At 36.0% G+C, this 288,358-nt stretch overlaps 1 protein-coding gene and 2 pseudogenes across 1 annotated transcript; 2 read left to right on the forward strand and 1 right to left on the reverse strand.

Moving 5' to 3' along the window:
- Nucleotides 11,483-12,344, forward strand: LOC100158089 (annotated as a pseudogene).
- On the forward strand, nt 60,888-175,928 carry CYLC1 (cylicin 1). The gene is made up of 7 exons (XM_021079847.1): nt 60,888-61,039; nt 141,710-141,763; nt 146,928-146,968; nt 147,506-147,624; nt 148,872-149,576; nt 149,661-150,668; nt 175,896-175,928. Exons 1-7 carry the CDS (start codon nt 60,888-60,890, stop codon nt 175,926-175,928), a joined length of 2,112 nt encoding a protein of 703 aa, XP_020935506.1.
- On the reverse strand, nt 255,736-257,309 carry LOC100521596 (annotated as a pseudogene).

Here is a 288,358-nt window from a genome sequence, read left to right on the forward strand (position 1 = left end):
ACAGGGATGCCCACTCTCACCACTTCTGTTCAACATAGTTCTGTAAGTCCTAGCACAGCAATTAGACAAAAAAAAAAAAAGAAATAAAAGGCATCCACATAGGAAGAGAAGAGATCAAACTGTCACTGTATGCAGATGACATGATACTATACATAGAAAACCCTAAGGACTCAACCCAAAAACTACTTGAACTGATGAACAAATTGAGCAAAGTAGCAGGATATAAGATTAACATTCAGAAATCAGGTGCATTTCTGAATACTTAAAATGAAACCTTATAAAAGCAATACCAAAACACAATACTTTTTAAAATTGCACCTCCAAAAAATCAACTACCTGGGAATACATCTGACCAAGGAGGTAAAGGACTTATATGCTGAGAACTATAAAACATTCATGAAGGAAATTAAAGAATATGTAAAGAAATGGAAAGATATTCCATGTTCATGGATTGGAAAAATTAATATTGTAAAAATGGCCATACTACCCAAAGCAATCTATAGATTCAATGCAATCCCTTTCAATTTACCATGAAATTTTTCACAGAACTAGAAGAAACTATCCAAAAATTTATAAGGAACTACAAAAGACCCAGAATTTCCAAAGCAATCCTGAAGAACAAAAACCAAGCAGAAGGCATACTCTCCCAGACTTCAGGCAATAGTACAAAGTCACAGTCATCAAGACAGTGTGGTACTGGTACCAAAACACATATACAGTCCCTGGAACAGAATAGAGAACACAGAAATAAACACAGACAGCTACAGTCAATTAATCTTTGACAAGGAGGCAAGAACATAAAATGGGATAAAGAGAGTCTATTCAGCAAGAATTGCTGGGAAAACTGGACAGCTGCATGCAAATCAGTAAAACTAGAACACACCCTCACACCATGCACAAAAATAAACTCAAAGTGGCTGAAAGACCTAAACATAAGACAAGACGCCATCAAACTCCTGGAAGAGAACATAGTCAAAACATTCTCTGACATCAACCTTACAAGTTTTCTCAGGTCAGTTTCCCAAAGCAACAGAAATAAGAGCAAAAATAAACCCATGGGACCTAATCAAACTGACAAGCTTTTGCACAGCAAAGGAAACCAAAACGAAAACAAAAACAGAACTTACAGAATGGGAGAAAGTACTTTCCAACCATGCAACAGACAAGGGTTTAACCTCTAGGATATACAAGCAACTTATACAACCCGACAGCAAAAGAGCCAACCACCCAATGGAAAAATGGACAAAAGACCTGAATATACTGTTCTCCAAGAAAGATATACAGATGGCCAATAAGCACATGAAAAAATGCTCCACATCCCTGATTACTAGAGAAATGCAAATCAAAACTACCATGAGATACCACCTCATACCAGTCAGAATGGCCATCATTAATAAGTCCACAAACAGCAAGTGCTGGAGGAGGGAGTGGAGAAAAGGGAACCCTCCTGCACTGTTGGTGGGAATGTAAACTGGTACAGCCACTATGGAGAACAGCATGGGGGTACCTTAGAAATGTATACATAGAACTACCATATGACCCATCAGTCCCACTCTTTGGCATATATCCAGACAAAAGTTTCCTTAAAAAGACACATGCATCTGTGTATTTGCCACACTATTCACAATATCCAACAACCCAAATGTCCATCGACAGATGATAGGATTAGGACAATGTGGTATATATACACAATGGACTACTACTCACCCATAAAATAGAATGACATAATGCCATTTGCAGCAACGTGGATGGAACTAGAGACTGTCATCCTGAGTGAAGTAAGTCAGAAAGAGAAAGACAAATACCATATGATATCACTTATATCTGGAATCTAATATATAGCACAAATGAACATTTCCACAGAAATAAATCATGGACTTGGAGAATAGAGTTGTGGCTGCCCAGGGGGAGAGGGAGGGAGTGGGAGGGATCAGGAGCTTGGGGTTAATAGACACAGACTATTGCTCTTGGAATGGGTTTATAGAGATCCTGCTGTGTAGCATTGAGAAGTATGTCTAGATACTTACATCACAACACAGCAAAGGGGGGAAAAAGTATATATACGTGTATGTGCAACTTTGTCCCCATGCTGTACAGTGGGAAAATAAATAAATAAATAAATAAAATACTAATATAAAATACCTTTAGGATAACTTGTTTTTCTGTATTTTGCCATAACCACATTGTTTTGGGCTTTTATTCTTTGCTTTTTCGCACATGCAGAGTTACCACTGTTAAATACAAGAGCATCATGAATTTTATGGATGTATCATGTTTAACTGAAATTGTTCCCTATTATTTTTAGTGTCACTATTACAAGCTATGATGTAATAAACTTTCTTTTGCCTATAAATAAAAAGGCTTTTAGGGAACAGTCTTCTCTAGTAAGTAAGAGATCAACAGCCACTCAAATAAGGGGGTGATAACATATTTTACAGTTGCAGATGCCTATGGGAAAAGTATAGTTTTCTGTTAACATCGTGGCTAGCTTTGTCTCTTTTATTCCAGCATGATGAATGGTGGGGAGGATTTTTATAGTTTAATTTTTATGTCCTACACTTGCTAAGCACTTTACTATATTTTACCATTATCCACATTCATGAGGTCATTTACACCTATTTTATCTCTATGTTGGAAATACTATACAATGGTATGCTACTGCACATCTCTTCCTAACTCTGCATTCAGCAACATCATGCTGCTAGCTTGAAAATGACCATAGTGGAATATACCACAGAAATCTGAAACACTCCATATCAGGTTTTTTTTTTTTGTCCCCAGAGAGCTGGTTGTTAAAAATTTATCAGCACATCACTGTTCACAATGATATTGTTAGGATTGAATAAGAATGTAAGAAAAGTGCTACAATAGTGCTGAACTCATAGTAAACACTTAAAAAATGTTACTTGTTATTGTTATCAGTAGCATGAGGAGTAGAAGAAGAAGGAAGAGTAAGAGGAGCGGGAGGTGGAGGAGGAGGAGTAACTAAAAAATACAGCTATAGGAATTTATTAACAATTTATGGTAGGCAAAATTCTAATATGACCTCCAAGATCCTTGCTTGTTTATGTACATAATCATAGACTATGATGAAACTTACTCTTATGATTACATTGTGTTATATTGAACAATTGAGTTTAAGATATGTAGAGTGCATGGATGGGCCTGATCTAGTCATACGAGCCCTTTAATTCTGATTTATATGTTATAGACGGAACAAGTAAGAAGTTTGAAACATGGGAAAGCTTTGATGCATCTTTGCTGGCTTGAAGATTGAGGGAGCTATGTGTCAAAGGATGTGGTTGGCCTCTAGGAACTAAAGCAACTCCTGGCTGATAGTCAGCAAGGAAATAAGAACTTCAGTTCTATAACTGCAAGGAAATAAATTCTCTCAACAACAAGAATGAGCTTGGAAATTGATTTTCTCTCAAATCTCCCAAATAAAAACTCATTCTGACTTACTCTAACAAAATTGAGAAAACAGAAAACAAAAAAATTAAGTCAACACCTTGAAAAACAACGTGTACACAGAATTCAGTCAAGTTCATCCAGTGTTCTGCTCTAAAGAATCAAAGTAATAAATTGATGTTATCTTAAGATACTAAAGTTGTGGTGATTTGTTACACAACAATAATAAAAAATTCTAAATACAATTCTTCACAATTTTTTCTATTTTGTTACCTCATTGGTTTCCCCAGTGAAACTGTTGTAAAACCCTTAAAGTAAAATGTCCATGCACTGTTCCATGACAGCAGCATAAAGAAAGGGGCTGGAAGAGCAAAATGAACCATAAAAATATGAGAATCCTCTTTCTACCCCTTTTACCACCCTCAACATCTCAAAGTTTAGAGGAGAGGCAAATATAGAAGAGAGGAACTTTATATCTTCTCACCATGTAAACCAGTAAATTCCCTCCTTCTAGAATCTGGTTCCCTGAATTGGGGTCAACTTTGCTCTGAGATGAAACTCAGCTTCTCCAAGATGATACCACAACCTCTATATCCTCAAACTCCACTGACACAGACATTGATTCCACTGCACATCTAGGCTGGGGAAGAGAAGACAGAGAAAATCATCACTGGGTAGAGTGGTAGGTAGTAGCCCCTAAAGGAACAGAAATAAGACGTACGTAGCATCCTAAAACCTCATACAAGAAAAGAAGTGGGATAGGAAGGGAACAATGCCTTGCAATCTAGGTTTGAATCCTAAATCTGAACAGTAGAGAAACAACATGGATATTCACAACAGACATACACTAAATAAACTTAACCTGTTATTGTAAGCATTCAATAAGATAATTTACATAAAAATGTTTGGTATATGGTATGTCCTGATTTTCCTATTCACTCCATTTTTACAAAATACTACTACTATTACTTACTACTACTGCTATTTGAATAATACTTTCCAATTTACCATTCACTTTTTAAAAATTAATTAACTAAGTAATTAATTTTTATTACTCAAATGAATTTATCACATCTGTAGTTGTATAATGATCATAACAATTTGATTGCACAGGATTTCCATCCGACAGCCCAAGCACATCCCCCCACACCCCAAACTGTCTCCTCCGGAGACCATAAGTTCTTCATTGTCTGTGAGTCAGCATCTGTTCTGCAAAGAAGTTCTGTCTGTCCTTTTTTCAGATTCCACAGGTCAGTGAAAGCATTTGATGTTGGTGTCTCATTGTATGGCTGACTTCACTTAGCATGATAATTTCTAGGTCCATCCATGTTTCTAAAAATGCCGGTATTTCGTTCTTTTTAATGGCTGAGTAATATTCCATTGTGTATATGTACCACATCTTCTTGAGCCACTCCTCTGTCGATGGACATTTAGGTTGTTTTCATGTCTTGGTTATCGTAAATAGTGCTGCAATGAACATTGGAGTACACGTGTCTTTGCGAGTCGTGGTTTTCTCTGGATAGATGCCCAGGAGTGGGATTGCTGGATCAAATGGTAGTTCTATTTTTAGTTTTCTGAGGAATCTCCCTACTGTTTTCCACAGTGGTTGCACCAATTTACAATCCCACCAACAGTGTCATAGGGTTCCTTTTTCTCCACACCCTCTCTAGCACTTATTGTTTGTAGACTCTTGAATGATGGCAATTCTGGCTGGTGTAAGGTGGTACCTCAGAGTGGTTTTAATTTGCATCTCTCTAATCATGAGTGATGTTGTACATCTTTTCATGTGTTTTTTGGGCCATCTGTATGTCTTCTTTGGAGAACTGTCTGTTTAGATCTTCTGCCCATTTTTTATAGGCTAGTTTGTTTTTTTGGTATGGAGCTGCAGAAGTTGTTTTAAATTTTGGAGATTAATCCCTTGTCAGTTGATTCACTTGCAAAGATTTTCTCCTATTCTGTGAGTTATCTTTTTGTGTTGCTGAGGGTTTCCTTTGATGTGCAGAAACTTTGAAATTTGATTAGATCCCATTTGTTTATTTTTGTTTTTATTGTCAGTACTCTGATAGGTGGATCTGAGAAGATATTGTGTTGTTTATGTCAGAGAGTGTTTGGCCTATGTTTTCCTCTAGGAGTTTTATAGTGTTTGGTCTTATATCTAGGTCTTTAATCCATTTTGAGTTTATTTTTTTTGTATGGTTTTAGGGAGTGTTCTAATTTCATACTTTCACTTTTATATATCACCCAGGGAAACATCATGAGTTAAGATAATAAATGGGTCTAAAGTTCAGGTCTCCAAGGCTACATATTACAGGGGGTAATAACAATTCTAGCAATAACTACCATTTCTTGAACACTTTATGTATAACATCACTGTATTAATACTTTCATATTTGATATCTCTCATTCTTTCAACAACCCTATGAAGAAGAAGTTATTGCTTTTGTTTACTAAATGAATAATGTGGGGATTAGAAAAAAAAAGTAAGATTCAGAGCTTGACAATGTGTCAGTCGGAACAAAGAAATCTTACTATTCTATCCTGCTACAATGGCCATTGCCTAAGTATGAATGAGTTTTGTTCTGCTTTTTCCTGGTAGAAGCAATGAGGGTCACTATAAAGAGAACTAGAAAGAAAGAAGGTGAGAAGCTGAAGGTAAAGCTCTTTTTTTCTGTTTTTCCTAAGACTGATTCTAGCTGTTTGATACATAAATTTCATGCAGAATATTGAAAAAGTAATCAATAACCATGTATTTTTGACATATATATAACTACCATTTTAAGTACTTTTAATTTCATAGTATATTATTATTATTAGATATTTATAATAATTGAGACCAACTTATGCCAGCTATAGTCTTCATGTTAAAATAACTTTGTGCGATAGACATCATTATCCTTACTTTACCAGTGAAAAGAGAAATGTAAAGAGATTGATAACTCATCCCAGGTCACATAGCCACAAAGTGGCTTATGGTGAGGCATGACTTGCTCAAAAGTTCAAATGCTTGGAAGTTCCCTCTGCAGTGCAGCAGAAATTAATCTGAATAATATCCACGAGGACGCAGGTTCAATCCCTTGGCCTTGCTAGGTGGGTTAAAATCTGGCATTGCCATGACCTCTGGTGTAGTTCATAGCCACGGCTCAGATCATGCATTGTTGTGGATATGGTATAAGCTGGCAGCTACAGCTCTGATTTGACCCCTAGCCTTGTAACTTCCATATGCCAGGGGTGTGGCTCTAAAAAGTTAAAAAAAAAGAAGAAGAAGTTCAAATGCTAAACCATGACAGACACTCACCCACTGCATTGATTCTCCTTAGACTACACACTCAGAGTTCTTGGTAGTAGAACTAGTCCATGACAAGTCATCAACTTTTAAATCACATGGATCTATATATTATTAGCAACATGTTATACCTGCATATCAGATTCTCATCACAGAGCATAACCTGGAAGTTCATTTTTCTCAACATTTTAAAATTCTAAATGGAAAGATTTATACTTACAAGAGAAACCTCTAAAGAGGACTTTCTTTCCATTGGATGCTTTGCAGTCTATTACTGTCTTAAGTAATACCACCAAAGTGATGTGAATATATACTACTAAGTTACTTTCTTTTAACCTAGTATAGCTCAGTTATAGTCTAGGAGGAAGATCATTTTGGCATTTGGCATCAATTTACAATAAGCAAAATTACTAGAGAAAGGCCTTAAGAAACATGTTGCTGGGCTTACTATAGAGGTACAGTTGATGATATCACTCATAATATACTCTTTAAGAGTGCTCATGAAGGACTAGTTCTCTGATCTTAGTAACAATAGCTCTGCTTCTTAAGCAACCAGTCTATATTTGTTGTTTAGAAAATGTGAATCATACAACTAATAGGGTTTCCTTATTTGCATTGAAATCTTAAAAGTTCAGAATCAGATGTGTAGCTCATGTTTAGCAAGTGTGAATAACTTTTCAAGCATGTATTTTGCATACTAACTGCATTCAGACATTCTTTATACAGTCACTGCTATTTCCTTATTTCCAAAGCCATAAGCTCTTTCCAAACTTTACAGAGGCAGTTGTGCAGTGGTTACAACCATGGCCTCTACAGTTAGATTTTCTGAGTTTGAATCTACTGTCACTCACTATGTGACCATGGGCAAAGTATTTACACACTTTATACCTCAGTTTCTGCATTTGTTGAATAAACATAATAATAGTACTTACCTTCTAGAGTTGATATGAGTATTACACTAAGGCAATATAGGTGAAGTGCTTATAACAGAGCCTGATACTCAGTACCACAGCATTGAATAACTCTGTAGGATACAATTTACATAGGATGCAGTATGAACAAAACCTCCTAGATTTGGACAGTATGGTAGCTCTGCTGACACACAGTAAGTGCCATACACATATTAATCATTGTTATTGTCATCCTATGCTCATGAAGCAGACATTTAATGGAAAATAACAAATTCTTACATTTCAACCTACTGGGAAGTATATATACAATGCGCATATATGTGCACGCACACACACACACACACAAAAATACATCTTGAGGAAACAAGGTAGAACTCGCATGATTTTAAAAATTAACACTTTTATTTTATTAAGTAAAAAATAACAATGACTCATTCTAAAAAGAGATAGAAGCAACTGTATTGAAGCTGTTCAAAAAAGGGTTTGTATGATCAATGTTAAATCTTTCTGGACAGTTATTGAAATTGCATTTGAATGACAAAAACATTATGATAAACAAGTGAAAATCTACAATAGATCCCAGGTGCTGGCTTTTTTGGGAATGGCAATCTCATGGCTGTGTTCTTCTCTGGACCATGTGCAATCCATGCATGGGGGCATGAAATTTTTAATAGAAAAATTCCAGTCAGCCAGCAAGGGTGCAGTTAAAACCCCAGCTGCTCTTTAAAGGTAAGGAAAGGGGGAAGGGAAATATTTGACAGCAAACATTGATGTTACTATTTGTCTTTCTCTTTTTGACTTACTTCAATCAGGATGAGAGTCTCTAGTTCCATCCATGTTGCTGCAAATGGCATTATTTCATTATTTTTTATGGATGAGTAGTATTCCATTGTGTAGCACTGAGAACTATGTCTAGATACTTGCAACGGAGCGAGACAATGGGAGAAACATTTATCTATACATGTATGTGTAACTGGGTCCCCATGCTTTACGGTGGAAAAAAAAGTGTGTTGGGGAAAATAACAATTAAAAATAAATAAATAAATAAATAAAACATTGAAGTTACTATAGATTAAAGGACATCTTAGCTATTCAGGGAAAATTATTCAAGATATCACATAACTTAGAAATTCTTTTTTTATATATCAAAACTCAAGTACATTTCTAAAGCAGTGAAGCAAATATCAGGTATATTTCTAAAACAGTAGTGCAAGTAGACCTATCTATAAAATTTCATATGCCTATAATACTCATACATATTACTATGTGCGATTACATGATTACAATGTCATTCTATTAAATGTTGAAAGTTTTGAGTTTTGTGTGTGTGTAAGTGGGTTTTAATCTGTATAAATGCAAATACTTCAGGGAGGTCACACTTTACATTCTTAGTCAGCAACCACCAAAATTGTTAGAGAAGCCTTTAGATGAAGAGGCATGAGAAAGTTGGGATTGAAGGCAATTTAGAAAGGTAGGACAAGTTTATGACACATGATTTATCAAGAGCATTCCTTGATATTTACTGTTTTGTAAATAGATCATTTTTGCAACATTTTAGACTCCACATATGTGTATCATAGGGTGCCTGTCTTTTTCTTTCTGACTTACTTCACTCAGTATGATAGTCTCTAGTTCCATCCCTGTTGCTGCAAAAGGCATTATTTTGTCCTTTTTATGGCTGAGTAGTATTCCATTGTATATATGTATCACATCTTCCTAATCCATTCATCTATTAATCGGCATTTAGGTTGTTTCCATGTCTTGGCTATTGTGAATAATGCTGGGATGAACATACAGATGCATGTGTTTTTTTCAATGAAATTTTTGTCTGGATATATGCCCAAGAGAGGGATTTCTGGGTCATATGGCAGTTCTATATTTAGTTTTCTGAGATATTTCCATACCATGTTCCATAGTGGTTGTACTAATTTACATTCCCACCAACAGTAGAGGGGGGTTCCCTTTTCTCCACATCTTTTCCAGCATTTGTTATTTGTTGACTTGTTAATGATGGCCACTCTAACTGGTGTGAGGTGGTAGCTTATTGTAGTTTTGATTTGAATTTCTTTAATAATTAGTGATGCTGAGCAATTTCTCATGTGTTCCTGCTAGCCATCTATCTTTTATTTGGTGAAATGTCCATTTATGTCTTTTGCACATTTTTCAATTGGGTTGTTTATTTTTTTAGTGTTGAGTTATATGAGTTGCTTGTATATTTTGGAGATTAAACCTTTTTTGGTTGAGTCATTTTCAAAAATTTTCTGCCATTCTGTGAGTTGTCTTTTAGTTTTTTTCATGGTTTCCTTTTCTGCGAAGAAACTTTTGAGTTTAATTAGGTCCAATTAGTTTATTTGTGTCTTTATTGTCTTTATTCTAGGCGGTGGATCAAACAAGGTATTGCAGTGATTTATGTCAAAGCGCATTCTGCCTATGTATTCCTCTAGGAGTTTTATAGTGTCTGGCCTTACATTTAAGTCTTTAATCTATGTTGCATTTATTTTTGTGTATGGCATTAGGCAATGTTCTAATTTCATTCTCTTAGATACAGTTGTCCAGTTTTCCCAGCACCATTTACTGAAGAGACTATCTTTCCTCAACTGTATGTTCTTGCCTCCTTTGTCATAGATTAACTGACCATAGGTGTTTGGGTTTGTTTCTGGGCTTTCTATATTGTTCCATTGATCCAGATTTCTGTTTTTGTGCCAGCACCATACTGTCTTGATGACTGCAGCTTTGTAGTAGAGTCTGAAGTCAGAGAGCCTGATTCCTCCAGTTTCACTTTTTCTCTTAAATGTTGCTTTGTGTATTTGAGGCCTTTTGAGTTTACATACAAATTTTAAAATATTTTTTCTAGTTCTGTAAATAATGTCTTGTGGGGAGTGGGATGGATTTGGAATCTGGGGTTAGTAGATTAAAACTCTTGCATTTGGAGTGAACAGGCAATGAGATCCTTCTGTATATCACAGGGAACTATATGTCTAATCATTTGTGACCTAATATGATGAACGATAATGTGAGAAAAAGACAGGTCACTTTGCTGTACAACAGAAATTGACAGAACTCTGTAAATCAATGATAATAAAAAATAAAAAAATAAAAGCTATGTTTGTAAATAAACAAACAAAATAAGAGCATTCCTGAAAAAGACAATATAGGTCACAGGATTCTCAGCAAGAGATTATCTATCACTCAGTAATTAGAACACACATTGACTTTTCTTTTCTTGCTTCTCTCTAGGTACACCCCTGCAGAAAGCACCAGAAAGAATATTGGGTGGATAGGAGATAATTTGTCCGGCTTCTTCGCACTGAGTAAGAAGGACTGCAAATAATTGAAATCGTTTGGAGATGTTTAGAATTTTCTGGACTTCAGTCTTAAACTCCTTATTGCCATATTGGCCTCTCACAAGTTTTCTTACAAATATGCTCTATCCTAGACCAGAAATTTAATTTAATAATTGTGAATGTGTGTGTCTGGATATGTAATCTTGTGTATCTTACCTGGTTGCAATAACAAGTTAATCTTGTTATAAATTTAGGTACTATTTTATGCATTTCATATTTCATCTACAAAACAGCTCTATGAGGTTGATGTTATTGTTTTCATTTTACAAAGACACTGTGGGTATAAGGCTAAAGTTATAAGTAGATTGCATTCCATTCCAACCACTTTGATCCCAAAGCTCTATTACATTTCCAGCATACTTTAAGTCATTGGATTTTAATTTGCAATCATTTTTAAAACTGTTTATATTGTAACAATTTATATATATACATATATATATGACTGTTATATATATTTTGTTTCAGCTGACTTCATTAACAAATGGTTTGCTTTAGTTTTCTTAAATGGAGTACAGGTTGTCAACATAAGTTAGGGGATGTTAGTCACCCATTTAAAAAACTCAGGTGTCTTGCTAACAAGGTCATTCCTGGTCCTAGTTCCTCATCTCACAGCACCCCTCACCCACAGGGGATCACTTCTCACCCTGAATGTCTCTGAGGCTCAGAGTGACTCTGCAGTTTATCCTTGCTGGCAGCAGGAGAGGAGGACTGCCCAGCAAAAATGTACTGACCCCAGCATCCACATAGCTTGGGCTGACCATGGCTACCTCAGGATACTGCAGATAGAGTCTATAAAGAGCTGGATGGCCACCACAGTTCACTGGGCACTGCTGCTGCTAGTGCCTGCCTGGTTGCCTCTCCAAGATCAGGTCTGAACTACCTGACTCACCTAGAAATGCTTCTATTAGGACATCATGCTGATCACCAAGTGCACCCTCAAGTTACATGTGATTACTGGCAGCCACTATGATGTAGATTGTTGATCACAAAATCCTGATGGAAATGTGTTATACACAGAGATGAAGAAACAGCCTCTAAAAATGGGACAACATTTTTTTCAGCGATGAATATTCTGTCTTCACCTAAAAACATATATTTTGATTTTGAAGTTGGAGAAGATTCACCTTTGTTTCCTAGTGAAAATCAGGTCAGTACTCTTACCCAGATGGAATCTGCCTGTGCTTCAATTCACCAAGTTCTGAAATCTGTCATCAACTATCAGACTCATTTCCTTTTGAGAGAAACTCAATGCCTAAGCCAGCTAAGGATCAAAATACAAGACTAGCCTATTTGTCAGTAGAAGACCACATTCTTCTCATGGTTAGCATAGGGCTGATATTTATTCTGAAATAATTTTTCTCAGATAAAAGAAGCATGACAACTTGTGCTGGACCATAGCTACATTTTTTAGAATTAATGCATCCTAATCACTGTACAATTGCTATCATTTAATTAATTTTAGGTATGGAATAAATTAATATTGGCAATATTTATAAAAATCTTATTCATACACTTGCTTGGGAGGATGTACAATGAATAGCTCAAACTTGGAAAGTACCTCATTTTATTTGTATAGGTAGAAAAACCATGGAACTTAGTTTGGACTATTAATAATTCAACATCAATTATCTGCTCTCTTCTTGGTTGTTTATATCCACCCTTCTTCACACTAAACTTCAGTATTTTGATTCTTTTTAGCCATTTAAAAGTACTATTTCTGCAGTTATATTGTGGCACAACAGTTTAAGAATCTGACATTGTTACCACAGTGGTTTGGGTCACATCTGTGCTTCTGTGGCATGGGTTTGATCCCCAGCCTGAGAAGTTCCATATGCCCCAGGCAAGGCAAAAATAAAGAAATTAATTAAAAAATAAAAGTATCATTTCTTATAGGCTGTGGAGATTTTTTAAAAACCTTAGAGTTCATTGTCTACATATGTTATAGGGGAAGAAAATTGCCTTTTAAATGTTTATAGCAAATAAAGTTTTGTTTTTAAGAAATCCAAATGTGACAAACTTCAGCCTGAGCCCTATTCTGCACTGTTCAATTTTACAGGGAAAAATCAACCATAGAAATGTTATTAATATTCATATAAATATAATATAACTCGTGGTTGCTGATGGGTAGGGGAAGGGATTGGGATGGACTGAGATTTTGGGATAACTAGATCCAAACTATTGCATTTGGAGTGGATGAGCAATGAGATCCTGCTGTATACCACAAGGAACTATATCTAGTCACTCATGATGGAACATTATGGAGGATAATGTGAGAAAAGAGTATATATATATATGAGTGGGTCACTTTACTGTACAGCATAAATTGACAGAACAATGTAAATAAACTATAATCGAAGAACTGAGATACCATTCAGAGGCAGTAACATCAAGAATATGCTGGTGGAACAGAAATAGACCCACAGACATAGAGAACAGACTTGTGGTTTTCAAGGGGGAGGGGGAGGGATTGGGATGGACTGGGAGTTTGGGGTTAATAGATGCAAACTATTACATTTAGAATGGATAAGCAATGAGGTCCTGCTGTATAACACAGGGAACCATATCCAATTTCTTGTGATAGACCATGATAGAAGAAAATATGCGGTAAAGAATGTATGTATACGTATGTATGACTGGATCACTCTGCTGAATAGCAGAAATTTACAGAACATTATAAATCAACTATAATAATTTTTAACAAAAATAAAAAACTATAATATAAAAAATAAAAAGCTAAAATAAAAAATAAAATAAAAATGATACATCATGGTTTAATTTATTTCTCACTAGCTTAGAAAAGGTCATTTTTTTGGTGGAGGTTATTCTATGATTTATAACCAGAAGTTTTTCGTTGCTCATAGAGACATACTTACCAAACAAAAATGGTGTTTCAGTAACATAATAGAGTTTATATTGTCCTTAAAATCAGACAGTTATAACAAGCAGAATAATTTCAGAATAAAATTCAAGGCATTTCAATGGGGGGCAAATGAAATGAGGAAAATTTTAGTGAGTTATCTGTACACTTTACATTTTCAGTGCTTTTACAAATAAAGATGATCAGTTTCATTTTACAATTTTAATTGGCTGGTTCTTGCTCTTGGATTTAATGTCATTGAGTCATTCCCAGTAAAATTGACAATTGAAATATAAATTAGAATCATAAAAGTGCCACAAATTTTATCCTGATTGATGTTATGCACTGAGAAATTAGTTTCTTTGCTTTATTTCTTTTCTTTGTTTTTTGTCTTGCACTTCTTATTTGTACGATCCCCAGTTAGCAGCCTTAAGATTATCTAAAAATCTAGAATGCTGTGTGTGCTTATTATTTGATAACTATTATTGATTCTACTGCATTTAATAACTGTTAAATAGTATTATTCTTACACTATAGGGTTTAGAGTATGTTTGCATTTTATAACTTGTGTAAATTAAGGTGACTGAAGTAAGAATTTTTTTCCACGTATTCTGGAATAGAATATGAGATGCTGCAAAATTGTAATGATGGTTAAAGCTTTTCTGCTGCTAAAAAAAAACTCATTGGATCAAGAAGGTGGAGAATTAAGATGTGGAGCTCATCTTCTCCCATAAATACATAAAAAAATCTACATGATAATCTTCAATTATCACAGAACATCTACTGAATGCTGGAAGAAGAACTCAGACTTCCAAAAGGGCAAGATAATCTCCATGTAGCTGGATAGGACAATGAAAAAAAAAAGAGAGGGAAGATAGAAAGGATCAGAACTCCAGGGAGGGAGCTGTGAAAGAGACTTATTATAATAAAAATGGTGAATGTTAAAGCTAAGGAGAGGATTCTAAAGGAAGCAAGAGAAAAACAAAGAGTTCGTTGCAAGAGAATACCTATAAGTCTATCAATTGATTTTTCTACAGAAACACTGCAGGTAAGAAGGGAGTGGTAAGATATATTCAAAGTTCTAAAAGGGAAAAATCTGCAACCTAGACTACTTCACCCAGTAAGACTATCATTTAGCATAGAAGGAGAAATAACTTCTCTGACAAGCAAAAACTAAAAGAATACAGCAATACTAAACTATTCTAAAAAAATACTGAAAGGCCTCTACTAAATATAAAAGAAGTAAGAAGATAGTTTTGAGGAAATCACAATTGGAAAGTAGCCACTTAAATAAGCCAGTATACAGATCAACAAAGGAAAAAAAAAACTATTTGTGAAAGTGATGATAAACAGAAGGAACAACAAAAGGATAAACATAAAGGTGTAAAACAAGATAGCAAAATCATAAAATGTAGAGGAGAGTAAAAAAAAATGTAGTAACATACTTACATAGCAACCACAAATCAAAACCAAGCAATCCATTTGGAAAACACAAAAAAGAAGACACAAACATAAAATAAAAGTAAATCATCTAACCACAAAAATAAAAAGGAATAAAGGAGAAACATTGAATCAACTTGAAAACAAGGTTTAAATATATATATATTTATCAAGAACTACCTTAAATGTCAATGGACTGAATACTCCAATCAAAAGATAGAGTGGCAGACTGGATAAAAAAAATGACCCCACAATATTCTGCTTATAAGAGACCTACCTTAGGGCAAAGGACACATATAGATTAAAAGTGAGGGGATGTATAACAAGCAAAGGACACATATAGATTAAAAGTGAGGGGATGTATAACAACCCCCTTGCTGTACAGTGGGAAAAAAAAAAAAGTGAGGGGATGGAAAAAGTTTATTCCACACAAGCAGAAATAACAAGAAAATAGTACTCGCAATACTCATACAAGACAAAATAGACTTTAAAACAAACACCATAAAGAAAGATAAAGGACACTATTTAATGATAAAAGGATCAATTCAAGAAGAGGATGGTACACTCAACAATATTTACATCTCTAATATAGGAGCACCCAAAAACGTAAAACAAATCCTAACAGACATAAAGGGAGAAAGTATTAGGAATACAAAAGTCATGGGAGATTTTCACACCCTCATTCACATTAATAGACAGATCTTCTAGACAGAAAATCAATAAGGCAACAGAGATCCTAAATGACACAGTAGAAAAGTTAGACTTAATTGATATTTTCAGGACATTACATCCAAAAAACAAAATATACATTATTTTCAAATACATATGGGACACTTTCTAGGTATGACCACATACAAGGGCACAAAACAAATCCCAACAGATTTAAGAGTATAGAAATTATTTCAAGCATCTTCTCTGACCACAGAAGCATGAAACTAGAAATTACAGAAAAATAAATGATAATTGAACAATTACATGGAGACTAAACAACATTCTACTAAAAAAAATGTATCAATTAGGAAATCAAAAATGACATTAAAAATATCTTGAGATACATGGCAATGAAAAGACAACCATACAAAAATCTATGGGATGGTGCAAAATTAGTTCTTACAAGAAATTTCAGAGTGATACAGGCCTTCCTCAAAAAACAAGAAAAATCTCAAATAAACAACTTAAACTACCACCTAAAATAATGAGAAAAAGAAGAACAAACAAAACCTAAAATCAGCAGAAAGAAGGAAAAAATAAAGTCCAGAGAAGAAATAAAATAAAGATTTTAAAAATTTGCAATTGCTTTTTACCTTGCCTCTTTCCTTCACCCAGAACTTCTAAGTACTGAACAAGATTGTCATATTGTAAATCATATTGTAAAGGCTTTGATATATGGTACCACAGAATATGGATGATTGGATGACAATTCCAGTCACTCATCACTACTGACTAGAAGTTAACTCTTAATTCTAAACTGGCTTTAAAAAATATAAATTTCAGCATGTAAGAGCAAAATAAATTTTTGTCCCACTTTCTAATTTCAAATGCCAAATGCCAAAAGGAATGACCATGTTTTCAACCCTTTAATTCTAAAATTTTGAAGACAAAATAACTATTTCTTAAACAATATTTATCAATGGATTAAGAACTAAAGCTTTAAATATTGCATATTTATCTATTGTGATTCTTGTATTGGAGTTTTCCTACAGCTTTAAAATGTACTTCTATATTATTTGAAATTTTTAAACAATAATATTAACATGAATGGTAAATGTAGGCATATGTTAAATGTACTTTTCTGGTTGTCTTTCTGCTCTGTTGTATTCAGATACTTACACATACTTAAGCAGAGTTAGGTATCATCAGTATGCTGTTTGGCATAAATAACACAGTTATTTATTCTGTGCCTATTTAAACCTCATGCCAAATAAATTGTGAATAAATTATTGAAATATATTAAAATTTTTGAAATCTCCACTGTAGTTATTACCTGCTATAAAAAAATGGTACAGGTTTAGTCTAGACTGTATGTTACTGGTTAAAGTTTGATGGCTGTCTATACATAGCTGGCTATGCATATGTAAAGTAGAAAACACATATCTATTTAGATCTAATCAGAAGTCTTGAGTATTTTCGTTTATCATCTTTGCAAAGACCCTCCTAGCAGTAGTCCAACAGAGCTCCCCTTCCAGTACAAGAAGAAAACTTTTCTATTGACATTAGCTTGCTGAAAAGGTCTATTGGCTTTCCTATAGAACCCACTAAACTGGGTAATTTAGAATAATGATATGCCAACCATAGTTCTCAATAGACTGCTAAATTTTCCTCAGTAACCACTCCAGAGAACTTATGTAACAATGTGATTACCTCCATTTTTAGGAGCAGTCAATCTATAGAATAAGGTATCTTTGCATGAATTCTACTTTATCCAAAATCTAGATGTTACCAAAGGAACAGATAACCTAGCTGGTTTCAGGATATGAAAGTCAATGGGAAGTTACCTCATAAAGTTAGTGGGAAGGGCCCTTCAGTGATAAGTTAGTTTAAGGAAAAATCAAAGTAACCTGGATTCAAGTATCTATCTCTTCCCTCTAAAACAAAATTTCAAAGGATTCAGTTTTACTCATAGGCAGACCTTTCTAGCTTCTGTTCTTTCCTAATTATGATAACTAATAGCATTTCTGGAAGATAAATTGTTTCCTTGTCTCCCCTCTTCATAACAAATTTGAAGCTTATAACTGACACTCAAAGGCAGGGGGCTTGCTTTGCTTGAAAGCCTTACTCTAGCTGGCACACTCATTATGTCATGAATAAATAGGAGACCAATGCTTCAAGGCTCTAGTGGGCCTGGCAGAACAAACTGACCAGTATTCCCAGCGTGAATCCCAGTTATATATAATATTATACTAATCTGACACTTTCTGTACAAATTTCCCAATCCAACTCTTTCTAATACCTACTCTCTCATGCTTATCTGATTTCACCTATCAAAACTGCCTTTAAAAATGATCCATGTGAGGAATTCCCGTCGTGGCGCAAGTGGTTAACGAATCCGACTAGGAACCATGAGGTTGCGGGTTCGGTCCCTGCCCTTGCTCAGTGGGTTAATGATATGGCGTTGCTGTGAGCTGTGGTGTAGATTGCAGACGCGGCTCGGATCCCACGTTGCTGTGGCTCTGGTGTAGGCTGGTGGCTACAGCTCCGATTCGACCCCTAGCCTGGGAACCTCCATATGCCGCGGGAGCAGCCCAAGAAATAGCAAAAAGACCAAAAAAAAAAAAAATAAAAGATCAATGTGAGAAGTAGATACTTGAAAAATTGTGCAACTAGAGTAAAAATTGCCATTATGGAGTTCCCGTGATGGCTCAGCAGTAATGAACCAGACTAGTATCCATGACGATGTGGGTTTGATCCCTGGCCTTGCTCAATGGGTTAAGGATCTGGTGTTGCCATGAGCTGTGGCATAGGTCACAGGTACAGCTTGGAGCCAGCATTGCTGTGACTGTGGCTTAGGCTTGCAGCCATAGTTCCAATTCAACCCCTAGCCTGGCAACTTCCGTAAGACACGAGTGTGGCCCTAAAAACAAACAAACAAAAAATCAGCATTATATGAACCATTTATTGTAACACTCTCTGATCCATCATTTCTCTTAGGAAGATCCAGGAAATTGTTCTTGATTTTAGCAATTGGTACGCTTCTTTTGCATGAATATAATAACTATGATGGCCTTTAATATTTCCCTTTGTGTCTTAGTTGCTAGAAATTTCAGAACTAAACCTGATGCAAAAATCACAAAAAAAAATCCCATTCTTCTTTATGTTTTCAGTCTCTTATTTTAGTCTTAAACATTCATTTTAATATGTGTTATTATAAATCAAACTTTCTATTCAAAATGAAAGTAGATAAAGGTATAAATTGTAAATATACATACACTTTGGGAAGAGGCATTAGGAGCTTTCTTATTTTGACTATAAAACAATAATGGCTTCCAAGCATAAGCTGACATTTACTGTTTCCAACTCAGGTGATTTTTTATTATTGATCATAATTCATATACCATACCATAAAATTGTATGTAAAGTATACAATTCAAAAAATTCTGCAACAATTACTACTATGTAATTCTAGACATTTTCACCACCCCAAAAAGAAACTCTGTGCCCATTAGTAAAAGCTCCCCATTCTTTATTACTCTGTCACAAAAAACAAGTACTGCATTATTTCAATGGCAGCTACAGCTATGATTCAAACTCTAGCCTAGAAACTTCCATATGCCACAGGTGCAGCTCTAAAAAGACAAATATATATATGATTTTTATTTGTTTTTTCCTTTCTTTTTATGGTGACACCTGTGGCATATGGAAGTTCCTGGGCTATGGGTTGACTTAGAACTGCAGGCATGGTTTACACCACAGCCACAGCAACACCAGGCCTGAGCCACATCTGCAAACTACATCACAGCTTGCAGCAATGCCAGATCCTTAATCCGCTGAGCGAGTCTAGGGATCAAACATGCTTCCTCACAGAGACAGCATTGGGTCCTTACCTCAATGAACCACAACAGCAAATCCTATATGAGTTTTATAGTAAGATATTTTATTTCACACTTCAAAAATGCTGAAATTTATATACAAAATCCATTTTATTATAAACCTTCAGTTGATGTATCATGTAAAATATACCTAAATTTTATTTTAATTTATTTTTATTGAAATAATGTTGGTTTATAATATTATATAATTTTTATGTGTACAGCATGTTTCTACTTCTGTATATACCATGGCATGCTCACCACAAAAAAATTAGCTTTCACTTATCACTATATAGTTGATACCCTTTACCCATTTCACCCTCCCTCCAACTCCTTATCCTCTAGTTACCACTCTCTCAAGTGCACATGGATTTAAGTGTTTAAGCATTTTAAAAGCATCCTCTGCTTCCCCTTTAAGTCTGCTGGCAAACTCTCCTGTCAAATAAGTTCTGTAGACTGAGAAAAAGAGCCTGGTGGAAAAATATGTTGGGGGTTGATTGTGGTATGAAGAACAGAGAATTAAATTTGCTTCATAGTATCTAAATTAAATGTGAACTGAGTACAAAGAAACTTAGTAAGTAAAAACTAATTAAAGGAAACTCAAGTTTTCAATTTCAGCTTCAGGGAAAAGAAAAATTCTGAAATTCCAGTGTTGCAACAGGGGTTGGCCAGTTGTACTGGGACATGCTGAAAGAGCTGACATGTGGAAAGTGTTTCTCCCTGTAACTATAAGTTTTATCTGCCCAGATCATCTGTATCTCAAGTGTCTGTTAAAAGTTCAACTCTATTATCTCTGAAAAAATCTATAGGAGGCCTCTTCTTAGAGTAGCATGGGAAAGTTGAGTGTAAAATGGCTATTGTGATTAAAATAGCTCCATAATGTTCTTATTGAAAGTGTTGTATTCTTGGTTGTGAGTTTTCCAGGGTAGAAAAAAAAATGGATCTTTGTTTGAAGGGTTAGGCACAACTTTAAAACAGAAGGCAAAAGATATTGGTGCCTCCTCTATCTTACCTTAAACTATTTCCCCATTTGCCCATACCTATCTCTGGCCAGCTAACCTATTGCTTGAAGTCTAGAGTATGAATCAAGTCTACGTCTCTAACAATTAGTCCAGTAACAATTGTCTGGACTCTTCTCATTATAGAGAGGTCACTTTCTTCTGAAGAAAATATCTCTTATTAGTAGAATTCTAGTTAGTATTATGTTTGCCCACAGGAGCTACATGAAAGTTATATTTCTTACTTCAACATACTCTATATATAACTACGGAAAAATAAAACTATGTCTATATTTTTTCTGGATAATTTGATTTTCCCCTACTAGTCCATTAACTCATTTCCTAAAAGAGATTTAGTGAATGGAAAAATATCATCACAGAGGAGTCAGATCAAAATGGTGGAGTAGGAGTACTTTGAACTCATCTTATCCCATGAACACATCAAAAATATATCTATGTGGGGAAAAATTCTCACTAAAAGCTAACTGAAAATTGACAGAACAACTCCTGTACAAACAAGGCTGTAAGAAAGATCCACACAAAATCAGCTAGGAAAGGAAGAGAAATGATGATATTGGAAACTATGCCCCTGAGAGGGAGCTCAGAGGAAAAAAGAATATATGGGTGGATATACTCCCCGGGGAGTGAGTAGTTTGAACCACATATTGAGCACCCTGGCCCTGGGCTCTAATAGAAGAAAGATGAGTAAACTTGGCTGGTTGGGCAGCCAGTGGGGCTAACAGGAGGGATGTGGGAAGTCTGGGCTCTGCTTTTGAGGAGCAAACAGACACTTTATTGCTCTAATATACAGCACAAAGGAACATTTCCACAGAAAAGAAAATCATGAACTTGGAGAATAGACTTGTGGTTGCCAAGAGGGGGGGGGGTTAGATTGATTGGGAGCTTGGGGTTAATAGATGCAAATTCTTGCTTTTGGAATGGATTAGCAATGATTTTCTGCTGTGTAGCACTGACAAAAATGTCTAGTCACTTATGATGTAGTGTGATAATAGGAGAAAAATCATGTGTATGTGTAACATGGTCACCATGATGTACAGCATAAAAAAATTGTATTGGGGAAATAGCAAATTTAAAAAAACTACAGTAAAAAGAAATAAATTATTTTTTATTTTTTTATTTTATAATGATTTTTATTTTTTCCATTATAACTGGTTTACAATGTTCTGTCAATTTTCTACTGCATTGAATAACAGTGTTGAGAGTGGGCATCCCTGTCTTGTTCCGGATTTTAGTGGGAAGGATTTCAGCTTTTCTCCATTGAGTATTATATTTGTTGTGAGTTTGTCGTGAATGGCTTTTATTATGTTAAGGTATGTTCCCTCTATACGCACTTTGGTAAGATTTTTTATCATGAATGGATGTTGGATTTATCAAATGCTTTTTTTGAATCTAATGAGATGATCATATGGTTTTTGACTTTTCTTTTTTTAATGTGGTGTATGAAGTAGTTTGACTTGCATATGTTGAACTATCCTAGTGCACCTGGGATGAATCCCAACTTGTGCTATACTATCTTTTTTATATGTTTTTGGATTCGGTTGGCTAAAATTTCATTGAGAATTTTTGCATCTATATTCATCAAAGATATTAGCCTATAGTTTTCTTTTTTTTGGTGGTATCTTTGGTTTTGGCATTAGGGTGATGGTGGTGTCATAGAATGTCTTTGGCAGTGTTCCTTCTTCTTCAAACTTTTGAAAAAGTTTAAGGATGATGGGCACCAGATCCTCTTTGTATGTTTGGCAGAATTTGCCTGTGAAGCCATCTGGTCCTGGACTTTTATTCGTAGGGAGTGTTTTTATGACATATTCAATTTCATTTCTAGTGATTGGTCTATTCAGTTGATCTATTTCTTCTTGATTCAATTTTGGCAGGCTGTAAGTCTCTACAAAGTTGTCCATTTCTTCTAGGTTGTCAAATTTGTTGGCATACAATTGTTCATGGTATTCTCTTACGGTGTTTTTTCAGTACTTCTGCAGTATCCATTGTGATTTTTCCTTTTTCATTTCTAATTTTGTTGAGTTTTTTCTCTCCTCTTCTTGGTGAGTCTGGTCAGAGGTTTTTCAATTTTGTTTACCTTTTCCAAGAACTGGCTCTTGGTTTTATTCATTTTTTCTATCATTTTTGAATCTCGGTATTATTGATTTCCTTTCTGAAATTTATGATTTCCTTCCTTCTGCTGACTTTAGGTTCTGTTTTTTCTTTTTCTAATTCATTTAGGTGGTGGGAAAAGTTGTTGAATTGAGATTTTTCTTCGTTTTTGAGGAAGGCCTGTATCGCTATGAATTTCTGTTTGAGCAATGCCTATGCAACATCCCATAGATTCTGAGTGGTTGTGTCTTGATTACATTTGTCTTGATGTATTTTTTAATATCCTTCCTGATTTCCTCATTGACCCATTGGTTTTTTAGTAGCATGTTTTTTCATCTCCATGTAGTTAGTTTTTTCTCATTTCTTTTCCTTTGGTTGATTTCTAGTTTTATGCTATTGTGGTCGCAGAACTTACTTGAAATAATTTCTATATTCTTAAATTTGTTGAGGTTATCTCTGTGCCCCCGTATGTGATGGATCCTTGAGAGTGGTCCATGCGCACTTGAGAAGAATGTGTATTCTGGTTTTTTGGATAATGTCCTGAAAATGTCAATGAAATCTAACATTTCAATTGTGTCCTTTAGGATCTCTGTTACCTTATTGATTTTCTGTCTAGGGGATCTGTCCATTGATGTGAGTGGGGTGGTCAAATTTTCTAGTATTATTGTATTCCCATCAATTTCCCCTTTTATGTCTGTCAATATTTGTTGTATGTATTTGGGTGCTCCTCTATTGGGGCATATATATTATAATATCCTCTTCATGAGTGGATCTTTTTACCATTAGGTAGTGTCCTTATTTGTCTTTCTCTATGGCCTTCACTTTAAAGTCTATTTTGTCTGATATGAATATTGCAACTCCTGCTTTCCTGTCTTGTCCATTTTCATGAAATACCTTTTCCCACCCCCTCACTTTCATTCTATATGTGTCCTTTGCCCTAAGGTGAGTCTCTTTTAGATAGCAGATTGTAGGTTTTTGCTTTTTTCTCCAATCACCACTCTGTTATGTTTAATTGGAGCATTCAGTCCTTTGACATTTAAAGTGATTATTGATAGACATGTATTTATTGCCATTATAAGCCTTGTTTTCCAGTTGGTTCTATGTTTCTCCTTTCTTCCTTTCTTCTTTTGGTTGGATGATTTCCATTAATTTTATGCTTGAGTACCATTCTTTTTAGTTTTTGTGATTGTAATGTTTGGTATTAATTTGCGTTTTCCCTGTATTTTATGTATGTTAAACCCTTCCTGTATCTTCTTGCTTTAACCTGATAGCCATATAGACCTAAACACATTACTTTAAAAAACCCTGAATCTATATTTCCTTTCCTTCCTTCCCCACATTCTATGATTTTGAAATCCTTTTTTAACATCTTCATGTTTGTCCTTTGCTGCTTTTGTTGTTTTTTTTTACTGTAGGGTTTTTTGTTTTGTTTTGTTTTTTTCTTCCTCTTTTAGATCTGTATGCTTGTTTATTTGAGTGATTGCTTTCCAATTGTGGTTTCCTCCATCCAATTTCTTCTTACTTCTTCTTTTTTATTTAGAGAAGCCCTTTCAGTATTTCCTTTAGAATGGGTTTAGTATTGCTGTGCTCTATTAGCTTTTGTTTGTTCGAGGAATGCTTTATTTCCCCTTCTATTTTAAATGATATTCTTGGTGGATTGAGTATTATAGGCTGCAATTTTTTTCCTTTCAGGACTTTGAATATATCTTTCCACTCCCTTCTGGCCTGTAGTGTTTCTATAGAGAAATCAGCAGATAGCCTTATGGGGATTCCCTTATATTTAGTGCTTTGTGTTTATCTTGCTAACTTTAGAATCCACTCTTAAATTTTGCCATTTTCATTATTATATATCTTGGCCTGGACCTATTTGTTTTGTTTTTTTTTTTTATTTTCCCACTGTACAGCAAGGGGGTCAGGTTATCCTTACATGTATACATTGCAATTACAGTTTTTCCCCCACCCTTTCTTCTGTTGCAACATGAGTATCTAGACATAGTTCTCAATGCTATTCAGCGGGATCTCCTTGTAAATCTATTCTAGGTTGTGTCTGATAAGCCCAAACTCCGACCCCTCCCACTCCCTCCCCCTCCCATCAGGCAACCACAAGTCTCTTCTCCAAGTCCATGATTTTCTTTTCTGAGGAGATGTTCATTTGTGCTGGATATTCGATTCCAGTTATAAGTGATATCATATGGTATTTGTCTTTGTCTTTCTGGCTCATTTCACTCAGTATGAGAGTCTCTAGTTCCATCCATGTTGCTGCAAATGGCATTATGTCATCCTTTCTTATGGCTGAGTAGTATTCCATTGTGTATATATACCACCTCTTCCGAATCCAATCATCTGTCGATGGACATTTGGATTGTTTCCATGTCCTGGCTATTGTGAATAGTGCTGCAATGAACATGCGGGTGCATGTGTCTCTTTTAAGTAGAGTTTTGTCCGGATAGATGCCCAAGAGTGGGATTGCTGGGTCATATGGAAGTTCTATGTATAGATTTCTAAGGTATCTCCAAACTGTTCTCCATAGTGGCTGTACCAGTTACATTCCCACCAACAGTGCAGGAGGGTTCCCTTTTCTCCACAGCCCCTCCAGCACTTGTTATTTGTGGATTTATTAATGATGGCCATTCTGACTGGTGTGAGGTGGGAACTCCTGGTAGTTTTGATTTGCATTTCTCTTATAATCAGCGATGTTGAGCATTTTTTCATGTGTTTGTTGGCCATCTGTATATCTTCTTTGGAGAAATGTCTTTCTGGCATTTTGCCCATTTCTCCATTGATTGATTGTTTTTTTTGCTGTTGAATTGTATAAGTTGCTTATATATTCTAGAGATTAAGCCCTTGTCGGTTGCATCATTTGAAACTATTTTCTCCCATTCTGTAAGTTGTCTTTTTGTTTTCTTTTTGGTTTCCTTTGCTGTGCAAAAGCTTTTCAGTTTGATTAGGTCCCATGGGTTTATTTTTGCTCTTATTTCTGTTGCTTTGGGAGACTGACCTGAGAAAATATTCATGATGTTGATGTCAGAGAGTGTTTTGCCTATGTTTTCTTCTCGGAGTTTGATGGTGTCCTGTCATATATTTAAGACTTTCAGCCATTTGGAGTTTATTTTTGTGCATGGTGTGAGGGTGTGTTCTAGTTTCATTGCTTTGCATGCAGCTGTCCAGGTTTCTCAGCAATGCTTGCTGAATAGACTTTCCTTTTCCCATTTGATGTTCTTGCCTCCCTTGTCAAAGATTAATTGACCATAGGTGTCAGGGTTAATTTCCGGATTCTCTATTCTGTTCCATTGGTCTGTCTGTCTGTTTTGATACCAGTAACACACTGTTTTGATGACTGTGGCTTTGTAGTATTTCTTGAAGTCTGGGAGAGTTATGCCTCCTGCTTGGTTTTTGTTTCTCAGGATTGCTTTGGCGATTCTGGGTCTTTTGTTGTTCCATATAAATGTTTGGATTGTTTGTTCTAGTTCTGTGAAAAATGTCATGGGTAATTTCATAGGGATTGCACTGCATCTGTAGATTGCCTTGGGTAGGATGGCCATTTTTACAATATTGATTTTTCCAATCCAGGAACATGGAATATCTTTCCATTTCTTTACATCTTCTTTGATTTCTTTGATTAAGGTTTTATAGTTTTCGGCATATAGGTACTTTACCTCCTTGGTCAGGTGTATTCCAAGGTATTTGATTTTTTGTGGTACAATTTTAAAAGGTATCGTATTTTTGTATTCCTTTTCTAATGTTTCATTGCTGGTATACAGAAATGCAACTGACTTCTGAATGTTAATCTTATATCCTGCCACTTTGCTGAATTTATTAATCAGTTCAAGGAGTTTTGGGGTTGAGTCCTTAGGGTTTTCTAGGTATAGAATCATGTCATCTGCATACAGTGACAGTTTGATCTCTTCTCTTCCTATATGGATGCCTTTTATTTCTTTTGTTTGTCTAATTGCTGTGGGTAGGACTTCCAAAACGATGTTGAAGAGCAGAGATGAGAGTGGGCATCCCTGTCTTCTTCCAAAATTTGAGTGAGAAGGCTTTCAGTTTTTCCCCATTGAGGATTATACTTGCTGTGGGTTTATCATAAATGGCTTTGATTATATTCAGGAATGTTCCCTCTATACCCACTTTGGCGAGGGTCTTGATCATGAATGGATGTTGAACTTTGTCAAATGCTTTTTCTGCGTCTATTGAGATGATCATATGATTTTTGACTTTTTTTTGGTTAACGTGATGTATGATGCTGATTGATTTGCATATGTTGAACCATCCTTGTGAACCTGGGATGAACCCTACCTGGTCATGGTTTATAATTTTTTGGGTATGTTGTTGGATTCGGTTGGCTAAGATTTTGTTGAGAATTTTTGCATCTATATTCATCAATGATATTGGGCGATAGTTTTCTTTTTTGGTGGTATCTCTGTCTGGTTTTGGAATGAGGGTGATAGTGGCATCATAGAATGTCTTTGGGAGTATTCCTTCTTCTTCAACCTTTTGAAAGAGTTTAAGGAGGATGGGCACCAATTCATCTTTATATGTTTGGTAAAATTCACCTGTGAAGCCATCTGGTCCCGGACTTTTATTTGTAGGGAGTGATTTTATGACCTCTTCAATTTCATTTCTAGTGATCGGTCTGTTCAGTTGGTCTGTTTCTTCTTGATTCAGTTTTGGCAGGGTGTAAGATTCTAGAAAATTGTCAACTTCTTCCAGATTGTCAAACTTGTTGCCATACAGTTGTTCATAGTATTCTCTTACGGTTTTTTGTATTTCTGCTGTATCCGTTGTGATTTCTCCTTTTTCATTTCTAATTTTGGTGATTTGGGTTCTTTCTCTCCTCTTTTTAGTGAGTCTGGCCAGGGGTTTATCAATTTAGTTCACCTTTTCAAAGAACCAGCTCTTGGTTTTATTAATTTTCTCTATTGTTTTTTGAATCTCTATTTTATTGATTTCTTCTTTGATCTTTATAATTTCCTTCCTTCTGCTGACTTTAGGACATTTTTTTTCTTCTTTTTCCAATTCGTTTAGGTGGAGGGTTAAGTTGTCAATTTGGGATCTTTCTTCTTTTTTGAGAAAGGCCTGTATTGCTATAAATTTCCCTCTGAGCACTGCTTTCACAGCATCCCATAGATTTTGAGAGGTTTTGTCTTCATTATCATTTGTTTGAAGGTAGTTTTTAATTTCCTTCTTGATTTCCTCATTGACCCATTGGTTTTTTAGTAGCATGTTGTTTAGTCTCCATGGAGTAGGTTTTTTCTCTTTGCTTTTCCCATGGTTGATTTCTAATTTCATGGCATTGTGGTCAGAGAAGATACTTGAGATAATTTCTATGCTCCTAAATTTATTGAGATTCGCTTTAGGTCCCAATATGTGGTCGATTCTTGAGAATGTTCCATGAGCATTTGAGAAGAATGTGTATTCTGCTTTTTTTGGATGTAGTGTCCTGAAGATATCAATGAAGTCTAACTTTTCTATTGTTTCCTTTAGGATCTCTGTTGCTTTATTGGTTTTCTGTCTAGAGGATCTGTCCATTGATGTGAGGAGGGTATTTAGGTCTCCTACTATGATTGTATTCCCATCAATATCTCCCTTTATGCCTGTTAATAATTGTTGTATGTATCTGGGTGCTCCTATATTTGGGGCATATATGTTGATGATAGTACCATCCTCTCCGTGGATGGATCCCTTAATCATTAAATAATGTCCTTCTTTGTCTTTCTTTATGTCTTTTGTTTTAAAGTCTATTTTGTCTGATATGAGTGTTGCGACTCCTGCTTTTCTGTCATGTCTATTGGCGTGAAATATTTTTCCCCACCCTTTCACTTTCAATCTATATGTATCCTTTGTCCTAAGGTGAGTTTCTTGTAGGCAGCATATTGAAGGTTTTTGCCACTCAGCCACCCTGTGTCTCTTGATTGGGGCCTTCAGTCCATTAACATTTAAGGTGATAATTGATAGATGATTATTTATTGCCATTTGAACCTCCTGTTCCAGTTGATTCTATGGTTCTCCATTCTTCCTTTCTTTTTTTTTTTTGGTTGGATGGTCTCCTGTTATTATCTGCTGGAGTGTATTTTTTTTTCATTTTTTGCAAATGCAATATTTGGTTTTGCCTTGTGGTTGCCCTGTTTTTTAAGTGTGCTAACCCCTTCCCATAATTGTGTGATTAGGCTGATGGTCCTGTAAGTTCAAACACTTCATTACTATATTAAAATTAAGAAGAGAGACATACATACAAACAAAAAGGGTTATTTACCTCCTAACATCCCTTGCCCACATTTTATGGTTTTGATGACTCTTTTTTATTTTTTCTTTTTAATTTTATTTTGTTTGAAGCATGTTCATGATTAAATCTGTATGCTGGCTTATTTGAGTGACTGCTCTCTGATTGCGATTTCCTCAGTCCTAGTTCTTCCTCTTCTTCTTCTTTTTTTTTTCTTTTCTTTTTTCTTCCCTTTCCTTCCTTTCTTTTTGGTTTAGAGAAGCCCTTTCAATATTTCCTTGAACCTGGGTTTTGTGTTGCTGTATTCTTTAAGTTTTTGTTTGTTGGGAAAAATTTTTATTTTCCCTTCTATTTTAAATGATATTCTTGCTGGATAGAGTATTCTAGGTTGTATATTTTTTCCTTTTAGCACTTTAAATATCTCTTGCCATTCCCTCCTGGCCTGTAGTGTTTCTGTAGAGAAATCAGCTGATATTCTTATGGGGGTTCCCTTGTAGATAACATTCTGTTTTTCTCTTGCTGCCTTTAGGATCCTCTCTTTATCACTAACTTTTGCCATTTTTATTATGATGTGTCTTGGTGTGGGTCTATTTGGGTTCAGTTTGTTTGGGGCCCTCTGTGCTTCTTGTATCTTGAATCCAGTATCCTTTAGACTTGGGAAGTTTACATCGATAATTTCTTCAAATATATTTTCCATTCCCTTATCTTTTTTCTACTCCTTCTGGAATTCCTATTATGCGTATATTGGCCCGCTTTATATTATCCCATAGGTCTCTTATATTGCTTTCCAGTTTTTTGATTCGGTTTTCTGTCTGTTGACCAGATTGAGTGATTTCCATTATTCTATCTTCCATATCACTGATTCGTTCTTCTGCATTATTCATTCTGGTTTTTACTGCCCCTAGTTCAGTTTGCATCTCTGCAAATGAATGTTCTAGTTTTTCTTGGCTCCTCCTTATATGTTCTAGCTCCTTTCTGAGGGTATCTGCATTACTGTTCCTATCTTCTCTTCATTCCTTCAGTATTTTCACTATTTCTCTTTTGAATTCTAGGTCTGTCTGACTGCAGAGATCTGTTTCATTATTGACTGTTTTAGGTGAGTTCTCCTGTTGGTTTGACTGGGGGTGGTTTCTCAGCTTCTTCATCTTGCTTATTGTTTTCTTTCTCCTGAGGGAGTTGTACTCTCCATGATCGGGTAGTGTTTGCCTTGTCACTGCCGTGGAATATTTCCTGAGGGCTGGCATTGTTGGTCAATCTTTTTTGAGGCAGTGTGGCTTTTCTGGAGTGTTGATGGGGCTAACATTGTTTCTTTGAAGCAAAGGAGGACTTCCTGAGGGCAGACAGGGCTGGGAGGTCCACCCCACGATGGTAGCAGATTTCACTTGGTCATGCAGAGCTTGCTCTGGTGTTTTTAGGCTGTGGGGTTCTTGCAGGGAGTTGGCGTTGTTGGGCAGCTGCTCTTCAGGGGTGCATCACCCCCTGGGGGCTGGAGCAGCTATCTGGGTCACTGAGAACCTAAGAGGCTCTTCCCTAGGGCAGCCCAACTCAGAAGGACAGCCTGAGAATGTAGGCCGATCTTTTCAGAGTCTGGCCGAGGTTGTTCCAGCTTTTCTCGGCTGCAGGGGCTCTTCCAGGGGGCTGGTGGTGCTGAGCAGTTATTTCACGGGAGTGGGGCACCCCCTGGGAGCTTGGGCGGGTAGCAGGGCCCTTGGAGACCCAAGAGGCTCCTCCCCAGGGCAGCCCAACTCAGAAAAACCGTCTGAGATCTTTTCCCGACTCAGCCAGGCTTGTTGCAGCTTTTCTGGGCTGCAGGGGGTCCTGCCTGGAGCTGGCAGTCCTATGCAGCTGGTCCACTAGGTCTCAGCACCCCCTGGGGGCTTGGGGGGGTAGCAAGGCCCTTGGAGCCCCAAGAGGCTCCTCCCCGGAGCAGCCCGTCTCAGAAAAACCGTCGGAGAATTAGGTCGATCTATTCACGGCCTGGCTAGGCTTGTTCTAGCTTTTCTGGGCTGCAGGCCTTTTCTCAGGGGCTGGTGGTGTTTGGTGCTGCTCTGTGGGAGTGTAGCCCCTCCAAAGGGCAAGCAGGCCTGTGCAGGGACAGCCCCTGCAGTGGTAGGCTTCAGGCAATTGTTGAGGCCAGCCCTCCTGGATGGCAGGCAGCCCCAGGTTTGGCGAGAGCATAGGGGGTGGCGGGGGTGGGGGGAGGGAATGCACTGGGAAGCACAGCTTTCTGCTATCTAGCGGGCCTGTAAGCTTGCTGTGGCGTGGGGGGTATTCTATGGGGACCCACCCCTTCTTCTCTCCCCTCCCCAGCAGGGGTGCAGACCAGGCTCTTCTCCCAGGTTCCCTCTGAGGCGGCTTTCCACTTCCCCGTCCCTAGAGTATTGTTCCCTTCCTCTGCAACAGCTTTGTTTTCTAGTCTCCCAGGCAGTCTCTGCCCTGTCAAATGGTTTCGAGACCTCCCAAGCAGTTTCCGCTCTGCCCCGCTCCCCTAGCCTGGGGACTAATCTCTGGAGCCGAGGCCTCGGTGCCCAGCCCCCACCCAGGCGTCCCCCGGCCCTTTCCCGGGGACTAACCTCTGGAGCCGAGGATTCGGTGCCCAGCCCCCACCCAGGCATCTCAATTTTTGGTGACTGTGCCCATAGTTCAGATGGTCCGTTGGGTTCTTGATCGGTTTTTCCGTACTCCGACTTACTGCTACACTCTTCTCTGCATCTGGGGATTCCTCCGGTTCGTTTGATCTTTCCTCCGGTAGGTGACTTTCCAGGGTGCGGGATCCCTTTCTCCTCCGCAGTTCCCTTTCGGGAGCACCCGTCCTGCTCGGATTCACCTTCTCTCACTCTCCTCTTTTCTCCCGTTCTGCCCAATAATGTCACGAACTTCTTGCCGTTATTGGAGTTTAGGTTCCTCTGCCAGCGATTGGTTGCTGTTCTGTGCGAGTCATTTATTCTGTAGATGTGCTTTTTTTCTTGTGTTTGTGGGAGAGGGCGAGTGTGTCCCCCTACTCCTCCACCATCTTGTCCTCTCCCCCCTGGACCTATTTGGGTACAACATTTTTGGGGCCCTCTGTGCTTCCTGTATTTTGATATCTGTTTCCTTTAAATTTAAAAAGTTTCAGATATTACTTGTTCAGATATATTTTCAATCACATTTACTTTTTCTTCTCCTTCTGGAATTCCTGTTATGCATAGAATGGCCCACTATATGTTATCCTATAGATCTCTTATATAGCTTTTGCATTTTTTCATTTGGTTTTCTGTCTGCTTTCCATATTGGGTGATTTCTAATATTCTATCTTCCAAGTCACTAATTTGTTCCTCTGCATTATTCATTTTTCTCTTCATTGCCTTTAGCTCAGTTTGTGCCTCCGCAAATGAATTTTATAATTTTTCTATGTTCTTCCTTATATTTTCCAGTTCCTTTCTAGAGGAATCTACATTACTATTCACATCCACTCTTAATTCCTTGATATTCAGCCTTTATTCCTTCAGTATTTTCACTATATCCCTTTTGAACTCAAAGTCTGTCAGTCTGCAGAGGTCTGTTTCATTGTTTGCTGCTTCATGTGAATTCTTTTCCTTTAACTCAGAATGGTTTCAGAGCTTATTCATCTTGCTTATGTTTTTCATTTTCTGTGAGTTTAGTGAAGCCAAACTGAAGTCTTTGAGGGCTACTTCTATGAAAGAAAACCTTTTTATATTTTGTGGTGGGTTACTATTTATTTTTGGTGTGGGAGTTTGAATATTTGCTGGCTATTTCTCTGGTGTGAGCAGACTGTTTTCCCCAGGGTGCTGAGTGTGTTTCCAGGGAGAAGGAGGCAGTGGGTTCGGCTGGTATTCAGTACCTTGTTGCTGGGCTCTTAAGAGCAGCAAGGACCTACATGAAGGTGGCACAGGCTACTCCTAGTCTCGGGGCCATGGGAAATGGTAATTAGCCTTAGGCAGATTTACAAAATGACCAGAGCATTTGGCAGTGGAGCAGCAGGGTGTGTAAATTCCCAGGAAAATGAGAGCAACAAAAGTGTTTGATTGTAATGTCCTCCTCTGAGGTGACTGGAGCTGCAATTGGTACCTGTTCAGAGATCCCTAGTAGTAGCGGTCCATGCCCACCTCTGGAGTCAGTGATGGTTCCCCCTACCACCTGCAGACCACACAAGAAACATCCCATCTCACTTAGCTGCTCCTAGTAGTAGGATCTTGGGAAGTGACAAGAATCAAGCATTTGGGCCTGGGAAGTGACAGAAATAAAGCATTTGGACACTTCCCAGGACACTGGGCAATGGCAGCAGCAGGGCTGCTGTGCTCCCAGTGGTGCAAGAGCACAAACAGGTGGTATTCAGTCACAATGTTCTCCTCTGTGGTGCTCTTGAGGTGACTGGGGCCAAAAGTTGTGCCTGTTCATGGGACCTTGGTGGTGGCAGGCCATGCCCACCTCTTGAGTCAAAGATAACTGCAGTAGTTTTCCCCTGACACCTGTAGACCCTGCAAGAAGCACCTTGTCCAACTTATCCCCCACAGGAGGTGTTGCATAAGCTGCTCCTAGTTGTAGGTTCCTGGGAAGGAACGGTGATCAAGTATCTGGGTACTGCCCAGAGTGTTTGGCAGTGGCAGTGGCAGCAGCAGGGTGGGTGTGCTCCCAGAGAGTGAGAGCCACAAGGTTGTGTTCCGTTGCAATGTCCTCCTCTGTCTGCCCTCTGAGGTTGTTGGGCCTGCAAGTGGTTCTTGTCCAGTCATCCCCAGTGCCTGTGGGCCACTCCTACCTCTGAAGTCAGAGATAATTGTGGTGTTTTGCCTCCACCACCTGCAGACCACACAAAAAGCACCATGTCCCACTTATCCCATGCAGGAAGTGTTCCACCAGCTGCTCCTAGTTGTAGGGTCTTGGGAAGGGGCAGTAACTGAGCATCTGGGTGCTTCCCAGGGCTTTTGGCATTGGCAGCTGCAGGGTGGGTTCATTCCCATGGGTGTCAGAGTGATAAAGTTTGGTGCTTGGTTTGCAGTTCCCTCTTTTTTTTTTGCTGACCCCTGAGATGACTAGAGCCACAGGGGAAGCCCACTCATAGGCCCCCAGTGGTGGCAGGCCATGTATCCCTCTGGCCTCTGAGACAATTGCTGCAGTTCATCCCTGCTGCCGGTAGATCATGCCAGAGGCACCATATCACACTTAGCCCCCTGCTGCCTTTAGCTCACAGAAGAGGATCCCGGCCACCCTTAGCCTGCACAACAACACCCCAGTCTCCCATATCCCGAGGAAGTGACTTCTCACTACCTGTAGCCTGCACCAGAGGTGCCCAGCCCTCTGAGAACCTGCACTCATGTGAGCAGAGAGATTCATATGGTGGTCCTCCCTTCCTCCTCTCGCCCTCCCCAGCAATGGCACCTTGCTTCTCCTATGGGCCCAGACCTTCTCCTGGGTTCCTTCTGCCATGGTGTTCCATTCCCCAGCCCATAGCACATCACTCCCCACCCATGGCATAGTGGTCCTTAGCCCCTTAGGCTGTCCCTACAGAACCAACCCTAGTCCTCTCCCCAGAACTGACCTTCAGAGCCTAAGTCTCAGTGCCCAGCTCTTGCCCAAGTGTCTCAGGCTGCAGTCTCTGGGGTGGTGGTGTAGATGATCTGTGCATCTCTCACTCTACTTTGCCCTCCTCAGTCCAGATGCTGCTCTCTTCTCAGTGATTTTGATGTCCCTCTGTCTCACCTGCTCTCCCTGTCTGTTAAGTGGCTTCCCAGGATATGCGTTCCTTTTCTCTTTCATAGCTCCCTCTCAGGAATGATAGTCCCCATCCTGATTTCTCTTTCTCTTTTTTTCTTTTGTTCTACCCAGTTATGTCAAGAGTTTCTTGCCCTTTTTGGAGGTTTAAGTTCTTCTGCCAGCATTCAGTAGATGTTCTGTGTGAGTTATTTTATATATAGATGTGTTTTTTGATGTGCTTTTGGGAGAAGGTGAGCATGACTTCTTACTCCTCCACCATCTTGATCTGCCTTCCTATTTTTTTTAATTGAATAAATTTGAAAAATAACATTGCATAAGTGTGAGTTATATAATGTGTTACTTTTATACATTGTAATATAATTGCTGAAGTAGTGATACTTATCACAATTACATAATTGTAGTAAAATATTACTGTCCATAAAATATTATTGCCCATATATATTATACTGTGCATTAGATCTCTATGGCTTGTTACTTATTACAAGTTCATACCTTTAAATACCATCACTCTTATAACATTACTTCCCTGATAATGATGATTTTACTCTCTGTTTTTTTTAATTTAATTTCTTTAGATTTTATATATGTGATATATACGTGATATCATGTAGCATTTGTCTTTCTCTGACCTATCTTGCTTAGCATAATGTGCTCAAGGTCCATCCATGTTGTTGCAAATGAAATGATATCCATCTTTATCATGGCTGAATAATATTCCATCATATATATATGACAACTTTTTTAACCCTTTTTTTTTTGCTGATGGGCATGTGGGTTGTTTCCATATTTTGATTATTGTGAACAATGCTACAATAAACATTGGAGTGCATATTTTTTGTCAAATCCTGTTTCATTTCCTTAGTGTATATACCCAGAAATGGAATTGCTAAATTGTATGGTAATTCTATTTGTAATTTTTTTGAAATTTTTTCTATAGTGTTTGAACAAATGTAAATTTCCCAACAATGTAGAGGATTCCTTTTCACCACATTCTTGCCAATACCTGTAGTTTCTTGTCTTCTTACTAATACCCATTCTAACATGTGTGAGATAATATCTCATTGTGGTTTTATTTGCATTTTCCTGTTGATTCATGAGGTTGAGCATCTTTTCATGTGTCTGTTAGTGATTTTTATTTCTTCTTTTGAAAATGTATATTTAGTACTTCTGCCTGTTTTAAAAAGCAACGAACTATTCATCTCTGTATTAACACAAACCAATCTAAAAAATTATGCTGAAATGATATAAAATACGCATAATATATGGCACACTTTAAATAAAAGTCTATAAAATGCAAACTAATTTATAGTAATAGAAGACAAATCAGTGCTTCCCTAGGAGTATGGAGAGAAGAGAAGGGATAGATTACAAAGATTACAAAGTGACAAGAGGAAACTCTTGGGAGTGATATGTTCAGTATCTTAATTGAGGTGATTATTTAATAGACATAAATTTATCTCAAAACTAATCAAAGTGTATAATTTCAATATGTGCTTTTTTGCACATTAATTAAATCTCAATAAATCTGTTAAAAAACAACAACAAAAAAAGAGAGAATAATGATTACCCTCTTCTATGGGTGTCTGTTATAGGCTAAATTGTATTTACACAAAAATTAACCTGTTGAAACCCTAAACCTCCAGTATTTCAGAATGTGAATATATTTACAGATAAGTCCTTTGAAGAAGTGAATAAGTTAAAATGAGGCAATTAGAGTGGTTGTAATTCAATCTAACTGGTATCCTTATAAGAAGAAATTTGAACATCCAAAGAGACAGGCTATGCAAATAAAGAGAAAAGACGATGTGAGGGCACAGTGAGAGATGAGACCTTTTGCTATCCTAGAAGAGAGACCTTGGAAAAAACCAAACTTGCTGATACCTTGACCTTGTATTTGTAGCTTTGGAACTGCACAAAAATATTTCTTGGTTTTTAACCCACCAGGCCTTTTTTTTTTTTTTTAATAGCAGACCTAGAAAACAAATACAATGTCCATTACGATTACTCAAAACTTTAAAAAAATACTGATATCTGGGTCTCACTCCAGACCAGTTGAAACTGAATCTCTGAATAAAAACCATGTAGTTGTATTTTAAAGTCCCCAATTCAAGTGATCCAATGCCAAAGGAATGTTGAAAACCATTTTTCTATGTGAGTGTTTTTTAGAACATTAAGTATGATTCACTTGGTGTCACTCTAGTTGTTTATATCACTCTTAGCATAATCTTAATCTTAACTCTTAACTTCTAGAATATTTCCCTACATTTCATGAGAACGTTGTAACTTGGTTTTAAAATTTACTTTTCATTTTTCAATATCTTGAATATATATTTACTTGACAAAAATGTTTTCAGCATTAGCTACTTGTCAAATATCATGCTATATCTTGGAAATATAAAAGCAAATATATTAAGTCCCTTCACCCAAGAGACTAAAAATCTACTGCAAGAGAAAATATATTTGTAATTTAGTGTTATAACCACTATAGTAGAGGAAAGCACAGAGGACACAGATTAGAGAGTGCGTTGTAAGGGAGTACTTTAAATAAGGTTTCCCCAAAGGAACACTGAATATCTTAAAGAAAGCATTAAGGATACATGTTAGATGGGTGAAGCATTATATTGGCTTGTGCAGAAGCATGAATCAGAGTTAGGGCATGGTGTGTGGGGATTGTTAAATAATTCATAGTATCTGTAACCCACAGTGTGAAAGTAGTGTCTTAATATGATCCTGAAGTGGAAGCATGTTTAAAGATCATGAATGGCTTTGTATTCCACTCTAAAGAGTTTAGAGTTTATCCTATAGATTGTTAAAGACACACTGGAGTGGATTTTTATGATTGGATTAAGATACATCACTCAGACTACAATTCAAAGAGTGGACCAAAGATAAGGAAAACTGAACTCGGATTTATTTATAAGGCTGTTGAAGAATTCCAAACAAGAAGTGATTAGGGCTTAAAATATGTAGTGACAATATGAAAGAATATTTGGTACAAATAGTAATGATTTTGGCAGGGATGATGTCAATATTATGGTGACACAAAACATCCTTTGTTTTTGTCTGTCCTTCAAGAACAAAAATTTGACATTCATCCATGAATATAAATGACTCTGTGGGAGATATGGGAACCAGTATCTTATGCCAAGGGACGAAGAGGAATCTCATCCACTTTTGCATTTGGTGATGGGCCGATAGACTTAATTACCAGCTGTCAAAATTATAGGACATTATAAATCAATTCTGTTACTTCTTGGGTTTATCTGGGAATGCCTGCGTAAAAATGACTTGGGCAGTCACCTGTAGATGAGAAAGCTTTGGTGGAGGTCCAGTTTTCTAGAGGAAAAGTTTCAGCACTCCATTGCATCAAAAAACTACTATATATATATATATATATATATATATATATATATATAGAGAGAGAGAGAGAGAGAGAGAGAGAGAGAGAGAGAGATGATAGAAAAATACAAAGTTTTGATGCATCAGCATGGGTAAAATCAATAATTGACTTTGCCAGTATCACCCATGTCCAAAGGCAGGACAACTTGGGACTGAATGAGATGGATCATACTTTTCTCATTTTCTCATGAGGGGAAAGAGAGAGTGAGCGAGTTAATCTCTAGCATTCTCACCTGTAATGGACACCATCATAAAGATCTATTTCCCTCTTTTTCAGCATCCAGAGTATTAAATTGGGATCTTCAAGATTTATGGGAAGTAGCCAACAATGAACAGAATATATTTCTGGAGGGCTTTAAAAGGATATGGTTTCTGCTGACCACATTCTGGACTTCAACATGAAGCTTGAGAATGAGCCACAGGAAAAGCTTTACCTGTGGCTTCCCTCAACTGGTATACCACTTGCCAAACCCATACTTTCCTCCTCTCCACAACCAGATTCTTGTGCTCATTCTCAAGGTGATAGTGAAAGGGAGCTCTGATAGAAAGGAGCACATGCAGAAAGCAGGACAGTATAGAAACCACAAACTTGAGATATAGAACCACCTTCAGGAAAACAAAAGAAAGTTCATCAACAGCTAGCCTGGTAGGATTGAGAAAAGATGCACAAGCTTAAGAATTCTTCCACAAGAGGGAGGAAAAAACATGGAGTAAGTGTACACAAACAAGGCTAGAGAAAACATCAGAATCTATACCAGGACTGAAAGAAAGTATTTCTACCCTGAAAGCAAATATTAATCATTGAAAGAGGAGATTACTAGGTCAAATGTGAAGACAGCGATGCAAAATTCCAAAAAGCATGAAAAATCAACTAAATGTGACATTACCAAAAATCACAATGATCTTCCACTAAACAAATCCAAAAGCATAAACATTTATGGTTTGCATAAGAAAGAATTCCAAAGAGTTATTTTAAAGAAACTAAATGAGTTACAAGAAAACACATAGAAAGACAATTTAATAATATCAGGAAATCAATACACATTCAAAATGAGAAATCTAACAGAGATAGAAATTGAGTTCCCCGGTGGCCTATAAATTAAGGACTTGGCATTGTCACTGCTGTGGCTCAGGTTACTTCTGTGGCTTGGGTTTGAACCCTGGCCTGGGAACTTCCACAAGCAAAGGGCACAGCCTAAAAAAAAGAGACAGAATTCATTAAATAGAACTAAAGATAATTTCTGTAGCTGAAGAATCTAATGAATGAAATGAAGAATGCAAAAGAGAATATCAATATAAGCATAGACTAAATAGAAGAAAGAATCAGTGAGAGAGAAAACAGAACTTTGAAATAACCCATTCTGAGAAAATAAAAAGAATGAAAAAGAGAGTGAACACTATGTGATTGATGGTAAATCATAAATAAAACCCAATTACCAAATCACTGGATTTTCAGAAGGAGAACAGAAAGCTAAACAAAAAAAAATGCTTATTTAAAATAAACAAAGTTTGAGGAGTTCCAACATGGCTCATCAGTAAAGAACCAAACTAGGATCCATGAGGACACAGGTTTGATCCCTGGCCTCACTCAGTGGGTTAAGGATCTGGCATTGCCACAAGCTTCAGTGTGGGTCAAGGATTCAGCTGGGATCTGGCATTGCTGTGGCTGTGGCATATGTTGGCACCTGCAGTTCCAATTCAGCCTCTAGACTAGGAAACTCTATGTGCCATGGGTGTAGCCCTAAAAAGACAAAAAAAAGAACAAATAAATAAATAAATGGTTGGTTTAAAAAGAAAAGAAAAGAAACAAAGGTTGAGAATTTCCCAAAGCTGGGGGGAGATTTGCACATCCAAGCTCATGAAGCTAATAGATTACCTCACTATTTCAATATAAAATACTCTTCTTTAAGACACATTATGATAAACTGTCAAAAACCAAAGACAAAAAGTGGAGCCTAAAGGCAGCAAGAAAAAAGAAGATTGCAACATATGAAGGAATCTCATTAAGGCTACTAATGGATTTCTCAACAGAAAACTTACAGGTTAGGATAAAGTGGGATGATATATTCAATGTGCTAAAAGAAAAAATTACCAACAAAGATTACTCCACATAACAAAGTTATCCTTCATAATGAAGGAGAAGGAGAAAGAGACTTCTCCAGAAACAAACCGAAAGAAATAAGCACTAGTCCTACCTTACAAGAAATACTGAAATGAGTTCTTTAAGCTGAAATAAAAGGACACTAATTAGTAAGAAGAAAACATATGAAAAACATATGAAAAAGGATGAATGTATCAAAACAACTATAACTACTATATTTTGTTAAATATGCAATATAAAAAGCAAATTGTGACAATGAAATGTAAACTGGGGGATGGACTAAAAGGTTAAAATGTTCATATACAATTTCAGTTAAGATTTTCTCAAAGTAAAATCAACTCTTGTATTTATGCTTCATGTAAGACTCATGGTAGCCAAAAACAAATACCTATAATAGATTAAGGACAAGGGAGTAAGAGCAAACTTCCATGGAAAATTTTTAAAGTCTTAATGAATACATTGAGAGAGTAAAAAAAGAAAGAAAGAAACAAGGGAGTAACAAAACAGAGAGAAAACAATAAATAAGATAGCAGTAGTAAGTCTTTACATATAAATGATATAAATGATTACTCTAAATGTAAAGAAATTGAATTCTCTAATCAAAAGACACAAAGTGGTTGAATGGATAGAAAAACTATATTCAACTATATGCTGCTTACAAGATACTCACTTCAGCCTTAAACACATATGCAGAAGTGAAGGGATAGGAAAAGATATTCCTCGCAATTGGAAACCAAAAAGAACATGGGGAGCTATATTTATATCAGACAAAATAGACTAAGTCAGAAGCAGTTACAAGAGACAAAAAAAGACATTATATAATGATGATGGTGTCAACTCAAGAAGACCTAATAATCAAAAGTATATTCATATTCAAATTTGGATCACCTAAACATACTAAGCAAATACCAACAGATCTGAATGGAAAAAGGGACAAAATAAAATAATTATACAAGACTCCAATACATCACTTTCAGCAATAGATATACTATCCAGAGAAAAATCAATAAGGAAATATTAGACTGAAACCATACTTAGACTAAATGTACTTAACAGACATATATAAGTCATTCTATGAAACAGTAGATGAATACACATTCTCTCAAGTACACATGTAACATTCTCAATTATAGATTATATGATAGGGCACAAATCAAATCTTAACACATTTAAATAGATTGAAATCATACCAAGTATCATTTCCAACCACAATGATATTAAACTAGAAATAATGAACAAGAGGAAATCTGGGAAGTCTACAAATATGTGATAATTAACAACACATTCCTGAACAATAAATGGTGTGAAGAACAATGGATCAAAAGGGAAATTTTAGAATATCTTCACCAAATGAAAATATAAACACAACATACTGAAACATAGGCTGCTGCAAAAGCAGTTGTAAGAAGAGTTTATCATGATATGCACCAATGTTAAGAACAAAGAAGATCTCAAATAAACAACCTAAATTTATGCCTCAAGTAACTAGGGAAAAAAAGCACTGAGCCCAATGTTAGCAGGAGGGAGGAGATAACACAGTTCAAAATAGAAAATAAAATGAAATAGAGACCAGAAAAAATAGAAATAATCAACAAAATTAAGAGCTTTTAAAAAAAAGATTTTAAAAATTGACAAACCCTTAGCTAGAATGAGAAGAAATACAAATAAAATTACATATAAAAAGGAGACAACTTAAAAGACATATACTCACAAAAGACTATGTAAACATTTATGTTAATAAATCATATAAACCAGAAGAGATGGGATGGATAAACTATTACAACTTTCAAAGATTGAATGAATTAGAAGTAGAAAACATGAATTGACAAATAGTAAATAAGATTGAATCCGTAATCAATATTTTTCTAAAAAAGAAAACCACAGGATGAAATGGTTTCACTAATGAGTTCTACCAAACTTTTAAAGAAGAACACCAACCCTTCTCAAACTCATCCTAAAAACTAAAGAAGAGGTAATTCTGCCAATTTCATTTTACAAAGCAAGCATTACCCTCATACAAAAGCCAAATAACACTACAAGGAAATAACTTCTGAATAAGATAATTGATAAATATAGATTAAAAAATTCTCAACAAAATACTATCAAATGAAATTCAACAGGACATTGCAAGGGTTATATATCATGATCAAGTGGGATTTATCCATGGCATGCAAGGATTGTTCAACATGCACAAATTTCTAAGTGTTATACTACATTAACATAATGAAGATAAAAACAATATGATTACCTCAATAGGTTCAGATAAAACATTTGACAAACTACATTAATTCTTTCATGATGAAACACTCAAAAAATTAGACTCAGAAATAACTCACCTCAATACTATAAAGACCACCATATATGGCAAACCTACAGTAACAGTAACATCATACTCAACAGTAAAATATTGAAAGCATTTCATCTAAGAAACAGCACTGTTATTCAATATAGTACTGGAAAGCCTAGCTAGAGCAATCAAGGAAGATTTAGAAAGTAAAGCTATCCAAATCAGAAAGAAAGAATGAAATAAAATTATTTTTATTTTCAGATAATATGATCTTTATATATACAGAAAATACCAGAATCAACACCAAAAAAACTGTTAGAAATGATTAAGAAATTTAATAAAGTTTGCAGAATATAAAATCAACAAACAGAAATCTGTGCATACACTATCAAAGAAATATCTGGAAAATGATTAAAGAAAATTAATCTTATCCACAATAACGTAAGAAGTAATAAAAAATAAGAATAAATTTATTCAAGGAGGCAAAAGATGTATACATTGAAACCTACAAATATCTGATGAAACAAATTGTAGACATAGAAAAAGTTTACAGATATTCCACGTTCATGATTCAGAAGACTGAATGTTGTTAAAATGTCCCTATTACTGGACAGCATTATTTGATAAGTGCCATCTCTATGTATATTCCAAAGGAATTTTTCACAGAAATATACAAAAAAATTAAATTAGTATGCAACCACAAAACATCATGAGTAGCTACAGCAATCCTGAGAAAGAAGAATAAATCTAGCAATGTAACACTTGGTAATTTCAAACCATACTAAGGTATACAGAAATTAAAACAGTATGGTACTAGCATAAATATAGACACATAAAACAAAACATAATAAGAGCACAGAAAAAAATCCCCTGATTATGTGATGAATTGACAAGGGAGCCAAGAATATGCAATGGGATATCATAGCATCCTCAGTTAATTGTGTCTGGAAAACTAGATGATCACATGCAGAAAAATAAAATTGGGACCCAATACTACAATACTTAAAAATAACAAAAAATAACTCACAATGGATTAAAGATTTAAATGAAAGACCTGAAACTAAAATTCCTAGAAGAATATATAGGGGAAAAGATCCTTAACATTGGTCTTGGCAATAGTTTTTAGATATGATACCCAATGCATAAGCAACAAAGGCAAAGATAAACAAGTGGGATTACATCAAACAAACAACAATCTTCACAGCAAAATAATAAAAAAAGTGAAATCAGACATCTGATAAGGGGTAAAATACATAAGGCACTCATCAAATCAATTGCCAAAAAAAACCGCACAAATAATCCAATTTTTTAAAAATGGGCAAGGATTTCCTGTTATGGCTCAGCAGATTAAGAACACAACATGGTGCCCATGAGGATACAGATTTAATCTATCTCCTTGCTCAGTGGGTTAAGGATCTGGCATTGCCACAAGCTGGGGCTTGCATCACAGATACTGCTCAGATCCAGCATTGCTGTGGCTGAGGCATAGGTTGGCATCTGCAGCTCCAATTTCACCCCAGCTCAGAAACTTCTACATGCTGAGAGTGTGGCCATTAAAAGAAAATAAAAAGGGCAAACGATCTGAACAGACATTTTCCCAAAGAAGATATATGCTTGGCCAACAGATAAATGAAAAGATTTTCAATATCACTAATCATTATGGAAATATAAATAAACCACAATGAGAGATCATCTCGTACCTGCTAGAATGGCTATTGCCCAAAATACAAGAGATAACAAATATTGGTGAGGAAGACTAGAAAAAGAAATGCTTGTGTACCACTGGAGGGGATGTAAATTGATACAGTCACTGTGGAAATCAGTATGGAGGTAACTCAAACAATTAAATATAGAACTACCATAAGATCCAGCAATCCCACAACTGGTTACATAGCCAAAGAAAATGAAAACAAGATATGGAAGAGAATCTGAACTCCCATGTTCATTGCTGCTTTATTCACAGTAATAAAGATATACTAACAACCTTAGTGTCCACTTATGGATGAATTGATAAGATAGATATAAGATATATATGTAGATGTGCACAGTGGAATATAATTCAGCCACAAGATAGAGTGGAATCCTGCCATTTGAGATTACATGGATGGACCTTAAGGGCATTATGCTTAGTGAAATAAGTCAGAAAGATACTGTTTTATCTCAAGTATATGTAGAATCTTAAAAAAAAGCAAATTAATAGAAACCAAGTGTGGTATGGTAGTTACCAAGGGCCCAAGGGCTGAGCAGTGGGGAATTGGGGAGATGTCAGTCAAAGAGTACAAACTTCCAGTTAGAAGATGAATAAATTTGGAGGATTTAATGCATGGAATTGTGATTATAGACATTAATTTACTACATACTTGAAAGTTTCTAAAGAGTATTTCTTAAAAGTTTTCATCCTCCTCAAAATGGTAATTATGTGAAATAATGGAGATGTTAGCTAACATTGATGGTAATCCTATTGCAATAAGTTAGTGTATCAAATCAATACATTTTAGACCTTAAACTTACAAAATGTTATGTTAGCTATACCTCAATGTTATGAAAAAATGATGATCCCAAAAAGCTGAATTGACAAGATTTTGACAATTAATTGAATTCCAGAAATGAGTACACATTTCAGGCATTGGGACTTCAACTCTTCTTTTCTCACCTTCTTTACTTTCACTCCATTTGATACCTTCATGTGCAGGGATAATAACTGAATCTTGTCACTCATTCTCAAACTTTTAAATTTCCTTCACTAACCACAATCTCTTATTCATTTACCTCTTTCATAACTCCTCCAGAACTGAGACTTTCTCTCTCTCTCTTTCTCTCTTCTCTCCATTTCTCTCTCTCACTCATTCATTATTCAAACTTTGGTCCCTTGACTCCCATTTATTCTCCCAGTCCATTAGTTCTCTCCTGGATTCATGTCTTTTTCTACCTATTCTGAATACCAGAATTTTCTGTTTCAAATGTGAACTCATTCACTCCCTGATTACCTAATTAAGCCCATTCCCTTGACTTTTTACAATATGTATTTTTATCACCAATTCTTAACACTTTGTAAATACAAAAAAGTGATTTTTTGGACCTCTTCATCTACTGCTAAAATTAAAAAGAAATTCACATAAACATAAAAATTGTCTTTTCAGGTCTTCAATTGTCTCCTTTTCTGTGTAAAGGATTTTTAAGTTTTATTAGGTCCCATTTATTTATTTTATCACTTATTTTAATTATTCTAGGAGATGAAATGAAAAAGAGTCAAAGAGTCAAAGAGTGTTCTATGTTTTCCTCTGAGAATTTTATAGTATCCAGTTTTATGTTTAGGTCTTTAATCTGCTTTGAGTTTATTTTTGTGTATGGTGTTAGAGAATGTTCTAACTTCATTTTTGTATCTACACCTGTTCAGTTTTTCTAGCACCAATTATTGAAGAGACTGTCTTTTCTCCATTGTATATCCTTGCCTCTTTTTTTCATAGACTGGTTGACCATAGATGTGTGGCTTTGTCTCTGGGCTTTCTGTTCTGTTCCAATGATCTACATTTCTGTCTTTGTTCCAGTATCATACTGTTTTGTAGTATAGACTAAAGTCAGGGAACATGATTCCTCCAGTTCTGTTTTTATTTTTCAAGATTGCTTTGGCTATCTTTTAGGACATATTTGTCCTAAGTCCAGACAAATTTTGAAAATTTTTGTTCTAGTTCTGTGAAAAATGCCATTGGTTATTTGATAGGGATTGTATTGAATCTGAAGATTGCCTTGGGTGACATTGGCGTTTTGACATATTGGCTCTTCCAATTCAAGATTATGGTATAATTTTCCGTCTGTTTGTGTCATTTTACATTCCTTTTATTAGTGTCTTATAGTCTGCAAAGTACATGTCTTTTGTCTCTATAGGTAGGTTTAATCCTGGGTATTTTGTTCTTTTTTTTTTTTTTTTCTTGTCTCTTTGCCTTTTCTAGGGCCATAGCTATGGCATGTGGAGGTTCCAAGGCTAGGGGTCCAATCAGAGCTGTAGCTTCTGGCCTACACCACAGCCACAGCAATGCAGGATCTGAGCCACATCTGAAATGTACACCACAGCTCACGGCAACACCGGATCCTTAACCCACTGAACAAGGCCAGGGATCGAACCCACAACCTCATGGTTCCTAGTTGGATTCGTTAACCACTGAGCCACGATGGAATGCCATTTTGTTCTTTTTGATGCAATGGTAAATGGGGTTGTTACACTAATTTCTCTTTCTGACTTTTCATTGTTAGTGAATAAGAATTTAGCAGATTTTTGTATATTAATTTTGTATCCTGCAGATTTACTAAATTAATTGGTGAACTCTAGTACTTTTCTGCTGGCAGCTTCAGCATTTTCTATGTATAGTATCATGTCATCTGCAAACAGTGACAGTTTTACTTCTTGTTTTCCAACTTGGTTTAATTTTATTTCATTTTCTTCTCTAATTAATTTGGCTAGGATTTCCAAAACTATGTTGCATAAAAATGGTGAGAGTGGAAATCCTTTTCTTGTTCCTGTTCTTATCAGAAATGATTTCAGCTTTTCAACATTGAGACTGATGTTATCTGTGGGTTTGTCATTATGGCATCTATTATGTTGATATAGGTTCAGTTGTTGACCACATTCTGGAGAGTTTTTTTTTTTTTTATGATAAATAGGTGTTGAATTTTGCAAAAAATTTTCCTTTACTTATTAAGATGACCATATAATTTCATTCTTCAGTTTGTTAATGTGGTGTATCACACTAATTGATTTGCATATTTTAAAGAATCCTTGCATCCCTGGGATAATTCCCATTTGATCATGGTATATGCTTGCTTGCTTCCTTGCTTGCTTTTTCTTTCTTTTGCTTTTTTAGGGCTGACCCACAGCATATGGAAGTTCTCAGGCTAGGGGTCGAATTGGAGATACAGCTGCCAGCCTATGCCACTGCCACAGAAATGCAAGATCTGAGCCATGTCTGTGACCTACACCACAGCTCATGGCAATGCCGGATCCTTGACCCATTGAATGAGGCTAGGGATCAAACCTGCATCCTCATGGATCCTAGTCAGATTTGTTAGCACTGAGCCATGATAGAAACTCTTTTTTTTCTTTCTTCTTCTTTTTGTTTGGTGTATGTTTCTTTTAAAGTATTTTTGGATTTACTTTGCTAGTACTTTTTTCTCATTTTATTTTGGGACAAACAAAAAGACAATCTACAGAATGGGAGAAAATATTTGCAAATGAAGTGACTAACAATGTAATAACAATTAATATCCAAATAACAATGTAATATCCAAAATATAACAACAGCTAATGTATCTATATATCAAAAAACAACAAAATAAAAAAATGGCCAGAAGACCTGTATTGACATTTCTCCAAAGAAGCCAGACACATAGCCAAAGAGCACATGAAAAATGCTCAATGTCACTAATTATTAAAGAAATGCAAATCAAAACTACAATGAGTACCACTTCACACCAGTCCAAATGACTGTCATTAACAACTCAACAAATAGCAAGTGCTGGAGAGGATATGGAGAAAATGGAACGCTCCTCTGTTTATGGGAATGTAAATTGGTATAATTTCTATGAAGAATGGTATGGAGCTTCATTAAAAACCTAAATATAGAGCTACCATATAATCCAGCAATCCTATCCCTGAGCATATATCTTGAGGAAGCCATAATTTGAAAAGATACATGTACCCTAATATTCACTGCAGCAAGCCCAGACATGGTAGCAACCTAAATGTCCAACAGCAGAGAAATAGGTAAATAAGATGTGGTACATATATACAAAGGAATATTAATAATGCCATTTGCAGCAACTTGTATAGACCTAGAGATTACCACACTAAATGAAGCCAGACAAAAGCAAATATCATGTGATATCACTTATAAGTGGAAACTAATAAAAATGGTAAAAAAGGCAATTATTTACAAAACAGAAACACACTCACAAATTTAAAAATCATACTTACTATTTCCAAAGGGGAAACTTGGTGTAGAAGGATAAATTAGGAGTTTGGGAATAACAAACACACACTACTACATATGAAATAAATAACTAACAAGGGCTTTCTGTATAGCACAGGAAAATCTACTCAATATCATAAATTACATGGGAAAAGAATTTGAGAAAGAGTGGATATATGTTTATGTATAACTGATTCAGTTTGCTGTACACTTGAATCTAATGCAATATTGTAAGTCAACTCCACTCCATTAAATTTAAAAAAAAAATGAAAATTGGCTCTACACAATTCATATTACCAAATATCAGTTGAATGCTATGTACACTTCATTAAATATATCACTCTTCAATACATTCCTTAAAATAATTTTATTGTTCAGTTTCTATTGGTATGATTTCATATTTTTTCTCTTATATAACACCAATTAGTAGATCAACATCAGCAGGTTCAAGCTCCTAAATTTTCTTCTCTGACACATTTCTATAAATCATGTTTCAACTTATTCTCTTTCTATGGCTGAAGCAAAACCTGCTTGTTCATTTGCCAATGCTAAGTATTTTAACAGTGCATCAAATCCGTGTCCACTTTTTTCTTAATAAACATAACACATATGAATCATCTGATATCTTACTAAATAAATATTCTAATTTAATAGGTATGGCGTAGAAAGATTCTGTGTTTCTAACAAAGTACTAGAAGAAATAATGCCGATCCACATACTACTCCTTTATATAAGGTAGTTTCACAAATTAATTCATTCTCTCACATACACATTCCAGTTCTTCCTCTTCATTTAGGCTTCCTTCTAAAAATTCGAATATAACCCTATTTCTCTTCTTCATTTGAAAACGTTTTTCAAACTGTAAGTTTACAAAATATTATCTACATATTTATCACCAACCAATCTAATTCTTAATCTCATGTCATTGTGGTTCTTTACTCACCATACCATTAAAGCTGCTTTCAAATATGACACTGATGCACTCTTCTATGTGTTTTTTTATTATTTACTTATTATTTTTAAATAAGGTAAAATTAGTGTGTAACATTACTTTAAGTCATACAAAATGAAAGTTTAATATTTTTATAAACTACAAACATATCACCACAATGTCTAATTACTTTCTGTTATGATAAAATTAAAGTTTGTGCCCATTATGTCCACCCCTACAACACATTCACCTCTGGTAACCACCAATAAGTTTACCTTATCTCTCACTTTTCAATCTTTTTTGTTTTATATTTCATTCTTTACATTTTTTATTGAAGTATAATTGATTTACAATGTTTCTTCAATTTCTGCTGTAGAGTGAACTGACCCTTCCATAAATACATATATATATATATATATATATATATATATATATATACTATCTTCCATCATGTTCTAACACCAGAGGCTGTACACAGTTTCCTGTGTTACACAGTAAGACCCCTTTACTTATCCATTCTAAATGTAATAGTTTTCATCTACCAATCACCAAAACCTCATCCATGCCCTTCTTTTTCCCCTACCCATGGAAGACAAAAATCTTCTCTCCATATCTCTGATCTTTCTGTTTTGTAGATAGGATCATATGTGCCATATTTTAGATTCCACATATAAGTTATTACATATAAGTAGTATTTGTCTTTCTGACTTCACTTAATATGATAATCTCTAGTTGCATCCATGTTGCTGCAAAAAGCATTATTTTGTCCTTTTATATGGCTGAGTATTATTCCACTGTATATATGTACCACATCTTCTTAATCCCTTCATCTGTTAATGGACATTTGTATTGTTTCCATGTCTTGGCTATTGTGAATAGTGCTGCAATGAATATAGGGGTGCATATATCTTCTTGAATGAAAGTTTTTTTCAGATATATTCCTAGGAATGGGATTGCTAGATCATATGTAGTTCTATATTTAGTTTTCTGAGGAACTGCCATATTGTTTTCCATAGTGGTTGTACCAATTTATGTTCCCACCAAAAGTGCAGGAGGTTTCCCTCTTCTCCACATCCTCACCAGCATTTGATATTTCTTTATTTGTTAATGATGGCCACTCGGACTGGAGTGGAGTGGTAGCTCATGGTAGTTTTTATTTGCATTTCTCTAATAGTGTTGTTGAGCATTTTTTTCATGTGCCTGCTGGCCATCTGTATGTCTTCTTTGGAGAAATATCTATTTAGGTCTTCTGCCCATTTTTCAATTGGGTTTTTTGTGGGGTTGTTTTTGCTGTTGAGCTGCATGAGTTGTTTGTATATTTTGGAGATAAGCCCTGGCCCATTGCATCATTTTCAAAGATTTTCTCCCATTATGTGTGTTGTGTTTTCATTTTTTTTATGGTTTCCTTTGTTATGCAAAAGATCTTGAGTTTAACTAGGTCCCATTGGTTTATATTTGTCTTTATCGTCATTATTCTAGGAGATGGATCAAACAAGATGTTGTGATTTATTTCAAAAAACATTCTGCCTATGTTTTTCTCTAGGAGTTTTATAGTATCTGGACTTACATATACGTTTTTAATGCATTTTTAGTTTATTTTAGTATATGGTATTACAGAAAGTTCTAATTTCATTTTTTTACATGTGGTTTTCCAGCTTTCCCAGCACCACTCATTGAAGAGAATGTCCTTCCACCATCCTATGTTCTTACCTTCTTTGTCATAGATTAGTTGACTGTAGGTGCTTGGGTTTGTTTCTAGGCTTTCTATCCTGGTGCATTGATCTATATTTCTGGTTTTGTGCCAGTACCATACTATTTTAATGATTGTAGCTCTGTAGTATATACTGAAGTCAGGAAGTCTGTTTCCTCCATCTCAATTTTTTTTTTCACTATTGTTTTGGCTATTTGAGGCTTGTGTGTTCCCATACAAATTTTAAAATATTTTGTTCTAGTTCTGTGAAGAAGGTCATTGGTAATTTGATGGGTATTGTGTTGATTCTGTATATTGCCTGGAGCAGTACAGTCATTTTGGCAATATTGATTCTTCCAATGGCATATCTTTCATTCTGTTTGTGTTGTCACTGATTTCTTTCATTGTAGTCTTATAGTTTTCAAAGTACAGGTCTTTTGTCACTTTAGGCAGATTAATTCCTAGGTACTTTAATTTTTTCATACAATGGTAAATTGAATTGTTTCTCCAATATCTCTTTCTTATCTTTTATCATTAGTATATAGAAATACAATCAATTTCTGTGTATTAATTTTGTATCCTGAAACTTTACCAAACTCATTGATGAAGTCTAATAGTTTTCTTGTAGTGTCTTTATTATTTTCTGGGTATATTAACTTGCCATCTCCAGTGATAGTTTTACTTATTTTTTTCCAATTTGGATTCCTTTTATTTCTTTTTCTTCTCAGATTGCCATGGCTAGGCAAAAAAATAATTACAGGTCAGTATCACCTCTAGAAAGTGGGCATAGAGGGATCCTTCTGAAACAATAAAAGCCATATATAACAAACCCACAGCTAACATCATTCCCAATGGTGAAAAACAAAGCATTTCCACTAAGGTCAGAAACAAGAAAAGGATGTCCACTTTCACCACTTTTTCAACACAGTTTTGAAATTCCTAGATTTCATTTTTAAGTGAAATCTTATGGTGTTTTTCTTTCTGAATCTGACATATTATACTTAGTATAATATCCTTGAGGTCCATCAATGTTGTTGCAAATGGCACTTCTTTTTCTATCTATACATCCACCAATGGATACTTAGGTTGTTTCCAAAATTTAGCTATTTAAAAAATATTATAATCAACATAGGAGTATGTATTTTTTTAAATTAGTATCCTATCCAGCCATTATTACTTATCAAGACAAGTTTCCATATTTTTTGGATAAATATCTGGAAGTGGAATAGGTGGCTTATTTGGTCATTCTATTTTTAACTTTTAAAAAAATGTCAATACTGTTGTCTATATTGGCTGTACCAATTCACGTTCCCTCCAACAGTGCACAGGGCCCTCCTTTATGCCATATCATCAACAAAACTTGTTATTTCTTGCCTTTTTGATAACAGCCATTCTGATAGGCGTGAAGTCATGTATCATTGGTTTTGACTTGCACTTCCCCTATAATTAGTGATATTGAACATCTTTTTATGTACTTGTTTGCCATATGCATGTCTTCTTTGAAAAAAAATGTATTTAAATAATATGCCCATTTTTGGACTTCCTGTAGTGACTCAGAGGTTAATGAATCTGACTAGGAACCATGAGGTTGCAGGTTCAATCCCTGGCCTTGCTCAGAGGGTTAAGGATACGGTGTTGCCATGAGCTGTGGTATAGGTCGCAGATGTGGCTCTAATCCTCTGTTGCTGTAGCCCTGGTGTAGGATGACGGCTACAGCTCCGATTAGACCCCTAGCCTGGGAACCTCCATATGCCACGGGAGTGGCCCTAGAAATGGCAAAAACGACAAAAAAATTAAAAAAATAAATAATATGCCCATTTTTAAATTAAAGTGTAGGAGATTTACATTGTTGTACCAATTTTTGTTGTATTGTAATATTACCCAGTGAGATATATATATATATATATTCCTTTTCTCATATTCCATCACATTCTATGTCAAGAAATTGGATATAGTTCCTTGTACTATACAGTAGGATCTCAATGCTTATCCATTTTAAATGTTTTCATCTGCTAACCCCCAAATCCCAGCCCACTCCCACCCCTTTCCCCTTTGTCAACCACCACTCTATTTTTAAATCAGATTTTTTCTGATTTAATTAAGATCTTTATTTTAGGTATTAAAACTTTTTTAAATATACATTTTGCTTTTTTTTCTCCCATTCAGTAGGTTTCCTTCTGATTTTTGTTGGTGATTTCCTTCACTGTGAAGAAACTTTTTAGTTTGATGTACTACCACATGTTTATTTTTGCTTTTCTTGACCTTGCTTTTGGTATCATATCCAAAAATTCAATGTCAAGACTAATGCGAAAGAAAGTACCACATATGTTTCCTTCCAGGATTTTTATAGTTCAGGTCTTACACTTAAGCCTTAATCCCTTCTGAGTTAATTTTTCTGTACGTTGTAAGATAGTGGTCAAGTTTAACTATGTTGAACGTGGATGACCAGTTTTCTTTAAACGAATGCCATGCTATTTTGATTATTAAAGTTTTATTGTATAATTTGAAATCAGGGAGTCTGATATGTCCAGAGTGATGTTCTTTCTTGAGATCATTTTGACTATTAGAAGTCTTTCATGATTCCAATAAATTTTATTTTATCTGGTTCTGTGAAAAATGACATTAGAATTTCAGCAGTCATTGCATTCAAGCTGTATATTGCTTTAGGTATTATGGCTATTTTAATAATATTAGTTATTCCAGTCCATATATGCACTATACCTTTCGAATCATTTGCATTGTCTTCAATTTATTCCATTGATATCTTATAGGTTTTAGTTATTACTTCTTTACTTTCCTTATTTAAATTTAATCATATCTATTTTATTCTTTTAAAAGCAATTGTAAAAGAGATTGTTTTGCCTTAATTTATTTTTCTGATAGTTCATTATTAATGTATAGAGACACAATGGACTTTTGTATTTTGCTTTTGTATACTGCAAATTTACTGAACTCATTTACCAGTTCTAACATTTTTGCTGGCATATTTATGGCTTTCTATAGTGTAATATGTGCAACAGTGACCGTTGTACTTATTTTCCAATTTGGGTGATTTTATTTCTTTTTCTTGACTAATTAATATGGCTAGGATTTCCAATATGATGTTAACTAAAAGTTTTGAGGATGGGCATCTTCATTTGCTTCTTATCTTTGGAGGAAAATCTTTCAGATTTTTACCATTTTGTATGCTCTTATTCTTGAGTTTTTCATATATATTTTTATTATTTTAAGATAAATTTCAGGAGTTCCCGTCATGGCGCAGTGGTTAACGAATCCGACTAGGAACCATGAGGTTGCGGGTTTGGTTCCTGCCCTTGCTCAGTGGGTTAACGATCCGGTGTTGCCGTGAGCTGTGGTATAGGTTGCAGACGCGGCTCGGATCCAGTGTTGCTGTGGCTCTGGCGTAGGCCGGTGGCTACAGCTGGATTCAACCCCCAGCCTGGGAATCTCCATATGCCGTGGGAGCAGCCCAAGAAATAGCAACAACAACAACAACAAAAGACAAAAGACAAAAAAAAAAAAAAAAAAAGATAAATTTCACTTTATACCCACTTGATTAAGAAATTTTATCACAAATCATTGTTGAATTTTGTCAAATGCTTTTTCTGCATCTATTATGATCACCTATGATTATTACATGGTTTTTATTCTTTATTTTGTCAATGTGATGTATCATTTTGATATATTTATATGTTTTATCATTCTTGCATCCCTGGAATATATCCCACTTGACCATGGTGTATGACCCTTTTAAAGTATTGTTGAAGTAGATTTATTGAAATTTTATTGAGGATTTTTGCTTCTATTTTTATCAGTGATTATTGGCCTGTATTTTCTTTTTTCATGGTATCCCTGTCTGGATTTGATATTAAGAGTCATGCTGGTCTTATGAAATGAGTTTTGAATCATACGCTCCTATTCAATTGTTTGGACGAATTCAAGAAAGATAAGCATTAAATCTTTGAATAGTTGGTATAATTCCCCATTGAAGCCCTTTGGTCCTAGGCTTTTATTTTGGAGACAACTTTTTTAATGATTCAACCTTCTTACTAGTAATCTGTCTATGAAGATTTCCCATTTATTCATGATTCGGTCTTTAATAATTGCATGTTTCTGAGGAAGTATCCATTTCTTTTCTGTTGTCCAATTTGTTGACGTAAAATTGTCCATTGAAATATCTTATGGTATTTTTTATTTCTGTGGTATCATTTGTAATTACTCCTCTTTTATGTCTAATTTTATTTATTTGTCTCCTCTCTTTCTTGCTGAGACTAGCTAAAGAATTGTCCATTTTGTTTATGTTTTCAAAGAACAGCTCATAGTTTTATAGATCTTTTCCTTTTTGTTTCTATTTCATGTATTACACTTAGCTCTTTATTATTTTCTACTCTTTACTAACATTGGGTTTTATTTGTTCTTCTTTTTCTAGCATTATTCAGTGTAAAGTTAGATTGCTGGTTTTTTTTTCTTGTTTCTAGATGTAGGCCAGTATCATTCTAAACTTTCCACTTAGAACTGCTTTTGCTAAGTACCATGGATTTTGAAATTGTATATTTCCATTTTTGTCTCAAGGTATTTTATATTTGTCTTTTTATTTCTTCATTGATCTATTGGCTATTCAGCAGCATGTCTTTTACTGTTAATACATGTGTTTTTATTCTAATTGTCTTATTTTAATTGACTTCTAGTCATATTATTGTGGTGAAAAAAAGATGCTTGATATGATTTCAGTCTTCTTAAATTTATTCAAACATATTTTGTGGCCTAACATGTGATCTATCCTGGAGAATGTTACATGTGCATTTAATAAGAACTTGTACTCTGGTGTTTTTGTATAGAATGTTCTCTATATGTTTAAAGTACATCTGGTATAATGTGTCATTTAAGGCTGATGTTTCCTAGTGAATATTTTCTCTAAATAATCTATCCAAAGATGGCAGTGAGGTAATAATACCCCCACTATTATTGTATTATTTTTAATATCTACCTTTAGGTATGAAAATATTTGCTTTATATATTTAGTTGCTATACCAATATACTCTTAATAGCCAAATCTCCTCATCATTTCCCAGTTTGTAGATTAATAATTTTCTATATTAATATGTTGGTAAGTTAGATACTAAGAATTTATACAAAGTAATATTACTTTGGTAAAATCTCCATGGTCCAGATATATCTAGACTTAATCCTTGAAGATCTATAATCAAGACACACTAAGAAGCAAATCAATGAAGAGTATATTATCAATAACTGACATACAATAAGTTGTCCAGGACAAAGCAATCTTAAGAAAAATGAACAAAGATAGAGACATCACATTCTCTGGTATCAAACTAAACTACAAAGCTACAGTATTCAAAATAGCTTGGTACTAGCAAAAAACCATGAGTCAATAGAAAATAAACCCACATTTGTTTATTTATTTTTTTATTTTTATTTTTTGCTTTTTATGGCTGCACCCATGCCATATGGAGGTCTCGCAGGCTAGGAGTCAAATTGGAGATGTTCCAACCTATGCCACAGCCACAGCAATGCAGGATCCAAACCACATCTGTGACCTATACTGCAGCTCACACCAACACTGAATCCTTAACCCACTGAGTGAGGCGAAGGATCAAACCACCAACCTTATGGCTACCAGTCAGATTTGTTTCTGCTGTGCCACAATGTGAACTCCAATAAACCCACATTTGTATGATCAATTAATCTATGAAAAGGAGATAATAATATATAATAGGGAAAAGACAGTCTCAAGTAAATGTTAGGAAAAGCGAAAAGTGAACTACATGCTAAAGAATCAAAGTGAATTAATTTCTCACACCAGATAAAAATAAACTTAAAAGGGATTAAAGTCTTAAATGTAAAGCACAACCATAAAATTCTGAAAAGAAAATATAGGCAGTATGCTCTTTAACATCAGTTCTGGGAATATTTTTAAAAAATGTTTCCTGTAATACTCAATGGAGAAAAGCTGAAAGACTTCCCACTAAAATCTGGAAAAAGACAGGGATGCCCACTCTCACCACTGCTGTTCAACATAGTATTGGAAGTCTTAGATGCAACAGTCAGACAAACAAAAGAAATAAAAGGCATCCAAATAGGAAGAGAAGAGATAAAACTGTCACTCTATGCAGTTGACATGATACTATATATACAAAACCCTAAGGACTCAACCCCCAAACTACTTGAACTAATCAACAAATTCAGCAAAGTAGCAGGATATAAGATTAACATTCAGAATTCAGGCATGTTTCTATATACTAAAAATGAAACTTCAAAAAAGGAATACAAAAGCACAATATCTTTTAAAGTTACAATCAAAAGAAATCAAATACCTGGGAATACACTTGACCAAGGAGTCAAAGAAGCTATATGCTGAGAACTATAAAATATTAATCAAGGAAATTAAAGAAGATGTATAGAAATGGAAAGATATTCCATGTTCCAGGATTAGAAAAATTAATACGGTAAAAAGGGCCTTACTACCCAAAGCAATCCACAGAGTCAATGAAATCCCTATAAAATTACCCATGACATTTTTCACAGAACTAGAACAAACTACCACAAAAGGCCCAGAATTACCAAAGCAATCCCGAGAAACAAAAACAAAGCAGGAGGCATAACTTTCCCAGACCTCAAGCAATATTACAAAGCCACAGTCATCAAGACAGTGTGGTACTCATATGAAATCAGACATACAGACCAATGGAACATAATAGGGAATTCAAAAATAAACCCAGACAGCTACAGTCAATTAATCTTTGACAAGGAGGCAAGAACATAAAATGGGAAAAAGACAGTCTATTCAGCAAGATCTGCTGGAAGAACTGGACAGCTGCTTGTAAATCAATGAAACTAGAACACACCCTCACACCATGCATGAAAATAAACTCCAAATGGCTGAAAGACTTAAATATAAGACAAGACACCATCAAATCCTGTAAGAGAACATAGGCAAAACATTCTCAAAATCAACCTTACAAACGTTTTCTCAGGGCAGTCTCCCAAAACAACAGAAATAAAAGCAAACATAAACCAATGGGACCTTATCAAACTGACAAGCTTTGGCACAGCAAAGGAAATCAAAATGAAAACAAAAAGACAACTGACATAATGGGAGTAAATAGTTTCAAATGATGCAACTGACAAGGGCTTAATCTCTAGAATATACAAATGACTTATACAACTCAACAGCAAAAAAACCAACGACCCAATGGCACAATGGACAAAAGAACTGAATAGACATTTTTCCAAAGAATATGTACAGATGGCCAATAAGCCCTTGCAAAAATGCTCAAAATCCCTGCTTATTAGATAAATGCAAATCAAAACTACCAGGAGTTCCCACCTCACACCAGTCAGAATGGTCATTATTAATAAGTCCACAAATAACAAATGCTGGAGGGGGTGTGGAGAAAAGGGAACCCTCCTGCACTGCTGGTGGGAATGTAAGCTGGTATAACCACTAAGGAGAACAGTATGGAGGTACCTTAGATAGCTATACATAGAACTTTCATATGACCCAGCAATCCCACTCTTGGGCATAGATCCAGACAAAACATTCCTTGAAAAAGACACATGCACCCGCCGGTTCATTGCAGCACTATTCACAATAGCCAAGAGCTGGAAACAACCCAAATGTCCATCAACAGATGATTGGAATAGGATAAAGTGGTGTATATATACCCAATGGAATACTGATCAGCCATAAAAAAGAACAAAATAACGCCATTTGCAGCAGCATGGATGGAATCGTAGAACCTCATACTGAGTGAAGTCAGTCAGAAAGAGAAAGACAAATACCACATTATATCACTCATATCTGATATCAGCACAATTGAAACCTTCCACAGAAAAGAAAATCATGGACTTGGAGAATAGACTTGTGGTTGCCTCGGGGGAAGGGGAGGGAGTGGGAGTGATTGAGAACTTGGGGTTAATGGATGCAAACTATTGCTTTTTGATGGATTAACAATGAGATCCTGCTGTGTAGCACTTAGAACTGTGTCTAGATACTTACAACATAGCTTAGCAGTGGGGGAAAAAATTATGTATACATGAATGGGTAACTGGCTTCCATGCTATACATTGGTAAAAAAATTGTATTGGGGCAAATAACAATTTAAAAAATAATATATGTTTCCTTACACAAGAGAAACAAAATTAAAAGTGAAAAATATCACTATCTCCAACTAAAAAGCTTTGTGAAGAATAGGAAACTCTCAATAAAGTGAAAAGGCCATCTACTAAATAAGTACTTTAAATTACTTATCCAATAAGATGTTAAGATACAAATATGCAAGTACAAAGTAAATATCAAAACAAGTTGTAAAACAATCCAATTTAAAAATGGCCAGAGGATCTGAATAGATTTAAAAAAAAATATTATACATATTGCTAACAGACACATGAAAAGATTCTCAACCTCATTAATCATTAAGGAAATGCAAATAAAAACCACAGTTAGATACCACCTCACACCTGTCAGAATGGCTTTCATCAAATTGACAACAGATAACAAATTCTAGAGAGTGAGAGGACAAAAAGGAATCCTTGTGTACTCTTGGTTTGATGGTAAATTGGTGTAGTCACTATGAAAAACAGTATGGGGCTTCTTCAAAAAAGTAAAAATAGCACTTCCATAATACCCAGCAATTTAATTTCTAGGTATTTACCTGAAGAAAACAAAAACACTAATGTGAAAACATACATGTGCGCCAATGATTTCACAGCCTTGATTACAATAGCTAAAATATGGAAGACCTAAGTGTCTGTTGATAGATAAATGGACTAAGTTGCAGTGTATATCTATACATACATATATAGATAAGAATATTACATATTACTCAGTCATTTTAAAAAATCTTGCCTTTTTTCACAACATAGATATATCTAGTTGGTATTATGTTAAGTAAAATAAGTCAGGAAAAAAATAAATACTATATTATTATCTCACTTATATGTGAAATCTAAAAAGCTAAAGAGACAAACAAAACAAAATGAAAATCAACTCCCTGATACAGAAAACAAATGTTTGGTTGCCAGAGGGGAGAAGGCCGTGAAGGCCAAATAGGTGCAAACCTGAGGAGAACATGATGGTGGAATAGTAGGACAGTGATCTCACCCCCCCATGAACACATCAAAAATACATCTACATGTCAGCGCCACATGAGTAGGCCTACCCTCTATGGCTGCTAGCTCCTCCCCATCTGAGGGGAAGCCCTACAGGCAGCAAGCTGTCCTACTACTCCAGATTCGGAGAAGGCCCTCAGCTGCTAGAGCATGGGTGAAGAAGGTGTTGAGCTTCCAGATTTGGATTACCTGTAAACCATGACTCCCATCATCTTTGTAGACTTTGATAACTGGTCCAACTTTTTTGGTCATCTACCAGGGCATCTTAACCAAGGAACTTTTATTTGTGGCCTTCAAGGAGGAAATGCCAACTGGAAGCCTCCCATCAACTGTAAGATCTATAATTACCTGAATACAATTGGATGCTTCTTCCTTCATCCTCGCTGTAGTAAAAGAAAAGATGCTTCTCGTTTCCCCATTTGTATGCATGCTGGCCATCGCAACAAACAACTGCCCAAGCAAATTCCTTTCACCATTCTCTATGGAGATCAAGGTTTTCTGGAGCCAGAGAATCAATTTAAGAAGACTCAGAGGCCAGCACATATACTGAACCCTCACCACTGAGAGGGAGACATGATGTGTGCCATGTTAAATAGTGTATCTGATACCACCAAAGAATGTGATAGTGATGATAACCTGGGTATCCGAAGTACTTCAATGGGAGAAGAATTCACATCCACAGAAGATGTGAAATTAGAAGAAGCAATTAGAAGAAGTCTTGAGGAAATGTAATTAAAGATATTACCACACAACATCAGGTGGCATTGAAGACACTCAGGATAATGAATTTTTGAGTTTTTTAAAGGAGATTAGAAATCTGATAGTACAGATGTATTTGAAAACACGCTTTTTTTTTGCTTTCATATTTCAAAATATGATATTGCTTTGTATTTTTGTGCTACTTTGCAAAAAAGTATAAATAAATAGAATACATGTTCATGCAAATACAAATCATGTGTTCTAATATAGGTATCACCACTTCCCAGTTAATGTTGAAGTCATATATTTAGGTTAAAGGAATTTAAAAAAAAAGAAAGAAAATCTCTTGACTGTTGTTTACTTGTTTCCCAAATAGAATTTGTTTTTTAATTTTATTTGTACTGTACAGATGATTCTAGCTTATTTTTTTAGGAGTGAAAATGAATATAAATAAAGCTCCTATAGCTCACTTCTTCTGTAAAGCCTACTTCTGATGTGACACTAATACATAATGCCTTTGAGATCTTTGATTATGATTATTGGAAGAGAGTGATGGAAAGTGATCATGGAAACATGAAGTTCTATCAGCAGTGTTATCTGTGGGTATCAGATGGACATTCCTGCTTTAACCAGAGCAGCACAATGCTGGCATTTAAAAAAAGAACACCTAATTTCTTAGAAAGTATTAAAAAGAAACTTTTCTATCCCCTTTACCTGCTTAGACTTTTATGTGACTTGTATTAACTAATATTTAAAGGGAATTATGTAAAAATATTTGCATAGAATTAGACTTATTTCTAATAATATTGGTCCTTTTATATGCATATTTGTGTAATCATAGTATTCTTCAGATAATAATGTTGAAGTTCTGCTCAGGAGTAATCTTCCTTTACTCTTTAAAATTTCTGTTTCGTATGGAAGTATCTTTATTTTAGTTATTCATTAAATTGTCAATTTCCCACAGCTGGTATTACACACTTAATTTGTAAATGTTGAGGCCCCACTGTGACTAATAACAATATTTCATAATTAGATGACTCAGAAGAGGCTTGTCATATTATCTTGTGCATATGCTTCATGTTACTTGAACAGAAATGTCATCTCTATAAATATTTTGACTTAGTAATTACTTACCAAACTTAAAATTTTCTATAAGTATAAATTTTTCTTTATGAAAAAAAAAATCATGGCTAGAACTTTGTTTTTTCTCTACAACTAGATAATTTAATGTGAAATAATGTTACTTATTTTTTTGGTTCACATTGAAAACCGATTTGTTCGTATTTCTTTTTTTTTTTTTTTATTTTCCCACTGTACAGCAAGGGAGTCAGGTTATCCTTACATGTATACATTGCAATTACAGTTTTTTCCCCACCCTTTCTTCTGTTGCAACATGAGTATCTAGACATAGTTCTCAATGCTATTCAGCGGGATCTCCTTGTAAATCTATTCTAGGTTGTGTCTGATAAGCCCAAGCTCCCGATCCCTCCCACTGCCTCCCCCTCCCATCAGGCAACCACAAGTCTCTTCTCCAAGTCCATGATTTTCTTTTCTGAGGAGATGTTCATTTGTGCTGGATATTCGATTCCAGTTATAAATGATATCATATGGTATTTGTCTTTGTCTTTCTGGCTCATTTCACTCAGTATGAGAGTCTCTAGTTCCATCCATGTTGCTGCAAATGGCATTATGTCATCCTTTTTTATGGCTGAGTAGTATTCCATTGTGTATATATACCACCTCTTCCGAATCCAATCATCTGTCGATGGACATTTGGGTTGTTTCCATGTCCTGGCTATTGTGAATAGTGCTGCAATGAACATGCAGGTGCATGTGTCTCTTTTAAGTAGAGCTTTGTCCGGATAGATGCCCAAGAGTGGGATTGCAGGGTCATATGGAAGTTCTATGTATAGATTTCTAAGGTATCTCCAAACTGTTCTCCATAGTGGCTGTACCAGTTTACATTCCCACCAGCAGTGCAGGAGGGTTCCCTTTTCTCCACAGCCCCTCCAGCACTTGTTATTTGTGGATTTATTAATGATGGCCATTCTGACTGGTGTGAGGTGGGAACTCCTGGTAGTTTTGATTTGCATTTCTCTTATAATCAGTGATGTTGAGCATTTTTTCATGTGTTTGTTGGCCATCTGTATATCTTCTTTGGAGAAATGTCTATTCAGGTCTTTTGCCCATTTTTCCATTGATTGATTGGTTTTTTTGCTGTTGAGTTGTATAAGTTGCTTATATATTCTAGAGATTAAGCCCTTGTCAGTTGCATCCTTTGAAACTATTTTCTCCCATTCTGTAAGTTGTCTTTTTGTTTTCTTTTTGGTTTCCTTTGCTGTGCAAAAGCTTTTCAGTTTGAGGAGGTCCCATGGGTTTATTTTTGCTCTTATTTCTGTTGCTTTGGGAGACTGCCCTGAGAAAATATTCATGATGTTGATGTCAGAGAGTGTTTTGCCTATGTTTTCTTCTAGGAGTTGGATGGTGTCCTGTCGTATATTTAAGTCTTTCAGCCATTTGGAGTTTATTTTTGTGGATGGTGTGAAGGTGTGTTCTCGTTTCATTGCTTTGCATGCAGCTGTCCAGGTTTCCCAGCAATGCTTGCTGAATAGACTTTCCTTTTCCCATTTTATGTTCCTGCCTCCCTTGTCAAAGATTAATTGACCATAGGTGTCAGGGTTTATTTCCGGATTCTCTATTCTGTTCCATTGGTCTGTCTGTCTGTTTTGATACCAGTACCACACTGTTTTGATGACTGTGGCTTTGTAGTATTTCTTGAAGTCTGGGAGAGTTATGCCTCCTGCTTGGTTTTTGTTTCTCAGGATTGCTTTGGCGATTCTGGGTCTTTTGTTGTTCCATATAAATGTTTGGATTGTTTGTTCTAGTTCTGTGAAAAATGTCATGGGTAATTTGATAGGGATTGCATTGAATGTGTAGATTGCTTTGGGTAGGATGGCCATTTTCACAATATTGATTTTTCCAATCCAGGTACATGGTGAAAGCAGTGTTCAGAGGGAAATTTATAGCAATACAGGCCTTTCTCAAAAAAGAAGAAAGATCCCAAATTGACAACCTAACCCTCCACCTAAACGAATTAGAAAAAGAAGAACAAAAAAGTCCTAAAGTCAGCAGAAGGAAGGAAATTATAAAGATCAAAGAAGAAATCAATAAAATAGAGACTCAAAAAACAATAGAGAAAATTAATAAAACCAAGAGCTGGTTTTTTGAAAAGGTCAATAAAATTGACAACCCCCTGGCCAGACTCACTAAAAAGAGGAGAGAAAGAACCCAAATCACCAAAATTAGAAATGAAAAAGGAGAAATCACAACGGATACAGCAGAAATACAAAAAAACCATAAGAGAATACTATGAACTACTGTATGGCAACAAGTTTGACAATCTGGAAGAAATTGACAATTTTCTAGAATCTTACACCCTGCCAAAACTGAATCAAGAAGAAACAGACCAACTGAACAGACCGATCACTAGAAATGAAATTGAAGAGGTCATAAAATCACTCCCTACAAATAAAAGTCCAGGACCAGTTGTCTTCACAGGTGAATTTTATCAAACATATAAAGAGGAATTGGTGCCCATCCTACTTAAACTCTTTCAAAAGGTTGAAGAAGAAGGAATACTCCCAAAGACATTCTATGAGGCCACCATCACCCTCATTCCAAAACCAGACAGAGATACCACCAAAAAAGAAAACTATCCGCCAATATCATTGATGAATATAGATGCAAAAATTCTCAACAAAATCTTAGCCAACCGAATCCAACAACATACCCAAAAAATTATACACCATGACCAGGTTGGGTTCATCCCAGGTTCACAAGGATGGTTCAACATATGCAAATCAATCAGCATCATACACCACATTCACAAAAAAAAAGGTCAAAAATCATATGATCATCTCAATAGACGCAGGAAAAGCATTTGACAAAGTTCAACATCCATTCATGATCAAGACCCTCGCCAAAGTGGGTATAGAGGGAACATTCCTGAACATAATCAAAGCCATTTATGATAAACCCACAGCAAATATAATACTCCATGGGGAAAAACTGAAAGCCTTCTCACTTAAATCTGGAACAAGACAGGGATGCCCACCCTCACCACTGCTCTTCAACATTGTTTTGGAAGTCTTAGCCACAGCAATTAGACAAACAAAAGAAATAAAATGCATCCATATAGGAAGAGAAGAGATCAAACTGTCACTGTATGCAGACGACATGATACTATACCTAGAAAACCCTAAGGACTCAACTCCAAAACTCCTTGAACTGATTAATAAATTCAGCAAAGTGGCAGGATATAAGATTAACATTCAGAAGTCAGTTGCATTTCTGTATACCAGCAATGAAACATTAGAAAAGAATACAAAAATACGATACCTTTTAAAATTGTACCTCACAAAATCAAATACCTCGGAATACACCTGACCAAAGAGGTAAAGGACCTATATGCCGAGAACTATAAAATTTTAATCAAAGAAATCAAAGAAGAAGTAAAGAAATGTTTGTATTTCTTAAGATATCAGTTCTAGTTCCCTGGTGGCTCAGAAGGTTAAGGACCTGGTGTTGTCACTGCTGTGGCTTGGGTTAAATCCTGGCCCCAGAATTTTGGCCCCTCCCCCCAAATGTCAGTCCTGGCCTACCTCCTTGCAGGTTTTTTTTAATGTAGCCATCATAGCTTGAGAATGTACCAGTCATTCTTCCAGAATGACCACATTGTATTTTTGCTTGTTAAAGGACTTAAGCAAGGCTTTGGGAGGGAGTCACTGGGCCACACTTTAAGGACATCTGCAGGAGTGCACTCAAGAGTGAGGCTCAGAAAGGATGTCTAGCAAGAAGATGCTCTGGCAGATGCCACTGAGAGGTGTCACAGCAGACGGGATGCAGCCCATGTTCTGGTAGTAGGCTTCTGAGCTGTGAATGGTTGAGAGGAGCTGAGGCTTTTTCTATGACAGGAGTAGGCTGTTTCACCATGACCCTTAAAATGTGGTAACTAGGTTGTTTAATGTTTTAATTAAGAAAAGTCACTGATTGTATATCTACTTACTAAGCAATTAAAATCACTTTAAAATGAAAAAAATACATCTACATATGGAAGAACTCTTACTGAAAACAAAAGGGACAGTGGCTGAAAGACTCTTCTGCAACCAGGGCTCTAAAGAAAAATCCTCCCAGAGTCCAGTAGAAAGGGAGAAGAAGTAATCAGATTGGGACTTGTGCCCTTAGCAGGGGATACTGAATAGGAAGGGGATATCATGGTCTCATAAATCCTCAATGGGAACATGAAGTTTCAGCCACATAGGATTACACCCTAGTTCTGAGTTCCAGCTCCAGGAATAAGAGTGTCATTAGCTGGTTTGAAAACCAGTAGGATTTACAAGAAGGATTTTAAGAAACTGAGACTCCACTCATGAGGAAATTGCACACATTTTGCTTATTCCTGGGAAAAAGGCACAAGAAGAGGATAGAAAGTGCCCAGGACTCTGGTCACATTCTCATCCCCATGTGGGATCTGCCCAGCATTATATAATTGCCCCTGCACTTCCTACTTGGCCAAAGATCTCCACTGGGGAAGGAACTGACATCATTGAGGACAGAGCACAATCAGCTGGGACAGAGCTAGCTTGGATCCATCACTGCATATGAATGGGTAAAGGACATCTATTTTTGGTGTTTACAAAGGAAGTGGATTGAGGGATGTCTGGGGCTCTGAATAGTGTGCTAGGACCACCCCAGAATCCACTGTGTCCTTGTTGTATGCCTGCTTCAGCACATTTTGCTTCAGTGTTGCTCTCCATGGGGGTAAATGTACTGATATCAGGAGGGGAGAGCATGTGCATTTAGAAGTAATGTAACCAACTAGGACTGAACTCTTAGGTTTTTTCTCAAGCACCTTAGGATACAACTCAACCTCAATAAGATGGAGAAGCCCAGTGATCATAGGAGAAGACACAGCTCATAACTGGCTCTGGATCTAACCCCTCTATCTCCAGCCCCATCTCCCACCAAGGTGAGAGCTTCCAGCACACCATGAGGGAGGACAAGACTCATGCTCACTTCAGATCCACCTTTTCCACAAAAGCCACTTGGCAAATGCAGACTGCCTAGGGACACTCCAACAATAAGTCACCCTTTCAAGGAATAGGTATATAATACATGTAATTTTACAAATACAGAGAGAGTTAAATAAAAGGAAAAGATATTGAATTTTTTCAAATGAAAGAACAAGAAAAAGAACCTTGAAAAAATTTAATGAAACAGACATAAAGAATTTATCAGGTAAAGAATTCAAAATATTAGTAAGAAGAATACTAACTGGAATAGGAAAAATAATAAATGATACAGTAAGAATTTTAACAATTAACTAAAAATATAAAAGGAAGCAGCCAGAGACTAAGAATGCAATAAGTGAAATGAAAAAGGAGGAATTAACAGTAAACTAGGTGATATAGAAAAATGCCTGTGATGTAGAAGATAAAATGATAATATAACTTAACCAGAACAGCCAAACTAAAAACAAATTTAATAACTTAGGAGAGAGTTTGAGGGACCTCTGTGACAACATCAAGCATACCAATATTTGCACTATAGGGGTCCCAGAAGGAAGAGTGAAAGAATGTGATCAGAAATATATTTGATGAAATTATGGCTGAAAAATTCACAAGGATAAATAAAGAAACAAATTTCCAGGTAGAGGAAGCATAGAGATTCAAAAAGAAAATTAACCCAAAGAGAACCACTCCAAGACATACCATATTTAAAATAGCAAAATTAAAGATAAGTAGAGAATTATGAAGTCATCAGGAGAAAAACAGTCACATACTAGGGAACCCCATAAAGCTATCATTTGATTTTTCCAAAAAAAAAATAACTTTTGCAGGCCAAGAGGGAGTGACTTGGTATATTTAAAGTGCTGAAAGGGGAAAAAAATTCAACCTAAATAAAACACTCTACCAAGCAAGGTTATCATGAAAAGTTAAGAGATAAAGATCGTCTCAGACAAACAAAAGTTAAGAGCCAACAAAATTAAACCAACCCTGTATGTAACATTGTCTTATCTAACTGGAAAAGAAAAGGATATAACAAGAACTAAGAATGTAAAGGAGTTCCTGTTGTGGCTCAGTGGTTAACAAACCTGACTAGCATCTATTAGGATGAGGGTCTGATCCTTGGCCTCACTCAGTGGATTAAGGATCTGGCATTGCTGTGACCTGTGGTGTGGGTTGCAGATGTGTCTCGGATCCTGCACTGCTGTGGCTGTGGCATAGGCAGGAAGCTACAGCTACAATTCGACCCCTAGTCTGGAAACCTCCACATGCCACAGGTGCACCTTCCACCCACCAAAAAAAGAATGTAAAGGAAAGGAGGAAAAATCCCACTAGTAATGACAAATGTACAGTAATGGATGTAGATCAAATACTTAAATTATTATGAAGAATAAGAAAACAAAAATTGTAAAATCAGCTATAACAAAGAGTAAATCTAGACATGAATATGTGAAATATAACATCAAAACATAAAATATAGGGGAATGGAGTAAAAGAGCTAGGTCACTCAGAATATGTTAAACATGAATGCCTGTCAGTTTAAAACAAGTAGATAGGGTTAGAGGTAAACACATATGAACCCCAGGGTAAACAAAAATAAAAGTCCTGTAATAGCTACACAAAAAAATAGACAGAAAGGACAGAATACCACTAAAGAAAATCATCAAACCATAAAGCAAGAAACTAGAGGAAAAGACAAGGAAGAACTACAAAAATAACCAAAACACAAGTAACAAAAAATGGTAATAAATGCATACCTATCAGTAATTATCTTATGTATCAGTGAAATAAATGGCCCAATGTAAAACCACAGGATGACTGATTGGATAAAAAAATAAATAAATCATCACTGATCTGTAAGCTGCCTACAAGAGACTTCAGAGTTAAGACACACAGAGACTGAAAGTGAGGGAATGGCAAAAGATATTTTATGCAAATGGAAATGAATAGAAATTAGGAGTATCAATATTCATATCAGATGAAGTAGACAGACCAAGAATGTCATTATATAATTATAAGTAGATCAATACAAGAAGAGGATATTATATTTGTTAGCATGTGTGCACCCAATACAGAAGCACCAAAATATATAAAGCATATATTGACAGACACAGAGGGAGAAATTAACTATACTGCAATAATAGTAGGGGACCTTCAACACCCCACTTACATCAAAGGACAGATCATCCAAATGGAAAATCAATAATGATAAAGTGGCCTTACGTGACAAAACAGATCAATTAGACTTAATAGCTATCTACAGGACATTCCATCCAAAAATCAGCAGAATACCCACTGTTTTCATGTGCACATGAAGTATTCTGAAGGATAGATCACATGCTAGGCCACAAAACAGATTTTAACAAATTTAGGAGAATAGAAATTATATTGAGCATTTTTTTCTGACCACAACTGTATGAAACTAGAAACTAATTACAGGATGAAAAATGGGAACAGCACAAACATATGGGACTAAATCACATGCTAAAAGAAAACAAATGTTTCAATGAAGAAATTAAAGAGGAAATCAGAAAACATTTTAAGACAAATGAAAATGGAAACCCAGCACTCCAAAATTTATATGATTCAACAAAAGAAGTTTCAAAAGGGTAGTTTATATAAATGAAGGCCTTCCTCAAGAAACAAGAAAAATCTCAAAAAAAAATCTGATCTAACCAACCATCAAAAGAAGGGAAAAAGAAGAATAAACAAAGCCCAAAGTCAACTAGAGGGAAGTAGATAATAAAATAACAGAAAAGAAAAAAATAAAATAAAGGCATGAAAATAGAAAAGACCAATGAAACAAAAACAGTTTTTTAAAAAAGATAAACAAATTTGATAAAACTATATCCAGGCTCAATAAACAGAGTAGACATAAATAACCACAATAAAAAATGAAAGAAGAGAAATAACAACTGATACCACAGAGAAAAAAAAACAGTCATAAGAGAATGCTATGAACAGTTATATGCTAACAAATTGGACAAACTGGAAGAAGTGGAAAAATTTCTAGAAATACAAAACCTGGCAAGACTGAATCAGGAAGAAACAGACAATCCAAACAGAGTGAACACTAGTAGTGAAATTGAATTTATAATAAACAAAACTCCCAGGAAACAAATGTTGAGGACCAGACAGCTTCACAGGGGGATTCTAACAAATATGTAAAGAATGAATAGCTATTTTTATTAAGCTATTACAAATCATTGAAGAGAAAGGAATACTTCCAAGCTTACTTAGAAAGCCACCACTGGCCTGATACCAAAACAGACAAAGACACTACAAATTCTACATCATAGAATTGCATATCAAAATCAATGTGAGATGTCATCTCACACCTGTCAGGATAGCTGTAATCAAAAATATCACAAACAGAAGTTCCTGTCGTGGCTCAGTGGTTAACGAATCTGACTAGGAACCATGAGGTTGTGGGTTTGATCCCTGGCCTTGCTCAGTGGGTTAGGGATCCGGCATTGCCATGAGCTGTGGTGTAGGTCACAGACATGGCTCAGATCCCGCATTGCTGTGGCTCTGGTGTAGGCTGGTGGCTACAGCTCTGATTGGACCCTTAGCCTGGGAAACTCCATATGCTGCAGGAGCGGCCCAAGAAATGGCAAAAAGACAAAAAAAAAATCACAAATAACAAATGTTGACAAGAATGGGGAAAAAAGAAAACACTTGTGCAATATCAGTGGAACTGCAAATTGGTATAGCCACTGTGTACAATGTTATAGAGAGTACTCAAAAAAACTAAAAATAGAATTACCGCATAATCAAGCAATTGCACTACGTGCTACATATTCATAGAAAACAAATGCACTAAGTAGAAAACATAAGTACACCCTAATGCTTACAGCAAGACTTTTATTTACAATTTCCAAGATATGGAAGCAACCTAAGAGTTAACAGATTAATGGTTAAAGAAGAAGTGGTATACATATACAATGGAATATTATTCAGCGTTTATAAAAAGAATGTATTTTTTCATTTAAAACATGGGTGGACATGAAGGATATAATCTCATGCTTAGTGAGATTAAAGACAAACACAAAATGTTATCATTTACATATGGAGTCTCAAAAATAAAATGAAAAAATTAAACCAGAAACAGACTAATAGATAACAAGATAATGTTTATGAGTTGGAGGAGGGATGTGGGAGGGGCAAGATTATTATAGGGGATTAAGAGAAACAAACTACTATGTTTAAAATAAATAAGCTAGAAACATATTTTGTATAACACAGGGAATGCTTAAAATGTTATTTTATAATAACATTAGATGGAGTACAATATGTAAAAATATTGAAGCACTGTGTTGTAACCTAAAAGAAATATGATTGTAAATCAATTACACTTCAATAAAATACATAAGTAATAAAATATTTTTTCAATTGTCTGATGTCTATGATTCCTCAGTAATTGTTTCCTTCAATTTAGTTCTTTGAGTGGGCCATGTTTATTGTTTATTTGTTTGTCTTATTTTTTTGTGTTGGATATTTCAAAAAACAAACAAAACCCACTTCTCCCAGGTTTGATATTTCAGCTTCGTGCAAGGACAGTTCTCTATTTAATTAGCTGGATGTTATTCAAGCCTTTAGCTCAGTCTGACTTGAAGCCTTAGTTTATTTCAAGCTTTTCTTTTGAACGTGTGTTTCCTACACCTGCGTGTGCTTCTGCATGCCTGAGAGGGGCTTTTGTAATTCACCTCTATTCATGACTGGTTTTTAACAGCTTAACAGCCCACAAAGCTTCACACCAGCTTTTCCTTAAGGCCTTATCTGTTCTATTGTTAGTCTCTGCTAATAATCTCTTGGCTGAGTCATCTGTAAGTCTTTATACCCCTTGAAGATTTTTTACTAGTGCCAACTGCCTTCTGCCACTTTTCACAACCTGAGATCTGTCATATCACTTCCATCCCGATCATTTCTTTAATCAAAACAGACACTATTTTTTCAAGCAGTCACACAAATTAGAACTTTAGAAAATAAAGTACACTCTAATCCTTCAAGTTTGAGGAAGTGAATTTAGAACTGGGTTGCTTTCACCTCCAAACCAAGACCACACTGCATCAGTGAGGTATGAGTCAAAGGTAAATTAAAATTTCTCAAATTTTCCTACAGTTTTCAACATAGCAATTTTAAATTGGACATTCACTTGATTGCTCTAGACTTTGATTGTTTTCCAGAACTCTGAATATATTATTTTATCTAGTTGCTGCTTTCCCAGAACTCTGAATATATTATCTAATTGCTAGTGTTTTTGTTTGTTTGTTTGTTTGTTTGTTTTTGACTTGGTAATAAAGGCCTGGGGCTTTCAAGTCTGGCATTTTCCTGATGTCCTATCTAAAAAAAATCCTTCTAGCTTTATGTTAGGGACCATTAAGTCATTTAGGTGTTCATTAAAACATTATGCCAGTTTTCATCAAAATCCAAGATTACAATTTTAAATTTAATAGTTTCTATAAGGAACTGATGAATATCTGTTATAGCTTCTCCCAGAAGAAATAAATTTTTGGACCAGACAGATCTGGGTTTATGTCTTGTCTCTTACTAGATAGATATTTTCTTCTTAATTTACCTCTTTGTGCTTCCATTTCCATATTAGCGAATCAGTATTATTATAATACTGAAATTCTCACATCATGGGATTGATGTAGGAATTAAATTAGATGATATATTCATAGTGCTTAGCATATATCCTGGTACATAATAAATTCATAAATAATCACTATTAATGTTTAAAATTAGTTTGTTTGACAGTGATTCATCTACTATCATTATTTTTTTCATAAAAAAATTCATGGGTCAAATTAAATTTTACAATTACAGGAGTTCCTGTGGTGGTGCAGTGGTTAATGAATCCAACTAGAAACGATGAGGTTGCGGGTTCAATCCCTGGCCTTGCTCAGTGGTTTAAGGATCCAGCATTGCTGTGTGCTGTGGTGTGGGTTGCAGACACAGCTCAGATCCTGTGTTGCTCTGGCTGTGGCATAGGCTGGCAGCTACAGCTCCAATTAGATCCCTAGCCTGTGAACCTCCATATGCCATGGGAGCAGCTCAAGAAAAGGCAAAAAAAGACAAAAAAAATTTTACAATTACACAATAGATTTAATGCTACAGATTCTTCTTTGGAATCATTTTTACAATACGATGACTATAATAAATTTAGTTAGAAAGACAGTTCGATATTCTACAGTGTTAAGCACAATTGCATCCTAGCATACTTTCTTTTTAATATCTACACTAATATCTTTGTAGAGAAAACAATTTGTATTTTCTGTACTGCAAGCAGTCTTAGCAGACTTTAAAATTATTAATAAATACTAGAAAGATCAGCCTATATTAAATACCTTTTTAAATTGGTCTTTATTCACCCAACATTTTTGTGATCAATCTTAACTCCATTCAACATATCTAAATATTTAATTTTGTGGAAGTATATTTTGAAATTATCTCATTTCCATCTCCTAATATAAATCATCTCATTCCTTTTCTTAAACTTAATTTTATTTGCGTATACTTCGCTTACAATGTGGTATTAATTTCTGGTGTATAGCAAAGTGAATAGTCATACATGGAAATATATTCATTCTTTCTCCTCGTATAGGTTATTGCAAACTATTCAGCAGATTTTCCTGTGATATACAATAGGTTCTTATTAACCATCTATTTTATACAGTAATGTGTATGTATTATTCCCACTCTTCAAATGCTTTCCTCCCCACAAAGGTTTCATGTATGGTAACCATGAAATTGGTCTAGAAATCTGAGGTTTTTTATGATTTTTTAAATAAGTTACTGTGTATTATTTGTATGATTCCACATATAAATATGATGATATGATAGTTGTCATTATCTTCCTAATTTACTTCACTCAATCTGACAATCTATAGTTGCATCCATGTTGCTGCAAATGACTTTATTTCATCTTCTTTATGGCTGAGTCGTATTCCACTGCATATATGTATCACATCTTCCTTATCCATTCCTCTATAGATGGACTTTTAGCATGCTTCCATGACATGGCTATTGTAGGTGGTGCTGCAGTGAATATTGTGGTGTATGTATCTTTTCATTATGATTTTTCCAGGATAGATGCCCAGGAGTGGGATGGCTGGATCATATTGTATTTCTATTTTCAATTTTTTAGGGCTGTCCATAATGTCCTGCGTAGTGGTTGCACCAATATACATTGCCACCAGAAGTGTAGGAGGGTTCCCTTCTCTTCATGCCCACTCCAGAATGTATTGGTTGTAAACTTTTGATGATAACCATTTTTTTTAATTTTTGTTTTTTAGGGCCACATCTGTGGCATATGGAAGTTCTTAGGCTAGGGGTCAAATCAGAACTACAGCTTCCAGCCACAGCCACAGCAATGTGGGAACTGAATTGCATCCACAACCTACATTGCAGCTCACAGCAATGCCAGGTCCTTAACCCACTGAGAAAGGCTGGGGATCGAACCCATAACCCCATGGATGATAGGTTTACGGCCACATGAGCCACAATGGGAACTCCAATTATAACCATTCTTATTGGTGTGAGGTGATACCTCATTGTGGTTTTGATTTGCATTTCTCTAATAACTAGTGATGTTGAGGATCTTTCCATGTGAATTTTGGCAATCTGTCGCTAGAGAAGTCTATTTAGATCTTCTGACATTTTTATTGTTTTTTGTATGTTTTACTTATATAAAATCTATGAGATGTTTGTAAGTTTTGAACATCAATCCCTTGGTTGATTCATTTGAAAATATTTCCTTCCAATCTTTTGGTTGTCTTTTTGGGTTTTTTATTGTTTCATTTGATGTGCAAAACCTTTTAAGTTTAATTAGGTCCCACATTTTTTGGTCTTTTTAGGGCCACACTCATGGTATATGGAAGTTCCCAGGCTAGGGGTCAAATCAGAGCTGCAGCTGCCTGTCTATGCCACAGCCACACTAATGTGGGATCTGAGCCACATCTGTGACCTACACCACAGCTCATGGCAAAACCAGATCTTTAACCCACTGAGTGAGGCCAGGGATTAAACCCACATCCTCACAGATACTGGTTGGGTTCTCTACCAATGACCCATGACAGGAACTCCTGGTTATTTTTTTTTATATTTTAATTATTCTATTTGTGTCAAAGGGTGTTCTACCTATGATTCCCTCTAGGACTTTTATAGTATATAGCCTTACATTTAAGTCTTTAATACATTGTGAATTTATTTTTGTGTATACAGTCAGAGAATATTTTAATTTCATTCTTTCACATATACCTATTCAGTTTTCCCAGCACAACTTATGGAAGAGACTGTCTTTCCACCACTGTATATTCTTTCCTTCTTTGTCATAGATTAATTGACCATAGGTGAGTGGGTTAATTTTTGGGCTTTCTACCCTGCTCCACTGAACTATATTTCTGTTTTTGTGACAGTAGCATACTGTTTTTATGACTCTAGCTTTGTACTATAGTCTGAAGTCAAGAAGCCTGATTCCTCAAGATATGTATTCCTACTTCAATGTTGCTTTGGCTATTTAGGGTGTTTTTTTTGTTTCCATATATATTTACTATTGTTTTGTTCTAGTTTTGTGAGGAATGCCACTGGTAACTTAATATGGATTGCATTGAATCTGTAGATTGCCTTTGGTAATATAGTCATTTTGACAATATTGATTCTTCCAATCAAAAAGCATCTGTTTTGTGTAATTCTTGATTCTTTTCATCAGTGTCATAGTTTACAGAGTACAGGTCTTTTGTCTCTTTAGGTAGGTTTATTTCTAGGTATTTTATTCTAGTTGCAATGGTAAATGGGCTTATTTAAATAATTTTTTTATTAAGATAGTTCATGGTTAGTAGATACAAATACAAGGGATTTTCATGTATTAGTTTTGTATCCTAAAAACTAACTAAATTCATTGATGGGTTCTAACAGTTTTCTGGTAGTTTCCTTAGGATTTTCTCGTTATAGTATCATGTCATCTACAAACAGTGGCAGTTTTATTTCTTGTTTTCCCAATTTGATTAATTTTATTTCTTTTTCTTCTCTGATTATCATGGCTAGGACTTCCAAAATTTTGTTGAATAACATGGTAACACAAGATATTTAGGCTTGTTATGGAACTTAGTGGAAATGCTTTCAGATTTTCACCTTTGAGAATAATGTTATCTGTGGATTTGTCATATATGGCTTTTATTATGTTGAGGTAGTTTTCCTCTATGGCCACTTTCTGGGGAATTTTTATCAAGACTGGGTATTGAATTGTGTCAAAAGCTTTTTCTACATCTATTGAGATGACCACATGATTTTTATTCTTCATTTTTTTGATGTGATATATCACATTGATTGACTTGCAGATATTGAAGAATACATATATTCCTAGGAAAATCCCACTTGGTCATGGTGTATGATCCTTTTAATATGATTCGTTTTGCTAATATTTTGTTGAGGATATTTGCATCTCTGTTCATCAGTGATATTGGCCTGTAATTTTCCCCTTTTTTTGTGGTATCTTTGGTTTTGGTATCATGGTGATGGTGGCCTCATAGAATGATCTTTGGAGTGTTCCTTCTTCTGCAATTTTTTGGAAGAGTTTCGGTAAAATAGGTATTAAGTCTTCTCTGAATGTTTGATAGAATTTGCCTGTTAATCCATCTGTTCCTGGACTTTTGTTTTTTGGAAGAATTTTAATTACAGTTTAAATTTCAATATACATGATTGGCCTATTCATATTTTATATTTCTTCCTGGCTCAGTATTGGAAGTTTGTATCTTTGTAATAATCTATACTTGTCTTCTATCTTCTCCACTTTTGATATATAGTTGCTTATATTAGTCTCTTATGAGCTGTTGTATTTCTGTCATGTTAACTTGTAAAGTTTCCTTTTTCATTTCTAATTTTGTTGTTTGAAGCCCTCTCCCTTTTTTCTTGATATGTCTTAAAAAAGGTTTACTAATTTTCTTAATCTTTTCATAGAACAAATGTTTGGTTTTTGATCTCTATTGTGGTTTTTTGTTTGTTTGTTTTTCCCTCTATTTAATTTATGCACTGAATTTTATGATTTATTTCCTTCTACTAACTTTGTTTTTTTATTAAAGTATGGTTGATTTACAATATCTTTTCATTTTCTGTTGTACAGCAAAGTGACCCAATCACACACAGTTTGCTGTGATGTAGAGTAAAAGCCCATTGCCCATACATTCCAAATGTTACTGTTTGTATTCACCAACCCTAAAGTCCCCATCCATCCTACTCCCTCCCTCCTTCCCCCTGGCAACCACTAGTCTGCTCTCCATGTCCATGATTTGTTTCTGTTTTGTAGATAGGATCATCTGCATAATACTTTAGATTCTACATATAAATGGTATCATATGGTATATGTCTTTCTCTTTCTGACTTACTTCACTCAATATGAGAATAACTAGTTCCTTCCATGTTGCCTCAAAGGACATTATTTTGTTGTTTTTCTGGCTGAGTAGTATTCCATTGTACATATGTACCATATCTTCTTAATCCATTTATCTGTTGATGGACATTTAAATTGTTTCCATGTCTTGGTTATACTGAATAGCACTGTGATGAACACAGGGGTGCATGTATCTTTTTAAAATGGATATTTTGTCTGAATATATGCCCAGGAGTGAAATGGTTGGATCATATGGTAGTTCTCTATTTAGTTTTCTGAGGTACCTCCATTGCATTTTCCATAGTGGTTTTACCAATTTACATTCCCACCAAAAGTGAAGGAGGGTACCCTTTTCTCCACCTCCTCTCCAGCATTTTTTATTTGTTGATTTGCTAATGATAGCCATTCTCACCAGTGTGAAGTGGTACCTCATGGTAGTTTTGAATAGCATTTCTCTAATAATTAGTGATTTCAAGCGTTTTTTCATGTGTCTGTTGGCCTTCCATGTCTTCCTCATAAAAATGTCTATTTAGGTCTTTTGCACATTTTTCAATTGGGTTGTTTTTGTTGTTGAGTTGTATGTGTTGTCTATATATTTTCGAGATTAATCCCTTGTCTGTTGCATCTTTTGCAAAGATTTTATCCCATTTTGTGGGTTGTCTTTTCATTTTTTAAATGGCTTCCGTCACTGTGCAAAAGCTTTTGAGTTTATATTACGTCCCATGGGTTTATTTTTGTTTTTATTGTCAATATTCTAAGAGGTGGATCGAACAAGATGTTGCTGTGATTTATGTCAAAGAGCATTCTGCTTATGTTTTCCTCTGGGAGTTTTATAGTGTCTGCCTTATATTTAGGGGTTTTTATCCAGTTTGATTTTATTTTTGTTTATTGTATTTTAGAGTGTTCTAATTTCTTTCTTTTCCATGTAGCTTTACAGGTTTCCCAGTATCACTTATTGAAGAGGCTACCATTCTTCCACTGTATGTTCTTGCCTCATTTGTCATAGATTAGTTGACCATAGGTTCTTGGGTTTATTTCTGGGTTTTCTATCCTGTTCCATTGATCTATATTTCTGTTTTTGTGCTAGTATCATACTGTTTTGATGACTGTATCTTTGTAGGATATACTGAAGTCAGGTGTTGGGAGACATGTTTCTACAATCTTTTCTTAGCTTCTTTGCTTCTATTTTCTATGCTGAAAACTCCATCTTGTCCTGTTTTACTTTATCCCATATTCCTGCTTGAAAAACAGTTGCAGTACTGGTAAATAACTTGAGCTTAAGAACAAAGACCAAAAGACATGTTATTCATGTGGTCAGCTGAATGAGGACATAATGCATTGCTCTAGGCATGTTGGACCTGTGCAGATTGGCACACCTTTTGCACGGCATGATATGTCCTGTTAAAATAAGAGAAAGAGGAACCTCATGGCCCCAGGGGGGTTATGAGCTGTTGTTAGCAGAATATGCATCAGCAAGGAGAATGAGGTGCAAACCTAGACATGCCTGGTTGACGCAGGTAGGCATGCTGTTTGTGGAAGCACAATAATGATTCTCTAGATGCTATGCATAGACAGCTAATACCAAGCTTCCTCAAATGCTAATGATTGTTAGATGCTTAAAGGTCAGAATAAAAGCTTAACCATCTACCAGCTATGTGACTTTTAAAATAATAAAAACTTTTAGAATAATAAAAAAACTATATCCTGCACCTATGACCCCCTCCTCACTTGATATAATCCTAAAGAGCACAATAAAAGCAGTGTGGTTTCTTGAGGCAGCGCTCTTGGTCCCTGAGACCTTTAGCCCCCTGTTCCCAACTTTAATTGAGATAAATGTCTCTGTGTCTTGTTTTATGTTAACTTTTTTCTTAAGTTCAATGGCACCTGTTCTTCAACCCTCACCTGCTGATCTGGTCTCAGCAATCATGGAGTCTGTTTCCTCCATTTCTATTTTTTTCTTTTCACTGTTGCTTTGGCTATTTGGTGTCTTTTGTGTTTTCATATTTTTTTTTTTTTACTTTGCAGGGCCACACCTCAGACATGCAGCTGCCAGCCTATGTCACAGCAATGAGACACATCTGTGACCTACACCAGAGCTCGCAGCAATGCCAGATCTTTAACTCACTAAACAAGACCAAGGATCAAATCTGCATCCTCATGGATGCTAGTTGAGTTCTTTACCCCTGAGCCAAAAAGGGAACTCCCTCCATACAAATTTTAAAATCTTCTGTTCTAGTACTTTACAGAATGTCCTTGGTAGTTTGATAGGGATTATATTAAATCTGTAGATTGACTTGGGTAGTATAGTCATTTTGACAATATTGACTTTTCCAATCCAAAAGCAAGCTATATCTTTCCATCAGTTTGTGTCATCTTTGATTTCTTTCATCAGTGTCTTATATAGATTTGGGATTATAGGTCTTTTGTCCCTTTAAGTAGATTTATTCCTAGGTATTTTATTCATTTTGATGCAATGCTAAATGTGATGTCTCTGATTTATCTTTCTGATCTTTCATTGTTAGTATATAGAAATGCAATCAATTTCTGTGTATTAATTTCGTATCCTGCAAACTTGTCAAATTCATTGATGATTTTTAATAGTTCTGGTAGTGTCTTTAGGATTTTTCCAGTTAGTATCATGTCTTCTGCAAATGGTGATAGTTTTACTTCTTCTTTTCCAATTTGGATTAATTGATTTCTTTTTCTTCTCCAATTGCTGTTTCTACAACTTCCAAAACTATGTGGAATAGTAGCCATGAAAGTGGACATCCTTGTCTTATTCCTAATCTTGGTGGAAATGTTTGTAATTTTGCACCATTGAGAATGATGTGAGCTATGTGTTTGTCCTATATGGCTTTTATTATGTTGAGGTATCTTCCCTCTGTGCCAACTTTCTTGAGAGTTTTTTCAGAAACGAGTTTTGAATTTTGACAGAAGATTTTTATGCATCTATCGAGATGATGTTATGGTTTTTCTTTTTCAATTTGTTGATGCAGTGATTAATACTGATTGACATGCAGATATTGAAAAATCTTTGCCTCCCAGGGTTAAATCCCACTTGATCATGATGTATTATTTTTTAAATATATATTTGGATGTGTTTTGCTAATATCTTGTTGAGGATTTTTGCATCTATATTCTTCACTGCTATTGGCCTGAAATTTTATTTTTTGTGGTATCCTTGTCTGGTTTTGGTGTCAGAAATTGCCTTATATACTGAGGTGTTCCTATGTTGGGTGCATGTATATTTATAATTGTTATATCTTCTTCCTGGATAGATCCTTTGATCACTATGTAGTGTCCTTCTTTGTCTCTTGTGACTGTGTTTACTTTAAAGTCTGGCATGAGTATTGCTACTCCTGTTCCTTTGAATTCCATTTGCATGTAATATTTTCTTCCATCCCGTCACTATCAGTTTGTTTGTGTCCTTAGGATTGTTACTTTTGTATCCAGTCAGCCAGTATGTGTCTTTTTTTTTTTTTTGGAGCATTTAATCCATTTACATTCAGTGTAATTATGGAATTATGGATTAGTATGTATTTATTGCCATTTTGTTAACTACTTTCATCCATATCGTTCTTTGGTTTGTGGTTCCCATCAGATTTCGATATAACCAACTATATGTGTACAGAATTATTTTGGGTTACACTGCTCTTATTTTCAGATGCATTTTTAATATTCTGCATTTGTCTTCACATGTTTACTATTTTTGATGTCATATTTGTCAATGGCTGATTTTCTACATTTATATTATATTTGTCTTTACGAGTGAGTTTTCTCATTCGATACTTTCTTGTTTCTAAGTGTGGGTTTATCTTTTCTGCCTAGAGAAGTTCCTTTAGTAGAGGTCGTAGAGCTAATTTGGAGGCATTGAACTCTCTTAGCTTTTTCTTGTCTGAATAGCTTTTAATCTCTCAATCAAAGGTGAATTAGAGCCTTGCTGGGTAGAGTAATCATGCCCTTCATCATGTTAAATATACTTGCCACTCCCTTCTGGTTGCCAAGTTTCTGCTGAAAGATCAGTTGTTATCCTTATGGTGGTTACCTTGCATATTATTTGTTGCTTTTCCCTTGTGTCTTTTAATATTTTTTCTTTGTATTTTATTTTTGTTAGTTTGATTAGTATGTTTCTCACTGTACTTCTCCCAGGGTTTATCCTCTGTGGGCTTCTCTGTTCTTCCTCAACCTGAGTGACTGTTTCATTTTCCATACTAGGGAAATTTTCAGCTATGATCTCTTTGACTATTTTCTCTGTCCCTTTCTCTCTCTTTCTCCTTCTGGAATCCCTAAGATGCAAATGTTGATATGTATAATGTTGTCTCAGAGATCTCTTAGAGTCTCCTCAGTTCTTTTCATTCTTTTTCTTTGTTTTATTCTGCAGCCGAGATTTCCCCCACTCTGTCTTCCATGTCACTTATTCATTTTTTTTTGCCTCTGTTATTCTGCTGCTGTTCCCATTTAATGTGTTTTTCTTTTCATATATTGTGCTATCCATCTTAGTTTGCTCATTCTTTAGTTCTTCTAGCTCTTTGTTAAACATTTCTTGTAACTTCTGTGTTTGTGCCTCCATTTTACTTTCAGGATCTTGAATCAGCTTTACTATCATCACTCTGAATTCTTTTCAAGTAGATTACCTATCTCCTCTTCATTTAGTTGTTTTTCTTATTTTCGTCTTGTTCCTTTGTCTGATAGCTATTTCTTTGTCATCTCATAATGTCTAAATTTCTATGTTTATTGTTCCCTTGATGTCAGGCATGAAGATGCAGCATCTGATGCCTAGTCTTTGAGTTTTCAAGGGTGGTGGTGGCTCACGTATACCCAGAGCTCATGTTGGGAGTGGTGGTATTATGGTATCTCCCTTGGAGCTGGGTGGCTGTTAGGAATTGTGTCCATGAGTTGGCAGTGGTTCATAGTTCACTGGATTTATTTTGTTGTAGGGGAAACACTGGTTCCTGTGACCCCTCTTGCTTCCAGGTAGTTCTCAGGATGATTTCCTGCAGTTGACATAATCAGCAGCTGTTCCTGCAGTCCCTCCTTTTGTTGGGAAGGCTTTCAGTTTTTCTCTCTTTAGCTTGGGGGAAGATGCCTTTCCTAGTCACTCCCTTTGTTTAGCCACTCCAGTGAGCATTCTTTGTATCCCCAAGGGCATCACCTACTCCCTTTCTGTTGCTAAATGGCTCTTTGTAGTTGTGGCCCTGCACTGTTCAGGTGGTCCCTCCCCCTACCAGGCTGATGGCAGAGTACTCCCTGTAGCTGCTGCAAAGGAAAGCACCAGTGGGACCCTCTCAACACCTTTGTTTAGCTATGCAATGAATGATGATTCCATGGTCCCCTACTTGATTGTTGGCTGGGATCACAGAACATGTGCTATTCTTGAAGATACTTTGTGTTGTTTAAAAAATAATTTTTTCCACCCCCTAGGTAAACTGAGGCTCTCTGCATGTCCATGGTGCCCCATTTGGACTCCTGCACAATTTGTGCTATTTCCAAATTCACCTTCCACCTCCTAGAAAATCACAGCTTTCTGGCTGTTTAGGAGGCCCCTTCAAAGTCCCAGGATCCTTCCCACTCTTTTAGGAACAATTTTCTCCAGCTACTTGGTTGGCTACCCACCCAGGGAGTCCCACTTGAACTCCTGCACACTCCACACCGTTTTCCAATTTACCTTCCACTTCCTAGACCTATCATGGCTTTCCACCTGCTCAGGTGGTCCCTTCCAACTTCCATGAATGTTTGAACTGTTGCAGCAATTGCTTCAGTGTTGCCCTGCCTGGTTGCAGGCAGGGGTCATAGGGCCTGTGCTATTCCTGAGTTTCCTCTGCCTGCTCCAGGAATTCCCTCCACTAGTTCTACTTTCTCTGTAGCCTTAAGGGCTATGGGCTGATCCCCAACTGTTTTTAAGCAGATGCTGCTTGGGCTTAGATGCTGTAGCTGGAGCAGTTGGTGGGTCTTGCACCCTGAAGAATTCACAGGGTGTAAGGCTATAGTGGTGGATCTCACCCCTTCCCTCTAGCACCCCATAACAATAGCATCTAGTTTCAAAGCCCAACTGGGCTTCCTCAGCTTACAACCTCAAATGTGGCCACTCCATATTCTATTCCCTTCTGGCTGTCTCTGTACTACCAATCCTAGTTGTTTCTTTTTTTCCCATGTAGCCAGCTCTAGCTGTCTCTCTGAGTCTGATCTCCCAAGGTGGAGTTTCAGTTCCTGTCCCCTGATTGTGTCAGCCTGTGGTTGAGATATTCATGGCAGTTTGTGGACTGTATGTTGAGGATCATTTCTGTTTCAACTGCTTTACACCCATTGCTGTGTTCTCCTCCAATACTCCAAATATCTTCCTCTGCCTCAGCTGGTCTCTTTGCTGGTGTGGGGAACTTCCCAGGGTGCAGGAATTATTCCTCTTTCCAGCTCCCTCTTAGGGACCCAACCTGTTTTATTTCTCCCCTCTTCTTTCTTTTTTCCTATGCAGTTTCATGAAGTTTTACTTGCTTTGTTGGAATCCTGAGGTCTTATGTAAGCATTAAGCTAATTTTCTGTGAGAATAGTTCCACATATAGATGAATTTTCAATGCATTTGTGGTAATAGGTGAGCCTCACATCCTATACCTCTGCTGCCATTTTTTCCTCCACCTTCTACTAACTTTGGGTTTTTCTGCTCTTCCTTGTCTAGTTTCTTAGGGTATAAGTTTAGGTTGTTTATTCAAAATTTTTCTTGTTTCCTAAGATTGTACTGCTCGAAACTTCCCTTCCAGAACTGCTTTTGATGTGTCCCATGGGTTTTAAATTGCCATATCTTTATTGTCATTTGTCTCTTTTTTTATTTCCTTTTTGATTTCTTCAGTAATCAATTGGTTGTTTTGTAGCATATTATTTAGCTTTCAGGAGTTTGTGTTTTTGCTGGGTTTTTTTTTTTCTTGTAGTTTATTTCTAGTCTCAAAACGTTGTGGTGGGAGAAAATGCTTGATATAATTTTAGTTTTTAAAAATGTACGAAAGTTTAATCTGTGGCTCAAGATATGATCTATCCTGGAGAAAGTTTCATGTGCACTTGAGAAGAATGTATATTTTGCTATTTGGGGATAGAATGTTCCATAAATATCACTTAAGTCTATGTGGTCTAGGGTATCACTTAAGGCCTGTGTTCCCTTGTTGATTTTCTGTCTGGATGATCTGTCCATTGATATAAGTCAGGTGTTAAAGTCCCCTACTATTGTTGTGCTGCTGTTGATTTCTCCCTTTATGGCTGTCATCAGTTGTCTTATATATTGTGGTTCTCCTATGCTGTGTGCATATATACTTACAATTGTTGTATCTTCTTCTTGGATTAATCCTTTGATCAGTTTTCTTAATACTAGTTGTGGCCTTTTCTTTTCCACCTAGAGAAGTTCCTCTAGTAGTAGTTGTAAATCTGGGTTGGTGGTTCTTAATTCTCATCTTTAAAGTTTTTGATTTATTTCTCCTTTGAATCTGAATGAGAGCCTTGCTATGTAGTGTATTGTCTGTTCTATATTCTGGCATTTCATCACCTTAAATATATCTTGCCACACACTTCTAACCTGCAGTTTCTTCTGAAAAATCATCTTATATCCTTATAGGGGTTTCCTTGTATGTTATTTGTTACTTTTCCCTTCTTGCTTTAACATTTTTCTTGGTATTTAATTTTTGTTATCTTAATAAGTATGTGTCTTGTCATGTTCCTCCTTTGGTTTTTTCCTGTATGGGATTCTCTGTGCTTCCTCAACTTGAGTGAGTGTTTACTTTCACATATTAGGGCAGTTTTCAAATATTTTCTCTGGCCCTTTCTCTCTTTTCTCTCTGGGACCCCTATGATGTGAATGTTAGTGCATTTAATGTTGTCACACTGGTCTCTTAGACTACCCTCAGTTATTTTCATTCTTCATTCTTTATTTTTTTCCTGTGTCAATAATTTCAACTGCTTGGTTTCCACCTCACTTATTCATTCTTTCATCTCAGATAGCCTGCTAATTATTTTTTCCAGTGTATTTTTCATTTCAGATATAGTGTTATTTATCTTAGTTTTCTTGTTCTTTAAATCTTCAAGTTCTTCGTTAAACATTTTTGTAGCTTTTCAATCTGTCTCTGCATTCTTCTTCTGAGATTTTTTATTACCCTTAGTATCATTTCTTTGAATTATTTTCCAGGTAGATAGACTCTCTCCTCCTCATTTACTTGCTTTTACATGTTTTTATCTTGTTATTCTTTTCTGAAGCATAGGTTTCTGTCCTCTCATTTTCTCTAACTTCCTGTATTTGTAGTCTCCTTTCCACAGGCTACAGAATAGTGTTTCCTCTTGCTTATGGTGTATGCCTTCTGGTGGGTAAAGCTGATCCAGGGCTTTATATAGGCTCAATGATGGGAGAGGATGGTAACTGTCCAGTGCTGTCTGGAGCTGAGTTTTGTCTCTCATGTTCTGGGCTAAGTCAAACAGGGTGTTTAGAGGTGGCTGTGAGTTCAGGATAAATTAAAACCACCTATATGGATGTAATATTTTGTGATATAAGGGCTGCTTTAGCTATGGATGTCTGCTACCTCTGTCCTCATTATTTTCTGACTCTTAACCCCTTGATAATAGGTGTGACGGATGTTGTGATGACCAGAGCCTGTACTGGATATTGAATGGGGCCTCTTCTTTGCTCTGTGGTTGTTACTGCCCTTTCAGGGAAAAGGTATTCTCCATATTTGTTGGGGTAGAAGCCACCATAAGTGTTCTTGAGCTGTGTTTCTGCTCTGTGATGCAAGATAGTACTGCTAGGAAAGGAACCCCTGAGTTATCCTCTGCTGGAGATATTCACCTTTGAATTTGCTGTTGTCACTTTTCACCTGTTGTGTGGATTCACAATGTACACTGTTATTGGTGCTACAATGCTGAAAATTTGCCCTGATATCTCTTAGGCATTATTTTCACCAGGCCATCAGCACATATCTGAAAAGGTCAATTCCCAGGACTGGTAGTTAGGCCCATATTCAAGCTGTGGGAGCTATAGAGAAAGCTTAGACTGGACTGGTCTATTACCAACATGTATGTGCCTAGAGGGCCCACAAATGTTAAAGCCACACCCATCTCAGCTGCAGGAGCACTTTTTGCCTGTTGGAATGTTTCACAAGTCCTGGTTATTCAGTCAGCAGTGGATGTATAAATCTGTGGTTCCTGCAACTGGGAGGCAAAATTTCAGCTTTTTCCTGAGTTGCAGTGCCCCTGGGGCTCAGCTGTATTTACAGCCCATATCTCTGAGTGTGAGCAAACCACTGGGGCCCACACCCAAGGTAGCAGAAGCACAGGAGGCTATACAGAATGGTGGCAATTAGGGCAGTGATCATGAACATGGAGATCATTCTGCACTCTTGGTATACTGGTGGTATGGACTGGTGCCCACTCACAGATTTCACTGAGTATCTGGAATTTTCTGCACTTGTAGGATAGTGGGGGCAGCATCCAGTGTCTGCTCTCGGATTTCACAGTGTATCTGCCTCTCACTGCATGCCCAAGGCAGCTGGAGAAAATTCTGATGCCCCATAGCAAATTTCACATGATATCTGCTCCTCAGTGTGCTCCTGGGGCAGCTGGAGCAGACGCCACTGCCCACTGGATAGTTTCATAGGGTATCTGTGGCTCTCTGAATTCCCAGGGCAGCTGGAACAGATTATGGTGCCCACTGGAAAATTTCATTGTGTATCTGCTCCTCACTGCACTGTTGGGACAGCCACAGTGGAGTCAGGTGCCCACTGGCTGTTTTTGCAGGGATGACTTCTGCTAGAGAGTTCCCAGGAATGCAGGAGTGGGGTCTGGCACCTGCTGGCAGTTTTTGCTGAAGTATATGGTGTTCAGGAACCATAGGGATCTCAAAAGAAGGGCTTAGCGCCTGCTTGCCAATGGTCTCCTAATAGCCACTGGCCTCTGGATGTCACAATTGTTACAGAGGCTCACACCCACCCTGTACTCTAGTAGGTAGTTTACTGTTGCCTGACAGTGCTTACAGAGGAGGAAGCTATAATGAAGGCCCCACCCCTCTCCTCAAATACCCCCAGCAAAAGAAATTTGCCTCTCTGGCAGGATGTGGTTTCTTCTGAGTATACCCTCTGGTGTCACTGTCCAGCCTCTTTAGGCTGTCTCTGTCCAGTCATGCCCAGTCATCTCCTTGAGTCTGATTTCTGAATCCTGAAATTCAGCTCTCAGCCACCACCCATTCTGGGGTATGAGACTAGGGAGCACAGCACTATAGTGCTTTCCTTCTGTGAAGCTTACTTTCCTCTTTTCTCCTTGCAAAGCTACTGCTTCTCTTTTCTCCTAGGCTCCAAATTTCCCATTCTGTTCAGGCTGATCTCTTCTCCAATGAAAGGGCTTCCTTTGGTGTAGGAACTTTTTCTCCCTCACAGCATCCTCCTTGGGGGTGCAGTTCCCATCTTGGTTCCTTTTTCCTTCTCTCTCCACCTAGCTCTCCTTCTTATAGCCCCCATCCTACTCAGCCTCATGGGAGTTTTCTTGTGTTTTTGGAAGTATAATGTCTTCTGTTGGCATTCAGTATATGTTTCAAGTAATTGTTCCACTTGTAGATGTATTTTTAATGTTTTCTTATGGGAGGAGGTGAGATCTGCTTCCTATTCCTCTGCCATATTCTCTCAATCCCCAAAATTCTTTCATTTCTTATAAAATAATCTTGCAAGAACCATCCCTTTGGAGAATATTTTCTTTATTTTTGAAAATACAATGGAAAATATTTTCCACTGTGCTATCTAATTTTCTATACATGTGTCATTTAATTGACCATATATTTTTAAATGATGTAATTTAATGTTTCTGTTTTGCTGTGGATTCTTGGGATCTGACCTGCTGCCAAATTTAGTTTTGAAATGAATAAATTAGCTCATTTTATGTCAGAGGAAGAAAGTAAAGTTTTTTTTTTACAGATATATATTATTAGTATAGTATAACTAATAAAAAACAGGCCAACCACACTATTTCTAGCATTTTAAAATTAGGATTTACCTTAGAATTTATTATTATTCACTCATTGGGCTTTTTCTACTTGTTATTACTTTTTCCTGTAAGGATTATTTTTCTTTCTCTCAGTAGTTCACTTATGTAAATGGGATTATATCCACAGAAACTTTCAGAAGCAGAAACTTATTTTAGAACTCTGAAATTATGAGAACCTGGCCTAAATCAACATTTCTAAATTCAGTTCTAAATCTCTAAGGGTAAAAAGCTGGTGACACAGTCAATTACAGGAGAAACAAGGCACTTTTCATGACTAGCTACATTCATTCTAGACCAATGAGATATTATCACTGATGAACTGGGAAGAGTTTTGACAAATGCACATTTTTTAGTATGTAATATAATCCCATAGCATAATGAGAGGAAAACTACAAGTGGAAAACTAAGGCAGTAGAAAAGGTTTTATATTTCTCTTTACTTTTTACTCTGAATAAAAATAAACTCTTAGCCATTAGGTACACATTCATGTTTTAAATGGGCTTCTTAGAATATGAATCCCATCCCCCACTCTCCTAAATTCTATTAGCTAGGGACTTTCCAAATTATAAATGGAAGATAATTGTTTCAATTATTTCACTTAAATAGGATAGAATAGAAAAACAGTTTTGTTTTCCCCCTTCCTCAATATATTCAAATGTTGCTTGTCTAAATTTATGAATGAGAATCTTCATAAAAAGGACATTTTGAATACTTATTATTTGAAGGTTATGGGTATTCATGCACCCTTCTTTGTGAACATAAGCCAGTGTTTTTAAAATTACACATGGGAATAATCTCTGAGACACAGTTTCACAATATTTTACATTCATTTAAAAGTAAAGTGTATTTTATTTGTCTCCTTGCCAGTATTTATAATTCCCCCTCCCAGGCTTCTGTCCTTTTTTAAGAGCCCCTAGGACTGCTTCGATGCTCCTTAAATAAAAGAGTCTACACCCTAGAACACAGGAAATTGTCAGAACTGGACTTTTTCCCAGAACAAAGGAGATTGTTGGAGGGGAGAGGAGAATTTAAAATGAGCTATATCCACTCCATCCTGATCTGGCATTCCTAAAATTTATATTTTAAAAAAGTGCTAGCAAGGAGAATATTTGCAGTACTAATTATGAATTGCTAAGGCAAACATCATAACTTCCAAAAATAAAATATTATTTTTTTTAACAATCTTCCTTTCCTAGTGAGAAAATTTTGTCCAGTTTTTGTAGGGGAATACTAAGCATTCCATATTATAATTAGGCAACAAAATAACCCAGAACTACAACTAAAATACTGTATTTATTTACCCTATTGGTCATATAATTTATAATAAAAATATAGCCATTTCCACTTTTTTCTGTAATTTCAGAGCATACTCAAATCAATGTTCAAAAATGTTAGGGACAATTTATTGTTGAATTTTTCATTGAATGTGACTGGCTTTAGTATTCCTGAGGGTGTGCATAATGGAAAATATATATAAAGCTGTTTTAGGAATCTTCTAAACCTGAAGTGTTAATTATTTTAAAACAAGGGAGGCAGTTGTTATAGTATAAAGGACAATGTACTGAGCATAGTCAGCTTTAGGTTTTAATCTCAAATTTATTAATTACTGGCTTTATGACTTTGGGAAAACAACTCACCTGATTTTTATTTCATAAAATTGTAAAAGAACAATAATAATTATTACTATTATTATTAATAGTAGAAATAAAAGGTTTGATTTAAAAAGGATTTTTTCACTATAATCAAATGCCAATATAAAATCAAATGAAAGTGTTGTATTTTCTTTTTATAATAATGATTTTTATTTTTTCCATTATAGCTGGTTTACAGCATTCTGTCAATTTTCTACTGTACAGCATGGAGACCTGGTTAAACATACATGTCCATATTCATCACAAGTGATTAGACATAGTTTCCAGAGCTATATTGAAAGATCTAATTGCCTATCCATTCCAAAGGAAATTGTCTGCACCTATTAACCCCAGACTTCCTTCTCCCCCTTGGCAATCACAAGTCTATTCTCCAAGTCCATGATTTTCTTTTCTGTGGAAAGTTTCCTTTGTGTCATATATTAGATTCCAGATATAAGTGTTATCATATGGTATTTGTCTTTCTCTTTCTGACTGACTTCACTCAGGATGAGAGTCTCTAGCTCCATCCATGTTGCTGCAAATGCCATTATTTTGTTCTTTTTTATGGCTGATCAGTTTTCCATTGGGTATATATACACCACTTCTTCCTATTCCAATCATCTGTTGATGGACATTTGGGTTGTTTCCATGTCTTGGCTCTTGTGAATAGTGCTGCAATGAACATGCAGGTGCATGTGTCTTTTTCAAGGAAAGTTTTGTCTGGATATATGTCCAAGAGTGGGATTGCTGGGTCATATGGAAGTTCTATGTATAGATTTCTGTTCTCCATAGTGGTTATACCAGCCTACATTCCCACCAACAGTGCAGGCAGGTTCCCTTTTCTCCATACCCCCTCCAGCACTTGTTATTTGTAGACTTATTAATGATGGCCATTCTGACTGGTGTGAGGTGGGAACTCCTGGTAGTTTTGATTTGCATTTATCTAATAAGCAGAGATGTTGAGCATTTTTGCAAGGGCTTATTGGCCATCTGTATATATTCTTTGGAGAAAAAGTTTCCTATGGCAGTTTGCCCCTCCTCCTCTTGTCCTCCCCAACAATGGTGCCTTGCCTCTCCTGTGGGTCTGGAACTTCTCCCAGGTTCCCTCTGCTTTCCCCTTGCCAGCCTATAGCATATCACTCCCCCACCTGTGGTGCACTGCTTCTTAGCCCATTAGGCTGTCTCCATAACACCAACCCCAGCCCTTTCCCAGGGACTCACCTCTGGAGCCTAAGTCTCAGCACCCAGGCCCACCCAAGAGTCTCAGACTGTGATGTCACTGTTGGTTGTTCAGATGTTCTGCCTGGCTCTCACTCTTCTTATCCATTATCAGACCTGCTGTTGCCCTTTTCTAGGCAACTTTGAGGTCCCTCCATCCCAGTTGATCTTTTTGTCAGTTAGGTGTCTTGCCAGGTTGTGGGTTCCTTTTCTCCTTAACAGCTCCCTCTCTGGAATGCTAGTACAGTCCTGATTCCTTTTCTTTCTCTCTCTCTTTTTTCCCTTTTTTTCTACCCAGTTATGTCAAGAGTTTCTTGCCCTTTTTGGAGGTTTAATTTCTCCTGCAAGGGTTCAGTTGATGTTCTGTACAAGTCATCGTACGTGTAGATATGTTTTTTGATGTGTTTGTGGGAGAAGGTCACTGCGACCACTTACTCCTCTGCCATCTTGCTCAGCCTCTGTGAAAAGGATATTTTTCAATCTCCTTGAAACCAAAAGACAGATTTCACAAAAATGATTTGTTTTGGTCATGCCTTTGATTCATTATATGAATGTCATCAAGTCATTTTCTTACTCTTTATCTATTTTCTCACTGGTAAAATTGGACTGATATTAATCACACTGGTCACTGTAAAACAGTTTTCACAATAATATCTCAGAAAGCAGGTTTCATGATACCAAACGATAAGCCTGAAATGTTAGAATTTTGTCAATCAACCAGTTTTTTACAATATGACACCAGTAACAAGAGGTTAGGTAATTATTTCACCAAAGTGATGATTTGCTTTGGTGATATGTTTTGCAGCCTCAGTAATATATATGAAGTATTCCCTATTTAGAATTAAAAACTTATATTTTAGTTTCCAATCTCCAGTAGCAAGTGTTAGGCTGCCCTCTGCTGTGCTCAGAGCCAAATCACATTTGCTGAGAATGAAACACGAGTCATTTGAAAAATCAACTATAAACTGGGTACTGAGAAGTTGTCTTTTACTCCAGTTTCAGCTTTATTTCTCACCAAAATTATACACTAGAAACTACTTGGTACTCTGAATTATACACACACTAGAAGGTACTTGGTACCCTGAATGTTCTCAGAACTTTTTCTTTTTCATTCACTATATTCCAGCCTATGGTTTCTTCCTCACTACTAGTCCCATCTCAGCCACCATCAATACATGGCACACTCTTCCTGTCTGGGTATGTACATGTTCAAATTTCCCTTTTATAACAAGGACACCAGTCATTGTATTTAGGATTCAAGCTAATCCAGCATTACCTCATCTTAACTTGATTACTTCTACAAAGGTTCCTTTTTTACAAATAAGATCAAGTTCACAGGCATCAGAAAGTAGGACTTGAACAAATATTTATGGGGGACACAGTTCAACTCACAACACTGCACATTGTATTTTCTTCATTACTTAAGTATATAGCTCCTATAATTAACTCCTATTTTGTATCCTCATTTTTAAGTTTTTATTCCTTAGCTTTACTGAGACAAAATTGACATATAACACTATATAAGGTTAAGCTATACAACGTAATGATTTGATACATGTATATATTGCAGAATGATCACCACAGTAGGGTTAGTTAACACCTTCATCACATTGGAAAATCACTTTTTTCGTGGTGAGAATATTTTAGGTTTAGTCTCATAGTAACATTTAATTATATAATACAGTATTGTTAGCTACAGTAATCACACTGTATATTAGATCCCCACAACTTATTCATCTTATAATCGGAAGTTTCTATCATCTGATTGACATCTCCACATTCCCTGCATCCTTTAGGCCCTGGAAACCACCATTCTACTATATTTTTCTATAAATTCAACTTCTTTTAGATATCCCTCATCACAAATATTGCCTTTAAAAACTCTTCCCTGAGGGGAGTGGGATCAAGATGGCAAAGGAGTAGGAGGTGGCACTCACCTCCCACCAACCCATCAAAAAAAGTCTACTTGTACAACAATTCAAACAAAACATCTACCGAATGCTGGCAGAAGAACTCAGGCTTCCATAAATGTCAAGAAACTGTCCACATAGTGGGGTAGAACACAAGGCAAAAGAGAGAGAGAGGGAGAGAGAAGAGAAAAAAAAAGGAATCAAGTATGGGACCAGAACTCTTGAAAGGGAGTTATGAAAGAAGAAAGGAATCTTCATCCTGGGAGGCAACTTAACTGATGAAGAGATCAGCTGGGATGGAGGGGGAACCTGAAAGTCAGAGAAAAGTACAGCAGCCCATCAGATCAGGGCAAATCAAAGAGAGTGTGCTTCATGGACAATCAGCACCACCATTTGGCACACCACAACCTGTGAGTCTCAAGCAGGAACTTGACCCTGAGACTCAGGCTTTATAGGTCAGTTCCAGGGAGAGGATAAAATTTGGCAATGTTTAAACAGCCTGAGTGGGCTAGGTGTCAGTGTGCCAAGGGTTAGGGACTAGTGTGTCACAGCCAAGGGGTTGCAAGAAGAGGCCTGTTCCCACAAGAGAAGCAAAGTGCCATTGCTGGGGAGTGCAGAAGGAGGAGGGGGGTGGGACCACCTTGAGAACTTCTTTCTCTGTGCACTTGTGGTCTCTCAGGTTGTGGTGCACCTCTTTCACAGGCTACAGGGGCAAGTGCAAACAAAAGCAGCCATCTTAGACTCCAGAAGTTGACATGACCCACCACCATAAGGCTCTCTTGAATAGGCACCACCTTTGGCCACAGGCATCTCAATGGACACTGCCATGGAAGGCTCTGCAACTGAGAACTGCCAATTTCCCTCACATCTCTAAGAACACATATGCCTCACACATTGCTGCTGCAAAGTGATCTTGGCACCAATCCACCTCCCTCAGGGTCACTGCCACTGCCAAGGGCCTTGAGATCAGAAGAATCCTGCCACCTCCACCTCCCTGTGGGTCCCACCAGAGTCATGGGGTTGGAGACATGCTGCCACATGCAGGAAACACCCATTGCCCCCACCTGCCTGGAAATTCACACAGGCCATACATCTTCACATACCCTAAGAGAGGATGATGGCCTTCATACTAAGGATAGAGACAGTAAATATCCAAACCAAATAGCACTGACACCAATAAACTAGTAAGCCCTCACAAGTTACTTTGGGAATCTCCCACATATAAATAGTCCTCCAATATAATTGTTTTCCATAAACTCAGAGATTAAGAAAAATATAAGCAAAATGAAGAGGCACATGAACAATTCCCAGGTAAAATGCCAAAAGAATTAAAAATGAGCAAACAATGAAATAAATCTCTGCAGTTGAACAGACATTGAGGTCCAAAAGGTGGTAATGAAAATACAGAAGGAATTAAAGAAGGATATTGACAGAAATGTAGACTGCAAAAAGAAAATAGATACTATAAATAGGAGCCATAAATTTTAAAAACTAATTTCCTGAGACAAAAACTGAGATAAAGGCACAGAACAGTAGAACAAATAAGGCAGATGAACAAAAAAAAAATGACATGGAAGATAGAAAAATGGAAGTCACCCAATCAGGACAGAAGCCAGCCAGAAACCAAATTCAAAGAAATGAAAGCAATATAAGGGATCTATGGGATAATATAAATCATGCCAATCTACACATAATAGGAATTACAGAAAGGAAAAAAAAGAAAAGGAGATTGAAAATGTATTTGAAGAAATTATGGCTGAAAACTTTCCAAACCTAAAGAAGGAAACAGATATCCAGACAGAAGAAGCACAGAGGGCCCCAAGCAGGTTGAATCCAAACAAAAATAGACCAAAACTTATTACAATAAAAATGGCAGATGTTAAAGGTGAGGCAAGAATTCTAAAGGCAGCAAGAGAAAAACAGATTAAGTTATAAAGGAACCTTCATAAGGCTATCAGATGATTTCTCTATTGAAACACTACAGGCCAGAGAAGAGTGGCAAGATGTAATCAAAATTCTAAAACGGAAAGATTTGCAACCTAGAATACTCTACCCAACAAGATTATCACTTAAAATAGAAGAGGAATAAATAATTTCCCAGACAAGCAAAAGATAACAGATATAGCAATACTAAACTTATTCTAAGGTAAATGTTGAAAACTCTTCTACATAGGAAAGAAGTAAGAAATAGGATGGAGGAGATCACAATTGGAAAGTAACACTTAAATAAGTCAGTATACACATCCAAAAGAAAAAAAAAGACATCTATTTGTGAAAATGACAATAAACACAAGGAACTGCAAAAGGATACACATGAAGATGTAAAAAAGGACACCAAAATCAAGATGTGGGGAAGGAGAGTAAGAAAATCTAGAGTTTTTTTTCTGAATTTTTTTGTGCCTGTATGACTATCAGTCTAAAGCAAGAAGATAAAGTAACTTGTCAATATACTTGAAAAACAGGGCAGCTATACATCGAAAATAAAAAAATACATTCGCAAAAACCTAAAAGAAGAGGATACAACATAAAATAAAGGAAATCATGCAACCAAAAAATAAAAAAGGAACAAAGAAGGAGCATAAAAACAACTGGAAAACAAGGTTTAAAAATGGCAATAAATACATATTTATCAAAAATTATCTTAAATATCAACAGACTGAATACTCCTATCCAAAGACATAGATAGAGAGCAGACTTGATAAAAAATAAGAGCCTATAGAGTTCCCATTGTTTCTTAGCAGTAATGAATCCAACTATGATCTATGAGGTTGCAGGTTCAATCCCTGATCTAGCTTAGTGGCTTAAGGATCTTGCATTGCAGTGAGATGTGGTGTAGGTCACAGACATGTCTTGGAACCTGCATTGCTGTGGCTGTGGCGTAGGGAAGTAGGTGTAGCTCTGATTTGACACCTAGCCTGGAAATTTCCACATGCCACATGTACAACACTTAAAAGAAAAAAAAAACTATATTTATAGCTAATATGCTGCCTGCAAGAGACCCAACCCTAATTAGGGCAAAAGACACACATAGACTGAAAATGAGTAGGTGGAAAAATATTTTATGCCAATGGAAATGACAAGACAGCAGGAGTCACAATACTCATATCAGACAAAATAGACTTTAAAACACAGGTCATAAAGAAAGATAAAGAAGGACATGATTTAATGATAAAAGGATCAATTTAAGAAGAGGGTGTCAATATTTATGCCCTTGATATAGGATCACCCAAATACTAACAGACATAAAAGGAGAAATTGATGGAAATGCAATAATAGTAGGAAAGTTTAACACTCCACTCACATGAATGGAGAGATATTCTAGACAGAATATCAATATGGCAACATAGATATTAAATGACACTGTTGAACATTTAGACTTAATTGATTGAAAATATCAGGATGTTATATCAGGACATTACTTCAAAAAAAATCCAGAATATATATTCCTTTCAAGTACACATGGAATATTCTCTAGGATTGACCACATACAGGGGCATAAAACTAAATAATTTTATGAGGAGAGAAATTCTGAACATCACTGACCACAATGGCATGAAACTGGAAATGAACCATGGAGGGGGGAAATGAGAATAAAATTACTACATGGATAATAAACAACATGTTACTAAAAAAACTCAGTGAGTCAACAAGGAAATCAAAAAGAAAATTTTAAAAATCTTGAGACAAATGACAATGAAAACACACTTATATAAAATATATGAGAAGCACCAAAAGAAGTTCTTAGAAAGAAATTCATAAAAGACAAAAATCTCAAAGAAACAACCTAACCTACCACCTAAACGAAAGAGAAAAAGAACATACAAAACCTAAGGTCAGCAGAAGGAAGGAAATCATAAATGTCAGAGAAAAAATCAATAAAACAGAGGTTAAAAACACAATAGAAAAAAAATAAAACCAAGAGCTGGTTCTTTGAAAGGATAAACATAATTGACAAACTTCTGGCCAGACCCAACAAGGAGAAAAGCGTGAGAACACAAATAAGCAAAATAAGAGGGAGTTCCTGTTCTGGCACAGTGGAAACAAATATGACTAATATCCATGAGGATGTGGGTACAATCCCTGGCATCAATCAGTGTGACAAGGATCTGGCATTGCCATGATCTGTGGTATAGGTCACAGACACGGCTTGGATCCTGCATTGCTGTGGCTATGGTGTAGGGTGGCAGCTGTAGGGGTCCAATTAGACCCCTAGCTTGGGAACTTACATATGCCACTGGTGTAGCCCTTAAAAAAAAAGGAATGAAATGAAAAGGAGAAATCTCAAAGACTCAATGGATACTGTACAAATACAAAGAGAGAGAGAGAGAGAGAGAGAATACTCTGAGCAATTATATACCAACAAATCTGACAATGTAGAAAAAATAGACAACTTTCTAGAAACAAATAATCCACCAAAATTTAATCAACAGGAAATAGAAAATTTGAACCAACTGATCACTTGAAAAGAAACTGGATATAAAAAGTAACAAGAAAAAAACAAACAAAAAACTTCCTTACAAACAAAAGTCTAGGACCAGATGGCTTCATAGGCAAATTTTACCAAATATACAAAGAAGAACTTAGAGCCATACTTCTTAAACACTTAAAAAAGATTGAAGAAGGAACACTCCCAAAAACATTCAATGAAGCCACAATCACCCTAATACCAAAACCAGACAAAGATGTTACCAAAAAAGAAAAGTATAGGCCAACATATTTATGAATAGAGATGAAAATATTCTCAACAAAATTTTGCAAAACCAAAAACAAAAAAGATCATACAGCACAAACAAGCTCACAAGGATGGTTCAACATATACAAATAATAAATGTAATACAACACAGTAACAAAAGAAAATTTAAACCACATGGTCATTTCAACAGATGCAGAAGAAGCATTTGACAAAATCCACCATTTGTTCATGATAAAATGCTTACCAAAGTGGGTATAAAGGGAACATATCTCAACATAATAAAAGTCATTTATGAAAAAAAGCAAAGCCAATACAAAAGTCAATGGAAAAAAGCTGAAAGTCTTCCTGCTAAAATCTGGAAAATGGGACAAGGATACCCACTCTCATCACTTTTACTCAACATAGTACTCTGTATCATAGCCACAGCAAAGAGACAAAAATAAATAAATAATAAATGGTATCCAAATTGGAAAGGAAGAGGTAAAATTGTCACTATATGCAAATGACATGATATTATATATAGATAACCCTAAGGACTCCACACAAAATTTACTCAGATAAACAAATTTAGCAAAGTAGCAGGATACAAGATTAACATTCAGAAATTTGTTGTATTTTTGTATATTAAAAATGAAGTATTAGAAAAAAATGTATAAAAGATACTTTTTAAAATTGCACCCCTAAAAATTAAATATCTAGGAATTAGCCTGACCAAGGAGGTGAAAGACCTGTATTCTGAGAACTATAAAAGATTTATCAAGGAAACCAAAGAGGATTCAAAGAAATGGAAAGCTATCACATGATCTTGGATTGGAAGAGTTAATGTTGTTAAAATGGCCATACTACCTAAAGCAATCTGCAAACTTAATGTGATCCCTATCAAATTATCCATGACATTTTTCACAGAACTGGAACAAATAATCCAAAAGTTTATTTGGAATCATAAGGACCCAGGATTGCAAAAGCTATATTGAGGTAAAAAAATCAGAGTAGCTGGGAACCGCCATATGCCATGGGAGCAGCCCAAAGAAATAGCAAAAAGAAAAAAAAAAAAAAAAGAGTTTCCGTTGTGGCGCAGTGGTTAACAAATCCTACTAGGAACCATGAGGTTGCGGGTTCGGTCCCTGCCATTCCTCAGTGGGTTAACGATCCGGTGTTGCCGTGAGCTGTGGTGTAGGTTGCAGACGCGGCTCGGATCCCGAGTGCCTCTAGCTCTGACATAGGCCAGTGGCTACAGCTCTGATTCGACCCCTAGCCTGGGAACCTCCATATGCCGCGGGAGTGGCCCAAAGAAATAGCAAAAAGACAAAAAATAAATAAATAAATAAATAAAATGGTATGAAAAACAGAGGAGGAGAAGATTATTTTGGACAAAGATACAGACATTGGAAAAAGACTAAAACTCATGATTTGGAATGGTAAATTGGACCCATTAAAAGGAACAGAAGACCCCATTCATGATGGCTTAAATCATAAAGATATTGATGTTTTCTTAACAATATTTCAGAAAGGAACATTTTCATTATTGATTCAGTGTCTTAACAACCCATAAAGACCCAGGTCCCTGCAGTCTGCTAGTTACCTTTGAAATCAATATATCCCCTCATGTTTGCAAGATGGCTGATACACTTTCAAGCTTCATGCCGTAACAGTACACAAAGCAGAAAGTAGTTTTTTATCATAAAGGAACATCCTGAACACCTAGTAATTTTCTTATTTATCATTGGCCCAGTCTAGGTCAGATGGCCATGTATAGCTGTGAAGGAAGACTTGGAAAGTATATACATAGAATTCCCAGCTTCTATGATGATGGCAGGCAAAGAAGACAGAGGAAGAGGAAAAATGAGCAGGCAAAAAATAGGGCCTATCACAGCTTCTTTTGGTGGGAGTGGATATCAAGCACATGAGGGGAATGGCAGAAAAAGACTGTAAGAATAATTTGGATACACATGTTCACCTACTGAACATGTTGTAGTATTTATATTCATAAGAACAAAAAAGAAGTGAATGAGTGTTTCTTCCTTATTCCCCTGATTACTTTGCCCTTTTGAAATTTCTGTATTGGAGCAATCAGAATAAATACATAGTTATGTCACTGATCTTCAGTTTTCCTCTCAAAATTTAGGCATGATTTAGTTGTATGAGGTCTTATGTAAATATAATATTTAGGGGGATTTCAAAGATGGCAGAATAAGATGATGTGGAGTTCACATCTTGCTACAAATAAATCAAGAATTCATCTATAAATGGAACAATTCTCAGAAACTACTGAACACTAGCAGAATACCAGAAATACCTGAAAGTACAAGAATGATCTCCATAACCAGGTAGGATGAAAGAAAATAGAGGAAGCAGGATAGGACCTGCACCCCTTGGAAGAAGCTAAATGAGAGGGGGAGATTTCACACCCAGTGAAATCCTCTCACCAGTGGAGAGAATCATCTGGGACAGAAAAGGAGATGCAGAGGCTCAGAGAAGAGTGCAGCAACTGGTCCGTGGCAGATAGGACAGAATGAGACCTACACGGAAAGCCCATGCCATTTCCCTACAAGCCCCAGCTCAAAACTTAGTTGCTGCTGTAGGTGGGGTCTAAGTGCTGGAGTGTGGGGTTTGGAGAGCAGAACCAGGGATAATACTGCTTTTTGATGTGTGGAGACAACCTGAGGGGGAAAAAGTGTGGAGCAATGCAGTGGGGAGTGTTAGTAGAGGAGGTTTGAGCTACCATGAAGGTAAAGTGTGATTGTTGAGGGATGTGCAAGGGGCAGGGCCAGCACTTCAGCCTTTTTCCCTGTACTCCAGCTCCTACCTGGCAGGATATGGGGAGGAGTTCTGCCTGAGTGGGCCTGCATGCCTGGCTGCCACCCAGAACCTCCCACTAAGGCTGGCTCTTATGTCCCTGCTTCCTCCTACCAGAGCAGGCTCAATGTTCAGTGGCCACTTTAGAAGCAGGTTCCAGTGGCTAGCCCAGTTATAGAGTTGGGCACAGCTGAGCCCCAGGGCCTGTGAGATTAAGGAAGAAGAGAAGAAATCTCTCTTCATGGCTGCTCAAACTGAGGATTTACCCCTCTGGGGCTGGCTTTGCAAACTCAGTGCTTGCAGAACACGCAAATGGACAATGAGTGATCCTGAGCTGAAACAGGTCTGGCTTTATTAGCTGTGGACTTTGTAGGCACATACAGGTGGAGGTTGGGCCAGGCCAGAGACTAGGCTATCTCCATATCTCACACAGTGGGTCCAGGTGCAGGACTTCTATAGTCCTGGGACCTGACTTCAGTGGATCTGCACTGGTGGCCTTGTGAAAAATTACTTGAGAGACACCAGCGCTAATTGCCAACATTCCCATGGTTGAGGTAGAGACAAGGACAATGCCAATAATGTGTACTTTGTGAGCCTGCACAACAAGTGAAAGGTGACACAATAAAGCTCATTCACAGAGGGAGACCTCCAGTGGAGGAATACTTGGTGGCTCCTTTCCAAGCAGGAGAGCTCCAGTTCTGCATACCTCACACAGCAGATCAGCTCAGAAACAGATCTATGTTCTTCTACTACAAAAACCAGGAAGCAGACCCTGCCTCTGAGAATTCAGTGACAACCACAGAGCAAATAGAGGTCTCACTCAATATGAAGTGCAGGCTCCAGTCACCACAATACCAGCCACATCTCCTATCAAGGGGATAATGGCAAGCACAAACTGAGGAAAGAGTTGGCAGTCTTCCATACTAAATACAGCCATTACACCAAAGATATTAAAACCATGCAGGATACGCAGGGATGTTCCCAAGTAAAAATAGCACTCTAATACAGTATGAGGATCTGCCATTGGGAAGAGAAACCATGAGAGCATATAGATTTGAAGAGCAGCAGAGCTTTAGTGCAGGACCTCCACAGAGCTGGGGGAAACAGAGATTCCATTCTTGGAGGGCACACACAAGGATTTACTTGCACTAGGACCCAGCACAAAGCAGTAATTCCATAGCAACCTGGTCTTGACCTACCTGTATCTTGGAAGTTTTCCTGGGGAGTTGCAGGTCAAGTGTGGTTCAGAGTGTGGGAAAGGACACTGGGTGCATAGGCCCCAGGGAACAATGACTGATATGAGCTCTCCCAGAGTTCACCATTTCTGCATCAAGACTTGAACCCACCAAAGAGCCTGCAGCCTCCAGTGCTGAAATGCTTCAAGCCAAAATACCAACAGGACAGGAACACAGCCCTACCTATCAGCAGACAGGCTGTCTAAAGTAGTACTGAGCTCATAGCCCCCTTTATACAGCCTGGCCCACCACACAAGGCCCAGCTCCACCCTCCAGTGGGTAAACACCAGTCACTCCCAACAGAAAGTCTTCACAAGCCCCTGGATCAACATCACCTGCTGGGGAGCAAACATCTGAAGCAAGAGGAACCATGATCCTGTAGTATGTGGAAAGGGGACCACAAAGTTAGACAAATGATATGACAGAGAAATATGTTTCAAAAAAAGGAACAAGATAAAAACCCATAAGAGCAACTAAATGAAGAGATAGGCAATCAATCTGAAAAAGAATTCAGAGTAATGATAGTAAAGTTAATCCAAAATATCAGAAAAATAATGGAGACATCCTGAAAATATACTAGAAATGTTTAACAAAGAACTAGAAGATTTAAGTAATAAGCAAACAGATATGAATAATATAATAACAAATGAAAAATATGATAGAATGTATCAAGAGCAGAATGTCTGAGGTAAAAGAATGAATAAGAGCAGGAAGACAGTGTGGTGGAAATAACTGCCTTATAACAGAATAAAGAGAAAAAATAAGAAATGAGGATAGTCAAAAAGACCTCTGGGACAACATTAAAATTACCAACATGCACATTATTGGGGTCCAAGAAGGAGAAGAGAGAGAGAAAGAGTCTGAGAAAATATTTGAAGAGAGCACAGCTCAAACGTTCACTAACATAGAAAAGGAAACACTAACTCATATCCATTCAGGATAATCCCAAGGAAGAATTCTCTAAGACACATATTAATCAAACTGACAAAGTTGAAGACAAAAAAAATTACAAGTAACAAGGGAAAATAAACAAATAATATACAAGGGAATTACCATAAATTTATCAGCTGAGTTTTCAGCAGAAACCCTCCAGAGCAGAAGGGAATGGCACTATACACTTAAAGAGATAAAAGGGAAAAACCTACAACCAAGAATATACTTACAAGCAAAGCCCTTGTTCAGATTCAAATGATAAATCAAAACTTTAGAGACAAGCAAAAATTAACATAATTCAGCACAATCAAAATTGCTTTACAACAAATGCTAAAGGAACCTTTGTATGTGGAGATAAAGGAGGGCCATAGCTAGAAACAAGTAGTTCAGAAATGGGAAAGATCAACCATAAAGGCAAACATAGGGTAAAAGTGGTAAATCATCCACACACCAGTATGATATCAAAACCAGAAACCGTGATAAGAAAAGGGAACAAATGCAAGATATGAGAAATTAATTTGAAATTAAGAGATCAGCAACTTAAAACAATGGATTTATACACACACACACATACATATACATATATATGTATATATTTCACTACATCAAAAATATTACAGTAGAAACACATAGTAAAAAAAGGAAAAACCACCCAAATACAACATTAAAGATAGCTACCAAATCTTAAGAAGAAAAAAGAGGAAAAAAAGAAAAAACACAAAATCAAATCCAGGAGAATTAAGAAAAAGTCAATAAGAGCATACATATTGATAATTTCCCTAAATGTAAATGCATTAAATGATTCAATCAAAAAATACAAACTGATTGAATGGAAATAAAAAGATCCATATATATGGTGTCTATAAGAAGCGCACTTCAGATATAGGGACACATACAAACTGAAAATGAGATGGTAAATGTTATTTCATGCAAATCAAAGCAAAGGAAAGCTGGAGTAGCAATACTCATATCAGACAAAGTAGTCTTTAAGATTGTTACAAGAGACAAAAAAATCTACATAATCATAAAGAGATCAACCCAAGAAGATGTAACACTTATAAATATCTATGCATCCAACATGTTTTTGAAAAATGTTTTTCTCTGAATATATGCCCAGGAGTGGGATTGCTGGATCATATTGTAGTTCTATTTTTAGGTTTTTTTTTTTAAGGTATCTCCATATTTTTCTCCAGGCTGGTTGTACCAATTTATATTCCCATACAAGGGTCCCCTTTTCTCCACACCTTCTCCAGCATTTATTGTTTGCAGACTTTTTTGATAATGGCCATTCTGATTGGTATTAGGTGATACCTCATTTTACTTTTCTTTACATTTTTCTAATAATTAATGATGTCAAACATCTCTTCATGTCCTTTTCCCCCACCTTTTGTCTTCTTTGGATAAATATGTATTTAGATTTTTCTGCCCCCCCCCCTTTTTCTGCTTTTTTAAGGGCCACACCTGCAGCATGTGGAAGTTCCCAGGCTAGTGGTTTAATCAGAGCTACAGCTTCTGAACTGCATCAGAGCCACAGAAACGTGGGATCCAAGAAACATCTGCAACCCATACCACAGCTTACAGAAATGCAAGATCCCTGGCCCACTGAGCAAGGCCAGGGATAAAACCAGTATTATCATTGATACTAGTCAGATTTGTTTCCACTTTGCCACAACAGGAACTCCTTGGCCCATTTTTAACTGCTTTTTTTTTTTTTGGTTGTTATTTTTTGATATTGAGCTGAATGAACTCTTTGTATATTTTGGAGATTAATCTCAGGTTAGTTGCTTCATTTGTAAATATTTTCTCCCATTCTGTGTGTTGTCTTATCATATGCTTAATGATTTTATTTGCTGTGCAAAAGCTTTTACATTTAAATAGATCCGAATTCTTTATTTTCACTTTTATTTACATTACTCTGAGGTGTATCCAAGAAAATATAGCTGTAATTTATGACAAAGAGTGTTCTATCTATGTTTTCCACTAAGAGTTTTATAATATCTGGCCTTATGTTTAGGTCTTTAATTCATTTTTAGTTTATTTTTGTGTATGGTATTAGAAAAGTATCTAATATCATTCTTTTACATTTAGCTGTCCAGTTTTCCCAGTACTAGTTATTGAAGAGATTGTATTTTCTCCATGTATGTTCTTGCCTCCTTGGTCATAAATTACTTAGCCATGGGTATATGGGTTTACCTCTGGGCTCTCTATCCTATTCCACTGATCTATTTGTTATTGTGCCAGTACCATACAGGGTTTTTTTTGTGTCTTTTTGCCTTTTGTAGAGCCACTCCTGTGGCATATGGAGGTTCCCAGGCTAGGGGTCTAATCGGAGCTGTAACTGCCAGCCTATGCCAGAGCTACAGCAACGTGGGATCTGAGCCACGTCTGCAACCTACACCACAGCTCACTGCAAAGCTAGATCCTTAACCCACTGAGCAAGGCCAGGGATCAAACCCGCAACCTCATGGTTCCTAGTCAGATTCGTTAACCACTGTGCCATGACGGGAACTCCCCATACAGGTTTTTTTTTTTTTTTTTTTTGATGACTGTAGCTTTGCAGTATAATCTGAAGTCAGTTTTCCTTATTACTCCCAATATGTTCTTGGTTTGGCTATTCAGGGACTTTTGTGTTTCTACACAAATTTAAACTTGTTTTGTTCTAGTTCAGTGAAAAATGCCATCGATATTTTGATAGGGATTGCATTGAATCTGTAGATTGACTTGGATAGTATAGTCCTTTGGACAATATTGATTATTTCAATCAAAGAACATGGAATAACTTTCCATCTATTTGTGTCATCTTTGTTTTTTGGGTTTTTTTTTTTTTCGTGTGTGTGTGTGTGTGTGTGTGTGTGTGTGTGTGTGTGTGTGTGTGGCTTCTGGAGGTTCCCAGGCTAGGGGTCTAATCAGAGCAACAGCTGCCAGCCTTCATCACAGCCACAGCAATGGCAGATCCAAGATGAGTCTGTGACCTACACCACAGGTCATGCCATTGCTGGATCCTTAACTCACTGAGCAAGCCCTGGGATCAAACCTGCAATCTCATGGTTCCTAGATGGATTCATTTCCACTGCACCACAACAGGAACTCCCTTTGAAATTTTATTTTTTTTAATCAGTGTCTTATAGTTTTCAGAGTACAGGTTTTTTTTTCTTTTTGCCTCCTTAGGTAGGTTTATTCTGAGGTATCTTATTCTTTCAGATGTGATCACAAGTAGGATTTTTCCTGAATTTCTCTTTCTGATTTTTCATTGTTAGTGTACAGGAATGCAAGAGATTGTGTGTTAATTTTGTATCTGGCAAATTTACAAAATTCATTGATCAACTCTAGCATTTTTTTTGTCTTTTTGCCATTTCTTGGGCCATTCCCATGGCATATGGAGGTTCCCAGGCTAGGGGTCAAATCAGAGCTATAGCCAGAGCCACAGCAACGTGGGATCCGAGCCACGTCTGCAACCTACACCACAGCTCACCACAATTCTGTATCCTTAACCCACTGAGCAAGGCCAGGGATTGAACCCGCAAGCTCATGGTGCCTAGTCAGATTCATTAACCACTGTGCCACAATGGGAACTCCTCCTCTAGCAGTTTTATAGTAGCATTTTTGAAGATTTTCTAAGTATAATATTATGTGATCTGCAAACAATGAGAGTTTTACTTCTTTTCCAATTTGGATTCCTTATACTTCTTTTCCTTCTCTGATTGCCAATGCTAGGACTTCCAAAACTATATTGAATTAAAGTGGTGCTAGTGGACATCCATGTCTTGTCCCTGATCTTAGGAGAAATCCTTTCAGCTTTTCACCATTGAGAATGATGTTAGCTGTTGGTTTGTCATACATGCCCTTCATTATGTTGAGGTAAATTCCCTCTGTGCACCCCTTCTAGAGATTTGTTTTAATCATAAATGGATTTAGAATTTTTCCAAAAGCTTTACTTGCATCTATTGAGATTATCCTATGGTTTTTATTCTTCAGCTTATTAATTTGGTGTATCACACTAATTGATTTGTGGATATGAAGAATCTTGGCATCCCTGGGATTAATCACACTTGGTCATAGTGTATGATTCTTATAATGTAGAATTTGGTTTGCTAGTATTTTGTTGAGAATTTTTCTATCTATTTTAATCAGTGACATTGGTCAATGATTTTCTTTTTGTGGCATCTTTGGTTTTTGTATAAGTGTGACGGTGGCTTCATAGAAAGAGCTTGGGGGTGGTTCTTCCTCTGCAATTTCTTTGGAAGAGTTTCAGAAGGATAGGTGTTTACTGTTCTGTGAATGTTTGATAGAATTCAACTGTTCATATTTAAATACTGGTCTGGTCATATTTTCTATTCTTTCCTTATTCAGTCTTAGAAGTTTTTACAAATTAGGTTGCTCATTTTACTGGCATTGTTGCTTGTAGTAGTCTCTTATCATCCTTTGTATTTCTGTGGTGTCAGTTTTACTTCTTTTCTAATTTTATTGATTCAAACTCTCTCCTTTTTTTTTCTTAATGAGTCAAGCTGAAATTTTGTCAGTATTCTTTTTTTCTTTTCAAAGAACCTAAGGTTTTAGTTTCATTGATCTTTTCTATTGGTTTCTTTATCTCTATTTCATGTATTTCTGCTCTGATATTTATGATGTCTTTCCTTCTACTAAGTTTTTGGTTTTGTTTATTTCACTTTATCTAGTTTCTTTAGGTGAAAAGGCTACATTGTTTATTTGAGTTCTTTCTTATTTCCTGAAGTAAGATTTTATTGCTGTAAACTTCTTTCTTAGAACTGCTTTTGCCGAGTTGCTGTGGTTGTGGCATAGGTCAGCAGTTGCAGCTCCAATTCAACCCCTAGCCTGGGAACTTCCATATGCAGCAGGTGCTGCTCTTTTAAAAAGAAAAAAGAAATGAAGTGCTTTTGCTGTATCCCATAGGTTTTGGAACATAGCATTTTCATTGTCATTTATCTCTTGGTTTTTTTTTTCATTTCCTCTTTGATTTCTTCAGTGATTCATTGGCTGTTTAGTACTACATTGCTTCTTTTTTTTGCATTTTTTCTGATAATTGATTTCTTAGCTCATATTATTATGGCTGGAAAAAAATGTTTCATATGATTTCAATTTTCCTAAATTTACTGAGTCTTGATTTGTGGCCTAAGAGTTGATCTATCCTGGAGAATGTTCCATGTGCAGTGAAGAATGTATATTCTGCTGCTTTGGGGTAGACTATTCAATAAATATCAATGAAGCCCATCTTGTCTAATGTGTCGTTAAAGGCCTGCATTGCCTTTAACAACACCCCATTGATATAAGTGGGATATTAAAGTCCACAACTGCTCTTGTTTTTACTGCCAATATCTCTTGTTTTTACTGCCAATATCTCTTTTTATGGCTGTTAGTAGTTGCCTTATATATTGTGGTGATCCTGTGTTGGGTGCACACATATTTACAATTGTTATGTCTTCTACTTGGATTGATCCCCTGATCACTAGGTAGTGTCCTTCTTTGTCTCTTGTAACAGTCTTTGTTTTAAAGACCATTTGTCTTATATGAATTTTTATTTCAATTTGCACCCAATAAAATTTTCTATCCCCTCAATTTCAATCTGTGTATGTCTTCAGATTTCGAGTGTGGGTCTCTGGTAGAGAGCATATATACAGGTTTTATTTTTATATCCATGCAGCCAGTCTATGTCTTTTTGTTGGGGCATTTAATCCACTTACATTTAAGGTAATTCTGGATATTATTTCCTTACTATCATTTTGTTAATTTTTTGAAATTTGTTTTGTAGTTCTTTTTTCTTCCCTTTCTCTTTTGTTCTCTACTCTTGTGATTCGATAACTGCTTAGTGTTGTGTTTGGGTTGCTTTTTTCTTTTTTGAGTGTTTATTTCTATTGCAGTATTTTGGTTTGTGGTTCCCATGAGTTTTGGTGCAGTAGTCTCTTTCTGTCTGTCTCTCTGTCTGTCTGTCTATCTATCTATCTATCTATCTATCTATCTATCTATCTATCTATCTCTATCTATCTATCTATCTAATCTATCTATCTATCTATCATGTTTTATGTTGCTGATCTCTTAATTTTAAATGCATTTTCAGTACCCTGAATTTTTATTCTCCTCTTCTCATGGTTGATGTTTTTGATATAATTATCTATGGATGGTTTCCTACCTTTATTTTATGCTTGCCTTTACCATTGAGTTTTCTGTTCATGATTTTCTTCTTTCTAGTTTTGGCATTTTCTTCTCTGCCTACAGAAGTTAGCTTAGCATTTGTAGTAAACGTAGTGTGGTGGTGATGAATTCTCTTAGTTATTGCTTGTCTGTAAAGAATTTATTTTCAATGTCAAATCATAACAAGAGCCTTGCTGGATAGACTATTCTTGTTTGTAGCTTTTTCCCTTTCATTGCTTTAAATATAGTGTGCCACTCCCTTCTGGCGTGCAGAATTTATGCTGAAAAATCAGCTGATAACCTTATGGTGATTCCCTCATATGTTATTTTTTGCTTTTCTCATGTTGCTTTTATTTTTTCTTTGCCTTTAATATTTGTCAGTTTTATTATTATGTTTTTGACCTGTTCCTCATTGAATTAACCTGTATGGGACTCTGTGCTTCTTGGACATGAGTATTTCCTTTCCATTTTAGTAAAAATTTTGTCTCTATCTCTTCAAATATTTTTTCAGACCCTTTCTCTCTCTTTTCTGCTTCTGCAGCCACTATAATTCAAATGTTGGTGCACTTAATATTATTCCAGATGTCTCTTAGACTATTTTCATTTTTTAAACTTTATTTATTTATTTATTTATTTTGTCTTTCTAGGGCTGCATCTGCAACATATGTAGATTCCCAGTCTAGGGGTCTAATAGAGCTGTAGCTGCCAGACTTCACCAGAGCCACAGCAATGTGGGATCTAAGCTGCATTTGTGACCTACACCACAGCTCACAGCAATGCCAGATCCTTAACCCACTGAGCAAGGCCAGGGATCAAACCCGCAACCTCATGGTTCCTAGTCGGATTTGTTAACCACTGAGCCATGACGGGAACTCCTATTTTCATTTCTTTTCACTCTTTTTTTCTTTATTTTGTTTGGCATCAGTGATTTCCAGCACTGCCTTCCACCTCACTTATACATTTCTCTGCCTTAGTTATTCTGTTATTGATTCCTTTTAGTGTATTTCTTATTTAAATTACTTATTGTTCATCTCTGCTTTTTTGTTCTTTAAATCTTCTAGCTTTCTGTCAAACATTTCTTGCAATCTTTCATTCCTCTCTTCCATTCTTTTTCTGAGATATTGGATCATCCTTACTATCATTACATGAGCTGTTTTTTCAGGTAGATTGCCTATTTCCTCTTTATTTAGTTGTTAGTTTTTTATATTGGTTATTTGTCTAAAATACATTTCTCTTTCATCTCATTTCTCTTTCTGTGTTTGTGGTCTCCTTTTCACAGACTGCAGAATCACTTCTTCTTGCTCCTTGTGCCTTCCACTTGGTGAGTGATATTGATCCAGGGGCTTGTGTGAGCTTCCTTCTGGGAGTTTCTTTTGCCAGCCCACTGATGCGTGGGCCTGTTTTTTCCCTCTGGTGGGTAGGGATGTGTTCTCAGTGTATGCTGGCCATCATCCCCTTGACAGATGGTGTGACCAATGTGGTGACCAGAACCTGCACTGGATATTGAGTGAAGCCTTCTGTTTGCTCTGTTGTTGTCACTCTCTTGCCATGGGCATGGTCTGATCCTTAGTTATTGTAGTAGAAGCCCACATATCTGTTTCTGAGCTACAGTGCAAGGTAATCAGGATTGGAGCAGTCCCACTAGGAGAGGAGCCATTGAGTATTCCTCTGCTGGAGCTATTTACCTGTGAATATGCTTTGTTGTTTCACTTTTTACTTGTTGTATGAGATCACAAAGTACTGCTCGTAGCCCCACCTCAACATAAGATATCCTGGTAATTGGCCCTGGTTTTTTTCAGTAGGCCAAACTATACATAATGTTTTATGTTCTTGAGTTTTTTTTTCCTCATGCAATTTTAGGGTTACAGTGATACGCAAACAGACAAGATTTCTCTCCTCATGAGATTTTAATCTAGTGATGTATTGTAATTACTCCCTAATCTTGAACACTTAAAGGTTTTCCAAATTTTAGGATTTTCCATTCCAGCCCATTGGGTTAAGGAGCCAATGTTGTGTATGTGATGATCTGGGTTCAATTCCTGAACTTTTTTAGCAAGTAAAGGATCCAGCATTGCACAAGAAAAATATAGGTCACAGATATGGCTTGGATCTGGTGTTGTCATGGCTGTCGAGTAGGCCTAAGCTGCAGCTAAAATTGGACCCCTAGCCTGGGGACTTTCATATGTTTCAGTTGCAGCCATAAATGGAAAAGAAAAAGTGCATCCAAATTTTAATATTTTATTAAAAATATAATGAATATATTTTCTTGGAAATAATGTTACTGATGATGCATTCTTAGGAGTGCAATTACTGGACTTCAGGTAGGAACATTTTTCAAGTCTTTAAACATAGTTGGTTTACCTTTTAATCTTTTATACTACCGTGGTCCATTTTTGACTAAAAAATTGAATGGCTTTGCATTACTTTCTTTCAGAAGGCAATATGATTTGACGTATTTGTGAACTTATTCGACCAATGGAAGGGCTCTGAAATATACTGTATAACAGTACTGAAGTAGAAACTAACTTGGTTTCTTGAATCATATTTCCTTATGTCTTCTAGAATAAAATGTGTCAGTTTTATATAAGAAGTATAAAATTTCAAAGGTAAAGAAAAATTCTATGACAAAGAAAGCAGTAAAAAAATTAAAATTGGAATTGGTCCTCCTCCAGGGGCAAAAATGGTGCTCATTATCAATTATCTAGAAGACATAGAAGATAATTATCCCTGTATATATCCTTACCTACTGCATTAGAGTTCATATAATGAAAAGTTCATATTTGCAAAATTCCTACAAAGAATCATTTGTTAATTTGTTTTAACATAACTTTGTACATAACAACAGTTGTGTTCGGGTTCAGAAAGAAAAAAGAACATTTTCAGACTTATTTGTATTATTTTAATTGACAGTTTACCTTTGCTTGTTTTATGTAAGTATAAAACAAGTTAAACTTATTTTGAGGAGAAATCACTGTGAACACACACATGATTGGGGGGGAGACTGAATGTGAAGAAAATGTACATAATTTCCCTTCCTATTTATACAGGAATGATTGTATCCTTATATTTTCCTTTTAGCCAATATAGCTCTTTCTAACACACACACACACACACACACACACACACACACACACACACACACATCTCTGTGTACACATGAATGATCAAAAATAGTTTTAATATAAGTTGATATCAAACAACTAGATGTTCATTAAACAAATATATTTAATCAATTGAAAACTGATTGTCTCTGTTCAAGCTGCAAAACATTGTGTGTGAATATAGTTACAATTATAATATAGACGTCAGAAGAACCTATGCACCATAAAATATAATTGCTCTGTCTTTTCCCTTTAACTTCTTGTTCATCACAATCCCTTTGTGATGTCATCACTCAACATTACCAGTTTTGACTTACAGTGCTAAAGTCCTGGCAACATATAGGCAGGGGAAATGTCTCTTCCAAGATTGTAAGACCTCTTTCAAATTTTTTTAGTGTTTTTAATGATTAATATGCTAAATTTAACTACATATATTTTAATGGAAATAATGTTTCTCTCATGGTAACATTATTTATATATTTAAATTTGTATTTTAAACAGTAGTATACAATTTCCATCAATATCTTGGGTGTTTGTCTTTGAGTTACCTAGCTCAGGCTCTTTCACAAAATAGCTGTGTGACTTTAACTGTTGTATCTGTGTGTGTGTGTGTGTGTGTGTGTGTGTGTGTTAACTCATTATTTTAAGGAGACGAGAAGTAATTAATGTGTGTTTAGGCATTTTTGTAAAGTAGGATGAAGCACAGTAAGACCTCATTATAGTATTTTCATATACCTAATTTTATATTTAAAGAAAATTATATCATTCACTTGTTATGATTAAAAGGGAGAGTTTTTATTATTTCCAATTAAGGAAAGTATGAGTTGGTTTTTTAAAGGCATCATTAAGTGGATGATAAAATATTAGTCATAAGAATTAACACTATTCTTCAGGATTTAGTGACTGCATCTTTCAGTGTTGGTCTTTATTTTAAAAGACAATCTCTTTTAAAATAATATTGCTAAGAGTAGTATAATGATGTAGGGCATATTGACTTGGGAGTATTAATATGAACCAGCTAATAGCCATGTGTATTAAGTTGAACCATATGAAACTGCCAATATTCAACCATGTTTGAACTACAAAAAATGGAAAATTTTTATGATACAATCTAATTTTAAAAGCTTGTAAAAATGAGTAAGGTACAATTAAAGTAACGCAGACATAGTTGGAGGATACAAACAGATAGTTTATACAAAAGGAAATGTCAAAGACCGGTAAAATTATGAAAAGGTACACAACCTCAATAATGAAAACAAAATTTAGAAAACATTTGACTCATTCAAATCCTAAAAAATTATAAGATTTTTTTCCTTTTTAAAGATACATTTATATAATGCTTGGATTTTTTTCAATGACTATATATTACTTTTAGAGTCATAAAATTCAATGCAGTTTGAAAGAAAGAAAAAGAATTATTTGATCTGGAAATTAAATTTGAGCTCCCTAGTGCTTTTATAAATGTATTTCTAGTTCAATGCTGTTTATATCTGATTTTACCTCTTACACCACAAAGGTCTCAGGATTGTATTATCACTGGACATTATCTCTTTGAAACACATTGCCATCAGCAAAACCCTCCATATCCTCCTCTGCTTCCTTTCTGAATGATACCTCCACTTTCTTGCTCTAACTTAAACCTGGCTCTCTCTCAGATACACTGCTTTTCCTGAGGCTCTTTCTAGTGGGAAATATTCTCCTTCCCATATTCCCCATACCACTGGACTCAGAGGTGTTTGGCTCCTTGGTGGCATTTTGAAGTCATTCTTCTCTACTCCCTGAAAATAGCCATCTTTGAATCTCATGTCATCAGATTACATCCCCTTCTACCACCTTTCTTACTATATTCACCTACTGATTTCTAGGTTACTCATTCACTTTTTGCATCTAAATGTGGTTGAGGAAAGACATGTAACCATGATAACTAGTTTCAATTTAAATTTATGATGACAATGTGCAAGTGGGCTGTTATCTGGCAATAATATTAAACTTCCATTATCTGTTCATAGCTCTCCTGCTCTTGAAGATGAATATTTCTCATCTTTTCTTCTCTTCTCAAATCTATAATACCTTAATCCTACCCACTCTCAGCTGATAAAATCAAATAGGGAAAATTTTCACCACTATCACAACTGAATATATTAATCTACATGCATCTTTACAACAGTATTTTCTTCCTTTTCTCCTATAAAAGAAGATGTCCTCTTCTTGCTCACACCTAAGGTGTGTTAATTTCCCAGGACAACCAAAAGGAATTGCTACAAACTATGTGGCTTATTGTCTCACACTTCTGGAAGTTAAAATTCCAAAATCAAGGTGTCAACAGATTTGACTCCTTCTGGAGGCTCTAAAGAGAACCTTTTTCCTGCCTGTCCTGGTTTATATCAGTTGCTGGAAATCATTTGCATTTTTTGGCTCGTCGATGCATCACTCTAATCTCTACCACCATCATCACTCTTCCTGCTAAATGCCAAGTTTTTCTCTTCTCTTAATGTCACAAATCATTGTATTAGGGTCTACCCTAATCTAGAATGACCTTATCTTAAATTTATTACACTTACAAAGACATTATTTCAAATAAGATCAAGCTCAAAGCTACTAAAATTTAGGACTTGAATGTATCTTTATAGGGGACACAAGTCAAATCACAACACTGAGTGCTGGATTAATTTCACTACTTAAGGTGTAGCTCCTATAATTAACTTTTCTTCTTTATCCTATTTTTTATTTTTATTCCCATGTTTTACTGAGATATGACATATTGTATAAGAAGTTTAATGTTACAATGAGATGATTTGTTTCACATGTATATTGCAAAATGATTACCACAGTAGGGTTAGTTAACACAGACATCACATCACAAAATTACTATTTTTATGGTAAGAACATATATGATCTACTCTCATACCAAATTTAAATTATATAACCCAGAAGTGGGTTTGCTGTAACATATGGTAATTTCATTATTATTTTGAAGAACTTCCATCCTGTTCTCCATAGTGTCTGTACCAATTTACATCTGTACCACGAGTGCAAAAGGTTTCTCCATAACTCACAATATTTTTGTCTTCTCATTTTGGTAAGCCATTCTAACAGGTACAAAGTGATATCTCAACCTGATTCTGATATGTGTTCCCCTGATGATTAGGCATATGGAGCATCTTTTCATACACCTATTGACCATTTGCAAGCATACTTTGTAATAAGTGTCTATTCACTTCCTTCGCACATTTTAAAAAATTTGGATTGTTTGGCTTATTTTTGCTGTTGGGTTTTATGGGTGTTTCATATATTTTGATTAGCACTTTATTGGATAGAAGGATTGAAAATATTTTGTCTCATTCCATAGGTATTTTTTTCATTTAGTTATTGTTTCTCTTGTTGTGCAGAAACTTTTGTGTTTGTTGTAGTCACACTTGTTTATTTTTGCTTATATTGCCTGTGCTTTTTGTGTTACATCCAAAATAAAAGAGAATATTAAAGAGCTTTCCCACCATTTTCTTATAAGAGCTGAACAGTTTGTTTTTTGTTTAAGTCATTAATCTATTCCAACTTTATTTCTGCGACTTGTGTAAGAAATTGTTCCTCTTTTATTCTTTTAAATGTGGATATCCAGTTTTCCCAGAACAATTTATCAAAGAGACTATCTTTCCCCATTTTGTTATCTTGCTGCTCTCATGAATAATTTGTTGACTACATATGCAGGCGCTTATTTCTGGGTATTTGATTCTGTTCCATTGGTCTATGATTCTGTTTTTATACTAGTACCATACTGTTTGGATTACTACAGGTTTGTAGCATAGTTTGCAATTAAAAAGTGTGATGTTTTCAGCATTCTTCTTCTCCATCAAGAATACTTTGGTTATCCTTAGAGTTTTGTGGTTTCACACAAATTTTAGAATTATTTTTTCTATTTCTGTGAAAAATATCATTGAAATTTGGATAGGGATTGCATTTAAACTGTAGATGGCTTTTGGTTCCTAGTATAGGGATTTTAACAATATTCTTATTCATGAACTTTGAATGTCTTTACATTTATTTTTGCCGTCTATATTTTCTTTCATCAAAGCCTTTGTTTTTAGTGTGCATATATTTAAATTCCTCATTTAAATATATTTATAAGTATTTTGTTTCTTTTAACTATTGTAAATAAATTTTCTTTACTTTTCAGATATTTTGGTTTTAGTGTGCAGAAATGCAACTAAATTCTATATATTTTTTATCCTGCAACTTCACTGAATTTGTTGCTTATTTCTAAGTTAGTGGTAGAATCTTCAGATTTATCTAAGATCATATATCTGCAAACAGAAATAAGTTTACTTCTGATTTGGATGCTTTTCATTTATTTTCTTGCCTAATTGCTCTGGATAGGAATTCTGGCACTATATAAAATAGTAGTGGTGAGAATGGCCAAAACGTCCCATTCCTGATCATAGAGGAAAAGTTGTCAACATTTCACCATTTAGTATAATGTAAAATGTGTGTCTCATATATTGCCTTTTTTACATTGAGATACATTTCTTTTATAGCCAATTTGTTGAGAGTTTGTTTATATATGGAAAATGTCATATTTTATCAAAGTTTTTTCTGTATCAAGATAATTACATGACTTTTATCTTTCATTCTATTAATATGAAGTATCAAATTCACTGTATTTTGATCACAGAATATAATCATTTTAATACGACTGTGGTTGGAAAGATACATTATATAATTTTAATGTTTGGAAAAATTTTGAGACTTGTTCTGTGATATATCATTGGTGTATTCTTTAAAGGAATATGGATTCTGCTGCTAATGGATGAAATATTATGTAAATGTCAGGTAGGCCCCCTTTGATATAAAATATATTTCAAACATAATGGCTTCTCATTTTTTATTTTCATTTTTCAGTTTTATTGACATATAGTTGATATACAATGTTGTGATAACTTCTGCTGTACAACAATGTAATTGAGTTATACATACACATATTTCTGGAGGATCTATCTATTGTTTCAAATGGGTATTATGGTGCCCTACCATTACTGTATTGATGCCTATTTCTGCTTTAGGACCTTTCAGTATCTGATTAATATATTTAGGTACAATAGTCTTTGCTGCATATATATTTACCATCATTATATACTCTTGAATTTATCAATTTATCATTCCAAAATGAATTTATTTTCCTTTTATTACACTGTTTTTTCCTTTTCTGTGGAAAGGTTTATTTGCACCATATATTAGATTCCCAGATATAAGTAATATCATATGTTATTTGTCTTTCTCTTTCTGACTTAACTTCATTTAGTACAAAAGTTTCTAGTTCCACCCATGATGCTGCAAATGGCATTATCGTGTTCTTTGTTATGGCTGAGAAGTATCCCATTGCGCGTATGTACTACATCTTCTTTTTTGATATATATTACTCAATGAATTTATTACATTTATAGTTGTACGATAACCATCACAATCCAATTTTGTAGCATTTCCATCCCAAACCCTCAGTGCATCCCCCCACCACCTGAACTGTCTCCTTTGGAATCATAAGTTTTTCAGTCTATGACTCAGTATCTGTTCTGCAAAGAAGTTTATTGTGTCCTTTTCTCAGATTCCACATGTCAGTGATAGCATTTGATGTTAGTGGCTCATTGTCTGACTGACTTCACTTAGCATGATAATTTCTAGGTCCAGCCATGTTACTAAGTATGCCATTATTTTGTTCCTTTTAATGGCTGAGTAATATTCCATTGTGTATATATACCCCATATTCTTCATCTACTCCTCTGTCAATGGACATTTAGGTTGTTTCCATGTTTTGGCTATTGCAAAGAATGCTGCAATGAACATTGGAGTACATGTGTCTTTGTAAGTCATGGTTTTCTCTGGATAGATGCCCAGGAGTGGGATTGCTGGATCAAATGAGAGTTCTATGTTTAGTTTTCTGAGGACTCTCCACACTATTTTCCACAGGGATTGCACCAATTTGCAATACCACCAACAGTGTAATAGGGTTCCTTTTTCTCCACACCCTCTCCAGCACTTACTGTTTGTAACCTTTCTTGAAGATGGCCATTCTGCCTGGCTAAGGTGGTAACTCATAATGGTTTGATTTGCATTTCTCCAATAATGAGTGATATTCATCATCTTTTCATGAGATTTTTGGCCATCCACATGTCTTCTTTGGAGAACTGTCTGTTTAGATCTTCTGCTCATTTTTCAATGGGGTTGTTTGCTGTTTGGGTATTGAGCAGTATTAGGTATTTATAAATTTTGGAGATTAATCCCTTGTCAGTCAATTCATTGGCAAATATTTTCTCCCATTCTGAGTGTTGTCTTTTCATTTTGGTTAGGGTTTCCTTTGCTGGGCAGAAACTTTGAAGTTTGATTAGGTCCCATTTGTTTATTTTTGTTTTTACTGTCCTTACTCTAAGAGGTGCATTTGAGATGTTGCTACCGTTTATGTCAGAGAGTATTTGGCCAATGTTTTCCTCTAAGAGGTTTAGAGTATCTGGTCTTATATCAGGGTCTTTAATCCATTTTGAGGTTTATTTTTGCGTATCATGTTAGGGAGTGTTCTAATTTCATTATTTTCCATGTGGCTATCCATTTTTCCCAGCACCACTTATTGAAGGGGCTGTCTTTTCTCCATTGTATATTCTTGCCTCCTTTGTCATAGATTAGTTGGCTGTAGGTGTGTGGATTTAATTCTGGGCTTTCTATCCTATTCTGCTGATCTATATTTCTGTCTTTGTGCCAGTACCATATGGTTTTGATGATTGTTGCTTTGTAGTATAGTCTGAAGTCAGGGAGCCTGATTCCTCTAGCTCCACTTTTCTTTTTCAGGATGTCTTTGGCTATTCTGGATATTTTCTGCTTCCAAACAAAGTTTAAAATATTCTGTTTGAGTTCTATGAAAACAGTCCTTGGTATTTGATAGAGATTGCATTGAATCTGTAGATTGCCTTGGGTAGTATAGTCCTTCCAATAACATTAACTCTTCCAATCCAGGAGCATGGTATGTTGTCTTTCCATCTGTTTGTGTCATCTTTGATTTCTTTCATCAGGATCTTATAGTTGTCCGGTCTTTTGTCTCTTTAGGTAGGTTTATTCCTAAGTATTTTATTCTTTTGGATGTAATGGTAAAAGGGATTGATTCCCTAATTTCTCTTTCTGATCTTTCATTGTTAGTATATAGAAATTCAGTTGATTTCTGTGTATTAATTGTGTATCCTGCAACTTTGCCAAATTCATGGATGAGCTCTAACAGTTTTCTGGTAGATTCTTTAGGATTCTCTAGGTATAGTATCATGTCATCTGCAAATAGTGATAGTTTTACTTCTTCCTTTCCAATTTGGATTCCTTTTATTTCTTTTTCATCTCTGATTTCTGTGGCTAGGTCTTCCAAATCTATGTTGTATAGTAGTGGAAAGAGCAGACATCCTTGTTTTGTTCCTGGTCTGAGTGGGAATGCTTTCAGCTTTTCACCACTGAGAATGATGTTTGCTGGGGGTTTGTCATATATGGCCTTTATGATGTTGAGGTAGTTTCACTCTATGATCACTTTCTGAAGGGTTTTATCAGAAATTGGTGTTGGATTTTGTCAAAGGCTTTTTCTGCGTCTATTAAGAGGATCATATTGTTTTTTTTTGTTTGGTTTGTTAATGTGGTGTAACATACTGATTGATTTGGGGATATTGAAGAATCCTTTCATCCCTGGAATAAGTCCCACTTGATCATGATGTACAATCCTTTTAATGTATTGTTGGATGTGGTTTACTAGTATTTTGTGGATGATTTTTGCATCAATGTTCATCAGTGAAATTGGCCTGTAATTTTCTTTTATTGTGGTATCTTTCTCTGGTTTTGGTACCAGGGTGATGGTGGCCTCAGAAATGAGATTGGGAGGATCCTTTCCTCTGCAATTTTTTGGAATAGTTTCAAAATGATAGGCGTTAGCTCTTCTCTAAATTTTTGATAGAATTTGCCTGTGAAGCCATCTGGTCCTGGACTTTTGTTTGTTGGAAGTTTTTTTTTTTTTTTTTTTTTTTTTTTTTTTTTTTTTTCGTCTTTTTGCCATTTCAAGGGCCATACCCACAGCACATGGAGGTTCCCAGGCTAGGGGTCCAATCGGAGGTGTAGCCATCGGCCTACGCCAGAGCCACAGAAACACAGGATCTGAGCCGCATCTGCGACCCACACCACAGCTCATGGCAACACCGGATCATCCACCCACTGAGCAAGGGCAGGGATCAAACTCGCAACCTCATGGTTCCTGGTCGGATTCATTAGCCACTGAGCCACAACAGGAACTCCTGTTGGAAGTTTTTTTAATCACAGTTTCAATTTCAGTTCTTGTGTTTGTTCCATTCATCTTTTCTCTTTCATCTTGGGTTAGTCTTGGAAGATTGTACTTTTCGAAGAATTTGTCTATTTCTTCTAGGTTTTCCGTTTTATTGGTAGTCTCTTATGGTCCTTGGTATTTCTGTGATGTCCGTTGTTACTTCTCCTTTTTCATTTCTAATTTTATTGATTTGAGTTCTCTCTCTTTTTTGCTTCCTAAGTCTGGCTAAGGGTTTATCAACTTTGTTGATCTTTTCAAAGAAACAGCTTTTCATTTTGTTGATCTTTTCTATGGTTTTCTTTGTTTCTTTATCATTGATTTCATCTCTGATCTTTATGATTTCTTTACTTCTACTAACTTTAGGTCTTGTCTGTTCTCTCTCGAGCTGCTTTAGATGTAAAGTTAGTTCACTTATTTGATCTTTTTCTTCTTTCCTGAGGTGGGCTTGTATTGCTATAAAATTTCCTCTCAGAACTGCTTTTGCTGCATCCCATAGGTTTTGGAGCGTCATATCTTTGTTGTCATTTGCTTCTAGATGTTTTTTAATTTCCTCTTTGATTTCTTCAGTTGTTGTTTAGTCTCCACGTGTTTGTGTTTTTTGCAGATTTTTTTCTTGTTGTTGATTTCTAGTTGTATACCATTATGTTTGGAAAAGATGCTTGATATGACTTCAATTTTCTTAAACTTACTGAAGCTAAATTTGTAGTCCAGGATGTGATCAATCTTAGAGAATGTTCCATATGCACTTGAGAAGAATGTGTATTCTGTTGCTTTTGGATGGAATGCCCTAAAAATATCTATTAGGTCTATCTGGTCTGATGCTTCATTCAGAACCTGTGTTTCCTTATTGATTTTCTGGCTGGATGATCAGTCCATTGCTGTAAGTGGGGTGTTAAGGTCCACCACTATTATATTATTATTGTAAATTTGTCCTTTTCAGGTTGTTTTCAGTTGCCTAATATATTGTGGCAAACCTATGCTGGGTGCATAGATATTTAAAATTTTTTTATCTTCTTGGATTGATCCTTTGATCATTATGTAGTGTCCTTCCTTGTCTCTTAAAATATTCTTCATTTTAAAGTCTTTTTTTCCTGCTATGAGTATTGCTATTCCAGCATTTTTTGATTTCTGGTTGCATGGAATATTTTCTTCCATCCTCTCACTTTCAATTTGTATGTGTTCCTAGAAGTAAGGTGGGTCTCTTGAAGACAGCATATATATGGTTCTTGTTTTTGTATCCATTCAGCCAGTCTATGTCTTTTAGTTGGGTATTCAGCCCATCAACTTTTGAGGTAATTATTGATATGTATGTTCTTATTGCCATTTTACTAATTGCTTTGGATTTGTTTTGTTGCTCTTTTTTCTTCCCTTCTCTTGTTCCCTCCTCTTAGGGTTTGATGACTATCTTTAGTGTTGTAATTGAGTTGATTTTTCTTATTTGTGTATCACTTGTAGATTTTTGGTTTGCAGTTACTCCGAAGTATTGATATGAGTCTATATTTACACGAGATTTTTTTAAGTTGTTGTGCTCTTAATTGCAAGTTCATCTCCAGTGTCCTGCATCTGTACCATCCTCTTCTCATGATTTCCGATTTTGGTGGCATAATTGTGTGTGGATGATTTCCTAACTTTACTGTATATATAACTTTAATGTTGAGCCTTGTCATTTGTGGTATTTTTTTTCCTGGTTTTGGCCTTTTCTTTTCTGCCAAGAGAAGTTCCTTTAGTATTTTTTGTAAAGCTGTTTTATTGTTGCTGAATTCTCTTAGCTTTTGCTTATCTCTAAAGCTTTTGACTTCTCCTTCAAATCTGAATGAGAGTCTTGCTGGGTAATATAATCTTTGTTGGAGGTTTTTTGCTTTCATCACATTAAGTATATAATGCGGAGTTCCTGTCGTGGCGCAGTGGTTAACGAATCCAACTAGGAACCATGAGGTTGCGGGTTCGGTCCCTGCCCTTCCTCAGTGGGTTAACGATCCGGCGTTGCCGTGAGCTGTGGTGTAGGTTGCAGATGCGGCTCGGATCCCGCATTGCGGTGGCTCTGGTGTAGGCTGGTGGCTACAGGTCCGATTAGACCCCTAGCCTGGGAACCTCCATATGCCACGGAAGCGGCCCAAGAAATAGCAAAAAGACAAAAAAAAAAAAAAAAAGTATATAATGCCACTCACTTCTGGCCTGCAGAGTTTCGTTTGCAAAATCTGCCCATAACCTTATTGGGATTCTCTTGTATGTTATTTGTTTCTTTTCCCTAGCCTCTTTCAATATTTTCTCTTTGTCTTTAATTTTGTTTAGTTTGATTAATATGTTTCTCAGGGTGTTCTTCCTTGGGTTTATTTTATATGGTACTTGTTGCACTTCCTGGATTTGAGTGAGTGGTTCCATTCCCATGTTAGGAAAGTTTTTGGCTATTATCTCTTCGAATATTTTTTCTGTCCCTTTCTCTCTCTCTTCTCCTTCTGGCACCCCTATAATATGCATGCTTGTGCATTTAACCTTGTTCCAGAGTTCTCTGAGACTCTCTTCATTTCTTTTCAATCTTTTTTCTCTTTTCTGTTACACAGAAGTAATTTCCACTAATCTGTTCTCCACCTTGCTTATTCATTATTCTGCCCTGTGTATACTACTGTTGGCTGCTTCTAATAAATTTTTAATTTCAGTTATTGTATTTTGCATCTACTCTTGCTTAAGTTTTATATCTTGTATCTCTTTGCTTAATGTTTCCTGTAAGTTATCCATCTTTGCCTCCAGTTTATTTCCATGCTTTGCATCATCTTCAGCATCAACGGTTTAAAGTATTTTTCCTGGAGGCTGTTTTTCTGGGATTTTTTTCTTTCTCCCTTATCAGAGTTAGTTATCTGTCTTTTCATTTTTACAGGTTTTCAGTGTGGTGACCTTTTTACAGATAGTAGTTTTAGCCTTTCTTACTTCTGGTGTCTGCCCCCCCTGTGGTTGAAGTTTGTACAGGGGCTTGCTATAGACTTCCTGATGGGAGGCACTGATTGATGCCTGTCCACTGCTAAATGGAGATGATTTCTATCCCTCTCGTGGGTGGGGCTTTGTCTCTGGGTAAGATTAGAGGTGGCTGTGTGCCTGGGGGGGGGTCTCTAGGCAACCTGTTTACTGATGGATGGGGCTGTGATCCCACCTGGATTGTTTTTTGGTATGCAGCTTCTCAGCACTGATGGGTGGGGCCATACTTTCCCAAAATGGCCACCTTCAGAGAAACCATACTGATGAATATTCCCAAGAGCTTTTCTTCCAATGCCCTTCCCCCACAAAAAGCCACATTCACCCATGTTTTCCCAGGAGGTCCTCCAAGAACTGCAGTCAGGTCTGAGCCAGATTCCTATGGAGCCTTTGTTTTGCCCTGGTATGCAGTGCATGTGAAAGCCTGTGTGTGCCTTTTAAGAATGGGGTCTTTGTTTCCCCCAGTCCCTTGGAGCTCTTGCACTCAAACTCCACTGGCCTGCAATGCCAGATGCTCTGGGGGCTTGTTCTCCCAGTGCCAGATCCCCAGGCATGTGGGCTTGATGTGAGCCTCAGAACTCTCCCTCCTGTAGGTGAGTGTCTGTGATACAGTTACTTTCCAGTCTGTGGGGCTTCCCACCCAGGAGGTATGAGGTTGCTCATATCTTGTAAACACCCCTCCTACCTCTTGATGTGGCCTCCTCTTTGTCTTCTGGACTAGGATATCTTTTTTAAGGTTTCCAGCCCATTTGGTTGAAGATTGCTCAGCATTTGGTTGTAATTTTGTTGTTTTTAGGAGAGAAGTTGAGCTCCAGTCCTTCTATTCTGCCATCTTAATCCCCTCTCTATTCTCTTATTACAGTTTTTGACTTAAAACCTATTTTGTCTGATGTACATAGTTTCCTCTGTTATATCTTGATTTCCACTTGTATGGAATGTACTTTTCTACCACTTCATTTTGAGCCTATGTGTATTCCTAAAGCTTAAGTGAGTCTCTTGTGAATATCATATAGTTATATCTTGTTTTGTATACATTCAGCCACTCTATGTCTTTTGTTTTGAGCCTTTAATTCATTTAAAATTAGAGTAATTAATGAAAGGTACAGACTTATTAATATCATCTTATTATTTGTCTCCTTGATATTTTATAATTCCCCTATTTCTTTTTTCCTTGCTTTCTTCCTTTGCGAATTCATTATCCATTGTAATATGCTTTTATTTCCTTTTCTATATTTTTTGTGTATCTACTGAAGGTTTTAGCTTTATGGCTACCATCAGTCTTACAAAAAATATCTTATTGATATAGTAGTCTATTTTACACTAACAAATACTTAACTTTAATTAAGTAGTGGTTCATATTATCATGTTACAATATTAGAATATTCTGGTTCTTTTTGTTTATTTTTGCTTTTATTTCCATTGCATTTATGAGAATGACCTAAGAAAATATTGGTAAAATTTATGTCAAAGCATGTTTTGTTTATGTCCTCTTCTAGGAGTGCTATGGTATAATATCCTACATTTAAGTCCTTAAGACTTTTTATTTATTTCTTTGTATGATGTGATGGGGTATTCTAACTTCATTGATTTATATGCAGCTGTCCAACTTTCCCAACACCATCTGCTGAAGAGCCTCTTTTTCCCAGTGTATGTTCTTGCCCCTGGTCCAAGTTTGACTGTAGGTATATGCGTTTATTTCTGGGTTCCCTATTCTTCTCCATTGACCCATATGTCTCTTTTTAGGACACTACAACATTGTTTTGATTACTGGATTTGTAGTATTGTCTTAAGTCTGGGAGGGTTATGCCTCCAGCTTTGTTCCTTTATTCAAGATTGCATTGGCAATTTGGAGTCTTTTCTGTTTCTGTATAAGTATTAGGAATATTTTTTACAGTTTTATGAAAAATGTCATGGGTAATTATATAGGAATTTCATCAAATCCAACTGGTTTGGGTAATACAGCCATTTTAACAATATTAATTCTTCCAGTCTAAGAACATGTGATATCTTTGCATTTCTTTGAATCCTATTTAATTTCCTTGATTAATATTTTATAGTTATACGTTTTTCACCTTCCTGGTCAGGTTAATTCATAGTTATTTTTAATATGATTTTAAAAGGTGTTGTTTTCACATTCGCTTCCTGATATTGAATTTTTGGTGCAAAGAAATAACCAATTTCTCTATATTAGCCTTGTATCCTGCTACCTCATTTAATTCTTGTATCAGTTCTAATAGTTTTTTTGTGGGGCCTTTAGGGTTTTCTATATCATTTCATATGCATACAATGAAAAATTTATCTCTTCCCTTCAATTTGGATACCTTTTATTTCCTTTTCTGATTGCTGTGGCTAGGACTTCCAATATTATGTTGAATAAAAGTACTGAGAATGTGCATCCTTACCTTTCTCCAAATTTGAGTGCAAAGGCTTTCAGCATTTCACCTTTGTATATTCTCTTATGTGTATTTTTGTGTGTTTATACAATATTGGTTGCTATTTCTACTTTTGTATTTCCTGTTTTCTTTATTTGGGTCCTCTTTCTTTTATTTTCCATGTGCCTAGCCAGAGGTTTATTGTTTCTTTATCCTTTCAAAGAAGCAGCTCTGGGTTTTATTGTTTTTTCTTTTTTCTTTTTTTTTTTTTTTGGCCTTTTTCTAGAGCTTCGCCTGCAGCATATGGAGGTTCCCAGGTTAGGGGTCTAATTAGAGCTATAGCTGCTGGCCTACGCCAGAGCCACAGCAACATGGGATCCCAGCTGCGTCTTCCACCTACACCACAGCTCGTAGCAACACCAGATCCTTAACCCACTGAGCAAGGCCAGGGATCAAACCCGCAACCTCATGGTTCCTAGTCAGATTCATTAACCTCTGAGCCATGACAGGAACTCCTGTTTTTTCTTTTTTAATCTCTATTTTATTTATTTCTTCTCTGATCTTTTATTATTCTCTTCTTTCTATTGACTTTAGGTTTTGTTTGTTCATCTTTTTCTAATTCTTTAATGTGGTAGGTTAGTTTGACTATTTGAAATTTTCCTTCATTTTGTGAAGAAGGCCTTTATCACTATAAAATTCCCTCTAAAACTGCTTGTGTTGCAGCCTATAGATTTCATATAGCTCTGTGTTTATTGTCATTTTTCTTGAATGTTTTTTAAATTTTCTATCTGATTTCATCTTGTACCCATTTTTTTTTTTTTGGTAGCATGCTGTTCAGTATCCATGTAATTTTTTTCTCATTTATTTTTCTATAGTTGATTACTAGTTTCTTGCCATTGTGGTCAGACAATGTGCTTGAAATAATTTCTATTATCTTAAATTTGGGGTTGTTATGTGCCCTTAGGTGATTCGTCCTCAAGAATGTTCCATGTGAACTTGAAGAGAATGCATATTCTAGGGGTTTTTGAATGTGATGTTCTGAGAATATTTATTAAGTCTAATTGTTTTATTGTCTCGTTTGGAATCTTTGCTGCCCTATTGATATTTTATATAAAAGGTTTGTCTATTGATATGAGTGGGGTGTTAAATTCACTTACTGTCAATTGTATTCCCATCAATTTCTCCCTTTATGTCTGTTACTATTTGTTTTCTGTATTGGGGGTTCTTATATTGAGTGCATATATGTTGATGAGTAAAATCAATTCTTGTATTGATTCTCTCATCATTATATGGTGCACTTATTTATCTTTATGGGCTTTGTTTTAAAGTCTATTTTATCTGATATGAGTACTGTGATTCCTGCTTTCTTATCATTTCTGTTTGCATGAAATAGTTTTTTTCCCATCCCTTTATTTTCATTCTACATGTGCCCTTTACAATAAAGTAAGTCTCTTATAAGCAGCATATTGAGGGATTTAAAAAAAAAACCAATCTGCCACTCTATGGTCTTGATTGGATCATTTAGTCCATTGGCATTTAACATAGTTATTGATAGATATGTATTTATAGCCTTTTGAACCTTGTTTTCCCGTTGATTCCATGTTTCTCCTTTGTTCCTTTCTTTCTTTTTGTATTCTGTGATTTCCTTTATTTTATGCCTTATCCACTTCTTGGTTTTTTTTTTTTTTTTTGAATATCTTGTTTGTATTGATATGTGGTTGCCCTGTTTTTCAGGTATGTTAACTCCTTCCTCCCTCTACCTGCTTCAAACTGATATGCATGTACATTCTGAAAAGGAAAAATCTAACGACAATCTACTCGTCTTTCTCTTCTCCCCACATTTCATGATTTTTATGTCTTCTTTTTTATCTTCTTGTTTACATTTTATTCCTTATTATAGCCATAATACTACTACCAAAAATGATTTTTTTAACTATATGCTGGCTTATTTAAGTGACTTATCTTCCAATTGTGATTTTCACTTTCCTGTAGACTCTTGTTTCTTTCCTATTTAGAGAAGAACTTTCAATATTCCTTTTAGGATTGGTTCAGAATTGCTTTATTTTTTTAGTTTTACTTGCTTGAGAAATCCTTTATCTCTCCATTCCAAATGATAATCTTACTGGGTAGGGTAGAGTATATTTTGCAACCCCCTTCTGGCCTGCAAATCTGTAGAGAAATCTTCTGCTAGCCTTATGGAGGTTCTCTTGTAATTACCTCTTTTCTTGTGATGTTGTTAGAATCCTCTCCTTATTTTTTACTTTTGTCATTTTTATTATAAGTTGATGTGGCTCTCTTTTGGTTCATCTTCTTTGGGAATATTTCTTCTTCCTCTACCTGAATATCTGTTTCCTTCTTTATATTTGGGAAGTTTTCAGCCATAATTTCTTCAAATACTTTTTTATCCCCTTTCTCTTTATTCTCTTGTAATCTCTATTATGTGTAGATTGACATACTTTATAGTATCCTATAAGTATCTTGTATTGCTTTTTTTAGACTTTTTAGGGCTGCACCCATGGCATATGGAAGTTACCAGGCTAGGAATTAAATCAGAGCTGAATATGTTGGTCTACACCACAGCCACAACAATGCCAGATCTGAGCCAAATCTGCAACCTACACCAGAGCTCATGGCAATGCCAGATCCTTAACCCACTGAGCAAGGCCAGGGATCAAACCCTCATCATTGTGGATACTAGTCAGGTTCATTACTGCTGAGCCATTATGGGAACTGCTTATATTGCTTTTTTTATGCATTTCCTTCTGTTTTTTCAGATTGGGTGTTTTTTGTTATTCACTCTTCCAGATAACTGACTCGTTCTCCTTCATTATTCATTCTGCTATTTAGTGCCTTTTGCTCAGCTTTCATCTCTGCAAATGAGATTTCTAGTTTTTCTAGGTTTGTATTTATAGCTTTTAGTTCCTTTATATAGTAATATGCATTTCTATCAATAGGGTTTCTTTAATTCCTTCAGTGTTTTCTTTATCTCCTTTGTGAACTCTGTGTCTATTGGATAAAAATGTCTGTTCCATTGTTCTTTCTGGGTAATTCTCTTATACTTTAATCTGGGATTGGTTTCTTTGCTTTTCACTTTACTTACATTTCATTTATTCCATAAATTTAGAGGAATTGATTATCCACTGTGGTCTTGGAGGGATATTTTTATGTGGGAATTTTCTGTATAGCTTGTGTGTGTTTAATATTTACATTGCAAGAGCTATTTTTTTAAGTAGATGCCTGCTTGTTTTTCCCTCAGCATGTGCTGGCCATTTTCCCCTTGCTAGGAGATGTGCAGAAGTAACAGCTGATGGCACACCACCAGAGCTCACAAAGGTGTCAGGTGGACCCACTCACAGATCCCACAAAAGTGGGGCCCTATTATCTTAAAGAACACAGAGAAAATAGGCTGCTATTTTTGGCCCTGACCCTCCCTTCACATGCCCCTTAATAATGGGACTTTACCACTATTTTGGGCCCAGGTTCCTTCCACAAACATCCCTATTTGCAGTTTTTCTACACTCCAGCCCCTTTGTGTTGTCTCCCTGTAATCAACCTAGTCTTCTCAACAGGTCTGTCCTCTGAAGCCTGAATTTCAACACCCATCACCTTCTACTACTAATGGATATGCACTTCAGGCTGGGGACCACAGGGCAGTGGTATGGGCCATCTGTGAATGGCTTTCTCTGTTCTGCTTGCCATAAATTTGTTTCTGTACTCTCCTCTGAGCATCTGAAATTCCTCTTCATCCAAACTGATCTCCACAAAAATGTGGGGTCTTCCCAAGGCACAAGAACCTAAAAGATGGTGTAGGAGTAAGATGTGAGGCTCACCTACTCCCACAAATACATTGAATATCCATCTATATGTGGAAGTATTTTTACAGAAATTTTACTGAATTTTGACAAAAGACATCATGATTTTGATAGGGTGAGAAAAAACTTCACAAAACTGTGTAGGACAAAAGAGAGAGAGAAAATGAGAAAGGAAGCAACACAGAACCTGAGCCCCTAGGAAGGAGTTGGAAAAGAAAATCCTCCTGCACCTTGGAAATATCTCCCCCACCAGCAAGATCAGCCAGGATAGAGGAATGTGAATCAGCTAAAATGGAAAATGTCCTCCAAAATTTGTCAGTGCTACTGCTCTGCAATTCCCAGCCACATGCTGGTATAGGCAGGGGTCAGGAACTGTAATTCCAGTTTTGGAGATCAGACTCAGAGAGAGCTGGGGATGGCTACATGAAACAACAACAACAAAAAAACTGGGATTGGCTTCATGGAGACAGACTGAAGGGACTGGAGTCTAGAGCGACCACATTTGAGGGAGTAATTTGGGGAAACGTGATAGGGCTTGGAGGCTAAGCAGCATTGTTTGGGGGTGCTGGAGGGAAGTGGTGAGATCCACAACTATAGCCTTATTTCCTGCATATGATCTCAGGCTACAGGGAACCAGCTGCTTCAGCTTCAGAAGTAACCCTGGAGCAGTTGCTGCCTAGCAACAGCTGAGGATCAACATCATCCCTTAGGGAGACAGAGAACATGGAGTGCACAGTGTGATTGAGGGAATATCCCAAGATCCATGGCTCTTGCCAATGTCAAGGCAGGGGATTGCTAAAGTGATGAACATTTCACAGATGTCCAAATGACCAGTGAAAAGTCCACCAGCACACATTCTCCTTTGCAGCTACAGAGAGCACTCTTGCCAGTGGCCTGGCAGGGGGAAGGGAACATGGGAATGGGGCACATCCTGTGGCTACAGAGAGAGCATTTTATCAATAGATAGGAAGTAGTCCCCACCCTTAGGGCTACAGAGAATGCTCCCATGAGTTGGCAAAGAAAGGTAGTGATTGTGGAAAAGCACCTAACCCTGCAGCTACAGAGAGAAGACCCAAGAGTCTCTCTGACAAATGGAGAGACTTCAGGAGAAGCTACTGAAGTTTCCAGCTATAGAAAATGGTCCTGAGAGCTACCTGGTAGCAGAAGGTTTTGCAGGAATCACTATGATCCCCCCACTACAAAAGCCATACCATGAACTGTGAACCACTGGACCTCCCTCATGGACCCCATTCTTAGCAGCCACCCTGACCCAGGTGAGGTAGTGTGATACCACTGCTCCCATCATGTGCTTTGGGTATAAGAGAAACACTACCACCCCTGAGAACTCCAAGACTGGGCACCAGTTGTTGCATGTTACCTATCAATAGAATGATAAACATAAATTTAGACTTTATGAAATAACAAATAAATATATTTCAGACAAAAAATGAGAAAGCAAACAAAAACAACTAAACGAAGAGTAGATAGGCAATCTACCTGAAAAAGAATTCAGAGTGATGATAGTAAAGATGATCCAAAATTTCAGAAAAAGACTGGATGTACAGAAAAAGAAGTTATAAGAAATGTTAAACATAGGGATATAGAATTTAAAGAATAAGCAGACCAAGATGAATAGCACAATATCTGAAATGAAAAATACACTAGAATGATGCAATAACAGGATAATAGAGGCATAAGAATTGTGTGGTGGAAGACGTAATCAAAATCACTGTCACAGAAAATAATAAAGAAAAAAGAATAAATAGAACTGAAGAGAATCTAAGATAGATTTGAGGCAACATTATCCACACCAATATTCACATTATAGGTGTTCCAGATGTAGAAGAGAGAGAGAAAAGGCCTTAGAAAATATTTGGAGAGATTAGAGCTGAAAACTTCCCTAGTATGGAAAGGAAACCCTCACTCAAATTGAAGAAGTATAGAGGAGCCCATACTGGATAAACCCAAGGAGAAACACAGGGAGACACCCATTAATCAAAATGACAAAAAAATAAATACAAAGAAAAAATATTAAAAGCCAAAAAATCCACAAGGAAAAGCAACAAACATGCAAGGGAACCCCAAATAAGGAAAACAGCTGATTTTTCAATGAGAACTGTGTAAGATAGAAAGGATTGTTGAAGTATGCAGAAGTATGTTGAAGCTGATGATAAGGAGACACCTGGAACCAAGAATATTATATACAGCAAGGTTCTCATTCAGATTTGATGGACAGTTCATAAGATTTTCAGACAAGCACAAGCTAAGAGAATTCAGCACCTCCAAATAGCTTTAAAGCAACTATGAAAGGAACTTCTCCAGGCAGAAGAAAAAAGCCACAATTAGAAATAAGAAAGTTACAAATGAGAAAACTCACCAGAAAAGGCAAAGATAATATGAAAGTAGAAAATCAAAGATTGACTAATATCATATCAAAAATAGCAGGCATAAGAATAGAACAGGACAAATACAGAACGTGGAAAATGCATTTAAATTAAAAGACCAACAAACAAAAACAATTATGAACACATATAAGTGGTTATATCAAAATCCATTAGGAACCACAGACCAAGAAACTATAATGAACACACACACAATCAAAACCAGGCAAAGACAACACTAGAGAGAGTCAGCAAATCACAAGACAATAAAGAGAAAGAGAAGAAAAAGATCACAAATAATCCAAAACAATTAAGAAAATTGCAATAAATACATATTTATCCATAATTACATTAAAGGTAAATGGATTAAATACCCCAACCAAAACACACAGACTGGCTGAATGAATACAAAAACAAGATCCATATATGTGCTGTCTATAAGAGACCCACTTCAGATCTGACACATACATCAGGTAACTTCTGGCAGCCATAAAAGGAGAAACTGAGAGCCACCCAATAATTGTGGGGGACTTTAACACCTCAGTTATATCAATGGATATATCATCTAGACAGAAAATCAACAAGGAAACACAGCCCTTAAATGACACCATAGACTGCATATACTTAACTGATATTTAGAGAACATTCTATCCCAAAGCAGCAGAGTATACATTCTTGTCATATACATATGGAATATTTTCTAGGGTAGATCACATCTTGGATCACAGATAAAGCCTTGGTAAAATTTTAAAACATTGAGATTATTTTAGGCATTTTCTCCAACAACAATGCTATGAAACTGGAAATCAACTACAAGGAAAAAACAGTAAAAAACAAAAAATCCTTGAGGTTAAGCAATATGCTACTAAATAACAAATGGATGATTGAAAAAATGAAAGGAAATTAAAAAAATATGCAACAGCAAAGATATGATAATCCAAAACCTGTAGGACACAGTAAAGCAGTTCTGAGATAAAAATTTATAGCAATACAATCTTATCTCAGTAAACAAGAAAAATCTAAAGTAAACAACCAAAAATTAAACCTAAGACAAATAGGGAAGAAAAAACACACAAAACCTAGGGAAGGAAAAACTCACAAACCCAAAATTAGTTCAAGGAGAGAATCAGAAAGATGAGAGCATAAATAAATGAAATTGAGACACAGAAAAACTTAGAGAAGATCAGTTAAACCAAAAGTGCATAAAAGATCAAGAAAATTGATAAACCTTTAGCCATATTCATCAAAAAAGGGGGAGGGTGCTCGAATCAATAAAATTAGTAATGAAAAAGAAGTTACAACTGACACCACAGAAATAGAAAGGAGCATAAGGGACAACTATAAGCAACTATATGCCAATAAAATGGACAACCTAGACTAAATGGACAGATTCTTACAAAGGCACACCTTACCAAGACTAACCAGGAAGAAATGTAAAATTTGAATAGTACAATCACAGGTACTGAAATAGAAAATGTGATCTAAAAACTTCCAAAAAACAAAAGTCTAGGACCTGATGGCAACAGAGGAGAATTCTATCAAACATTCAGAGAATAGTTAACACCTATTCTTCTGAAACTCTTCCAAAATTTGAAGAGGAACACTGCCAAGCTCATTATATGAGGCCACCATCACCCATCACCCTTATACAAAAACCAGACAAGGAATTTTTTTTTAAAAAAAGAAAGAAAATTATAGGCTAATATCACTGATGAACATAGATGCAAAAATCCTCAACAATACATTATCAAACTGAATTCAAAAGGATATTAAAAGGATTATTCACCATGACCAAGTGGGATTTATCCCAGGGATGCAAAGATTCTTCAGCATCAGCGAATAAGTCAGTGATACACCACATCAACAACCTGAAAAATAAAAACACATCATGATCTCAATAGATAAAGAAAAAGCTTTTGACAAAATTCAACACCAATTTCTGATAAAAACTCTCCATAATGTGGGCATAGATGGAAACTACTTCAACATAATAAAAGCTATATATGCTAAATCTAGAGCTAACATTATTCTCAATTGTGAAAAAATGAATGCATTCTCTCTAAGATTGGGAAGAAGACAAGAATGTACACATTCATCACTATTATTCAACCTAATTTTGGAAGTCCTAGCAATGGCACTCAGAGAATAAAAATAAATAAAAAGAATTCAAATTGAAATAGAAGTAAAATTACCACTGTTTGCAGATGACATTATACTATACCTAAATAATACTAAAGACAATTCCAGAAAACTGTTAGAGTATATCAATGAATTTCATAAAATTTAAGGATATAAAACTTGTACAAAGAAGTCCATTGCATTTCTATATACTAATGATGAAAGATCAGAAAGAGAAATTTTAAAAACTATCCCATTTACCATAGTATCAACAATAATAAAATACCTAGGAATAAATCTACCTAAAGAGACAAAAGACCTGTACATAAAAACTATAAGACACTGATGAAAGAAATCAAAGATGACACAAATGGAAAGCTATATCATGCCCTTGGATTGGAAGAATCAATATGGTCAAAATGACCACAATACCCAAGGCAATCTATAGATTCAATGCAGCCCCTATCGAATTTCTAAGGACATTCTTCGCAGCACCAGAAAAAAAAAATCAATTATTTGTATGGTAACACAAAAGACCCTGAATAGCCAAAGGAACATTGGGAAAAAAAAACCAGAATTGGAGGAATCTGTCTTCCTGGATTCAGACTATACTATAAAGCTACAGTCATCAAAACAGCATGATAATGGCACAAAAACAGAAATATAGATCAATGGAACAGGATAGAAATTTCAGAAAGAAACCCAAGCACCTGTGGTCAACTAGTCTATGATGAAGGTGGAAAGAACATACAGTTCAAGAAAGAGAGTTTCTTCAGTAAGTCATGCTGTGAAAATTGGACAGCTACATGTAAAAGAATGGAGTTAGAACACTCTCTAACCCCATACACAGAAATAAATTCAAAATGGATTAAAGACCTAAATGTAAGGCCAGAAACTATAAAACTCCTAGAGGAAAACATAAGTAGAATGCTCTTTGACATAAATCAAAGCAACATTTTATTTGATCCACCTCCTAGAATAAGGTCAATAGAAACAAAAATAAACCAGTGGGACCTTATTAAACTAAAAAGCTTTTTCACAGCAAAGGAAACCATTAAAAAAGTTGAAAGACAACTCAGAGAATGGGAGAAAATCTTTTCAAATGATACAACCAACAAGGGCTTAATCTCCAAAAAATACAAACAGCTCATACAATGCAACAACAACAACAAATAAAACAAGGAACCCAATCGAAATATGGACTGAAGAAGACCTAAACAGACATTTCTCTAAAGAAGACATAAAGATGGCCAGCTGACACATGAAAAAATGATCAATATCACTAATTATTAGATAAATGCAAATCAAAACTACAATGAGGTACCACCTCATACCAGTCAGAATGGCCACCATTAAGAAGTCAACAACAAAATAATTCTGAAGGGGGTGTGGAGAAAAGGGAACACCTCACTGTTGATGGGTATGTAAACTGACACAAGCACTATGAAAAACATCATGGAGTTTCCTCAATAAACTAAATGTAGAACTATAATATGATCTAGAAATCCCCCCCTTGGCATATGTCCACAAAAAACTTTTATTCAAAAAGGTACATGCACCCCTATATTCATTGTAGCACTATTCACAATAGCCAAGACGTGGAAACAACCTAAATTAACATCAAGAGATGAATTTATTATGAAGATGTGGTACATATAAATGGAATGGAATACTACTTAGCCATAAGAAAGAAAAAAATAATGCCATTTCCAGCAACATGGATGCAACTAAAGACTCTCACACTGAGTAAAGTAAGTCAGAAAGAGAAAGACAAATACCACATGATATCACATATCTGGAATCTAATATATGGCACAAATGACCCTTTCCACCAAAAAGAAAAATGGACTTGGAGAATAGACTTGTGGTTGCCAAGGGGGAGGGTGAGTGAGTGGGATGGACTGGGAATTTGGAGTTAATAGATGCAGACTATTGCAATGAGATCCTGCTGTGTAGCACTGGGAACTATGTCTAGTCACTTTTGATGGAGCATGATAATATGAAAAAATAGAATGTGTACATGTATAGGTAACTGGGTCACCATGCTGTATAGTAGAAAAAAAATTGTATAGGGGAAATAACTATTAAATAAATAAATAAATAAAAAGAAAGAGAAAGAAAAATACCATATGATATCACTCATATTTGGAAACTAAAATATGGCACACATGACCCTATCAACAAAAGAGAAACAAACCAGGGATACCCAAAGCACACTTGTGGTTGCCAGGGGACCAGGGGACGGGAAGGAAGTGGGAAGGATGGGGTGTTTGAGCTTGGTAGATCCCACTTCCAAGAACTTTTGATTTTTAACAGCTCCCTTTCGTCTTTTTAGGGCTACACCCATGGCATATGGAGGTTTCCAGGCTAGGGGTCCAATTGGAGCTGTAGCCGCTGGCCTACACCACAGCCACAGCAACACAGGATCTGAGCCACATCTATGACCTACACCAGAGCTCACCACAACGCCAGATCCTTAACCCACTGAGCGAGGCCAGGGATCAAACCTGTGTCCTCATGGATGCTAGTCAGGTTCGTTAACTGCTGAGCCATGATGGGAACTCTGATTTTTCATGGTTTTTTTTTGGTCTTGTATTACTGGTGTTACATCTGAAGTAGCAGTGACTTCTTCCTCCATTCTTTACTGACTGATTTCAGGAAATATTTACATTAGCCCTGCTGGACATTCTGAACTTTCTCAGATCTTCTATGAATATTCCTGCTCCATTCTTCTTGATCCCTTTTGTGGTAGAATTATTAAGCTAGTATATCTTCTCTCAATCTTTCAATGCACCAGGTATCGCCTTCCCCTAAGGTAGGCAGCACACTTCACAGGCCAAGTGCTGACAGTCTCTCTTTTACTTGTTAGGGACATAACTAATACTCAAGTTTATGGTCCCTACTTGGCCATAGATTCAAGTCAGCTCTCTGCATGCTCACTAGCCATCTTTGAAAGCTAACTCTCACCACCATCAAAAGAATGCCTAAGAAGCCAGCCACAGAATGGGAGTATTGTGGGACATGGAGGGAGCCTGTGGGTGATTCATGAGCAAGTTACCCCCAGCAGCTTGTGTGTAGGCTTCTTGATATATTCTGCAACTCAGTGGGATTTATATATCCCTTTAAAGACCTATGAGGGTAATATCTGCTGCTCTCTAAGCCACTTCTTCCTTTCATCCATGCTGTTCCTGACTCAGTGCTCTGGATGTATTGAGAGAGAAATGAGCCTCTTCCACACAGCTGAGGAAGCTGGCTGCTTACTCACATGACCTCATTCTCCCCCATGGGAGAAGTCACAGGCCAACAAAGTCAGTTTTGATAGTGAACATTGCTGCTTTAGGGAAGGGGTGATGCTTGTAAGGTCAACTATTGCTCTTACCCTCACCAAGCACCCAAATTCATATTTTTTCCTCTCATTATGGGCTGGAACTTCTCCACTAGAAGTCTGGAGTTCCACAAATGTTTTCTCATGTGTGGGTGATTATCTAAGATGATGTTCAACAGGGGATCCTGTACCATGATTGAGAGGAGCTGAGGCTAGTTCATGGGCTACTGAGGAATCCACAGCTGGGACCAAGGCCAAGTTAAACAAAGCTGAACAAGACACCCCCTATGTCCCTTGAAATATTGTGCTCAATCCCACGAATTCCTTGAAGGCCCTTTTGTCTGTGTATAAATAAATTGCTATTGTTTGGAGGGGTGATATGATGAGGGATGTCTTATTCAGTCATGTTTCTGACATCGCTCTATCATTTTTTTTCTTAATTCTTGGTAGGCTCATTTCTATCAGTGTATGAAAAAAAAGGATTTTTTTCCCTATCATTAAAAAATATTTCCCCGGAGTTCCTCTGTGGTTAAGGGTCTGGCATTGTCACTGAAGCAGCTTTGGTCACTGATGTGGTGTGGGTTCCAGCCCTGGCTTAGGAACTTCCACATGCTGTGGGCATGGCCAAAAAGAAAAAAAATTCCCTTGACCACACATACTGTCCATTTTTTATCACCATAACGTAGCAAAACTCTTTGAAGAAATTATATTAGTTATCTCCAATCCTAGACTTTTTTTCTTACCATTCCATGGAAAGAATGACTTTCACATTTTTACATCCACTAGCAATATTTGATAGATTTGATCCTCTTTAATTGTTCTTAGTACTGTGTCAATATCCTCTCCTGTTTTCCTTTCTACCATACAAGTTATTCCTTTTCAAACTTTATTGCTGTTTTTTCTCTTCTCATCTTTTTTAAATGTTGGAAAGCTCCAAAACTCAGTTCTTGGACATCTTCTCTTTCTTATCTATAACCATTTAATATACAATATCATCAGTACCATCATTTTATATCCCACCCATATGATCATGAATTCCAAATTTGTATCCTAATCCATGCAGAACTTTTCTCTAATTTACAGACTCACATACAACTACCTTATTGACTTCTCCACTTGAATGCCTAATATCTCAAACTCAATCTGAAAACAAAGTTCTTTCTTCATTCTAAACACGCTCATCCATAAGTGGTCTCCATCTCAGAAATTGGCACCACTATTCATTGGGTCACTCAAGCAAACACACACAAACACATACACGCCAACACTTTTTGGTGTCATCCTTGACTGTACCCTTTCTCTAGCTGCTAAGGTCCAGTATATCAGCAAATCCCATAGAGAGCACCTTTAAAATATATCTAGAATTTGGTCACTTCTAATAACCAATTTTGCACCACCAACTCTAAACAATTTTGATCTCACATCTAGATAATTGTTAAATCCTCCTAACTTGTTGCCCTGTGTATTCATTTCCAAATGCCAATGCACAAATTATAATAAATGACCTAAGTTTATTATCTTATAGTTCAGTTTTGGAGAGCAAAAGTCCAAAATGAGGGTTTTTTAAAAAATAATTTTCTGATCCCAAGTTCTTAATTTAATCACATATGCCAAGTCTCTTTTTCCAAATAAGGCAACATTCACAGATTCCAGGGATTCTGATACAAATATTTTAAGGAATAATTTATCAGCCTTTCAGAGTGCTCAGTATTGATTAGCTAAATGAATAAATTACTGAATCACATTAAAATTTTATTATTCAAATTTGAATGATTGACTAATTCAGTTACCAGAGAACATAGTTTCAAGGGTAATGAATGAAATAAAATGGAACAAAATAAATAAGACAAGAGGGAAGTCATATTATAAAAAATTAGATTTGATGCAAGGGATACATTAATTGAGAATGAATAGGGAATTTTTAGAGCAAGATTTCACTTCAGAACAAATCAGGCAAATAAAAAATTTATTTATTAAATTATCATTTAATATTATTAAATGATATAGTATATTTGAAAGTACCTTTGAAATAGCAAAACACTATGAAAACATAGTAAGCATATTCATTATTATTGTTATTACTATTTTCATCACTATACCATTTCTCTTAAAAGCCCTCATTATGATGTTCAAAGAAGCAATGTATCTTTTCTTGTATTGTATTCTATTTTTTTTAACATTGCCATTATTGGAAAAGGGAAGAATGGTACATTCTATTCCATTATGATTACAGATTGTGTGTGCTAAGAAATATTCACTCCAGCATTGATATATTCACTTAGGTTATCTCCTGGAAACTGTATTGTTTTACCTTTCACCCTAAATGTGCGATACATCCAGGATTGACTTGAGTGTTTAATGTGAGATAGAATCACATGTTTTCCCTTGAAGGTATGAAATTGACTAGTATCATTTATTGAAAATACCAGTAATGTATTTCTTTCACATTAATTGTTTTTTTTTTCAAATTGTCTTGTATATACTTGGCTCTTTTATTTCCATGTAAAATTGGAATTATACAGTCAGTTATCACAAAAAGTCAAAACAAATTATATTGGTATGACATTGAATCAGTGTATCAATTTGTTAAAATTTGCTACACAAATTATTGAATCTTCCAAACCCTAAGCATGGTATATACCTCCATTTACTATGTTTTCTTTAATTTATCTTAATATCGATTTGTACACTCCAGTGTAGAGGCATTGCACATTTTTTTTTAGATTTATTTCTAACTGGTATTTATGTTATTGAATAAATGATATTAAATTATTTTAAATTGTTTTGCATATAAATAAAATTTATTTTCACATTTAGTCTTTGTATCTAGCAGTTTTACTAAATTCTTTTATTATTTATAATTGTGTGCCTATAGATATTATAGATTTTTTTTTTGTCTTTTTAGGGCTGAAACTGCAGCATATGGAGGTTCACAGGCTAGGGGTTGAATTGGAGCTGTAGCCCCTGGACTACGCCTCAGCCACAGCAATGAAAGATCTGAGCCACACCTGTGAACTACACCACAGCTCATGGCAACGCTGGATCCCCAACATACCAAGCAAGGCTAGGGATCGAACCTGCATCCTCATGGATCCTAGTTAGATTCACCTCTGCTGAGCCATGACGGGAACTCCTGGATTTTCTATGTAAACATGGTGCCTGTAAGTATTGAGTGTTTTATCTTTTTTTCTATTCTTAGACTTTTACATTTTGTTTTGATTTGTTTGTTCTTCTTTTTAGGCTGCACTTGCAGCATATGGAAGTTCCAGTCTAGGGGTCAAGTCGGAGCTTCAGCTACCGGCCTACATCATAGTCACAGCAACATGGTATCCAAGCCACATCTGCAAACTACACCACAGCTTGCACAATGCTGGATCCTTAACCCACTGAGTGAGGCCAGGGATCATACCAGCATCCTCACGGGACACTGTGTAGGTTCTTTACCTGCTAAGCCACAATGGGAACTCTGACTTTTAATTTATTTTTTTCTTGCCTTACTGAACTAGCTAGGACCTCTAGTAAAACGTTACATTCATGTTGTATTAGCAGACATCCTTTTTATTACTCCTGAGCTCAGGGGGAATATTTCTAAAGCTTCTCCATTTATTATTACATCTGTTCTAGTTTTCTTTAGAGATTCTTTAGCAGGCTAAGGAAATTTCCTCCTATCCCTTCTTTGCTAATTATTTTTTTAACCATGAGTGTGCTAGATTTTACATTCATATTTAAATCTTTTGGAGTTCCCGTCGTGGCGCAGTGGTTAACGAATCCGACTAGGAACCATGAGGTTGCAGGTTCGATCCCTGGCCTTGCTCAGTGGGTTAACAATCCGGCATTGCCGTGAGCTGTGGTGTAGGTTGCAGACGCAGCTCGGATCTTGCATTGCTGTGGCTGTGGCATAGGCCGGTGGCTACAGCTCCGATTCGACCCCTAGCCTGGGAACCTCCATATGCCACTGGAGCCGCCCAAGAAATGGCAAAAAGACAAAAATAAAATAAATAAATCTTTCCCTTCTTTACTGTAATGTGTTAATGTGGTATATTTCAAATATTAAACTAATCTGAAATAAACTCCACTCGATTGTCATATAATGTACTTTTATGTATTGAATTAGATTAAATGTTTAAGGATTTAAACATATATGTTATGAGATTAATTTTGTTTTCCATTAATGATCTTGTCAGATTTGGTATCAAAGTTATGCTCTTTTCATTGAACAAATTGATGTTTTGCTCTTTTTCTATTCTTTGGAAGAGTTTTTGAATATTGTTATTGTCTTTTCCTTAGGTGTTTGGGAAAATTAATCAATGAAGACACCCACACCTGGAATTCTCTATGTCGGTAAGTTTTTAATTATCAAATAGATGTCTTTTGTATCCATACAATAATTCATATTTTCTATTGCCCCTAATTTTAGAATTCATAATTGTTATTTTTTGAGGAATTTGCTTACTTCAACTTAATTTTCAAAATATTAGCATAAACTTTTTCTTTCTTTCATTCCTTACTATTTGTATCTTTAGCATTTTGCTCTTAAATATGCTGGCTTCAATTTGATGTTGTATTTCTTGTTTCCTGAAATGAATAATTAAGTCATTGATTTCTCAGCTTTTCTTTTCTAATGTACAAAGTTTTAAATATTTAAATAGGTTATTAAATCCCATAAATATTTTAAAATTTTATTTTATTTTTTTTTGTCTTTTGTCTTTTTGTTGTTGTTGCTATTTCTTGGGCCGCTCCCGCGGCATCTGGAGGTTCCCAGGCTAGGGGTTGAATTGGAGCTGTAGCCACCAGCCTACGCCAGAGCCACAGCAACACGGGATCCGAGCCGCGTCTGCAACCTACACCACAGCTCACGGCAACGCCGGATCGTTAACCCACTGAGCAAGGGGCAGGGACCGAACCCGCAACCTCATGGTTCCTAGTCGAATTCGTTAACCACTGCGCCACGACGGGAACTCCTAAAATTTTATTTTTTATGCTATTCAAAATAGTGTTCAAAATATTTTCTAGTTTCATTATATTCTTTTTTGTGTGTCTCTTTTCCATTTCTTGGGCCACTCCTGCAGCATATGGAGGTTCTAAGGCTAGGGGTCGAATCGGAGCTGTAGCCACCGGCCTATGCCACAGCCACAGCAATGCAGGGGTCTGAGCCGCATCTGCAACCTACACCACATCTCATGGCAATGCTGGATCCCTAACCCACTGAGCAAGGCCAGGGATTGAACCTACAACCTCATGGTTCCTAGTCAGATTTGTTAACCACTGAGCCATAACAGGAACTCCTGTATTTTATTCTTTAACTCAAAGATTGTATTCTTAATTTCAAAGTGTCTAGGTATTTTTTAGTTTTTGTTATTAATTTCTAGATTTATTCAACTGTGGTCAGCAAAATATGCCACATGTTTTCAGTACTTTAAGACTTTGGGACTTGTTTACAACATAGTCTATAGTCCCTTCTGTTAAATGCTCCATGTGAACTTAAAAAAAAATGAATATGGTGTTGTTTGATGTAGCGTCCTTATGTCAAGTTTTGTTAATCACGTTATTCAATTATTCTGTATCCCTGTTGACATATTTTTGTCTTCTTGGTCTATTAGTTACTAATAGCTATTCTAAAGTCTCCAACTATAATCGTGAGATTGCATATTGTGACTTTTTCTTTATAAACTTCAGATTTACATATTTTAGAGCCATGCCAGTGGATATATACAAATTTAGAATTATTACATCTTCCTATTGATTGAAATTTTATCACTATAAAAAGTCCCTATTTATTATTTACCTTAAAGTTAGTTGACATTAGTTTAGCTCCATTATATTATTATCCATTAGTGTACACAGAGTATTCCTTCTCCATTTTTATCATTTCTCTCTTTTTTTTGTGGCCACACCTACAGAATATGGAAGTTCATGGGCCAGGGATTGAATAAGAGCTACAGCTGTGACCTACCCCACAGCTATGGCAATGCTGGATCCTTTAACCCATTTTGCTGAACCAAGGGTCAAACATGCACCACCACAGCAACCTGAGCTGCTGCATTCAGATTTTTAACCCACTGCGCCACAATGGGAACTCCATCCCTTTTCCATTAAAAAAAAATTTTGTCATTATATGTCATATTTTAAGTGTTATCTCTTGTAATTCACTGTGATAATTTCATTTTTAAAATAGTGTACTTAGTCCACATACTTTTTTGAGGTAAGAACACAACATGAGATCTACCCTCTTTTTTTTTTTTTTTTTTGTCTTTTTAGGGCCACACCCTCAGCATATGAAACGTTCCCAGGACAGGGGTCAAATCTGAGCCACATCTGCGACCTACACCACAGCTCAAGGCAATGCTGGATCCTTAACCAACTGAACAAGGCTAGGGACATCCTCATGGATACTAGTTGGGTTCATTGACTGCTGAGCCATGATGGGAACTCCGAGATCTACCCTCTTAACAAATTTTTAGGTGTACAATGCAGTATTTTTTACTATAGGCACTGTGTTATAGAGAAAATCTCTATGACTTATTCTTCTTGGTCATTAGCTTTTAATGTAATTAATTTTTATTCGGATTTAAATCTAACATTTTGAATTATTTTGAATTATTTATGTTTTATAAAAAATTAGTATTTTTCACACTCCTCAGAAAAATGCAAGCTTCTTTCTTATAACACTTTAAATTCACATATTCCACCCATCTTTATACACTATTACTGTAATAAATTTTATATTTAAAATTTTTTATTTTATTTTAAACTCAGTAGATTATCATTATTATTTGTAAATACATGATATTTATGTTCTTCACATAAATATTTTACATTCTTAATTGTATCTTATTTAGGTGTGCATCATCTTAGGTCATTTCCTTCTACCTGAAGCATTCAATTTTTTTTATTTTTTAAAGTTTCATTGAAGTTAAGTTGTTTACAGTGTTATGATAATTTCTGCTGTACAATAAAGTGATTCAGTTATACATGTGCACACATAAATTCTCTTTCAGATTCTTTTCCCACATAGATTATCAAAGAGTATTGGTAGAGTTCTTTGTGGTATACAGCAGGTCCCCATTGCCCAATCATTCCATTTACTTTGGTATGCATATGTATTTGCATATACCTGAAACATTCTTATTTGTACTTATTTTAGCTATTTCTGCTGGCAATGAAATTCTCATAGTTTTTGTTATTTTAAAAATTTCTTTATTTTATATTCATTTTTTAAAAATATGTTTGCTGTGCTAAAAATCCTAAATTGGCATTTTTTTAGAACTTTAAATATATCATTGCATTCTCTTCTAGCTTCTATCATTAATTTTCCCCTTTATATAAAGATAAAGGTTCAGATCACCTATGTACCAAAGGAATATACACATAATCATTTGTAACATTAAAAAATGTTTTCTGAGTTCCAGTTGTGGCACAGTGGGTTAAGAATCTGACTTCAGAAGCTCAGGTCACTGCAGAGGTGCTGCTTTGATCCTCAGCCTGGTGTAATGGGTTAAGGATCTGGCATTACTGCAGCTATATTGTGGGTCACAGCTGTAGCTCAGATTCAATCCCTAGGTGCAACCATTAAAGAAAAAAAAGCAGAATTCCCATTGTGGCTCGGCAGAAATGAATCTGACTAGTATCCAAGACGCAGGTTTGGTCCCTGGCCTCACTCAGTGGGTTAAGTACCCAGTGTTGCCATGAGCTTTGGTGCAGGTCACAGATGTGGCTCATGATCCTGAATTGCTATTGCTATAGCTGTTGCGTAGGCCAGTGGCTACAGCTCCAATTAAACCCCTAGTCTGGGAACTCCCGTATGCTGTGGGTGAGGCCCTAAAAAGACCAAAAAGAAAAATAAAAATGCTTAGACATGAAGAAAATTTCTCAGAGGTTTAACTATGTTTGAATTCCAACAGTCTGATACTGAGGCCACATCTACAAAACGCAGTTGTGTTGTGATATTTGGCTGAATTTTCCAATTTCTCACTGTTCCTTGATTGCCTTTTCTAATGTTTTCCAAATTGAGGTGCCTGTTTAAGATATTGGAATGTGGTAATAAGATATTAGGACTTAAATTTATATATTTTAGTTCATCTTTCAAAATTTCCATCTTAATGATTGATTTATAAGGTATATTATTACAGTAAAATATGAATTATACACACATCACACATATAGAATTTTGTTCAGAAGAAGGTTTGAGAAACACTACTTTAAACTGTAGGAAGGAAGTCAAAATCAGTGAAGATATAAAGTATTTTCTCCAAAATGTAAAATCAGTGATCCAGGAAGCATGTCAGACTTCAAAACTATTAAATTTCCAGACGCTCAGGCCATATCTTCTAGCTGCTCTATAGAATGAATGTGGTTTTAACACAGAATAATAGACAATTGATCAATTGCCTTCTGTGAAAGCAAATAGCACAAGCTTGGACAATTACAGAAATCTATGAAGTTTCCTTTTTCAAGGTCATTCAGAGCAGTGATTCCTAAGCAGAACTGAGTGTCCAAGTAAACTGGGATAGTTTTTAATTACAGACTTGAGTCACACACAGAGATTCTGCTTCATGGGTCAAGAGTTGCTCTCAGACATATTTACATTTCTGAAGTGTTCAAATTAACTCTGCTATTTACCTCTACTTGAGAAACACTGGACCAGATATTTTTATTAGTCAGTGTCTCCAAAATCTTTCCTAATTAGTCAGTAGTTTTTCAATGATAAATATGGGCCAGGCTTTGTGTTGGTACCGAAGATGTACTTAGAAAATGAAAATAGATTTCACTAAAATATAAATACACTTGACCATTTTGATCTATTTTTGTTTGTTTTTACAAACTTCATGGCTTAGGTCAGTCATATCTGTATAAAAGTATATCTCAAAATTAGCAATTGTCATAATCTACTGTTCCTGCTCACTAATAAGGAAATAATGTTAAAATATAAACTATACCATGTGTATCTTCAGTAGACAATACAATTATTACCAAATTAAATGGGTACTATACAAATGTAAAATATCATGGACCAATTTTTACCTGTGTGTAGGAGTAATTCAAAATACAGACCAATACTTACTCTCACACATCATTAGTGCTTTAAGTCCAAAGAACATTAAAAAGTTATGAGTTTTCTTCAGAATTTATTTAGTGAATTTAGAAAATATATGATTCATTATTGGTTTTAGATGTTTTCAATAGAGAACTGCAGCACAGACTGGTTTAAGTTACCATTCTATATAATTAAATATGATAATGTACATATTTTAGATTTTTTCAAATTAGTGTTTATATTTCAGCTTTGGTCCATAGTTTATTTTTGTTCAAGTTTCTGATGAAAATATAGTCTTATTCATCTATACAGTTCTGTTCAGGAGAAAGGAAGAGTGATGTGAATTATAGGTAAACATTATTAGATAATATAGCTCCGAAGATGCCTGAGATATATCAAAACATTACTGTAGAAAGCATATTGATTATTAGTCTTGTTACAAATTTAATTAAAGCATTTTATTTTTAACAGACAAGAAGTAAACATCAGAACGTATGATAATTCAGTACCAAGTAAGAATTTAGTCTTTGGATTTCAATATTATTTAGATCATATTTGAAAATAATTTTAGGGAAAATAACTAGTCTCTTCCATTCAATGTTTGTAAAGTTTAAAATACCCTACCTAAATTTTTGTTAAAATTTAAGAGAAGTATGTATATTGGTATATAAAATATTTCTGGCCTTGATGTGGGATTGTCCTAGCTATTTTAAAAGGAAATGTTTAGTCTTTCCTTATTATAAAAGCCAACCTTAATTGTATAATATTTCATTGTGTTTAAAATACACAATTATAAATCTCAAAGTGGATAAAAAAATATAGTCAGAAAGATGAAAATGGACAGTTTATGTGTTGAACAGCTACAATTTTAGGACAGATCACTTTAATATATTGAGCTGAAATTCACCTACACCACATCACAAAAGTTCCAGAAAAAGAGAGAAAGTGTCTGAGAAAATATTTGAAGAGAATATAGCTGAACACTTCCCTAATATGAGAAAGGAAACAATCAGGTAGAGGAAATGCTTTATTATTCTCTCTCATTTCAGTCAGTGAATCAAGCAAAAAATTATGGAATCAACAATACTTCACTTTAACATTCCCCAATCCACCTCAGCCAGGTAGAAAAAGGAGATCAAGAACTTCAGGATTACAAATCACAGTTCCTGTAAGTACTGAAAAGGTTATTGTTAAACTAAATCTAAGATGATTAAAAATATATAAATATAAATAAAATATATGTAATCTAGAATTTTCTACTTTTGGTGGCAGATATTTTTAAATTTATAATTCCATGTAGAGTAGATTGCCCCCAACTGCTTCATATTAAACTTTATCCCATTTCAAAGGGACTATATAGCTCATATGTTAGGCAAGCTGGAGGATCTAATGCTGTAAATGGTGGGATCCCTCAGGAAATGTTTACCAACTGCAGATACATCTAAAATTTGAATCTGAGAACAGGAGGTGATATTGAGATTTGATGTCTCTCCATTTTCTTTAATTTGGCATTCAAATACTGGATACTTGGAGATGCCAGTTTTCTACTACTTTTATAAAGTGAAGTTATTCTATCAACTAGAAAAGGTAAAAACTAGCCTACAGAAGTCACCCATAGTGATACCAAAATATGTTTTTAAAACATCACCCAAAGCAGAGTTAAAATAAATGCATTTATTCAAGAGTCATCTATTACATCTGTAGATATCCAAGTTTCACACTTCTCTTCATGGTCTTCTTTAATTCCATATAACCATTTCACTGACTGGTGATAACCCTACTGGATAGAGAAGGAACATATGAAGTAAATGTAAAATTTATCTATGTGGCCACTGCAACAACCAAATTTGGCAAGAGTTTGGGTAGGAGTAAAAAAAAAAAATCAATATGGATAAAACATGTGTCATATTTTACATCTCTGTTTTTGGCAGTACATCACAGCAGGTATCTAAGGCTCTCAATTTGAACAGAGACCTTAAAAGGAGGACTTAGGAAACAGACTAGGTTTGAAGCCTACAGAATTGCAGCCTATCACAAGAATTATCATGACAAACTTCAAGGGCATTAGCTTATTTTTTACCTAACTTGAGGCAAAAGGGAATAAAAATGTTCCAAAAGACCTCTCCCATATAGGAATCCAAAGGAACCTACTCTCTGTTGTGAAGATAGGACATGAAATGTCTTGGATTATTGTGGTTCTACTCTGATCCTAATATGAATCACTGAGGAAATTCTAAGGTTTCTCTTAAATTCCTTTTATTTCCAAAGTGAAGTTGTCTCACATACACACACAAATGCCCACAGAATGTTGAAAAAGAAAAAAAAATAGTTATTGAAAAGCCATACAATTTTTATTTCTATTTAAAAAGATATAACTTATTCAAAAGAGCTTATTATTTTAACTGATCTTTTCAGAGACATAACAAAAGAAATTTAAAGGAAGTTCAGAAGCCACCTCATATATGGATAAGGCATTCTTTAAGAAAAAAATTTCAAAGGCCATCTATTTACTTAACTATCAGTAGACAAGTTTCATTCAGACATCCTTATACTCCTATAACCCATCCTAAAATGTCAGAAGCTAAAAAATCCAATGGAAAAAAAGGAACAACTTCAAAGAAAGTTTTCAAGAAAGATATAAGCCCACATGGAACAACTCTAGAATCAAATAAAATATTAAATTGTGAGAAACCTAAAAGAAGAAATAAAACAGATAAAATTCCATTAAAATCATCACATGAAAGTGAACTATCTAAGAAATCAAAGTCCAAATCAGAAATAAACCCAGATTCCAAAGAATCAAAGTCCATCTCAATAACAGATCAGAAAAAAGATAAGAGAAATTCAAAGTTTTCCAGGGATATGAATATTGAATCCATATGTGCAAAGAAGTATTCTAAGAGTTCAAAGAACAATTCTGATGACAAATCAGAGACTTGCTCAAAAAATAATTCAAATAAGGATTTAAAGATGTATTTAGAGGAGTCTTGTGCTGAATCCATGGAATTTGATATATGGTTAAGGAATTACTCACAGAATAATTCAAAGAAGCCTCCAAAGAAGGAAACAAAAAAAGATGCAAAGAAGAGCTCTGATGCTGAATCTGTAGATTCAAAAGATGCAAAGAAAGATAAGAAAAATACAAAGAAAGACAAGAAGGATGCAAAGAAGGATGCAGAGTCTACTGATGCAGAATCTGGGGAGTCAAAGGATGCAAAGAAAGATTCAAAGAAAAGTAAGAAAGATTCAAAGAAAGATGACAAGAAAAAAGATGCCAAGAAGGATGAGACATCTACTGATGCAGAATCTGTAGACTCAAAGGATGCAAAGAAAGATTCAAAGAAAGGTAAGAAAGATTCAAAGAAAGATGACAAGAAAAAGGATGCCAAGAAGGCCACAGAGTCTACTGATGCAGAGTCTGTAGACGCAAAGGAAGCAAACAAAGATTCAAAGAAAGGTAAGAAAGATTCCAAGAAAGATGACAAGAAAAAGGATGCCAAGAAGGCCACAGAGTCTACTGATGCAGAATCTGTAGACTCAAAGGATGCAAAGAAAGATTCAAAGAAAGGTAAGAAAGATTCCAAGAAAGATGACAAGAAAAAGGATGCTAAGAAGGATGTCATGTCTACTGATGCTGATTCTGAATCTGAAGCAGATCCAAAAAAAGGTAAAAAGGAATCAAAGAAGGATAAGAAAGATTCAAAGAAAGGTGACAAAAGTAAATCTGCAGTGAAGTCTGAAGAATCTACTGAAACAGAGTCTGATTGGGAGTCAAAGAAGAGCAGGAAAGGTTCAAAGAAGGTTAGGCAAGATTCAAAGAAAGATGCCAAGAAGGGTATAGAGTCTAGTGATGTTGAATCTGATGTATCTTCCAAGAAAGACCTAAAGAACCCTCCAATGTTTAAAAGTTCAGATGCTGAATCTGAAGAATCACTACATAAACTTGGGCCTAAAAAGAGAGTTGATGAATCAGATGCCACATCTACAGATTCAAAGAAGGAAACACTGGAACCAAAGAAAGTATTCAAAATGCCATCCAGAAGGACTACTTTCAAAGAAAAAGGAAAAAAAATAAGTACAGGTAGAGTTCCTCCATCAAGAGAAAGACCACCACTACCTCCTTGTGAGCCTTTACTTCCATCACCTAGGGTCAGACGTCTCTGTCAGTGCCAGATGCCTCCTCCACATCCAAAACCAAGATATGCTCCTTTGGTATGTTTACTCACATTTTATTTTTAAAGAATATTGGATTAAAATGAAAGAAATTTTAAAAGTTTGTATTTATATTTTCTCTAAAAAATAGTTCTCTTTTACTTGAATAATGACAAGTTTGGAACTCATGAGGAAGATGAACAGTACTTCTAAACTACTGAAAAAAATTCCAAAAAAAATGTGAAAATATTAAGAATAAAATTTAGGAGTTCCCTGGTAGCACAATGGGTTAAGGATGTGGCATCGTCACTGCAGAGGTTCAAGCCACTTCTGTGGTTGGGTTTGATCCTTGGCCCAGGAATTTCCGCATGTTACAGGCACAGCTAAAACAAAAAAGAATAATATTTAGACTGGAACAGAGGCTCATATTACACAAGTGGTTAACTCTTCTATACTTAAGAAAGATCAGAAATGGAGTTCCCATCATGGCTCAGTGGAAATGAATCTGACTAGTGTCCATGAGGATGCAGGTTTGATCTCTGGCCTTGCTTAGTGGGTCAAGCTATGAGCACTGCCATTAGCTGTGGTGTAGGTAACAGACAGAGCTCGGATCTGGCATTGCTGTGGCTGTAGTGTAGGCCAGTGGATACAGCTCCATTTCAACCCCTTGCCATGGGTGTGGCCCTAAAAAGAAAGAACAAAAATGAAAATTGACTAAAATTTCTAAAGTGTAGATTTAGGTGTGATTTAAAGACATTTCCTAGGAAGTTGCTGAATATAGTAAAAACTCAAGCAAAATTCGGATATAGCAGGGTAGAAACAGAACAGACTAAGATTCAGATATGCAAAAAAGATTATTCAATCTATATCTTAACTAAACTACTTTAGGAGCTGTTTTTCTTACTGATAATCTGGGAAAAATTAACTTGCTGGAAGTAACTAGATTTTCTTTAGTTTATAGCAGTCTCTTCAAGGTTAATTCAATTTCTTTGGAGGTAAATACCCTGTAAATTTAAAGTTTTATCTTCCACAAGATCTCCCCTTCAATCACTCTTCCTCCAAAACCTGGCAGTAAAGGGAATCTTAAACATCTCACTTTAAATGGAAGGTCTCCCTTTCCCATTGTTGTACTTCAATTCGCATGATTTATGGGCATCGGTCTGTGTTTCCTCTGCTTTCACACAGTGTTAGTTGTCTGTTATCAACATAGTAGGTCCAGTGCTCTCTGTCCTGATAAATTGAGAACATCTGTAGATATGATTGGGTCTTGACCTTAAGCTTTATATTTTATTTTCTCCAATCCTTTCTCCACTTCCTCCTTCTCCTATTCTTGTTCTTCACCTATCGAAGGGCTTCTATTTCCTTTTCTACGTTGGTGGGGCTCTCCATTTATCTTGTATTCCAAGTTTTTTTGATCATTAGTTTATAATAAAACTTTAAGTATTGTTCTTCACATATTTTCCACTTGGTGAGAGGGATTTATAAATTCCTTTTATTTTTAATTCCTTTTATGTCTCTCAAAAAGTCTTAATTTTAAGTCCATTTTTCTCTTTTCTTCAAATGTCAGCTTTGAGATTCAAAGCTGATTAATTACTCCCTTATTTAGGGGTCAGTCTTAGAGGTTGAGTCAATAACATATTAGCCACTAAAGAAACAAGATTTATAAGAAATGAAAATATATTGGAAGGTAATTTTTAACGTAAATGAGAAAAATGGACCCCCACAAAGCTGAATTATTGGAGTTCCCATTGTGCCTCAGTGGGTTAAGAACCCAAAATAGTATCCATGAGGATGTGGGCTTGATCCCTGGCCTTGCTCAGTGAGTTAAGGATCCATTGTCACAAGCTGCAGTATGGGTCAAATGTACAGCTCAAATCCGGTATTGCTGTGGCTGTGGTATAGGCCAGCAGCTGCAGCTCCAATTTGTCCCCTAGCCTGGAACTTCTATATGCTGCTGGTGCAGCCATAAAAAGAAAAATTAATAATAAAAAGAAAAAATAATGATAAAAGGTAAAAATAAGCTGAATTCTTCCCCCAAATCATATATTATGAAAAATAAGTAAAATATAAGAAATCAAGTTGGATTAATTTTAATTGTAAAAAATAACTTCAGGGTATATTCTGGGTTTGCGTGTATTCACATGAAGTCTCTTCAATGAAGTTCCATATGCATAAGTACCATCTAGTTAGGCTCTTCCATCCCTACCACTTCATTAAAACTGCTCTTTTCTAGATTACTGAAAACTTTTTTTATTTTTAATTTTTTTATTTCCCCAATACATTTTTTTTTTCTGCTTTACAGCATGGTGACCCAGTTACACATACATATATACATTCTTTTTTCTCACATTATCATGCTCCATCATAAGTGACTAGACATAGTTCCCAGTGATACACAGCAGGATCTCCTTGCTAATCCATTCCAAAGGGAATAATCTGCATCTATTAACCCCAAATTCCTAATCCATCCCACTCCCTCCCCCTCACCCTTGGCAATCACAAGTCTATTCTCCAAGTCTATGATTTTCTTTTCTGTGGAAAGGTTCACTTGTGCTGTATATTAGATTCCAGTCACAGAACTACCATATGACCCAGCAATACCACTCTTGGGCATATATCCAGACAAAACTTTCCTTTAAAAAGACACATGCACCCACATGTTCATTGCAGCACTATTCACAATAGTCAAGACATGGAAACAACACAAAAGTCCATCAGTAGAAGATTGGATTAGGAAGATATGGTATATATACGGAATGGAATATTACTCAGCCATAAAAAAGAAAAAAATAATGCCAAATACTTTCTTGTATCCACAAATACTGGTCCATCTCCTCTCCTCATGTTATTCTACAATACAGCATCATTTAAACCAACCTCTTCCTCTTTCTAAAAACGCTTTACTGACTCTATGTGATCCAGCTTTTCTTTCTACTTACTGGTAGATTTTAACTATTTTGATTATAGCTTACACTTTTTCACCTTAGATGTTGGAATGATCTAAGACTTGGTCCTGGATTTATCTATCTAAAATTCTCCCTTGGGAATTCATCCAATTCAATAGTTTTAAATATTGTTTATTTGTTTATTTAATAAATATTGTTTATTATTTATTTTAAAAATTTGTTTATATATAACACACTGTTATATATAGTGTGTGTGTGTGTATATATATATATATATATATATATATATATATACTCCAAAATGAACATATACAGCTTTATTCTTTCTAATGAGTTCCACATTCTTATGTCTAATCACCTACTTGAAATTTTGCTCTTGACCTTGTGAATCTACTAGGCATCTCAAACTTTAAAAAGCTCAATAATATTCTTAACCAGTTCCAAAACCTCTTCCTTCCAACTATTCTCCATCTTAGTAAAGGGCACTACCATCCACAAATTTTATTTTTAAAAATATGTATATTGTCTATGATTTTGCTCTTTTCCTCCTTCCCCACATGTAATCAATCAGTAAAATTTGTCTACCTTGCCTCCAAAATATATCCTGAATCAGTCCACTTCTTTCCATCTCAATCACTACTACCTAAATTGTTCCAGTCATCATCAATATCATCATCATCTTTGCTGTAATACTGCAAAAGTTCCTAACCAGTCTTACTACCTCTACTCTCCAATGCTTAAAAGAGTCTAATGGTTTGTTTCTCATTACATTCCGAATAAACTCAGGCTTCTTACTCTGGCTTTCAATGCTACATCATCCAGCCCCTACCTATTTTCCATCATCATCTTGAACCAATTTTCCATTTTATGGTCTAGCCAAACTCACATTCTTTTTGTTTCTCATACACACCAAGATAATTTTCTTGCCAAGACTTTGTTTAACTCTACCCTTCTCTTGGAATGCTTCATAAAATATGCATGCAGTATTATTAACCACAGTCACTATGATGTGCATTATATCTACATGATTTGTTTGTTTTATAGCTGGAAGTTTGTACTTTTTACCCCTTTCACTCATTCTTGTCCACTTCCACCCTCCTCACATCTGAAAACAGCCAATAAATTCTCTCTTATTCAGTTTTTTTGTTTTGTTTTGTTTTAGGGTTTAAAATATTGTCTGCATATAAGTGAGATCATACAGTATTTATCTTTTTCTATCTGATTTATTTCACTGAGGCTAATTCCCTCAAGTTCCATCCATGTTGCTGCAAACAGCAAGATTCCCTTATTTTATGGATTAAATAATATTCCATTATAGGATTAATATGCCATTAAAATTGTTGAATATTTATTCCACGATTTTAATTTTATCCATCCATTGATGGATACTTATCTTGTTTCCATGTTTTGGATATTGAAAATAATTTTGCAATGAACAAGAGGGTGCATATATCTTTTTGAGTTAGTGTTTTAATTTTCTTCTTATAAATACTCAGAAGTGGGATTGGTGGGTCATAGGGAAGTTCTATTTTAATTAAAAAAAAAAAACCCATACTGTTTCCCCTAGTGACTACAAATTTACATTCCTAACACATCCTCACCAACACTTCCTTCCTTCCTTTTTTTATAATAGCCATCCTAACAGATGTGAGGTGATATCTCATTGTGGTTTGGAATTGTAATTCCCTGATAATTAGTGATGTTGAGCACCCATTCATGTCCCTGTCGATCATTAGTATGTCTTCTTTGGAAAAAAATAGTGTCTATTCAGATCCTCTACACATATATTAATTGTATTGTTTATTTTGCTATTGAGTCATATGAATTATTTATATATTTTGAACATTAAGCCCTTAGCAGGTATTTTCATCCATTCCATACATTTATTTATTTTTAATTTAATCTTATTGGAGTATAGTTGATTTACAATGTTTTATTAGATTCAGATGTATAGCAAAGTGAATCTATCATACATATGAATATATCCATTCTTTTTTCCCATATATGTTATTACAAATTATTGAGTAGATTTTCCTGTGCTAAACAGTAGCTTATCCTTAATCTTTTATTTTATACGGTAGTGTGTATTGTCTTTTCATTTTGTTAATGGTTCCTTTTCTATGAAGAAATTTCTTTTAAAAAATTATTGTGAGTTCCTGCTGTGGCACAGTGGGTTAAGAATCTGACTGCAGTGGTTCAAGTCACTGTGCAGGTGCAGATTCGATCTCCAACCTGCTGCAGTGGGTTAAAGGATCTGTTATTGCTGCAGTTGCAGCTCAGATTGCAGTTGTTACTCAGATTTAATCTCTGGCCCAAGAACTTCCATATGCCATGGATGCAGCCATAAAAAGAAAAAAACAATTTTTTAGAGTATAGTTGATTTACAATGTTATGTTAGTTTCAATGTACAACAAGGTGAATCAGCCATACATGTATATATATCCACTCTTTTTCAAATTCTTTTCCCATCTAGGTTATTACAGAATATTGACCAGAATTCCCTGTGCTCTATAGTAGATCATGTTATCTATTCTATATGTAGTAGTATGTATATGTCCATCACAAATTCCCAATTTGTCCTTTCTCCCCATGTTTCCTCTTTGCAATCTTAAGATCAACTTCAAAGTCTGAGTATGTTTTCCTTCTGTAAATAAGTTCATTTGTTTCATTTTTTTAGATTCCACATATGTTTGATATCATGATATTTATCTTTGTCTGACTTACTTCACTTATTATGACAATCTCTAGGTGCACCCATGCTGCTGCAAAAAGGCATTATTTCCTTCTTTCTATGGCTAAATAATATTCCATTGTATTCATGTACCACATCTATTTTTTAGGAATTTTTACATAAATTTTATTAGAATCTAGTGATTTACAATGTGTTAATTTCAGGTGTACAGCAAAATGAAGCAGCTATACATATCCATACATAGTCATTCTTTTTCAAATTATTTTCATCTTTGTCCATTCCTCTGTTGATAGAAATCTAGATTGTTTCCATGTCTATTTGACATGGTCGCTTCCATTTGAAAAAGTATATATATATTCAAATATATTAGAATAGTGCATGTGTCTTTTCAAATTATGTTTTTCTCCAGATATAACCCTAAGAGCGGGATCGCTGGATCACATGGTAGTTCTGTTTTCAGTTTTTTCAGGAACCTGCATACTGATCTCCATAGTGGTTGCACTAAAATATATTTCCACCAACAGTGTAGGAGGGCTCCATTTTCTTCACAACCTCTCTAGAAGTTACTGTTTGTAGACTTTTTGATGATGGCCATTCAGACTGGTGTGAGGTGATACTTTGTTTTATTTTTGATCTGCATTTATCAAATAAGTAGTGATATTGAGCATCATCTTATGTGCTTTTTGGCTCTATGTCTCTCTTTGGAGATAGTCCTATTTAGATCTTTTGCCCATTTTTTGATTGGTCTTTTTGTTTTATTGATATTGAGACATGTGCTATTTGCATATTTTAAGATTAATCCCTTTTGGTCACTTTGTTTTGAATATTTTCTCGGTGTATATTTTTGGATTTTTTATGGTTACCTTTGCTGTGCAAAAAGTTTTTAAGTTTAATTAGGTCCAATTTGTTTGTTTTTATTTTCATTGCTCTAGGAGGTGGATCAAAAAAGATATTGCTCTGCAAATCCATGATTTTTTTTTTCTGTGGAAAGGTTCATTTGTGCCTTTAAAGCACTGGGAACTATGTCTAGTCACTTATGATGTAGCATGATAATGTGCAAAAATAGAATGTGTACATGTATGTGTAACTGGGTCACCGTGCTGTACAGTAGAAAAAATAATATTGGGGAAATAACTATTAAAAAATAATAATAATTTTAAAAAATATAGTGTTGGAATTAAAGTCAAAAAAGTTCTGCCTATGTTCTTCTCAAGGAGTTTTATAGTATTTGGTCTTACATTTATGTCTTTAACCCATATTTAGTTTATTTTATGTATACTGTTAGAGAATGTTCTATTTTCATTCTTGTACATGTAGCTGTACAATTTTCCCTGCACCATTAATTGAAGAGATTGTTTTTTCCCCATCATATATTCTTGCCTCTTTTGTCATAGATTAGCTTACCATAGGCTTGCAGGTTTGTCTCTGGGATTTCTGTCCTGCTCCATTGAGCTACACTTCTGTTTTTGTGCCAGTGCTATATTGTTTTGATGACTGTATCTTTGTAGTATAATATGAAATAAGGGATCCTTATTTGTTCACTTCCTTTTTTTCTCTCCAAGATTGCTTTGAATATTTGAGATTTTTTGTGTTTCCATACAAATTTTAGAATTTTTTTCTAGTTGTATCAAAAAAGTCATTGAGAATTTGATAGGGATTTCATTGAATCTGTAGATTGCCTTGATTAGTATAGACATTTTACAACACTGATTTTTCCAACTCAAGAACATGTTATATCTTTCTATTTGTGTCATCTTCAATTTCTTTCATCAACATGTTATAGTTTTCAGAGTACAGGCCTTTTGCCTCCTTAGGTTTATTCCTAGGTATTTTATTATTTTTGATGTGATGGTAAATGAGATTGTTTCCTTAAATTTCTCTTTCTGACTTTCATTGTTAGTTTGAGAATATGAGATTTCTGTGAATTAATTTTTTATCCTACAACTTTGCTAAATTCACTGATGAATTCTAACAGTTTTCTGTAGCATTTTTAGGTTTTTCTATGTATAGTATCATGTTATCTGCAAAGAGTGACCATTTTAATTTTCTTTTTTCAATTTGGTTTCTTTCTATTTATTTTTCTTTTCTGATTACCATGACTAAGACTTCCAGAACTATGCTGAATAACAGTGGCAAGAGTGGATATCCTTTTCTTTTTCCTGATCTTAGAGGAGATGCATTTATCTTTTTACCACTGAGTATTACCTTAGCTGTGGGTGTGTCATGTATGGCCTTTATTATGTTGAGGTAGTTTCCCTTTATGCCAATTTCCTGGAGAGTTTTTTTGTCATAAATGGGTGTCAAATTTTGTCAAAAGCTTTTTCTGTGTCTATTGAAATGACCATATGATTTTTATTCTTAAGTGTGTTAATGTGGTGTATCACAAAAATTGACCTCCGGATGTTGAAATATCCTTGTATTCTTTGGACAAACCCACTCAATCATGGTGTATGATCCTTTTAATGATTTGTTGGATTCCATTTGCTAGTATTTTGTTGAAGATTTTACATCTATGTTCATTAGTATATTTGGCCTGTAATTTCCTTTTTTTTGTGGTACCCTCTTCTAGTTATTGTATCAGGGTAATGGTGGCCTCATAGAATGAGTTTGGGAGTTTCCATTTTGATTTTTGGGGAATAGTTTCAGAAGGATTCTCTAAATGTTTGATAGAATTCACCTGTGAAAATATCCTGTTCTGGACTTTTGTTTATTCTAAGTCTCAGTTTCCATTTCAGTTCTTGTGATTGTTCTATTCATATTTTCTGTTTCCTCCTGGTTCAGGCTTTGTAGGTTGTACCTTTTTAAGAATTTGCCTATTTCTTCTAGGTTGTACTTTTTATTGACTTCTTGTTCCTTGTAGTAGGCTTTTATGGCCATTTGTATTTCTATGGTGCCAGTTGTAATTTATCCTTTTCCTTCTCTAATTTTATTGATTTGAGCCTTCTCTTTCTTTTTTTGCCACCTCCATGGCATATGGAAATTACTGGGCCAGGAATTGAATCCATGCATTGCTGCAACCTACACCAGAGCTTCAGCAATGCTGGATCCTTAACCCACTGCATTGAGCTGGAGATCAAACCCATGCTTCTGAGGTGACCCAGGCCACAGCAGTCTATCTTTTCTTCTCTATTGTTTCCTTTTTCTCTATCTTACTTATTTTTGCTCTGATTTTTATGATTTCTTTCCCTCTACTAATTTTGTGTTTTGTTTGTTCTTCTTTCTCTAGTTGTTTTAGGTTGCTTATTTGAAATTTTTCTTGTTTCCTGAGGTCTTATTGTATTCCTATATAATTCTGTCTTATTTCGTTTTTGCTGTGTCCCATAAGTTTTGAATTACTGTGTTTTCATTGCCATTTGTCTCTCTATTTTTTTTTCATTTCCTCTTTGATTTCTTCAGGCATCCTTTGGTTCTTTAATAGCACATCGTTTAGACCCACTTTTTGTGCATTTTGTAGGTTTTTTCCTTGTAGTTGATTTCTTTTCTTATAGCGTTATAGTCAGAAATATGCTGTAAATGATATCAATTTTCTTAAATTTACCAAGGCTTGATTTGTGGCCCAGCCCATGATCTATTGTGGAGAATGTTCTATATGCACTTGAGAAGAAAGTGTCTTCTGTCACTTTCTGATGGAATGTTCTATAATAATCCATTAAGTTGATCCAGTCTAATGCATCATTTAATACCTGTGTTTCCTTATTTAATTTCTGTATAGATGATCTGGCCATTGATGTAAGTGAGGTTTTAAATGCCCCCACAATTATTGTGCTACTGTTGATTTCTCCTTTTATAGATGTTAGCAGTTGCCTTATATATTTTTGTGCTTATATGTTGGGTACATAATATATTTCTAGTTGTTGCATCTTCTTCTTGGATAAATCCTTTGATCGTTATGTAGTGTCCTTCTTTGACTGTTGTAACCATATTTATGTTAAAATCTATTTTATCTGATATGTGTATATGAGTATTGCTACTCCAGGTTTATTTTGATTTCCATTTACTTGGAATACTTTCCATCCTCTCACTTTCACTCTATATGTGTCCATAAATCTGAGGTGGACCTCTTTTAAACAGCATTTATAGAGCTCTAGTTTTGGTATCTATTCAGCCAGGGTATGTCTTTTGGTTAGAGCATTTAATTCACTCATATGTATTTTGTAGGTTTTGTCCTTCCATTCCTCTTTGTTCTCGTCTCATGTGAATTCATGCCTCGTTTTAGTGTTGTGTTTGGATTGCTTTCTATTTTATTTTCTTATTTTTTTCTACTGTACAGCATGGTGACTCAGTTACACATACATGTATACATTCTTTTTTCTCACATTATGGTGTTCCATCATAAGTGACTAGACATAGTTCCCAGTGCTACACAGCAGGATCTCATCATTAATGCATCCTGAAGGCAATAGTGTGCATCTATTAATCCCAAACTCCCAGTCCATCCCAATCCCTCCTCCTACCCCCGGGTAACCACAAGTCTATTTTCCAAGTCCATGATTTATTTTATTTAGAAAGGTTCCTTTGTGCCATATATTAGATTCCAGATTTAAGTGCTATCATATGGTATTTGTCTTTCTCTTGCTGACTTACTTCACTCAGTATGAGAGCCTCTAGTACCAACCATGTTGCTGCAAATGACATTACTTTGTTCTTTTTTATGACTGAATAGTATTCCATTGTGTATACATACCACATCTTCCTAATCCAATCATCTATTGATGGACATTTTGGTTGTTTCCGTGTCTTGGCTGTTGTGAATAGAGCTGCAATGAATATGCGGAATTAAGCTCTTGTCATTTGCATCATTTGATAATATTTTCTCCCATTCTGTCAGTTGTCTTTTTCTTTTCTTTTTGGTTTCTATGCTGTGCCAAAGCTTTCAGTTTGAATAGGTCCCATTGGTTTGTTTTTGCTTTTATTTCTGTTGCTATGGGAAACTGGCCTGAGAAAACATTTGTAAAGTGGATGTCAGAGAATTATTTTCCTATATTATCTTCCAGGAGTTTGATGATATCTTGTCTTATATTTAAGTCTTTCAGCCATTTTGAGATTATTTTGGTGCATGATGTTAGAGTGTGTTCAAATTTCATTGATTTACATGTGGCTGTCTAGAATTCCCAGCACCACTTGCTGAAAAGACTTTTTCCCATTTTATGTTCTTGCCTCCTTTGTAAAAGATTGACCATAGGAGTCAGGGTTTATTTCTGGGTTTTTATGCTGTTCCATTGGTCTGTCCATCTGTTTTGGTACCAGTACCACAGTGTCTTGATGACTGTGGCTTTGGAATATTGCTTGAGGTCTGGGAGAGTGATGTCTCCTGCCCAGTTTTTGTTCCTCAGGATTGCTTTGGCAATTCTGGGTCTTTTGTGATTCCATATAAATTTTTGGATTGTTTGTTCTAGTTCTGTGAAACATGTCATGGGTAATTTGATAGGCATTGCATTGAATCTGTAGATTGTTTTGGGTAGTATGGCCATTTTTACAATATTAATTGTTCCAACCCAGGAGCATGGAATATCTTTCCATTTCTTTACCTCTTCCTTAATTTCCTTGATTACTGTTTTATACTTCTTGGCATATAGGTTCTTTGCCTCCTTGGTGAGGTGTATTCCCAGGTATTTGATTTTGAGGGGTGCAATTTTAAAAGGCATTATATTTCCATATTCCTTTTCAAATATTTCCTTGTCAGTATACAGAAATGCGACTGACTTCTGAATGTTAATCTTATATCCTGCTACTTTGCTGAATTTGTTGATCAGTTCAAGTAGTTTTTGGGTTCAGTCCTTAGGGTTTTCTATAAATAGTATCATATCATCTACATATACTCTTCCTATTTGGATGCCTTTTATTTCTTTTGTTTGTCTGATTGCTGTGGCTAGGACTTATAGAACTATGTTAAATAGCATTAATGAGAGTGGGCATCCCTGCCTTGTTCCAGATTTTAGTGGGAAGGCCTTCAGTTTTTCTCCATTGAGTATTGTATTTGCTGTGGGTTTGCCATAAATAGCTTTGATTATGTTAATGAATATTCCCTCTATACCCACTTTGGTGAAAATTTTTATCATAAATGGATGTTGGACTTTGTCAAATGCTTTTTCTGCATCTACTTGAGATGATCATGTGGATTTTTCCTGAGTAAGACCTGTAGTGGTATGAACTTCCCTCTGAGCACTGCTTTTGTGGCATCCCATATATTTTGAGTGGTTGTTTCTTCATTGTCATTTGTTTCCAGGTATTTTTTAATTTCCTTATTGATTTCCTCATTGACCCATTTGTTTTTTAGTAGCATGTTATTTTGTCTCCATGCAATAGGTTTTTTTCTCATTTATCTTCCTGTGTTTGATTTCTAGTTTCATGCCATCGTGGTCAGAGAAGATACTTGATATAATTTCTATATTCTTAAATTTGTTAAAATTAGTTTTGTGCCCCAATATGTGATCCATTCTTGAGAATGTTCCATGAACACTTGAGAAGAATTTGTATTCTGATATTTTTGGATGTAATGTCCTGAAAATGTCAATGAAATCTAACTTTTCTATTGTGTCCTTTGGGATCTCTCTTGCCTTATTGGTTTTCTGTCTAGAGGATCTGTCCATTTTTGCAAGTGGGGTATTACAGTCTCCTACTATGATTGTAATCCCATCAATTTCTCCTTTTATGTCTGTTAGTATTTGTTGGAGGTATCTGGGTGCTCCTATATTAGGGACATATATATTGATGATTGTAATATCCTCTTCTTGAATGGATCCTTTAAACATTAAATAGTGTCCTTCTTCGTCTTTCTTTATGGCCTTCATTTTAAAATCTATTTTGTCTGATATGAGTATTGCACCTCCTGCTATCCTGTTTTGTCCATTGGCATGAAATATTTTTTACCATCCCCTCACTTTCAATCTATATGTGTCCTTTGTCCTAAGGTGAGTTTCTTGTAGGCAGCATATTGAAGGTTTTTGCCTTTTTATCCACTCAGACACTCTGTGTCTTTTGATTGAAGCATTTAGTCCATTGACATTTAAGGTGATTATTGATAGTTGTTTATTTATTGTTATTTTAAATCTTGTTTTCCAGTTGATTCTATGTTTCTAATTTCTTTTCTTGGTTGGATGGTTTCCATTTATTTTATTCTTGAATACTTTTCATTTTTCGTGAATGTAGTGTTTGATTTTGATTTGTGATTGCCCTGTTTTAAGGATGTTAGTCCCTTCCTGTATCTGCTTTCTTTAGCCTGATAGTCATATAGGTTCACACACATCATTAAAAAGAAAAAGAATCTATATTTTTTACTTCCCTTGCCAAAATTGTATGATTTTGATGTCTCTTTTTAAAAATATCTTCATGTTTAGATATGTATGCTAGCTTATTTAAGTGACTGCTTTGCAATTGTGGTTTCCTCCACCATATTTCTTCCTCTCTTTTTTTTTTTTTTTTAATTTAGAGAGGACTTTTCAGTTTTTCTTTTAGAATGGGTTTTGTATTGCTGTACTCTTTTAGCTTTTGTTTGTTGGAGAAATTCTTTATTCCTCCTTCTATTTTAAATCATATTCTGGTTGGATAAAGTATTCTAGGTTGCAGATTTTTTCCTTTCAGCACTTTAAATATATATTTCCACTCCCTTCTGGTCTGTTGTGTTTCTGTAGAGAAATCAGCTGATAGCCTAATGGGGATTCCCTTATAATGCTTTTCTTTTCTCTTGCTACTTTAGAATCCTCTCTTTATTTTTAACTTTTGCCACTTTTTTCATAATATGCCTTGGTGTGGGCCTGTGTGGGTTCAAAGTGTTTGGGGCCCTCTGTGCTTCCTGTATCTTGATATCAGTATGCTTTAGATTTGGACAGTTTTCAGCCATAATTTATTCAAATATATTTTCAATTCCTTTTTATTTTTCCTCTCCTTCTGGAATTCCTAATTTTGTGTATATTGTCCTGCTTTATATTATCCTGTAGGTCTCTTATATTGCTTTCATGTTTTTTTCATTTGGTTTTCTGTCTACTGTCTTTTTTGGGTGATTTCCATTATTCTATAATCCACATCACTAATTCATTCCTCTGCATTATTCATTCTGGTTTTTACTGCCCTTAGCTCAGTTCGCATCACTGCAAATTAATTTTCTAGTTTTTCTTGGCTCCTCATTATGTTTTCTTATTCCTTTCTGAGGGAATCTACATTACTGTTCATATCTTCTCTTAATTCCTTCAGTATTTTCACTACTCCCTTTTGAACTCAGTCTGTGAAACTGCAGAGTTCTGTTTCATTTTTGACTGCTTAAGGTGAATTATCCTCTTGCTTTAAGTGGGAATGTTTTCTGAGCTTCTTCATCTTGCTTGTGTTTTTCTTTTTCTGTGAATTTGGGGAAGCCAAACTGTAGTCTTGTAAAGCTATTTCTATGCAAGTATATCCCTTTGTATTTTGGGAGTGGGTTACTATTTATTTTTGGTGTGGGAGTTTGAATCATTACTGTTTCTTTGGTGTAAGGAGGCTGCTATCCCCAGGATACTCAGTGTGTTTTCAGAGAGGAGGCAATGGGTAGGGCCAGCAGTCAGTGCCTCTTTGTTGGGCTCTCAACAGAAGCACAAGCTACTCCTAGTTTCAGGGGCCTTGGAAGTGGTAATGACCTCTAGTGGGATCTACAAGGTGACCAGAGTATTTGGCAGTAGCAGGAGCAGGGTATGTGAGTTCCCAGGGGATTGAGAACAACAACAGCTTGTGTTTGATTGCAATGCCCTCCTCTGAGGTTATTGGAACCCCAGGTGGTGCCTATTCAGGGACCCATAATGGGAGCAGGCCATGGCCATTTCTAGCATCAGTGATAACTGCAGTGTTTTGCCTCCACTACCTGTAGACCATGCATGAAGTGATCTGTTTCACCTAGCCCACATAGGGGGTGCTGCACAGTCTTTTCCTAGTTTCAGGGTCCTGGGAAGTGACAGAGATCTGGTGTATGGGTATGACTCTGAACATTCAGCAGTGATAGGAGCAGGGCCGTTTGGTTTCCAAGGGTGCAAGAGCACCAACAGGTGGTACTCGGTCACAGTGCCTTCCTCTGTGATGCCCTTGAAGTGACTGGGGCTGCAAAGGGTGCCTGTTCACCAACCCCTAGTGGTGTCGGGCCACTGCCACCTCTGCAGCCAGAGATAACTGCAGTTGTTTGCCACTGCCACCTGTAAATCATGCAAGAAGCACCTCAACCTGCTTAGCTCCCACAAGATGTGCTGCACAAAGTGCTCTTAGTTGCAGGTTCCTGGGAAGAGGCAGTAATCAAGAGTCTGGGCATTGCCCAGTGTGTTTGGCATTGGCAGCTGCAGGGCTGGTGTGCTCCCGGGGGAGCAAGAGCAACATCAGGTTGTATTCTGTTGTAGTGTCCTTCTCTGTGATGTCCTCTGAAGTGATTGGGACTACAAGTGATTTTTTTTTCAGATACCCTAAGTGCCAGTGGGCCACACTCACCTCTGGAGTCAGGGATAACTGTGGTGGTTTGCTCCAGCCACCTGCAGGTACAGTCTGCTGTGGGCTAGCAAGCAGCTTCTTGCTGCGGGAGACACCCAGTCCACAGCGGGCTAGCACTCCTCAGCCCTTAGCGTATCACTCCCTCCACTCATGGTGCACTGCTCTTTAGCCCCTTAGGCTGTCTCCAAACTGCCAATCCCAGCCCATTCCCAGGGACTGACCTCTGGAGCCTAAGTCTCAGTGTCCAGCCACCACCCAAGTATCTCAGGCTGTGGTGTCTGTTGTGCCAGTGGTTCAGATGATCTGTGAGTCTCTCACTCTGCTTTTCCATTCTCAGACCTGAAGCTGTGCTTTTCTTGTTGTCTTTGAGATTTCTCCAACTCTGCTGATCTTTCTGTTGGTAAGGTGGCTTGCCAGAGTGTGAGTTCCTTTTCTCCTTCACAGCTCCCTCTCGGGAATGCTAGTCCCATCCTCTCTCTCTTTTTTCTTTTGTTCTACCCAGTTATATCAAGAGTTTCTTGCCCTTTTTGGAGGTTTATGTCCTTCTGCCAGCATTCAGCTGATGTTCTGTGCAAGTTGTTTTACATGCAGATGTGTTTTTTTTAATGTGTTTGTGGGAGAGTGTGATCAGGACCTCTTACTCTTCCACCATCTTGCCTGCACCCTTGGATTGCTTTTTCAAAATTTCTGTATCTGTTGTGAATTTTAGGTTTGCAGTTCCCATGAGGCTTTGATATAGAAATGTATGTATGTATATATATATATATGTTTTAAGTTTAGTTGCTGCTCTCTTAATTTCAAATATTTTCCCAATATCCTGCATTCATATGCTCCTCGTGATTTCTGGTTTTGATATCAAGTCATTTGTAGTTGATTTCCTGTCTTTACTATATGTTTATCTTTACCTGTGAGATTTCCCATTAGTAATTTTCTTGTTTCTAGGTGTGGTGTTTTCTTTTCCAACTGGAGACGTCTTTATCAGTTGTTGTGAAGCTGTTTTGGTGGTGCTGAATTCTCTTAGCCTTTGATTGTCTGTAAATTTTTTGACTTTTATTGAATCTGAATAAGAGCCTTGCAGGGTAAAGTATTTTTGATTATAGTTTTTTTTTTTCCCTTTCATTACTTCAACTACATTACACAAGTCCTTTGTGGCATGCAGAGTTTCTGCTAAAAATATTAGCTGATAACCTTATGTGGGTTCCATGGCATGTAGTTTATTGCTTTTTCATGTTGCCTTTAATATTTTATTTTTAATTTTGATGAACTTGATTAACATATGTTTTGGTGATTCCTCCCTGAGTTTATCTTCTATGGGACTTTCTGTGCTTCCTGGATATTAGTAAAGATTTCCCTTTTGAAGTTAGAGAAGTTTTTCATTATTAGCTCTTCAAATATTTTCTCTGACCCTTTCTCTCACTCTTCTTCTGGGACCCTTCTAACATGAATGTTGATGCATTTAATGTTGTCCCAGAGGCCTATTAAACCATCCTTCTTTTCATTCTTTTTTAAAATTCTGTTCCACAGTAGTGATTCCCACAAATTTGTCTTCCATGTCACTTATTCATTCTTCTACTATTGATTCCTTCTAGTGTATTTTTCATTTCATTCATCTCTGGGGTTTTTTCCTTTAAATCTCTTATTTCTTTGTTATTTCTTTCTTGTAATTTCTTGATCTGTGCCTCATTTTTTTATTATCTTGGTTCATCCATAATATCATATCTCTGAATTATTTTCACATAGGTTGCTTATCTCTACTTCACTTAGGTCTTCTAGGATTTCGTCTTTTACCTTCTTCAGTAATACATTTCTCTGCCATTTCATTTTATCTATTTTTTTTTTTTTTTTTTTTTTTTTTTTTTTTTTTTGGTCTACGGTCTCCTTTCTGCAGGCTGCAGGCTGTGGTCCTTCTTGCTTCTAGTGTCTGCCCCCTGGTGGGTGAAGTTGTTTCATAGCCTTGTGCAGGAGGCACTTGTGCCTGTCCACTCATGGATAGAACTGGGTCTCATCCCTGTGGTGGGCAGGGCCATGTCTAGTGGTATGATTAGAGGTATCACTTGTATGACTTTAGGCAGCCTTTCTAATGATGGGTGGGTCCGTGTTCCCACCTTGTTGGTAGTTTGGCCAGGGGCTTCTCAGCACTGAAGTCTGCAGGCTTTTGGGTGAGGCTGTAACTTTCCCAAATGGCAGCCTCTAGAGGAGCTCACTCTGATGATATTCATGGGCCAGCTCCTCCTGCCTCCTTCCCCCACAGTGAGCCATAGCCAACTCCTACCTCCCCAGCAGACCCTTCAAGACTTGCAAGTGAGTCTGGCCCAGAGTCTAATGTAGAACCTGCCTTTCCCTGGGACTCAGCACATGTGAAAACTTCTGTGAGCCCTTCATGAGCAGAGTCTCTGTTTCTACCAGCCCTGAGGAGCACCTGAACTCAAACTTCTTTGTCCTTCAATGCCAAAAGCTCAGGGGGCTCTTCCTCCCAATTCCAGGCATCCAGACTGGGGAATCTGTCATAAATTTTGGAACTTTCACTCATATGGGAAAACCTCTGTTTTATAATTATTTTCCAGTTTGTGATTGATTCACCCAGTGGTTATGGGATTTGATTATATTACAAATATTCCCCTTCTACCATCTTATTGTGGCTTCTTCTTTGTCTTTAGGTGAATGTCTTTTTGCTAGGTTCCAGCCTTTTTTGTCAATGATTATGCAGCATTTAATTGTGAATTTGTTATTTTCATGAAAGGAGGTGACCTCAAATAGTTCTACTCTGCCATGTAGTAATCCATGTAGTACTCCATCTGTAATCCATGTAGTCAAAAACCACACTCTTTTGATTGCTGTATTTTAGTAATATAGTTTTAAATCAAGGAGCATGGTGCATCCAGCTTTGTTCTTCTCTCTCATAACTGTTCTTCTTATTTGGGGTCTAAAATGGTCTATACAAAGTTTAGGATTTTTAATTTTGTTCAGTTAAAAAATCACTGGAATTTTGATAAAGTGTGCATGAATCTTCAGATTCCTTTGGAAAGTAAATTTATTTCAACAAAATTAATTCTTTAAATCCATGAGCATGAAATAGCTCTCTATTTTTTTTTTCAGTTCCTGTTGTCAATGTCTTATGGTTTACAGTGAGCAAGTCTTTCAACTCCCTGGTTAATTTTATTTCTAGGTACTATATTTTTTATTGCAACTGTAAATGGAATTTTCTTATCTTTCCATTAGTTTATTATTAGTGTAGAAAAAAATACAACAGTTTTTTGCATATGTATTTTATATCCTGCAGCTTTACTGAAACTATTTTTTAGTTGTCACCATTTTCTTTAAGGTTTTCCATATAAAATATCAAGTCATCTCCAGATAATGACAGTTTCACTTCTTTTCTGATTCCAATGACTTTTCCTTTTCTTTCATAACTTCTCTGGCGAGGATATCTGATACCATGTTGAATAAAATGGTGAGAGTGAGCAACCTTTTTTCCCCTGATCTCATAGGAATTCCTTTCAGTTTTATATCATTCAAAAATATGTTAGCTGTGGGTTTCTCATATATGGCTTTTATTATGTTGATGTACATTCCTTATATATCATTTTATTGAGAGCTTTTGTTATAAATAATTATTGAATTTTGCAAGTGATTTTTCTGCATCTCTTGAAATGATCATGTTTTTAATCTTTTATTTTGTGAATGTGATATATCATATTGATTGATTTGGAGATGTTGAACCATCCATCCATCCCAGTGATAAATCACACTTGATCATGGTATACAGTCCTTTAAATGTATTGTTGAATTCAGTTTGCTAATATTTTATTGAAGATTTTTCATATAGGTTCTTCAGGGATATTGGTCACTTTTCTTGGGTATTATCATGTGATTTTTTGATATCAAAGTAATGCTGGCCTCATAAAATAAATTTGGCAGTGTTACATCCTCTATTTTTGGGGGGGGAAGAGTTAGAGAGGATTGGTATTAATTATTCTTTAAATACTTGGTTGAAGTCAACAGGGAAGCCACCTAATCCTGAAATTTGTTGAGGGTTTTGTTATTACTGATTTAATTTGCTTACTGTCTGTTCAGATATTCTATTTCTTCATGATTCAGTCTTGGTATGTCATGTGTTTTGGGGGTTCTCTATTTTTTCTAAGTTGTACAATTTGTTGTGTAATTATTTATAGATTTATGATTGCCTGCATTCCTATTGTATCTGTTGTTAACATCTCCTCTTTCTTTCTAATTTTATTTATTTGAATCCTCTCTCTTGTCTTCTTAGTGAGTTTAGCAAAGATTTGTCTTTTCTGGAGTTCCTGTTATAGCTCAGCAGGTTGCAAACCTGACTAGAATCCATGAGGATGTGGATTTGATAATTGGCCTTGTTCAGTGGGATAAGAATTTGGTGTTGCCTTGAGCTGTGGCAACATAGTTTCACTGATTTCTTCTGTTCTTTTTATTTCTATTTCATTTATTTCTTTTCTGATCTTTGTTATTACTACCAATATTTTAACTTCGAGCTTAGTTTGTTCTTGTTTTTCTTGTTCCTTGCAGTGCAGAGTTGGTGTTTATTTAAGTTTTATTTTTTCTTGAGGCAGGCATTTATCATTATTAACTTTCTCCTTAGAACTGCTTTTACTGAATTCCATATGTTTTGGTAAGTTGTTATTCCATTTTTACTTGTCTCAAGGTATATTTTTATTTCTTTTTTCATTTCTTCTTTGAAACATTTCTTGTTCAGTAGCATGTTGTTTAATCTGCACATATCTGTGAATTTTCCAGGTTTCTTGTAATTTATTTTTAGTTTCATGTCACCATGGTTGGAAAAGATGTTTGATATGAATCCATTCTTCTTAGACTTATTAAGACTTGTTTTGTGGCCTAACGTGAGTTGTCCTTGGAAGTGTTCCATGTGCATTTGAGAATCATATGTATTTCATTACTTTTGCATGGAATGCTCTGTATAGATCAGTTAAGTTCATCTTGTTTAATGTCATTTAAAGACAATGTTTCCTGGGGTTCCCTTGTGGCACAGCATGTTAAGGATCCAGCTTTCTCTCAGGTCACTGTTGTGGCACAGGTTTGATCCCTGGCCTGGGAAATTCCATATGCTGAGGATGCAGCCAAATAAATAAATAAATAAATCCAATATTTCCTTATAGATTTTCTTTCTGTATTATTAACTTTTTTCTTTATATATATATATTTTAGTAACAAAAGCAACACAAACTTATTATACCTGAAAAAATACAAAATATGTAAAGAAAATAATTTAAATCCTTATGCTCATTCCTCCACTCAACTTTCCTTACACTTGCATCCTTTTGTAACCAATGTTTGCAACTAGTTGTCACTTTTAAATTTATATCATTCTCTCCTACTTGCAAGCACATCTAACCTGATATATAGATAAATTGTTTTGAATGAAATAAAATCATGCATATGCAGTACTTAATAACTTTATCAGTTTATGTTATCCCAGGCATCCTTATAAGTCATTAGACATATATCTAATACTATTATTTTTATTTTATTTTTATTTCCTGTGTATTTATGAAAACACAAACATAATTTTACATGGTGGGGTATTATACTTTCTAGATTTGTTTTACTTCAATCATTTAATTTTGCTTTCTCCTCACTCTACTTATCTACTTTCATCCATTGCTACCTCCTAATCTCTTCCCTAGGTAATACTTATCAACAAGCTACTATGTGTCATCCCATACTTTTTCCAAGATTCTGTTTATAATGCCAAATCTTCAAACAAAAATAAACAGACACACACACACACACACACACACACACACACACACACACACCACATGGGGTGAGGGGATAGGTGAATGTGAGGAGTGGTGCACAGAACAGGAGAGAGATTGAGATTTTTTTGCTCTTTAAAGGAAATAAAATAATATATACTTCTCTGCATCCCATTGAGCAATAAATGTTGCATTTCTTCCTTTTGCCACTCTAATGAGTAGAAAAATACTTCATTGATAATTTAATTTGCATTTCACTGACTACTATTGATTTTGAACATTTGAATGATTTATGTTCTCTTGAATTTAATCATTTCATAATTTTTCCTTGTATCCTCTGTTCATTTTTCTAAGTTATTTATAGCTATTTTATCAATTTATGAAATAATCTTTATGTATTTGGAAATTAATTCTTCATCTGCCTTTGTTGGATTGCCCACAACTCTCATATGTCTATTGATTTTTTATTGTTTATTTCACTGTGCAAAAAGTTATATTTTATATAGTCAAATATATCAGTAATTTATTTTATTTTTGCCTTTATATATTGGTGAAAATTATCTTCTCCATAAGGTAGTTTTGAACAAGAGCTAAAAAATCCCCCAAACTACTCCTCATTAAATAATAAATGGCCATCAACTCCAAAACTCTGAGCATTTTGATAAATGAGGTTATCTCCCACTGAAATGTGTAAAAAAGGAGATTTCTTAAGCTCCCCCCAAATATCTAAAGTTGTTTTAAAGTAGGAAGTGCCATGCATGTTGGATAATTTAATGACTATTACCTACAGTTTGGGAGTCAGAGAGCTTTGATTTGAATCCTTACTCTACTGCTTAGTAGCAGGACACTTTGGGGGCAATTTTCTTAATCACTTGGAACATTATTTTCCTCAAGTATAAAATAGGACATTAAAAAGACATTCTTTATAGGAAAATGAAGTATATAGAATAACAAGTATAGCATCTGATATTGTGTTATGCATATTCATGGAGCATTGCCACAAGCTGCAGCTTAGGTCATAGATGTGGCTCAAATCTGGTGTTGCTGTGGCTGTAAGCCTCAGCTGCAGTTCTGATTCAACCCCAGCCCTGGAACTTCCATATGCCAAAGGTGCAGCCTTAAAAAGAAAAAAGAAAAAAAACTAGTCCTCCCTGAGAATAGAAACATTCAAAATATCATATAAACATTCCATTCCACCTTTATATTTTTCCTTACCTACCTTATTCTTGAAAACTAGAATCTTAGGTCTTCATAATATATATATATATATATATATATATATATATATATATATATCTTTCATAATTTAGTAAGTTGTACAATTAAAATAGATACAGTTAAGTGAACATGAATTTAATCAATAAAGTTGATTTAAATATATGTTTAGAATTACCAACGTTAAATTAAACCTAAGAGAAACAAACTTGAAAACAACAACAAACAATAACAACAACTCTAATACTTCACCATTTCACACAGAATGAATGTCAAAATGCTTACAATTGCCAATAAGTATTAGTTAATCTGGCTTGCTATTTATTCTCTCTGATCTCATTTTTTTTCTTTTTCATTAATCTGATGAAGCCACATTGGCATCCTTCCAAACATACCAGGAATATTATCTAGGTCTTTTGCACTTGTCCATTTATTTACCTAGAATGCTATTTCCTCAGACTTCCATGTGGCTAATTCTCTCTTTCAAATATTTGTTCAAATGCCAATTTTTCAATGAGGTTAATCTAACCACACTATTTAAAGTTGCAACAATACACATTCCTGAATGCTAATTCTCATCTTATCTACTTTATTCCATGAATTTGCAAGAACAAAACTTTGTTTTATTTACTAATATGCCAAAGGGAGTGGCTGGCCCCCAATATTTATTTTATAAGTAAATTAACATCATTTATTAGAGAATTAGCAAGAAATGAATGAAAGAATTGCTGGACACTTCTAAGAATCCATATAGCACTAAGTAGTATGAATTTTTAGTGTGCCCAGTTCATGAATAAATTTTCTCAGTCAACAAAAGTGATATTTGATCTGGGTCATGAAAGATAAGAAAGATTTTGAAAGGTAGAGAGAGTGTGGGAAGTTTCTATCCAAAATGTCCAACTAGTTGACAGTAGAGCCAGGCAATGAAATTGCATTGTGATTGTAAGAATATTACATTAAAAGATGACATTACTGAGGGATGAAACAAAATTTCCAGACCAGAAGCCAGACAAAGTAGATGATGGGAGGGACAGAGTGTTGGCAAATGGTATAGTAAGCATATTAAAAGTCTTACAGGCATTAAAACAGCAGTAGAAAACTATGATACCACTATAATTTTTTTAAAAAAATATTCAACTATAAACTAAATTGAAGAAAGATGAACAAAGCACTGATTTGTTCCATGATGTCTTCTTTGATTTTTTAAAAACTCAGATAGCTTCAAAAGATTTATTTTTGCCAGTTATATAACTGTTTGGTATACTGTTGCTTTGCTGTGCTCTAAGCATGCAACTAGTCTACCCCCATTCCCCTCATTCACCCTTAGTTTAGATGTCTTTTTGCTGACCTCTGACTGTCAAGAATAAACTCTAATTCCACTATCTGCTTCCTTATGCAATGTTCAATTTACTGAACGTTCCCAAAACTGTTTTCTGTATAGAAAAAACTACTATTCCTTGAATTGTCAAGTTAATTCCCTATTGAGGTATTACAAGTTTTGTTTTTATTACTGTCCTAATTCAGGCTATTATAGAAAATATTATAAACTGGGTGGCTTAAACAACACTTACTTCTCACAGGCGTGGAGGCTAGAAGTCCTTGATCAGGAGGCAAATATGGTTGGGTTTTGGTGAAGAACGTATTCCTGGCTTATAGATGTCACCTTCTTGCTGTATCCTCACATGGCAAAGAGAGCTCTGCTCTCTTCATTTCCCTATAAGGGCACCAATCTCATCATTGGGGATCCACCCTTACTACATCACCTAAACCAAAAAATCTCCTTAAGGTCCTACTTCCAAATATAATCATATTTGGGATTAGAGCTTTGAAATATGAATTTTTAAGGGGACATAAACATTGAGTCCATAGCAGTTATCCTTCTGGTATTAAATATAGTTTAATCTAGGTTTTTAGAGATCTTAAATATAAAATATAAATGAATGCATTTCAAATGTTTGGATTTAAGGTAATGTGGAATGCTTTATAAAATGGCATTTCTAGTGCCTCTCTCAAATCACAATATATAAACAGAAGTTGTTCCACCTGTATTTAAGACTAGATCCAGTTAATACTTCATCCCAATTACTGGGGAAGCATCATGATGTAGAAAAGAATGCTGAATGGTGAATCAACTGTGTTAGTTTTAAGGCACGCATTTCTAAGAATAAAATCAAGATCCTATAATAATTAGGAACAAATAATTTATACAGGAGAAATAAATATTAGAAACAAAATCATGAAAAAATATTAACCATGGTTAGTAATCAAAGCAACCTTATGAGATAATTTCTCATCTAATAATGCAGTAAAAATATGTATCTAAATTATATAAATAAATAAAAATTTTATATGTATTATGTATGCAAGATATCTTACATAGAGATTATATATATGTTACTGAAATCTGTTGATGATTCAGGAACAGTGCTACATTAATTCACTTCTGATGACAAAGGCGGGACAGCATAAAACTTCCTCTGGATCTATATTGATTATGTAAGAAGAGTCACATATGGGACAATACTTTCTGACTCAGTAATCCCATTAATAGGAATATATTGCAGTAAAAAATCAGCAGAAGGAAAAATGTCTAGGCATAAAGAAGATTGTAATATTGTCTATAAGAAAAAAACCTTGAAATTAAGCCTAATGTATAAAATTATGAGGGTAGTTTAGTAAAATATAAAGCAAGAATAGCACGCATTAGTTGAAATACTCATTATGAAAATTTGAGAATTAGAGGGAAAAGTTTATACCATAATGCTAAGAGAAAGAAGTTGGGTGTAACTACAGCTAAGCAAAAATATGCATTTTTGTGGACAATGAGTAGAAAGAAATATGCAAATGTGAAAATATTTATATTAGTGTGGTAGAATTTGGAGATATTATCTATATTTTAAATGTATTTTATATTTTTACAGCATCAATTTTTGAAGTTCTAGTACATTAAAATAGTTATGAAATCTTAGATTCCTAATGTAACATTGCCTAGGACTTAGTTTCTACACAAATGCTTGTAGTTGGACTACGATTCAATACTCCGTCTTTCACTGGACATTGGTGTTTGAACATGCACATTGTTGACTCCATCTCAGGCTTTTACTTGGTACATCTGAGATGGAGTCCAGGGGGCTCCCTTTTTAATAAAAAATAAAAATAATATCCAAGTTCCCTTCTGCCTATGTCATTCTGTGTTTCATGGTGGTCTTTACACAGCTGTAACTCCCAATAATTAGTAGGAAAATACATTTTTACTTTGTATTTTAATTTTTTCTACTTTATTCCTCAGCCTGAAGCAAAGTGGATTCGCAAGCTGCTTTAGAGAACAACTGATCACTTCATTCCACAGAATGGCCTTACCACAGTTAACACTAGCTACTCTCAAATGAGCATTTGTACTGTGGAACTGTAATAAATAAAAACAAGTCTTCCGTGAGTACCATGAACTTATTTTTTACATGTAACTTATAAAGGTGATTTATAGAGGTGTGTGCTTTATTTACTAAAAGCCTGAACTGCTCAAACCAAAATACAGCAGGATTTTACACCACTTCACTTTGAAAGTCATTTTATGTTTAGGTTAAACTCAGCAATATCCTTTGGGATTCTTTTATCATTTTCTGTTAAATTTCTTTTTTACAAAAATAAACAGAGAATTTATGGAACCATATCGTTCCCATTATTAAAAGAAATATGGGGCTATATGTGGGTAGTAATACCCACTTCCCACATATATATACAGAGTTCCAAATGCAACCATAAACTTTAGACATTTTTATTAATTTATTACTTTATTTAATGATAAACTGAAAGTATCCCTAGAAGAATAGTATAAATGTATCAATCATTTTATAAATTTCCATAAATATGCTTGTTGTATTCTTTCTTGAGAGAGGAATGGAATGTAGAAAGAAAGAAGATAGATAGATAGATGATACATACATACATACATATGTACATTCATACATCCATACATAGAGATAGAGGCTCTTAGCCAGTTCAGGCTGCTACAACAAAAATATCAAAACTGGGTAGCTTGTCAACAACTGAAATTTATTTCTCACACTTTTGGAAACTGGAGAGTCCAAGATAAAGGCACAAGAAGATACAGTGTATGGTGAGAGCCCACCTTCTTGTTCATAGATGGCCTCGCTCACTGTGTCCTAACATAGTGGAAGTAGACTAGGGAGTTCTGTGAGGTATTTTTATAAAAGTACTAATCCCATCCATGGGGGCACTATCCTCCAAAAGCACCTCTCAAAGGTCCTACTTTTGAGGTATTAGGCTCACACCCTAATACCATAATATTGGGCATTAGGATTTTAACATATAAATTTTGAGAGGACACAAATACTCAATTCAAACTAGATAGAATTATAGATAGATATAAATTTGGCCACCTCTTTTGCATCACCCAGTCTGCTTTCTGCCTTTTTATTGTAATATGGACTTCCATTTACTCTAAAAATTACTGTATTCCAGATACAATTTTTAATGAAGTATCATTTTAGCATGTTTGATAGCCTTACACATGACTTAAATGATGAATAAAAGGTTTTTAATTGAAACATTGTAAATACAAAGTTTTGAAACAGCCCAATCATCTGTAAATAATCAGTTGGTTGAATATATAATACTACTTCTCCACAGTGAAAAATCATGTGAATGTGAAAAAGAATAAGGAAGTGCTCTATGCAGTAAGATGGAAAGATGTCCAGTATAAATTTAAGTGAAAAATATCAAGGTACAGAGGAGAGTATATTTCGTATGAACTATAGTATTTTTCTAAAAGAGGGAGAGAGAATGAATATATATAAATATATGTGAATGAATGAATATCAAGAAACACTGAAAGGATGCCAAATAAAGTAATAATAACTCATAAAGGAGGAATATTGTTTGGAAAAAAATATATGAGGGACAGGAATGAAGTTTAGACCCAATACTGCTCTTCATATAATATGCAAGGAGAGAGCCATGCTGGTTGATAAAATACTTTTAAAATTGTCAATAAATGGCAACTACTCTGCTCACCCTCCACCTTAAATGTCACTCTGGCTTTCTCCACCTGAAGTCCCAGGTATCCTCCAGGATTCAAAAGCTAAAATGTAATTAGAAGTATAAAAGAATTACTAAGAAAAATACTGATGAGGCGTAAAGGAAAAAGGGAAGAGAAATAGCTGGGGAGAATCTTCAGACTACATGTAGTTCTGACTCCTGTAAAAGTAGAAAGGAAAGAAAGGAGACCTGAATAGGAAGAGCCTCACCTTCCTCTGTACCTCAAAGAAAGCCACAAACAGGCCAATGTGGAGCATGGACCTCTGCATTGAGCAGGAATATCCTGGCCTTAGTACCAACATGGTGCTCAATTACTACTGAGAGTTTGACCCCAGCTTGCACATTGGTGGATCTCAAATTTGCAGCAGCTAGAAAGCATCAGGTGATTACATGCCTCACATCTTGATCTCTCTTCAAGTGATATCTCAGCAACAAATTCCCATGACTCTCACTATAAAGATCCACTTCTCCATCCATATTCAATAGCCAAAATTTCCCCTGGACTGCTTCTCCTCAGGAAAATTTAAAAGAGAAACGATAATGTATTTTATATACAAAGAAGACATACAGATAGCTAATAGGCACATGAAAAATGTTCAGCATCACTAATTATTAGAGAAATGCAAATCAAAACTAAAATAAGTTATCACCTCACACCAATTAGAATGGCCATCACCAAACATTCTACAAATAATAAATGCTAGAAAGGGTGCAAAGAAAGGGGGAACCTTCCTACACTGTTAATGAGAATGTAAATTGGTACAGCCACTATGGAGAACTGTATAGGGATTCCTCAAAAAACTGAAACTAGAGTTACCATGTTATCATGCAATCCCACTCCTAAGCATATATCCAGAGAAAACTCTAAACTCTAATTCAAAAAATTACATGCACCTCAATATTCATAGCAGCATTATTTACAATAGTCAAGACATGGAATCCACCTAAATGTCCCACTGACAGATTAGTGGATAAAGGAGATGTAATATTTATACATGATGGAATATTAGCCAGATAAAGGAGATGTAATATTTATACATGATGGAATATTAGCCATAAAAAATAATGAACTAATGCCATTTACAGCATTAAAGAGATTATCATACTAAGTGATGTAAACCAGAGAAAGACAAATATTTTATGAAATCACTTGTATATGGAATCTTTAAAAAATTAAACAAATGAACTTATTTACAAACCTGAAATAGACTCACAGACAAAAAAAAAAAAACTTATGGTTACCAAAGTGGATACCAAGGGTAGAGGGAGAGATAAATTAGGAGTTTGGTATTAACATATACACACCACTATGTAGAAAATAAATAACAAACAAGAACCAATTCTATAGCACAGGGAACCATATATCTTCTAATAAGAAGGAAATAATCAAGTGCTGTACACTTCAAACTAACACAACATAGTAAATTAATTATAATTATTTTTTGAAACTGTTATAAAAATAAAATAAAACAGAAGAGATAATGGAAAAACTATAGCCTCCATCAGTGTGATGTGTCTTAGTGCCACAATTTGTGGGCCTCCTACACTATTCATTCTAAATTACACTCATCCTCAGCTATTACAGAGAGGTTTTGTTGCCTAACATAACAGTATAATCCCAAACTTAATTCCTGAAGGCAATAAGCCTCTAGTATCATACCCATACCCTCCTCAAATTCTATTCACAAATAAAATTGGGCAAAGGAGTATCCAGAGATTCCCAAGTGGATCATGAGGCTTCCACAGATATTCATTCGTTCTCTTAGAGTTAAAAGTAGTTCTACCTCCTCCTGCTCATCAGGTTAAATTACCTTTGTCAAGATAGTAATTCTTCTTCATAACAGTTGGCATCTAGGCATAACAATTTCATCCAAAGTTCCCTGGTAGCATCCATAATGTGTATTTCAATGGATACTGTTGAAATATTCCCTGGCAAGAATATGCCCATCTTTTGGGATCAGGACCTATGAATGTGCAGTGACCAGAGTGAATACAACAAGAATAGGCCCCCCAGTAAGTCATGGAAGTGATGGTAAATGAGGCCACTCTTGAGTATATCCCTTGGTTTCTGGGCATATGTATTTTTCCTATTGAAGACAAAATATCATACAGAAGTTTATGATTTAATGCATATACTTCATTTTTCTTAGACAATATGTTTATTTCTATATTTATTAAGCACATTGCTTATTATGTCTTGTTCTATTTCTATGGGAAAACTAATCAAAGTGAAAAACAACAGCAGACAATAAAAAAAGATTTCTACTCAACTTAGGGTTTATCAATGGAAGATGGGTTGACTCTATTTTAGCCTCTTTTCTGCTCAACACAAATATGACCTGGTATAAGGGCAAAATCAAGACTCAGTTAAAGTGGCCTTAGTGATTTTAAGAATCTATTAAGGAAGATGAATATTCTTTTTAATCTGTATTGTGTATCATATCTATATATGTAATCTTTGTGCTATATATATATGCCATTTACAGCATTAAAGAGATTATCATACTAAGTGATATGTCAGAGAAAGACAAATATTGTATGAAATCACTTGTATATGGAATCTTTAAAAAAATGAAACAAACTTATTTACAAACCTGAAATAGACTCACAGACATTCTTTTTTCAGATTATTTTCCCATATAGATTATCATACCATATTGGTTAGAGTTTCCTGTGATATACAGCATTTCCCTATTGGCCAATTATTCCATATACCTCAGTATCCATATGTCAATACAAACTCCCAATCCATCCCTCCCCCAACATGTCCTCTTTGGTAACCATAGGTTTATTTTCAATGTCTTGTGAGTCTGTTTCTCTTCTTCAAAGAAGATCATTTGTATACTTTAGTGATATCATATGACGTTTATCTTTTTCTAACTTATTTAGAATCACAATTTCTAAGTCAATCCATGTTAATGCAAATGGTGTTATTTCATTATTTTTATGGCTGAGTACTATTCCATTGTATGTATTTGCCACATCTTCTTTATCCTTTCCTCTGTCAAAGGACTTTTAGGTGTGTTATTTATGTTGGCGATTGTGAATAGTGCTAATATGAACTTAGGGGTGCATGTGCCATTTAGAATTATGGTTTTCTCTGGATGGAGGCCCAAGTGTGGGATTTCAGGATTATATGGTAATTCTATTTTTTAATATTTTGAAGAGCCTCCACACTGTTTTCCATAGAGGTTGTACCAATTTACATCTCACCAGCAGTATAGGGGAGATTCCCTTTTCTCTGCACCCTATCCAGCATTTATGGTTTGTAAACATGTTGATGATGGCCATTCTGACTGGTATGAGGTGATAGCTCATAGTAGTTTTGATTTGCATTTCTCTAATAATCAGCATTGTTGAGCATCTTTTCATGTCTTTTGTGTCCATCTTGCTGTCTTCTTTGTATATATGTCTATTGTATTTTTAGGTTTGCAGTTACTATAACCTTTCAATGCCAGAGGCCAGCTCTGGCGGCCAGGGAGTGTACACTTTTTTCCTGATAGGAGAGGGACATGGCATCGGCGAATGTACATATGGAGACAGCCTCTTTGTCCCTTCTTTCAGGGCGCTGGACTGCTCAAATTTTATTGGCATTAAGTGGTAGATTATATAGACGGTTTCTAACTATAGATTACATCATAGTGTTAAAGATACATTGGTTAACTTTTACACGGTACAGCAGCTATACATCATGTTCTAAGATCTTTGTTTTAACTACATTTAGTGAGTACAATTTAAGGGCAATTAGGTACAATACATCATGTGGAAAGGAGGAGACTCGGTACAAATCATCCCATGACCATCAAGTCTCCACAAGTTGAAGAGGTCATGGACACAAGAATTTTGCATTTACAAATCTTGTTTTTAGACCAATGTATATCTTTAAGCGTTATGGCAGGAAGACAGTATAAGAAAATATAAATCAACTTAATTAGCTACCGCTTAGAAGCTTCTAAAATCAAGGACAAAACTCACAGCTGGGTTTCTTTTGATCAAGAATAATATATGTCTAACTTCTATGAACATCATTAAAATCCTAACTCTAACGTTTACTGTAGCTAGTTAGTAGATAAACACTATGTATTAACTAAGTTGGATTTAAATAGGGGAAAGTCCTTCAGGATGAAATTCTTATTATATTATTGTTGTAATTTTGTTAAATCACAAATCACCACAGGAAAATAAGAATGGGAAATAAGAATAATAAGTAAATAATCAGGAAAGACTGAGGAAAACCGAATAACAAATAAAACAACAGGAAAGACTAGGTCACCCGAGAAACAATCCATGTTCTCTGGCACAAACACGGAAATTGTTTTCCCAGGAAAGCCCCAATTCTTCCCCATCAACATCAAAATGAGAGCTATGTAACCTGAGGCCTGCCCTTGGCTTGTACCGTGCAGGCAGGCTTTTATCCTGACCAGAGGCCCACCTTCGGCATGCACCATTCAGGTGAGCTTTTATCTTGACCAGAAGCCCACCTTTGGCTTGTACTGTTCAGGTGAGCTCCTTTTCTTGGTTAGGAACCTGCCTTCAGGTTTTTCTGCCATCAGGCAAGGTCCTTTTTTGAGTCCCTGCATTTTCTCGGCTCCCCGCATTTCAATATAGGAGTCTATATATATACAAGTTTGTTTTACGTTTCTGGTTCCAATATCCTGCATTTGTACTCTCCTCTTCTCATGATTGCTGGTTTTGATATCATAATTATGTGCGGATGATTTCCTACTTTTACTATGTTTGCCTTTATCTTGTTTGAGGTTGTCACTTCTTCTTTTCCCTTAGAGAAGTTCCTTTAGCCTTTTTTGAAAAGTTGCTTTGGTAGTACTGAATTTTCTTAGCTTTTACTTGTTTGTAAAGCTTTTGATTTCTCTGTCAAGCCTGAATGAGAGCCTTGGTTGGTAGAGTGTTTTTGGTTGTAGTTTTTTTTTTCCCCCTTCATCACTTTAAGTATGCCACTCCCTTCTGGACTGCAGTTTCCACTGAAAAATCAACTGATAACCTTATTGGGGTTCCCTTGTATGTTATTTGTTGCTTTTTCCTATATCCTTTCAACATTTTCTCTTTGCCTTTAATTTTGGACAGTTTGATTAATATTAGTTTTTGGGTGTTTCTCCATTGGTTGATTTTATATGGTTTCTCCACTGGTTATTCTTGGAATTCAGTGAGTGAATGCTTTCCCACATTACAGATTTGTTCAGCTACTATCTCTTCACATATTTCCTCCAACTCTTTCTTCCTCTCTTCTCATTCTAACATCCCTATAATGTGAATGTTGGTGCATTTAATGTTGTCCCAAAGTTCTCTTAGACTGTCTTCAATTCTTTTCATTCTTTTTTTCTTTATTCTTTCCACGTCAGTGATTTCCACCAGTCTATCTTCCAACTTGTTTATTCATTCTTCTGCCTCCTATATTCTACTATTGATTCCATCTAGTGAATTTTTCATTTCAGTTATTCTGCTGTTCATCTCAATTTGTTTCTTCTTTATTTTTTTAAATTTATTTTTGTTTTTATGGCCACACGTGCATACTAAATTCTTTAGTGATGCCAGTGCCTCTTTCATGGTGGATTACCCATGGCCATGGTGAATGGGATGTTCTCTGTTTCCCCATGTGGAATATTATACTTTGCTGTATCTTCTGGCTTTACATAGTATAGCTATTCCTGCAGGTCCATTCACTTCAGCATCTTTTTCCCCCAATTTCAATGAGATGTAATGGACAAGATTGTATATATTTACATTTACAAAATGATGAGTTTCACATATATATAGTGAAATAATTACAATTACATTAATTATCACATTCATCTCTATCATGTCACATACATGTTTTTAGTGAAAATGCTTTAAGATCTACCCCCTTTGCAAACAAAGTATACAATACAGTAATATTAACAATAGTCATCATGCTGCACATTAGATCATCAGAACTTGTATATCTTACAGCTAAAACTTGTTAGCTCTGACCAATGTCTCCTTTCCCCCACCCAATAGACTCTGGCAACCACCATTGAACTTTCTGATTCTAAAAGTTTCACTTATATCTGGAATCTAATATATGGCACAAAGGAAACTTTCTACAGAAAGAAAATCATGGACTTGGAGAATAGACTTGTGGTTGTCAAGGGGGAATAGGAGGGAGTGGGAGAGCCTGGGAGCTTGGGGTAAATAGATGCAGAATGTTGCCTTCAGGATGGATTAGCAATAGGATCCTGCTGTGTAGCACTGGGAACTCTGTCTAGTCAATCATGTTTGAACATGTAACGTGAGAAAAAAGAATGTACACATGTATGTGTAACTGGGTCATCATGCTGTGCAGTAGAAAAAATATATATATATAAAGAAAGACAAGAAAAGTTTGAATTTTTTGGGTCCACTTGTAAGTGAGATGATACAGTAAGTGTCTTCCTCTGATGGGCTAATATCACTGAACATAATATCCTATAGTTTCATCCAGATTATCACAAATAGCAAGATCTCATACTTAACATTGCAGAATAATATTTGCTTATATACTTATATATTCTTTATTTATTCATACATTGATAGACACATGTTGATTACATATCTTGGCTATTGTAAATAATGGTGCAAAAAATATAAAAGTACATATAATTCTTCAAAAGAATGATTTTATTTCCCCTAGACATATAACTAGAAGTGGGATTGTTGGATCGTGTGGTAGTTCTATCTTAAATTTTTTAAAGAACCTCTATTATATTCCATAATATCTGTACCATATGACATTTTCATCAACATTTTACAAGTGTTCCCTTTTCTCCACAGCCTCAACAACACATTATCTCTTTTATTTTTATAATAGCCATTCTGAGAGGTGTGAGGTGACAACTCATTGTGGTTTTGATCTTCCTTCCCTGATGATTAGTGATGTTGAAAATCTTTTTTATGAACCCTTTTTTCTTATGTGTATCTTCTTTTGAAAAAAAAATGTTTATTAGGATCATTGCCAATTTTCTAATTATTTTATTGCTATTTTTTCTTATTGAGTTGTGGAAAAAACCTTCTTATCAGAATTATGGTATGGAAATATTTCTTCCTATTACTTATGTTGCCTTTTCATTCTGTTGATTGCTTCCTTTGCAATGCAGGTTTTTAATTTTTTTAATTAAAGTATAGTTGATTTATAATGTTGCACCAATTTCTGCTATATAGCAAAGTGACTCAGTCATATATATAATTACATTATTTTTTAATATTATTTTCCACCATGGTCCACCCAAGAGATTGGATATTCATTCTCTGTACTATAAAGTAGGACCTTATTTTCTATCCATTCTGAATGTAAGAATTTGCATCTACTGACCCCAACCTTCCAATACATTCCACTCCATTCCAACTCCCCCTTTGGCAACCACAAGTCTGTCCTCTATGTCTATAAATCTGTTTATGTTTTGTAGACAGGTTAATTTGTACCATATGTTAGATTTCTTATATAAGGTATTTGTCCTTCTATTTCTGACATAATTTACTTATGATAATCTCCAGTTGCATCCACATTGTTGCAAATCATATTATTTCCTTCTTTTCTAGTGGCTGAGTAGTAGTCCACCACATCTTAATCCATTCTTCTGTCAATGGACATGTAGATGATTTCTATGTCTTGACTATTGTAAATAATTTTGCTCTGAACATAGGGGTGAATGTATCATTTTGAATTATATTTCTGTCTAGATATATACCACGGAGTGGTATATCTGGTAATGGTAATTCTATTTTTAGTTTTTTGAGGAATCTCCATAGTGTTTTCCATAGTGGTTGTACCATTTACATCCCCACCAACAGTGTAGAAGATTTCCCTTTTCTCCACACTCTTTCCAGCTTTTGTTATTTGTAGACTTTAAAACTATGGCCAGTGTGAGGTGGTACTTAACTGTAATTTTGATTTGTATTTCCTAATAATCAGTGATGTGGAGCATCTTTTCCTGTGTCTAGTGCCCATCCCTAATTCTTCTTTGGAGAAATGTCTATTTAGGTGTTTGGCCCATTTTTCAATTTGTTTGCTTGCTTGCTTTTTTGTTTATGAGTTGTATGTATATTTTGGAAATAAAGACCTTGGTTGCATCATTTTCAAATATTTTCTAGTATTCTGTAGCTTGTCTTTTTGTTTTTATGATTTTCTTTGCTATGTAAAACTTTATTTTTGTTTTCATTTCTACTGCCTTGGGAGACTGTCCTAAGAAAACAGGTGGTACAGTTTATTTCAAAGGATGTTTTCCCCATGTTCTGTTCTAGGAGTTTTAAGGTGTCATGTCTTATGTTTACGCTCTAAGCTATTTTGAGTTTATTTTTAAGTAAGGTGTGAGGGTGTGTCCTATTTAATTAATTTATGTGCAGCTGTTCAGTTTTCCCAGCACCACTTGCTAAACAGACTGTCATTTATATTTATATTTTTGCCTCCTTTGTCAAAGTTGAATTGACCATAGATAGGTGTCTGGGTTCTCCATTCTGTTCCATTTATCTGAATGTCATTTTGGTACCAATACTGCACTGTTTTGATTACTGTAGCTTTCTAATATTGTCTGAAGCCTGGGAGTTATGCCACCTACTGTTTTTTCCCCTAAGAATTGCTTTGGCAATTCTGTGCATTTTATGGTTCTATATAATTTTTTGATTATTTGTTCTAGCTCTGTGAAAAAGGTCATGGGTAGTTTGATAGTGATCACATTAAACATGGAGATTGCTTTGGGTAGTATGGCCATTTTAAAAGTAATAACTCTTTCAATCGAGAAGCATGGGATAATTTTCCATTTCTTTGGAGCCTCTTTAGCTTCCTTTATTAAAGTTTTAGACTTCTCAGCATGTAAGTATTTCACATTCCTTGGTCAGATTTATTCCTAAAGGTTTTGATGCAATTTTAAAAAGTATTGTTTTTTCTATATTAACTTTCTAATATTTCATTTTTAGTATACAGAAGTGCAACAGATTTCTGAATGTTAAGCTTGTAGCCTGCTACTTTGCTTAATCCATTGGTCAGCTCAAGTAGTTTTTGTGTGGAATCCTTAGGCTTTTCTACATATAGTGTCATGTCATCTGCACATAGTGACAGTTCTACATCTTCCCTTCCAATTTTGATATATTTTATTTCTGGTTTTGTTTCATTGCTGTGGCTAGGATTTCTAATACTATGTTGAATAAAAGGGGTGGGAGGGGGCATCCTGGTCTTGTTCCAGCTTATAGTGGGAAGGCTTTCAGCTTTTCTCCATTGAGTATTATATTGAACAAAATTTTGTCATAAATGGCTCTTATTATGTTAAGATATGTTCCCTCTATAACCATTTTGTTAAGCCTTTTAATCATGAATGGATGTTGAATTTTTGTCACATGCCTTTTCTGCATCTATTGATAAGATCCTGTGGGTTTAGATTTTTCTTTTATTTACTTTGTTTTATTACATTTTTGTGTGTGTGTTGACCTTTTCTTTTAACCTTAGGATGAATCCCATTTGGTTTGTGATCTTTTTAATGAGTTTTTGGATTTAGTTTGTTAATTTTTTTGAGAATTTTTGCACTATATTCATCAAAGATATTGGCCTATAAATTTCTTTGTTGTTAGTATCTTTGGTTTTGGTATTACAGTGATGGTGGATTCATAGAATATCTTTGGGAATATGCCTTCTTTTTCAATTTTTTGGACGAGTTTAAGAAGAATCAGTATAAGTTCTTCTTTGTATGTTTGGAAGAATTCACCTCTGAAGCCCTCTGGTACTGAACTTTTGTTTGTAGGGAGTATTTTTTATTACATATACAATTTTATTTCTAATATTCTGCCTGTTCAAATTATCTATTTCTTCTTGACTCGGTTTTGGTGAACTTTATATTTCTAGATTTGTCCATTTATTCTAGGTTTTCAAATTTGTTAGCATACAATTGTCTATAATATTTTTTTTTGCTTTTATTGTATTTCTGCAGTATCCACTGAGATTTTTCCTTTTTCTTTTCTTATTTTGTTTATTTGGGCTCTCTCTCTCTCTCCTTTTTTCTTCCTCGTAAGCCTGACCATACATTTGTTGATTTTGTTTACAATATCAAAGAACCAGATCCTGGTTTTATTGATTCTTTTGTTGTTTGAATCACTATTTTATTAACTTGATCTCTGATATTTATTATTTACTTCCTTCTTGTGTATTTAGGTTTTATGTTCTTCTTTATCTTATTCTTTTAGGTGATAAGGTAGTTTGTTTATTTACAATTTTTTTTTTCTGAGGGAGGCCTCCAGCATTATGAAATTCCCACTAAGAAGTGTTTTTCTGGGATCCCATAGATTTTGTAAGGTTTTGTTTTCATTGTTGTTTCAAGGTGTTTATAAATTTCATTTTATATTTTCTTGCCAACCCATTGGCTTTTTAGTAGCATGTTGTCTAGTCTCCATGCAGCCAGGTTTTTCTCATTTTTCCCCCTTGGTTGTCTAATTTCATATCATTGTGGTCAGAGAGGATGCTTAAAATGATTTACTTATTTTTTAAATTGTTGTGGTTAGATTTGTGCCCCAGTATGTGGTCAATCCTAAAGAATGTATACTTGAAAAGAATGTAAATTGTATATTTTGGGAAGTAATGTCTGAAAATATCAATTAAGTCTAACTGTACTATTGGGTCATTTAGGATCTCTGTTGCTGTCTTGAGTTTCTGTCTATATCTGTCTACTGATGTGAATGGGCTGTTAAAGTCCCCTATTGTTATTTTATCCCATCAATTTCTCCTGTTAGGTATGTTAGTATTTGTTTTATGTATTTGGCTGCTCCTATATTATGTGCATATACGTTTACAAGTGCAATATCCCCTTGCTGAATTGATCCTTTTATCATGAAATAATGTTCTTCTTTATCTTTCTTTTGGCATTTGTTTTAAAGTCTATTTTGTCAGGTATGAGTATTGAAACCCTTCTTTCTTTGCAAGAAGTATCTTTACCCATGCACTCACATTCAATCTGTGTGTGTCCTTTGCAAAGAGGACTCTTCTAGGCAGCATATTAGCTTAAAAACTAAGCTCTGGTTTTATTATACAGTCTGCAACTCTACATCTTTGTACTGAACCATTCAGTACTTTGATTTTTAAGGTAATTATTGATACCTATGTATCTCTTGCTATTTTAAAACCAAGTTTTCCAGTTGATTCTGTGTTTCTTCTTTGTTACATTATTTTTCTTTATGTGGTAGGATACATTCTTTTTATTTTATGCCTGTGTCCATGTCTTTTGGGATTTGATGAATCATTTTTTGTTTTTGATATGTTTGGCATTTTGAAAATATGTTAAATGCTTCCTATATCTGCATCCTTTAGAATATAGTCATATAGACTCAAACACATCTAAAAAAGAGTGTAGATTTTCTTTTTTTTTTTTTGTCTTTTTTTTGTCTTTTGTTGTTGTTGTTGTTGTTGTTGCTATTTCTTGGGCCGCTCCCACGGCATATGGAGGTTCCCAGGCTAGGGATTGAACCGGAGCTGTAGCCACCGGCCTACGCCAGAGCCACAGCAACGCGGGATCCGAGCCGCGTCTGCAACCTACACCACAGCTCACGGCAACGCCAGATCGTTAACCCACTGAGCAAGGGCAGGGACCGAACCCGCAACCTCATGGTTCCTAGTCGGATTCGTTAACCACTGCGCCACGACGGGAACTCCAAGAGTGTAGATTTTCTTACTCTGCTTTCCAACATTCTATGATTGGCATCATAAAATGTTTTCATCATCATCTTTGTCTTTTTCATGTTCCTTCTGTTTATCATTGCTTTCACAAATGGGTTTTTGTTTTTCTTTTGGAACTGTACATGTGTTGTTTATGTGATTGCTTTCCAACTGTGATTTCATCTATCTTATATCTTCTTACTTCTTTTCTATTTAGAAAAGAACTTTAAATATTTCTTTTAGGTTAGGTTTACTATTGCTGTATTTTTTAGTTTTGCTTGTCTAAGAAATCCTTTATTTCTCCTTATATTTAAAAACTATAAAAATATATTAAAAAGATCATAGAAACTGACCAAGTTTGATTCATCCCAGGTTCACAAGGAGGGTTCAACATACACTAACCATTCAGAGTCATACACCACATTAACAAAATAAAAGTAAAAAACCACATAATTATGTCAATGGATGCAAAAAAGCATTTGACAAAATTCATCCATTCATGATCAAAACTCTTACCTGCTGAGACCAGCTCAGCAGGATGAGGCTGAAGAACAGGTAATGTGAAACATAAGGAAAAAAGTTAATATAAAACAAGACAAAGAGACATTTATCTTAAGTAAAGGTGGGAACCAGGGGACTCAAGTTCTCAGGGACCATGAGCACCACCTCGAGAAACCACACTGCTTTTATTGTGCTCTTTAGGATTATGTCAAGTGAGGAAGGGGCTATGGGTGGAGGATATAGGGTTTGTTTCTTATTTTATAAGTTCTTTTATTATTTTAAAAGTCACTTAGCTAGTAGAAGGTTAAGCTTTTACTCTGACCTTTAGGCACATAACAATCATTAGCATTTGAGTTAGCCATCTCTGCATAGCATTTCAGAGAATCCTCACTGTGCTTCTGCAAATGGCATGTCTATTTGCAGCAACCCAGTGTGCCTAGGTTTGCACTTTGGTTCTCTTTGCTAATGCATATTCTGCTAACGACTGCTCATAAACCACTTGGCCATGAGGTTCCTCTTTCTCTTATTCCTTAGAGGACATATCATGCTTGTGCAAATGGTGTGCCAATCTGCACAAGTCCGGTGTGCCTAGACCAATGTATTATGTCCTCATTCAGCTGACCCTATGAATAACTTATGCCTTTAGGTCTTTGTTCTTAAGCTTAAGTCATTTACCAGCACTCTGACCGTTTTTCCTAGCAGGAATATGGGATAAAGTAAAGCAGGACAAGATGGAGTTTTCAGCAAAGAGGCTAAGAAAATATTATAAAAACATGTCTCACAACACTTACCAAAGTGGGTATAGATGGAGCATACCTTAACATAATCAAGGCATTTATGGCAAACACACCTCAAATATAATACTCTATGGAGAAAAGCTGAAAGTCTTCCTAATAAAATCTGGAACAAGACATGGATGCCCACTCTCACCATTGTTATTTAACATAGTATTGGAAGTCCTAGCCACAGCAATCAGACAAACAAAAGAAACAAAAAGTATCCAAATTGGAAGAAAATAGGTAAAACTGCCACTCTGTGCAGATGACATGATACTATATATAGAAAAACCTAAGGACTCCACACAAAAACTACTCAAACTGATCAACAAATTCAGCAAAGTAGGAGGATATAAGATTAACCATCAGAAATCACTTGGAATTCTGTATACTAAAACTTAAATTTTGGAAAAGGAATATAAAGCTAAAAAACCTTTTAAAATCACACTCCAAAAAATAAATACCTGGGAATAAACCTGACCAAGGAGGTGAAAGATTTATATTCTGAGAAATATAAAACATTAATCAAGGAAATTAAAGAAGATTCAAAGAATTGGAAAGATATTCCATGCTCCTAGGTGGGAAAAATTAATATTGTAAAAATGGCCATACTACCCAAAAGAATCTACAGATTCAATGCAATCCCTAACAAATGACTCATGACATTTTTCACAGATCTACAAGAAACAATCCAAAAATCTATATGGAAATGCAAAAGACCCAGAATTGCCAAAGCAATCCTGAGGAACAAAAACCAAGCAGGAGGCATAACTCTCCCAGACTTTAGGCAATGTTACAAAGCTGTAGCCTTCAAGACAGTGTGGTACTGGTACCAAAACAGACATAGAGACCAATGGAACAGATTAGAGCACCCAGAAATAAACCCAGACACCTATGGTCAATTCTTCTTTGACAAAGGAGGGAAGAATACAAAATGGGAAAAAAAGTCTTTTCAAGCAAGTGGTGCTGGGAAAACTAGACAGCCACATGTAAATCAATGAAACTAGAACACACCCTCACACCATGCACAAAAATAAACTCAAAATGGCTGAAAGACTTAAATGTAAGACAAGACACCATAAAACTCCTAGAAGAGAACATAGGCAAAACTTTATCTCACGTCAACTGTACAAATGTTTTCTTAGGCCAGACTCCCAAGGCAACATAAATAAAAGCAAGTATAAAACCATGAGACCTAATCAAACTGACAAGTTTTCGCATAGCAATGGAAACCTTAAAAAAAAAAGGCAACCTAAAGAATGGGAGAAAAATAATTTTGAATGATTCAACTGGCAAGGGCATAATCTCTAAAATATACAAACAACTTGTTACACAACTCAACAGAAGAAAAAAAAAAACAACCAAATGGAAAAACTGGCCAAAGACATGAATAGACATTTCTCCAAAATGATGTGCAGATGGCCAACAAGCACACGAAAAAATGCTCAACCTCAATAATAATTAGAGAAATGAAAATCAAAATTACTGAGGTGCCACCTCACAACACTCAGAATGGCCATCAAAATAAAGTCCACAAATAACAAATGCTGGAGAGGGTGTGGAGAAATGGGTACCCTCCTACACTCTTGATGGGAATGTGAATTGGTACAACCATTATGAAGAACAGTATGGAGATACCTTAGATAGCTATACATAGAACTACCATATGACTCAGCAATCCCACTCTTGGGCATATATCCGGACAAATCTTTCCTTGAAAAAGATATATGAACCAGCATGTTCATTGAAGCACTATTCACAATAGCCAAGAAAAGGAAACAACATAAATGTCCATTGATAGATGAATGGACTCATAAGATGTTGTATATATACACAATGGAATAGTACTCAGTCATAAAAAAAGAAAATAATAATGGCATTTGCAGCAACATGGATGGAACTAGAGGCTCTCATACTGAGTGAAGTAAGACAGAAAGAGACAAATACCACATGATATCATTTACATCTGGAATCTAATATATGGCACAAATGAACCTTTCCACAGAAAATAAAATCATGGACGTGGAGAACAGGCTTGTTGTTGCCAAGATGGAGGGGGAGGGAGTGGGATGGACTGGGAATTTGCAGTTAATAGATGCAATCTATTGCGTTTGGAGTGAATAAGCAATGAACTGTATCCCATCACTTACTTTGGATGGAACATTATGGAGGATAATATGAAAAAAATACATATATATATATATATATATATATATATATATATATATATCACTTTGCTGTAGAGTAGAAATTGACAGAACTCTGTAAATAAACAATAATGGAAAAATAAAAATAAAATGTAAAAAAAGTAAAATAAGTTCATTCCATCAAAAAAAAAAAAAATCTTCCTGTGTAGTTTATTCTAGGTTGCAAATTTTTCCCTTTTAGGACTTTGTGTGTTATCTTTCCACTCCATTCTGGCCTGTGACATTTCTGTAGAGAAATCAACTGATATGTTTAAGGGAGTTCCCTTGCATTTAACTCTTTTTCTCTTGCTGTATTTAGAATCCTCTACTTATATTTAACATTTGTTATTTTGTTATAATATGTCTTGGTTATAGGTCTGTTTGTGTTCATCTTTTTGGTGACCCTCTGTGCCTCCAGTATCTGAATACCTGTTTCTTTGATTCGGGAGCTTTTCACCCATAATTATTTCCTACACATTTTCAATCCCCTTTTCTCATCCATCACCTTCTGGGATCCCTATTAAGAATATGTTTTCAGGCTTTATATTACCCAATATAATTATATTGATTTCTTTTTTTTAATTTGACTTTCTGTCCGCTATTCTGATTGAGTGAATTCATTTATTCTTCCAAGTCACTTCATTCTTCTGCATTATACATTCTGCTGTTCAATACCATTAGCTAAGCCTTCATCTCAGAAAATAAATTTCTAACTTTAGTTAGAAAATTAAACTTTCTTTCTTTTCTTATACATTTCTACTTCCTTTTAAAAGTAATATGCATTAGTGTCAAAAGTCATTCTCAAAGAGACAAAAATGATGGCAGAGTAGTGTGATGTTAGGCTCACCTACTCCCACAAATACATTGAAAATACATCTATCTACATGTGTAACTACTTGCACAGAACACTTCCTAAAAACTGACGAAAGACCACAGTATTATGAAAGAGCAAGAAAAATTTTAACAAAACCAGACAATAAAAAAAGAAAGAAGGAAAGGAAGCAAAAGGAAGTGAGAAGGGATCTGCACCCCTAGGAAGAAGTTGGAAAAGGAAATGCTTCTGCACCCTGGGAAAGTCCCCCACCAGTGAGAAGATCAGCCAAGACAGAGGGGTAACTCTACACAACTGGTGTGAAACAATTAAAATGGAAACAATCTTCCACAAATGGTTATTGCTAGGGGCAACACTATACAGGTGCCAGTGGGTGTTGGGAACTAAAACTCTGGCTTTAGAGATCAGACTCAAAGGGAGAGCTTAGGCTGGCTATGTGGGGAAAAAAACAGTGTTGGTTGCATGTAAACAGCCTGGAGGGACTAGAGTATAGGACTACCACCATTGAGGGCATAAGCAAAGACAACTCAGGCTTAGAAGTTAGGAGCCATTGTTTGGGATTTCTGGAAGGAAGGAGCAGACTCCACCATGACAGCTTTATTTCCCAAGCACACTCTCAGGCTGAAGGACACTGTCAGCTTCTACTCTTGGACCCATTCAGCCTCTGAAACTCCATAGTTACAGCTAGGAAATGGCCCTACCCTAAGGGCTACAGAGTACTTGGAGCAGGTGGAGTAACCGGGGGATCAACATGAGCTCCCAGCTCCTGCCAGTGGTCTCCATCTAGTGGTGCCCAACCCATGCCAGAAGAGCTGCCATCAAAGTCCATTCTGAATGAAAGCTAAAAACTGTACAGCCAGGAGGAACACAAGATCTGTGTCTCTGCTGAATGGATCTGCCAGAACTTGTGCTATTGGCAATGGCTCCAAAAGAGCCTATGGAGGGTTCCCAGCACCTGTTCACCACAGGATCTGTAAATCAGGAAAAGCACAAGCTCAGTGGCTCTGCCAAATGTTCCTGCAGAGTTCACACTAGCAGCACCTGATCTATGACAAAGAGAACCAAGAGCTACAGGAAATGTTTCTGAGAGCTGACTGGTAGTGGGAGGGGTTATAGGAGACAATGCTATCCCCTCTACTACAAAGTCACCCCTGTGAACTGGAAATCAATGTCACCTCCCTCACAGACACCATCCTTAGCAGTCACCAACTCCAGAAGAGGTAACCTGATATCTCTGCTCCCATAACATGTTTTGGGTACACAAGAGCCATTACAACCCCTGAGAACTCCTGGGCTGGGCACCAACAGGTACGTCTACATACCTGCTGTCAAGGGGAATATAAACATAGTTAAACAATATGAGAAGACTAAAAAAATAGCTTTCAGACACACACTAACAAGACAAACACAAATGAAAAAAAAATGAAATGGAGATAAGCAATCTTCCTTGAAAATAATTCAGAGTTATAACAGCAAAGATTATTCAAGATATCAGAAAAAGAATGGAGACCCAAATCTAGAAGTTACAAGAAATGTTGAACAAATAGCTGGAGGATTTAAAGAACAAGCAATCTAAAATGAATACTACAATATATGAAATGAAAAATACATTAGAAGGAATCAATATAAGGATAGTTGATGTAGAAGAATGAATAAGTAAGGTGGAAGACAGTAGTGGAAATCATTGACACAGGGAAAAGAAAAAGAAAAAACAGAGGAGAGTTTGAGACCTCTCTGAAATGTACCAATATTCACATCATAGGATTCCAGAAGGAGAAGAGAGAGAAAGGGCCAAGACAATATTTGAAGTGATTAAAGCCAAAAAAAATACATAATATGAGAAAGGAAACACTGACTCAAGTTGAGGAAGAACAGAGAAGCCTATACAGGATAAACCCAAGGCAAAACAAAGTGATAAACATGCTAAACAAAATGACAAAAGTTAAATTCAAAGAAAAAATATTAAAAGCCACAAGGGAAAAGCAACAAATCATATACAAGGGAACCCTCATAAGAATAACAGCTAATTTTTAGCAGGAACTCTGAAAGATAGAAGGGAGTGAATGGTAAGATATATTTAAGAGAAAGGGAAGGAAACTAGAATCAAAAATAATCTACACAACAAGGCTCTCATTCAGATTTGATGCAGAAATCAAAAGCACATCAGTTAAGCAAAAGCTAAGAGAATTTAGCACCTCCAAATCAGCTCTACAACAACTACTAAAGGAAAATTTCTAAGTAGAAAAGGGAAAGCAACAATTAAAAATAAGAATATTAATAATGAAAAAGCTCACTGGTAAAGGGAAAGAAAATATAAAAGTGGGAAAATCACCCATTGACAATTTATGATATCAAAACTAGCAAGCTTGAGAAGAGGAGAGGACAAATAGACAACATTGAAAATATTTGAAATTAAGAGACCTACAACCAGAAATAATTCTGTACACATAAAAATAGTTGTATAAAAATCTAATGGGGACCATAAACCAAAAACTATAATGGACTTACACATAAAAAAGAAAAAGTAATTCAAACAGAACACTAAATATTGTCAGCAAATCACAAGAGAGGGCAACAAAAGAGGCAGGGAAGGGAAAGACCCAAAATACCAGTCCAAAATAATTAAGAAAATGGCAATAAATACATATATATCCATAATTACTTTGAATGTAAATGGATTAAATGTGCCAACCAAAAGACATAGACTGGTCAGATGGATACAAAAGCATGACTCATATAAATGCTGTTTAGAAAAGATGCACTTCAGCCCTAAGGACACATACAGACTGAAAGTGGGGTGATAGAAGAAGGCATTGCATGCAAATAGATATGAAAGAAAAACAGGAGTAGCAGTACTCATATCATAAAAAAACAGACTTTTAAGTGAAGAAAGTCACAAAAGACAAAGAAAGACACGGCTTAATAATAAATGATCAATTCATGAAGAAGGTTTAATAATTTAAAGGTCTATGTGCCCAACATAGGAGCACCATAGTATATAAGGCAACTGCTAACAACAATAAAAGGAGAAATTGACAGAAACACAATAATAGTGGGGGATTTTAATACCCCACTTACATCAATGGACAGATCATCCAGAAAGAAAATTAGCAAGGAAGCACAGACTTTAAATAACACATTAGACCAGATAGATTTAACGGATATTTGCATAGCCTTCCATCACAAAGCAGCAGAATATGCATTTTTCTCAAGTACACATGGATCATTCTCCAGGATAGATCATATATTGTTCAAGAGATCAAGGCTTGGTAAATTTTAAAAAACTGAAATTGTTTCAAGCATTTTCCCTGATCAGAGTTCTATGAAACTAGAAACCAACCAATGGGAAAAAAAATAAAAAATAGAAAAAACAAACTCCTAGAAGCTAAACCATATGCAACTAAATAACCTATGAATCGCTAAAGAAATAAAATATGTAATCAAAAGATACTTAGGGACAAATGACAACTAAGATATGACAATCCATATCTTATTGGACACAGAAAAAGTGGTTCTGAGAGAGAAGACTATAGCAATAAAATCTTATCTCATGAAAGAAGAAATATCTCAAATAACCTTATACCAAAAATGTCACGAGAAATAAGAACAAAGCCCAAATTAGTAGAAGGAAAGAAATAATACAAATCAGAGTAGAAAAAAAGTGAAATATAAAGAAAAAATAGAGAAGATCAATGATAGCAAATTTTCATTCTTTGCAGAGATCAACAAATTTGATGAAACTTTATCAGACTCATCAAGAAAAAAAGGAGAGGGTTCAAATCTATAAAATTAGAAATGAAAAAGCAGAAGTTACAAGTGACACAAAGAAATACAAAGAATCTAAGAGATCACAATAAGAAATTATATGTCAATATAATGGACAATCTAGAAGAAATGAACAGATCCTTAAAAAGTTTCAATCTACAAAGACCAAACCAGGAAGAAATAGAAAATAGAAATAGACAAATCACAAGCCCTTAAACAAAAAATGTGATTTAAAAACTTCCAAAAAACAAAAGTCCATAACCCAATGGCTTTAGAGCTGGATTCTATCAAACATTCACCAAAACTGCTATGAGGTACCATCTCACACCAGTCAGAATAGCCATCATTAATAAGTCCACAAATAACAAATGCTGAAGGGGGTGTAGAGAAAAGGGAACCCTCCAATAATGTTAGGAATGTAAATTTGTACAATCACTATGGAGAACAGTATGGAGGTACCTCAGAAAAATAAATATAGAACTACCATATGACCCAGCAATCCCACTCTTGGGCATATATCCAGACAAAACTTTCCTTGAAAAGGACACATGCACTTGCATGTTTATTGCAGCACTATTCACAATAGCCAAGACATGGAAACTACCCAAATGTCCATTGAGAGATGATTGGATTAGGAAGATGTAGTATATATACACAAAAGAATACTATTTACTCAGCCATAAAAAAGAACACAATAAGGGGAGGCAAGATGGTGGAAGAGTAGGGGGACATGCTTGCCCACTCCCACAAACACAACAACAACAACAAAAAACATATCTACAGTTTAAATGACTCACACAAATCAGCAATCAATCGCTGGCAGAAGAACCTAAACTCCAATAATGGCAAGAATCTCGTGACATAACTGGGTAAAACAAGAGAAAAAGAGTGAGAGAAGGGGAATCGGGGCTGGATAGGCTCTCCCGAAAGGGAACTGTGGAGGAGAAAGGGATCCCACACCCTGGAAAGTCACCTACTCGACGGAAAGATCAACCAAATCAGAGGGATCTCCAGATGCAGAGAAGAGTGCAGAGTCTGAAAAGCAGAGCAAGAACCAAACAGATCATCTGAACTACCAAAAATTGAGACGATTGGGCGGGGGCTGGGCACTGAGACCTCGGCTCTGGAGGTTAGTCCCTGGGAATGGAACAGGCTGGGGTGCGGAGACTGATTGGAGGGGGGCAGTCTTTGGGGGCGTCTAGGAACCAGTCTGTCAGGTTTGAAAGGGCAGAGACTGCCTGGGAGACTAGAAAGCAGAGCATCACGGGGGAGGGAGCAAGACGCTAAGAGCTGGGAAGTGGAAAGGCACATCATAGGGAACCTGGAAGAAGAGCTGGATTTGCAGGAGAGACAAGGTGCCAGTGTTGGGGAGGGGAGAGAAGAAGGAGTGGACCACCATAGAATACTCCCCACCCCACAGCGAGCTCACTGGCCCACCAGCTATCAGAAAGCTGTGCTTCCCAGGGCATTACCCCTCACACACATGCTGGACCTGAGGCTGACTGCCATCCCAGAGGGCTGGTCTCAACAATTGCCCGAAGCCTACCACCGCAGGGGCTTTCCCTGCCCTGGCCTGCTTGCCCCCTGGAGGGGGTAAACCCCTGTGGAACAGCACCAAAAACACCACCAGCCCCTGGTAAAAGGCCTGCAGCCTAGAAAAGCTAGAAAAAGCTTGGCTGGGCCGTGAAAAATCTGCCTATATTCTTAGGCAGTCCTTCTGAGTCGGGCTGGCCTAGGGAAGAACCCCATGGGTTCTCAGCGGCCCAGGTAGCCACTGCAGCCCTTGGGGGGTGCTTCACTCCCGAATAACAGCTGTCCAGCACTGCCAGACCTCTGCAAAAGCCCCCACAGCCCAGAAAAGCTAGAAAAAGTGCAGCCGAGCCATGAAAAATCTGCCTCCATTTTCAGGCAGTCCATCTGAGTCCGGCTGCCCTGGGGAAGAGCCCATTGGGTTCTCAGTGGCCAAGCTAGCTGCTCAAGCCCATGGGGGGTGCTGCACTCCGATGGAACCAGCACCACCAGCCCCCTGCAAGAGCCCCACAGCACAAAAACACAAGAGCAAGCTGTGCCTGGTCGAGTGAAATCTTCTTCCACCACAGTGTGGACCTCCCAGTCCTGTCTGCCCTCAGAAAGACCTCCTTGCTTCAGAGAGACTCTGTCAGCCCCACACACCCTCTAGAAAAGCCACACTGCCTCAAAGAAGACTGACCAACAAAGCCAACCCTCAGGAAACATTCCACAGCAGTGCCAACGCAAACCTTGCCTGGCCAAGGACAGTACAACTCCACCAAGGGAAAGAAAACAACAAGCAAGATGAAGAAGCTCAGAAACCACCCCCAATTAAACCAACAGGAGAACTCACCTAAAGCAGTCAATAATGAAAAAGAATTCTGCAGCCTGACAGACTTTGAGTTCAAAAGGGAAATAGTGAAAATACTGAAGGAATGAAGAGAAGATAGGAACAGTAATGCAGATACCCTCAGAAAGGAACTAGAAAATATAAGGAGGAGCCAAGAAAAACTAGAACATTCATTTGCAGAGATACAAACTGAACGAAGGGCAGTAAAAACCAGAATGAATAATGCAGAAGAACGAATCAGTGATATGGAAGATAGAATAGTGGAAATCACCCAATCAGGTCAGCAGACAGAAAACTAAATCTAAAAACAGGAAAGCAATATAAGAGACCTATGGGATAATATAACACAGGCCAAACTACGCATAATAGGAATTCCAGAAGGAGCAGAAAAAGATAAGGGGATGGAAAATATATTTGAAGAAATTATCACTGGAAACTTCCCAAATCTAAAGGATACTGAGTTCAAGATACAGGAGGCACAGAGGGCCTCAAACAAACTGAACCCAAACAGACCCACACCAAGACACATCATAATAACAATGGCAAAAGTTAGTGATAAAGAGAGGATCCTAAAGGCAGCAAGAGAAAAACAGAATGTTACCTACAAGGGAACCCCCATAACATTATCAGCTGATTTCTCTACAGAAACACTACAGGCCAGGAGGGAATGGCAAGAGATATTTAAAGTGCTAAAAGGAAAAAATATGCAACCTAGAATACTCTATCTAGCAAGAGTATCATTTAAAATAGAAGGGGACATAAAAATTTTTTCCAACAAACAAAAACTAAAAGAATACAGCAATACAAAACCCAGGCTAAAAGAAATATTGAAAGGGCTTCTCTAAACCAAAAAGAAAGGATGATTGAGGAAACCACAGTCAGAGAGCAGTCACTCAAATAAGCCAGCATACGGATTTAATAATGAACAAGTTTCAAACAAAATAAAATTAAAAAGAAAAAAAAGAGACATCAAAATCATAAAATGTGGGCAAGGGAAGTAAGGAAATTAATAGACTCATTTTTTGTTTGCTTGTTTCTCTTCTTAATTTCAGTATAGTAATGAAGTGTTTGAACCTACAGGACCATCAGGCCAAAACACACAATTATAGGAAGGGGTTAGCATACTTAAAAAACAGGGCAACCACAAGCCAAAACCAAACATTGCATTTGCAAAAAAAATGGAAAAAAAAAACAACACTCAAGCAGATAATAACCAGAGACCACCCAACCAAAAAATTAAAGGAAGAATGGAGAACCATAGAATCAACTGGAACATGAAGTTTAAAATGGCAATAAATAATCATCTATCAACTATCACCTTAAATGTCAATGGACTGAATGCTCCAACCAAAAGACACAGAGTGTCTGAGTGGATAAAAAGGCAAAAACCTTCAGTCTGCTACCTACAAAAAACACACCTTAGGACAAAGGATACATATAGATTGAAAGTGAAAGGGTGGGAAAAAACATTTCATGCCAATAGACATGACAGGAAATCAGGAGTTGCAATACTCATATCAGAAAAAATAGACTTTAAAGTGAAGGCCATAAAAGAAGGACACTATTTAATGGTTAAAGGATCCATTCAAGAATAGGATATTACAATCGTCAATATATATGCCCTAAATATAGGAACACCCAGATACCTCCAACAAATACTAACAGACATAAACGGAGAAATTGAAGGGACTACAATCAAAGTAGGAGACTTTAATACCCCACCCACACCAATGGACAGATCCTCTAGACAGCAAACCAATAAATCAACAGAGAGCCTAAAGGAAACAATAGAAAAGTTAGACTTAATTGACATCTTCAGAATACTACATCCAAAAAAATCAGAATACACATTCTTCTCAAATGCTCATGGAACCTTCTCAAGAATCGACCACATATTGGGACACAAAGCTAACCTCAACAAATTTAGGAGCATAGAAATTATTTCAAGGATCTTCTCTGACCATGATGGCATTAAACTAGAAATCAACCATGGGAAAAGAAATGAGAAAAAAGCTGCTACATGGAGACTAAACAACATTGAACCAATGGGTCAATGAGGAAACCAAGAAGGAAATTAAAAAATACCTTGAGAAAAAGGATAATGAAGACACAACCTCTCAAAATCTATGGGATTCTGCAAAAAGCAGTGCTCAGAGGGAAATTCATAGCAATAGAGGCTTTCCTCAAAAAAGAAGAAAGATCCCAAATTGACAACTTAACCTCCACCTAAACGAACTAGAAAAAGAACAAAAAAGACCTAAAGTCAGCAGAAGGAAGGAAATTATAAAGATCAAAGAAGAAATCAATAAAATAGAGATTCCAAAAACAATAGAGAAAATTAATAAAACTAAGAGCTGGTTCTTTGAAAAGGTAAACAAAATTGACAAACCCCTGTCTACACTCACTAAGAAGAGGAGAGAAAGAACCCAAATAAACAAAATTAGAAATGAAAAAGGAGAAATCACAAAGGACACAGCAGAAATACAAAAAAACATAAGAGAATACTATGAACAACTATATGCCAACAAGTTTGACAATCTGGAAGAAATGGACAGTTTTCTAGAATCTTACAGCCTGCCAAAACTGAATTAAGTAGAAACATACCAACTGAACAGACCAATCACCAGAAATGAAACTGAAGATATCATAAAAACACTTCCTACAAATAAAAGTCCAGGACCAGATGGCTTCACAGGTGAATTTTATCAAACATATAAAGAGGAATTGGTGCCCATCCTCCTGAAACTCAAAAGGTTGAAGAAGAAGGAACACTCCCAAAGACATTCTATGAGGCCACCATCACCCTCATTCCAAAACCAGACAGAGATACCACCAAAAAAGAAAACTATCGGCCAATATCTTTGATGAATATACATGCAAAAATTCTCAACAAAATCTTAGCCAACCGAATCCAACAACATATCAAAAAGATCATACAACATGACCAGGTCGGGTTCATCCCAGGTTCACAAGAATGGTTCAACATACGCAAATCAATCAACAACATACACCACATTAACAAAAGAAAAGTCAAAAATCATATGGTCATCTCAATAGACGCAGAAAAAGCATTTGACAAAGTCCAACATCCATTCATGATCAAGACCCCCCAGTTTGGCGAACTGGGTATAGAGGGAACATTCCTGAACATAATCAAAGCCGTTTATGATAAACCCACAGCAAATATAATACTCCATGGGGAAAAACTGAAAGCCTTCTCACTCAAATCTGGAATAAGACAGGGATGCCCTCTCTCAGCACTGCTATTCAACATAGTTTTGGAAGTCCTTGCCACAGCAAATAGACAAACAAAAGAAATAAAAGGCATCCATATAGGAAGAGAAGAGATAAAACTGTCACTGTATGCAGATGACATGATACTATACATAGAAAAACCTAAGGACTCAACCCAAAAGCTACTTGAACTGATTAATAAATTCAGCAAAGTGGCAGGATATAAGATTAACATTCAGAAATCAGTCACGGAGTTCCTGTCATGGCACAGTGGTTAACGAATCCGACTAGGAACCATGAGGTTGCGGGTTCGGTCCCTGCCCTTGCTCAGTGGGTTAACGATCCGGCGTTGCCGTGAGCTGTGGTGTAGGTGCAGACACGGCTCGGATCCCGCGTTGCTGTGGCTCTGGTGTAGGCCGGTGGCTGCAGTTCCGATTCAACCCCTAGCCTGGGAACCTCCATATGCCGTAGGAGCAGCCCAAGAAATAGCAACAACAACAACAACAACAAGAACAACAAAAAAAAAAAGACAAAAAAAAAAAAGAAATCAGTTGCAATTCTGTCTACTAACAATGAAAAATTAGAAAAGGAATACAGAAAGACAAGACCTTTTAAAATTGCACCTCAAAAAATCAAATACCTCGGAATACACCTGACCAAGGAGGTAAAGGACTTATATGCTGAGAACTATAAAACTTTAATCAAAGAAATTAAAGAAGATGCAAAGACATGGAAAGATATTCCATGTTCCTGGATTGGAAAAATCAATATTGTAAAAATGGCCATACTCCCCAAAGCAATCTACAGATCCAATGCAATCCCTATCAAATTACCCAGGTCATTTTTCACAGAACTAGAACAAACAATCCAAATATTTATATGGAACCACAAAAAACCCAGAATCACTAAAGCAATTCCAACAAACAAAAACCAAGCAGGAGGCATAACTCTCCCAGACTTCAAGAAATACTACAAAGCCACAGTCATCAAAACAGTGTGGTACTGGTATCAAAACAGATGGACAGACCAATGGAACAGAATAGAGAATCCGGGAATAAACCCTGACACCTATGGTCCATTAATCTTTGACAAGGGAGGCAAGAACTTAAAATGGGAAAAAGAAAAGTCTATTCGGCAAGCATTGCTGGGAAACATGGACAGCTGCATGCAAAGCAATGAAATTAGAACACACCCACACACCATGCACAAAAATAAACTCACAATGGCTGAAAGACTTAAATATACAACAGGACACCATCAAACTCCTAGAAGAAAACATAGGCAAAACACTCTCTGACATCAACCTCATGAATGTTTTCTCAGGTCATTCTCCCAAAGCAACAGAAATAAAAGCAAAAATAAACCAATGGGACCTAATCAAACTGATAAGCTTTTCCACAGCAAAAAGACAACTGACAGAATGGGTAAAAATAGTTTCAAATGATGCAACGGACAAGGGCTTAATCTCTAGAATATATAAACAACTTATACAACCCAACAGCAAATAGCCAATCAACCAATGGAAAAATGGGCAAAAGACATGAATAGACTGTTCTTCAAGAAAGATATACAGATGGCCAGCAAGCACATGAAAAAATGCTCAACATCGCTGATTATAAGAGACATGCAAGTCAAAACTACCATGAGATTCCACCTCACACCAGTCAGAATGGCCATCATTATCAAGTCCACAAATAACAAGTGCTGGAAGGGTTGTGGAGAAAAGGGAACCCTCCTGCACTGCTGGTGGGAATGTAAACTGGTACAGCCACTATGGAGAACAGTTTGGAGATACCTTAGAAAGCTATACATAGAACTTCCATATGACCCCACAATCCCACTCATTGGCATATATCTGGACAAATCTCTACTTAAAAGAAACACATGCACCCTCATGTTCATTGCAGCATTATTCACAATAGCCAAGACATGGAAACAACCCAGTTGTCCATTGACAGAGGATTGGATTAGGAAGAAGTGTTATGTATACACAATGGAATACTACTCAGCCATAAAAAAGAATGACATAATGCCATTTGCAGCAACATGGATGGAACTAGAGACTCTCATACTGAGTGAAATGAGCCAGAAAGACAAAGACAAATACCATATGATATCACTTATAACTGGAATCTAATATCCAGCACAAATGAACCTTTCCACAGAAAAGAAAATCATGGACTTGGAGAATAGACTTGTGGCTACCCAGGGGGAGTGGGAGGAAGTGTGAGGGATCGAGAGCTTGGGGTTATTGGATACAACTTGGTATGGATTTACAAGGAGATCCCGCCGAGTAGCATTGAGAACTATGTCTTGATACTTACATTGCAACAGAACAAAGGGTGGGGGGAAAAATGTATACATGTAAGGGGAACTTGGTCCCCATGCTGTACAGCAGAAAAAATTAAATAATAAAGCAAGAAAATAAATAAATAAATTAAACAAATAAACTTTTCCCAGCAGAGGCAATAATGAGAAAAAGAGTATTTGGAAGTTTCATTTCTAAGCAACCTGAACTTCTTGTTCAAAGCTTCCAATCAATTCCCCAGCTAAGTGTTGTCTCTCTGGATTTGAGATCACTGTTGAAATTTCAAACACTGACATTTTGGAATACCTGGGTGAGAAACTCCTGGTGAGATTAGACACGGAACTAAGAGAGTGGGCTCATCAGTGCATTGCAAAACTTTCGCATGTGTGAGATGGATCCACAATCATTCAAAAGAATTAAGAGCTTAATACTTTTGGCCATGGTTCCTAGTGCCAACATAAATAGATTCCTCTCACTGTGATGTGCCCAGGTGGGTGAATCTTTTTCAGTCTTCAAAGATTTTATGCTCTTCATAACCAGAGATAAATCATTTTGAGCTGTGGCTGAGATCTCTCCCTTACAAGGCCAAAAATCTTCAATGACAGATTAAATGTTTTGGAGTTTATCTAATGCTTGTGTCACCAAAGTTCTGAAGAGAGTGTGTCTACATCAGGGAGAAAAAGAAATAGGGCAGGCCTCTAGAAATCCCAATTGTGAGAATCCACTTGCAGAAACAGTGATGAGATAGTCAGGTCAGATGAACTCAAGTGTCAGGGACAATAATTTCCTGGACACAAATCACATGAAATGCTTTATTTCAGAGGAAAGCAGAGCACGCTTCTCCCAGCACTGGAGAAGAAACTGGAAAAATTGACCATGTAGCAGGAGAATTTCCTTCTTGAAGGGAAAGGCCGCATACTCATAAATAACTAAGACAGCAATGAAAAGAAAAAATGTGTAAGCAAGATTCAGTGAGCAAGATGGAACCCAATCAAAAAGAAAGCAGTAAGACCACATCCAAGTTTTGAAGCAGGTGCCATTCTCCCCAGGTAAGACAAGATCATTTAAGATGAAACAAGAGGAGATATGGAAATAATCTAAGTGTCCATCAGTAAGTGAATGGATAAGGAAAATGTGGTGTGTGAATACACACACACACACACACACACACACACACATATATATATATATATATATATATATATATATACACACACTGGAAAAATAATAAAATTTTTAAAAATCAAAACTAGTCAGAAGGAGAAAGAAAAATACCATATGATAGCACTTATATCTGGAATCTAATATATGGCACAAATGAAACTTTCTACAGAAAAGAAAATCATGGACATGGAGAATTGACTTGTGTTTACCAAATTGGAGGGGGAGGGAGTGGGATGGATTGGGAGCTTGGGGTTAATAGATGCAGATTATTGCCTTTGGAATGGATTAGCAAGGAGATCCTGCTGTGTAGCACTGGGAACTATGTCTAGTCATTTATGATGGAGCATGATAATGTGAGAAAAAAAAATGTATATATGTATGTGTAACTGGGTCACCATGCTGTACAGTGGAAAAAAATAACATATTGGGAAAATAACATAAAATAAATAAACAAAAGAAATACTCAAATAGGAAGAGAAGAGGTAACACTGTCACTGTATACAGATGACATCATACTATATATAGAAAACCCTAAGGACTCAACCCAAAAACTCCTTGAACTGATTAATAAATTCAGCAAAGTAGCAGGCTATAAATTAACATTCAGAAATCAGTCGCATTTCTGTGTACTAACAATGAAACAGAAAATGAATACAAAATACAATACCTTTTAAAATTACACCCCAAAAAATCAAATACCTGGGAATACACTTAACCAAGGAGGTAAAGGACTTATATGCTGAGAACTATAATACATTCATCAAGCAAATTAAAGAAGATGTAAAGAAGTGGACAGATATTCCATGCTCCTGGGTGGGAAAAATTAATATTGTAAAAATCACCGTACTACCCAAAGAAATCTACAGATTCAGTGCAATTCCTATCAAATTTGCCATGACATTTTTCACAGAATGAGAACAAACAATCCAAAAATTTATATGGAACCACAAAAGACCCAGAATCACCAAAGCAATTCTGAGGAACAAAAACCAAGCAGAAGGCATAACTCTCCCAGACCTCAGGCAATATTCTAAAGCCACCGTCATCAAGACAGTGTGGTACTGGTACCAAAACAGACATACAGAACTTTGGAACAGAATAGAGAACTCAGAAATAAACCCAGGCACCTATGGTCAATTAATTTTTGACAAAAGAGGCAAGAACATAAAATGGGAAAAAGTCTTTTCAACAAGTATTGCTGAGAAACTTGGACATCTGCATGTATATCAAGGAAACTAGAACACACCCTCATACCATGCACCAAAATAAACTCAAAATGTCTTAAAGACTTAAATATAAGACAAGACACCTTCAAATTCCAGTAGTTCTATTTTTTTTATTTTTTCAGCATCTTCCATATTGTTTGCCAGGCAGTATCATTTTACGAACTTACCAACATTGCATATGAGTTCCCTTATCTCCACATACATGTCAGAATTTGTGGTCTCTATTTTATAGACAATCACAATTTTTTCTCTAATTTATTTATCTTTATTAGAGTATCGGTTATTTGCAGTGTTGTGTCAATTTCTACTGTAGAGCATAATAACCCAATCATACATAAATATACATTTTTTCTCAACATATTCTATCTCAAGGGATTTGATATCATTCCCTGCGATGTACAGTAGGACCTCATTGCTTAACAATTCTAAATGTAATAATTTTTATCTACCAACCTCAAACTCCCTCTCTATGCTACCTCCTCCCCCTCACCATGGCAACCATAAGTCTCTTTATGTACCTGAGTCTGTTTCTGTTTTGTAGATAGATTCATTTACACCATATTTTAGATTCCACATATAAGTAATATCATATTGTATTTGTCTTTCTCTTTCTGACGTACTTCACTTAGTATGAGAATCTCTAGTTGTACCTGTGTTACTGCAAATGACATTGCTTTTTTTCTTTTTTATGGCTGAGTACTATTCCACATCTTAATCAATTTATCTTGATGGACATGTAAGATGTTTCCATGTCTTGGCTACTTTTAATAGTGCTGCAATGAATTAAGTGGTATATGTATCTTTTTGAATGAAGGTTTTATCTGGAAATATGCCCAGGAATGGGATTGCTTGATCATATGGTAGTTCTATAATTAATTTTCTGAGGAACCTACATACTGTTTTACATAGTGGTTGTACCAATTTACATTCCCACCAACAGTGAAAGAGCTTCCCTCTTTCTACACACCCTCTCCAGCATTTATTTGTGGACTTTTAATGATGGTAATTCTGACCACTCTGATGTGATATCTCATTGCAGTTTTGATTTGCATTTCTCTAAGAATTAGTGGTATTGAGCATTTTTTCATGTGCCTACTGGTCATTTGTATGTCTTTGGAGAAATGTCTATTTAAGTCTGCCATTTTTTTTTTTTTTTTGTCTTTTTGCTATTTCTTTGGGCCGCTCTAGCGGCATATGGAGGTTCCCAGGCTAGGGGTCGAATCGGAGCTGCGAGCCACAGCAACGCAGGATCCGAACCGCGTCTGCAACCTACACCACAGCTCACGGCAACGCCGGATCATTAACCCACTGACCAAGGGCAGGGACCGAACCCGCAACCTTATGGTTCCTAGTCGGATTCGTTAACCACTGCACCACGATGGGAACTCCAAGTCTGCCAATTTTTAAAAAAAACTCTTATTAAACTATAGTTGATTTACAATGCTTCTTTAATTTCTGCTGTAGAGCAAAAGTGACCCATCCCCTCACATTCTTTTTTTTAAGCTATCTTCTCATGTTCTAATACCAGGGAATGTACACAGTTCCTGTGCTGTACAGTAGGACCCCATTTGTTATCCATTCTAAATGTAATGGTTTGCATCTATCAACCCCCAATTCCCCATCCATCCCATTCCTTCTCCTCTGCCCCCTGGCAATCACAACTCTGCTCTCCATGTCTGTAATCTGTTTCTGTTTTGTAGATAAGATCATTTGTGTCATATGTTAGATTCTACATAGAAGTGATATCATATGGTATTTGTCTTTCTTTTTCTGACTTACCTCACTTAGTATGAGAATCTTTAGTTCCATACATATTGTGGCAAATGGCAAAATGTGTCCTTTCTAATGGCTGAACAGTATTCCATTGTATATATGTACCACAGGTTCTTAATCTATTCATATATTGATGGACATTTAGGTTGCTTCCATGTCTTGGCTATTGTGAATAGTGCTGCAATGAACACAAGGGTATATATATCCTTTTGAATTAAATTTTGTCCCCCAGGGGTGAGATTTCTAGATCATAAAATGATAGTTCTATATTTAGTTTTCTGAGGCTCCTCCATACTGTTTTCCATAATGGTTGTACCAATTTACACTCCCACCAATAGTGAAGGAATGTACCCTTTTCTTCACATCCTTACCAGCATTTTTTTTTTTGTTATTGAATTGTTAATGATGGCCATTCTGACTGGTGTGAAATGGTACCTCATTATAGTTGTGATTTGCATTTCTTTTATAATTAGATGTTGAGGATTGTTTTATGTGCCTACTAGCCATCCATGTGTCTTCTTTTGAAAAATGTCTGGCCCCTTGTCTCTTCTACCAGGTTCCCTCTGAAGTGGCTTTCCGCTCCCCAGTCCTTAGCGTATTGCTCCCTCCACCCGCCATGCTCCGCTTTCTAGACTCCCAGGCAGTCTCTGCCCCACCAATCTGATAGACCACTTCCTAGACCCCCAGGGTAGTCTCTTCCCTGTGAACCCGACTGACCAGTTTCTAGTTTCCCAAGGAGTCTCAACACCGCCCACCCCAGCCCGTTCCCAGGGACTAACCTCCAGAGCCGAGGTCTCAGTGCCCAGCCCCCACCCAAGCATCTCCATTTTTGGTGACTGTTCCAGTAGTTTGGATGATCTGTTCAGTTCTCTGCTCTTCACATCTCAGACTTATCACTGCACTCTTCTCTGCATCTAGAGATCCCTCTGATTCAGTTCATCTTTCCATTGAGTAGGTGAGTTTCCAGGGTGTGGGATCCCTTTCTCCTCCACAGTTCCCTTTCAGGAGTGCCTTTCAAGTCCAGATTCCCCTTCTCTCAACTCTCCTCTTTTCTCTTGTTTTACTCAGTTATGTCTTACCATTATTGGAGTTTAGGTTCTTCTGCCAGAGATTATTGCTGTTCTGTGCAAGTTGTTTCACCTATAGATGTGTTTTGTTGTTGTTGTTGTGTTTGTGGGAGGGGGCAAGCGTGTCCCCCTACTCTTCTGCCATCTTGTCTCTCTTCTCTTCCTATTTGGATGACTTTTATTTCTTTTGTTTGTCTTATTTCTGTGGCTAGGACTTCCAGTACTATGTTAAATAAGAGTGGTGAGAGTGGGCATCCTTGTCTTCTTCCAGATTTTTGTGGGAAGGCTTTCAGCTTTTCTCCATTGAGTATTATATTTGCTGTGGCTTTGTCATAAATGGCTTTGATTATGTTAAGGTACATTCTCTCTATACCCACTTTGGTAAGAGTTTTGATCATGAATGGATGTTGGACTTTGTCAAATGCTTTTTCTACATCTATTGAGATGATCATGTGGTTTTTGATTTTCTTTCCTTGATGTGGTGTATGAAGTTTATTGATTTGCATATGTTGAACCATCCTTGAGAACCTGGGAAGAATCCCACCTGGACGTAATGTATAATCTTTTTATATGTTGCTGGATTTGGTTGGCCAAAATTTTGTTGAGAATTTTTGTGTCTATATACATTCTCTTACATCAAACCTACAAATGTTTTCTGTGATCAGTCTCCAAAAACAACAGAAATAAAAGCAAAAAAAAAAAAATGAATGGGACCTCATCAAACTGACAAGCTTTTGCATGGCAAAGGAAACCAAAAAGAAAACAAAAGACAGATTACAGAATGGAAGAAAATAGTTTCAAATGATTCAACTGATACGGGCCTAATCTCCAAAATATACAAACAACTTATACAACTCAACAGCAAAATAGCCAACAACCCAGTGGAAAAAATGGGCAAAAGACCTGAATAGACTGTTCTCCAAGGAAGATACACAGATGGCCAACAGCACATGAAAAAATGCTCAATATCAGTGATAATTAGAGAAATGCAAAGCAAAACTACCATGAGTTACCACCTCACACCAGTCAGAATGGCTGTCATTAATAAGTCCACAAATAAAAAATGCTGGAGAGGGTGTGGAGAAAAGGTAACCCTCTTGCACTGTTGGTGGGAATGTAAGCTGGTACAACCACTATGGAGAAGAGTATGGAGGTATCTTAGAAAACTCTACATAGAATTACCATGTGACACAGCAATCCCACTCTTGGGCATATATCCAGACAAAACTTTCCTTGAAAAGGACATATGCACCCACATGTTCATTGCAGCACTCTTCACAGTAGCCAAAACATGGAAACAACCCAAATGTCCATTGACAGAGGATTGGATTAGGAAGATGTAGTATATATACCCAATGGAATACTACTTACTCAGCCATAAAAAAGAACAAAATAATGTCATCTGCAGCAACATGGATGGAACTAGAGACTCTCAGCCTGAGTTAAGTAAGTCAGAAAGAGAAAGACATATAGTATATAATATCACTTATATCTGGAATCTAATATATGGCACAAAGGAATCTTTCCACAGAAAAGACAATCCTGAACTTGGAGAATATTCTTTTGGTTGCCAAGGGGGAGGTAGAGGGAGTGTGGTGGATTGGGAGCTTGTGGTTAATAGATGCAATCTATTGCCTTTGGAATTGATTAGCAATGAAATCCTGCTATGTAGCACTGGGAACTATGTCTAGTTACTTATGCTGGAGCATGATAATGTGAGAAAAAAGAATGTATACATATATGTGTAACTGGGTCACCATACTGTACAGTAGAAAAAAAAATTTATTGGGGAAATTATAATTAAAAAACAAAAGAGCTACTGTATACGATCCAGTAATTTCACCTCTGTTAATATATCCAAAGGAAAAGAAAAAACTACCTCTACTCCATGTAAAGTAGATAGTTAACAAGGACCTCCTGCACAGCACAGGGTAATGAATTCCATACTGCGTAATGACCTTTATGGGAAAAGAATCTGAAAAGGAATGGATATATGTGTTTGTATAACTGATGTATTTTGTTGTCCTGAAAATTAAACAGCTTTGTAAGTCAACCATACTCCAATAAGCTTTATTTTTAAAAAAGATGAGTAAAATAAAAGCTACAGAATGAGGAAAAAAGATATATGCTTCCCCATGTTCAGAGCAGCATTATTTGCTATAGCCATGGTAGGAAACATCTGAAATGTTCATTTATGGATGAATGGATAAAGAAGTTGTGGTATACCATATTCCGTACATATATCTCACAGTGGAATATTTTTTAGACATAAAGTCATGGAATTTCTTCCATTTACAACATCATTGGTGGACCTGGCAGATATTATGCTAAGTGAAATAAGTCAGGCAAAGAAAGATGTAAGTGATCTCACTTAAATGTGAAATCTGAAAAAAACAACCCAAAGAAGAAAAGATCAGAGTTGTGATTTTTTCACAATTCTTTATGTTTTTATTACTATTTATGGTTAATTCAAAGGGTGTTTTTATGTGTACAATCTAATTTAATTCTCAAAACTATACTGTTAGCAAAATAAGGAAAATTTCATTTATAGAATTTCTAGAAAATTCCATAACATGAAGAAGGACAAAGTTGCAATATGCCATATAGTTGAGGCCTGGGGAAGACTGGTTCATCAGGCCTTCAAAAGATCACATTTGTTACCTGGGAGAATTATCTTTATTTTAGGCTTTGGGTTTTCAGGCTTTGGGCTCAGAATACTGATATTCTGGTAAATGAAAAGAAAGATAAAATTTTCATGTGCAATCTCACGTGAATAAATATTTTAGATTCTGATGATTAAAATAAGAATCATTTTTTTTTAATTTTTAAATGAAAATAAATCATCACCAGGATAGGATACTCATTCAGGATAATCGATAGGATTTACAATATTATATTAGTTTCAGGTGTAAAACATAGTGATTCAAAATGTTTATGGTTTATACTCTATTTAACATTTATTATAAAATGTTGGATATACTCCCTGTGCTGCATAATATATCCTTGTAACATCTATTTTATCCATAGTTATTTGTACCTCTTAATCTCATACCCTTTTCTTGCCCCTCTCCTCTGCCATCTTTCTAGTGGTAAAAACTAGTTTGTTCTCTATGTCCATGTGTCTGTTTCAGTTTCATTATACTCATTCATTTCATTTTTTAGAGTCCCCATATAACTGATAATATGCAGTATCTGTCTTTTTCTATTCGCCATAAGCATAATAGCCTCCAGATCCATCCATGTTTTTGAGAATGACAAAACTTCATTCTTTTTTGTGGATGGATACTCTGTTTTATCCATTCACTTGTTGTTGGCTATTTAGGTTGCTTTCATATCCCGCTATTGTAAATAATGCTACTCTGAAAATTAGAGCTGCTGTATATGATCCAGCAATTTCACCTCTGTTAATATATCCAAAGGAAAAGAAAAAACTACCTCTACTCCATGTAAAGTAGATAGTTAACAAGGACCTCCTGCACAGCACAGGGTAATGAATTCCATACTGCATAATGACCTTTATGGGAAAAGAATCTGAAAAGGAATGGATATATGTGTTTGTATAACTGATGTATTTTGTTGTACACCTGAAATTATCTTTTCATATTAGTGTTTCCATTTTCTTCAGATATGTTCCCAAGAGTGGAATTGCTGGATGATATGATAGTTCTTTTTTATAATTTGTTTCTTTTTAAATTAATTTTATTAGGATATAGTTGACTTACAAAGCTATATTAGTTTCAGGTGTACTACAAATTAAATCAGATACATATATATACACACATTAGATATATAATATATATATACACACATTATTTTCCCATATAGATTATTACAAACTATTAAGTAGATTTCCCTGTGCTATATCCCTGTTCTTGTTAATTATCTGTTTTATACAGTAGTGTGTATATGTTATTTGTAGACTCCTAATTCCTCCCTCCCCATCATTGTTTCCCTTATGGTAACCATAAGATTGGTTTTGAAATCTGTGAGTTTGTTACTGTTTCATAAATAAGTTCTTTTGTATCATTAGATTCCACATATAAGTGGTATCCTATGATATTTGAAATCAGACTGTGATTGACAGAGGTGGAGAGTGAGAAAAGGGTGAATTTTTTTAGAGAGAGGAATTCAAAAGATACAAACTTTTAACTACAAGATAAATAGATATTAGATATTTAATATACAACATGATGACTAGCTAATGCTACTGCATGATACATGAGAAAGTTGTTAAATAAGTAAGTCATATAAATTCTCATTACAAGGAAATTTTTTCTTTTTTATTTCTTTTTTTTTATTGTATCTGTATGAGAAAATGGATGTTAGCTGAATCTATTGTCGTAATCAATTAACAATATATGTAAATCAAACTGTCATGATATACACCTAATAAAATGATATATGGCAATTGTTTCTCAATAAAACTGGGAGAAAAACAGACAAAATATATGAAACAGTGATTTTTAAACACTGGACCTCAAAGCCTCACAGGATCCTTGAGAGTAGGAAAAAAAAATTGTAAACCCTATAATCACCCTAGCTTACTCTGAGAAAGGAGGTTCCAAGAGGTAATGTAGGAAGCAAGAATCCAAAAAGAGTCTGGTATTTTCACTTAGTAGAGGAGACAGAGCTGAGGATTTGAGGAAGGCAAAGTGTTATAAAGCACTAGAGAGGAAAAGTCTGCACAGAGTGAGACCTCTGGAGATGTGCAAAGACCTCCCCTTTCTAGTCTTCCACTGGGTTCTGATCATGTATGTGAAGAAACTACCATCAGACAATCAGAAAGGTTTAGGCAGAAAAATCTTGGAGCTCAAACAGGGATGTAAAGAGTTCACATTCCAAAAAGCCAAAGTCAGCAAAATCTCTTCCTTTTATTATTATTAAAACATAGTTGATTTACAGTGTTTCTTTGAGTACTGTTGTATACCTAAGTGACCCAATCTCTTAATGAGTGGGATATCAGATACAGTATTCAGATGTATATTGCCCACAAAGACAGGACAAATTAGTCTTAGATCAAAATATTTTTGTAGCTCTGGTATCACTTAAAATCTCTTAAAACCAAAACTTCAAGTGTTCAAACTGCTTCCAAACATGTTAGTTGTGTCAGAGAATAAAGCTTTTAAAAGAAAAAACTTCAGCATCCAGCAATGTAAAATTCACAATTTCTGGCATCAAATCAAGAAGTACCGGACACGCAAAGAAGCAGGAAAACAACCCATAATGAGGAGAGAAATCAACCAATAGAAACAGTCCCCAAAATAACACAGATAATATATATTGAAACAAATATTGGTAAACATATCTACCTGTTCACAACCTACCTGCAAGGTCATAATTATATTCTCTTATGTTCAATCCCTTATAATTGAATTTTCTATACATGCAAAAGAGAAGTAAAGATTCATGTTTTTAAAAAAAAGTCAAAAATCATATGATCATCTCAATAGATGCAGAAAAAGCATTTGACAAAGTCCAACATCCATTCATGATCAAGACCCTCGCCAAAGTCGGTATAGAGGGAACATTCCTGAATATAATCAAAGCCATTTATGATAAACCCACAGCAAATATAATCCTCAATGGGGAAAAACTGAAAGCCTTCTCACTCAAATCTGGAACAAGACAGGGATGCCCACTCTCACCACTGCTCTTCAACATAGTTTTGGAAGTCTTAGCCACAGCAATTAGACAAACGAAAGAAATAAAAGGCATCCATATAGGAAGAGAAGAGATCAAACTGTCACTGTATGCAGATGACATGATTCTATACCTAGAAAACCCTAAGGACTCAACCCCAAAACTCCTTGAACTGATTAATAAATTCAGCAAAGTAGCAGGATATAAGATTAACATTCAGAAGTCAGTTGCATTTCTGTATACCAGCAATGAAACATTAGAAAAGGAATACAAAAATACGATACCTTTTCAAATTGCACCTCAAAAAATCAAATACCTCGGAATACACCTGACCAAAGAGGTAAAGGACCTATATGCCGAGAACTATAAAACCTTAATCAAAGAAATCAAAGAAGATGTAAAGAAATGGAAAGATATTCCATGTTCCTGGATTGGGAAAATCAATATTGTGAAAATGGCCATACTACCCAAAGCAATCTACAGATTCAATGCAATCCCTATCAAATTACCCAGGACATTTTTCACAGAACTAGAACAAACAATCCAAACATTTATATGGAACAACAAAAGACCCAGAATCGCCAAAGCAATCCTGAGAAACAAAAACCAAGCAGGAGGCATAACTCTCCCAGACTTCAAGAAATACTACAAAGCCACAGTCATCAAAACAGTGTGGTACTGGTATCAAAACAGACAGACAGACCAATGGAACAGAATAGAGAATCCGGAAATAAACCCTGACACCTATGGTCCATTAATCTTTGACAAGGGAGGCAAGAACATAAAATGGGAAAAGGAAAGTCTATTCAGCAAGCATTGCTGGGAAACATGGACAGCTGCATGCAAAGCAATGAAATTAGAACACACCCACACACCATGCACAAAAATACACTCCAAATGGCTGAAAGACTTAAATATACGACAGGACACAATCAAACTCCTAGAAGAAAACATAGGCAAAACACTCTCTGACATCAACCTCATGAATATTTTCTCAGGTCAGTCTCCCAAAGCAATAGAAACTAGAGCAAAAATAAACCCATGGGACCTCATCAAACTGAAAAGCTTTTGCACAGCAAAGGAAACCCAAAAGAAAACAAAAAGACAACTTACAGAATGGGAGAAAATAGTTTCAAATGATGCAACTGACAAGGGCTTAATCTCTAGAATATATAAGCAACTTATACAACTCAACAGCAAAAAAACCAATCAATCAATGGAAAAATGGGCAAAAGACCTGAATAGACATTTCTCCAAAGAAGATATACAGATGGCCAACAAACACATGAAAAAAGGCTCAACATCGCCGATTATAAGAGAAATGCAAATCAAAACTACCATGAGATATCACCTCACACCAGTCAGAATGGCCATCATTAATAAATCCACAAATAACAGGTGCTGGAGGGGGTGTGGAGAAAAGGGAACCCTCCTGCACTGTTGGTGGGAATGTAAACTGGTACAGCCACTATGGAGAACAGTTTGGAGATACCTTAGAAATCTATACATAGAACTTCCATATGACCCTGCAATCCCACTCTTGGGCATCTATCCGGACAAAGCTCTACTTAAAAGAGACACTTGCACCCGCATGTTCATTGCAGCACTATTCACAATAGCCAGGACATGGAAACAATCCAAATGTCCATCGACAGATGATTGGATTCGGAAGAGGTGGTATATATACACAATGGAATACTACTCAGCCATAAAAAAGGATGACATAATGCCATTTGCAGCAACATGGATGGAACTAGAGACTCTCATCCTGAGTGAAATGAGCCAGAAAGACAAAGACAAATACCATATGATATCACTTATAACTGGAATCTAATATCCAGCACAAATGAACATCTCCTCAGAAAAGAAAATCATGGACTTGGAGAAGAGACTTGTGGCTGCCTGATGGGAGGGGGAGGGAGTGGGAGGGATCGGGAGCTTGGGCTTATCAGACACAATCTAGAATAGATTTACAAGGAGATCCCGCTGAATAGCATTGAGAACTATGTCTAGATACTCATGTTGCAACAGAAGAAAGGGTGGGGGAAAAATTGTAATTGCAATGTGTACATGTAAGGATAACCTGACCCCCTTGCTGTACAGTGGGAAAATAAAAAATAAATAAATAAATAAATAAATAAATAAAATATTCATGTTTTTTATTAATGGTTATCCAATTGACCAAGTATCATTAATGGACAAAGAATATCTCTATCACAAATAAAGTCTTCAGATACGAATGTCTCCTTTAAATATTTTGTCAATTTGTCTAAATCTCCACAGCTGTATTACATTAAGAACACTTCAAATAAAACCACTTTTCTAGTGGTGTCTTTTCACATGTTCTGCAGTTGTCAGTGCATAGATCCATGAACTAGGCCAAAGTGAACCTACCTGCCCTTTTTTGGCAAACTAACTTAGTTTTATGAGAAACTGGCTAATGTCTGTCATGGCCTCACTGGTATTTATAGGAAACTATGAGAGAGAATAATTATTGCCTTCTTTCAGTTTGTTATGCCACTTTGTCCTAAGGTCATTTCTCAAAACTTGATCTTCCTAGAATTTTCAGATATTAACCAAAGAATGAGAGATCTGTTGCTCCTTCATTGAGATGCTCTGAAGTAGCATGATTGAGTCTCATGAAACTTTTGATTTTTGGAATGCCCCCTGTTAGAAAACTCTTGTATTGGGATGCCTAAAACATTTAGATCTCAACTGAACCACTTCTAAAATGTGTTTTTACTAGCTCTTGCAAAACCCAATTACACATCTGTGAGGACTCTTTCCAGTATTATGTACTTTTTGATATATGGCTTATACCTAAACTCCTTTATTTGGGAGATTTGATGGCATTCTTCTCTACCTCCACCAGGGGTCACAGTAGCCCTAAGATTTTTATGCTGCTGTGGTCTCTAATCCATTTCATACGCAGATGTATCAACTACCCTGTGCACAGTTTTAAACTGCACAATGAATCTTGGCAATCACAGGCAAGGTCATTAAATGTTCGATTAAGCAATATGTGCAGAGAAACCTATTTTCAAAACTGATTGACCATGAAACCCCAATCAATTCAGAGAACACATCTTACTTGTATTCAATTTCAGAGTTCTAAGTGGTTATTAAAAGGTCAGCCTCTTTTCAGTCCATTTCAGTAACTATTTCATACCTTCACATATTGAAATATTGTCTGTTTTACATGATGAAACATTTAACCTGACCATAAAACAAATAACTTATATTTCATTGTGTCATTAATTGTATAAATATTTTAATATCTCATTCTTTTGTTTGCTTTTGATGGAATATTTTACCATTCCTGGTTATTTTCTCTTTAACATGGTTTTTATGAAGCTTCAAACCAAAATGCTAATGATAAAGCCAACCCTTCTGTAATTTAATATATGAATTGCCATATTAATCATCAAAACAACAAACTAGATGTGTTAAAGTATTAGAGCTCATCAATGAATTTGGTAAAGTTTTAGGATACAAATTTAATACACAGAAATCAATTGCATTTCTATATACTAGCAATGTAAGATTAGAAAGAGAAATTAGGGAAACCATCTCATTTACTATTGCAACAAAAAGAATAAGATACCTCGGAATAAACCTACCTAAAGAGACAAAAGACATGAAAACTATAAGACATTGAAGAAAGAAATCAAAGAAGACACAAATAGATGGGAAAATATACCATGCTCTTGGATTGGAAGGATCAATATTGACAAAATGACAATACTACCTAAGGCAATCGACAGATTCAAGGCAATCCCTATCAAATTACCAATGACATTCTTTACAGAACTAGAACAAAATATTTTAAAATTTGTAGGGAAACATAAAAGACCTCAAATAGCTAAAACAATACTGAAAATAAAAATCAGAACTAGAGGAATCATGCTCCCTGACTTCAGACACTACCACAAAGCTGCAGTCATCAAAAGCCTCTGCATAGTGAAGGAAACCATTTTTAAAAATGAAAAGACAACCTATAGGATGGGAGGAATTTTTTGCAAATGACTCAACCCACAAAGGTTTAATCCCCAAAATATACAAACAACTAAACAACAAAAAAACAAACAACCCAATTGAAAAATGGGCAGAGGACCTAAATAGATATTTCAACAAAGAAGACATCCAGATGGCCAGCAGGCACATGAAAAAATGGTCAACATCACCAATTATTAGAGAAATGCAAATAAAAACTGCAATGAGGTACCACCTCATACCAGTTAGTGTGGCCATCATTAAAAAGTCAACAAACAACAAATGCTGGAGGGGGTGTGGAGAAAAGGCAACCCTCTAATACTGTTGGTGGGAATGTAAATTGGTACAACCATTATAGAAAACAGTATGGAAATACCTCAGAGAACTAAATATAAAAATACTGTATAGCCCAGCAATCCTGCTCCTGGGCATATATCAGGACAAAATTTTCATTGAAACAGATACATACATCAGTATATACATAGCAGCCCTATTCACAATAGCCAAGACATGGCAACAACCTAAATGCCCATCAGCGTATGAATGGATTAGGAAGACGTAGCACATATATATAATGGAATACTACTCATCCATAAAAAGGACAATGTAATGCTATTTGTAGCAATATGGATGGACACAGATACTCTCATACTGAGTGAAGTAAGTCAGAAAGAGAAAGACAGACACCATATTACATCACTTATATGTGGAGTCTAAAATATGGCGCAATGTTCTATCTACAAAACACGAACAGGTCATGAACGTGGAGGACAGACATGTGTTTGCCTTGGGTATGGGGGCATGGATTGGTAGTCTGGGGATAGTAGATGTAAACTGTTGCATTTGGAGTGGATGGGCAAAGGGATCCTGCTCTATAGCACACGGAAGTATAAACAATCACTTGTGATGGATAAAGATAGAGGATAATGTAAGAAAAAGAATATATATATATATGGATCATTTTGCTGTACAGCAGAATTTGGCAGAACATTGTAAACCAATTATAATAAAATTTTTTAAAAATAAAAATTGAATGTTGTGACCCTCTTCAAATGTATTTTGTTAGACAAGGATGCCCATTCTCACCACTTTTATTCAACATGCTATTGGCAGTACCAGCCACAGCAATTGGACAAACAAAAGAAATACAATGTATCCAAATTGGAAGAGAAGAGGTAAAATTGTCACTGTATACAGATGACATGATACTACATACAGAAAACCTTAAGGACTCAACCCAAAAACTATTTGATCAACAAATTCAGCGAATATTAGCAGGATTTAAGATTAACATTCAGAAATCAGTCACATTTCTCTGTACTAACAATGAAATATTAGAAAAGTAATACAAAAATACAATACCTTTTAAAATTGCACCCCCTCCAAAAAAAAAAAAAAAAAAGGAGTTCCCACTGTGGATCAGCAGAAACAAATCTGACTAGGAACCATGAGGCTGTGGGTCAATCCCTGGCCTCACTCAGTGGGTTAAGGATCCAGCATTGCTGTGAGCTGTGGTGTAAGTCACAGACACAACTCAGATCTGGCTTTTTTGTGGATCTGGTGCAGGCTGGCAGCTACACTGTGATTCAACATCTAGTCTGGGAACCTCCATATGCCACGTGAGTGGCCCTAAAAAGCAGTAAATAAATAAATAAATAAAATTGCTTCCCAAAAAATCAAATACCTGAGAGTAAACCTGATCAAAGAAGTGAAGACATACCTTGAGGACTGTAAAATTAATCAAAGAAATTAAAGAGGATTCAAAGAAATGGAAAGATATTCCATGCTCCTAAGCTGGAAAAATTAACACCATTAAAATGGCCATAATACACAAAGCAATCTATAGATAGATTCAAAGCAATCTCTATCAAATTACCCATGACATTTTTCACAGAACTAGAACAAACAATCCAAAAATTTATGTGGAACCACAAAGACCTAGAATTGCCAAAGCAATCCTGAGGAACAAAAACCAAGCAGGAGGCATAACTCTCCCAGACTTCAGGCATTAATTCCAAAGCCACAGTCATCAAGGCAGTGTGGTACTGGTACCAAAACAGGCATACAGACCAATGGAACAGAATAAAGAACCCAAAAATAAGCCCAGACACCTATGGTCAATTCTTCTTCGACAAAGGATGCAATTCAAAATGGGAAAAAAAGTCTTTTCAGCAAGTGGTGCTGGCAAAACTGGATAGCTGCATGTAAATCAATGAAACTGAAACACACCCTAACACCATGCACAAAAAGAAATTCAAAATGGCTTAAAGACTTAAATGAAGAGGTCCCATCATGGCTCAGTAGTTAACGAACCCACCTAATAACCATGAGGTCACAGGTTCGATCCCTGGCCTCACTCAGTGGGTTAAGGATCTGGTGTTGCCATGAGCTGTGGTGTAGGTCACAGACATGGCTCAGTACCTGCGTTTCTGTGGCAGTGGCATAGAATGGAAGCTGTTGCTCCCCTCGGACCCCTAGCCTGGGAACCTCTATATGCCACAGGTATGGACCTAAAAAGACAAAAGACAAAAAAAAAAAAAAAGACTTAAATGTAAGACAAGACACCATCAAATTCCTAGAAGAGAACATAGAGAAAATATTTTCTGACATCAACCTTACAAATGTTTTCTCAGGTCAGTCTCCAAAAGCAAGAGAAACAAAAGCAAAAATAAACCAATGGGACCTAATCTAACTGGCAAGCTTTGGCACAGCAAAGGAAACCCCCCCCCCAAAAAAAGATGACCAGCATCCTTTTTAAGTGGTCTTATTAAAGTTTGCCACAGGAACTGTCCTCTCCTCTCCTTCCCCAAGCCCATGTTTATTGAGATATAATTGGCATATAAGACTGTGTAAGTTTAAGGTTTACAAAATGATAGTTACTAGTTAATATATATATATATATAATGGAACAAAATACCTTATATATATATATATATATATAATATATATATATATATTAAGGAACAAAATACCTTCATTCTTAGCAACACGGATGGACCTACAAATTATCATGCTAAGTGAAGTTAGCAGGCTCATATATATATATATATATATATACATATATATATATATATATCATCTCACATAATTACATATTTTTGGTAATGCGAACATTTAACAACATCTCTTAACAACCTTCAATATATAATGCAGTATTATTAACTATAGTCACCATGCTGAATATTAGATCTACAGAATGTATTCATTTTTTAACTGGAAGTTTCTAGTGTTTGAAAATACATCTGCATTTTGCACAAGCTCTAGCCCCTGGCAACCATCATTCTAGTGAATTTGAGTTACATTTTTTTATTCTACATAAAAGTGGTATCATATGTATGTGTTTTTCACTGACTTACTTCATTTATCATAATACGCTCAAGGTCCACACATGTTGTCACTTGTTGTTGTTTGTTTTTTAGAGCTGCATTCAGGGCATATGGAAGTTCCCAGGCCAGGGGTTGAATCGGAGCTGCAGCTTCTGGCCTATGCCACAGCCACAGCAATGAAGAATCCAAGCTGCATTTGTGACATATACTGCATCTCACAGCAACATCAGACACTTAACCCACTGAACAAGGCCAGGGATCAAATTCACATCTTCATGGGCACTAGTCAGGTTGGTTGCCACTGAGCTACAATAGGAACTCCCTCCCACTTTTTATTTTATATTATTTTATTTTTATTACTCAATGAATTTATTACATTTATAGTTGTACAATGATCATCACAATCCAATTTTATAGGATTTCCATCCCACACCCCCAGCATATCCCCCCATGACCCAAACTGTCTCCTTTGGAAATCTGTACTGCAAAGTTCATAGTGTCCTTTTTTCAGAATCCACATGTCAGTGATAGCATTTGATGTTGGTGTCTCGCTGTATGGCTAACTTCACTTAGCATGATAATTTGTAGGTCCATCCGTGTTGCTAAGAATGAAGGTATTTTGTTCCTTCTAATGGCTAATATTCCATTGTGTATATGTACCCCATATTCTTTATCCACTCCTCTGTCAATGGACATTTAGATTGTTTCCATGTTTTGGCTATTGCAAAGAGTGCTGCAATGAACATTGGAGTACATGTGTCTGTGTAAGTCATGGTTTTCTCTGGATAGATGCCCAGGAGTGGGATTGCTGGATCAAATGAGAGTTCTATGTTTAGTTTTCTGAGGACACTATTTTCCACAGGGATCGCACCACTTTGCAATACCACCAATGGTGTAATAGGGTTCCTTTTTCTCCACACCCTCTCCAGCACTTCTTGTTTGTAGACTTTTGGATGATGGCCATTCTGGCTGGTGTAAAGTGGTACCTTATAGTGGTTATGATTTGCATTTCTCCAATAATGAGTGATATTCATCATCTTTTCATGAGATTTTTGGCCATCCATATGTCTTCTTTGGAGAACTGTCTGTTTAGATCTTCTGCCCATTTTTCGATGGGGTTGTTTGTTGTTTTGCTATTGAGTGGTATTAGGTGTTTATAAATTTTGGAGATTAATCCCTTGTCAGTCGATTCATTGGCAAATATTTTCTCCCATTCTGAGTGTTATCTTTTCATTTTGGTTAGGGTTTCCTTTGATGGGTAGAAACTTTTAAGTTTGATTAGGTCCCATTTGTTTATTTTTGTTTTTACTGTTATTACTCTAAGAGGTGGATCTGAGAAGATGTTGCTGTTATTTATGTCAGAGAGTATTTGGCCAATGTTTTCTTCTAAGAGGTTTATAGTATCTGGTATTATATTAGTGTCTTTAATCCATTTTGAGGTTTATTTTTGTGTATGGTGTTAGGGAGTGTTCTAATTTCAATCTTTTACATGTGGCTTTCCAGTTTTCCCAACACCATTTATTGAACAAGCTGTCTTTTCTCCATTGTATATTCTTGCCTCCTTTGTCATAGATGAGTTGGCTGTAGGTGTGTGGGTTTAATTGTGGGCTTTCTATCCTGTTCCACTGATCTATATTTCTGTCTTTGTGCCAGTACCATATGGTTTTGATGATTGTTGCTTTGTAGTGTAGTCTGAAGTCAGGGAGCCTGATTCCACCAGTTCCATTTTTCTTTTTCAGGATGTCTTTGGCTATTCTGGGCCTTTTGCGTTTCCAAAGAAACTTTAAAATATTTTGTCCTAGTTCTGTGAAAAATGATCTTGGTGATTTGATAAGGATTGCATTGAATCTATAGATTGCCTTGGGTAGTATAGTCATTTTGATAATATTGACTCTTCCAATGAAAGAGCATGGTATAGCTTTCTATTTATTTGTGTCATCTTTGATTTCTTTCATCAGTGTCTTATAGCTTTCAGAATACTGACCTTTTGTCTCTTTAGGTAGGTTTACTCCTAGGCATTTCATTCTTTTGGCTGTGATGGTAAAAGGGATTGCTTCCCTAATTTCTCTTTCTGCTCTTTCATTGTTGGTGTATAGAAATGCCATCGATTTCTGTGTATTAATTTTGTATCCTGCAATGTTGCCAAATTCATGGATGTGCTCTGTTTTCTGGTAGAGTCTTTAGGATTCTCTAGGTATAGTATCATGTCATCTGCAAATAGTGATATTTTTACTTCTTCCTTTCCAATTTTTATTCCTTTTATCTCTTTTACATCTCTGATTTCTATGGCTAGGTCGTCCAGATCTATATTGAATAATAGTGGCGAGAGTGGACATCCATGTCTTATTCCTGATCTCAGTGGGAATTCTTTCAGGTTTTCCACATCAAGAATATGTTTGCTGTGGGTTTTTCATATATGGCCTTTATTATGTTGAGGTAGGTTCCCTCTATGCCCACTTTCTGAAGTGTTTTTATCAGAAATTTGTGTTGTATTTTGTCAAAGGCTTTTTCTGCATCTATTGAGAGGATCATATGGTTTTTATTCTTCAGTTTGTTTATGTGGTGTATCACACTGATTTGTGGATATTGAAGAATCTTGTATCCCTGGAATAAATCCCAATTGATTATGATGTACAATTCTTTTAATGTATTGTTGGATTTTGTTTGCTAGTATTTTGTTGCAGATTTTTGCATCTATGATCATCAGAGAAATTGGCCTGTAGTTTTCTTTTTTTGTGGTATCTTTGTCTGGTTTTGGTATCAGGGTGATGGTGGCCTCATAGAATGAGTTTGGAAGTGTTCCTTCCTCTGCAGTTTTTTGGAATGTTTTCAGAAGGGTAGGTGTTAGCTCTTCTCTAAATGTTTGATAGAATTTTCCTGTGAAGCAATCAGGTTATGGACTTTTGTTTGTTGGAAGTTTTTTAATCACAGATTCAATTTCAGTACTTGTGATTCGTCAATTCATCTTTTCTCTTTTGTCTTGGTTTAGTCTTGGAAGATTGTACTTTTCTAAGAATTTGTCCATTTCTTCTAGGTTTTCTGTTTTATTTGCATATAGTTGCATATAATAGTCTCTTATGAGCCTTTGAATTTCTGTGATGTCCATTGTTACTTCTCCTTTTTCATTTCTAATTTTATTGATTTGAGTCTTCTCTCTTTTATTCTTGATAAGTCTGGCTAAGGGTTTATCAATTTTATTGATCTTTTCAAAGAACCATCTTTTAGTTTCATTGATTTTTTCTATGGTTTTTTTCTATTTCATTGCTCTCTGCTCTGATCTTTATGATTTCTTTCCTTCTACTAACTTTAGGTCTTGTCTGCTCCTCTCTCTCAAGCTGCTTTAGATGTAAAGTTAGCTTGTTTATTTGATCTTTTTCTTGTTCCCTCAGGTGGGCTTGTATTGCTATAAACTTCCCTCTTAGAATGGCTTTTGCTGCATCCCATAGGTTTTGGAGTGTCATATCCTTGTTGTCATTTGCTGCTAGATATTTTTTCATTTCCTTTTTGATTTCTTCAGTGATCCATTGGTTGTTTATTAGCATGTTGTTTAGTCTCCACATGTTTGTGTTTTTTGCAGTTTTTTCCTTGTTGTTGATTTCCAGTCAAATAGCGTTGTGGTTGGAAAAGATGCTTGATAGGAATTCAATTTTCTTAAATTTACCAAGGCTGGACTTGTAGCCCTGGATGTGATCAATCTTAGAGAATGTTCCATGTGCACTTGAGAAGAATGTGTATTCTGTTGCTTTTGGATGGAATGTCCTATAAATATCTTTTAAGTCCACCTGGCCTAATGTTTCATTCAGAGCCTGTCTTTCCTTATTGATTTTCTGTCTGGATGATCTGTCCATTGCTATAAGTAGGGGTGTTAAAGTTCCCCACTAATATTGTGTTATTGTCAATTTGTCCTTTTAAGATTGTTATCAGTTGCCTTATATATTGCGGTGAACCTATATTGGGTGTGTAGATATTTAAATTGTTGTATCTCCTTAGATTGATCCTTTGATCATTATATATCAACCTTCCTTGCCTCCCACTTTTTATAGTTGAATAATATTCCATTACATATACACATACAATATTTTCTTTATTCATGTATCCATGGATGAACAATTAATTTCTTTCCATGTCTAGTCTATTGTGAATAATCTGTAATTATTTGGGATACAAATAATAATTTGAAATGGTGACTTCTCTGCCTTTGGATATAGACTCAGATGTGGGATTGCTGAATGATATAACAGCTCTTTTTTAATTTTTAGAGGACTCTCTATACTTTTTTCCATAGTGGTTATATCAATGTATATTCTTTTCAAAATAACACTAGGGTTCCCCTTTCTCCATGTATTTGCCAGCACTTATCTCTTATTTTTTATTTTTTTAAGAATTAAAGTATAATTGACTTACAGTGTTATGCCAATTTCTGCTGTATAGCAAGGCGACTCAGTCATATATATACATATATATAGTCATATATATACATATATATGTGTGTGTGTGTGTGTGTATATATATATATATATATATATATATATATAGTTCTTTTGTAAAAATTACTTTCCATCATGGTCTATCCCAGAAGATTGGATAGAATTCCCTGTGCTATGAGTAGGACCTTATTGTCTATCCATTCCAAATGTAATATTTGCATCTGTTAACCCCAAACTCCCAATCCACCCCACTCCCTCTCCCTTCCCACTTGGCAAGCACAAGTCTGTGAGTTTGTTTCTGTTTGAAGATAGGTTTTTAATGTTCCTTACTGGCTATATGTATGTCTTATTTGGAGAAATGTCTATTTAGGTCTTCTGCTCATTTTTCAATTTGATTGTTTGTTTGTTTTTTGGTGTTGAGTTCTATGAATTATTTTTATACCTTAGAGATTAAGCCCTTGTTGGTTGCGTCATTTGCACCAATTTTCTCTTTTCCATAAGTGGTCTCTTCATTGTTTTATTAGTTCTTTTGCTTGAAAAAAGCTTTGAAGTTTGATTAGGCCCCATTGTTTATTTTGTTTTTATTTTTATTGGCTAGGAAGAATGACCTAAGAAGATATTTGTATGATTTATGTCCAAAAATGATTTGCCTATGTTCTCTTCCAGGATTTTGATGGTGTTATATCTTATGTTTAAGTCTTTATGCCATTTGGAGTTTATTTTTGTGCATGGTGTGAAAGTCTGTTCTAGTTTCATTGATTTACATAAACTGTCCAGTTTAATCAGCACCAGTTGCTGAAGAGACTTTTTTCCCATTTTACATTCTTGCCTCCTTTGCTGAAGATTAATTGACCATGAGTGTGTAGATTTCATTCTTGGCTTTCTATTATGTTCCATTGATCCATGTCTGTTTTTGAACCAGTGCCACGCTGTCTTCATTACTGTATCTTTGTCACATTGTTAAAATCAAGGAGAGTTATGTTTCCTGTTTGTCCCCACCCCAGTATTGCTTTGGCAATTCTGGGTCTCTTATGGTTCTACATAAAATTTGGTTTTTTTTCTCTAGTTCTGTGAAAAATGTCACAAGTAATTTGATAGGATCACAATAAATCTGAGGATTCCTTTGGGTAGTATGGCCATTTTAACAATATTAAGTCTTCCAATCCAAGGGGATGGGATATTTTTCCATTTCTTTGAATCCTCTTTAATTTCTTAGACTAAGGTTTTATAATTTTAAGTGTTATACACATCCTTGGTTAGGTTTATGAATAGTTTTCTTTTTTTGGTATGATTTTAAAGGTTTTTTCATATTCTTTTTCTAACGATCCATAGTTAGTATATAGAAATGCAAATGATTACTGAACATTAATTTTGTATCCCGCTATTTTGCTGATTTGGTTTATCAGATCAAGAAGTTTTGTATGGAGTCCTTAGAGTTTTTTATATGTAAAATCATGTCATCTGCAAATAGTGACAATTTTACCTCTTCCCTTCCAATTTAGATAGATTTCTTATCTTTATGTGTGGCAGGTTGCTGTGGGTAGGATTTCTAATACTCTATTGAATAGAATAGACATTTTTTCACAGAAGAGGTACATATGGCCAACAAGCACATGAAAAAATGTTCAACATCCCTGATTATTAGAGAAATGCAAATCAAAACTACCATGAGATATCACCTCACACCAGTCAGAATGGCCATCATTAATAAGTCCACACATAACAAATGCTGAAGAGGGTGTGGAGAAAAGGGAACCCTCATGCACTGTAGGTGGGAATATAAGCTGGTACAGCTACTATGGAGAACAGTATGGAGGTACCTTAGAAAACTATGCAAAGAACTACCATATGATCCAGCAATTGCACTTTTGGGCATATATCCAGAAAAAAACTTTCTGTAAAAAAGACATGTGCACCCACATGTTAATTGCAGCTCTATTTGCAATATCCAAGACATGTAAACAAGCCAAATGTCCATTGACAGACCATTGGACTAGGAAGATATGGTGTATATACAAAATTGAATACTACTAAACTATAAAAAAAGAATGAAATAATGCCATTTACAGCAACATGAATGGAACTAGAGACTCTCATACTGAGTGAAATAAGTCAGAAAGAGAAAGACAAATGCCATATGATATCACATATCAGCAATCTAATATATGGCACAAATGAAACTTTCCACAGAAAAGAAAACCATGGACTTGGAGAATAGACTTGTGGTTGCAAAGGGTGAGTGGGAGGGAGTGGGGTGCTTAGGGAGCTTGGGGTTAATAGATGCAGATATTGCCTTTGGAATGGATTAGCAATGAGATCCTGCTGTGTTTCACTGGGAACTATGTCTAGTCACTTATGATGGAGCATGATAATGTGTGAAAATATAATGTGTATGTGTATTTGTAACTGGGTCACCATGCCGTACAGTATAAAAAATCATATTAGGGAAATAACTATTTAAAAACATAAATAATAATAAAAAGGAAACTAAAAAATACCTTGAGAGAAGCAAGAAAGCACATCAATACAAAATTATAAGATGGTGCAAAGAGTTCTTAGAAGGAAGTTCATAGCAATATCAGCTTGCCTCAAAAAACAAGAAGAATCTTTAATATATAACCTGGAATACCACCACAGTCATGAAAGAAAAGTCAAAAACCACATGATCATCTCAGCAGATGCAGAAAAAGCATTTGACAAAGTCCAACATCCATTCATGATCAAAACTCTCTCCAAAGTGAGTACAGAGGGAACATACCTTAACATAATCAAAGCCATTTATGACAAAGCCACAGCAAATATAATACTCAATGGAGAAAAGGTGAAAGCCTTCCCACAAAAATCTGGAACAAGACAAGGATGCCCACTCTCACCACTCTTATTCAACATAGTACTGGAAGTCCTAGCTACAGCAATCAGACAAACAAAATAAATAAAAGACATCCAAAGAGAAAGAGAAGATGTAACAGTGTCACTGTATGCAGATGACATCATACTATTTATAGAAAACCCTAAGGGCTCAACAGAAAAACTGGTTGAACCAATCAACAAATTCAGTAAAGTAGCAGGCTATAAATTAACATTCAGAAATTAGTCGTATTTCTGTGTACTAACAATGAAACTTTAGAAAACGAATACAAAAATGCAGTATCTTTTAATATTGCACCCCAAAAAATCAAATACCTGGGAATATAGGTAAAGGACTTATATGCCAAGAACTATAAAGCTTTAATCAAGGAAATTAAAGAAGATGTATAGAAATGGAAACATACTCCACATTCCTGGATTGGAAAAATTAATATGGTAAAAATGGCCTTACTACACAAAGCAATCTACAGATTCAATGCAATCCCTAACAAATTACCCATGACATTTTTCACAGCACTAGAACAAACAATCCAAACATTTATATGTAACCACAAAAGACCCAGAACTGCCAAAGCACTTCTGAGGAACAAAAATCAAGCAGGAGGCATAACTCTCCCAGATTTCAAGCAATATTCCAAAGCCATCATCATCAAGACAGTGTGGTACTGGTACCAAAACAGACAGAGAGACCAATGGAATAGAATAGAGAACCCAGAAATAAACCCTGACACCTATGGTCAATTAATCTTTGACCAAGGTGACAAGAACATAATATGGGAAAAAGAAGGTCTATTCAGCAAGAATTGCTAGGAAACCAGGACAGCTGCATGGAAATCAATGAAACTAGAACACACCCTCACACCATGCACAAAAATAAACTCCAAATGGCTGAAAGAGTTAAATATAAGACAAGACGCCATCAAATTCCTGGAAGAGAATTCCTGGAAGGCAAAACATTCTCTGATGTCAACTTTATGAATACTTTCTCATGTTAGTCTCCCTAGGCAACCGAAATAAAAGCAAATATAAACCCATGGGACCTAATAAAACTGACCTGCTTCTGCACAGCAAAGAAAACCCAAAAGAAAACAAAAAGACAACTTACAGAATGGGAGAAAATAGTTTCAAATGATGCAACTGACAAGCACTTAATCTAGAATATACAAGCAACTTATACAACTCAACAGCAAAAAAGCCAACAACCCAATTGAAAAATGGGCAAAAGACCTAAATAGACATTTTTCCAAGGAAGATATACAGATGTCCAACAAGCACATGAAAAAAATGCTCAACATCCCTGATTATTAGAGAAATGCAAATCAAAACTACCACGAGATACCACCTCACACCAGTCAGAATGGCCTTCATTAGTAAGTCCACTAATTTACTTTTTGTTTTCTTGCTGAACCACTGATTTTTAATAGCATGATATCTGGTCTTCATGCAGTCAGTTTTTCTCTGGTTGTTTTTTTGGTGTGAGGGCTGATTTTGATTTGGATGCTTATTGTCTCTTTCCTCATTGTGTACAGGCCATTTGTCCCCTATTAGGGGAGATGCAGTTGCACAGCCTGTGTGTTCTTCTTGGGAGGTGGGGCAATGGGTAGTGCCTGCATGGGGCACCTGGTCACCAGGCCCTTGGCAATGGCAGAACCCATGGAGAGCTGGAGGCTAAAGCTGTGCCAGGCTTGAGGGCCCTTGGCAGTGGCAGCGACACACACGGAGGTGGGGTCAGGGCCAGGTGCTTTTGACAGCTGCAAAGGTGAAGTGTGTTCATTCCTAGAGATGTTGGGGCATTAGGCAGTGCTTGGTTTCAGGGGGCAACCTTTGGGTTGACTGGCGGGTCAGGTGGTGCTTGGTCAAGGGACCCTCAGTGGTGGTGGGCCACTCCACCTCTCAGTCTGTGGTAGATTCTGTGATTTGCACCCGCACCTGAAACCTGTGTAAGAGATGTCCTGCTGCCTGAGAGCCCACATGTGCACAGAGAAAGAAGTTCCTATTATTGTCCATCCCCCTGTCCTCTCATATTTCTCAACAATGGTGCCTTACTTATCTGGTGGGCCCAGGTCACTCCCTCTGCTCATTTTCTATTGAGTTATTTGGATGATCGCTCTTTATTAGTAGAATTTTCTTACATATTTTGGATAACAACCTTATAATAGATACATGATTGAGAATATTTTCTATTCTGTAGATTTATTTTAATTTTGTTGATTATTTTGCTGTGCAGAAGCAACTTGTGATGTAGTCCCACTTGCTGATTTTTGCTTTGGATGTCTTAGGCATTGGTTTCAAATTTTAAAAATCTTTGCCAAAATCAATGTCAAGGAGCCCTTTCTCTGAGTTTTCTTCTAGGAATTTTATGGCTTCAGGTCTGACATTTCAGTCTTTAATTCATTTGAAGCTAATTTTTGTGAGTCGTGTATGATAGGGTTCTTCTTTCATTATTTTACATGTGAATACCCAATTTTCTCACTATCATTTACTAAAGACTATCTTTCCCCATTGAGAGTTTTTAATCCCTTGTCAAATATTAGTTGACCATGATGCATTGCCTTTTATTTCTGGACTCTTTTCTGCTCTATTTTTACATGTTAATGTTTTTATGTGAAAACCATACTGTTTTGATTACTAAAACTTTGAAATGCAGTTTTAAATCATGAAACATGAGGTCTCCAGCTATGTTCTTCTCTCTCAAGATTGCCTTAGCTATTTGGAATCTTTTGAAATTCTATACTCATTTTTATATTGTTTGCCTTTATTTCTGTGAAAAATGCTATTGGATTTTTGCAGGGATTGCAACAAATCTATAAATGCCTTTGGGTAGTATTGATATTTTAACAATATTATTATGATCCATAAATATGGGAAATCTTTCCACTCATTTGTGTCTTCAGTTTATTTCTTCAATGTCTCATAGTTTTCAGCATAGAGACCTGTCCACCACTTGGTAACATACATTATGAAGTCTCATATTTTTTTTTAGTGCTATTGTAAGGGGAAATTATTTTATTTCTCTTTCAAATATTTCATTGTTAGTGCATAGAAAAGCAAATCATTTTGCATGCTGATTTTATGTCCTGCAGTATTACTGAGTTTTTGATTAATTCTAGCAGTATTTGGTGACATCTTTTTGATTTTCTATATATATAATCATGCCATATGCAGAGGTAATTTTTCTTCTTTCTTTCTGATTTTGGTGTCTTCTTTTTTTTTCTTACCTAAGACTTTCTGTATGTGGAATATGAGTTATGAGTATGAGCACCCTTTGCTTGCTCCTAATTTTAGAGAGAAAGAAGTACACTCACTTTCTTTTTCTTTCTATTTTTTTTTTGGTTGCACTTGTGGTGTATGGAAGTTTCTGGGACAGGGATCGAATCCAAGCTGCATCCACAATCCTATGCCACAGCTTAACATACTGCAGTGGGCCAAACTCAAGCTACACAGACAATGCTGGATATTTAAACTGCTGCATCACAGCATAAACTCCTGTCCACCAACTTTCAATGTTTGTCTTTAAAGTTAAAGTGAGACTTATAGGAAGCATATAGTTGTATTGTGTTTCTTTCTAATTTAGCTACTGTTTTTCTTTTTTATTGGTTATTTTATTCCATTTTGATTTAATTAATATTGACATATAAGGATTTTTTGTGGGTTTTTATTTTTTTAATTTTTATTATGATTGATTTATAATGTTCTGTCAATTTCTGCTATACAGCAAAGTGACCCAGTGGCACATATATATACATTCTTTTTCTCACATTATCCTTCAACATATTCCATAACAAGTGACTAGATATGTAGTTCCCTGTGGTATAAGTAGGATATTATTGCCTGTCCACTCCAAATGCAAGAGGTTTCATTTACTAACCCCATACTCCCAATTCATCCTACCTCCTCCCTCTCCACCCTGGCAGACACAAGTTTGTCCTATATGTGCAAGATCTTTTCTGTTTTGTAGATAGATCATTTGTGCCATATGTTAGACACCACATGTAAATGATATCATATGGTATCTTTCTTTCTCTTTCTTTCTGACTTATTTCACTCAGGATGAGAGTCTATTTCCATCCATGTTCTGCCTATGTTTTCACCTAAGAATTTTATAGTATTTGGCCTTACATTTAGGTCTTTAATCTATTTTGAATTTATTTTTTGTGTATGGTGTTAGGGAATGATCTAATTTCATTCTTTCACATGTAACTGTCAAATTTTCCAAACACCATTTATTGAAGACACTATCTTTCCTCCACTGAATATTCTTGCTCCCTTTGTCATAGATTAGTTGACCACAGGTACATGGGTTAATATCTGGGATTTCTATCCTGTTCAATTGATCTATATTTCTGTTTTTATGCCAGTACCATAATGTTTTGATGACTGTAGTTTTGTTGTATAATCTGAAGTCAGGGTGCTTGATTCCTCCAGTTTCACTTTTTCTTTTCAATACTGCTTTGGCTATTTGGGACCTTTTGTGTTTCCATACAAATTTTAAAATATTTTGTTCTAATTCTGTGAAAAATGTCATTGGTATTTTGATAGGGATTTCATTGAATCTGTAGATCGCCATACTACATACTACACTCTACACACAACATTGTCATTTTGACAATATTGATTCTCCCAATCCAAGTGTATGGTATGTCTTTCCATTTCTGTCATCTTTGATTTCTTTCATCTGTGTCTTAGAGTTTTCACAAACAGGAATTTTGTCCTTTCATGTAGGTTTATTCTTAGGCCTTTTATTTTTTTTTTTTTTTGATGTGATGGTAAATGTAATTGTTTCCCTAATTTATGTTTCTGATCTTTCATTTTTAGTATATAGAAATGCAATCAATTTCACTGTATTGATTTTGTATCCCGCAACTTTACCAAATTTATTGATGAGCTCTAACAGTTTTCTGGTAATGTCTTTAGGATTTTCTAGGTATAGTATCATGTTATCTGCAAACAGTGATAGTTTTACTTTTTTTTTTCCAATTTGGCATCCTTCATTTTTTTCTCTTTTTAGGGCTGCACCCAAGGCATATGGAGGTTCCCAAGCTAGGAGTTGAATCGGACCTGTAGCCACCAGCCTAAGCCACAGACATAGTAATGCCAGATCCAAGCCACCACTGCAACTCACACCACAGCTCATGGCAATAATGGATCCTTAACCCACTGAGCAAGGGAGGGAACAAATCTGCATCTTCATGGATACTAGTCAGATTATTTTCTGCTGAGCCATGATGGGAACTCCAATTTGGATTTATTTTCTTCTCTGATTTACATGGTTAGGGTTTCCAAAAGTGCATTTTATAACACTGGTGAAAGTGGGCATCCTTGTCTTGTTCCTGATGTTAGCAGAAATGCTTTCAGTTTTTCGCCATTGAAAATGATGTTAGCTGTGGATTTGTGATAAACAGCTTTTACTATACTGAGGTAGTTCCCCTCTATGCCCACTCTCTGGAGAGTTTTTATCAGGAGTGGGTGTTGAATTTGGGCAAAAGATATTTTTATGCATCTCTTGAGATGATCATATGGTTTTTATTTTTTCAGTTTATTGATGTGGTGTATCACATTGATAGATTTGTGGCTATTGAAGAATCCTTGCATCCCTGGGATAAATCCTACTTGATCATGCTATATGATATTTTTAATATATATTTGTATGCTGTATGCTAATATTTTTGAGGATTTTTGTGTCTATATTTATCAATGATATTTTCCTGTAAATTTCTTTTTTGTTATCTTTGTCTGGTTTGTGTATCAGGGTGATTGTAGCCCCTTAGAATGGGCTTGGGAGTCTTCTTTCCTCTGCAATTTTTTGGAAGAATTTCAGAAGAACAGATGTTAACTCTTCCCTGAATATTTAATAGAATTCAGCTATGAAGCCATCAGGTCCTGGTCTTTTTTTTTTTTTTTGGAAGTATTTAAATCACATTTTTAATTTCAGTACTTGTGATTGTTCTGTTCATATTTTCTCTTTCTTCATGTTTCAGTCTTGGTAGGCTGTACCTTTGTAAGAATCTGTCAGTTTCTTCTAGGTTGTCCAATTAGTTAGTGTACAGTTGTTCATAGTAGTCTCTTATGATCCTTTGTTTTTCTGTGATGTCAGTTGTACCTTCTCCTTTTTCATTTCTAATTGTATTGATTTGAACCCTCTCCATTTTTCTCTTGATAAGTTTAGCTAAATTTTACAATTTTAAAAAATAATTTCCTTTTTTTCTGCTCCCTCTCTGCCTTTGTTTATTGATTTTTTGGTTGCACCCACAACACGTGGAAGTTTCAGGGCCAAAGACTGAACCCATGCCACAGCAGTGATAAGGCCAGGTCCTTTATCTGCTGAGCCACAATGGAACTCCAAGGTTTATCATTTTTGCCTATCTCTTCAAAGAACCAACATTTGTTTTCATTGATCTCTATTGTTTTCTTTGTCTCTGTGTCATTACTTTATGCTCTAATCTTTATGATTTCTTTTCTTCTACTAATTTTGGACATTGTCTCTTCCTTCTCTAGAAGTTTTAGGTGTAAGATTAGGTTGTTTGAGTTTTGTCTTCTTTCCTGAAATAAGATTCTATTGCTATAAACTTCCCTCTCAAAACTGCTTTTGCTGTGTTCTATAGGTTTTGGATTGTTGTATCTTCAGTGTCATTTGTGTCTAAGTATTTTTTAATGTCATCTTTGATTTCTTCAATTATCCCTTAGTTGTTTAGTAGCATATTGTTTAGCTTCCAGAGTTTGTTTCTGTTTTGCGGTTTCTTTTAGTTGATTTCTAGTATTGTAGCATTTTAAAGAAAATGCTTGAAGTAATTTCAATGTTTTTAAATTTACCAAGGCTTAATCTGTGGACCAAAATGTGATCTATCCTGGAGAAAGTTCCATGTGCATTTTAGAAGAAAATATATTTTTCTGCTATGGAGTAAATTGTTCTGTAGATATCAGTTAAATCTATTTGGTCTAGTGTGTCATTTAAGGGCTAGTTTTACTTGTTGATTCTTTCTGGATGACCTGTCCATTGCTGTAAGTAGCATGGTGAATTCCCCACTATTATTATGACATTGTCAGTGTCTTCTTTTATGGCTGTTATAGTTGACTTACATATTGTGTTATCAGTTTTGGGTACATACATATTTACAATTGTTATGTCTTCTTCTTGGATTGATCCTTTAATCATTATGTAATGCCCTTCTTCGTCCCTTTTGATCCTTTTTTTGTTTATTTTTTTAGGGCCACAGCCGTGGCTTATGGGGATTCCCAGGCTAGGGGTTGAATCTGAGCTTTAGCCACTGCCCTATGACATAGCCACAGCAATGCCAGATCTAAGCCACGTCTGCGACCTACAGTAGAGCCCAGAGCAATGCCAGATGCTTAACCAATTGAGCGAGGCCAGGGATTGAATCTGCACTCTCATGGATACTAGTTAGATTCATTTTTCCTGGGCCATGATGGGAACTCCATCACGTGACCTTCTTTTTTAAAAAATCTATTTTGTCTGATATGAGTATTGCTTATCCTGCTATTCTATGATTTCCATTTTCATGTAATATTTTCTTGATCCCCTCACATTAAGTATGTATGTAACCTTAGATCAAAAGTGGGTTTCTTGTAAATGGCATATACATGGGTCCTGTTTTTATATCCATTCAGTGAGCCTGTGTTTTTTAGTTGGAGTACTTAATCAATTTACATTCAATGTAATTATGGATAAGAATATATTTATTGCCATTTTCTTAATTTTTATTGTTATTTTGGGTCTCCTTTCTTCCCTTCCTCTTTTGTTGTCTTCTCTTATGATTTGCTGACTATCTTTAGTGTTATGTTTGCCTTGCTTTTTTATGTGTGATCATTATATCTATTTGATTTGTTGCTCCCATTATACTTTGATATAGCCATCTACATGTGTGCAGAATTGTTTCTGGTCGCTTGTCTCTTAATTTCAAATGCATTTTCAATGATCTGCATTTGTCCTTTCCTCATGCTTTTTTTTTACCTTTTAGGGCCACACCCTTGGCATATGGAGGGTCCCAGGGTAGAGGTCAAATCAGAGCTACAGCTGCTGGCCTATGCCACAGCCAAAGCAATGCAGGATCCAAGCCATTTCTGCAACCTACACCACAGCTCACAGCATCACCAGATCCTTAACCCACTAAGCAAGGACAGGGATCAAACTCACAACCTCATGGTTCCTAGTCTGATTTATTTCCACTGCACCATGATGGGAACTCTTCATGCTTGCTGGTCTTGATATCATATGTGTCCCTTTTAAATTATCTTTGCCTTTATCAGTGAACTTTTTCATTTGTAATGTTCTTGTTTTTAATTATTTCTTTTCCTTTTCTGCTTAGAGAAGTTCCTTTAGTAGTTGATGTTGATCTGATTTGGAGCTGCTGAATTATTTTAGCTTTTGCTTGTCTGTAAAGCTTTTTGATGTCTCCATCAAATCTGAATGAGAGCTTTCCTAGGGAGAGTATTCTTGGTTCTAGGTGCTTCCTTTTCATCACCTCACATGTATCTTGACTCTCCCTTTTGACTTGAAAAGTTTCTGCTGAAAAACCAGCTGTTATCATTATGGGAATTCCCTTGTATACAATTTGTTTTTTTTTTCCCTTATGGCTTTTAATATTTTTTCTTTGTATTTAATTTTTGTCCATTTTATTAGTATGTGTCTCACTGTTTTTCTCCTTGGATATATTTTGTATGGAATTCTCTGTGCTTCCTCAACTTGAGTTAGTGTTTCCTTCCCCATATTAGGGACATTTTTGGCTATAATCGCTTCAAATATTTTATCTGGCCCTTTCTCTCTCTCTATTCCTTCTGGAACTCCTATGTGAATGTTGGTACGTTTAATGTTGTCCCAGATGTCTCTTAGACTCTTGTAGTTCTTTTTTCTTTATCATTTTCTGTGGAAATGATTTCCAACACTCTGTCTTCTACCATACTTGTTCGTTCTTCTGCCTTGTTACCCTGCTATTGAGTCCTTCTAGTGTACATTTTATGTCAGATATTGTGCTATTCATCTCTCTCTTTAAATCCTCTAGCTCTTTGCTAAACATTTCTTTTAAATTCTCCATCTGTGTTTCCATTCTTTTTCAAAGATCTTGGATAATTTTTGCTATCATCATTGAATTATTTTTCAGGTAGATTGCCTATCTCCTCATCATTTAGTTGTTTTTCTGTGTTTTTAATCTTGTAACTTGTGATTAACTCCAGCTGTGCGGCACACAGCTCCCACAGGGAGTGTGCACCAGCTGCCCTTTCTCAGTTCTTTTGGTGCAGAGCAGGTTTCTCTATTCTGAGCCTTTGCAGGGATACTGGAAAGAGCCTCAGAGCTTGTGCTTTCCCTAGTCAGGAAGTTTGCAGCCGCATTGCAGAGTACAGCACAGCTCTTCTGGCCTGGAATGGGTGCTGCTCCTGTGGGGGCCACTGGCAAGAGCTAGGAGGGTGTGTTATTCCCCCAGGTGGTTACTTCACCTGCTCCAAGTTCTCTGTATCCCTAAGGGCAGAGCTTCTTCTGAGATGTTGCTAGGGAGCTGCTGCTGTGGAGTGGCTCCCAGAGCTGAAGCCTGGGAATGAGCTGCAGCCTGAGAATGTGCTCAGGGAACAAGCCTATAGCAGTGGTTCCTACCCCTTCCCTCCAGCAATCCCAAACAATGGCACTTGGCCTCTAAGCCCAAATGGGTTGCCTCAGCTTATGCCCTCAAATTTTGTTGCCCTATACTCTAGCATCTCCAGACTGTTTCCTGATGGCCAACTATTTTTTTCTATGTAGCCATCCCAAGCTCCCTCTTTGAATTTATCTCTAAGGTTAGAATTTTAGTTCCTGACACCTGCTGGAACCCACATATAGTTGCTGTAGCACTGACTGTTGTGGAAGATTGTTTCCATTTTAACTGCTTCAATCAGTTGTCTAGCGTTCCTCCTCTATCTTGGCTGATTTCCTCACTGGTCAATATTTTAAAATTATAGTTGAAGTAGTCTCAGAGGTACAACACATTGATTCAACATTTTATAGATTACATCCCATTTAAAGTTATTAAAATAATGTCTATATTTTTCAGTGCTATATAATACATCTTTGCAGTTTATAAATTTCATACATAGTAGTTTGTATCTCAATATTATACCCCTGTCTCAGCAACCACCCATTGCTTCTCCCTATTGGTAACCACTAGTTCTTCTCTATACCTATGAATCTGTTTCTGTTTTGTTATATAAACTCATTTGTTTATTAAGTTTCCACATATAAGTGATTAGAGTATTTGTCATTTTCTGATTTATTTCACTAAGCATAGCACCCTCTAGGTCCATTTACATTGTTACAAATGGCAAGATTATATTCTTTTTATGGCTGAGTAATATTCCATGCCACGTGTGTGTATCTCACATCTTCTTTATTCATTCATCTGTTGATGGACACTTAGGCTGCTTCTATATATTGGCTATTACAAATAATGCTGCTATGAACACTGGGGTGTTTTTATCTTTTATCTTTTCTAATTAGTGTTTTTATTCTCTTCAGATATACATCCAGGAGTAAAATTGCTGGGTCATATGATATCTCTGTTTTTAGTTGTTTTGAGGAAACTCCATAATGTTTTTGACTGTCATTATACCAATTTACTTTCCCCAAAACAGTGTACAAGTGTACTCCTTTTTCAACATTCTTGCCAACATTTGTTATTTGTCACTGTTTGATCTGTTTGAGGATAGCCATTCTAACAAGTGTGAGGTGCTACCTCATCTTTTTTTTTTCTTTTTTGCTTTTTAGGGCTGCACTTGCAGCATATGGAAGTTCTCAGGCTAGGGGTCAAATCAAAGTTGTAGCTGCTAGCCAATGCCACAGCCACAGCAATGCAGAATCCGAGCTGCATCTGTGACCTACACTACAGCTCATGGCAATGCCAGATCCTTAAACCACTGAGCAGGGCTAGGGATTGAACCTGCATCCTCATGGGTACTGGTTGGGTTCATCACTGCTGAGCCATGATAGGAGGTCCTTTTGTCATGGTTTTGATTTACATTTCCCTAATGATTAGTGAGGTTGAGCATTTTTTCATGTGCATTTTCACCATCTGTATGACATCTTTGGAAAAAGTCTGTCCAGTTTTTCTGCTCATTTTCAATAGTTGTTTGTGGGGGATTTTTGCTATTGAATTGTCTAAACTGTTTATATAATTTGGATCTTAAATATTATTAGTCATAACATTTGCAAATACTTTCTTCAACTCAGTAGGTTGTCTTTTAATTTTGTTGATGTTTTCCTTTGTTGTGCAAAAGCTTTTAAGTTTAATTATGTCTCATTTATTTATTTATGCTTTTATTTGTTTTGCCTTAGGAGATAGGACCAAAAAATTATTGCTATGACTTACGCCAAAGAGGATTCTGCTTATGTTAGCCTCTAGGACTTTTATGATTTTTGGTCTTACATTTAGTCCATTAACCAATTTTAGTTTGCTTTTTATATTGTGAAAGAAATTGTTCTAATCTCATTTTTTTTTCCATGTAGCTGTTCAGTTTTATAGCATCACCTATGGAAGAGAATGTCCTTTACCACTTGACTTATTTGTTGTAGATTAATTGACCATAACCGAGTGGGTTTATTACTGAGCTCTCTTTTTTGTTCCATTGACTAATATGTCTGTTTTTGTGCCAATACCACACTGTTTTGATTACTTTATCTTTGTAGTATAGTCTAAAGAGTGGGAGAGTAATACCTTCAGTTTTGTCTTTTTTCTCAAGATTGCTTTGGCAATTAGGGGTCTTTTGTGATTCTGTAAATATTTTCAGATTATTTGATCTAGTTCTGTGAAAAAATGTTGTGGGTGTTTGGATGGGAATTGTGTTAAGTCAGTGGATTACTTTCAGAGCTATGGACATTTGAAAAATATTAGCACTTCCAATCCAATAACATGGGGTTCTTTTCCATTTCTATGTATCATCTTCAAATTCCTTTTTCAATGTTTTATAATTTTTAAGAACATAGAACATTCACCTCCTTGGTTAAGTTTATTCCTAGGTATTTTATGCTTTTTTATGTGAATTTAATTGGGATTGTTTCATGCGTTCTCTTTCTGATTGGTTATTATTAATGTAAAGAAAAGCAACAGATTTCTGTATATTAATTAATCTCATATCCTGTAACTACTGAATTCATTTGTTATTTCTAATAGCATTTTTTTAATACCATACCTCTGGAATATGGAAGTTCTCAAGCTATGGATCAAGTTTGAACCACAGAAGCTTCAACCTACTCTGCAGCTGTAGCAGCTTCAGATCCTTTGGCCCATAGAGCTGGGCTGGGGGCTGAACCTGTGCCCCAAGAGCAACCCAAGCCACTGCAGTCAGATCTTTAACCCACTGTGCCAGAGCAGAAATTCCTCTAATAGCTCTACTGGTGGATATTTTTGGGTTTTCTATGTATGGTGTCATGTCATTTGTATAGAGTGACAGTTTTAGTTCTTTCCTTCCAATTTGGATGCCTTTTATTTCTTTTCTTTGTTTTATTGTTGTTTAATAGAAGTGGCGAGTGTGGGCAAACTTATCTTTTTCCTGACTTTAGAGGAAATGCCTTTAGATTTTACCACTGTATATGAACTTGGCTTTGGGTTTGTCAAAAATATCCCTTATTGTGTTAAGGTATGCCCCTTCTATACCAATTTTGTTTAGAGTTTTCATCATAAATGGATGTTGAATTTTGTTAAAAGCATTTTCAGCATCAATTGAGATAGTAATATGATATTTATTCTTCAGTTTGTTAATGTGATATATCACATTGATTGATTTGCAGAAACGGAACAATCATTTACATCTCTGGCATAAATCCCACTTAATCATGTTATGTGTTCCTTATAATGTATTGTTCAATTTAGTTTGCTAATATTTTATGGAGGAATTTTTCATCTATAATTATCAAATATGTTGTCCTGTAATTTTCATTAATTGTATTGCCTTTGCCTGGTTTTGGTATCATGGTAATTGTGGCCTCATAGAATGTGTTTGGGAATGTTCTATCCTCAATTTTTTGCAATAGTTTTAGAAGAATAGGTATAGGTTCTTCTTTGTATGTTTGTTAGAATTCCCCAGTGAAGTTGTCTAGTTATTGGCTTCTGTTTGCTGGGACTTTGCTTTATTTCAAAATCAGTTTCACTACTAGTGATCAGACTTCAGATTGTATTTTACTTCCTGATTCAGTCTCTTCAGTTTACATGTTTCTAGAAATTTGTCCATTTCTTCTAAGTTATCCAATTTTTTCACATATTCGTGTCTCTAATATTGTCTTCTGACTTTTTGTATCTCTGTGGTATTGATTATTAATTCTCCTTTTCCATTTCTGATTTTGATTATTTAGATCTCCCCTATTTTCCGTTTGATGAGCCTGGATAAAGGTTTATCAATTTTTTCTTTTTTAAAAACGAACTTGGTTTCATTGATCTTTTCTATTTTTTTTGGCTCTAATTTATTTCCTGTCTGATTTTTATTATCTCCTTCCTTCTTCTGACTTTGGGATAGGTTTCTTCCTCTTTTTTTACTTCCTTTTGATGATAGGTTAGGTTGTTCATTTGATATCATTCTTGTTTCTTCAGAAAGGCCTGTATCATGATAAACTACCATTGTAGAACTGTTTTTGCTGCATCCCATATATTTTGGAGTGTTGGGTTTCCATTCTAACTTGAGGTATTTCCTCATTTTCTCTTTGATTTCCTCATTGAACAAATGATCATTTAATACCATGCTTTTTTATTTTTTTAATTTTTCCCATTAGGTTGATTTAATATATTCTATCAATTTCTATTTTACAACAAAGTGACCCTGTTACACATACATATGTATATACTTTTTCTCACATTATCCTGAATCATGTTCTATCACAAGTGACTAGATATAGTTCCCTGTGCAGGCAGGATCTCATTGCTTATCCACTCCAAATGCAATAGTTTGCATTTATTAACCCCAAAAATCCCAGTCCATCCCATATCCCACTTGGCACAAGTCCGTAATCCAAGTCCGTGTTTATTTTCTGTAGAAAGTTTCATTTGTGCTGTATATAAGATTACAGATGTAAGTGATACGTATGGTATTTGTCTTTCTCTTTCTGACTTACTTCACTTAGTATGAGAGTCTCTAGTTCCATCCATGTTGCTGCAAATGGCATTATTATTTTCCTTTTTATGGCTGAGTAGTATTCCATTTGTGTATATATACCAAAGGTGGGCAGTCTCTATAAAGTTGTCCATTTATTCCAGGTTGTCAAATTTGTTGGCATAAAATTGTTCATAGTATTCTCATACTTTATTTGTATTTCAGCAGTATCTGTTGAGATTTCTCCCTCTTCATTTCTTATTTTGTTTATTTGGATTCTTTCTCTCCTCTTCTTTGTCAGTCTGCCCAGAAGTTTGTCAATTTTGTTTACCATTCCAAAGAAGCAGCTTGGTTTTATTGATTTTTTTCTATTGATTTTGTATCTCTATTTTATTGATTTCCTCTCTGATCTTTATGATTCCCTTCCTTCTACTGATTTGTGGGGTTTTGTTCTTTTTCTAATTCTTTTCGGTGGTGGATTAAGTTGTCAATTTGAGAATTTTCTTCTTTTTCGAGGAAGCCCTATATCACTATGAGCTTCCCTCTAACCACTGCTTTTATGGCATCCCATAGATTTTGAATGGCTGTGTTTTCATTATAATTTGTCTCAAGGTATTTTTTAATTTCCTTTTCAATTTCCTCATTGATCCATTGATTCTTTTTAATAACATGTTGTTTAGTCTCCATGTAGTCAGTTTTTTCTCATTTCATTTCTAGTTTCATGCCATTGTGGTCAGAGAAGTTACTTGAAATAATCTCTATGCTCCTAAATTTGCCTAGGTTAGCTTTTTGAATCCTTGAGTATGTTACATGAAAAGAACATATATTCTTATTTTTTTGGGTGTAATGTCCTGAAAATATCAATTAAGTCTAACTTTTCTATTATGTCATTTAGGATCTCTGTTGCCTTATTGATTTTCTGTCTAGAGGATCTGTCCATTGATGTGAGTGGGGTGTGAAAGTCTCCTAATATTAATGTATTCCCATCAATTTCTCCTTTTATGTCTGTTAGTATTTGTCATAGGTATCTGGGTGCTCCTATATTAGGGGCATATATATTGATGAATATAATATCCTCTTCTCGAATTGATCCTTTCATCATTAAATAGTGTCCTTCTTTGTCTTTCTTTATGGCCTTTGTTTAAAGTCTATTTTGTCTGATATGAGTATTGCAACACCTGCTTTCCTGTCTTTTCCACTGGCATGAAATATCTTTTCCCATTCCCTCATTTTTGATGTATATGTGTCCTTTGCCCTAAGGTGAGTCTCTTGCAGTCAGCATAGTATAGGCTCTTGCTATTTTTTTTTTTGTCTTTTTGCTATTTCTTTGGGCTGCTCCTGTGGCACATGGAGGTTCCCAGGCTAGGGGTCGAATTGGAGCTGTAGCTGCCAGCCTATGCCAGAGCCACAGCAACGCAGGATCCAAGCCGCATCTGCAACCTACACCACAGCTCGTGGCAACGCCGGATCGTCAACCCACTGAGCAAGGGCAGGGACCAAACCCGCAGCCCCATGGTTCCTAGTTGGATTCGTTAACCACTGCGCCTCGACGGGAACTCCGGCTCTTGCTTTTTTAACCAACCTGCCAGTCTATGTCTTTTGATTGGAGCATTCAGTCCATTGACATTTAAGGTAATTATTGATAAATATGTATTTATTTCCATTTTAAACCTTGTTTCCAGTTTATTCTGTTCTTCTCTTTCTTTTGAGGGGGGCAGTTGGATGATTTCCTTTTATTTTATGCTTGTGTCCTTTTCTTTTTCATTTTTGTGAATGTGACATTTGGTTTTGATTTGTGGTTGCCCTATTTTATAAGTATGTTAACCCCTCCTTACTATATCTGCTTGCTTGACCCTGATAGTCATATAGGCTCAAAAATATTCTTAAAAAAAAAACTACTGTAGATTTTCTTACTTTCCTTTCCCACATTTTATGATTTTGAAGTCCTTTTTTTTAACATGTTCATGTTCGCCCTTTCGTTGTTCCTTGTGTTTATTGTCACTTTTACAATGTTTTTTTTCTTTTAGATCTGTATATTAGCTCTTTTAAGTGATTGTTTTCTATTAGAATGGAGGAAATCACAATTAGAAAGTAATACCATCTTTTATTTTTATTATTGACATGTCTGTGATTTTCCCATTTTTCTTCCGATAATTGATTTCTAGTTTCATACCATTGTGGTCAGAATAAACTTCTTGATGTAATTTCTATCATCCTAAATTTGTTGAGATAAGTTTTGTGGCCTAGTATGTGATTTTTTCCTGGAGAATATTCCATGTTCACTTGAAAATAATATGTATTTTGCTGTTTGAGGATGAATTCCTATAGATATCTATTAAGTCCAACTCATCTATTTTGCCATTTAAGACCACTGTTCCCTTATTGATTTTCTGTCTGGATGGACTATCCATTGATCTAGGTAGGATGTTAATGTCCCCTGCTATTATTGCATTATTGTTGATCTCCATCTATATCTGTTAACATATGCCTTATATATTTAAGTGCTCCTGTATTGGGTGCATATATGTTAAAAAATGCAATATCTTCTTGTATCCATCAATTTAATCATATATAATGCTTATAGTTATCTTTTTATGGCCTTTGTTTTAAAGTCTATTTTGTCTGGTATAAGTATTGCTACCTCTACTTTCTTGCTGTTTCAATTTACATAATACATCTTTTTCCACCCCCTCATTTTCAATCTGCTATGTTTTAAGCTCTGAAGCGAGTCTCTTATATGTATCATACATATGGATCTTTTTAAATATAATCAGTTACCATATGTCTTTTGATGGGAACTTTTAGTCCATTTACTTTTAAAGTAATTATAGGTACTTAATGACATTTTATTTCCTGTTTTCTCTTTTTTAGTTCTTATCTGTTCATTTCTTCTTGTTTTTTCCCCTTTCAATGATTTTCTTTAGTAGTAAGCTTCTGTTCTTTCTTTCTAATTTTGGTGTATCTATTATAGGTTTTTGACTTGTGGTTACCTCAGGGTTCATATATGTTTACTATCTAATTTTTAAAAAACAGATATTCATTAAAGTTCAATCACAGTCTAAAAGATGTATTTTTTACTCCCTTATTCCACATTCTGTGTTTTTAATGTTATATTTTACATCTTCTGTTTATACCTTCCACTGTTTATTGTAATCATGGTTATTTTTACAATTTTTTGTCTTTTATCTTTCTATTAGCTCATTTAAGTAGTTGATCCTCAGTCCTTATTATATCCTTTCCTAGTGAGAATTTTTCTTTCCCATAGGTTCTCACTTCTTGCTATATAGCCTTTTCTTTTCTACTTAGGGAATACACTTCAATGTTTCAGGTTTAGTATTGATGAACTTTTAAGGTTTTGTGGTTTTTTTTTTGTCTGAGAAGGTCTTTATATCTCCTTCAACTCTAAATGGTAATATTGTTAGGTAGAGGATCCTAGGTTGCAGGTTTTTTGTCCTCGAGCACTGAATTTATCATGTCTCTCCCTTCTGGTTTATAAAGATTCTACAGAAAAATTAGCTGATAGCATTATGGAGCTGCCTTGTATATGACTGCATATTTTTCTTACTCTCTTCAGAATTATTTCTTTGTCTTGGACATTTGAAATTTTAATTATGATATATCTTAGTGGGGGTCTGTTTTATTCATCTAGTGATGGACCCTCTTTGGTTCCTGTACCTGGATATCTGTTTCCTTCTTTAGGTTCTGGAAGTTTTCAGCCATAATTTCATCATATATATTTTGATTCCCTTCTCTCTCTCTTCTTTTTCTGGTACCCCTATAATGTGAATGTTTTCATGCTTAATTGTATTACAGAGATTCAGTAAATTTTTCTGCTTTTTTTTCTTTTTGCTATTTTGATTAGGTGATTTAATTATTCCCTTTTTTTGCATTACTAAGTCTACTAGTCATTCCTCCTTGTGTTTTTCTTTTCAGTTGTTGAATTCTCCCATTATCTATTGTTCTTTTTTATAACTTTTTGTTCCTTGTTAAAATGTTCAATGTGTTCAGCTTTGAATTTTTATCTGGTAAGTTGCTCATTTCTGTTTTATTATTTGTTTTTTTTCAGTGATTTTCTTTTGTTCTTTCAATTGAAACCAGCTTCTCTGTGCTTTCATTTTTATTATGTTTCTTTGTCTCTTTGAATTTAGGCAAAACTGTTATCTTGTGTGGTTTTGAAGAGGTGTCCTTAAATGAGGGTGTCACTATACAGTTTCTGTATGCACAGAGCCTTTTGTAGGAGAGCTGGATTTGTTCTGAACATAAGGCACATCTTTCCTCAGGGTGTGTTGGAAGCTGTTGCCTTGGTAGTATATGAAGTTGGAGATGGAGAGGATAGAGTTGGAGTCAAGTGTGAGGTGGAGCTTCTTCTCTGCTCAGTCACCATCACTAACCTATTAGGGGTGTGATCAGATCCAAATTTTATGGAGCAAAAGCCCTGAGAGTCGTCTCCAAGATGACTCTGTTCTCTTTAAATGTGAGCTCTCCCCTCACCCAGTACTGGTACCCTTGATCCAGAAGGAAGCATTGCGTAGCCAAAGGGTCCCTTTGGGCTCTCAGTTTGTGACAAGGTCTGGGCTATACCTGGCTGGTCCTGGTTGCTTCTGATGAGCCACTTGTACAAGAGCAGGAATTGTAGCCCCCAGTGTATCTGAAATTCATTTGTCCCTCAAAGTCAATCACTTTCCTCAGCTTCTGTTGCCCCCACACCATGTGGAACCCCATCATGGGCAGGCAGGACTTACATGGGCTCTTGACATGTATTGGGTTGCAACTCTGGCAGTCTGACCTGCTGTCAGAAATTGAGACTTCCCCTGATCCCCTATAATTTGGAGACTTTTTCTTTCTCTTGTATGACTGCTGTGGCTAGGAGTTTCAATACTATGTTTAATAGAAATGGTGAGAGTGAGCATACTTGTCTTTTTCCTGAATCTAGCAGCAAGAGTTTCAGCTTTTAACCATTAGTATTCTATCCTCCATGGGTTTGTCATAAATGGCTTCTACTATGTTGAGGTATCTTCCTTCTATACCCACTTTTGTGGGAGTTGTTACCATGAATGGATATTGAAATTCAATGGATATTGAATTTTGTCAAAAGCATCTACTGATATGATCGTGTGGTTTTTGTCTTTCCTTTTGTTAATATGATGTATCACATTGATCGATTTGAGTGTGTTGAACCATCTCTGTGACACTGGAATGAATCCAATTTGATTATGGTGTATAATTTTTGTGTATTGTTGGATTCAGCATTGTTGTGGATTTCTGCATGTATTTTCATAGATAATTTTGGCTTCTAATTCTTTTTTGTATTTTCTTTTTCTGGTTTTGGTAATAGAGTGATGGTGGCTTCATAGAATCAATTTGAGACTATTCCCTCCTATTCATTTTTTTTTTGGAATAGTTTGAGAGGGATAGGTATAATATCTTCTTTGTATATTTGGCAGAATTACGAGTAGGCTGTCCAGTCCTGGATTTCTGTTTGCAGAGGGCTTTATTTTTTAAGTACAGATTAAATTTCACTTGTAGTGATCTGTCTTTCAAATTATGTTTCTTCTTCACTAAGTTTTAGTAGGCTGTCTAGAAACTTGTCCATTTTTTTCCAGGTTTTCCACTTTGTTGGCATATAACTCTTCATACTGTTCTTTTATGATTTTTTTTGTATCTCTGTGCTTTCAGTTGTTTTTTCTCCTTCTTAATTTCTTATTTTATTTATTCAGTTCCTCTCTCTTTTTTTTCTTGGTGAGCCTGACCAGAAGTTTTTTGATTTTATTCAAAAACATGCTGTTGGTTTTATTGATTTTCTCTATTTTTAAAAATACTATTTTATTCATTTCCTCTTTGTTCTTTATTATTTACTTTCTTCTGCTGACTTTGGGTTTTATTTGTTCTTTTTCTAATTCTTTTAGGGAGTAGATTAGGTAGTTTATTTGAGATTGTTCTTGTATCTTGAGGAAGGTCTGTACCATTTTGAACTTCCCTCTTAGAATTGTTTTTTCTCATCCCATAGGTTTTCCTAAGGTTTTGTTTTCATTGTCCTTTGTCTGGAGGTATTTCCTGATATTTAATTTCATCATTGACCCATTTTTTTGTAACATGTTATTTAGTCTCTGTGTGTTCATACTTTTTCCATTTTTCTTTCTGCAGTTGATTTCTAGTTTCATATTGTTTTGGTCAGAAAAGATGCTTGAAATAATTTCTATCTTCTTAAATTTTTGAGGCTTGTTTTGTAGCCAAGTATGCAGTCTCCCCTAGAGTACGTTCCATTTATGCTTGAAAAGAATGTGTATTCTGATGTTTTTAGATGTAGTTTCCTGTAGATGTCAATTAAGTCGAACTGGTCTATTGTGCAATTTAGGACACCTGTTGCCTTATTAATTTATCTATCTGGATGATCTATCCATTGATGTCAGTGGGACATTAAAGCCACTTACTTTCATTGTATTACAGCCCATTTCTCCCTCTATGTCTTTTAGTATTTATTTTATATATTTAGGTGATCGTATGTATATAAGTTAATCAGTATAATATCTTCCTATTTTACTGAACCATTTATATTTATATAATGTCAATCTTTGTCTTTTTTTTTTTTTTTTTTTTTTTGCCCATGACCAATGTACATGGAAGTTCCCAGGCCAGGGATCAAACCCATATCATACCAATGACCCAAGATGCTGCAATGACAAAATCAGATCCTTAACCCACTGCACAACAATAGAACTCCTATGCCCTTTGTTTTAACATATATTTTATCTGAAATGAGTATTGCTACCCCAGCATTCTTTTCATTTCCATTTTAATTAAACATCTTTTTCCAGCCCTTCACTTTCAATATGTGCACACATATTTCACCCTTAAGTGAGTCTGTTGTAAGCAGCATATTGCAGGTTGCGTGAATCTGTTTGGGTTTTTTTTGTTGTTGTTGGGGACAATCTGTGTCCTGTAATTTAATATCTATTTATTTCTTTAGGTTTGGATGTTTTTCAACCATAAATTCTTTAAATACATTTTTTTTTTGGTCTTTTTGCTATTTCTTGGGCCGCTCCCGTGGCATATGGAGGTTCCCAGCTAGGGGTCCAATCCGAGCTGTAGCCACTGGCCTACGCCAGAGCCACAGCAACGCGGGATCCGAGCCACGTCTGCAACCTACACCACAGCTCACAGCAACACCAGATCGTTAACCCACTGAGCAAGGGCAGGAACCGAACCCGCAACCTCATGGTTCCTAATCGGATTTGTTAACTACTGCGCCATGACAGGAACTCCTAAATACATTTTTTAATCCCCCATCTCTCTATTCTTCTGGAACACCTATTATGCATGCATTAGCAAGTTTATATTATTCCATAGATCTCATATGTTGCTTCCACTTTACTTTTCTATTTGTCTTTCTGTCTCCTGTTCTGATTGGATGGTTTCCTTTATTCTATTTTCCAAATCACTTTTTCATTCGTCTGTGTCATGTAGTGTGCTATAACATTGGTTCTATTTTTTCCTCAGCAATTGACATATCTTTTTTATTGTTTCTTCTTTAGGAAACAATATGGTATTGTTTCTCATTATGGTGATCTGCATTTCTACTGATAATCTTTCTTAATTCCTTTGGCATTTTATTATCCCCATTTTTCAGTCTAGAAGATTGCTGATATCTGTTTCATTATTTGTTCTTTCAGGGGATTTCTCTTATTCTTTAAATTGGGAATAGTTCTTCTGCCATTTTATTTTACTTTACTTCCTCTTTCTCTATAAATTAGGAGAAACAGTTATCTGCTGTAGTTTTGAAGGGGTGTTTCAATGCAGGAGCATCCCTGTATAGATGGTGTGTCCAATATTTTTGGTGCAATGGCTGGTTTTGGTACGGATGCTAGCTAAATCCTTCATCAGTATGTGCTGGCTATTATTCCCATGACAGGATATGTGGTTGGTTTCGTAGTGTCTAGTGTCTATGCGGGATGTGAGGCAGGCCTTCCTCTTTGCTCTGTGGCTGTCACTGTACCTGTACTCTTTGGGGCACTGTGTATGCTCCCAGTTATTAGAGTAGAAATCATGATTGTTGGGCTCTATTAGACTCTGTTGCACTTGTGTGCATGCCCTACCCCCAAGGAGGTGATTATTGAAGCCAGTGAGGCTGATGAGGTCACAGCAAATCTGACTGCCCATGTATGTGTCCATGGCTCTGCTCAGAAGCATCCCAATATTGTGTCCCTTTCTTTGTTGTGTTTGTCCCTGATCAAGTGCTACACTTTGGTGTGGAATAGGCTGGGGTTTGGGATTTGGGTGTTGTGGTTATGGGATTGAGGAGGCTATGCTACTGCCTGAGTTCTGGGTTGTCTTTGAGCCAGAAACCTCCCAGGATCTGTTTGCCCCAGATCTAGTTCTAAGCTCTGCTGTGGAGTGAGTGGAGCCAGGGTGCTCATGCTGGGAAACAAAACACTGCATATGCCTTCCCAGGGCCTGTCTGCCCAAGATTCAGTGCTTAGCTGCTGCACATTCTTGTGGTGCCATACAGTACATACTCTTAAGATGTCTGCCCAGCTAGATTTGCCTCCCTGTGCACAAGCTGACAATGTTTGCCCAGTTAAATCTGCTGCCCCAATGTGTGCATTGACAATGATGTTCAAACCTCTGTCCAGATTACACCCCAGGTATCTGGATCTATCTCTTTGTAGCTAGACTTAATCTTTGCCCTGATTCTCTTCCAGGTTGTGATGTAGAGTTTAGCAGGGCTTGAGTGTTCATTCATTCAGATTGGGAAGTATGGTTGGGTGGCAGCTGCCAGTGCAAGGCTTTTTCCACCCTGATTATTAGCAAGCCAATATGTGCATAATCCTCATGAATAGAGTCTAGGCTTATCCATGCCGTCAACAAATCTCAGTAGATTTCCCAGCAGGCAAGGAGGCATATCTCCTCTGCCTAGGACTTCGGGACTGGGTTGCTCAGATTGTAAGTCAACCTGCTTACTTTCCAGGGCTAGGGTTCACTTATGTGGACCTTCTCCTGCTTACAGTTACCTCTCAGGGGCAGAGATCCTGACATGAAGCCTTTTAATTTCTGTCCCACCCAGTTACAAGGAGATCTTTCAGCTTTGGTATTATAGGAGCTCTTCTCCCCATTTCCAGTTAGATTTACATGACAATTGTTTCACCTGTAGTTGCATGTTGGAGGTGTTTGTGGAGAGAGGTGAGCTCCATGTTCTCCTATTCCACCATCTTGATACCCTTCTCAATTGTTATTTTAATAATTGTGTTCATTTTCTGAATACATTGCAATACACATACATAATCAAGCTTTCTTTTTAATGTTAAGTTTTTTCTTAATATTTGGTTTTGACTAATATTTAATGGATGTTTACCCTATGTCAAGCACTATACATGTCACTAGGAATATTGCTGGGCTGTGTGTGTGTTTAAACTTCATATTGCTCAGTTCAAGCTGTTATAAATAATGCTGCAGTAAAAAAAATACTTGAAGAATAGATCTATATTTCCCTTTTCTCAATATATTTTTTGCATAGGCTCTTAAGAATAGAGTTACTAAATTAGAAGATATAAACATTACAAGGTTGTTAATATTAATTGCCAAATATCTCATTAGAAATGTATCATTTTATGAGCTTGTAAAAGTTATGCAGGCAGGAATCATTTCTGTCTTGCTTATTATCTCACTATATTCTCATCACCAAAGACAATGTTTGGCACATATTAGATGGTTTATACATGTTTTAAAAAAATAAATAATTTAACAAAATCTCATCAATAATCCACTATTTTCCATGATGTAGTTTAACAGCTAAAAATGTACTTTTGAGCCAGGCTAATTGGTTGTGCATTTCTCTTCTGCCTCTTCCTGTGTGTGTGTGTGTACCTTAAAACATATATATATTACAGATAGTAGAATGACAACATTCTGATACCTCTAACACAAAATGGTTTCTTGTTGAACACATTAACCTATGATACTAAAATTAATTTTATCCCAATTGTTTAAAACCAATCATGTAGGCCTTTTGAGTAAATTAATCACAAAACATTCCTAAACAAGATGAAAAAGTACAGGCACTTGAATATATACAATTAGTGACAAAAAAAGTAGAAGCTAAAATTGCATGACTAAGAGCAGTATGTCTTTACATATAAATTTGAGGTATTCACTGATCCAAATATAGAAATAAGAACTATTTATGAAATTTTGACAAGAAAATCAGACCTCACAGAAATTTCATACCACGTAATTTTGACAAAATAAAACAATGACTGCTACAAGTCTTGATTTAGCTTTTACAAAGCAATGTCTGAGACATAGTTGTTTGAATTCTGATTTTCCCCTTTGCTCTACCCCAACACAACACACAACTCTAACAGTCTAATAACATCTTCTTATCTGAATTTGCCACCTAATTTGAGGTCCATAGCCTCAAAAATGGTTATCATTTCAAAATTTTCCACACTATGGTATAAAGTTTGTAGCACCACAGACATAAGGGTTTAGATATTTCTTTATGTAAATATTTCATTAATAATATTAACCAGTAAAATTGTGTAGATTGAACATCTAATAGGAAGTCACTGTAGCATTTTTAAAACAACCGAAATAATTAATAAGCATGTTTGATATTTTAAATTGTGAAACATTTAAATTGTCAAATTCACCAGGAAAAATATAACACACATATGTTTTTATCACTCTGATGAGAACAAAGCTTCAGACAGTTGATACTGAGACACTTAGGGTTTTTTTCTTTCTTTCCTTAAAGAAATTGCATTTAGTTTGGCCACTCTTTAAATTATTCATTTACCAGCTTGTAAAGAGTATGTCTATTAGGCAGTATACTATATAAAACACTTTTCCCTTTATTATCTTTGGCTAGACATCTCATGAAAGGACACTGAGAACTGAAGAGGTAAGTCAGGCTCTATGTGCTTCCATCTCACACATCACTGAGTGGAAGCCTGCATTATCCAAGTCCACTGGGTCACAATCTTGTTCTTGAGGGCCATTTTAATTTGAGGTTTTATCAGAGCTTGTTCACTCTGGAAGCTGGTTCTCTTGGAGAGACTGTCTTACCTTGAAGTTCTCTGTCTTGACCTTGGCAAGAGGTTCATAAAGTCCTAGATTTTCCATGGTAAAGCTTGAGACCAAAGAGTTCTTAGGAAAGGCTGTAGAATGTGAGGTGGCTCCTGCTGCACTGGAAGGATGGAGAGCATATTTGTATTCAGAAGGCAAATGAAATGCTTCTCCAAAGAGGAGTGATGGGCAGACACAGTCAATCATAAAGGACAAAGTTAGTATCTCAGCGTGAGATTTTATTCTCTCTGTATACAAAGATTTGAAAGCCTTCTGGCCTACTGCATAGACGATGTTGATCCGTCAGGTCCCTCTTGTGCTAAAATGGCAACCAAGACTGCTTTAATCCAATTGTGCATCCCTTCAGGGCTATGCACATAGAAAGTTCCAGATGATGTTACAATTTCAAAGAGGTTATCCCTTATCATTATGTCACTTTGCCTACATTCCGGGACTTTATGGATCTTTTTAAGTGGCATTACATGGAGAGGTTCCTTTTCCGATTCAGATCCAAAGCATCTACTGTGCTTTCATTCAATTGAAAATATCTTCTCTTCCAGTTTTTCCTCACTGCTCCTTTTTTTTTTTTTTACACAATATCCAGCTTTAATAACTGCACTAACTGAAGTGGGTTTAGGAGTAAATTAAGGAAGATGGCTTTGTGACTCTTTCAAATTATTTCTATCAATACTTTTACCACATTAATTTACTTCTTCTGAGTTGGGGTAATGATGAGCACACCATCAAGAATGTCACCTTGGTAACTTGGGTTATCAGAATGAGGCTGTGAGTTTGATTGCTTTGATACTATAATTTTTATAGCTTTGTTCAACACATTTACCCATTCTGCTAGGTCCTGCTAATCATTGACTTGTAGGAAATATTTCCTTATCCCTGTATCCATAAAAAAAACGTAACTCAGCCTTGGCCCTAGTTAAATTGCATCAATAACATTTGAGGTGTAGGTAAATTTAATCACTCAACATGTGATGATCCAGGAGGTAGGTTCTATGGATTATCCATGTACCATACAAATCTATCTTCTCTGGTACCCAGTATGAAGTACTTCTGAAGAAATTTTCCACTGTTATCATTTCTTCAATGTCTAGAAAACCACAAATGTGATTCTGATGATCCACATAAGCCATTTCTGAGCTTGAGCATTACAGAGCACCTTCCGACCCTTGGAGCCTCCCTGCTAGCTTTAGCTGGCATAGTGCTCTGGGATCCCGAGCTGAGCTCACACCACCCTGGCCTAGCCTGAGCTTCTCACTCTGAACACTGCAGCCCTTGGCCTGGAACTGCATCATGTGGCCTCTCTTCTGCTTCTTAGTAGCAGTGTGAGCTTGGGCAAATTACTTGACCTCTCTATGTCTTATTTTTCTCATCTGTAAAGTGGAGTGAAAAATAATATGTCCTCTTAGGTTTGTTGTAAGGATTATTAATACATTGATCCTTATACATTGCATGACATATAATAAGCACTAAATAAATTTTAACTCTAGCTATAATTATAGGTTTTATTTGCTTATTTGTTTGTTTTGGTCTTTTTAGGGCTGCACTTGCAGCATATGGAAGTTCTCAGGCTAGGGGTTGAATTAGAGCTTCAGCTGCTGGGACACACCACATCCACAGCAGCACCATATGTGAGCTTCACCTGTGACCTACACCACAGCTCAGGGCAATGCCAGATCCTTAACCCACTGAGCAATCCAAGGATCCAAACTGCATCCTCATGGATACTAGTCAGGTTTGTTAGCAGTGAGCCATGACAGGAATTCCTATTATTATAGTTTTAAAAACCCTATAGTAAAGAGTAAATGTACCACTATCATATCTCATTGTTATAAGTTGAATTTATTTGATCATGATTATAATTTTTCCAACGTATATATATGTGTGTGTGTGCATATATATATACATATAAATATATATACACACATTCTGAGTCTTAGAGTTTCTCTTACTGATTTGTATGCATTATGTATTTTTTAAAAAATAAAGTAAGCAAACTTTGGACTTGAGTCAAATACATATAGTTTGAACTCTGGCTCTACCACTAAATTTATGTACTTCAGTGGGTTAATTAACTCATCCATGCCTCCATCATGTCATCTGTACCATGAAGATAACAAGAATGTCTACCTCAAAAATATTTTTAATGATTAAATGATGTATACTTACAAAGCACTTTTTTAATTTCCAGATGTATAGTAAGAGCTCAGTCAATGTTAATTATTACCACCTCTCACCAAGACTGTGATCCTTTTCTTGTTTCCAAATCACTTTCCATCCTTACTCTTTTTTTCCATCCTAGTCTTACAAAGGACAGCTTAGTTCACAATATTTCTCCATCCCTGCTCAAAAGCCTTCAGTGTCTCCCCCATCACCTGCTAAATTAAGTCCAAACTCAGCATAGCATTTTAAATATTTCTGCTCTGTGATTTCAATTACCTTTCCAGCCTTATCTACATTAATGCCTCTTTCCCAGCCTGGACCCCTTGCTATTCTGTGAATGTACTCATCACTTTCATTTCTCCAAACACTTAATGTTATGGGCTGAGCATTTGTGTGCCCCCAAATTCATATGTTGACGTTCCAATGCACAGTACCATGGTATAAGGAGTGGGGCTTTGGGGAGGTAATTACATTTAATGAGGTAATAAGTGTAGAAGCCCCATGATGATGTTAGTGCCCCTTATAAGAAAAGGAAGAGACACCAGAGCTTCCTCTCTCTCTGCCCTGTGAGAATATAGCCATCTGCAAGTCAAGAAAAGGGTTCTTACCAGGAACCAAAAACTGACTGGCCCCCTAATCTTGGACTTCCTGGTCTTTAGAACTGTAGAAATAAATATGTGTTGTTTAAGCTACCCAAGCCTATGGTATTTTGTTATGGCAACTCAAGCTTCTAAGACACTTAATCATGCTAAACTTTTAGTTTGAAATGCCTTTAATTCCATCTCTATCTAGCAAAATTCATGAAAGTCTGACTCAAATGGCATCAGTTCCAAATAAGTTTTCTTGTCCCCCGAATGAAAAGATGTGCTTAGTGTCTACCCTGAAGCCAAATTGCAGTACTTTGTATATTTCTGTTATCCTCCTTGGAACAATAAGCTGCTTAAGGTAGGGACCTTGTCTCCTTTATTCTCCAGTGCTAAGCACCCACTAGGTATTCAATATCAACTTGTTAAGTTGAAATCATAGTATTTATAAATGAAATGCTAGAAAGAAGACTAATTCTTGGGCTTCTCCTCAAAATTCTGATATTAAGTTGCTTTGGTGTATGTTAGGTGTCTATTAAGTATGTCCTAGGGAGAATATAAAAAATTACTGAGAATATTTTCAGAAATCTAATTATTTGATGAAAGAAGTTTATGGTGAACCTACTGTGTATATATAAGGTGATTCTGTTGTAATCATACTACTACTCTTTGGTCCTAAAAACTTAAAGCTTCTCATACTAATATATTTCAACTAATTTGTCAGGCAGAAGAGAAAGGTAGGCAAAGAAGGTGGTCAGGAAAGAATGGGTTAAAAATTGCCAAAAGTTTTATAAAAATGCAATAGAGTTAGAAGGAGTAAAACAAAAACACACATGCAAAAACCTTATGAGATGCCCAAATACAGAGTAAAACTGCAGAATTTCCCTTCTTCCTACCCCGGTAGCCTAGTCTGAATCATTCATTCATTTTTATTCATTCATTTGTTCTATTCAATAAACCTTTACTGAGTGATTGTTATGTAGAGAACTGTGCTTGGCCTGTAGTAGAGACAAGGGAGCTCACAGTCTGGGAGCAGAGGTAGCCACATAAATAACAATTATAGTAGCCAGATAGCATTAAGACTGTGTGTTCAGTAAGATCAAAGGAAGCAAGGGGGCATTGGGCTGGAGTTAACTCACAGAGTAAAACAAATCATAAAGTTTCTTCCTGCTACTACACAGTTCCCTATCATCTCCAGAATCAATGGGCATCTCAGATTGGCATTTGTGGACTTAATGGTATTTGTGATAATTTTGATATTTTCTTATCAGTTTTTATACAAAGTGGTGCAAAATTGATTGGAGGGTGGAATTTGGGAATTTTAATTCTCTTTTTTGTTGTTTTCATTCCTAAATTTGGCTATAAATTTTAAATTTTCCTTTTTAGGGCCACACCTGAAGTATATAGAAGTTCCCAGGCTAAAGGTCAAATCAGCGCTACAGATGATGGCTTATGCCAGAGCCACAGCAACACAGGATCCAAGCTGCATCTGTGACGTACACCATGGCTCACAGCAATGCTGGATCCTCAACCCACTGAGCGAGCCAGGTATCAAACCCACATCCTCATAGATACTAGTTAGATTCATTTCTGCTGCACCACAGTGGGAACTCTAAATTCATTATGTTTGTTTTCCATGTTTTTCTTCTTCCTCTAAATATGGTTTCCCCAATTTTAAAATGGAAGCTAGTAGGAAAACACAGTACCATATACTACACAACTTTCGCTTTACTACCAGTGTTTCTGACACAGTCACAGATGCCTTCTTAATATGAAAGCTTATGCTTCACTGCAATTAATTGGCAAATCAATTCTTACACAAATAATTCCTATGCAAAGAAAATTTTTCACTTCTAGGAATTTTATCCTATGAGCCAGTATATCATAAATCATGTGCATTTGTGGCATAGCTTCCAGGTGACTAATGACATGTCAAGTACTTTGAGGATTTTTTGAAATAGCACATGCAGCCCATGTGAACAAACACTAAAACTCTCACAGCTATGATCAATCTTTAGAAGGCAAAAGACTCTGGATAAAGAGAAAAAGCAAGCCAGGTCAAGCTAATGGAACTACTAGGCTGATCACAAAGCACCATTTGTTGGGCACCAGTATGTCATCATAAAGGCAACTGAACATTCAAGGTACATCTGTATGCTCCTTCTCAAATAATTGGGGAAAAATGGTCTCCATCCTTTAAGCCCTTTGCTTCTAGAACACAGCATGAAGAAAACAGCTCTGGCTTTGTAATTGGGTTGATGAAGATTTGATTCCTGGCTCCGGCATGTACTAGCTTTGTGGTCAGGAATAACCAAATGATTTCCCCTCATCCAACATGCAAAATGGGGTGGTAATCACACCTAAGTCATACAATTACATTGAAAATTCAATGAAATTATATATACAAAGTTCATGGAAGAAAATATGTACCCAACAAATACTAGGTTTCTTTTCCTTCTGCTCTTTCCATGAGAAGAAAATAACACAGAATTTAGGAGTCAGAAGACATCAACTAATTACGTAACTCTGGTCAATTCATGCAAACTTTCCAGGCCTGTTTCCTCAACTTACTTACAAAGTTGTTGGAAGTGCTCCAGAGCAAAATGGACATGCATATAAAAGCATATTGCAAAACCATAATACATAATGGAACTGTAAGGTGTTCTTATGAGTATGTCCAGCAGCACTTATAGAATCACGAGGAAGCTATGAAACTGTTCCCATTGAAACTCCACCCTCCAAAATTTAATTTTGAATAGAATGAGTCAAACCTGCTTCTGTTGCTAATTAAAATGCTCTTATATATGAAATGACATATCAGCTGCTATGGGATGTGTGTGTGTGTGTAGGTATGTGTGATTCTGAATGGGTGATTTAAGAGTGTGTGTTCGTGGCTGGTAGATCAATCTACACTTAAAACCCTTCATTTTTTGAAAATTTGAATTTCAGGCCATTTTTCCCTGTAAGGTTCAAAGTAAACCAATTAGAATTGTTTTAGCCAGTGTGTGCGTGTATGTGTGTATTTTTTCTTATAAATATATTTTATTGCAGAAGCAATAGTACTATATTATCAAAACTAAAGAAAACAATAAAATAATTAATTGTCCTAGGAGACCCACTGTTAAATTTTGGCACTTTAGATGCTTCTGCTTAGTGTTTTTCTTCTTTGCGAAGATAGAAATAAAATCCAAAGGAAAGATTAATTTACAGCTCAATAAAAATCAGATTTCCATATTTTGAGATAGGTTCATTTGTGCCATATTTTATTTTAATTTATATTATAATTTTTTTCCATTGATTTTTTTCTACTGTACAGCATGGTGACCCAGTTACACATACATGTGTACATTTTTTTTCTCACATTATCACATTCCATCATAAGTGACTGGAAATAGTTCCCAGTGCTACACAGCAGGATCTCATCGCTAATCCATTCTGAAGGCAACTGTCTGTATCTATTAAACCCAAGCTCCAGTCCCCCCCATTCCTCCCCTTTCCATTGGCCACCACATGTCTATTCTCCAAGTCCATGATTTCCTTTTCTGTGGAAAGGTTCCTAAGTGCCAGATATTAGATTAGATTAGATTCCAGATATATGATATCATATGGTACTTGTCTTTCTCTTTCTGACTTATTTCGCTTAGTATGAGAGTCTCTAGTTCCATCCATGTTGCTGCAGATGGCATTATGCCATTATTTTTTTGTGGCTGAGTAGTATTCCACTGTGTATATATACCACATCTTCTTAATCCAGTCATCTGTCGATGGACATTGGGGTTGATTCCAGCTCTTGGCTATTGTGAATAGAGCTTCAGTGAACATGCAGGTGCATGTGTCTTTTTTAAGGAAAGTTTTGTCTGGATATATGCCCAAGAGTGGGATTGTTAGGTAATATGGTAGTTCTATGTATAGATTTCTAAAGTACCTCTATACTGTTCTCCATAGCAGTTGTACCAGCTTACATTCCACCAACAGTGCAGGGGGGTTACCTTTTTCTCCACAGCCTCTCCAGCACTTGTTATTTGTGGACTTATTAATGATAGCCATTCTGACTGGTGTGAGGTGGTAACTCATGGTACTTTTGATTTGCATTTCTCTAATAATCAGGGATGTTGAGCATTGTTCTAAGAGCTTGATCTGCATATCTTCCTTTGAGAAATATCTATGCAGGTCTTTTGCTTGTTTTTCAATTGGGTTGTTGGCTTTTTTGCTGTTGAGTTGTATAAGTTGTTTGTATATTTTAGAGATTAGGCCCATATCAGTTGAATCATTTGAAACTATTTTCTCCCATTCTGTAAGTTGTCTTTTTGTTTTCTTTTGTGTTTCCTTTGCTGTGCAAAAGCTTGTCAATTTGATTAGGTCCCATTGGTTTATGTTTGCTTTTATTTCTTTTGCCTTGGGAGACTAACATGAGAAAGTATTCATAATGTTGATGTAAGAGAATGTTTTGCCTACACTCTCTTCCAGGAGTTTGATGATATCTTGTCTTATATTTAAGTATTTCAGCCATTTTAAGTTTATTTTTGTGCATGGTGTGAGGGTGTGTTCTAGTTTCATTGATTTGCATGCAGCTGTCCAGTCTTCCCAGCACCACTTGCCAAAAAGACTTTTTCCCATATTATGTTCTTGCCTCCTTTGTCAAAGATTAATTGACCATAGGTGTCTGGTTTGTTTATGGGTTCTCTATTCTATTCCTTGGTCTGTATGTCTGTTTTGGTGCCAGTACCACACTCTCTTAATGACTGTGGCTTTGCGATAGTGCCTGAAGTCTGGGAGAGTTATGCCTCCTGTTTGGTTTTTGTTCCTCAGAATTGCTTTGGTGATTCTGTGTTTTTTGTGGTTCCATACAAATTTTTGGGGTGTTTGTTCTAGTTCTGTGAAAAACGACATGGGTAATTTGATAGGTATTGCATTGCATCTGTACATTCTTTTGGGTAGTATGGTGATTTTTACAACATTAATTTTTCCAACCCAAGAGCATCTTTCCATTTCTTTACATCTTCTTTAACTTCCTTGATTAATGTTTTATAGTTCTCAGCATATAATTCTTTCACGTCCATGGTCAGGTGTATTCCCAGATATTTGAATTTTGGGGGTGCAATTTTAAAATGTATTGTATTTTTGTATTACTTTTCTAATATTTCATTGTTAATATACAGAAATGTGACTGATTTCTGAATGTTAATCTTATAGCCTGCTATTTGCTGAATTTGTTGATCAGTCCAAGTAATTTTTGGACTGAGTTCTTAGGGTTTTCTATAAATAGTATCATGTCATCTGCATGCAGTGACAATATTATCTCTTCTCTTCCTACTTGGATGCCTTTTATTTCTTTTGTTAGTCTGATTGTTGAGGCTAGGACTTCCAGTACTATGTTGAATAAGAGTGGTGAGAGTGGACATCTTTGTCTTGTTCCAGAGTTTAGTGGGAAGGCTCTCAGCTTTTCTCCATTGAGTGTTATATTTGCTGTTGGTTTGTCATAAATGGCTTTGATTGTGTTAAGGAATGTTCCCTCTATACCACTTTGGCAAAAGTTTTATCACGAATGGATGTTGGACCTTATCAAATGCTTTTTCTGCATCTATTGAGATGATCATGTGGTTTTTGAATTTTCCTTGTTAATGTGGTGAATGGCATTGTTTAATTTGTATATATTGAACCATCCTTGTGAACCTGGCATGAATCCCACTTGATCGTGGTGTATGATCTTTTTTGATATGTTTTTGGATTCAGATGGCTAAAATTTTGTTGAGAATTTTTGCATCTATATTCATCAAAGATATTGGCCTATAGTTTTCTTTTTTTGGTGGTATCTTTGATTCTGGAATTAGGGTGGTGGTGGCATCAAAGAATGACTTTGGCAGTGTTCCTCATCCTTCAACGTTTTGAAAAATTTTAAGGAGAATGGGTATAATTTGCTCCCTGTGTGTTTACTGAAATTCACCTGTGAATCCAACTGGTCCTGGACTTTTATTTGTAAGGAGTGTTTTTATGACATATTCAATTTGATTTCTAGTGAATGGTCTGTTCATTTGACGTGTTTCTTCTTGAATCATTTTTGGCATGCTGTAAATCTCTAGAAAGTTGACCATTTATTCTAGGTTGTCAAATTTGTTAGCATACAATTGCTCACAGTGTTCTCTTTTGGTTTTCTGTATTTCTGTAGTATCTGTTGTGACTTCTCCTTTTTCATTTCTGATTTTGTTTATTTGGGTTTTTTCTCTCTCCTCCTCTTGGTGAGTCTAGCCAGAGGTTTGTCCATTTTGTTTACCTTTTCAAAGAACCAGCTCTTGGTTTTATTAATTTTGTCTATTGTTTTTTGAATCTCTATTTTATTGATTTCCTCTTTGATCTTTATGATTTCCTTCCTTCTGGTAATTTTTGGTTTTGTTTGTTCTTCTTTTTCTAATTCATTTAGGTAGTGGGTTAAGTTGTCGATTTGATATTTTTCTTCTTTTTTGAGGAAGGCCTGTACTGCTATGAATTTCGCTCTGAGCACTGCTTTTGTGGCATCCCACAGATTTTCAGTGGATCTGTCTTGATTATCATTTGTCTCAAGGTATTTTTTAATTTGCTTCTTGACTTCCTCATTGACCCATTGGTTTTTCAGTAGCATGTTGTTTAGTCTCCATGTAGTAGGTTTTTTCTCATTTCTTTTCCTGTGTTTGATTTCCAGTTTCATACCATTGTGGTCAGAGAAGATACTTGAAATAATTTCTATATTCTTAAATTTGTTGAGGTTAGCTTTGTGATCAATTCTTGAGAATGTTCCATGTGCACTTTAGAAGACTGCATTTTCTGATTTTTTTGGATGTAATGTCCTGAAGATGTCAATTCAATCTAACTTTTCCATTGTTCCCTTTAGGATCTCTGTCGCCTTATTGATTTTCTGTCTAGAAGATTTGTCTGTTGTTCTGAGTGGGGAGTTAAAGTCTCTTAGTATGATTGTATTCCCATCCATTTTTCCTTTTATGTCAGTTAATATTTGTTGGACGTATCTGGGTGCTCCTATATTAGGGGCACATATATGTTGATGATAGTAATATCCTCTTCTTGAATGGATCCTTTAACCATTAAACAGTGTCCTTTGTCTTTCTTTGTGGCCTTCGTTTTAAAGACTATTTTTTCTGAGTATTGCAACTCCTGCTTTTGTATCTTGTCCATTGGCATGAAAGATCTTTTCCCATCCTCTCATGTTCAATCTATATGCATCCTTTGCTCTAAGGTGAGTTTCTTGTAGGCAGCAGATTGAAAGCTTTTGCTTTTTTATCCAATCTGCCACTCTGCGTCTTTTGATTGGAGCATTTCGTTCATTGACATTTAAGGTGATTATTGATAGACACGTATTTATTGCCATTTTAAACTGTTTTCCGGTTGATTCTATGTTTCTCTTTTCTTATTTTCTTTTTTGTGTTGGAAGGTTTCCATTTATTTTATGCTTGAGTACTTTTCTTTTCCCTTTTTGTGAATGTAATGTTTGGTTTTGATTTGTGGTTGCCCTGTTTTTTAAGCAGGTTAAGCCCTTACTATATCTGCTTGCTTTTTCCTGATAGTCATATAGGCTCAGATGCATCATTAAAATAAAAGAAAGAATCTGTATTTTCTTACTTTCCTTCCCCACATTGTATGATTTAGATTTTTTTTTTAACATCTTCATGTTTAGATCTGTATGCTGGCTTATTTAAGTGACTGCTTTCCAATTGTGGTTTCCTCCATCCTAATTCTTCTTTTACTGTTTTTTTTTTTCTCTCTCTTTTTAATTTAGAGAAGCCCTTTCAGTATTTCTTTTAGAATTGTTTCATATTGCTCTACTCTTTTAGCTTTTGTTTGTTGGAGGAATTCTTCATTTCCCCTTCTAATTTAAATGATATTCTTGCTGGATAGAAGATTCTAGGTTGCAAATTTTTTTCCTTTCTTCACTTTAAATATATCTTGCCACTCCTTGCTGGCCTGTAGTGTTGCTGTAGAGAAAGCAGCTGATAGCCTTATGGGGGTTCCCTTATAATTAATGCTTTGCTTTTCGCTTGCTGCCTTTAGAATCCTCTCTTTATCTAACTTTTGCCATTTTTATTATACTATTATCTTGGTGTGGGCCTGTTTGGGTTCAGTGTGTTTGGGGCCCTCTGTGCTTCCCGTACCTTGATATCAGTATGCTTTAGATTTGGAAAATTGTGAGCCATAATTTCTTCAAATATGTTTTCAATCTGCCTTTCTTCCTCTTTTCCTTATGGAATTCCTATTTTGCATAGATTGGCCTGCTTTATATTATCCCGTAGGTCTCTCATATTGCTGTCATGTTTTTTCATTTGGCTTTCTGTCTGCTGTCCTGATTGGGTGGTTTCCATTATTCTGTCTTCCACATCACTAATTCATTCCTCTGCATTATTCATTCTGTTCTTTATTGCATTAAGCTAGGTTTGTATCTCGGCAAATGAATTTTCTAGTTTTTCTTGGCTCCTCCTTATATTTTCTAGTTCCTTTCTAAAGGAATCTGCATTACTGTTCATATCCTCTCTTAATTCCTTCAGTGTTTTCAATACCTCCCTTTTGAACTCAATGTCTGTGTGACTGCAAAGGTCTGTTTCATTCTTGTCTGCTTTAGGTGAATTCTCCTGTTCCTTTAACTGGGAATGGTTTCTGTGCTTCTTCATCTTGCTTGCGTTTTTCTTTTTTCTGTGTTGTTTGAGGAAGCCAAACCGTAGTCTTGTAAGGCTGCTTCTATGCAAGAATACTCCTGTGTATTTTTTGGGGGGTTACTATTTATTTTTGGTGTGGGAGTTTGAATCTTTGCTGTCTCTTTCTTTGGTGTGAGCAGGCCTTTGTTTCCAGGATGCTCAGTGTGTTTTCAGGGAGAAGGAGGCAATGGGTAGGGCCAGCAGTCAGTCCCTGGTCACTGGGCTCTCAACAGCAGCATGGATCCGCAGGAAGGTGGCACAGGCTACTCCTAGTTGCAGGGCCCTGGGAGATGGTAATGAGCTCCAGGCAGATCTACAAAGTTACCAGAGCATTTGGCAGAAGCAGCAGCAGGGTGTGTGAGTTCCCAGGGGAGTGAGAGCAACAACAGCTAGTGTTCGATTGCAATGCCCTCCTTTGAGGTGTTTGGAACCGAAGGCAGTGACTGCTCAGGGACCCCTAGTGGTAACAGGCCATGACCACCTCTGGAGTCAGTGATAACTGTGGTGGTTTGCCTCCATCACCTGTAGAACTTGCATGAAGAAATCCACCTCACTTAGCCCACATAGGAGGTGCTGTATAGGTTGCTGCTAGTTTCAGGATGCTGGGAAGTGACAGAGATCAGGTGTGTGGGTACTGCCTGGAACATTTGGCAGTGGCGACAGCAGGGCAGGTGTGTTCCCGGGGGTGCGAGAGCACCAACAGGTGGTGTTTGGTCACAGTGCCCTCCTCTGTGGTACCCTTTAGGTGAATGGGGCTGTAAGTGATTTTTATCCAGATATCTCCAATGGCAGTGGGCCACACCCACTCTTGTATTAGGGATAACTTTCCCCTAACTCCTGCAGACCACACAAGAAGCACCCTGTCCCACTTAGCCCACGCAGGAGGTGCTGCACAAGTTGCTCCTAGTTGTAGGGTCTTGGGAATGGACAGTGATGAGGTGTCTGGGGGTCACCCAGAGCATTTGGCAGTGGTAGCTGCAGGATGGGTGTGTTCCCAGGGGAGTGAGAGCAACAGTGTATGGTGCTTGGTTGCAATGCCCTCTTTTTTTTTTCTTTTTTGGAAACCCCTGAGGTGACTGGGGTCGCTGGTGGAGCCCACTCTCAGGCCCCCAGTGGTGGCAAGCCGTGCCTCCCTCTGGCCTCTGAGATGACCGCCACAGTCTGCCACTGCCACCTGTAGATCATACAAGAGGCACCACGTTGCACTTAGCTCCCTTATGCCCTTAGCCCACACAACAGGTGCCTGGCCACTGGTAGCCTGTACAAGAAGTGCCTCATCTCCCTTAAAGGAGCAAGAGGCTTCTTGCAGCCCCATAGCCTCCACAGCGCTGCCCCACCCTCTAAGCCTGAGGGCATGCACATGCTCCAGGGCAGGGAGTTTCCTCCTCTCCCCTCCCCAACAATGGCGCCTTGCCTCGCCTGTGGGTCTGGACCTTCTCCTGGGTTCCCTCTGCCATGGTGTTCCCCTCCTTAGCCTGTTGCACTCTGTTCCTTAGCCCATCATGCCATCCCCTGTTCTCTCCCAGGGACTGACCTCCAGAGCCTGAGTTTCAGTGCCCATCCCCCGCCTGAGTGTCTCAGGCTGCAGTGTTTGGGCTGGTGGTTCCAATGATCTGTGCGGCTCTCACTATGCTTTGCTGTTCTCAGTCCAGCTGCTATGCTTTTCTTGAGGACTTTGAGGTCCCTCTGACTCAGCCAATCTTTCATCAGTTTGGTGGCTCTCCAGGATGTGGGTTCCTTTTCTTCTTCACAGCTCTTTCTTGGGAGTGCTAGTCCTGTCCTGATTCCTTTCCTCTCTCTTTTTTCCTTTTGTTCTACCCAGTTATTTCAAGAGTTTCTTGCCTTTTTTGGAGGTTTAAGTTCTTTTGCCAGCATTCAGTTGATGTTCTGTGTGAGTAGTTTTACATGTAGCTGTGTTTTTTGATGTGTTTGTGGGAGAAGGTGTGTGCGACGTCTTATTCCTCCACCATCTTGCTCTGCCTCCCTTTGTTTATTCTTTAGGTATTCTAGATCTTTGTTAAACATTTCTTGTATCATCTCTATCAATGTCTCCATTTTTTTCCCAAGGTCTTGGATCATCTCTCCTATCATCACTTTGAATTCTTTTTCAGGTAGATTACTTATCTCCTCCTCATTTAGCAGTTTTTATGTGTTTTTGTCTTGCTCCTTTTTCTAAAAGCTATTCATTTTTCACATCATAATGTTTAATTTTCTATGTTTATAGACCCCTTGTCAGCAGGTATATAGATGCAACAGCTGATACCTCATCTTGGAGTCTCAGGGGTGGTAGCAGCTCACATGTACCTAGAACACGTGGTGGGAGCAGTGGTTTTATGTTGCCTCCCCTGAAGTCAGGTGACTGTTAGGAATGTGTTCATGTGAGTGTTGGCGGTGGTTCTTAGTTCACGATATTGCCTGTGTGGTGGTGGTTGGGGGGGGGGTGGTCAGGACTGGCTCCTGCTTCCAGGTAGCCCTTAGGATGGTTTCCTGTAATTGGTAATGTCACCAGTTGATGTTGCAGTCCCTCACTTTTTCAGGAGGCTATAGGGACTACTCTGTAGCTGGGGTGGAAGGGGCCTTTCTGTAGTCACTCCTTTTGTTTGTCCTCTCTAGGGGGCATTCTATGCAGTCCCAGAGGCAGGGGCTGCTCCCTAACTGTTGCTAAAATGCTTTTTCTGTAGCTGTAAGGCCTGCAATATTCTGGTGGCCCCTCCCCCCTACTGGGCTATGACAGAGTGCTCCCTGTAGCAATTCTGAAGTAAAAACATGCACCAGTGCATCCTTCTAAAGCCTTTGGCTAGCTGTACAATGTACACTGCTTCCATTGTCCCTTGCCTAGTTGTTATCAGGGATCATGGAGCTTGCACTATTCCTGAGATCATGCCGCCAATCTGCTGGGCTGTTTGTGTCTCCCAGGCTGTGTGCACTATTTCTAGGTTCACGTTAACCCTTCACTGTACTTCTTGGTGCTTTCTATGTGCCAAGTAGGCCTCTTGTGAGTCCCAGGTTCCTTTGTGCTTTTTCCAAGTTCACTTTTTCTGCCCTGTATGTAGGTTTGCCTCTTCATCCACCCACCAGGACTTTTGTGACTCCTAGGATATTTTGCGCTGTTTCTGAAATAGCTTTACCAGTTCATTGGGCTTTCACAGATTTCCATCTGCCCAGAAAGCCCCTTGCAGTTTCCTAGGATCCTTTGTGCTTTTTCTGAGATAACTTTCTCAGCCCCTTAGGTATATCGTGACTCTGCGCCTGCCCAGGAGGCCCCTTGTAGAATCCTGGAGAGTCCATGCTGTTTCCAAAATCACCTTCTGTCCCCTAGGAAAATTGTGGCTCTGTGCCTGCCCAGAAGGCCACTTGTAGAATGCCAGACAGTCCATGAAATTTACAAAATTATGCTCTGTCCTCTAGGCACATTGTAGCTCTGTTCCCACCCAGGAGGCCTCTTGTGGGACCCTGGCCCCCGCACTCCTACATAAATAACTTTCTCCACCCCTAGGTAAATTGAGCTCTCTGTCCTCTCAGGATTCCCTTGCTGAATCCCAGACAGTCCACACTGTTTCCAAAATCACTGTCTGTCCCCTAGGCAGATTGCAACTCTGCACCCACCCAGAAGGCCCCTTGTAGATTCCCAGGATATCCCTGTTTCTAAGATGACTTTCTCTGCCCTCTAGGCAGATCTTGGTTCTGTGCCTGCCCTGGAGGCCCCTTACCAAATCCCACTCACCCACGCTGCTTCTGAAATAACTTTCTCTATTCCTAGGTAAATTGCAGTTCTGTGCCTGCCAAGAAGGACCCTTGCAGACTCCCAGGACCCAAGATTTTTCATGCTATTTCTGAAATAACTTTCTCCATGCCTATGCAAATTGCAGCTGTCTGCTCAGGGAGCACCTTGTGAAGTCCCACAATTCTGTGCTATTTTGAAAATCACCCTCTGTCCCCTAGGGAAATTGGGGCTCTCCACCCACACACTGGGCAATCTGCAGTTCCCTGAACTTTCTGCACTGCCCTACCAAATGCTTCACTCCTCCCCCACCCAGCTGCTGACTGGGGTCACTCTGACTGTGGTATTCCTAATTTCCCTCCACCTATTCCAAGGGTTCTGTCCACTTGTTCCACTTTTTCTGTAGCTAAAGGGCTGTGGGCTGCACTGCAATTGTTTTTAAGCAGCCACTGCTCAAGGGTAGATCCTGGAGCTGGGGCAGTTGGGGTCTTGCAGCCTGATAGTAATTGCATGGGGTAAGACTATAATCGTGGATCCCACCCCTTCCCTCCAACACCCCTAACAATGGCACCTGGCCTCCAAGCCCAACTGGGATTCCTCAGCTCATACCTTTAAATGTGGTCACTCTAGGCTCCAGTCACTTCAGGCTGTCTTCTTGATACCAATTCAATTTTTTTTCCCCAGCTTTCTGTGTAAGTCTGATCTCCAAAGCTGGAGTTTCAGTTCCTGGCAAGTGCAGGACGGTGTCACTGATGATTTGTAAAGGACCATTTCTGTTTTAACTGCTTTACACATTGCTCTGTTCTCCCTCAATAGTCCAAATTTCCTCCTCTGTCTCAGCCAGTCTCCTCACTGGTATGGGGGACTTCCCAGGATGTGGAATTTTTTTTTCCCTTTTCCTTCCAAGGGTGCAGGTACTAACACACTTTGTTTCTCCTTTTCTCTCCTTTCTTTTGTCCTACCCAGTTTTGTGAAGTTTTTATTTCTCTACCAGAATGCTGGGGTCTTTTGTCAGCATTAAGCAAGTTTTCTGGGTGAATAGTTCCATGTACAGATGGATTTTCGATGAATTTGTGGGAGTAGGTGAGCTTCATGTCCTACTCCTTCACCACCATCTTTCTCTCCTCTGTACCACATCTTATTAATCCACTCATCTCTTGATGGACATTTGGGTGGCTTTCATGTCTTGGCTCTTGTGAATGGTGCTGCAATGAACATAGGGGTGCATTATATTTTTGAATTATAGTTTTGTCTAGATATATGCCCAGTAGTCGGATTGCAGGATCATATGGTAGTCTTATATTTAGTTTTCTGAGGAACCCTCATTCTGTTTTCCATAGTGGCTGTACCAACTTACATTCCCAACAACAGTGTAGGAGGGTTCCTTTTTCTCCACATTCTCTCCAGCATTTATTACTTGCAGACTTATTAATGACAGTCATTCTAACCAGTGTGAGGAGTTATCTCATTATAGTTTTGATTTGCATTTCTCTAATAATTAGTGATGTTGAGTATTTTTTTCTTATGACTATTTGTATATAATGGGGTTCAAGTTTACTCCAATATATTTTTCAAATTAAATTTCTCACTATTTTTTTTTTTTGCTTTTAATTAGGGCTGCACCTGGAGCATATGGAATTTCCCAGGCTAGGGGTCAAATTGGAGCTGCAGCTACTGGTCTACATCATAGCCACAGCAACATGGGATCTGAGCCACATCTGCAAACTACACCACAGCTTGCAGAAAGCTGGATCCTTAACACATTGAGTAAGGCCAGGGATCAAACCTTCATCCTCATAGATACTAGTTGGGTTTGTAACCACTGAGCCACAATAGGAACTCACTAAATCCTTCACAATTATTCACATTGCCTTTTGATATTACTAGCAACAAGAAGCATCACTATAAGTTACTCTTTTAAAATGTGAGTATGTGTTTTAAAGCTTAATAAGTGAGCTTCAACCCTAACTTCAGGTTAGCTCATTGATATAGAAGATGATGCTGCCTTTAACTGACAACACAGGTGACCTGCTTAATGTCTTTAGATATTGCAGAAGGATTTGGTCCTTCATGAAGACAAAAGCCTTTTCACTGTAAACCAGAATCTTTAATCACACATAGCTAAAGACCACCATTGGAAATAAATCAATTTGATATGTCTAGTTTTCAAAACAATAGCTAACATTTATGGAATTTAAACTATGTTGAGGCATGGAATTGCATGGTTAAGTCACTGTTAGAATTAGTTTGGCACTTTGTCAAATTATAGTAATCTATGAGCTTTTCAGAACTTACAAAATAGAAGAGACATTACAGATCTTCTAATTTATCAGCCTAATTGAAACTGAGTAAGACAATGACATTGCTACATAACTTTATTCTAAAAAGGGAAAATTCTATTATAGCTATCAATGAAACTAAACTGGAGAAACAAAGGTAAGAGAGAAAGAGTTAGGCAGTCTGCTTGAGATCAAAACTCCAAAGAGGCAGGTTAAGCTTCATAAAGATTCCTTCAGACCATTTCAGTGAAGTGGACTAGTTCTTAGAAAACTAGGAAGGTAATAGGTCTTTCTGATCTTGTGGTTATCTAGTAAACTAGTGAGTTTAAAGGCATATATTAGAATGGAATTCTAAGTGCACTTTAAGTCCCAGAAATGAATTAACTAAGTAAATGAAAGAGAGACAAAGTTGATTTATTGCAAATTTCTGGAATCATAAATGAAACCTGCTTTCTTAAAAAAAAAAAAAACTAGCCATGAATAGCCTACAAATAAGAGAGAGCATATTGTTATAAGTTTATGGGAAAAATAAAAGAGTAACACTTAACAATATATTTTTCTTTTTCTCTACAATAGCATATTTAAAATTAGTTTAAATGGAATTGTCTAATTCAGATTTTTACTTATGTTTTAATTTTTCATTTAATTTAGTGAGAACTTAGTTTCTTTTATCCTTAAAATCTCAACCTAAAAAATAAGTTATATTACTTTATTAGCTTTACTTTTTTTGCTAGTATAAACTTAAACTGTAACTTCTTGCAGAAGGAACAGAGAAAAGGCAGACTTTGCAGAGCCTCTTATGCAGTTCTTGAGAACTGTCCTGCCAAAAGGGACAAGTACTCACAACCATGCCACTCAGGCTGGGCCTCTTCACTTCCCACTCCTACGCAAACACACACACACACACACACACACACACACACACACACACACACACACACACACACACACATATTCCTTTATACCTTGAGGGTATTTCTCATGTTCTGTTTGTAAAACCCTTCCCTGTCCCTTTACGTCTTGTCAAAGGTGCATATGAGGGCGCTCATATAGGATAGTGATTGTGCACAATGACATTGGTATCAAAGCAAACTTCTCTCAAATCTCAGCTCAGTCTCTCATTAGCTGTGTGACCCTAAGTGATTTACTTAACCTAAGGTTGTATTTCCACATCAGAAAAAATAGGGATAATAACAGTACCTAATTCATAGGGATATCACATTGTTTAAATGAAGTAATGAGCATAAGAAACACTTTGATCAATATCTGACATGTGGAAAGCCCCTAATAAAGGGTTAACGTTATTGTTATGCCTTTCAAGTTATAGGTCTACTCTTTTTGTTTCAAAGTTTATGCTCATACAGAGCTCTTTTTTATAATTTTTGTGGTGTCAAACATTTTTTAATATCTCCTGTCTTGTATAATCTTTGTTTCTATATTAAATGTAAAGCAAACAAAAAAAATCCTGTCTAGATGAAGTTGTGATAAGGCATTTAGTTCTAACTTAGCCAAGAAAGTACAAATTGGTATTGTGAGTGAATTTCAATAAACAAAATTTTGGACAAATTTTCTTTTTGGGCTATCTTTTCTTCAATGTGAAATTTTCTTGGGAAAATATAGAGATAAGTAAGTTAATATGAATTAAATGTGTGTTTTCTGGCCTGGCAAAAACTCAGTGACTTTAAGGCCTTCACCAAAGGATAACTGAGGACAAACCCTTATGGACTGTCTGAAGAAAAATGACACGATAATGCTAGTGTAATAGCTATAGGCAAGGTAAGTGCTGTTTTCATGTGTATATCTGGTCTTAAAATTACAAGAATGCATTCACCTGCCATACAACTTTACCTCAGCTCAAACTCTGCAAACATCCTGGAGAAAAAGGCAGCAGGACAAAAACTCTTGGAGAAGATTTAGTATAATTGATTATTGAAGTTTGCTGAAGGCATATGGATTGGTCTTCAGGGTCACATAAACATTTCTGCTACTTTTTATGGTAAGTGGAAGCCTTAGATAAAGACCATACACCCTTATCCATAAGCAATGCCTGCCTAAATGGTATAATGGAATTACAAAGGAAGAAGGAAAAATCACTCCTTGATAAAACACTGGCCAGACCAGGTCCTTGCAGTGCAAACTTTTTTACAGTTCAAGTAAAAGTGAGTTCTGGAAAGAAATAAATTACAGCAGGTGTATTTATCAGGTTAATTATTTGTTTAATGAGACCATAACATGGAAATGGTAGTTTAGTTAGAGGACTAGAAGGAGACAAAAAAATCTAGGCCTGGCCTGAGGAATTAGGTAGTCAGATGCAGTCCCTAGCAAGACAGTTCTAGGGGCTGAAGGTACTGGATTTGAAGGGGTGGAGACCTCACAAGGTGAGAAGCACAGTCTAGGAAAGCCATTGAAGACAAACACTTTCACAATTTTACCAAGAATTGGTCATTATGATCTTCTACAGAACATGCCACCCTGAAAAAAAAATCCACAACCCATTTGCCTAGTAAACATAACATAATTGGGTATCACAAGAATATCAAGTCAGAGTCTTACATTAAACCAGCCTACTCCTCCGTGAAGAAATTTTGAAATAGCCAAAACTTAGCCAAGAAAGTACAAATTGGTATTGTGAGTGAATTTCAATAAACAAAATTTTGGACACCTCTGAGATATCTATCTTGTGAGTTCCCCATTCTTTCCACTACCTCCTATGCTTTTTCCTCAACCACCTCTACTTCCACTCCACTTTCATATTTACATTCAATTCCTTGTGCACTCCTTATTTTCCCACTAGATTATTCCACATTTGATCTTTCATTCCCTTCTATGCAGCCTAGATCTCAATGAATACCATTTCAATAGTTTACTCAAAAGCACACTAGATTTATTATTTTTTGATCTCAGGTAAATCCAAGAAACTATATTTGCCATTCTGGTCCCTCGGCTGGAGGAGTCCTGAGCTAGAGTGAAAATACACAGTAGGTCCCAAGTTCTCAGCAATTAAATATCATAGCTATTGGTATTTAAAATAGACCTTTCAATTTTTTCAGCATTGAAGATGACACACATACATACTTAGTGGAAGTGAAAATTGATAACTTTCTGGAAGAAAAATTTGTATTTTAAACTTTAAATGTATAGGCTTGATGACCCTATGATCTAAAAATCCTGCTTCTAGGATCTATCATGTGTAAATACTGGTATAAAGTCACATGGTTATTTTTTCTAGTATTGCTTTTTTTGTCTTTCTCTCTTTTTTAGGGCTGCACCTGTGGCATATGGAGGTTCCCAGGCTAGGGGTCCAATTGGAGTTGTAGCCATCAGTCTACACCAGGGCCACAGCAATGTGGGATCCGAGCTGCATCTGCGACTTACACCACAGCTCACAGCAATGCCAGCCAGATCCTTAGCCCGCTGAGCAAGGCCAGGGATTGAACCTGCATACTCATGGATGCCAATAAGTTTCGTTAACCACTGAGCCATGATGGGAAATCCTAGTATTGTCTTCAATATGCAACAAATGGATGTATTTCAAAAGGCTATCTATAATAGACTAAATGCATTATTGCACATCCACAGAATGAAACATTAGGTAAACATTGAACAGAATGAGGTATGTGCTGTCAATGAATAGAAATATTGTTAATTAATAAAGTCTTGTTATGCTTTAAAAGGTATAAAGTGTGTATAGTAAAGAAAAATGTGCACAAAATAATTTATATATAAGAATATATTTGGAAAAATATACTTTATTATGCAGATTTACTCTGAGGGAAGGAATGGAGAAAAAACAGGTGGGATTTGACTTCTTACTAAAATAATCCAATATTATTTGAATTTGTTACAGTAAGCATGCATTCTTTTGTCAAAAAAATACAGGATTTTCACGTTTTAAGGCAGGAGCTAAACATTGATCTGTATACTGAAAATAAAAGGGATAGGTACTCTGTATCCCTCATTGTCTATAAAAGGTATGGCAACCAAAGTTGGGGGTCACTGAAGTCAATTTTCCGATGGAACAAAGTGAATTTCTCTTACAAAGTTTATCTTATTTCAATATCTATAATTTACTTTCTTCATGTGATCTGATATTAAGCTTTTTATTAGAAATACTCCAAAAATCTACAACAGAGTTAAATTAGTCTACTTTAGGGAAGAAAGGTAAAAATTCAGCCACTTCTGTATCAGAGAATAGCCCAAGGCAAGGTTTTGGGGACAAGTCCCTGAAGAGGCTAAGGTACAACAATGTATCCAAATGATCATACACCATGATCAAGTGGAAATTATATATATCACTGATGGAAGAATTTTTCAGTAAATGCAAATGAGTCAATGTGTTATATCACATTAACAAATTGAAGAATAAAAACCACATGATAATCTCAATAAATACATAAAAAGCATTTGACAAAATTCAACACCCACTTGTGATAAAAACTCTCCAGAAAGTGGGTATAGAGGGAACGTATCTCAACATAATAAAGGCCACAAATTTATGGCCAAAGAATCTACCACAAAGGAGGGAAAAAAATATATAATGGAGAAGGACAGTCCCTTCAACAAGTGGTACTGGGAAAACTGGTCAGCTACATGTAGAACAATTAGGAAAAATTGAAGGCTACAAAATCAATACATAGAAATCAATTTCATTTCTATATACTAATAATGAAAGATCAGAAAGAGAAATTAGAGAAACCATCCCATTACAATTGCATCAAAAAGCATAAAATACCTGGGAATAAACCTACCTAAAGAGACAAAAGACCTGTATTCTGAAAACTATAAAACGTTGATGGAAGAAATCAAAGATGACACAAAGAGGTGGAAAGATATACCAAGCTCTTGGACTGGAAGAATCAAAAGCATCAAAATGACTATACTACCCAAGGCAATCTACAGATTCAATGCAATCCCTATCAAATTACCAAAGACATTCTCCACAGAACTAGAGCATAATATTATAAAATTTGTATGGAAACACAAGAGACCCTGAATAACCAAAGCAATATTGAAAAAGGAAAATGAAAATGGAGGAATCAAGATTCCTGACTTTAGACTATACTATAAAGCTACAGTCATCAAAACAACATGGTACTGGCACAAAAACAGAACTATAGAACAATGGAAGAATATAGAAAGCCTGGATATGAACCCAAGTACCTATGGGCAACTAATCTATGACAAGAGAGGACAGAACATACAGGAAGAAAGATATCCTCTTCAATAAATGATGCTTGGAAAACTGGAAAGCTACATGTAAAAGAATTAAAGTAGAGCATTTTCTAACACAATATACAACAATAAACTCAAAATGGATTAAAGACCTAAATGTAAGGCCAGACACTATAAAATTCATAGAAGAAAACATAGGCAGAACACTCTTTGACATACATCACAGCAACATTTGTTTGATCCACCTCCTAGAATGACAATAAAGACACAAATAAACAAATGGGACCTAGAAAACTCCAAAGCTTTTGTACAGCAAAGGAAACCATTAAAAAAATGAAAAGGGTCTTGATCATGAATGGATGTTGAACTTTGTCAAATGCTTTTTCTGCGTCTATTGAGATGATCATATGATTTTTGACCTTTGTTTTGTTAATGTGGTGTATGATGCTGATTGATTTGCGTATGTTGAAACATCCTTGTGAACCTGGGATGAACTCAACCTGGTCATGGTGTATAATTTCTTTGATATGTTGTTGGATTCGGTTGGCTAAGATTTTGTTGAGAATTTTTGCATCTATATTCATAAATGATATTGGGCGATAGTTTTCTTTTTTGTGGTAGCTCTGTCTGGTTTTGGAATGAGGGTGATGGTGGCCTCATAGAATGTCTTTGGGAGTATTCCTTCTTCTTCAACCTTTTGAAAGAGTTTCAGGAGGATGGGCACCAATTCCTCTTTATATGTTTGGTAAAATTCACCTGTGAAGCCATCTGGTCCTGGACTTTTATTTGTAGGGAGTGATTTTATGACCTCTTCAATTTCATTTCTAGTGATCGGTCTGTTCCGTTGGTCTGTTTCTGCTTGATTCAGTTTTGGCAAGCTGTAAGATTCTAGAAAATTGTCCATTTCTTCCAGATTGTCAAACTTGTTGCCATACAGTTGTTCATAGTATTCTCTTATGGTTTTTTGTATTTCTGCTGTATCCGTTGTGATTTCTCCTTTTTCATTTCTAATTTTGGTTATTTGGGTTCTTTCTCTCCTCTTTTTAGTGAGTCTGGCCAGGGATTTGTCAATTTTGTTCACCTTTTCAAAGAACCAGCTCTTGGTTTTATTAATTTTCTCTATTGTTTTTTGAGTCTCTATTTTATTGATTTCTTCTTTGATCTTTATAATTTCCTTCCTTCTGCTGACTTTAGGACTTTTTTGTTCTTCTTTTTCTAATTCGTTTAGGTGGGGGGTTAAGTTGTCAATTTGGGATCTTTCTTTTTTGAGAAAGGCCTGTATTGCTATAAATTTCCCTCTGAGCACTGCTTTCGCAGCATCCCATAGATTTTGAGAGGTTGTGTCTTCATTATCATTTGTTTCAAGGTAGTTTTTAATTTCCTTCTTGATTTCCTCATTGACCCATTGGTTTTTTAGTAGCATGTTGTTTAGTATCCATGGAGTAGGTTTTTTCTCTTTGCTTTTCCCATGGTTGATTTCTAATTTCATGGCATTGTGGTCAGAGAAGATACTTGAGATAATTTCTATGCTCCTAAATTTATTGAGGTTAGCTTTGTGTCCCAATATGTGGTCGATTCTTGAGAATGTTCCATGAGCATTTGAGAAGAATGTGTATTCTGCTTTTTTTGGATGTAGTGTCCTGAAGATATCAATTAAGTCTAACTTTTCTATTGTTTCCTTTAGGATCTCTGTTGCTTTATTGGTTTTCTGTCTAGAGGATCTGTCCATTGATGTGAGGGGGGTATTTAGGTCTCCTACTATGATTGTATTCCCATCAGTATCTCCCTTTATGTCTGTTAATATTTGTTGTATGTATCTGGGTGCTCCTGTATTTGGGGCATATATGTTGACAATAGTAACATCCTCTCCTTGGATGGATCCCTTAATCATTAAATAGTGTCCTATATAGAGGGAACATTCCTGAATATAATCAAAGGCATTTATGATAAACCCACAGCAAATATAATCCTCAATGGGGAAAAACTGAAAGCCTTCTCACTCAAATCTGGAACAAGACAGGGATGCCCACTCTCACCACTGCTCTTCAACATAGTTTTGGAAGTCTTAGCTACAGCAATTAGACAAACGAAAGAAATAAAAGGCATTCATATAGGAAGAGAAGACATCAAACTGTCACTGTATGCAGATGATATGATACTATACCTAGAAAACCCTAAGGACTCAACCCCAAAACTCCTTGAACTGATTAATAAATTCAGCAAAGTGGCAGGATATAAGATTAACATTCAGAAGTCAGTTGCATTTCTGTATACCAGCAATGAAACACTAGAAAAGGAATACAAAAAAATGATACCTTTTAAAATTGTACCTCACAAAATCAAATACCTCGGAATACACCTGACCAAAGAGGTAAAGGACCTATATGCCGAGAACTATAAAACCTTAATCAAAGAAATCAAAGAAGATGTAAAGAAATGGAAAGATATTCCATGTTCCTGGATTGGGAAAATCAATATTGTGAAAATGGCCATCCTACCCAAAGCAATCTACAGATTCAATGCAATCCCTATCAAATGACCCATGACATTGTTCACAGAACTAGAACAAACAATCCAAATATTTATATGGAACCACAAAAGTCCCAGAATCGCCAAAGCAATCCTGAGAAACAAAAACCAAGCAGGAGGCATAACTCTCCCAGACTTCAAGAAATACTACAAAGCCACAGTCATCAAAACAGTGTGGTACTGGTATCAAAACAGACAGACAGACCAATGGAACAGAATAGAGAATCCGGAAATAAACCCTGACACCTATGGTCAATTAATCTTTGACAAGGGAGGCAAGAACATAAAATGGGAAAAGGAAAGTCTATTCAGCAAGCATTGCTGGGAAACCTGGACAGCTGCATGCAAAGCAATGAAACTAGAACACACCCTCACACCATGCACCAAAATAAACTCAAAATGGCTGAAAGACTTAAATATACGACAGGACACCATCAAACTCCTAGAAGAAAACATAGGCAAAACACTCTCTGACATCAACATCATGAATATTTTCTCAGGTCAGTCTCCCAAAGCAATAGAAACTAGAGCAAAAATAAACCCATGGGACCTCATCAAACTGAAAAGCTTTTGCACAGCAAAGGAAACCCAAAAGAAAACAAAAAGACAACTTACAGAATGGGAGAAAATAGTTTCAAATGATGCAACTGACAAGGGCTTAATCTCTAGAATATACAAGCAACTTATACAACTCAACAGCAAAAAAACCAATCAATCAATGGAAAAATGGGCAAAAGACCTGAATAGACATTTCTCCAAGGAAGGTATACAGATGGCCAACAAACACATGAAAAAATGCTCAACATCGCCGATTATAAGAGAAATGCAAATCAAAACTACCATGAGATACCACCTCACACCAGTCAGAATGGCCATCATTAATAAATCCACAAATAACAAGTGCTGGAGGGGCTGTGGAGAAAAGGGAACCCTCCTGCACTGCTGGTGGGAATGTAAACTGGTACAGCCACTATGGAGAACAGTCTGGAGATACCTTAGAAATCTATACATAGAACTTCCATATAACCCTGCAATCCCACTCTTGGGCATCTATCCGGACAAAGCTCTACTTAAAAGAGACACATGCACCCGCATGTTCATTGCAGCCCTATTCACAATAGCCAGGACATGGAAACAAGCCAAATGTCCATCGACAGATGATTGGATTCGGAAGAGGTGGTATATATACACAATGGAATACTACTCAGCCATAAAAAAGGATGACATAATGCCATTTGCAGCAACATGGATGGAACTAGAGACTCTCATACTGAGTGAAATGAGCCAGAAAGACAAAGACAAATACCATATGATATCACTTATAACTGGAATCTAATATCCAGAACAAATGAACATCTCCTCAGAAAAGAAAATCATGGACTTGGAGAAGAGACTTGTGGTTGCCTGATGGGAGGGGGAGGGAGTGGGAGGGATCGGGAGCTTGGGCTTATCAGACACAACCTAGAATAGATTTATAAGGAGATCCTGCTGAATAGCATTGAGAACTATGTCTAGATACTCATGTCGCAACAGAAGAAAGGGTGGGGGAAAAAACTGTAACTGCAATGTATACATCTAAGGATGACCTGACCCCCTTGCTGTACATTGGGAAAATAAAAAAATAAAAAAAAAAAATGAAAAGACAACCCACAGAATGGGGGAAAATCTTTGCCAACAATTCAATAGACAAGGGCTTAATATCCAAAATATACAAACAACTCATGCAACTCAATGACAAAAAAGCCAAACAATCCAATTTAAAAAAATGGGCAGAAGACCTAAATAAACATTTATCCAAAGAAGACATGGATAGCCAATAGGCATATGAAAAAATGCTCAATATCATTAATTATTAGAGAAATGCAAATCAAAACTACAATGAGATACCACCTCACACCAGTCAGAATGACTATCATTAAGAAGTCAACAAATAAAAAATGCTGGAGAGGGTGTGGAGGAAAAGGTACCCTCTTCCACTGTTGGTGGGAATGTAAATTGATACAACCACTATAGAAAACAATATGGAGGTACCTCAAGAAACTAAATATAGAGCTACCATATGATCTAGCAATTCCACTGCTGGGCATATATCCAAACAAAACTTTCACTGAAAAAGATACAAGCACCCCTTTGTTCATGCAGGACTATTCACAATAGCCAAGACATGGAAACAACTTGAATGTCCATCAATAGATGAATGGATTAAGAAGTTGTGGTACATATATACAATGGAATATTACTCAGCCATAAAAAAGACAAACTAATGCCATTTGCAGCAACATGGATAGATCTAGAGACTTTCATACTAAGTGAAGTAAGCCAGAAAGTAAAAGACAAATACCATATGATATCACTTATTTGTGGAATTTAAAATATGGAACAGATGATCCTATCTAAAAACAAACAAACAAAAATCAGAAAATAGATCATGACCAAGAAAAGCAGACTTGGGGTTCCCAAGGAGAAAAGGGGAGGGAATGGGGTGGCTGGGCATTTGGGGGATTTTTTGGATGCAAAATATTATATTTTGAATGGATGTGCAATGGGAGCCTACTGTACATCATAGGCAAATGTGTGTGATTGGGTCTTTTTTTGCACAACAGAACTTGACAAAGAATTTTAAATCAACAATACTTCAATAAAAATAATTATATTATAATAAAAAAGAACATTCTCTAACATCATATACAATAATTAACTCAAAATGGATTAAAGACTTAAATATATGACTGGATACCCTAAAACTCCTAGAGGAAAACATAGGCAGAAAACTCTTTGACATAAATTGTAGTAGATTTTTTGCTCTTTCTCCTAAAGTAAAGGAAAAAAAAGCAAAAATAAATAAATGTGACATAATTAAACATAAAAGCTCTTGCACAGCAAAGGAAACCATTGACAAAATGAAAATACAATCTTTTGAATGGGAAAAAATATTTCCAAATTATATGACTGATAAGGGGTTAACATTCAAAATATATAAATAGCTCATATATCTCAACATCAGAAACAAACAACTTGAATAAAAAATGGGCAGAAGACTAAAGTAGATATTTTTCCAAAGAAGCTATGCAGATGAAAACAGGTACATGAAAAGTTGCTCAACATCACTAATAATCAGGGATTCCAAATCAAAACCACCAGGAGATATCACCTCACACCTGTCAGAATGACTATCATCAAAAAGAACACAAATAACAAATGTTGGTGAGGCTGTGGAGAAGAGGAAATCCCAGTACACTCTCAATGGCAACGTAAATTGGTACAGCCATAAAGGTAAACAGTATGGAGGTTTCTTAAAAAAACTAAAGGTAGAACTACCATATGATTCAGCTATCATACTCCCAGATATTTATCAAAAAAATAAAGCCTGAAAACACTAATTCTAAAAGATACATGCACCCCAATGGTCACAGCATCATTACTTAAAACAGCCAAAATGTGGACGTTGTCTAAGTGTCCATCAACATATGAATGGAAAATGAAGATGTGGTATATAAACACAGTGGAGTATTACTCAGCCATGAGAAGAATGAAATTTTGCTATTTTTAGCGCCATGGATGGACTTCAAGGGTATTATTCTAAAGTGGAATAAGTCCAAGAAAGGCAAATACTGTATAACTTTTATATGTAACCTAAATGTTGCAACAATCTAGTGAATATAACAACAAAGAAACAGGTTCACAGATATACAGAACAAACTTGTGGTTCCAATGGGGAGAGAGGCAAGATAGGGTTAGGGGATTAAGAGGTATAAACTCTCATGTATACAATATACAAGCTATAGTACAAACATATAATACAGCCAATGTTTTATAATAAGTATAAATGGAATATAATCTTAAAAACTGTGACTCACCATATTGCATACCTGATGTATATAATATTATACATCAACCATACATCAATTGGGAAAAAAAAAACCAAAAAATTTTCCAGTCCTAACATTTTTTTTTGTCTTTTTAGGGCTGCACCCGTGGTATATGGAGGTTCCCAGGCTAGGGCTTGAATCAGAGCTGTAGCCGCCAGCAGACATGACAGTCAGAGCAATGTCAGATCCATGTCGCATCTGAGACTCACACCAGAGCTCAGAGCAATGCCGGATCTTTAACCCACTGAGCGAGGCCAGGGATCAAACCTGCATCCCTATGGATGCTAGTCAGATTTGTTTCCACTGAGCCACGATGGGAACTCCCTCAGTCTCAACAGTTTAAAATAAAATGTTAAAAAAATAATGCTTTTGTTTAAAAGCCTAAGAATCATTTGCCAATCCTAGCATCTGTAGCATCTGAAGATTTGGGTTTTTTCCCCTCAGTTTTATAGTTTCATGTTTTATACTTAAGTCCATGATCCATTTTGAGTTAATTTAGTATTATGTGTGAGGTATAGGTAGAAGACCTTTCTTACTTCCTTTCTCTCCCCCCACCATGGAAATTCCTATATTGCAGCATCACTTTTTGAAAAGGCTACAATTCCCCAATTTACTTGATTTTGTTCTTTTGTTAAAATATCTATTGGACCTATTTGTGTGATTCTATTTCTGGATTCCTTATTCCATTCCACTGATCTGTGTATCTATTCCTCCATCAATAAAAGCCCCACTGTCTTGATTACTGTAGCTATATTCTAAGTCTTAAAATCAGGTAGATGCATCCTTTTCACGTTATTTTCTTTTTCAAAATTGTTTTAGCTGTTCTAGATGCTTTGCTTTTTCACATAAATTTTAGAATAATTTTGTTTATATTTATAAAAAGACCTTACTGGTATTTTGACAGGAGCTTCATCAAATATGTAAATTAACTTGGGGAGAATTGATATCTTTACTAGGTTGATTCTTTCAATTCATGAACACTATTTATTTAGATCTTTTTTCCGCTTTCTTAGCTTTTTGTAGATTTCAGCATAAAAGTCCTATACATGTTAGATTTTCACCTAAATATTTCATTTTTGGAAACATTGTAAATGGTATTATTATTTGTAATTTCAGTGTCCACACGCTCATTTCTAGTATATATAAATGCAATGGATTTTTGTATGTTGATCTTATATCCTGCCATTAAGCTAAATGCATTTATATTGTTTTCCACCTACAGGCAAGGATGGCATTTTCTTCTGGCTGCTTTCAAGATTTTTTTCTTTAGTTTTCACAAGTTTAGGATGTGTCCTGATGTGAATTTGAGTTTATTCTGTGTGGGGATTGCTCAGCTTCTCAAATATACAGATGCAAAGAGCCTGTTTGTTGCCACCCAAAGCAGGGTAATCCTTATTATCTGGTTGTCGGTGTTATAACTCCTCCATTACGTCTTCACTCATAGCTCCCTTGCTGGTTAGGGTCAAAGAGTCACATTACTGTTCCCCATATGGCTTTCACTGACACCAAAGGAGAGGTGGAGTCCCCTCATTACCCCTGGGTGATGGTCTATGTCCTGACGTTCCAATATGTTTCATCTGATATTACTCCAGTTTGGAGGGTGAAGGATGCCTCTTTCAGCTATATGTGAGTGGAAAGTCAGCCTCTTCACCACCTCTGTGGTCACCACTTAGCATGGATGAAGGTCTTCTCTCTACCTTACATTCTTAGAAACAATCAAGGTGGAGAGTTTTGGGTGTCTCGTTACAGCCTGGAGAGGATGGAAGTCTAGGTTCTCCACTTGGATTTTGCTAGAAGGAGCAAGGATGGGTGTGCAGTTATTTCTGTGGTGTTTAGCTGGAATACAGCAGTGATTACCTAAAACTTTTCTGTCTTTTGTGGTACTTTGGCTATAAAGAGCAGGCTTTTGTTGGTGCTATTTTCCCCCTGTAACCATGGGCATTTGCAGGTTGCTAGCTTCTTCAGCACTCAGTCTTGGATACATGAAGCTAAAAGAAAATCCAGGTAGCTCACTGATTTGTCTTTTATCCATGTTTCAGAGTCATGTTAAGGTTGTATTACATAAAATGTCCAGTATTTTTAGTGGGAGGAATAGGGAAAAGCACATCTATTCCATCTTCCCAGAAGTAAAAATCCCTCTTGAAAATATTTTCACATTTAGTTTGGCCGAAGACTGTGGTGCCATTTTTATTAAGGGAGGAGTGATATCATGCTTTCCTTAGAAGGAAAATATTGATTTAATTTTTATATTTCTATTGTATGACATTATTTCCACAAAGTGCTTTAACTCTTTTATGGTACCTTGGAAGATTTTAGTATTCTATCAACACTCTGATGTTAATGAAAAGTCAACTAACAGTGCAGATTCTGAAATTTGTATTTTAAATAGTTGGTAAAAAAATGCATTCTTATATTTTCTGAATTTTATTTTACTTTGAAGAGCTAAGTAAATAAACTGAGTGGCTTAGAGAGGAGAGTAGGGTTTGTATTTTAGTCTTAGTCTTCCAGTTGGGGACTATAACATTGGAACAAAAGGCAAATCTGGGACTTGCTTATGTCAAAATAATCAATAAACAGAATTTCAGTTGTTGGACCATAATCTACAATGATAAATAGATGGGACTTGGATGGAATGCATCCTAGGAGGAATATATTTATTAGGACACTAACTGATCTGGTCTTAACTCTTTTAACTGACATTTGAGGGAAAAAGAAAATGCCCGGGTTAAAAGTGAATAACATAGAAAATATCACAAATGAATTCCAAGTTATTATAAGATTATAGTGTTTGGAATTAAATTCAGACATGTTTATCATTCTATATAAAATGGATAATGGGTCATGTAAACTTAAGAATTTATGTAATGAAAGAATTAGAAACTCACACAATATTGTAAGATTATATCACATTAAAAATAGGTTTAGTTGGAGGAAGTAGTGATACCAGTACTACATTTAAGCTTAGCACCATACACTTAGCTTTAAAAAATACTTTAGGCATCATTCTAAATCCCTATCCAATGCTTGACCATCTCTTTAAAATTCAGAAGACAAGCGGTCAAAAGATTTCATTTGAATATCCCTAGTAATAGACGACTAAACTAGGAAGGTTTATTCATTGAATTTTTTTACAGCTCAAAAGTAAAAAGCAAAACAAAAAATGAGATCAGTTGTGAGACAAAATATGTGGATGATGATCAAAGGAGAGTATTAAATGAAGTTTTAGTAATATATTAAATAATAGCCATTCATACCCAAGGCTGCTTTCCTAATATCCTTAAAATAGATTAAACAATAGACACAAAGGAAAGATGTAATCCTGACAAAGAATCTTACCTCTTATGAAGACTTAAAACATTATATCTCATTTTGATAAGAACAGTGCTCCTAAAAATTCTTTATTTATCCTAATGAATAATTCATCTTTCCAGAGGGAAAAGCACATGAAAAATGCTATTCTAAGTTGAATTTTAATCAAC

This window comes from Sus scrofa, chromosome X, assembly GCF_000003025.6.
Source record: "Sus scrofa isolate TJ Tabasco breed Duroc chromosome X, Sscrofa11.1, whole genome shotgun sequence".
Classification (NCBI taxonomy): Eukaryota; Metazoa; Chordata; class Mammalia; order Artiodactyla; family Suidae; genus Sus; species Sus scrofa.

What these genes read in the sequence shown, in the direction of transcription:
- CYLC1 (XM_021079847.1), top strand. Translation starts at nt 60,888, where the DNA reads ATGTGTGCCATGTTAAATAGTGTATCTGATACCACCAAAGAATGTGAT. An exon ending in ACCTGGAATTCTCTATGTCG is followed by an intron (nt 141,764 to 146,927) that starts GTAAGTTTTTAA and finishes TATTTTTAACAG; the next exon opens with ACAAGAAGTAAACATCAGAA. An exon ending in AATCTGTAGATTCAAAAGAT is followed by an intron (nt 149,577 to 149,660) that starts GCAAAGAAAGAT and finishes GAATCTGGGGAG; the next exon opens with TCAAAGGATGCAAAGAAAGA.